We start from the raw sequence: 252,794 nt of genomic DNA, 5'->3' as shown, positions 1-252,794 counted from the left end.
TACTGTATTATAAAATTATTCGCTGTATTATAAAACTATTCAAATATTCTGGGAAGTGACCGAGATGAGATGAATATTGCAAAACATGCAGGGAACATACAAACTGTATTAGGAAAAAAACTAAATTTTTTACTCTAGAAATATATTTTATTCACATATTATAGTATTTTTATTCCAGAAATCAAGAGGATTTTACAATTATTATCATACATATTTTTTAAACTGAAAGGGGACTGAAATAAGAAGTAAAAATTATGAAACAGAATCAAAGAATAGAACTTATGTTAAGTTGCAATAATGATTCATTACTAATTAGTATTTCTTATCCACGAATATAACATTTGATTTTAGTAGAGTTTTGAAGATTAGCTTTAGAATATTGCCAAATTTTGTTATCTTCCACTTTTTTTCAACTGTAGTTCAGCACGGTTGATTCAATGTTCTCAAGCATTATAATCTCAAGCATGATAATAATCAACCCCACCCTGATAGCCCCTTAAGCCGTTTTAACTGTCAATATCTCGACACTTTAAATTTTGTAAAAAAGAAAAATCGAGAAGAGAGGGAGGAGAATGGGGAGGAGGAGAGAAAAAGAGATATTACTTCAACTCATGGTGAAGTTGGAATCAATTATATGAAAAGAAATTTAGTAGCTTTAGCAACTGATTTCAATTGTTTACTATGAACCAATCTCACATAATATAAAACACACAAGCAGCAAAATAAAGCACAGGAGGTAGCATTAACATTTGCAAAGGGAAAGCACAGTCGGGATAAAAAGGTAATTGTACATATCAATTCTTCTCGATTAAGCTGTCTATAGAGAGGTGTTCGAAGTTTGGTCTAAATCACTCATAAATTCATCTTTTTGATGGGTTTCACAATTCTCTCGTGGCTTGTTTGATGAGCTCTGATGAGAGGAGTTTCAGACTGGTGTTCAGTGCTAGTCCGGAGTGTTGGCTGTGCAAATCCGTTTTATCACTGCATTATAGAATGGGCACGCTTGCTTTGGAGTGCATGTTTTATATAGATGAGAGGAGTGACGTGTTGGTTTAATGACAAGAGGCAAAGCACTTGTCTTAGAGGCAGAGGTGATCCCATATTTGACAAGTCGTACTTCTTTTCTAGTCCCCTTTTCTAATGCTTCATCTGCAACTAGATTACTACACATTGGGCATTAAACCTATGACATCACTTCATGTTGTGAATGATGGAGCTGGGATACATGAATAGAGTTTCTTCCTATTAAGGGCCCGGCTGCTCTTCTTAAAAAGTATGAACTTGGATTATCACTAAATAGCACTAGTGAAATATATTATAAAGGACCTTTTCCATGTCCTTGCACTCTTTAGTGTCCATGCACTCTTTACTGTCCATGCACTCTTTAATTTCCATGCACTCCTAGAACTCCATGTCCAGCTTATCATTTTAAAAGTTCCCTTCGGTATCAATCTTTTCTGACACCTTCGCTTTAAAGTGTGTTTGGTAACCATCCTTGTTGATTTTATCTCCCTGTTGTTCATCTTCATCTGTGGATTTGCACATTGTACTTGCCATTTTGAGCTCACATTCTCTCAATTACCTCTTATTTCTTCTTTCAAGCTTGATAATTTCATTTTTTTCTTTGTATATGTCGATGGATGTGCCACGAGAGCCTCTTTTCTTCTTGTTTTGACCCATCATATGAATAGAAATTACTAGTGGAACTAAAAATACACGTATTTAATTGTCTTAAAAACTACATCCACGAGTCCGTAACCGGGTATCCAAACTTAAATGAGTATAGCATTAATAGAGAGTAGTTGTATGTCAAATCACCCTAAAAAAGGGAACGAAACTGATTCTCTTTCAATGGATTGGAACTTTGCTGAAAAAAATTCAAATGAATTTACTGAAAAAATGTGCATTGTTAGTTTAATATACATATGCTGATATTTATTCCTTAAAATCTTAATTATTTCTTATTTCTTAAAATTATAAAAGTGAAAAAATTAAAAAAAAATTCAGTAAAGTAAAAATTATACTCTAGATTTTGGGAAATATAGAGTTTATAACACTACTTAGGTTAATTTTTGCTCATTTTGATTTTGACATACTTTAATTTTTGTTTGTGTTCGGTTTCATTTATTTATTGATACTGATATATGGTAGTTTTATGCCTGGTAGATTATTTTATTCTATTCTTTTTTCATTTTTGGTTTAATGGAGTTCTTTACTTTTTTTTGGAAAAACTTATTTTGTGCAAAAGTTTTTGTGATTAATTTCTTTTCGTTTTATATTGACATAGTTTTTTTTGGGGAGAAAGATTGAGCCTCTTCTGAAGTTAAACAGCCATCCCTTCCATAAGAACCTTAAATACCCCCTGGGCATAAACTACGACCCTTGCCCCTAATCTCGGGGTCTGTTTCAACCATAAAAGCCTTATTATATGATATTTAGACTATTTTGAATAGAAGGGGTATCTCAAAATTTCTAGTAGACGCACTTTAGGACAATACGACGTATGGGTAGGGTGGAGAGTAGACCCCGAAGCCACGCCGAAAATCGACGGCGCGCCGCCTAAAAAAAACGGCGGCGTGCCGCCGAACTTGCATCAGCGTGCTGACGCCGCCGCTGATTCTATCGGCGGTGGCGTCACTAATACGCCGCCGTTTTTTTTCTCTTTTTTGGTTATCGATATCGACCTCCGGGCTTCAACCGTCATCCCGGCTAATCTGTTTCTTAAAAAAAAATACTGTCATCTTGGGCTCGCCATGTATATCGGTTCATAGGAAGGAGAAGAAGAAATTTTTCTTGAAACAAAAATTCTACCTTCCACTTTAAAATTCTGTTCATTTTTCTTTCTGATTTTTCGGATGAAAAGAGGTAGGTAAAATAGCATTAGGCAATTCAGGTTGTTTTAAAAGGCCGCGCAATCGATTTTTCTAAATAAAGAAAAATTTTGGCAAAATGTTTTAATAATTTATTTTGTGTTTTTTTTTTTTTTGTTTTCCATACCAGGGCACTTCGTATCGAAGGAGTTTTCGTAGAAACTTAAGAAGGTGCTCATTCGATTGGTAATTGGAATAACTAGTGCCCTTTTTAATAGTCGAAAGTGATTGGAAGGCAGCTAACACCCCTTCCACGCCCACCCTTTCCCCAAACAAATCCAATCAAAATTTTAAGATAGCCATTTTGTTCAGAGTAACTGATTTCCAGAGAGAAAATATGTTTTTTGAGGAAGTTACTCCCCCACAACCTTTAGGGCAAGGGTTTTGTAGTTATACCCTGGAGGTATACAAGAACGATGTTGGTACAATGTATTATTTATTATTTTTTCCTTTAGACCGTGGCACTTCATATCGAAGAAGTTATCACACATTCGCCACCGTCATTTCGGCGTGGCGCGGCTTCGGGGACTAAGCCAAGCTTTGTTTATAGCTAAGTCAAGGAAATAATTGACTATCCGCATGTACTATTTCTTGGACCGTATGTCTGTGCGGTAAAGCTCCAGAGGCATATTAGAAGAGCTACGCCACCCATTGACTTTTTGTACTCACGGACAACAGAAGGGCGATCTACCTCAACATGACTATGAGTACGTCCATCCCACCTTTGACACTGGTCAACTGGTGCTACGGCACAAAACAATGAGGCCACATGCACTCGTGCACTTCGAAATGGAGGCCACATGCACTTCAAAATGGAGACTTCCGCGTGCTTCTCAAGCCTATAATCATAGCTTCCAAGCCTTTTCTTTTTCAATGATTCATCACTTTCCAAAATTGCACCTTTCATACGATTACTCCTTATCGCCCACATGATTCAATTCCTTGATTGGTGCGTAAGGGATGAAAAGGTCAACATATGTGTAAAAATGTCGAAGTACAGCTTGAAATTCATTCCCAATGGCCCATTGTCAATCAGTCGAAGGAAAACGTCAGCACCCAGCCCCAAAGGACTAGCCGGAACTGAGCCTTTTCCTGTGTAGATTTCTAGGTTATAGACAATCCCACTCAAGGGGTTGTTGCTAAGGGGTTGTTGCGCATATTATTTTGGTCATCGTAATGGTTAAAAACAACACTATTGCACAGTGATAATTTCACAGCATGCAGATAATTTAGCAATAATCCATCGTCATTCATTTCATTACGTGATTCATAGAGTGGGCGATAGCAAGCAATACGGTCTTAACCGGTTGAGCAATAAATCATGACTTTAGTTTTACTAGAGCGGGCGTGAGTGGGACTGTCTATGACCTAGAAATCTACACAGGAAAAGGCTCAGTTGCGGCTAGTCCTTTGGGGCTGGGTGCTCACGTTGTCCTTCGACCGATCGACAATGGGCCATTGGGAATGAATTTCAAGCTGTACTTCGACATTTTTACACATATGTTGACCTTTTCATCCCTTACGCACCAATCAAGGAATTGAATCATGTGGGCGATAAGGAGTAATCGTATGAAAGGTGCAATTTTGGAAAGTGATGAATCATTGAAAAAGAAAAGGCTTGGAAGCTATGATTATAGGCTTGAGAAGCACGCGGAAGTCTCCATTTTGAAGTGCATGTGGCCTCCATTTTGAAGTGCACGAGTGCATGTGGCCTCATTGTTTTGTGCCGTAGCACCAGTTGACCAGTGTCAAAGGTGGGATGGACGTACTCATAGTCATGTTGAGGTAGATCGCCCTTCTGTTGTCCGTGAGTACAAAAAGTCAATGGGTGGCGTAGCTCTTCTAATATGCCTCTGGAGCTTTACCGCACAGACATACGGTCCAAGAAATAGTACATGCGGATAGTCAATTATTTCCTTGACTTAGCTATAAACAAAGCTTGGCTTAGTCCCCGAAGCCGCGCCACACCGAAATGACGGTGGCGAATGTGTGATTCAATATCGGCGGCGGCGCGCCGCCAGGTGTGCCAAAAATTTTTTGGCAGCGTGCAGCCGATTTTAGACAGGCGGCGCGTCACGGCGTGCTGATTTTTCTGATTAAAAATAATAATAAAAATTCCACTTCACCAAGCACGTTCAACCTCGATTTTAGTAAGGATTTTTAAATGGTTGGCTAAAAACACACAAAAACAATATGACAAAACAGGAATTTGTTGGGCCGTTCGGAAAGTGTTTATGTTCACCGTCGATCAGACCAAGTAGAATTCCCATTTTTAGCCACTAGACCCAGGGAAACCTATGTAGTGTTTATGTTTAACATCGTATTGTTCCTATAATATCCCGTGTTTAGTCATATCCTTCTTGTTAATGATTTGGGCTAATGTGTGTATAACTTTCAAAGTTTGAAGTTCAAACATCTCCTGTTCATCAAATACATACGAAAAGGAGGTGAAAAAAAAAACATATAGCAACATCGAAAAAACACTGTATACAAATCAGATACCATGGCTTAACAACACCAAAAATTTTAAATCAGCGGTTACATCACTTCAGTTACAATTGATGTAACAAAAGTGAGTTTGTTCACTCTGCCTGGAGCCATTGATGTTTTTGTAGTGACTATCAGTCCTGTCTTGCTAAAAAGCCGCTTAGCTGGGGCACATGTGGCCGGTACAGCCAGAACTTGACGAGCGTAAACTGCCACTTGCGGGATCTGATGCTAGTATTGGACCTTGGGGTACCACAGAATGCCGCAAATGGGATTCTTCTTTGTATCTACTGAAATAAGTTGTTTTATAATGGAGAACAAACCTGCACCTTCACCATAGGGCTTCTGCGCCCTACACTACAGGAGGAACTAAACTGCACCTTTACCCTCTTTTCTTATCAACACGGAATAACCCTCGGAAATTCTTTTCTGAAAGAAGTGGTCAAGTTATAACGTTTCAAGTCAAAGTTTAAGGCTGCTTCAACTTCAGTGTGCTCTGCTAACTGTGCAAAAAATAAAAATGTAATTCATTTCTATGGATATATTTCTATACTAGCTCTAGATAATCTACCAAGCGGGAAACTACCGCAAATCAGCATCGATAAATAAATAAAACCCAAAACGAACAAAAATAACAATTAATAACTGAGTCAAACTCAAAAAGAGCAGAAATTAACATAAGTTGGGCTCAAAACCCCTATGCCTTCCCAAGGTCAGAACATAATTTTCACATTACTGAAAAATATAAATGTTTTTACTTTTATAACTTTAATGAATCAAATAATATTAACATTTTGATTACTAAATATCAGTATATTTTTATTAAACTGACAATTCATATTCATTTGTTTTTTTTTCAGTAAAGTGCAAATAATGTTCTGGCCTTGGGAAGGCATAGGGGTTTTGAGCCCAACTTATGTTAATTTCTGCTCGTTTTGAGTTTGACTCGGTTATTTATTGTAATTTCTGTTCGTTTTGGGTTTCATTTATTTATCGATGCTGATTTGTGGTAGTTTCAAGCTTGGTAGATTGCTTGATTTTAATTTTGCTCATTTTTGGTTTAATTGAGTTCTTTACTTTTCTTTGAAAAAACTTATTTTTTGGAAACAGTTTTTTTTAATTAATTTCTGTTCGTTTTATACTGACATAGTCTTTTCAGATAAAAAGAAAATCATACTTTAAATCATTTCGTTTTTTTTACGAATTTATAGTTTGGCCTGCTATTTGTATCCTGGAAAACAATTTTCAGCAAAATTTAACAACATAAACCCTTATAAAAATCTGGACACAAATAGTAGTGTTTAATTTAGTTTCATACCTCCTCTAGTTGACCTGAAATGGAAAACTTGATAGCATTCGCAAAAAAATTTGTTTATTTTCTTTGATAGCTTGGATACACTTACGCTATTTTGATTTGGTCAAATTTTAAGAGTAGAAGAAGCCCTGAAAGTTTGAACATAATATCCTCAGTCGTTCTTGGGATACTACTAAGATGCCTTATTGGGAATTAGCATAAACACAGTGCATTTTGATTTAATCTTAAGGCAACGTTTACTTTTTAAAAATAAAGGCAAATGGGAGGGGGGGCGGGGGCGGGGGATTAGTTTCCCTCCAATCACTTTCGACTATTAAAAAGGACATCAGCCCTTTCTATTTTCAATCGAATGAGCCCTGTTCAAAGTTCCTACGACAACTCCTTCGATACGAAGTGCCCTGGTCTAAACAACAACAACAACAAAAAAATAATACATTATACCCACATTGATCTCCACTATAAAAACGTCAAGCCTTCCAATCGCTTTCTATTATTAAAAAGGGTATTAGGCTTTTCGATTTCCAAACTAATAATCTCGTTTTGAGTTTCTACGACAACGCTTTCTATAAACACCGTATATGCCCCCAGGGCATAAATTACAACCCTTACCCTAAGGGCTGTGAGGGTGGTTGTCATCCTCTAAGACCTAATTTCCAGAAGTTTCAACTACGTTAAACAAAATGATCATCTCAAAATTTTGATTGTATGTGTTTCGGGAAATGGTGGGCGTGGAAGGGGTGTTAGTTGCCTTCAAATAATTTTCGAATATTAAAAAGGGCACAAGCCACTCCAATCTCTAATTGAATGAGCCCTTTTCGAAGTTTCTACGACAACTTCTTCGATATGAAGTGCCCTGGTCTAAAGGAAAAAATGATAAATAATACATTGTGCCAACATCGTTCTTATATACCTCCAGGGCATAACTACAAAACCCTTGCCCTAAGGGTTGTGGGGGAGTAACCTCCTCAAAAAACATATTTTCTCTCTGAAAATCAGCTATTCTGAACAAAATGGCTATCTTAAAATTTTGACTGGATGTGTTTGGGGAAACGGTGGGCGTGGAAGGGGTGTTAGCTGCCTTCCAAACACTTTCGACTATTAAAAAGGGCACTAGTTATTCCAATTTCCAATCGAATGAGCCCTTTTTGAAGTTTCTACGACAACTCCTTCGATACGAATTGCCTTGGTATGGAAAAACAAAATACTTTGTGCCAACATTTTTCTTTACTTAGACAGCTCGATTGCGCTGCCTATGACAACATCCTGAATTGCCTAATGGTCTTTTACCTACCTCTTTTTATCCAAAAAATCAGAAAGAAAAATGAACAGAATTTTAAAGTGGAAGGTAGAATTTTTGTTTCAAGAAAAATTTCTTCTTCTCCTTGCTATGAACCGATATACATGGCGAGCCCAAGATGACAGTATTTATTTTTAAGAAACAGATTAGCCGGGATGACGGTTGAAGCCCGGAAGTCGATATCGATAACCAAAAAGGAGAGAGAAAAAAAACGGAGGCGTATTAGTGACGCCACCCCCGACAGAATCAGTGGCGGCGTCAGCGCGCTGATGCAAGCTCGGCAGCACACCACCGTTTTTTTTTCGGCGGTGCGCCGCCAAATTTTCGGCACGGCTTCGGGGTCTAGCTTGGCTTCAACATAGGCGAGAGTGCGACAACCTTGTTAGACAGAAAAATGTGCAAGGGGTGCAACTAGCCAAATTCTCTGCGTTAAATTTTAGGTTTGGTTGTGTCTGAATGGAGACCGAAACTGTCTTATGAACTTCCATATTAAGTGAAATGTATTTTTTTTATCCTAAGGTGACCATACGGTAACCATTTTTATTTCAGTTTGCGAATGAAATCAATAATTGAAGTTGAAATTAAGTTGAAACTAAGCTTACATTGGTTATTATTGCAAGGTTTCAGAATTTTTTAAGCACTCCTTCGATGTTCAGGTCTGAAAGGGTTAAAGAGCTAAAAAAAGAAATCGGTACTCAGTATACTGGTTTTGCAATATAAATAAGTTATTTAAAAGCGTTGAAGTTAAAGGTGCATTTGACAAAGATGAATTATAGATAGGATATTCTGAATTATATTTAAAGAGAAGCATGATCCTTGAAGGTCACATCTCTCCAAAATTTCATTTAGCTAAGTGACATCAAAGTTAAATTCTTTATACAATATTTTTATGACATTGAAATTCTAAGCTTGAAAAAGATGTAAATTCTTAAACTTAGTTATGAAAACAAAATGTTCGTAGCTTTCAAAATATAAATTAGAACGAAAAGAACAAACAAGTCAAAGATAAGAAATTAGACCGGTCGTTATTAATACAACTATTTATAAATGCAGCCCAAAGAAAATTCTCTGAGATTTTTGTATGAAACAGAATACAAAGACATGCATATGAAACAAAATTGTACTTGGCAAGGTCCTTCAACAGTTCCGATTGTTATTTATTTGTGTTTTCCTTTTAATTAAGTTCAAATTAGTTTTGTTCATTTTTAATCATATATTCTATTGTCTTCGGCGAATATTCAAGATCACTTTCATAGTTAAACTGCAAACCTTCCTTCTATATCATCCAAAATTTCCTCAAGAGTTCTTTTTCATTGTCATTGGATGTTTTTTTGTTATGTCATGCATATAAATGATAAATCTATTTAGCATAGCGAGTGTAGGATCAAAGTCCTTGCAGTACTTTCCCTTGCAATTTCGCCAAAGTCGCATGGTCACAGTAGAGCTAAGCATTTTAAGCTATATCCTGTTTCAAGTTCTGTACTTGACAAGATTTATAAGAAAACACTCTCTCGACGAATGGGTTGCTAATGGGTAAGCTTAAGACAGAAAGAGCTGCTTGAGCTATGTCGAACAAAGGTCAGCTTTACCCACGGTTTTCTGTCATTTTTATCGAAATTTGACCACTTTCCCTTATCTGGTTTTTCCTGCTAAGGATAATGCACGCTTTGATGACTTAAAATTTAGGTCGTCATGGAGACTGGAATGCGATGTTAGAATCCCTAAGGAGTTCTGAAAAATCCATTTGTCTTTATAGACAGATTTCTGATTCTGTCAGTAGAAGTTATCAGTAAAACTGGACTATAATATTTTGAGTTTTGTCATTGTTATTGTGAAGGCGAAATGCGCCCATTTTGTGCCGAATTTGTTTGACATGCACAAAATCGGCGAAAAACTAAATGCACAATCAACTCCAAAGAGCGCCCAAATGGCACAAATGCACAAAACCTGGCAACACAGTAGAACGTAGCGTTATAGGTTTTACTTGCTACTGTGTATTTTTTTAAATAAGTGATTTCAGTTTTGTAAAGAAAGCAAAAATTTTTAAAATAATGAACACGTTAAGATTTTTAAGAGGAGTTTCTAAGGCATTTCCTCTCACATCAAATACAAGTTGTTCTTTTGACGGATTTTCTAAAATATCTAGTAGTTTCACATCAAAAAGTTTTTATCCAAATCAAGTGACATCGTTTGTCAGTTATGTGAAAAAGACTAGTTTTCACTCTTCACCTATTAGGTCTTGGCATGGACCTCAGCAGGATCCAAAATTGTCACAAGGGAAGTTTTATTCGTGCAATAGCTGTATTTCTAGTTTTCTTAGGAATAATAATAGTGTCCATGTCTCTTCTGTACAGTTTTCTGTATCTAGAACATTTACAAATTCCAATGACAATAAAATTAAAACAGACCTTGAATCAAAGACTGAGAAGCCTAGAACTAGCTTTTTACAAGGATTTAGCAAATTAGAAGGAAGTAATATTGAATCTCTAGATGCCCCATTCAAAACAAATGATCCAAAACAGCAAGAGGATGAAGATCAAAAGAAAAAAGATGAAGATGCAAAAAAGTCATTGAGAACTTTAAAAATATCTTTTTCAGTTCTTGGCATTATGGTATTTGGTGTGTCTGGATTTCTTATAGCAAGATGGGGTGAGTAATTATAAGCTAAGCTTATAGACTTGATTAGTTTCATAATTATCATTTCCATTGTGATAGAAAAAAGGTAGGCTAGGCTAAATTTATTGCTGAAACATAATTTAAGGTAAAATAGTTTAGACCAGCTAATTTTTTCTACCTTGGAGTGAGATGAGGTTATAAAAATAAAACTCTCAGGGATAGGTCAACAGACTAAAGTAGGCCTATGCCCCAGGAAGGTATTTGAAGGGTAAAGTTCTACCAAATCATATTATTGACTTATGCATAAAGTGAATATACTACTTGATGCCTTTTTTTATGCTGATTACGAATATAGTAATCATTTCTATCGGAAATGAATTGCAGCCCCCCCCCTTACATATGCCAATTCAGGGTATATATTTCTACAACCTAACCCTGAATTGGCAAATATAGGGGGGGAGGCTGAAATTCATTTCCAATAGAAATGATTATTATATTTGCAATCAGCATAAAAAAGGCATCAAATAGTGTATTCACTTTATTCCTAACTCAAAAATATGATTTGGTTGAACTTTATCATTTGAAGTAGGCTAGGGTATCCTACCTAACTCCACTCCTTCTCCCTCTAGTACTTTTTGCTATCTTGGAAAGGGGTTAGGTTAAAAACATGAAACTTTCAGTATTGAATCCAGGGCCAAAAAAAAAAAAATCTAGGAAAGTATTGCCAAACTTCCTTGCTAACCCTCTTGTGATTTCTAAGTCTTAGAAATTTGCCTAGGCCTACTTGAAAGGTCAGTAATTTCTAAATGGCCATATAATTTAGCTAGGATGAAAGTGAAACATCATTTGATGCCTTGTTTTATGCTCTTTCATAATTCAATAATTGCTTCTTTTGTAAATTGTATCTTGAGCCCTTGTAGGGGCCCCAAAGGTATTTCATTTTTGTGACCACACAAAGAAGTTATTACCAAACCTACAAGTTGATTTTCAATTCAAAATGTTTTCTTACCATTTCAAGTTTCTCAAATGCCATTGACAAAAATAAAGCTGAATTTTGCTATTGAAAAAGTTAGCTGTTGACAACTCAGGGTATATTCCAATTCAGGTTATATATTTGCACAATAGGGGGTGAGGATTAAAGTTCCTGGTAAATTTGCAGTGGGCTATATAATTTAGATAGGATGAAAGTGAAAACTTCATTTGATGATTTTTTTTTATGCTCTTTCATAATTCATATAAAATACCTTGTCTGTATACATTTTGTACAGGGGGATGAATTTTCTGCTGGGGATTTTTCCTTGGGTAGGGAAGTTTCCTGGGAGTGAACCTTGTCTGATTTTCTAAATAAAATTCTTTTTATGTGTCTTGCTTTCTCTTTTCTGGCTCAATTTTATGCTTGGAGTTGTTAAAGATAATTGTCAAGGATACATTTTCACCAGGGTTGAATTGTCCTAGAGAATGTTTCCATGGGGAGGAGGATTTCTTTGTGGATGTTGGGCCAGATTTCCTGTCATTATTTAAAAATTGATCAGAAATTAAATAAAAAAAAACAATTTTTTTCAACTTTAAGCAAGGAGCAACATAAAAACTTAAAACAAACAGAAATTATTACATATATGAAAGGAATTGCCCTCTTCTCAAAACCTCATTCTTTATGCTAAAGTTTGAATTTTATCCCAATCAAACAGTTTGTGGTAACAAACTGTAAGTAAGGAGCAACCTGGCTCAATGATAACCGAAACTCTAGAAAATGGGTTTTTGATACCAATAGATATATCAAAAGAATCAGATTTCAATGTTGATTTCAAATATATAACTTTCATCAAGTTTAGTGCTACCTATCAAAAGTTATGTGCCTGAGAAAATTTGGCTCATTTTCAAAAAAAGGGGGAAAGATCCCCTTAAAAGTTATAGAATCTTAATGAAAATCATACCATCATATTCAGCGTATCAGAGAACCCTACTGTAGAGGTTTCAAGCTCCTATCTACAAAAATGTGGAATTTTGCATTTTTTGCCAGAAGAAAGATCACGGATGTGTGTTTATTTTTTTGTTTGTTTTTTTTCCCCAAGGGTGATCGTATCGACCTAGTGGTCCTAGAATATTGTGGGAGGGCTCATTGGAACAGAAATTAAAAATTCTAGTGCCCTTTTTAAGTGACCAAAAAAATGGAGGGCAACTAGGCCCCCTCCCACGCTTATTTTTTTCCCAAAGTCACCGAATCAAAATTTTGAAATAGCCATTTTGTTCAGCATGGTCGAAAATATGATAAATATGTCTTTTAGGATGAATTAATCCCCCAAAGTTCCCAGTGGGTGGGATAAATTTTTTTAACTTTACCCAATTTTAAATTTTATTATGGTTTATGCTTATTTTAAAAGAATTTTACTGTTGTTTTTTTTTTCTCTTTGGGGTTGGGATGGGGGGGTCGGGGGTTATGTTGGAGGATCTGTTCATGAAGGAAGTTTTCATGGGGGAAGGGAAATTGCCATGAAGGGGGCGCCAGACTTGCCAGCATTATTTATTGGTTATTGGGAAGTATACAACCATTTTCAGGAAGGATTTTTTCTGGAGGGGGGGGGTTACTCTGGAGAATATTTCCGTGGAGGATGTTTCTTTTGGGTAAGGGACATTTCTATGAAGGGGGCGCCGGATTTCCAAGCATTATTTAAAAAACAATCAGAAATTGAATAAAAAAAAACAAGTTTTTTCAACTGAAATGTAAGAAGGAATATTAGAACTTAAAACCAACAGAAATTATAACGTATGTGAGGGGGTTCTCCCCCAAGTCAATACCTCGCTCTTTACGCTACAGTTTTTTTTAGTGCTTTCAAAAAAGCTATCTATTCTAATTAAACGGCCTTTGTGATTCAGGGGTTTGTGAATCAATTTTTCTTTTAACTTTTAACATAAATAGCATGGTATTGACTAAGGGGAGAACCCCTTCATATACGTAATAAAAAAAAACAATAAAAAAACAAGCGATTTGGCTCAATAGTAATCAAAACTTTAAAAACGGAATTTTGATGTAAATAAATGTATCAAAAGAATGTGTTTATAATGCTGATCCTAAATATATAAATTTTATTAAGTTTAGTGTTACTCATCAAAGGCTACGAGCTTGAGAAAATTCACTTGATTTTTTAAAGAGGGGGGAAACATCCCCTACAAGTGAAAGAATTTTAATGAAAATCACACTGTCAGATTCAGCTTATCAGAAAACCCTATTACATAGGTTTCAAGCTCATATCTGCAAAAATCTGCAACTCTGTATTTTTTGCAAGAAGAAAAATATACAAATATAGAAGTTAGTTACGTAAGTTAATTTGTAAAGACATCCATTTAGCAAAAGAAAAGCAAAATTTTTATGCAAATAAAAGCTGCATTAACTGAAAAACGATCAGAAATTAAATAAAAAAAACAAGTTTTTTTAACTGAAAGTAAGGAGCAACATTAAAACTTAAAACAAACAAAAATTATTCTGTATATGAAAGAGGCTATCTCAACGCCTTGCTCTTTACGCTAAAGTTTGACTCTGTCTCACATCTTTATTTTTTTAAACAATAAAAAACTTTAGTGTAAAGAGCGAGGCGTTGAGGAGGGGACATCCCCTTTCATATACGGAATAATCTTTGTTCGTTTTAAGTTTTAATGTTGCTACTTACTTTCAGTTTAAAAAACTTGTTTTTTTTATTTAATTCTTTAAGAACTACTCCTGATACACAAGGGTTGTTTAATTTAGATTAAGAAGCTTTTTTAAACATCCTTGAAAACTTTTGTGTAAAGAGTTGTGAAGCAGGCAATCCCCATCATATAAATAATAATATCTGCTCATTTTGAGTGTTAATGCTGCTTCTTACTTTCAGTTGAAAAAATATTATTTTTTTATTTAATTAGTATGAAAATCAAATTAGGATATGCTAAATCAAATTAAGATTTTTGCCAATAGAGGTTTAATAAACTTGCATTGGCCAAGCTCTACTCAACTTTTTGTGACCTTTCAATTCTTTTTGCTTCTGGGATTTTTCCCCTTCTTAAGAAAACAAAAAATTCAGGTTAATTTTTTTAGATTTTACAAATTTTTGGTGTTTATTCCTCCTTAGACAGAAAACTGGGTTGTCATTAAAAACATTTCTTGTTCCCAATATTACAGTAAAATTGGAAGTACTTAACAGAGATCTATCAAATTCTGCTTGTAGCCATATTTCTCTGCACCACTGCCTTATCAGGTCTCTTTTCAGTTGTAAGCTATTGTGTGTTTTTTTTTTTTTTTTTTTTAATCCATGCTTTTTACTATTGTAAATATTGAGTAAATTTTAAATAAAAATAATAATTACTAGACCCTGGTGCCACACCAATAAGGGAAGACTGGCAGCAGGAGGGCCAAAAATAGCAGTAGTAGGGCACCACTGGCACACTGCCAATGATTTTTTTTGTGCTGCTGCTGGTGAGATGTTGGCAGTGTGCCACCAGCACAATCAATGTTGACCACAAACATTAATGTTTTCATCAGTCTTTCTCAAATCCCAGCTTGAATCTACAAAAGATTTAGGCCTATTCATGTGTTAAAAACTTCACAAGTCACTGGCTGGATGATGGTCTTGTTCATTATTCATCAAGAGAAGCAGAAATCTGGAAGAAACAAAATGGCTGTGACGTTTCAGAACCCTTGCATAATAGTTTAGTTTTCATCAAGTTTAGTGTTACTCATCAAAAGTTACAAGCCTGAGAATATTTGCCTCATATTTGAAAAAGGGCGGAAACACCCCTTAAAAAGTCATACAATCTTAATGAAAATCACACTATCAGATTCGGCATATCAGATAACCCTATTGTAGAGATATAAAGCTTCTATATGTAAAAATGTGGAATTATATTTTTTTTTTCCTGCCAGAAGAAAGATCACAGATGCATTTTTATTTTGTTGTCTTTTTCTTCCAGGGGTGATTGCATTGATCCAGTGGTCCTAAAATAATGTAAGAGGGTTTCTTCAAATGAAAATCAAAAGTTCTAATGCCCTTTTTAAGTGACCAAAAATATTGGAGGGAACTAGGCCCCCTCCCATACTCATTTTCTTCCCAAAGTCACTGGATCAAGATTTTGAGATAGCCATTTTGTTCAGCATTGTGGAAAAATCTAATAACTATGTTTTTAGATGTAAAATGACCTGCCACAGTCCCCGGGGGAAGGGCTGCACGTTATGAACTTTGCCCATTGTTTACAGATAGTATTTGTTATTGGGAAGTATGCAGCCATTTTTTTGAGGGGGGAGTGAGGTGTGCTTGGGGTGGATTTCTAAGGGGAGAATCTTCCTTTGGGAGGGAAATTTGTGATGAGTGAATTTTCTAGGGGAAATGTCAAGGCATTGAGGAGGGGACAGCCCCTTTTATATACAGAATAATTGCTGTTTGTTTTAAGTTTTAATGTTGCTTCTTACTTTTAGTTAAGAAAAACTTTCTTCTTCTTTTTTTTAATTTCACAAAGACAATACTTTTGTCAACATATGAAGAACCATGTATAGTGCAATTGCATCTGTCTGGTTTATCACAAGAGACAAAAATTAACGAAAAGATAGTAGTGAAGAATTATGGTATGCAAAGCAATATTTGGCAGTGATAGTTACTAGTGATAAATCACTAGGGGTGGCACCATGATTGGAGGATTTTTGGGGATTTGGGGAACCATTTTTTTTTGGGGTGACAGATAGATTTTTGAGGAAATCCCCAAATTTGGGGATAGTGCAAGCCCTGCTTGATTTCTAATCAAGAAAATCGAAACACTTAACTACACAAGAAAAGAAAAGCTCCAACTTTGCAGTTGATGCAATAAAGAATTGCCACAAAATTAGTTCAAAGTCAACCAAACGCCGCCACCTCTTCCGGCGGAGCGCGTGCAGGGCGCCTGCTGTGTTGTGACACTTCGGTGGCGGTCAACCAGGCCTCTCGTTGGTGGCATTTGGTTGATGTGCTGGCGTTGCGCGGGGTCTAATAATAACACTAAAGACAGCTTGTGTATTTCTATTCTTTACTGCTTTATTAGATTTTATAAGTTGTGAGTTGTTTGTTGTTTTTTTTTCTTTTTTCCCCTCTTTTAGGTTTCTTTTCTCTTTTGTTTTAGTGTCTTTTATTTTTTTGTAATACTCTGTAACTGGTTTCTATGTGTTTTTTATTTTGATTTGCATTGTATTCTTATGTGTTTTTGCTTTGTGTTACTCCATATATTATACCTTTGTATAGTGTGGGTAAAAAATAAATAATAATAGTCCTAGAATTCCAATTTGATTTCTAAGGAGGAATATGGATAAAAAATCAAACTACTAAGCACTCTACAACAATTCTAAAACGCAATTTGGGATTATTGTAACTTATGAAATAAAGGGATTTGGTCATTATTTATATATTTATATATATATTTTTATATTTATATATATATATATATATATTTATATGTTTATATATATATAGTCATTAAATAATAGAAAAAAAAACAAGTTTTTTTATATAAAGTGAGGAACAACATCAGAACTTATAACAAATAGAAATAATTCTGTATATGAGGGGAACTGCCCCCTCCTCAATATCCCTTTCTTCATGGTAGTAGTTCAGGTTCTAATTAAACAGCCCTTATGTTTCAGGAATTGTTCTTGAAGAATTGGGACTAAGGTTGAACTTTAGCATAAAGTTCAGGGTGTAGAAGAGGGGGTAGCCCCATCATCTGGAATAATTTTTGTTTTTTTAAGTTTTAGTGTTGCTCCATACTTTCAGCAGAAATACTAGTTTTTTTTGTTTAATATCTGATTGTTTTTAAAATAATCCCAGGAAATTCACCTCCCCTGTCTGTGGAAAATTTCTCCTATGTAAAATCCTTCCCCCTGGAAAATTATCCTTAGACAATTCCTTCCTTGCTGTGAATTGCCCCTAGAAAAATTTCTTGCAGACCGTTCTGACTGAAAAATACTTCTTAGCATGCTTTCATTGGAAAAAAGGCTTATTTTTATTTAGTTTCCAATCATTTTCAGGTCATGGGGGAGTCACCTCTATTTTGTACACTTTTCCCAGAAATCTCTCCCCCTTGATGGAAAATTTGTCTCCCATGGAAAATTTACTGGTGGTAATTTCCACATGGAAAATTTCTCCTGTGGAAATATCCCCTGGTAAAACTCCCTAAGAGAATTCCTGCTCTGCTTAAAATTTTCCCTGGAAAATACCCCAGGGCGTCTCCTCATGTAATATGGGTCATCAAAAATAAAGTACAGCATATAAAACGATTTTTTTTATATTAATTCTGGAAAAATCTGAAAAAAATCAGGGCAGTGTATTATGAAGGAGTGGGCTATTGTAGAGATTGATCTACAATTTATGGTGTTTGTGTTCTTTTGCTCCTCCTCCATGCCCACCTGTTGGGAGCAATTCACTCCTATGTGGCCCATATTAGCTAGCAGGTTCAGCTTACTCGTTTAAGGTCACCACACACATGTTTAACCTGTTTATTTTGAACCATCGTCTGGGGGAGTATGTCTCTGGTATGTTGGCAGCTTTCCAAGGCCAATAAGATGCAAAGAACTAAATTGATCCATTTTAGCTAACGGATTGTTTTGGCAGCCATTCAAGGCCAACAAGAGGCAAAGAAACTTCACTTGGTTCATTTTAGCTAGTGAGTTGAGCTAACTTGTTGAAACTTAAATTACATACGTGTTTAAGTGTGTTATCATACCTTAATTTTTACATTATTTACTATTCATCCATCTTCATTTTTTTTGCACATGCACTATGATTTATTGCACATCGGTCGTCAGTTGTTGTTTTAATATTGCTGTCGTAATAAGACCATTTGATTAATAAATCAAACATTTTTTTACCTTACAGTTGGAAGGACTTAATGGGAATTTTCTGTAAAGCTAACTCTTTGATAGTGGTATAATGTATTTTCAATTCTGAGCATTCTTTTTAGTTTTTACAAACAGGCTCCCCCCACCCCACACATTTTTTTATACCTTGCGATTAGAAGAATCTAATGAGAATTTTCAGCAAAGCTAACCTTTTGAGGCAAATATCATTAATTTTCTGTTCTGAACATTATTTTAGATTTTACAAACTTGGATTTCCTGCCCTTAGGTAAAAAAGGGTTATAGATGCTGTGAAAAATCAATAATTAATATCCAAGGATTGATTGGAGTTATAAAGATGAAACTTTCTGAGATTGTTAGGAGGGTGAATATTGAATTAAATCCGTGGACTTTTTTCGAACTTGGACCTTCAGGGGAAAGTAAAGAGTAGTATCAAAACTAAAAAATATACATTATTATTTCTCAATATGAATTACAAACTGAACTCTTCTAATTGAATAATAAAAAAGTTGAACATACAGGCAAGCACATTCTGAAAAACGAATTGCACATCCCCCCCTTATGTCAAAAAGGGTAATAGATGTCATGATAAGTCAATAATCAATATTCAGGACACTATTGGAATTTCTAGACGAAACTTTGTGAAGGGTAATTAATTTTGAATTAAATCCATGGATTATTTTGAACTTGAACTTTCAGATGAAAGTAAAGAGGAATATTTAAATCTAAAACGTATATAAAAAAGCTTTTAAGAGGTCTTCGAAACTACCCACTGAGGCAAATCTCGTTTATTTTTGATTCTGAAAATTTTGGTTTTCCATCAAGAAATTGCCCTTCTCCCCCCCCCCCCCCAAAAAATATAATTTTTGTTGTTAAATGTTTCTAATTTGTATATAAAGTTAAATTTTATATATTTTTTTCTTTTACTTTCAGCACTTGAAAAAATGATCTCCATCCCTACCATTATGCTGTTGATATCTCAACATTCACTGGAAAGTAAAGAGCAATATCAAAACCTAAAATATGCATTTTAATATCTAACATTTCTGACGGTACAATAAGATAGTTCAGTATTGATTCAGAATTCGTTGTTTTAACACCATATTTTGTTTTGGATATAACCTTGCTCAAGCTGTGAAATTTCCCTGTGGACTTTCATTTAGGATTTATAATTATAAGCGGATTATTGTTTTGCTGGCTATTTCAAATTCAATTGGGACAGTAGATTCCCATTGCCCTGCTTCAGAGTGTAAACACCTGTTTTTAGACTTATTATTTCACTGACAAGAACTTAATTAATTCTGTGACCTTAAGCAATTATAAAAGTTCACAATTAAGACCGGTTTTTCTTCGTCGGACTTGCGTGAAGGAAGGCGCTATGTGAAATGAAATAAATTTTGGTGCGATACGTGGTGATTGGCTCTGAGCGTTTATGAACTTTTTTTCTTATATAATATCACCAAGAAAAGCACCTTCCATAAGCAGAGATTTTATCTGGTAATAGTTTTACTCAAGCGAAGGCGGGGTAGTGGTTTGGGGTAGCCCCCTTCCATTTCCTTAGCATATAGTACCAAGTTGATATTTATATGTTATTATTAATTGATAAATGGCTGCCGTGGCTTCTGAAAAGTTGTACAAGACGGGATGCAAAGTTTGCAAAGAGAGCCTCAGTCTCGCAACCAGAGGAACATTTATTTGCAACACCCAATTATAAAAGATTTGTTAGGGTACTAACTGAAATAATATCATTTCTTTGCTACTACAATACTTCAATGCATAAATCCTCAATAGACTGTACTGTATTTCTATTTGTTTATCAAATTTGAGTGTCACTTAAAATCTGTTGTTCATGGGCCAAAAAACCATGCATATTCAGTGTCCTTATTGGAAGCTTTAAAATACAATACAATTTGTTGTGTTTGTATCAAATTTTAAGGTTGCTTTGGGTCCAACTAAACTTAGTCAAACAATGTGGATATTTCGCCTGTATCCAAACAAGGCGTCTTCAGCACGAAAGAAACACAAGAAGAACAGGATAAAAACAAAAACAAGATAAAACTAAAAACCAATAAAACCACCAGCACAGAAAAAACGAAAACAAAATTGTACAATTGGCGCAAACTGATTCACGTAGGGAAAAGATGCTATTCTAGAGTTACTTCAGTGAGGACACCAGAGTAACTGAGGAAAAATAAAAAAACTGTAAATTACTTTAATTATTCTGTTGCGAAATAATCCTTTTGTTAGCTATTACTGAAGCAAATCGTTTTGGTCTAGCAGGTAAAATAGTCCCCTGGTGATTATCTAAAATATTAACTCCCTTATTGACTGTTGATTCACTCTTTAGAAGGTTTTCATAAATTGGGTCAATATTTAAATTACCTGTGTCCCTATTTATTGAAAGGTTGGCAAACATATGTTTTTTAAATTCTATGACTTCTCTCGCCCATTGAGTGTAACCCTAGTCATTTGATATAGCTAGGGCTTCATGAAGTTTAACAAAATAATATAGTTGAAGCCGAATATGCTCTGCTATAGCTGGAACAAAAGTTTCTAGAGGCTCACTTAGTTGTAGGGTTTTTTCTATGGAGTCTCGGTGTTCAATAAACCTTTCAACAAATTGTTGGTGAGTCCTACCAATATAGAACTTCCCACAAGAACACAGAATTTTATACACCCCACTTACTAAATTTCCTCGAGTTAAATCCTTACCAGAACTAAAAAAAACTACCCATTGGCCTCAACGATTGGAAACATGTATCAATACCAAATTTACGTAAAACCCGAGAAAGTTTCTCACCCAAACCAGGTACATATGGTAATGAAATGAAACTTTTTGATACAACTAAATCTAAAGACTGAGAAACTCCAATAACCCTACTATCATGTTTAAGATCTTTCACAACAATTTCTAGCTTCTTCAAACTCAAATATTTTTTCATCAAGTTCCATTTTGCTTAAACGTAAACCATAGAGACGTAAACGTAAGAAGTTGAAATATTTTGAACTTCTTCCGTCAGAGCTCTAGCATTGCGTTTTGACTTACGGATACGTTAACTTAAGGTCTTACGGAGGGCAATGAGCCTTAGGGAAGGCTTACGGAGTTCAGTGTGAAGGGGAGAACGGAAAGCCAAAACTCTTGTGAAGGAACCTTAAAGCTACAAAATTTAGTATTCCCGTAGTAATCACCACATTTCAGGGCTTCTCAGAGGAAAACTCACTTGCCCATACAGGTTTCTTTGGCTTTCGTAGGTATCTGTTGTCTGGAACTTATGATTTAGGATGTTATTTTGCTATTTTATGACTTTCTGAGCTAATTTTCTCAGCCTTTCGTAGGTGGGTGTTTTCTGAAACTTGTCAATTGGGATATTTAAATTGCTATTCTGTGACTTGACTTGTTTGAAACTTATGATTTGGGAATTTTTAGTTTGCTAATGTAGGCATTTCTGAGCTAGGTTTCTTAGCATTTCGTAGGTGTTTGATGTCTTAAACTGTTTGTTTGCTATTCCAGACCTTTCTTAGCTAGGTTTTTTAGCCTTTTGTTGTTTGACTTGTCTAATACTTTTAATTTTGGATGTTTTTGCTAATTTGGACTTGTCTGAACTAGGTTTTATAGGCTTTTGTAGGTGTGCATTTTCCAAAACCTATGATTTGGGGTGTTTGGTTTGCTATTTCGGGCTTTCTTAGCTAGGTTTCTTAGGCTTGTAAGCGTGCGTTGTCTGAAACGTATGATTCGGAATGTTTAGTTTGCCATTTCATGGTTTGACTTGTCTGAAACTAATGATTTGGGATGTTCAGTTCGCTATTTCGGGCTTTCTTAGCTAGGTTTCTTAGGCTTTCGTTGGTGTGCGTTGTCTGAAACTTATGATTTGGAATGTTTAGTTTGCTATTTCATGGTTTGACTTGTCTGAAACTAATGATTTGGGATGTTCAGTTTGCTATTTCGGGCTTTCTTAGCTATGGTTCTTAGGCTTTCGTAAGTGTGCGTTATCTGAAACTTATGATTCGGAATGTTTAGTTTGCTATTTCATGGTTTGACTTGTCTGAAACTAATGATTTGGGATGTTCAGTTTGCTAATTCGGGCTTTCTTAGCTAGGTTTCTTAGGCTTTCGTAAGTGTGCGTTGTCTGAAACTTATGATTGGGAATGTTTAGTTTGCTATTTCATGGTTTGACTTGTCTGAAACTAATGATTTGGGACGTTCAGTTTGCTATTTCGGAGCTTTCTTTAGCTAGGTTTCTTAGACTTTTGTAAGTGTGCGTTGTCTGAAACTTATGATTCGGAATGTTTAGTTTGGTATTTCATGGTTTGACTTGTCTGAAGCTAATGATTTGGGATGTTCAGTTTGCTAATTCGGGCTTTCTTAGCTAGATTTCTTAGGCTTTCGTAAGTGTGCGTTGTCTGAAACTTATGATTCGGAAGGTTTAGTTTGCTATTTCATGGTTTGACTTGTCTGAAATTAATGATTTGGGATGTTCAGTTTGCTATTTCGGGGCTTTCTTAGGTAGGTTTCTTAGGCTTTCGTAGGTGTGCGTTATCTGAAACTTATGATTTAGGATGTTCAGTTTGATATTTCATGATTTTGACATCTGAAATCTATGATTTGGGATGTTTATTTTTCTAATTTGGGCTCTTCTGAGCTAGGTCTCTTAGGCTGTTTTAGGTGTGTTTTGTCTCAAGTTTATGTTTTGAGATGTTTAGTTGGCTAATTACGGCTTTTCGAAACTGGGTTTCTTAGCTTCCGTAGGTGTGTCTTGTCCAAAACTTATGATTTAGGTTGTTTAGTTTGTTAATTCGGGCTTTTTTAACTAGCCTTCTGAGGTTAACCATTTTGTAATTTTTGAAATTTCATCAATAAAGTAGAGGGTGCAGTTAATAAATGAAATTAATAATAATTTGTAAATTAATAAATAAAAAATAATACAATTTAAATAATTAATAATAATCAAATGATTAAATTATTTAAATAAGAAACTAAAAAATAAATTTTTAATTAATTGATAAATATAAAACAGTTGTATTATTAAATTAAAATTTCGTAAAATTTGGCCTGAGAACCTCGTGGGAAACAGGGTTCGCCCCGGCCACAAGAGAGACCAGGACCGCCACTGCACGCAATAGACTGTGAGAACCATTATTCTAGTGAAAACTACCTTTATTGTATAGATTTCAAGGGTTGATCTAGAGGAAAATTTTGGAAAGAGTGGCAATGTGACAAGGGCGCCAATAATTGACCAAATTGACAAGTTTAAATTTAAAAAAGAGGAAAAAACGGAATGAGGGAGCCAGAATGATCTTGGGAACCCGGGTCCCCCCTCCGGATCTGCTCCTGATAGGTTTAAAATTCTATGCAAGGAAGCCCCGCAATTAAGCCGGATTGCTCGTCGGTTTGTTGTTTTGTTCATCAGCTTGGAATTAACACTTCTATAACATATTACATCTGTTGTATTATACAACTAAAATAAGATTGAGATAGCCAGGTCTTTGCATGTCAGAATTGAAGCGTGTAACCTTGAAAGATACGCCAATTATATTCTGCCAAACAGCTGGGATCACCAGCTCCAAATAAAATAAGGATTGTTTTGATATAGAATGGTTATATCCTAAAGAGATAGCATCATTCTGCTCTTTTATTTTTGAGAAGGTCAACATCTCTTCAAACATAGGATGTAACAAGTATAATGCTGACAAAGAGTTTATTAGTTTTACTTGCGTTATGCAGCATTTGTTTTGCCTTGTGAATCCCAATGTTAAGTCCCTTCTGGTTACGAGTGTTTTTGGTGGTTGGGTGTAGGGTGGTTAGTTTTTAAATTTATGTTTAAATTGTCTAGTATCTATATTTCCTACGTTTCTGCTCATTTTTTATTGATATTCATTTTATTTTAACGTCAACAAATGTATATCTACGTACTTGAATGAATCTATTGCACAGTTTCGACAGCAGAAAATTGTGCCCTACTTATCTTGAACTGAATTTTTATCTAAGCTATTTAATAATCTAGGTTTGGTAAAGTTTGAATATAAAACTTACTTCAATACGTCTTCTGTAGGTTTGCCTCACAGAGACATAAATGGAAATGTAAAGCGAGATGATTTCTCTGATATACCCATACCTCTACAGTATTTTGCTAGGACATGGAATGTAACGAAAGAATTTGTACAGGTGAGTATTAAATTTGTTTTTTTTAAACTTTTCATTATCCTGTATAATACGGTATCTATAAAGTCAGTTATGGTCAGAACCCAGGAAAATTTTGTACCTTATTTGCATAATTTACTTCACATTCTCCCCTTGCATGACTGATTAATGCTACATTGACAAAGGCGATGCAGAGGCAGTCTAACTGCCTAAAGGGGATTAGCTCATGCATCTAAAGCGAACTACTGTTTTGCTTCAAGTACGTTACTAGATAAGTCTTACGATGAGATGTTTCGCTTTAAATTGGATGTGTTGGGCGATAATTTTTTCAAACGATATATCAATGTTTTAACTTTCTATATTTGTTATAATGATTACGATATCTCCGATCATTTTTTGGCTCAAAATAAATAACTTCGCTTTGCTGAAGTTCAATAAATAAAATTGTTATTAAAGAGTATTTGCACAATTTTTTTCCAAGTATTGAATAAAATAAAAACAAGCTTCGATAATATATATGCTTACCACATAAATCTAGATATAAAATTACCCGGCCTCAGCCTCCGGATAAAGAAAAATCAACTACTGGCTATGTGTAGCTGTTGAAAATTACCGGCATTTCGTCCCCTGAGAGTCGTTTGTGCCTTTTCGTGATTAAACAAAAAACAGGTTTTTTTCAGATGAAAGTAAGGATCAAAATTAAAAGTTTAACGAACAGAAATTATTCCGATATGGGGAGAACATCCGCTTCACAATACCTTGCTCTTCACGCTAACACTATTTAGAATATTCAAAAAGCTATAATTTAACGAACCTTGTATTTCACTTTTGGTTTGTAAAGCATTAGGATACAAAGTTATAGTTTAGCTTAAAGAGCTGGGTATTTAAGAGGGGACATCCGCCACTTCCCACCACTGAAAATTCCCCCAGAGAAAATTTGCCTCCCAAAAAATGTTTATTTACTCCCCAATAGCAAATGCTAAGCGTAAGCAATAGAGAATAGGCTTTTCTTTTTTGAATTAAATGAAAAATACAAGTTTTTTAACTGAAAGTAAGGAACTACACTAAAACTTAAAACGAACAGAAATTATTCCGTATATGAAAGGTGCTGTTCCCTCCTCAACGCCCCGCTCTTAACACTAAAGTTTGACTCTTGGTCACAACTCTACTTTTTAAAACAATTCATTAAAAAAACAACTTTTTCCATAAAATAAGTTTTTCAAAAAAAGTAAAGAACTCCATTAAACCAAAATGAACAAAATTAGAATTAAGTAATCTACCAAGCAGGGCGGATCCAGGATTATTTTTAGGGGGTGGTGCTAAATAGGTTGATCCGATAAACTTGCGTTAGGAGCAAGTGTAGTTAACGGAATCTTGCGTTAATTAAGTAAATTACACTACTTTAGACTGCGTTAGGGGGACGTGCGCCCCCTCGTCCACTGGATCCGCCACTGCTACCAAGTATACAACCACCACAAGTCAGTATCAATAAATAAATAAAACGCAAAATAAACAGAAATTAAAATAAATAACAGAGTGAAACTCAAACGAGCAAAAATTAATATGAGTAGGATTCTAAACCCCATGGTTTCTAAAAGCTATAATATAATGTGTATTTTATTGAAAAAAATTCTAATGAATTTATTGAAAAAAATGTGCATTGTCAGTTTGATATGCATATGCTGATATCTATTCCTTAAAATCTTAATTAATTTTTGATTTTTTAAGGTTATAAAAGTGAAAACGTTTAAAAGAATTTTTTCATTAGGTACAAATTATATTCTGGCTTTTAGAAAGCATAGGGTTTAAAACCCTACTCATATTAATTTCTGCTCGTTTTGAGTTTGACTCTGTTATTTATTTTAATTTATAATTGTTTTGGGTTTCATTTATTTATTGATACTGATTTGTGGTAGTCGTATGCTTGGCAGATTATTCGTTTTTTTTTTAGTAGGGCGAGACCTTATACGACACAACTAACATAAGGGCGCCCTTAACATACTAAACTAACAAGATGACAGCCAATCAGAGGACTAGAATCGTTGTACGAACAAGACCACATTCTCTTTCTAGACCAATGAGGGAGTCAGAAATACTAACGGGAGTGACGCAACGCGCTCAGGGAATAAAACCTTGAATACTGGGCTAACAAGATCAACGACCGGGACATGTGACATCATCAGATAAAGAAATTTCCCCTCGTGAACATTCTTATCAGGGACTTAGAAATACTGACGGGAAAAGATATCTGTTTGACACAGTTTCTCCATGGGTCATGTTTATAAATTTGGAATGTCTCACGAGAATTTAAAATGTATCTGTGTACAGTTGCCAGAACATAGGAAACGACAGAGTTTAATTGACATTTTAGGGGATATGAAAGTAGAGACGAAAAAGGAAAGGCATCTCAGGAAATACCAACTCTATTAAGAGACATATATTATTTTTTATTTTGGTGGTTCTCAACTGTGTTCTGTATAATACACAAGTACCATTTGAACAGTACTGTCACTATAAAATATGCTCTAACATAGTAGTACACTAAAAAGTTGATACTAATAGAGGTGTAGATGCCAAGAAAATAATTTTAATATAGAAATTCAGAACAATCCTTAGAAATCCTTAGAAATTGAGTACTGAGATGATTATAGGTTTGAAGCATCAAGAACCGCAACCATCAAGGACCCTAGCCACCAAGGACCTCAACCGCCAAAGGTTCCCTATTCCCAACCTCCAAGGACCTCCCTGCCTCCAACTCCCCCTCCCCATTTTTTTTGAAGTTTTTTTTGAAATTTTTTTTAACCTCCTATGTTTTCAAATTTTGTTTTACATGTCTTGAATGACATGAAAAATGGTAAAACATAAAAACTTCACATTTAATATTTTCGAAACTCAAAATGAGAATGTTATAGAAATGTTAGTCGTGACTTTTACTATTAGAAAAATAATGTTTGTAGTAGCACTTTTTTTCGATTGGATTTTTTTTGGACTTGGAAATTATTCAACTTTTTTTTACGTATCTTAAATTGACATGAAATATGCTTGCGGCTCTACCAATAGTACTCTATGCTTGCTCATATACACGACATGACTTTCTCACTGGTACTCAATGACAGGTAATTGACACCACCTAGTTTATTTCATGTATTAAATCAGTATTTTTTACGCAATGGAAGGATAAGCAAACAACTCTTATCTTTAAAATAGTGAAGATGAAGCATTTTAAGAAAGTGCGTTCACATTATAGCGTTATTGCAGCATTGAATGCTGAAATGGAGAAGTATTTGAACTATGAAACAAGTATAAGTGGTAGCACTATCGGTAACGTATGCATGCATTGTCATGACAGTGAGGAATTAAATTTCTTTGGAGTACCAAAAAAATTCAACTCTTATGATGGTGGGTATGCAAGATTGAGATCTCCAGAGATGATTGCACTCAAAGAGAATACCAACATAAAAATAATAGTTGATGAAGAGGGGTATCTTCTTCCTAGTGCTTGTGGTAACATGTTACCCAGTGTTACACCCCATCTTTAGTTTTCGGGTATTGGCATTTAACGGAAGATCAAAAGAAGACAGGCATACTCTTCTACTAATATCATAAACTATATCTTGTCTACGTGCAGGGACTGTTACCTTTGTAAAAATAATTTATCAATAGACAGCGAAATTGCTGGAAAAATAAAAAGAACATAGGCAGAAAATATCACTAAGGAATATAAAGATGAATCGTTGAAAAACAAAGTGTCAACAAACGTTATTACTACTATTAATCATATAGTCAATGAACCTAATAATAGCAATGGCAAAATGTATATTGAACATTTAGGTGACACCCCAGTAAAAATAGTGTATAACACAAAATGGAATAATGATTATTCTACTGATTACGAACTATGAGTCGATTACAACATCAATAGAGATTTTATGGAACAGATCCCAAATGGATTACTTTGAAATATTCCCATTATTTTTAGGGTATGGTAGAACGTCAAACGTTTAGAATATCTACTAAAAAGTTGGAGATGTAAGAAAAATAATTTACAAACATAAAGATACTACTACTACTAGCAGGCTCACAGAGGACATATTAGAAAATGAGATACGTTAAAATAATTTTTACCAAATTCTGGGAGCGAAGACCTGGATTTTTTAACTCGAAAATCTCCAGTTGTGCGCCACTCTAAGTGAACCTAAATCAACCTAACTTTTTGCATGTCTCTCTCAGTATGACTGAGTGTCTGAGCGGTTGTGCTGCCATCTATAAGCAGTCTAATCTAAATTCAACGTAATGATGCCGAAAGTCAGATTAATAAATGAATGTTATGATTTTATGAATGTTATCTGATAACGAATTTATTCACTCCGATACTTAGGTTTTGTCCATTTTATCCGATGTATCTGACAAAGTATGTTGATAAAAAAATGTATTCAGTCTGACGCTTAAATTTTGTCAATTTTATCCTAAATATCCGAGAAAAGGATGTTGATATAGAATTTAATCACTCTGATACTTAAATTTTGATAATGTTATCTGACATATCCAGAAAAGTTTGATGATAATGAATTTATTCACTTTGACACTTAGATTTTGTCAATGTTATCCTATGTATCCGACAAAGGATGTTGATATAGAATTTAGTCACTCTTAAACTTAGATTTTAATAATGTTAACCGAAGTATCCAGCATAGGTTGTTGATAAAGATCTTGTTCACTCTGATACTTAGATTTTGTCAATTTTATTCGACGTATCCGATAAATGATGTTGATATAGAATTTATTCATTCTAACGCATAGATTTTTTCAATGTTATCCGACGTATCCGACAGCTGATGTCGATAAAAAAATGTTATTAAAGAATTTATTCACTCTGATACTTAGATTTTGTCAGTGTTGTTTAACATATCTGTCAGAAGACATTGATAACGAATTTATTCACTCTGATACTTGGATTTTCTCAATTTTATCAAGCGTATCCGATAAATGATGATGATGATAATGGATTTATTCGCTCTGATACTTAGATTTTGTAAATGTTTATCCGATGTATCCAACAAAAGAAGTTGATAAAGAATTTATTCATCCTGATGCTTAGATTTTGACAATGTTATCCGACATATCTGACATAAGATGTTGGTAATGAATTAATTCAATTTTATCCGGATAACCGATGTATCCGGCATATGATGATGACAAAGAATTTATTCGCTCTGATACTTAGATTTTGTCAATTTTATCCGACATATCTGACAAAAGATGTTGATAAAGAATTCATTCACTCTGATACTTAGAATTTCTCAATTTTATCTGATTTATCTGACAAAGGATGATAAAGAATTTTTTCACTCTGATACTTAAATTTTCTCAATTTTATCAGGTATATCTGACAAAGGACGATTATAAAGAATTTATTCACTCTGATACTTAGATTTTTTGAATGTTATCCGATGTATCCAAAAAATAAGTTGATAAAGAATTTATTATTTCTAGTACATAGATTTTGTCAATTTCATCCCAGATATCTGACATAAGATGCTGGTAAAGAATTTATTCAATCTGATACTTAGATTTTGTCAATGTTATCCATCATATCCGACAAATAATATCGATAAAGAATGTTGATGAAGAGTTTGTTCACTTTGATACTTAAGTTTTGTCAGTGCTATCAAACGTATCTTTAAAAAGACAATGATAAAGAATTTATTGACTCTGATACTTAGATTTAATGAATTTTATCCGCTATCTCAGGCAAAAATGTTGATACAAAAAAATTACTCACTCTGAGAGTTAAATTTTAGCAATGCTATCCCATGTATCTGACCGTAGATGTGGATACAGAATTTCATTACTCTGATGCTTAGGATTTGATAATGTTTACCTACATATCCGGCAAAGGATGTTGACAGAGAATTAATTCACTCTGATACTTAGATTTTGTGAATGTTGCTGATGTAATAGACAAAAGAAGTTGATAAAGAATTCATTGACCCTGATACTTAGATTTTGACAATGTTATCCGATGTGTCCAGCAAAAGATGTTGATAAAGAATTTGTTCAATCTGATGCTTATATTCTGTCAATTTTATCCAATATATCCGACAAAGATGCTGATATAAAAAAATTATCCACACTGATACTTAGATTTTGTCATTGTTACCCCATGTATCTGACAATAGATGTTGATACAGAATTTAATCACTCTGACGTTTAGGTTTTGATAATGTTAACTGACATTTCCAGCAAAGCATATGTCAGTTTCATCTGACAAAAGATGTTGATAAAGAATTAATTCACGCTGATACTTAGAATTTCTCAATTGTTTCCTATGTAACCGACAAAGGATGGTGATAAAGAATTTAGTCACTCTGATAGTTAAACTTTGTGAATGCTATCCATCATATCCAACAAAGGATATCGATAACGAATTTCGATACAGAGTTTGTTCACTTTGATACTTAAATTTTGTCAGTGCTATCAAATGTATCTGTCAATTGACAATGATAAAGAATTTATTCACTCCGATACTTAGATCTAGTCAATTTTATCCAATGTATCTGACAACGATGCTGATAGAAAAAATTTATTCACTGTTATAGTTAGATTTTATAAAGTTAGAATTTCATTACTTTGACACCTAGGTTTTGGTAATGTTAAACTACACATCCGGCAAAGGATGTTGATAGATAATTTATTCATGATGATACTTAGATTTTTTGAATGTTACCTGATGTAATAGACAAAAAAAGTTGATAAAAAATTCATTCACCCTGATACTTAGATTTTGACAATGTTATCCGAAGTATCCGGCAAAAGATGTTGATAGAGAATTTATTCACTCTGATGGTTAGATTTTATCAATGCTATCCCATGTATCTCACAATAGATGTTGATACAGAATTTCATAGCTCTGACACTTAGGTTTTGATATTGTTAACCTACATATACAGCAAAGGATGTTGATAGAGAATTTATTCACTCTGATACTTACATTTTGTGAATGTTACCATATGTAATAGACAAAAGAAGTTGATAAAGAATTCATTCACTCTTATGCTTAGATTTTGACAATGTTATCCGATCTATCCGGCAAAAGATGTTCATACAAAATTTATTCAATCTGATACTTATACTTTTTCAATTTTATCCAATTTATCCGACAAAGATGCTGATAGAAACAATTTATTCACTCTGATACTTAAATTATGTCAATGTTACCCCAGGTATCTGACAATAGATGTTGATACAGAATTTAATCACTGTAACACTTAGGATTTAATAATGTTAACTGACATTTCCAGCAAAGGATGTTTCAATTTGATCCGACATATATGACGAAAGATGTTGATGAAGAATTTATTCACTCTGATTCTTAAAATTCATCAATTATATCCCATATATCTGACAAAGAATGATGATAAAGAATTTATTTATTCTAATACATAAATTTTGTCAATGTTATCCATCATATCCGACAAATGATATCGATAACGAATATTGATAAAGTTGTTCGCTTTGATACTTAAATTTTGTCAGTGCTATCAAATGTATCTGTCAAAAGACATTGATAAAGATTTTATTCACTCCGATACTTTGATTGAGTCAATTTTACCCAATGTATCTGACAACGATGTTGATAGAAAAAATGTATTCACTCTGATAGTTAGATTTTATCAATTTTATCCCATGTATCTGACAATAGATGTTCATACAGAATTTCATTACTCTGACACTTAGGTTTTGGTAATGATAACCTACATATCCGGCATAGGATGTTGATAGAGAATTTATTCACTCTGATGCTTAGATTTTGTGAATGTTACCTGATTTTATTGACAAATAAAGTTGATAAAGAATTTATTCACTCTGATACTTAGATTTTAACAATGTTATCCGATGTATTCGGCAAAAGATGTTGAAAAAGAATTTATTCAATCTGATACTTATATTTTCTCAATTTTATCCAATTTATTCTACAAAGATGCTGATAAAAAAAAATTTATTCACTCTGATACTTAGATTTTGTCAATGTTTCCCCATGTATCTGACAATAGAAGTTGATACAGAATTCAATCACTCTGACACTTAGGTTTTAATAATGTTAACTGACATTTCCAGAAAAGGATGTCGATAAAGGATCTATTCACTCTGATACTTAGATTTTATCAGTTTTATCGACCTATCCGTCAAAAGATGTTGATAAAGAATTTATTCATTCTAATACATAGATTTTGTCAATGTTATCCAACTTATTAGACAAATAATATTGATAAACAATGGTGATAAAGAATTTGTTCACTCTGATGCTTAAATTTTTTCAGTATTATCAAAAGTATCTGTCAAACGGCACTGATAAGGAATTTATTCACTCAAATGCTTATATTTTCTCAATTTTGTAAGACCTATCTGACAAAGTGCTATGATAAGGAATTTATTTACTCCGATAGTTAGATTTCGTGAATGTTATCTGGTGTACCCGACGAAAGAAGTTGATAAAGAATTTATTCACTCTGATATTTAGATTTCGTGAATGTTGTCTGATGTATAAGGCAAAATAAGTTGATAAAGAATTTATTCACTATGATACTTAGATTTTCTCCATGTTAACCTATCTATCCAACATATGATGTATACAAATTCCTTTTCTAATATCTCCGATGTTTTAATAGACATTCTAAACGTTTCATATGCTAGCGTACTCTAAAAATATTGAACACATAACAATGTAATGCACAATATATTTTTAATGAAATAATGTCATGTATGATGTTAGTACAAAAATATATTATTATACATTTTTAAAGCATTGAATAACTTTGGATATTTTGAATTTGTTCCATAAAATAATTCATCACGTTCTCTCTTGAAACTATAGTTACTCTCATCTCTTAGTCCGTAATCAGTAGAATAATCATTAATCCATTTTGAGTCATATATAGTTTTTACTGGTGTGTCACTGACAGGTTCAATGTGTGTTTCATCTTTGGTACTATTTGATTCTTTGACTTTTTGATCAATGATGGTAGTAACGTTTGCTAGAACTTTATTCTTCATTGTTTCATCTTTATATTCCTTAGTGGTATTTTATATCAATGCCCTTTTTATTTTCCCGGCAATTTCACTGTCTATTACAACATTATTCTTACACATGTAACAGTTCCGGCACGTAGACAAGATAGGGTTTATGATATTAGTAGAAGAGTAGGCCTTTCTTCTTCTGACCTTCCGTTGAATGCTAATACCTGAAAGCTGACGATAGGCTGTATCAGTAGGTAAAGTATTTCCAGCAACAGTAGCAAGGAGTTGTCCTCTATCATCGACGATTATTTTTATGTTGGCAGTCTCTTTGAGTGCAATAATCTCTGGAAATGATACTTTCGCATATCCAGAATGTGTATAATGGAAATTCTTAGGTACTCCAAAGAAATCTAAACTCTCACTGTCATGACAACACACGCATACGTTTCTAATAGTGCTACCACTTGTACTTGTTTCATAGTTCAAATACTTCTCCTTGTCAGCATTCAATGCCAAAATAACACTATAATGTGAACACATTTTTACTGGGGGGTCATCCAAATTTTCAATATGCATTTCATCTTTGCTATTATTTCGCTCATTGACTGTTTGATCAATGGTAGTAATGTTTGCTGGCACTTTGTTTTTCATCGTTTCATCTTTATATTCCTTAGTGATATTTATCTAGCAATGTCCTTTTTATTTTTCTTGCAATTTTGCTGTCTATTATCACATTATTTTGACACAGGTAACATTTCCGCCCCGTTGACAAGATATGGTTTATGGTATTAGTAGAAGAGTATGCCTGTCTTCTTTTGACCTTCCGTTGAATGCTAATGCCTGAAAGCTGTCGATAGGGTTTAACACTGGGTAACATGTTACCACAAGCACTAGGAAGAAGATGCCCCTTTTCATCAACCATTATTTTTATGTTGGTATTCTCTTTGAGTGAAATCATCTCCGGATATCTCAGTCTCGCATATCCACCATCATGAGAGTTGAATTTTTTGGTACTCCAAAGAAATTTAATTCCTCACTGTTATGACAATGCATGCATACATTACCGATAGTGCTCACTTATACTTGTTTCATACTTCAAATACTTCTCCTTGTCAGCATTCAATGGTACAATAACACTATCATGTGAACACACTTCCACTGCGTACAAAATACTGATTTAATACATGCAATTAACTAGATAGTGTCGATAACCCGCCATACAGTACCAGTGGGAAAGCCATATCGTGTCTATGAGCAAGCTTAGAGTATTATTGGTAGAGCCATAAGCATATTTCATGTCATTTTAAGATACGTAAAAAAAAGTGTAATAATTTCCAAGTCCAAATTCCTTATTAAGATTCTTTTCTTGGCATCTACATCTCTATTAGTATCAACTTTTTAGTATGCTACAATGTTAGAGAATATTTAATATTGACAACACTGTTCAAATGGTACTTGTTTATTATACAGAACACAGTCGAGAACCACCAAAATAAAAAATAATATGTGTCTCAATAGAGTTAGCATTACCTGAGATGTCTTACCTTTTTCATTTCTACTTTCAAATCCCCTAAAATGTCAATTAATCTCTGACGTTTCCTATGTTCTGGCATCTGTACACAGATACATTTTAAATTCTCATGAAACCTTCTAAATTTATAAACATGTCTCATGGAGAAATTGTGTCAAACAGATATCTTGTCCCGTCAGTATTTCTAACTCCCTGATAATAATGTTCACGAGGTGAAATTTTCTTAATTTCAGTTTCCAATCGAATGAGCTCTTTGTGAAGTTTTTTACGACAAAACTTTCTATAAAAAGATTGTATGTCCCCAGGGCATAACTTACAACCTTAGCCCCGAGGGCCGTGAGGTTGTTCTACTCAAAAACATAATTTTCAGACCCTTCAACTATGTTCAACAAAATGGCTATATCAAAATTTTGATCAGAAGTGTTTGGGGAAATAATGGGCATGGGAGGCATTCACCCTCCGATCGCTTTTGACTATTATTAAATGCCCTAACCCTCTCAATTCGCAATTGAATGAGCCATTTGTAAGTTTCTACAACAATGCTTTCTATAAAAACCTTATATGCCCTCAAGACATAAGTTACAACCTTTGCCGTCGGGGCTGTGAGCTGTTCGTCATCCTCAAAGTCAGAATTCCCGGACCTTTCAACTACGTTGAACAAAGTGGCTATCTCAAAATTCTTATTGGATGTGTTCAGGGAAATAGTGGGCGTGAGAAGGAAGTTAGTTGCCCTCCAATCACTTTTGACTATTGAAAAGGGCACTAGCCCTTTGAATTTCCAATCGAATAAGCCATTTTAAAAGTTTCTACGACAACACATTCTATAAAAACCTTACATGCCCCCAAGGCATAACTTACAACCCTTGCCCTCAGGGATTTAGGGAAGGGGGAGCTGTTATCCTCAAAGACCTAATTCCCAGAACTTTAAACTACGTTGAACAAGATGGCTATCTCAAAATTTTGATTGGATGTGTTCTGGGAAATGGCAAGCATGAGTGGGGAGTTAGTTGCCCTTCAATCACTTTCGACTATGAAAAAAAACACTAGCCCTCTCAATTTCCAATCGAATGAGTCCTTTTTGAAGTTTCTACAAAAACGTTTTCTATAAAAACCTTATATGCCCCCAGGGCATAAGTTATAACCCTTATCCGGAGGGCTGGGGGGGGGGGGTTGGCATCGTCAAAGACCTAATTTCTAGAACTTTCAACTACGTTGAAAAAATGGCAATCTCAAAATTTTGATTTGATGTGTTTGGGAAATGGTAGGCGTAAGAGGGGGGATAGTTGCCCTCCAGTCATTTTCTACTATTGAAAAGGGCACTAGCATTTTCAATTTCCAGTTGAATGAACCCTTTTTGAAGTTTTTACGACAACCCTTTCTGTAAAAACCTTATTTGCCCCCAGGGGATAACTTATAACCCTTACCCTGAGGGCTATAGGAGGGTTGTCATCCTCAAAGACCTAATTTCCAAAACTTTCAACTATGTTGAACATAATGGCTATGTCAGAATTTTGATTGGATGTGTTTGGGGAAATGGTGGGTGTAAGAGGGGGTTAGTTGCCCGCCAATCACTTTCGACTATTAAAAAGGGCACTAACCCTTTCAATTTCAAATACGACAAAACTTTCTATAAAAATCTTATATTCCCCCAGCGCATAAATTACAACCCTTGTTCTGAGGGGTGTGGGGTGTTTGTCATCCTCAAAGATATAATTTCCAAAACTTTAAACTATGTTGAACAAGATGCCTATTTCAAAATTTCTATTGGATGTCTTTGGGAAAATGGTGGGCGTGAGAGGGGGTTTAGTTCCTCTCCATTCACATTCGACTATTAAAAAGGGCACTAGCCCTTTAAATTTCAAATCAAATGAGACCTTTTTAAAGTTTCTGAAGGGTTATCATCTTCAAAAACCTAATTTCCAAAATATACTACGTTGAACGAAATCGATGCCTAAAAATTTTGATTGCCTGTGTTTGGGGAAATGGTGGACGTCAGAGGGGGGTTAGTTGCCCTCCAATCACTTTTGACTATTTAAAAGGGCACTAGCCCTTTCGATTTCTAATTGAATGAGCCCATTTTGAAGTTTCTACGACAACGCTTTCTATAAAAACTTTATATACCCACACCGCATAAATTAAAATCTTGCCCTGAGGGATGTAGGGCTTTGTCATCCCCAAAGACATAATTTCCGAAACTTTCAACTACGTTGAACAAAACGGCTATTTCAAAATTTTGATTGGATGTGTTTATGGAAATGCTGGGCGTAAGAGGGGGCTTAGTTGCTTTCCATTCACTTTCGACTATTAAAAAGGCCACTAGCCCTTTCAATTTCCAATTAAATAAGCCCATTTTGAAGTTTCTACGACAACGCTTTCTTTAAAAACCTTATATGCCCCTAGCGCATAAATTAAAATCTTGCGCTGAGGGATGTAGGGCTTTGTCATCCTCAAAGACATAATTTGCAAAACTTTCAATTACGTTGAACAAAACGGCTATTTCAAATTTTTATTGGATGTCTTCTGGGAAATGGTGGCCGCGAGAGGGCTTAGTTGCTCTCCATTCACTTTTGACTATTAAAAAGGGCAGCAGCCCTTTAAATTTTCAATCAAATGAGGCATTTTTGAAGTTTTTGAGAGGGTTATCCTCAAAAACCTAATTCCCAAAATATACAACTACGTTGAACAAAATGGATATCTAAAAATATTGATTGCATGTGTTGAGGGAAATGGTGGGCATGGGAGGGGGGTTAGTTGCCCTCCAATCACTTTCGACTATTAAAAAGGGCAGTAGCCCTTTAAATTTCCAATCCAATGAGACCTTTTTAAAGTTTCTGAGGGGTTATAATCTTCGAAAACCTAATTTCCAAAATATACAACTACGTTGAACAAAATCAATAACTAAAATTTTTTATTGCATGTGTTTGAGGAAATGGTTGACGTGAGAGGGAGGTTAGTTGCCCTCCAATCACTTTTGACTATTAAAAAGGGCACTAGCCCTTTCGATTTCCAATTGAACGAGCCCATTTTGAAGTTTCTTAGACAACGCTGTCTATAAAAACTTTATATACCCCCAGCACATAAATTACAACCCTTGCCCTGAGGGGTTTCGGGGCTTTGTCATCCCCAAAGACATAATTTCTGAAACTTTCAACTACGTTGAACAAAATGGCTATTTCAAAATCTTGATTGGACGTGTTTATGAAAATGGTGGGCTTGAGAGGGGGCTTTGTTGCTTTCCATTCACTTTTGACTATTAAAAAGGGCACTAGCCCTTTTAATTTCCAATTTAATGAGCCCATTTTGAACTTACTTCGACAATGCTTTCTTTAAAAACCTTATATGCCCCTAGCGCATAAATTACAATCTTACCCTGAGGGATGTAGGGGGTTTGTCATCCTCAAAGACATAATTTGCAAAACGTTCAACTACGATGAACAAAACGGCTATTTAAAATTTTCATTGGATGTGTTTTGAGGAATGGTGGCCGCGAGAGGGCTTAGTTGCTCTCCATTCACTTTTGACTATTAAAAAGGGCAGTAGCCCTTTAAATTTCCCATCAAATGAGGCATTTTAAAGTTTTGAAGGGGTTATCATCCTCAAAAACCTAATTCCCAAAACTTACAACTACGTTGAACAAAGTGGATATCTAAAAATTTTGATTGCATGTGTTGAGGGAAATGGTGGGTGTGAGAGGGGGGTTAGTTGCCCTCCAATCACTTTCTACTATTAAAAAGGGCACTAGCCTTTTCAATTTCTAATCGAATGAGCCCTTTTTGAAGTTTTTACTACCCGAGGCACACCCCGAGGCACAACTTATAACACTTAGCTTGAGGGCTATAGGGGGGTTGTCGTCCTTAAAGACCTAATTTCCAGAACTTTTAGCTATGTTGCACAAAATATGCTCCTCTAGCACCTTCATTTTGCTCATATTTTGATCTATGATGATTAAATCATCAGCATAGTCTAAGTCCAGGAGATTTGTTTCTTCCCCGTTTGATATTATGGTCTCCCACTTCCTTTCCTGTGCTTCTTAAGACAAATCCATTAAAATGATCCATATAACCATACAAGTATAAAACCTTTACTAAGGCTCTTCTATGAATAGGATCGAACTCTTGCTCATAATCTATAAAACTGAGGACTAAGCGTGTTTGATAACTCAGGCACTTCTCAATTATTAACCTATGAGTGAAAGTGTGGTCGACACATCCTCTACCTTTTCTAAAACCTCGCTATTCTTCTCTTAAAACTTTGTCTACAGGATTGTCATCCTCCAAGACATAATTTCCAAAACTTTCAACTACATTAAACAAAATGGTTATTTAAAAATTTTTATTCGATGTGTTTGGGGAAATGGTGGGCGTTAGAGAGGGCTTAGTTGCTCCCCATTCACTTTTGACTATTAAAAATGGCACTAGTTCTTTAAATTTCTAATCAAATGAGGCCTTTTAAAGTTTCTGAGGGGGTTATCGTCCTCAAAAACCTACTTTCCAAAACTTGCAACTACGTTGAACAAAATACATATCTCAAAATTTTGATTGTGATGTGTTTGGGAAAATGGTGGGTGTGAGAGCGGGATTAATTGCCTTCCAATCACTTTCTACTATTAAAAAGGGCACTAGTCCTTTTAATTTCCAATCGAATGAGCTCTTTTTGAAGTTTTTACAACAATTTTTTTTTATAAAAACCTTATATGCCCCGAGGTCATAACTTATAACCCTTACCTTGATGGCTGTTGGGGGTTGTCATCCTCAAAGACCTAATTTCTAGAACTTTCAACTAAGTTGAACAAAATGGCTATTTCAAAATCTTGATTAGATGTGTCTGGGAAAATGGTGGGCCTAAGAGGGGGTTCAGTTGCTCTCCATTCACTTTCGACTGCTAAAAATGGCACTAGCCCTTTCAATTTCCAATCAAATGAGGCCTTTTTGAAGTTTCTACGACAACACTTTCTATAAAAACCCTATATTCCCCCAGGGTAAAACTTACAACCCTTGCCCTGAGGACTCTGAGGGGGTTATCATCCTCAAAGACTTGATTTCCAAAACTTTCAACTACGTAGAACAAAATGAATATCTCAAAATTTTGATTGGATGTGTTTGGGGAAATGGTGGGCGTGAGAGGGGGTTAGTTGCCCTCAAGTCACTTTCAACTATTAAAAAAGGCACTAGCCATTTCAGTTTCAAATTGAATGAGCCCTTTTTGAAATTCTACGACAACGCTTTCGATAAAACCCTTATATGCCCCCAGGGCATAACTTACAACCCTTGCCCTTAGGGCTGTAGGGGGTTGTCATCCTCAAAGACCTAATATTCAGAACTTTCAACTAAGTTAAACAAAAGATTTATCTCCAAATTTTTATTAGATGGGTTTGGGGAAATGATGGGTGTTAGAGGGGGGTTAGTTGCCCTCCAATCACTTTCGACTATCAAAAGGGGCGGTAGCCCTGTCAATTTCCAATCAATTGAGCCCTTTTTGAAGTTTCTACGACAACGCTTTCTATAAAAAACCTTATTTGCCCCCCCCTCAGCTCCACCTCCCCCTCGTCAATCACCTCCAAACACATTCAATAAAAATTTTGAGATAGCCATTTTGTTCAGCATAGTTTAAAGGTCCAGAAATTATGACTTTCAGAATGCTACCACCCCGCCACCCCCCCCAACCCTCAAAGCAATATTAGAAAGAGAATATAACAACAACCGCATTAAGCAAATATAAGAACTATTTAGGCAGACGTCGAATTAAATCAAAACAATCTATGAACATGTGGATTTTCAAAAAGGTGACAAAGCAATATCTCAAGAGCAACTTGTATTAATAAGTTAGATCTTTAAGAGTAAATGGTGAAGGATTTTTAACTAGCTAGAAGGCACTATGTGTATACCTTTAGTACAACAACTATGGCTACTGTAACTAACGATGCTCAGAGTACAACGGTGAAGGTGCCCCCCCTCCTTGGTCCCACGTTTGGGTACCCATGCAAATATATAGTCTGAATTATATATGGTAACATTCTAGACAAGCTATTTGTTGCTATCTTGGGAAGGGATTGGGTTACAAAAATTAAGCTTTCTGGGATGGGTTTACAGACTAAAGTATGTCCTTGAAAGATATTTTGAAGTAGCCAACCCATATCTACACCTTTCCCCAATAGAGGGCACTGACCTTTGATGACCTTTAAAAACCTTTGTTTTATAAAAGTGAAACCGTGCCGAATAGGTTTTCTGCTTAAAAAAAAAGTACAAAAAAGAGTTTTCAGCTTTACAACGTTGCTCAATCCAAATTTGGGAAGTTTCAAAGATCTGGAAATACATTTGCTAAATTTAGGAAAAAACCCTTGATACGGCTTAAAATTCTACTCTAATATCAGGAATTGCATTTTCAAACTAAAACCAGAGAAAAAGGAACTCAAAATTAAGATATAATGTTGGTATTATCTTGATGCATTCTTGAAAGATTCATTCACCTGACTCAAATATTTTGCAAGAGAGCAAAAAGCCACTAAACTAGAAATTTACCAAAACAGAATTCAAGGTCTATTAGTCTTAAATCAGAGCTGCTGAATATGAAACATATAAAGAAAACAATTCTCACTTAAAAGTATGGAGAAAAATTGCAGTTAAGCTATTTTGAAGGCACTTCCAGTATAATTTACCCCTTCCCCTTATCTGCAAGTATATAGCCCTACTCATATATTTGCCATGCATCACTCTTGTGTAAACCCTTGTTTTCTTTCAATTAAATAAATATTGATGAAGTCAAGAACAGAAAAACAGATGGGAAATATACAATTTTGGCAATACATTTGCACATTAGAGGGGTGGGATAAAGTATAGTGGAAGCACCTTCAAAATTTTTAACTACTTTTTTGTTTCATATTGTAAAGGAACAATTGCTGTCTTAAAATGCTTCCTTCTGAATAGCCCCAAATATAGGCTAATACCAAATCAAGTAGTGTGTTCCCCCATCCCTGTACCAACTATTGAATTGTATACATCTTTTACCTAAGTTTCTTGACCTAGCAAAACCATTTGATCAATATCTGATTGTAGAAGACTTTCATATATAGTGTATATCAAACATTATTTAAACAGATCTATGAATATAAATAACCTTGAAAATGAACTTGATAATATGATTAATAAAAACAGGTTGTATGTTGTAAAGAAATAATTATGTAGTTTGAGTGTTTTTGTTGTCTTGTATAAACATATGTCCTAGGTCTATATATGGGACTATGAGAGTTGAAGGATAAATTTTTTGAGTGAAACAAGTATTACAAATAGAAAGAGTAAAAGGTATTTATTAGTGTTCCCCTTGTCCCTAGTTCTGATATAGAATCTTATATGTATTTACCAAATGTACCATTCAATTCTTTCCAGTGGTATTTCCAAGTATAGAAATTGCATCCCAACCATCTAATGGTTGTCAGGTAGTGGTTGCATTCTATGGTGCTCTCATAATTAATGATGGTCAATTTTGGCTAGAATGTCTTCCATGTTGGCTCAGCCCTGCCCATCACTAATTTCTGTTCTTCATTTGTAAAATGATTAGTTATTTTACTTCTAGTCAGGAGTTGGGTTATAAATGGGCTGAACACAATAAGCCTTAACCAAATTACCGATCTAGTCGATCTAGATAATATCCTACCCTCCTTCGAGTCTTAAATCTCTTAGTGCCTTATGGATCTAAGTGCATTTCTTTTTTGTTTTTGTTTTTTTATCTGTATGTATTGTTTCATCTTGGGATTATGAAGGCTTTTGTATTAACCCTGTTCTCACGTTTTTTTGTTTTTTCTATTGTTTTTTTTTTTTTTTTTTTTTTTTTTTTTTTTTAGGCCTGACTTTAATCATAAACTTATCTTTAAATATTGTGTTGCAACTGCACCAAATAACGTGTACCAAAAATTTTTATGTGATAATAAACCAAAGATATTGTATGTCTTTGGCTTGTGGTTGTTACTAGTGTATTCATTGGAATAAGTCGTATTAAATTCTAAAAGTTAATAAAATGAGTTCACAGCTGTTTAACCATTATGATTATGACGCATAAAACTGCTGCTAAAAACAGATGAGTTTTGGCGGATCACATAAATCGTTGTTCTTATTGAAAGTGGAGCAGGACGAACAAAGGGTAAGCAAGCAAGGTAAAAGTAGAATTAGATTAGGGGCTAAAATTTTTCTGACTTTAGCACGGAAAAACTTTTAGCACTATTTCATCACATGTAGCACTGTAGCACGTGCTTCAATTTGTAGCACTTTCGTAATACAATTTTTTAATTTTGTCATTGACGAAATGATGAGGATTTTGAAAAAGAAATTTTTGTTAAGGAATTAACAAAAAGTTTGGACCGCATTTGTTTTGAGAGATTTGTTCAAAGTTTTATTTAACCAGGACTACCTTTTTGCCGTGTTTGTTTCGATTGGTGCTAAGTTTGAAATAACCGGACAAAAAAACTGATCAAAAACTAATCCAACTACACTTATGGGGTCATTCGCGTGTCGCGAATTTTTTTTTTTTACTTTAGCACCGAAAATTGTTGTTAAACACACAAATTTGGGCAATTTTAGAAGTTTATGAACTGACTGTGAGGGTAGTCTTGGTTTTCAAAGGCTCGGGCGTATTTTGACTTGTTTTTCAAAGGCTTGGGATTGTTTTTTGTTTGACTTTCTGGCAACCCTGCACCCAAGGTGAATCTCCTCAGTTTGAAAATTTGTATTAAAGAGATAGGAGGCTGCTGAGAGAAATTAAAAGTAAGTAGAAATTCAAAATAAGGCAATCTAGCTCAACTGACATATATATATATATATATATATATATATATATATATATATATATATATATATATATATATATATATATATATATATATATATATATATATATATATATATATATATATATATATATATATATATATATATATATATATATATATATATATATATATATATACCAACTGGTAAACGTTGTTACCAATCTTTTTTCAGAATTGCATAAAATTATTCATTTTACTTGTAGATAGATAGTTTATCATCCTTTCATCCTAGGATAGAACTAATGTAAATAGTAATATTTGTGGGTGGGGGCAATTGAGGCTGGGGCACTCGCAAATGAGTCAAGGTCTAAAGCTATGATATAAATTTGATACATTAATAAACATATATTGTTGTAAGATATTAAATAATCGTCCCATTGTTTATATTTGAGCCTCTTAACTAAAATGGCTGCTGACCACTGTGTTAGGTGATGCTGTGAACTTGAGTGCCTATTCTATTCTGAATGAGATGACATATAGTTTCAGTCTGAATTTGATTGCTCAGATTCTGTAACAGGAAAGGTGTCTTATTTCAGGCAAATTGCAGACTCGTATAAAAATTTGGCTGTACCTGTATCAGTGATTAAATACAAAAAAGCAAGTTTTTTCTACTTAAAGTAAGGAGCAACATATAAAACTTAAAACGAACAGAAACTGTCATTGATAGTACAATAGCGCAGCCTAAGTAAAGAACAATGTTAGCACAAAGTATTATTATTTTTTTTTCTTTAGACCAGGGCTCTTCGTATCGAAGGAGTTGTCGTAGAAACTTCGAAAGGGCTCTTTTGATTGGAAATTGGAATGGCTAATACCCTTTTAATAGTGGAAAGTGGTTGGGGGGCAACTAATCCCCCTCCCATGCCCACCCTCTCATTTGCCCATTATGTTTAAAAAATAAATTTTGCCTTTAGATTAAATCAAAATGAACTGTGTCTTACTAATTCCCAATAAGGTATCTCAGCAATATCCCAAGAACGACGGAAGGTATTATGCTCAAACTTTCGGAGCTGCTTGTGCTCTTAAAATTTATACCAAATCAAAATAGTGTAAGTGTATCCAAGGAAATTAAACACATTTTTTTGCCAGTGGTATCAAGTTTTCTATTTCAGGTCAACTAGAAGAGGTATGAAACTAAATTAAACATTACTATTTGTGTCTAGATTTTTAAAAGGGTGTATGTTGTTAAAAATTGCTGACATTTTAGAAGATGATTTAGGCAAAACAGTTTGAGACATTTTAGAAGATAATTTGGGGTGAAACTCTGTGGTCGTTATAATACACAAGTTTCATTTGAACAATGTTGTGAGGTCCCCAACCCCAAAGGGCCCCATCCCCTGGGCCCCCAAAGCCCCCTCCCGGGGGCCCCCTGAGCCTCTCAGAGGGGCTCCCTCCCTCCGGCCCCCAAAGAGCTCCCCTCCCCCGGCCCCCAATCCATTTTTTAATACTTTTTTTTGCCCACTTGAGACACAGAAGGACCCCCTTCACCATCAACTGTTTGGCTCCCCCCGAATTTATTTTTTCAGAATTTCTTTCTTCTCTCTTAAAATTTCCCTCCTAAACCAATTTTACAACTTAAAGTACTCATCCTTTTCTCCCACAACTTTACTTTATGGCTTTTTGAATGCCCCAACACCAAACAATACATTTAAAAGGCTTTTTTTTATATATTTTTTCAGAACAAGTCCCTACGGTAATGTCCTTTCTAAACCAATTTTAAAACTTGAAGTACTCATCCTTTTCACCCACAGTTTTCATTTATGGATTATTAAATACCTCAACACCAAGTAATACTTTCAAAAGGCTATATTTTATCTTTTCAGAACAAGTTCTTTACGTAATGTCCCTCCTAAACCAATTTTACAACGTAAAATACTCATCCTTTTCACACACAACTTTACTTTACGGCTTTTTGCACACCCCAACATCAAGAAATACTTTTCAAAGGCTTTTTTTATATCTTTTCAGAAAAATTTCTATACGTATTGTCCTTCCTAAACTAATTTTACAACTTGAAATACTCATCCTTTTAACCCACAATTTTACTTTATAACTTTTTGAATAACCTAACGCCATGCAATACTTTTCAAAGGTCTTTAGTATATCTTCTCAAAACAAGTTCTTTACGTAATGTCCTTCCTAAACCTATTTTACAAGTTGAAGTACTCATATTTTTCACCCACACCTTTACTTTACGGCTTTTTGCATACCCCAACACCAAGGAATACTTTTCAAAAGGCTTTATTATATCTTTTCAAAACCAGTTGTTTACGTAATGTCCCTCCTAAACCAATTTTACTACTTGAAGTACTTATCGTTTTTCACCATAACCTAACTTTGCGGCTTTTTGCATACCCCAACACCAAGGAATACTTTTCAAAAGGCTTTATTATATCTTTCAGAACAAGTTGTTTACTTAATGTCCCTCCTAAACCAATTTTACAACTTGAAGTACTCATCTATTTCCCCAAAACTTTTCTTTATAGCTTTTTACAAACCCCAACGTCAAGCAATACTTCTCAAAAGGCTTTATTATATCTTTTCAGAGAAAGTTCTTTACGTAATGTCCCACCTAAACCAATTTAACAAGTTGAAGTGCTCATCCTTTTCACCACAACTTTACTTTACGGCTTTTTACATACCCCAACATCAAGCGATACTTTTCAAAAGGCTTTTTTATATCTTTTCGTAACAAGTTCTTTTCTTAATGTCCCTCCTAAACCAATTTTACAAGTTGAAGTACTTATCCTTTTCACCACAACTTTACTTTACGACTTTTTGCATACCCCAACATCAAGCAATTCTTTTCAAACGGCTTTATTATATCTTTTCAGGACAAGTTCTTTGCGTAATGTCCTTCCTAAGCCAATTTTACAACTTGAAGTACTCGTCTTTTTCACCACAACTTTACTTTACGGCTTTTTGGATACCCCAACACCAAGCAATACTTTTCCAAGGCTTTATTATATCTTTTCAGAACAAGTTCTTTGCGTAATGTCCCTCCTAATCCAATTTCACAAGTTGAAGTACTCATGTTTTTCACACACAACTTTACTTTGCGGCTTTTTGCATACCACAATACCATGCAATACTTTTCAAAGGCTTTATTATATCTTTTCAGAAAATGTTCTTTTCTTAATACCCCTCTTAAACCTATTTTAATAGTTGAAGTACTCATCCTTGTCACCCACAACTTTACTTTACGACTTTTTGCACTCCCCAACATTTTTCATAGAAGATAGAAAAAGTTATACATTGATTGTGAAGAGTTAGCTCAATTCGGAATTACCAAAGAACTTACAGATCAATTCTATTTTCTCAGGAAATAAAAAGGTTACACTTCAGTTCTTAATTTCTCAAATCACCTACAAATTTAAAGTTTTGTTCTAAATTTTTCCGTGGAAGATAGGAAAAGTTTTACTATGATTGTGTATATTTTCCGTGAAGATAAAAAGTTTCACTATGATTCTAAAATTTTATAATTTCACTTCAGATTTTTCTTAGAGAGATGAAAAAATTTAAAGTTCTGTTCTAAATTTTACCCTAGATACATCGATTCAGAATTTTTCCTGCAAGAAGAGAAAAAGTTCAGCTTTAATGACATATTTTCTCAAAGAAGTGAAGAAAACTTTTAAGTTCTGTTCCAAATTTTTCGTAGAAGATAGACAGAAGTTATACTTTGATCGTGAATATTCGTCATGACGATAAGGAGCTACACTTTAATTCTGAGTTTTCTCGAAGAAGTGCAAAATGTTCAATTTCTCTTCTGATTTTCTTAAAGAATTGAAAAATTTAGCACAATTCTGAAATTTAGCAAAGAAAATGGAAAAAGCTTCCACTTCAGTTCTTAATTTCTCAAAGACATAAAAAATTTCAAGTTCTGTTCTACATTTTTCCATAGAAGATAGGAAAAGTTATACTATGATTGGGAATATTTTCCATGAAGATAAAAAGTTTCATTTTAATTCGAAATTTTCTTAATTTTAATTCCGATTGTTCTCAAAGAGATGAAAAATTTAAGTTCTCTTCCAAATTTTTCTTAGAAGATAGAAAAAAGTTATACTTTAACTATGAATATTCACCATGACGATAAGGAGCTACTTTTATAATTCTAAGTTTTTTTGAAGAAGTGCAAAATATTCAAGCTCTCTTCTGAATTCTCTTAAAGAAGAGAAAAAGTTAACTCAATTCTGAATTTTACCAAAGAAAATAAAAAAAAAACTTCTACTTCAGTTCTAAATTTCTCAAAAGGCATAAAAAATTTAAAGTTCTGTTCTAAATTTTTCCATAGAAGATAGGAACAGTTATACTATGATTGTGTATATTTTCAATGAAAATAAAAAGTTTCATTTTAATTTTAGTTTTCTCAATGAACTGAAGAAAAGTTCAATTTCTCTTCTCAATGAAAAAGAAAAAAGTTACAGATCAGTTCTGGTTTTTCTCAAAGAGACGAAAAATTTACTGTTCTCTTCCAAATTTTAAAGTTCTGTTCTAAATTTTTCCATAGAAGATAGGAAAAGTTATTCTATGATTGTATATATTTTCAATGAAAATAAAAAGTTTCACTTTAATTCTAATTTTCTCAATGAAGTTAAGAAAGGTTCAAGTTCTTTTCAGAATTTTCCCATTGAAAGAGAAATAAGTTACAGATCAGTTCTGCTTTTTCTCAAAGAGATGAAAAATTTAAAGTTCTGTTCTAAATTTTACCGTAGATACTTCGATTCTGAATTTTTCCTCCAAGAAGAGAAAAGTTTCTGCTTTAATTCTATATTTTCTCAAAGAAGTGAAGAAAAGTTCAAATTCTCTTCTGAATGTTTACAAAGAAAAGAGAAAAGGTTCCAGTTTAATTCTGAGTTTTCACAACGAGGTGAAGAAAAGTTCAAGTTCTCTTCTGAATTTTCTCAAAGAAAAGAAAAAAGTTATAGTCTAATTCTATTTTCTCCAAAAAAAATAAAAAATCTCCGAGTGGAAAGATTTTGCACGGGGATTAATTTGACATGAGGAGGGGGGTTTTCAGGGGGAAATTTTATCGATTTTTTCCGAGGAGATGGAATGGACAGAATTCGAACTTTAGCGTAAAGAGCTAGGTGTCGAGGAGGGAGATGATAGATATTGATGACAATACTAAACTAACTTAACCACAAAATTCCACATTATTGCCCAGAAATACCAAAATCATAGGTTAGGTTATCCTACGTACCCGCGCGTACATAGGCTAACCTAACCTATGGTTTTGGTATTTTTGTGCAATAATGTGGAATTTTGTCATTAAGTCAGTTTAGTATTGTCATCAATATCTATTGTCTCCCTCTTTGACATTTAGCTCTTTACGCTAAAGTTCGAATTCTTTCCGTTCCGTCTCCTCAGAAAAAAATCGGTGAAATTTCCCCCCTGAAAATTTCACCCCTGGAAACCACCCTCCTCACGTAGTGTTAATCCCCCTGCAAAATCCTTCCACTCGGAGATTTTTTATTTTCTTTGGAGAAAATAGAATTGGACTATAACTTTTCCTATCTTCTATGGAAAAATTTAGAACAGAACTTTAAATTTTTCATGCCTTTTGCGAAATTAAGAACTGAAGTGGAAGCCTTTTTTCTTTTCCTTTGGTAAAATTCAGAATTTAGTTTCATCTCTTTGAGAAAAATTGGAATTAAAATTAAGAAAATTTAGTATTAAAATGAAACTTTTTATCTTCATGGAAAATATTCACAATCATAGTATAACTTTTCCTTTTTTTTCTATGGAAAAATTTAGAACATAAATTAAAATTTTTTATGTCTTTGAGAAATTAAGAACTGAAGTGGAAGCTTTTTTCAGTTTCTTTGGTAAATTTCAGAATTATGCTAAATTTTTCTCTTCTTTAAGAAAATTCAGAAGAGAACTTGAACATTTTGCACTTCTTCGAGAAAACTCAGAATTAAAGTGTAGCTCCTTATCGTCATGACGAATATTCACGATCAAAGTATAACTTTTTTCTATCTTCTACGAAAAATCTGGAACAGAACTTGAAGTTTTCTTCACTTCTTTGAGAAAATATGTAATTAAAGCTGAACCTTTTCTCTTCTTGTAGGAACAATTCTGAATCGATGTATCTAGGGTAAAATTTAGAACAGAACTTTAAATTTTTTCATCTCTTAGAGAAAAATCTGAAGTGAAATGATAAAACTTTAGAATTAGAGTCAAACTTTTTATCTTCATGGAAAATATACACACTCATAGTATAAGTTTTCCTATCTTCCACGGAAAAATTTAGAACAGAACTTTAAATTTTTGCCATTTGAGAAATTAAGAACTGAAGTGTAACCTTTTTATTTCTTGAAAAATAGAATTGATCTTAAGTTCTTTGGTAATTCCGAATTAAGCTAACTTTTCACAATCAATGTATAACTTTTTCTATCTTCCTTGAAAAATGTTGGGGTGTGCAAAAAGTCGTAAAGTAAATTTGTGGGTGAAAAAGATGAGTATTTCAACTTGTAAAATAGGTTCAGGAGGGATATTATGAAAAGAGCTTTTTCTGAAAAGATATAATAAAGCCTTTGAAAAGTTTTGCATGGTGTTGTAGTATGCAAAAAGCCGTAAAATAAAGTTGTGGGTGAAAAAAATGAGTACTTCAACTTGTAAAATTGGTTTAGGACGGACATTACGTAAAGAACTTGTTCCGAAAAGATATAATAAAGCCTTTGAAAAGTATTGTTTGGTGTTGGGGTATGCAAAAAGCCGTAAAGTAAAGTTGTGGTGAAAAAAATGAGTACTTTAAGTTTTAAAATTAGTTTAGCAAGGACTTTACGTAAAAAACTTGTTCTGAAAAGATATAATAAAGCCTTTTGAAAAGTATTGCTTGATGTTGGGGTATGCAAAAAGTCGTAAAGTAAAGTTTTGGTGAAAAGGATGAGTACTTCAACTTGTAAAATTGGTTTAGGAGGGACATTAAGAAAAGAACTTGTTCTGCAAAGATATAAAAAAGCATTTTGAAAAGCATTGCTTGATGTTGGGATATGTAAAAAGTTGTAAAGTAAAGTTGTGGTGTAAAGGATGAGTACTTCAACTTGTAAAATTGGTTTAGGAGGAACATTACGTAAAGAACTTGTTCTGAAAAGATATAATAAAGCTTTTTGAAAAGTATTGCTTAATGTTGGGGTGTGCAAAAAGCTGTAACCTAAAGTTTGTGTTAAAAAGATGAGTACTTCAACTTGTAAAATTGGTTTAGGAGGGAAATAACGCATAGAACTTGTTCTGAAAAGACATAATAAAGCCTTTTGAAAAGTATTGGTTGGTGTTGGGGTGTGCAAAAAGTCGTAAAACAAAGTTTTGGTGAAAAAAGTGAGTACTTCAACTTGTAAAATTGGTTTAGGAGGGTTATTACGTAAATAACTTGTTCTGAAAAGATATAATAAAGCCTTTTGAAAAGCATTGCTTGATGTTGGAGTATGCAAAAAGCTGTAAAGTAAAGTTTTGGTGGAAAAGATGAGTACTTCAAGTTGTAACATTGGTTTAGGAAGGGCATACGTAAAGAACTTGTTCTGAAAGATGTAATAAAGCCTTTTGAAAAGTATTGCTTGATGTTCTGGTATGCAAAAATTCGTAAAGTAAAGTTATGTTGAAAAAGGATGAGTACTTCAACTTGTAAAATAGGTTTAGGAGGGATAGTAAGAAAAAACTTGTTCTTAAAAAATATAATAAAGCCTTTTGAAAAGTATTCCTTGGTGTTGGGGTATGCAAAAAGCCGTAAAGTAAAGTTGTGGTGAAAAAGGACAAGTACTTTAAGTTGTAAAATTGGTTTAGGAGGGACATTACGTAAAGAACTGGTTCTGAAAAGATATAACAAAGCCTTTGAAATGTATTCCTTGGTTTTGGGGTATGCAAAAAGCCGTAAAGTAAAGTTGTGGGTGAAAAAGATGAGTACTTCAAGTTGTAAAATTTGTTTAGGAAGGACATTATGTAAAGAACTTGTTCTGAAAAGATATAATAAAGCCCTTTTAAAAACAATTGCTTGATGTTGGGGTATGCAAAAAGTCGTAAAGTAAAGTTTTGGTGAAAAGGAAGAGTACTAAAATTGGTTTAGGAGGGACATTAAGAAAAGAACTTGTTCTGAAAAGATATAAAAAAGCCTTTTGAAAAGTATTGCTTGATGTTGGGATATTTAAAAAGTCGTAAAGTAAGGTTGTGGTGTAAAGGATGAGTACTTCAACTTGTAAAATTGGTTTGGGAGGGACATTACGTAAAGAACTTGTTCTGAAAAGATATAATAAAGCTTTTTGAAAAGTATTGCTTGATATTGGGGTGTGCAAAAAGCTGTAAAGTAAAGTTTTTGTGAAAAAGATGAGTACTTTAACTTGTAAAATTGGTTTAGGAAGGACACAAGGTAAAGAACTTGTTCTGAAAAGATACAATAAAGCCTTTTGAAAAGTATTGGTTGGTGTTGGGGTGTGCAAAAAGTCGTAAAGTAAAGTTATGGTGAAAAAGATGAGTACTTCAACTTGTAAAATTGGTTTAGGAGGGATATTACGTAAATAACTTGTTCTGAAAAGATATGATAAAGCCTTTTGAAAAGCATTGCTTGATGTTGGGGTATGCAAAAAGCTGTAAAGTAAAGTTTGGGTGAAAAAGATGAGTACTGCAAGTTGTAACATTGGTTTAGGAAGGACATACGTAAAGAACTTGTTCTGAAAGATATAATAAAGCCTTTTGAAAAGTATTGCTTGATATTGTGGTATGCAAAAAGTCGTAAAGTAAAGTTATGTTGAAAAAGGATGAGTACTTCAACTTGTAAAATAGGTTTAGGAGGGATATTAAGAAAAGAACTTGTTCTGAAAAAATATAATAAAGTCTTTTGAAATGTATTCCTTGGTGTTGGGGTATGCAAAAAGCCGTAAAGTAAATTTGTGGTGAAAAAGGATAAGTACTTCAAGTTGTAAAATTGGTTTAGGAAGGACATTACGTAAAGAATTTGTTCTGAAAAGATATAATAAAGCCTTTGAAATGTATTAATTGGTGTTGGGGTATGTAAAAAGCCGTAAAGTAAAGTTGTGGGTGAAAAAGATGAGTATTTCAAGTTGTAAAATTGGTTTAGGAAGGACATTATGTAAAGAACCTGTTCTGAAAAGATATAATAAAGCCTTTAGAAAAGTATTGCTTTATGTTGGGGTGTGCAAAAAGTCGTAAAGTAAAGTTGTGGGTGAAAAGAATGAGTACTTCAACTTGTAAAATTGGTTTAGGAAGGACAATACGTAAAGAAATTTTTCTGAAAAGATATAATAAAGCCTTTGAAAAGTATTGCTTGGTGTTGGGGTATGCAAAAAGCCGTCAAGTAAAGTTGAGGGTGAAAAGGATGAGTACTTGAAGTTGTAAAATTGGTTTAGGAAGGACAGTACGTACATAACTTGTTCTGAAAAGATATAATAAAGCCTTTTGAAAGTATTGCTTTGGTGTTGGGGTATGCAAAAAGTCGCAAAGTAAAGTTGTGGGTGAAAAGATGAGTACTTCACGTTGTAAAATTGGTTTAGGAGGGACATTACGTAAAGAACTTGTTCTGAAAAGATATAATAAAGCCTTTTGAATGTAGTGCTAGCTGTTGAGGTATGCAATAAGCCGTAAAGTAAAGTTGTGGATGAAAAGGATGAGTACTTCAAGTTTTAAAATTGGTTTAGGAAGGACATTCCGGAAAGAACTTGTTCTGAAAAAATATAAAAAAGCCTTTTGAATGTATTGCTTGGTGTTGGGGCATTCAAAAAGCCATAAAGTAAAGTTTTGGGTGAAAAGGATGAGTACTTTAAGTGGTAAAATTGGTTTAGGAGGGACACTAAGCAAAGAACTTGTTCTGAAAAAATATTTTCGGGGGGAGCCAAAAAGTTGAGGGTGAGGGGGGTCCTTTTGTGTCTCAAGTGCGCAAAAAAAGTATTAAAAAAGATGGGTTGGGGGTCCGGGGGGAGGGGGCTCTGGGGGCCAGGGGGAGGGAGGCTCGGGGGTCCCAGGGGGCCCTTTTGTGCCCGGGGGGATGGGGTCCTTTGTTGTTGGGTAGGGGACCTCACAACTTTGTTCAAATGGAACTTGTGCATTATAACGACCACAGTTTCACCGCAAATCATCTTCTAAAATGTCTGAAACTGTTTCGCCTAAATCATCTTCTAAAATGTCTCAAACTGTTTCACCCAAATAATCACCTAAAAGTAATTTCTGCGCGTTCCTTTGTTTCGGCATCCCTGCGCTGTCACATTTGAAATTCCCAGGAAACCATTTCCCACGTTAAATATATTCAATCTGTCTTGAATTTCTGAAAAATATCTAAGGTGTTCCTACTTACTTTATGATGGCTTCGATAGAATGTTAATTTATCTCTCCAACCTAAAGATCAGAAAAGCCATATTTAATAATATAATATTAATTTATCTCTGTCACCAAAGATCGGAGAAATATTGTTTCTTAATTCCCCTTCGTTGATCAATAATTCCCTGCCGATTATTTAATCAATTTCTCAGAAATGTAGTTCCCCTCTAGTGGATCAATGCATTACCCGTTAGAATTCAATACTCTTCGATGGATTCTATGCCCATATAAGGAGTCCCCCCTGGAGTCGTTTTGGCCCTCCTACACTTTCTTCTGGCAAAAAATGCAAAATTCTACATTTTTGTAGATAGTAGCTTGAAACCTCTACAGCAGGGTTCTCGGATACGCTGAATATGATGGTGTAATTTTCATCAAGGTTCTATAACTTTTAGGAGGTCTTTCCTCTTTTTTCGAAAATCAGCCAAATTTTTTCAGGCACGTAACTTTTGATGGGTAGGACTAAACTCGATGAAAGTTATATATTTGAAATCAGCTTTGAAATCTGATTCTTTTGATGTATCTATTGGTATCAAAAACCCGTTTTCTAGAGTTTCCGTTACCATTGAGCCGAGTCGCTCCTTACTTACAGTTCGTTACAACAAACTGTTTGAGAAGCTGAATGTAATCGGTGAAATCAGGTTCCAATCTGGGTTTTTAGCCTTTGGTAAAATTGGTTCTGAGCTCCTTACCATAACTGAAATAATGCTGCCAGACGTATTTGGTAGGAGTGTTGCTTGCCATTATTTTGGCCTCAAAAAGATTAATAGCCGACTGACTAGGTCAATAAATCAAAATCTTCAAGTCGTGTAAGCAAACCCTATCAGCAACAAAATTCGACTTAAAGAAAAGGTATTATTTACCAACAAAAACACAAGGCTCATATTAGTAGTTTTTTTTCTCATGCACAAGGACCTTATAGTATATGGCGAAAAATCTGAAGTGTTCCTCCTAAATTCTTCCATTATATCAGCTCAACACAAACAGACAAAACAATAGACGTAGTAGCATGCAACATAAAAAAAAAGTTGTGTTTAAGTATCAAGGATGATGAAAAAGAACTTTAATTGTTTGAGTTGGCCAAGTTGGAACTTACATAACCATATATCTTTATAAAAATTAGGAAAACTTGGAGATCAAACATTTAATGAAAAATAAATCCGTTTTCAGTTATTCAATCCTTTTATAGCATAGAATGGGTGTTATATAAATAAAATGTAATTGAAAAATCATCTAAAATCACATGGTAAAAAAAAAGCTCAAGAAGGTGAAGCTTTCATATGAATGTGCAGCTGTCTTATGGAATTAATAAGCTGTTAATGTTTGAATGCACCCCCTCCCCCCACACACACTTGTTGTTAATGTTTTGTAAGTCGTTATTAATGAAGGGGGGTGCACTTTAGGGGATTTTTAAAAATCCAGGGGGATTGGGGAATCAATAAGTTCTTTAGTAATGGTAATACCTGCTCATTTTAAATTTGAATTATTATAGAACTTTATTTCTGCTCTTTTGTGTTTAATATGGCTTTTTTTATTTTTGTTCTGTAGACTTTTTCAGCCATGTCTTTTTTTAAATTAGTTCTGTTCGTGTTTAATCTGTATAGTTTATTGTTGGTTAATAATAGGACTGTTTTTATTATTTTTTTTTTTCAGTTTCTGTGGTAAAGAATAAAAATGTTGAATTGTAATTTAAATCTTGGAAAAAATTTGAAAAATCAGTAGTCCTGAATAATAAGTTTGTAATAATAATTTTACGAATAAAATTTTTGGTGTATAGTAGTACTATTATTCATACTAATCGAAAATCTTTAGTTTTCGAAAAAGTTGTTCTATAGGACTGCCGCTATCCTGACCCCAATACTGTAGACACCATTGAATATGTACGTACAAGCTATTTTAATACAAGAATGTTTAAGGTTAGAACGTCATGAATGAATAGGAACAGCTATGTTTCCTTAATTTCTCGTCTCAATTGAACTTCGCTTGATCTTGAAATTTTAATTGATTTGTCTACAAGGCTTACAACATAAAAACAGAATGATAGCAAAAAAACTAAATATTTTCGCTAAATGTCAATAAAACCACATTACCTCTGAGATTCATCGTTCTCGTTAAAGCCCCCCTGCTTAAGTCTACTTGTCCTGAAAGTTTCATGCAGATCAGATAGTAGAAATACATCGCTCGAATATTTTAGGGTTTCACTATTCTAATTGAACCGAATTTTGTTTAAAAATATAATTTTTCCTCTGTATGACCCAGTACACATTCCCAGAAAGTTGCTAGCAGATTGGCGATAAAACAAATTTGGGCCTGTTTTGGCGTAACAAATCAATAGAATTTTTTCAAATAGCTTTGTTTTCATTATTTTTAGGCAATATTTTTATTGTCTTTGAGGTCCTCTTGTCACTATCTACATGCCTCTAAGGCTAAACCAAACTGAGAGAAAAAAAAAATCGTTAGTACAGTTTCATATGTCACTCGTAGAAACGTTAGTTGTTTCTGAGATATTAAGATACGCTGTTTTGATAGCTTAAGTGAATACAATGTCTTTTGATTTGCGTCACTACTTTACTGTGAATAGGTTCAAAGTTCCCTTGGGCTAATAACTCAAAAGCTTTAGGCGTATCGTTACTTCAGGAGGCTACTTAACAGGAGGTTACTTTGGAAGGATAGTTTTTCCTTTTGGACTGAAGATGGTTTAGCCAACGTTTTCGCCGAAAAATATGCTTCATCTTTTTATTTTAACCACTAGCTGACAATCAACCTCATTTGCAGGGCCGTATCCAGGATTTTTGTTCAGGGGGGGGGGGTACTAATTTTTGACTTTTTTTTGGGGGGGGGGGTTACTAATTTTTGACTCAGTTTTCGACTAATTTTACTGATTTTTACCTAGATTTTACTAATTTTCGATTTATTTTCGAGTCGGTCAAAAATTTCGGGGGGGGGGGTTCAAACCGGGTACCCCCCCCCCGGGATACGGCCTTGCTCATTTGGTTTTCTCTTTTCTTAATAATTTTAATTAGTTTTAATATTTTTGGTCGTACACTCTGAAAGGTTCCAGCTTGACAACCCAAGCCTTTCCTGAGATCTTGCAGGTGTGTCATTTTAATAACCTGGCAACAAATTGTGTCTTTTGATTTACCTTGCTACTTAGCTCTGCATGGATTATAAATCACTTGCGTCGTTATAGTGTATAAAAATTATGGATCAAAGACGAAGATTGTTTAACCCCTACCTTTTGCTCCCAGCAAAAAAGTTGAAGCTCCTTGTCCCATCCTTCTCCTCATCCTTTTTCCAGCAGAACGTGAAAATTTCAACTTCGTCCCCCAATCTGTTCCGGAGATATAGCAGATATGCTATTTTGATTTTGACGAGTTTGACGACGTGGATGTAAAGAGTGTATTGTGATATAACACTGCTCCCTAACCTAAGTTAAAATTAGGGATCCACTTGCCCCTTTAAACCCCCAACGTTCGCTGACACTTTCTGATTAATGCCCCAAGCTGTCCCAAGATATTGCTTATGCTCTGTTTCGATAACCTGGTAACTCATCGAGTCTTTTGATTTGCTTTGCTTATAGTGCAAAAGTCTTTTGGTGTGTCAGAGACCAAAATTGTTTTAAATCCTCCAAAGAAAAGATTTAAAGTCCTCTTGCTTCACCCTAGCCTTTCCTCTTCTTCCTTCCCTCTTCTCCAAGAGTACCTGAAAGTTTTAATTTCATTCCTCAAGCCATTGTTAATATACTGCAGACAGAGCCGTTCCTAGAGTTGGTGACACCCGGGTGAAAATTAATAACAGCGCCCCTCTCCCGACTCAAATGTAAGCAAAAAAGCCGAATCAAACTGAAAATTCGATCAAAGTGGACATCTCCCAGCCGCGCCCCCTCCCTCCAGTAATGGTGCCCAGAGGAGTTGCTACGCTCTCCCCCCCCCCCCTCCTCCTCTTGAATGGATCTGACTGCAGATATGCTATTTTTATTACCTAGGTCCACAATGTGTCTTTTGATCTACCTTTCCCTTCTTTCTGAGTCAAGATTTGAAACCCACTTAAACCCTCACTGCTATTTACTGTAATTTCTGTTTGTTTTTAGTTCCATTTATTTATTGATAGTCATTTGTGGTAGTTTTACGCTTGGAAGATTATTTGACTTTATTTCTGCTCATTTTTGGCTTAATGGAGCTCTACTTTTCTTTGAAAACTTGTTTTATGGAAAAAGTTTTTTAAATTGATTTCTGTTCCTTTCTTATTGACATAATCTTTTTCATGGATAAAATAATATTTTGCATATTTTTGTTTTTTTCTAAAAGAACTCATAGTACGGGTTGCTATTTGTATGCTGGAGGGACGTTTTCAAAAATTTAACACCCTGGCAAAAACAGTATTTTTTAATTTAATTTTTGTAGCTTCTGAAGTTGAACTGAAAAATAAAATTTGATATCGTTCCCAAAAGAATCTATCTATGCTCTTTGACAAGCTGGATACACTTAGGCCTACACTCTTTTTATTTATTTAAATTGTAAGAGCAGAAATAGTAATAGTAGTACCCCCAAAAGTTTTAACTTATTACCCCCTGTCATTCTCGATATATTGCTGAGGTTTCTTATTGACAACAATAAACACAATTGCCTTTTGATTTATTTTAAAGCAACATGTAGTTTTAAAGAATAATGGGCCATTCGCAAAATTGCGGGGGTTTGACATGTCTAATACCTCTAAAGACATAGTTACTGGACCGTTCTACTATCCTAAGCAAATTGGCAGTCTCAAAATTTTGACTCGTTTCGTTTGGAAAATGAATGGGTTTGAGAGAAGGGCTGCTTGCCCTCCAGTCTCTATTTACGCTTTAAAAAGGCACCAGAACTTTTAATTTTGCATCGAATTAACTCCTTTAAAAGTCTCAATTATATTTCTAGCTATAATAGAGTGGAGCTACTTATGGTATTGCTGATATGCCCCTTTGAAAACCTGCATGCATACAGTTTTTTTCGTTCAATTGAAACTCCTAAACGTTCCGTATAAGTTTCATCGAAATACCCTTAGCGTCATTAGTTGAAGTAACTGTAGTGGTAATATTAAAAGTATAGGGAAGGCGCCAGGACATCGACACGTCAGGACCACTACCGTCAGGACATCGACAAAATCCGTCATAACATCGGCAAAAAATCCATCAGAACATCGACACGTCAGGACATCGACAGTCATAACATCGACTTGTCAGGACATCGACAGTGACAATCGCTACCCGTCAGAACATAGACACGTCAGTTTATCGACAGTCAAAATCACTACCCGTCAGAACGTCGACAGTCACAACATCGACACGTCAGTTCATCGACAGTCACAATCACTAGCCGTCAGAACGTCGACAGTCATAACATCGCAACGTCATAACATAATTTTTTTTTTCATAACGAAAGTTCGTCAGAACCACTAACCGTCAGAATGTCGACAGTCATAACATAAAAAAAAAAATCAGAACGAAAATCCGTCAGAATCACTAACCTTCACAACGTCGACAGTCATAACATCGACACGTCATAACATCTAAAGTTTTAAAACTTTAGTTTTTGAGGTTAAGGGGGGGGGGTACCTAGGTTAGGTTAGGTTAGTATTTAATATATGCCATGCTTTACCTCCACCCTCTTATGTGCAAATATATAGCCAAATTTGTTTTTAAACTATTATATACTTATTACTATTATATAAACTTATAAATTTTTTTCATAACGAAATCTGTCAGAAAGTCGTCAGTCATAACATTGACACGTCATAACATCTAAAAAAAAAAATTCTGACGGGTAGCGATTGCGACTGTCCATGAACTGACGTGTCGATGTTATGACTGTCGACGTTCTGACGGGTAGGGATTGTGACTGTCGATGTCCTGACGTGTGGATGCTCTGACGGATTTTCCTTGTCGACGAAGTTACGTTTACTACTTTTGGCGGTTGTTCGAAATGGTAGCATCCCAAAGTATACATATAGTGCCTTCTGGCTAGTTCAAAGTCCCCCACAACGTACCCTTAAAGGTCGAAATTAATAATATGGGTTGCTCTTCAGATATTGCTTTGCTACCTTTTTGAAGTCCAAATGCTCATGTTTGTTTTGATTTAGTTCAACATCCGCCTAAATATTCTTTAAAACCTTCACCTTAATTCCCTTAGCTTGCGCAGTAGTAATAGTTGTAGCAGCATTAGTAGCAGTATCCGTATTGTACCTTTCGTCCCTTCAACGTCCCCTTAAACACACGCTGGAAGTTTCAATTTAATAAATACTATCAACCGTTTCTGAAGCATTTCTGATGCGTCCGTTTGACAATCTGCGTGGGTATGGTGTGTATCGATTTAGTTCCATACAATTTCTATAAGTCCCAAATTTTTCCCCTTAATATTCCTAGTTTTAATAGCAGCAGTAGTAGTAGTATAGCAGTAAAATTAATTGTAGTAGCCCAAGCTTTAGTGGCAGTAGTAGTAATAATAGTAACAGTAGCAGTAGTATGAATAAATGCAATAGTGTTAGGATTCAAATTTTTTCTGCTGGTTAGTTCAACATCCCTCCCAACAAGACTCGTTAGTGTTAAATTTAGACACCAGAATGCCCTTAAGACATTGCTATTACGCCAGTTTGACAACCTGCATACAGAGGGCGTGTTCTGATTCAGTTCATATCCCCCATCGATATGTGCATGCACATATCGTCTTTTGATTTAGTTCAAATTTCCCCTTAATACTGTAAATGTAGTAGTATGGTAGTAGTAGTAGTGGTGGTAGTTGTATTGGTATTGGCAACATGCAAATATGGCCTTTTTGATCATCTCCCTTATTATTTCCTTAATTTTCCAAATTAATACACTCAGTCATTCCTGTGTTGCATCCTTTTGACAATCTGTGTATACATAACGTGTTTTGATTTAGTTCAACACTCCCTTCAACATTCTCTGAAAGTAACATTCGTGGAAAGTAAAGTTCAAACATGTATACCTTTCTCAATAACATATGCTAGGTGTAAACAATGAACGAATTGCCTAAATTACAAGCTATGTCCCGAGGACTCTGGGGAGGTTGACATCCCCAAAGACATAATTACTGGACCTTTCAACAAGGTTGAACAAAATAGCTCTTAAAAATTTCGATCGGATATTTTGTGGGGAATGATAGGCTTGGGGGATGTGGCTGGTTGCCCTCTATTCAACTTTGACTCTTAAAAATGGCACTGAAACTTTCAACTCCTAATCAAATGAGCTCCATCCGATCCAAAGTTTATACAACTAACCGTTCCATAAAAATCTTATATGGCCTGGTCATACCTTACAACCCTTGCCAATGGGCTCTGGGGGATTGTGTCCAACTTAAAAGCATTGTTATATTATTTTTAAACTATTGGTAGCAAAATGGCTATCTCACAATTTCAATTGAATGCGTTTTGGGAAAAGAGGATGTCAGGGAGGGAGGCTACTTGCTCTCTATCATTTTTGACTCTTAAAAGGGAACTAGAACTATACATTTCCAATCGAATGAACCTCTTCTAAAGTTCACACGACCACCCTTTCCATAAGAACCTTATACGTCCCTGAGACAAAAATTACAATCCTTACCCCCAGACTCCGGGGGATTCTATCTACCCCAAAGGCCTTATTATATGATCTTTGGACTATTTTTGAACAAATGGTTATCTCAAAACTTTTATCGGATGCATTTGTGGAAAATACGACGTGGGGGGGCGGACACCCCCAATCCCTTTCACTCATAAAAAGGGAACTAGAACATCTGATTTCCAATTTAATGAACACTTCCTTTCCAATTTAATACGACCCTTTCTATAAAACTTTATATGCCCCCAGGGCGTAACTTACAACCCTAGCCCTGGGGGGTGTGGGGGGTTGTCATCCTCAAAGACTTAATTTTCGGACCTTTTGTCTACGTTGAACTAAATGGCTATCTCAAAATTTTGATTGGATGTGTTTGGGGAAATGGTGGGCGTGGGAAGGGGGTTAGTTGCCCTTCAGTAACTTTCGACTATTAAAAGGGGTACTAGACCCTTCAATTTCCAATCAAATGAGCCTATTTAGAAGTTTTTACGACAACAAATGGCCATCTCAAAATTTCTATCAGCTGCATTTCGGGAAAATACGGGGTGTGGGGGGGTATACACCCGTCGATCACTCTGAATCTTAAAGAGGGCACTAGAACTTCTGATTAACAATCCAATGAGCCCCCTCCGAAGTTTATACGATCACCCTTTCCATATAAATCTTAAATGCCCCCCCCCCCAGGGAATAACTTATAACCCTTGCCCTGAGGGCTCTAGGGGAGAGGAGTTGTAATTCTCAAAGACACAATTTCCGGACCTTTCAACTACGTTGAATAAAATGGCTATCTCAAAGTTTTGATTGGATGTGTTTGGGGAAATGGTGGGCGTGGGAGGGGGTTAGTTGCCCTCCAATCACTTTCGACTATTAATAAGGTCACTAGCCCTTTCAATTTCCAATCGAAAGAGTACTTTTCGAAGTTTCTACAAAATCCTTCGATACGTAGTGCCCTGGTCTAAAACCAAAAAACTAAAAAAAAAAAATGCATTGTGCTTGTGCTCATATCGCTCTTTATTTAGGCAGCGCTATTGCCCTGCTTGTGATTACACCCTTAAGAAAATCTCTGTCTAGCAAAAGATCCTAAAGAATTTTTTGGCTAAAACCTATCTAAATATTGGTTAATTTCTATAATTTAGGGCCATTGCTCCTGGGGTTGTTCTTTTTAACCCCGAAGGCATACTTATTAGACCCTTGAACGTTGCTGATCAAAAAGACTACCGCAAAATATGGAGCTAATGTCATGGAACTTCCAGGGGAAGGGGGCTGGTAATATTTATGACCACAGGAAGAAGGCCGGTTGCCTTCAAACCCAAAATCAAATTTCAGCCCTTAAAAAGTGCATTGGAACTTTCAGTTTCTAACCGAATGAGTCTTTTCTAAACATTCCTTTGCGAAAGGATTGGAAAAAATTGTTTAGGACTGTTTTGGTAGTAGAATATATATTTATATATTTTTTTTCTTCTACATTAGCTTCCCAAAAGTTTTTAGGTGATAAGGAAAATACGCTTTTAGGACATTTTTAAGTAGCGATGTCCCATGACTTTTTTTTATATTAGGCTACTCTTGGACCAAAGACTTGTGGTCGCAAGTTTGAAACTGATCAGGGACATAAAATTCTTTGGCCTATTTCCCAGTGCTTTGCCCTCTTCGTCATAACCAAGTCTTTGATCCTTTTGATCCAGAGAATTATCTCTGAAAATTGCGAGCAAATTGCACACCCAGCCTCAAATAATCTGCGTTTCTCACCATAAAACTCATGTTTAGAAAATTAGTGATTTACCCCAGGACCTGTGCGACCATGTCATCCCTGGAATCATATCTATTGGACCCTTTTGAGTATTTTGAGGAAAATGTGTGTCTCAAAATTTTGATGGGATATATTTAGGGGCTACAAATAGGGTAGCAAAAAAGGGCATGGAAGGAGTACGGTTACACTCCAGACACTTTTGATGCGAAATGCACTAGAGGTTTCAATTTCCAGTCGAATTAGTTGTTTCCGAAGTTTCCACGGCCACCCCTTTCATACGAAGTGACTGCGAAAAAAAAAATAATACGTTGAATGTTTAGGGTTCTTCACCAAGGCAGCGTTACGGCACTGCCTCTAAAATCTCGGGTCGGATTTGTCGAAATGCATATTTCAATAAATGAGAATCGAGCTTGTTTTGGGTTTTTGTAATTCTTGGTGACGCTGTAAGGCCAGAGGTGCTGACAGTTTTTAACTTTTTATCAAAACCATTTTGAAGTACTCCCTCATCACTTTTCCATACTCATTAGTATGGTTTTTAAATTGTCAGTGATTCATCACAATTTTTTTTATTTAATATTTCTCCAAAAGGCCAAAATAACACTGTGAATTATAATCTATAATAAAATAAAGAAATACCAAAAAGAAACAACACAAAAATAACTATATACGCTATATAACAAAAGTAATTTTAATCAAATATTAGAAAAATAAAAATCCTACTGACAAATTAAATCTTTAGGCCTACATCAAACTTCATTGAGAGCATTCATTTGAGCTAGTACAGTAGTAAGGTCAAACTTATGCACTAATTTATTGTGTTGATATCAACGGGGTAAACAAAGAAAAAACGTACAGCATCTAAATATGTCATGTGTCGAGCCCCACAATGTTTTTCTGGGAACAAAGAAATCATTTGTTAGTATGTCTAATGTTTTTTTTTTCGTATTTCTTTTTCTGTTATTTCATTATCGTATTTCATTATCTTTATTTTATGCCCCCTTTTGTGCCATTTTTAGTGGAATTTACTGTTTAGAATTTGTTTATTTTTCAGTCAATTAAAGACCCATCAGACGAGCGACTGCTTCCTAATCCTCTGACAGAGCCTTATTATCAGCCGCCGTATACTGTTGTATTAGAGTTAACTGGAATTCTCGTTCATCCAGATTGGACTGTAAGCTTCTTTAGATTTTGTTTTATCATTTCTCGACTCTTTACTTACTGCAAGCTTGAATATAAGCCAAAGTATATTGAGCAGTTCTAAACATTTGTACCACGAGTCTCCCGTAATAATGAGAATGAGACCTAGCATGTTAAAATGACAATATTGTTCCATTGTAAGCAAAAAGGAAGAAAATGGAATTTCTTTTTACGATCTTATTATGTATGAAATTAATTTAAAAACCAAAATTTTTCTGAGGGAAGTAAAGAGCAAAGTTGAAACTTAAAACGAACAAAAACTATTACTTCACAGCCTGTCTAACAAATATTGATAAAACTGGTGCAAATAAACCTACTGGTGATATTTTCCTATGATCGTAGGTTACTTCTTCTTTGATAGGAACTCTATAACTGCGATGTTGGTAACCCATAATTTGCGTTGGCACGGACAATTTGTTTATCATTTTAGTATAGATCAAAGAAATAAAATTTGAGATTGTCTTCGGTTATCAGTTTCTTTTTTTAATGTCTGACATTGTGATGATAACTCCTGCTATTTTATTTTGTATTGTATTAGTACATACAGCCAATGTTTGGGATTGGTGAGCATCTGATTCTTTTTTTCAGCCAGGGGAGGAGGGGTTGGAAGCAGCCAAACAACTTTTTAGGCCTCAATTTAAAAACGTTCCTGGAGGAGTCCTTTGGACTGATTCTGAGAGGGGTAACTCTCTCCCAAAGCCGTCTACTCTTTTTGAGACCGCACTGGCTAAGTATGATGAAACACAAAGACGTAGCGAAGGTAGAAATGAGGAGAATGGCAGGCAGTGAAAAAAGAGAGTATAATGTAAACATTTCGGTTGAGACCTCCGCTTGCCCATCCCGAGTACAGAATTTAGGATAAAAAATACAGATAGAGGTCCACAAGACAACATAGAAGAAAAAACCTAAAAAAAAAAACGCTAAAACAAAATGGTATTTTCACATAATATTGTTTGAGTAATTGCCAAAGTTTGGTTAATTCAATTATTACGGTTGAAAGTTTCACAGAGAAAAGTGTGGAGGTACGGAAGACAGTATTTTAAATGTGTTAAGTATTATTCTTTGGTTTGTTCACATGTGTGTTTTTGTTGTGCATATGGCCACTGGCCGATAGTCCACCAACTTCAGTTTTCAGGGATTTTTCAAATAAAATGTAAACAAATGTTTTTCTTTTCAAGTCAAAAAGTTGCCAGCAGTAAAAAAGTATTATCAACAATGAGAGCAAACATACAGAATGAACCAGTCCGTACAGAATTCACAAAACAGAGCAAAACACTAAAATCGTATATAATCACTGCAGATAGACGGAATTGACATCAGAAAAAAACACGACAAAATCAAATAGAATCACAATCAGTGAGAGAAGAGAGTTCAATGCAAATATTTTGATCGAAACCTCCTCTCAACTGTCCCTAGTACAGGGTGAAGAATAAAAAAAATATATATACAATAGGACAGATGATAGGTTTTATTGGGCAATATAGAATAAAAGATTTTAAAATCAAAACGTAAACATTTTTCTATAGAAAAAGACCTCTTTTGTTTTAGTGCGTCTTTTAAGGTTTGTCCTTTTTTTTTATTATGATAATTTTAAAAAAAAACATTTTGATGCTCCAAAATTTATGGGTATTAGTTTATTTGTAAAAACATTCATGCATACAGTATAAATTAAACTGCTTGTCACTCATGTATACATAAATAGATTAGGCATCTAAAGCAAAAGAGAGTGTAAATTCATAATCATATTGCGTTTTGTTTTACAACCAGATCAAAGTATTGTATGCTGAAGAGTTTTATTTGAAACTGAACATGCCGTAGAGACCTATTAGGCTATTGTTGGTTGCAAGTGTGTGCAAATTGTTGTCACTGCGTAAGTGATACTGGGAGGACAGACTGAAACATTTTCTGAGTAATTGCGAAAGTTTGGCGAATTCACTTCTGGGAGGATGTACCACTACTCTCAGTGTTTTGGAGGCTTCTTCTAGGGACTTAATTATTGGGTTTGGAAATTTTGTAGAGAAAGGTAGGAACCGAAGCTCAAAGAAACTAATCTTGCTTTCTGGAAAATCTGCTGCTGAAGCTGATAAATAAAGCACCATAAAAACGTGCCAAACTTTTGAAAAAAGGTGGAATGTGAAACTGACTTTCAAACTTTTTTTTAGTACCAAACCGGATGGCGGTTCAAGAAGCGACCTGGTTTAGACTTTTTTTTGTCTCAAACAGGTCCACCAGTTTATGAAATCGTTATCTACACCCAGGAAAATGCATTCGTAAGTAACATTGGCTCAACGTTTGCTTATTCATTTTTAATAGATTAATATATTTATTTCCAGCCAAGATACTTAGCATATAAATAATAGCAGGAGCCGTTCTAAAAGAAGACATAATAAACGTACTGGGGTCGAGCGGCTTCTAAACAACTAACTAATTACGAAAACAAAACACTAACAAAAAAGACATTTGAAAAGGGAGCCAGTGAACAAACTCTCTCGTAAAAAAATGAAGTAAATAAAAATGGAAAAGCCATAGGCACAATCAAAGGAACTTTGAGACCTGAACCTTCCGATCCCAAAAATACTTTTTTATTTTGCGTTTAAAAAACTGTTGAGGTTCAGCCGCCCTAATACTTGCCCTAAGAGAATTCCGTACACTCGGTCCTAAATACTATATCTGAAAACAGCCTCGCATACTGTTGTGATGCTCTATGTGAAAATCCCCAGCGTTTCTTTTATTATAACCATGTACATTTAAATTACTTGTACAAAGTGAGCGAAATATTTCAGGAAATTCATCATTCCAATATTCATAAGCAAAAATAGCGGCTTGATAATCTCTCGGCTGGCCTACATTCATTATTTTCAGCTTCTTAAAACATGAAGACATGTCATTATTCTCTTTCACATATCCTTCGATTAGTCTTGCTGCCTTGTTTTGTAAAATCTGCAAACGTTTAAAATTTGACTAAAAATTATTAGCCCATAAAACAATCACGATAAATGTAAGGACTAATCACCGAATGATATAGCAGACGAAGAGTGTCAGACGGTAGAAAATGTATCAGCCTCAGTTCCAACTCCTCTGGCCACTTTTGAAGCAACCAAGTCACTGTGTTGTTCCCATGATATGTGACAATCAAAGATATCTTACACATTCAACTTGCTGCAGCGGTTTTTGTGCAAGGAAAACTTTTCCAGCAAAATTAGGTGGTGTTCCTATACTACTGTACCCTTTAAAATTCGTTTTATTTACATTACCGGGGAAAAAGCGAAAGCTTGTAAAAATATAAAGTTGGCTCAAAACACTGCTCACTTTTTTTAATAGAACCTCCATACATTGACTAGAGAAACTAATAGCAGTAGCATTGGCAAACGACGTGACGCATGATTCCGGCAAGTAAAACCTCATGCTATCAACATATAATAAATAAAGAGTGTATTTTGTGTAGGGCTTTCGTCTTTAGCTTACAAGACTGTAACTGCAGTGTTCTGGAGATGTATTTGGATTTGAACCGTTCTTGTCCCAAAGCATACGCTAATAAAATATTTAATACGCCTATTTTAGATTGTTAAATGAGTAGAATTTTTTGATCCTGGGTTAATCTGAACTCTCCTCCATTCCAAAATAGCTTGGCATACCCTCCCTTGGAAAAAAACGAGAAAGATATTGGCTAACAACCCTCTTTGCTTCTCAGCAGTCATAATAATAAAAATGTGGGTAATCTTCTCCCTAGTACTTTAATGAAATGTAGATTTGCTTTGCATTAACCTAGATTTGCTTTGCGATAGCTTCACAAACTTCCATCAAACATCGATGTTTAGTTTTTGTAGTTGTCTATTGAGTTATGCAATGCGTAACACAGTGAAGCATATGACCAACACAAGTAACCATAAATAAGACCTGGTATATCTCCCCCCCCCCTGACGGCCTCGGATCGCTTCTAAAGACTAAAATGTCATTTCTGCTTTAATAGAAACAAGATTTTAAAAGAGTATTAGAATACCAATGAAGTTTAAAAAAAAACAAAAAAAAAAACTGGATATAAAAACGTTTGTAACAATTATAAATTCATATTTTTTTTACGACCCTTGTTTTTGTTAAAGTTTTCATCCTTTTAGAACTATTCAAGTTTGAATTTTTGTTCAATGTGATGTTAGCTTGATTTTCGTTTCCTTTTCTTTGTATATGTATGTATATGTATAGTACCGGATGCCCGACGGCGAAGCCGCTGGGCCCTGGCACTCGGCAAGCGGCAGGCTTCTATAAATGGATTCTCATTGTTGCTTGTCTTCTAACCGCAGATAATTTGCTGTCTTTTCATACTGCAGTCATTTCAAAGATATTTATTATTAAAACAAGTTTGATATCTAACAACGAAATCCATTAAGCTGCAAACTTATGGTTTTCCTTCTCAAAGTTTTTGAATTGTTGTAACCCCTTGTTAAAAAATATACAAATATTTTTGCAATTACCAGCCATCGGGCACTGGCATTCGGCAGGCTTCTGTATATGGATTCTCATTGTCGCTTGTCTTCTAACCGCAGACAATTTGCTGCCTTTTCATACTGCGGTGTTTTTAAAAATATTTAGTTATTACAGCAAGTCCGAGTTCTAACAGCAATTCCACTAAGGTTCAAACTTTTGGTTTTCTTTCTTAAAGTTTTTGAATTGTTGTAATCTCTTGTTAAAATATATACAAATATTTTTGCAATTACCAGCCTTTGGAATCCAGCACTTGGTACGCGGCAGGCTTTTATATATGGATTCTTATTGCCGCTTGTCCTCTTATCGCAGACAATTTTGTCTTTTCATACTGATGTCTTTTGAAAGATATTTGACAATTACAGCATGCCCGATTGTTAACAACGATATCCACTAAGCTTCAAATCTTTGGTTTTCTTTTTTAAAGTTTTTAAATTGTTGTAATCCCTCGTTTAAATACATACAAACATTTTCAATTACCGTTTTTTGGTCTTTCAGCAATTTAATGTCTTTTTATACTGATTCTGTTCAAAGATGTTTGATTATTGGAGCTAGTCCGATTTCTAATAAAAATACTTACTAAGCTTCAAACTTTTGGTTTGTTTTTTAAGTTTTTTGAGTTTTTGTAATCCCTTGTTAAAATAGAGACTTGTCATTTGCAATAATTGCAGATTTTTCTTTTTTGGGCCTTCCTACTGACATTATATTACTGGTTGTGTTCAAAAAGGTTTTTGAACTCTTGTAATCCGTGACCAGAATATATACAAATATTTTTGCTACTGCGAGTTTTTTTGCTCTTTACTTGATTAGATGTCCATCCATACTGCAGTCTTTTCAAAGATTACTGATTATTAGATCTAGTCCAATATTTAACAGCAATATCTCCTAAGCTTGAAAATTTTGGTTTTCTTTTTTATGGTTTTTGAATTGCTGTAATCCCTTGTCAAAATAAAGAATCACCATTTGTAATAATTGCAAATTTTCGTCTTTTGGGCCTTCTTACTGTCATAAAATAACTGATTATGTTCAAACCTGTAAGCTTAATCACGTAGTAAGTTGATTTTATCAAACAAAAAACAAACTAATTTTATAATTTTCTAGTTTGAATTAAAAGATTAAAATTACTGCTCAGGCACCGTAAATATTTTTGCAGTTTACATAATAACTTTAGCGATTCTGAACTGAACTTAAAAAAAAATCTCAACTTGTTTCGCGTCTTAAAACATTGCTTATACTTATAAGAAAAGAAATTCGGTAATGATGTTTTTTCTAACAACGGTTTCTACTAAGATTCAAACTTTCAGTTTTATTTTTTAAAGTTTTTGAACTGTGGTAATCTCTTTTTAAAATATATATAAATATTTTTGCTATTACCAGTTTTCTGCTCTTTGCGCACTTTAATGTCTTTTCATATATTTGTTAATTGTTCAGGAGGAGGGACACAAACGTCTTTTTCTTTCAATGAATTATCATTTTTAACACTTGTAAATTTTCGCTTTTGGGGTCTTGTCCCATTTGATGGTTCAGGTTGTTGATTTTCACCCACCGTGAATTTGATTACAATGCTCTTTGCTTTATCTCTCCTTATTTTTGTCTAGTCTTACATTCCACAACCATAATGTCAATGAAAGATACCTAATCCCCATTTATAATGACCTTTACCGATCCTTTATTTGATGCCAGCTACCACTGTAAAGCTGACTACAGTTTGTTCTTTACTGTAACAAAAATAATGGAGGAGATGAAAAATTTAATTGGTCCAAGATTTTTTGGGATAATTTTTACACATAGTAATCAAAATTTAAACAGCAGAAACTTAATGATGTATTTGTAGTTTTAGTTACTATCTACTAAAATTCAAGGAGTTTGTATTATCGTAAAGTGCACACACTGGCGATTCCATACATTTAGAACTTCCTTATAAATAATATTGCATCTAACATATAATTATCCCAAAGTAGATGTTGTCACATAACCACCTACCGGGACCTCCCAAAAACTGAGTGTTCCGCTAAAAAAAAATTTAGCTTTTCAGTGGTAGGTAGGAATCCGAGAAGGTAGTACCAACGAAAATGTACCATGCAGGTTACACATACAAGACCTTAGTATGAACACAAACCCGTGTGTCTATGACCACCGTTACAGACTGAGAAACCACTTTAACAGTATCTCTAAACTGAGTATTAGGTTAGTATCCTTTTTTTGTTGAATTTTTCTTTTTTCGAAGCATTTCTTCCTTCTTAGGATTCAGTCAAAGCAGCATTACCCTCACTAATGTTTTTTTATCTTTTCAATTGGCTTTTTTGAGGCTGGAACAGAAACTACCTCGGCCTCTCACACGTTTTTATATAATTATCAAAAGCCTCTTTTACTGGAGTTTCTTTTTCTTTACGTGCATCACTATCGCCTTCGTTCTTTGTTTGTTCTATAGCACCTGAAATGCTTTCAGAGCTATTTTGAGCAGTTTGTTCTCTCTCTATGCTGGGATCAGAATCCTGTAATCTGTACCTACAATTGGTAATTCATATGTTGTGGATTCTTTAAATCTTTTTAATAGCCCACCAAGCTGATATTCCACATGAGACTGGAATTCCAATCATTAACATTTTTGCATGGAACATGGTTTTTCAAATGATTGACATCGTCGTTAAATTTTTCTTATGTTAAGGAATTGACGTCATTGTTCTGACACTTTAGAACGAATATGATGTCATGTTGTCTAAACTGCATTAATGGTTCTATAATTTGGAATAGCTTCCTAACTAAATATGGCGTCATACTAACGGCATTGATGTGATGCATGCAAAAGCAGAAATTAGATTGATGATGCCAAAATATACTTAAGAAAAATTTCGTCAAAAAAGACTGGAACACCATGAACATCAAGTCTTGTTTTTTTTTCAGTATTTATTCTTATTCTATTAGTTAGTAAATTGTAAAGGTCGGGGAGGTACTTGATATTAGAATTTGATATTTTGATATTGTATGACGCGATACTTTAGGCAAGGCAAATAATGCCTTTTTAAATAATCCCATGCTACATCAACAAATTGTAAGTATGAACATCCAGAAAAGTCAAGTATATAAATCAAGAAAAGTCAAGTAAGTCAAGTAAATGTAAATGAAAGAAAGCCAAGAACATTTAAATCAAGGAAAATCAAGCACATGAAAATTGTTCAGTGATAAGATTGAATTACTTCTTAGTATACAAATTGACAATTGATATCCACGCAGGCTACAAAAAAAAAATAACTGCTACTTAGATGTTCTGTTCAAAGATAATTGATTATTACAGCAAGTCTGATTTCTAACAAAGATTTCTGCTTAGCTTCAAAAATTTTGGTTTTCTTTTTTAAGGTTTTGGAATTGTTGTAATCCCTTTTCAAAATAAATTTTTGAATCTGGGAGACGATAGAAGAGAAGTTCCCAGTTTCCTCTTTGAAACTGATACAATCCTTGATTTTGTAAACTGTTCTGGTCCCACAATTCTTTCCAATCTGCAATATCAATTTGAACAAGCTCACACTCTGAAATGTTACTGAACGTTCGTTTGATTGCCTTTAGAGCCGTACTGTATGGGCACACTATCTTTTTATGGAGCCAAGTGACCTTTCAGGCAACCGCCAATACAAGCTATAGTGCATACAGTCGATTTTAGACTAAGTAGTGCCTCAGGATAATTTATTATAGTATGGACGAAATTGTATAAGTGTCAGAAATGGCAGATTTCTATGCATTCAGACGGCTACGTGACAACTGTGCCTCGTACCCTTGAGAATTCCCCTAGAAATTACTGAAAGAGTATTCACCTTTCTTAGCCAATCCAATTGTGTCAGTAATAAACCAGTATTTCTCAGAATAATTATTTCTGAAGACCTGGAAAGCTGCATATTTTAGTGTCATACCGAAAGTCAAGATACCCCATTCCAGTGATCAACTGAGCGTTGTATCTACCGTTCTCTGTTACTACAAAGTGCACCTTCAATAGATCTGTGCCAATATGGTTGCATCCGGGGTCGCAGCACGGCAGTATATCTAGTGCAATTGTACCACTTAATTATCAAATGATTGGACGTGATTGTTTGTTTAAGCTGCATTTACATAATATAGTACGCAAAGGTTACAACTTAATCCAGGTTTAACAAGCATGTGAAGGTTGGAATTCTCGGATTGCCAGTTTCTGCTGGAGTTTACAACCTACATCAGGTCTGTCCTTAAGTATTCCTATTTCCTGTTTGAGGCCCCAAACCCAAAACACTGCTTACGCGTCAACAGAACTAAAAGATGTTCGAAATGGCGCTAGTAAAATCATATTCGAAACCCGCTGCAGCATCTACGAAAGTGCCCCTGAGCTCAACTTACTCACTTGATTCGCTCGAACACGTGATTTAATAGTGAAATTTGGGAAAACGCTATTAGCAAACGAGAAGCACCGATCTATTCTTTTACCCTCTCTTTGTTCCACCAAATGAAAGTACAGCAGGTACTTACAATCTTGATGAAGAATTAAACCCAAGTATAGTGGCATATCAAATACCGTTAAGTATTGGGTTCCGTGAATCTACGTATAAACAAAAATATATTAATATCAGAATAAATTAATAAGCCATTCAAGTTCTTTAAAAGTTGTTGGTATTTGGGGGAATCAAGTGCTTAGCTGCTTTATTTAAGAAGTAAGCGTTTCACACAAAAAAATGAACTATATTCGAGCACTTCCTCGGCACTTTGATTCCTTACTTATGTAATGCTTCAGGTACAAGTGTTTCAATTATTTTGCAGCACAGCTTATGAGACATAAAAAAACAGTAAAATGGATTTTATTATTCTCCTTGTGCTAGAAACGAAAAAGCTTGTCTGAAGAGTTTCATGACTTTTGAGGAGGGCAAGATAGATTTTTGGGCTTTTTCCACTGGCAATTTTCATTGGATTTTAATGAGAAATCATTTGTTGAAATTGAATATCTCTCGGCAAGTGGCGCTGGCGAATAAAAATTTACTTGTTGAGTTTTAAGAGTGTTATAGCCATCTATGTTTTGGGCGTGACAGTATCTTCTAGATTGTGTGGCTTATAAATGGAGGAAAATTCCTCTTTGGCTTTTCGAGTTTTTTTTTACATTTTTATTTTTTTTTAGACTGCTTTCCCAATCACAGAAGCTTTGGATCCAAAGGGGTATATCATGTATAAATTGTTTAGAGATCAAACCAAATATGTCAATGGTGTTCATATGAAGGACTTGGGTTCTCTGAACAGAGATCTTTCGAAGGTACTGTTTCTGTAACATTGTTGACCCAAACGTAGGATGTAAAGTGTCCAAGTGTCCTTCTTCCCCCTCCCAAGATATAATTAAGGGACGTCTTACGTTTGAATCTTTTGATTCTGATCAAACAAACAAAAATTATACAGTGGGGACATCGAGCTATGGTTTGCCACTGACTTGAGAAAAAATTTTGGAAACTTGCCCAAAAAAAAACGACTTGAAAAGACTGAACTCACGAGCCTTTTGAAATAGCGTTTTCATTCTGCTTTTTAACCAAAAGCAACGAATGGATATTCAGCTTTTCAGAAAGCTTGCTGGTAATTTCCAGACCCTAGTTTTTGTGTCGATTTCAGTTGAAACTTCTAAAATTTTAGGCAAAAAAGTTTGCTTAAAGACTTACATTTAGAAAATCTTGCTAACAGTGAAGGAAGGAATCTGTACGAAAATGAGTAAAAATCATTTCAGAAAAATTACCAGTTAGGAGAGGAAAAACCTCATTGAAAACAAAACTTTATGACAGATACTCTCAATTTTAACGTAATTTAAGAAATGTTGTTAGTTTCTTCTTCTTTTCATCTTCTTTAGACGTTTCCTTTAGCTTCCTCCTTAGAAAGCAGTTAGGATTGTTATTGTCAGTTTTTATATTGTTGTCCTTGTCTAATGACCTCTTGTTTTTGCCTTGCCTCTTCACAAGACCTTTATTATTATTCAGCGAAATAACACTGCTCCTTTTGCAGTTCTTTGTTTCTCATGATCAGGGATCTCTAGCTCTGAAGGGGCAAGAGATTCAAACTAGAAATTTTTCCTAGGTGTGGGAATCGTGAAGTGGGGCAGAAACAGTCCCTGTGAAGTTTATAAAATTTTCCGGCAGTTTGACATAAGATGTACACAAGATGTTTTTTTCGGCAGAGTACGCAAGCGGACATGAACTTTCTTATAAACCAAATTGCTTCATTCACTTAGAATAATTTCGAAATTTTTCATAACGCATCAAGTTTTTTTTTATATTCTACTGGTAACTTTTTCTTCCAAACAAGGCAGAATGTTTCCAACGCGGATAGACAAATCTTTTTCATCTAAGAACTGGAACAGATATCGGTTTTTCAGAAATAAAATTCCTTCTGCGAATCTCTATTTTGAAGTTTTGAATTTGCGAATTCGCTACATTTTGTCTCAAGTATAATGTCCTAGCTTCGAAGCTTGACTTTTGGAAACCGAATAAATTTGAATACTGATCGAACTGTATATTATCTCCCGAAACTTAAGAAAAATGTTCATATCTCATAAATTTGGAAAGAATAATACCGGAAATCCTTATTTCGGAACAGAATTTGAGATTATTTTTTTTTTTCATTTTCGATTTTGATGTTTATTATAATTTAGACGTTTAATATCATGGGAAATGTGCAGTATTTATGACATGTATAATTTTCATTTGGAACTTAATTTTGAAGCAATAAGTAATTATTTTATAAATGAATATTTTTTCCATATAAATGTTTTCCAACTAAGTATTTCCAATTGTTATAAATAATTAAATGTTATAATTGAAACAATTTTAGTTAATGAGAAACCACCACTTTCGCTAAGTTTACGCAATATACTGCTTCACGGATATTGATTAACCGCAGTAAATAGTGCACAGTCTTAATACAGGTAAAAACAAAAACAATATAGTTACAGAGTTTGATGATTACTTCGTGCACACAGAACTTATTTCAGAAGCTCTCTAATTACACGTTGGCTTTACAAATAATAACTTAGTATAGTCAAACGCATCTGCCAACATGAGACGGAGCATAAACATTTATTACCCTTGAGATATAGCTGAAAGTTTTGCACCACAACTGTGGTCCACGGGTCAGAGTTGCTGTAATACTCTGCGGGTCTTGGTATTGGAGTCTAGTTGTAACTAACCATGATACGGTTTGTTCTTATTCTGGGAACTCGTCCAAGCTGCTTTTTCATGCCCTATATAGTTGGTGAGTGTGAAAAGTGCGTTCATGAAAGGTCAAACTTGGCATTTAGTAACTAGTTAAAATTATCCTTGAATAATTGCTCGAGAAAATCGCTCGTTTGTCCTCCTCTCCTGCTGACAGATTAGTATTGAATAAGTGGCAAGGAACTTTTTTTTTTAAATTCTATTTCTGTAATTTATTACTTATAGGAGTCTAAGTTGAGTCAGGTCCAAATATTTATAGTTTAATTGTCTATATTCAGAACGCAATATTTTTCCTTTTTCTTGTAGGTAATTGTTATTGATTGGAATGACAAAGCCTTAGCAAATCATCCAAGAAATCTTCTGCGGCTCAAGAAATGGAATGGTGAAGATACAGATAAATCATTGATTGACCTTGCTTTGTTGTTAAAAGGTCTGTCTTAAGCAGCTTCTCTAGAGCTTATTTCGTTCTGTAAATACGTTCTAAGCCCACACAGGCTGTACATTACGTTTGACATTGAGAAAACATAAGTAAAAAAAATAACCAATAAAAAACGAGGGTGATTTTCAGCCAGTAAATGAAACGAAGCGACAAGACAAAGGCAGATATTTCGACATGGACCTCTGTCAAGTCGTCCCTGGTGCTAAAAAATAATACAGAAAAACTAACCTTTTGTAGTGAACTTTAACAGAGCAGAAGAAACACTCAAAGAATAAACTCCCGATTTTTTAAAGCTAACTATAAAATTTTAGTTTTTTTTTTTTTTTTTTTTTTTTTTTTTTTTGTGCACCGAAGACGGCTTGAAGAAGGTCCTTTGCGAAATATCTGCCTTTGTCTTTTCGCTTCGTTTGATCCACTGGCTGAAAATCACTTTCGTTTTCTTCGTTCTTTTTATAATAATATTTCCATTTTTTTTTGTCAAACGTTCGTCATATATACTTCAGCGAAAAAAAATACCTCTCATTTTGGATTCTATATAAAAAGCCTTCCAACGGAATGTCGAATACCACAGCTTCTGAGCTTCTTTCTAATTAAATTGATCAATGCTGCTTTCTAAACACTGTCTTTTTATAGTTTCGTGCCAGGTTGTTGATCTTAGTAGAAAAATATATACGCAGAAGAATCTTTGCTTTTGTATCTGCATTTTAAATTCATATCGAGGATTTTATAAATATTCAGGTTTGCAGTTTTTAATTTCTTTCACCTTGTATTTCTTCTCCTTTTTTAGGTTTAGTTGTACAAGAGCTCTATAAAAAAAAATGCATGTGCCTATGGCTGAATTTGTTCCTAAATGCTTGCTATTCAGCAGGATTACCAATATTACAGGATTCCTGTCTTATTAAAAGGATTTTTAAAGCAAATGATAGGCTGGTAGTAACTGGTTAAATATAACAAGATTTGATCACTTTGACTGATATCCTTCAGCCTTTAATGTTTTTTCTTTAACCTAGAACCAATTGGGGCAACAATTAAGCTTACTAGGTTGTTCCTGCTCAAAAGTTAGTTTGTACGCATAAAAATAGGAAAAGGAATAGAGGCTGGATTCGGCCAATTTTCTTGTCAAATTTTGCCTTTAACCCACCTTTGGGTTAAACTATTAAGTACTGAGGACAGTGAAAATGGAATGTGATTTTTGAATTGGTTACCTGAAAACTTGCACAACCATATATGCAGTTTTTGGACTAGCGGGCGCTACATAAAAAAAAAACAAAAAAACTTGAAGTGAAAAACCAGCAAAAAATAAGCTAAAAGCAAAAGACATTAAACAGCATAAGAAGTTAGATGCTAATCTTTAAGGTACTTGTATGATATAGCGCCGACAACTCAAGTTGTTCATCCAGTGACGCATTTTAGAACCGATTTTTTCGTTAGTTTCTTTCAGCTTAGCGTGAAACAAGACAAAGAGAAGTCACAGATTAGATGGGAAATATATAATATGGGCTATATATTTGAACATTAGGGGGGGGGGGGGTTAAAGTATTTGGACAGGGCGAAATTAGAAAACAATTCTTATTGCATGATATGCACAATAATTATACCAAACACATTAGGCATGCAGACCCGCTATACTTTACCCCCCCCCCTAGTGTGGAAATGTATAGCCCAAATTTGTTTCTGAAGTATTATATTTTTATCATACTTAGGTATATTTCATTAGGATTGACTGCCAGAGAAACAGGTTCTACTTAAATGAAGAATATTAAGTCGGGGCTATATAATACAAGTACCATCCTTAAAATCGAATAAACAGCAAAAGCCGGCAAGAATCTAACCTCTATTCTTCTTTTTGTCTTTATGTGTGTACATTGGCCCTTGTAGCTACAACTAAAAATATGGTTTCATATTAACCTAAAGGAGATTACAAAGGAGTGACTCCCTCTACCAAGCTAAAGGTGATTAGGGAGCTGGTTTTGTAGCTAGATCTTTCCAGCCCCTTTTCACATTACGGGAAAGACTCTTTAATCAGTGGAAAATGAGTACTGCAAAATTAGTCAATTAGTTGTCCAATCCTTTGTCTAAAATTACTTGCTTTTTATAAATTTCTTCCATTTATCGAAAATTTAGTTAAGTCTTCGAATGATTACAGTAGCTTAAGCTTTATGAAAAATAAGTTTACCCACCACCCGCTACGTTTTAGCTGTGAAAAATTAAAAAAAAAAGATTTTTATAGTATAATAAAGAAACAAACTAAAAAATAATAAAACAAAATATAAATCATCAATAATATAATTCATCTATGAAAATTGAGAGGTACTCTTTCCTTTAATCGACAAAAGGCCATTTTCCAATAGAATTTCTTTTTTCCTTTTTCTGCAAGTAAAATAGTTCTTTAACTCAAACTAGGGAACAGTATTCAACCGTCATGACTCAGCCCTGAAATCCCTGACCTCAGACATATCCTTGGATGACGTGGTTGATACTATTGTCCCCTTATTAATTTGGTTCAGTTAAGTTTTTGAAGGAGTCATATTGAATTTTAAAAAGGGTATAATGAAATGGAGGATTAGTGGGAGATGATATCAGAATATGCTTCAGAGATGAAAGAAGGGCATCCCTTAGAATCCGAAAGCATATCACCTTTAGTGTTCTGGAAAAGTCAGCTTCACAGCAAAGATCCTAAGTGCCTAAATTACATTGACTTTCTGCGTTTATACTTCATGGTTCTGTACTACCCAACTTTAGTGCAACTGTAGACAGGGAATTCTCCAAGTTTGCCTGTATAAAAACCAAATCGATAGGTTCCTAGATACTTTGACTCCAGGACTTTGATACATACATTGTAACTTGTACAACAGTCTTCAAACTTTGTATATTCATATGTCATTCCACCAGTTAGCTAAAGAAGGAGGATAAAATAATTAAGAAGTGCCTGAATCATCAAAGCGTGGTGCTTCAAAGACGGAGGAGGATTTGTTAAGACGTTTCAGCCGATATAAGAGCTTTAGCGAAGGTCAGATTCTTGTATGGTATACCAGATATATATATATTGGAATAATTAATACTATGTATGAGAACAGTGTTGCTGCGGTTAAGGTAGGAAATGAAGTTGGTACCTGATTTTGTATTTAATCAGGAGTTAAGCAGGTTGCGTTCTTTCCCTATTTACATGGATCATTTTGATGGACTTCTGTCCTAAGGAACACGGCAATAACTATGGGAGAGCATGGGATCATATTGGGAAGTAAAATTCTCCTATGATTAGATTATTTGACTGTCCTACATAAAAATGTCAGCAAAATGAATATTTTTTGGAGATTTTTAAACTTCAGGGTGCAAAAATAGGCTTTAAAATCAATGTTCAAAAGACTAAGTCGCTTAGATTGGAAATAAATGGAGGCGAAGAGGGGATGATGGGTAACGAGAAGATCGATCAAGTGAATAGCTTTGCTTACCCGGCTAGTATTATTAGCAAAGCTGGTGGGTGAAGTGAAGACGTTAAAAATAGAATAGCCCAGGCCCAGGGTGTTTTTCTTCTATTGAAAAAAAGTTAAAAGAGTAGGGAGATAAGTCTGCAAACCTTGATCAGAACATTGAAAGCTGCAGTGATGACTGTGGTCACGCATGGTTCTGAAGCGTGGGTGCTTTAAAGACGGAGTAGGATTTGTTAAGATGTTTTCCCTAGGAATTTTCTACGGATTCTTTTGGGTTCCCGTCTGACTGACCGTATTTCAAATAATAAGATGCCATTCTTACAACAAATGTATTTTTAAATCTAAGGGACCAATTTGTCGATTTTTTCAATGAAAATACCCTAAAAAACATTTTCAATGAAAATACCCCCCAAAATGGTATTTAAAGTCTAGGGTGTACAAACCCCGCCTGCCCCATCCATATTGATGCCACTGACCTCAAGAAATATCTGTGCATATTAGTAAGTATTGTTTTTTTCTTAACTAGGACTTTTGCTATTTAACTATTGAAGATGCTTTGGTTATTACTTTGATTGTGGGTGACTTTCTTGTCCCAATATGATTTTAGAAAAAAAAAATTAGATACAGGTTTCATTGCTCAAAGTGAAATGGTGTATCTTGCAGTTTGCGATTAAAATTTTCAGTTGTCTATCCAAATCCATTGATGACATTTGGAGGAAGGTATTGAGACAAGAAGGCTTCAATCGTACCTATAATTAAATATAAATTCAACTTACCGGAAGAATATCATCTGCTTTTTAAGGAGTAAAAATGCAGAAAATAGATAAGTCATTTGTAAGTATTTGTTAGATTAGTTTGCCTTGATCAAATTTGAGAAGGGCCGATTGGCGCCTGTTAGATTGATTTTAAAAGTAAATATGTTTTAATTTGATTGTATTTGTTTACAGCAATCGCTTCTTCCGGTGTTTCTGATGTTAGAGAGGTCTTAGACTATTATAGACAGTTTGATGATCCATTAGAGGCTTTTAGAGAAAATCAAAGAAAAGTTATGGTAAGCTAATCTTCTTTCTTTTTCTCCATAAAATATCATAAGTAGATTATATTTTTTCTCACTAATCTTTCAAAGTAAAACATCAGCTGGCTCATTGGCCGTGGAGTAGTGAAGATTTTGGTATGGTCTTATTCTTACTTCGGAGCCGCTGTGTTCTTAATTATCTCCGTTCTCCTTTAATACCGATTCCTAAAGGTACTTACATGTACAAAATACTATGTAAAATATCAGTATATTAGTTGAAATTCTAATTAGATTATTGCAGATTAATTAAGCATCAAATGTTTTCCTGAGGAATTGGGTAAGGGTAGTTTTAGCTACTCCTTTGACTGGCCGTATAACAAACAGTAAACAGCATGATAAGGTATGATCCCACTTTCTAGAGCTACATTGAAAGAAAGGTTAAGATTACGGATGAAGGATAACAGATTACCAAGGAATTGCGTTTTTGGCCTTCTGTCGCGGCCAAACGAAAAGCAGGTCGTCCCAGAATGGGATAGGAAGAAGTAATAAGAAAGGATTAAAAGGAGATTACGAAGAAGGAAAAAAGAATAGGAAGGGGCAAAAGGGATCATTGAATAGATTGGAGATGGATAATGCACAGATGCGTTGAACTCAAGCGGCTTTGTATCACGGTGCGTTGTTTGTAGTAGTGGTAGCAGCATATATAGTTACGTCTTTTATTCAATCAAATTTTCAAACACCTTAGAAAGGAAGAAACGCTAAATTGACAATCTTGTTTCATATACAATGTAATGAGGGATGAGAAGCAAAATATAAATTTTGTTAATCTTCAAATTCCTAGTTCTGTAAAAACCTCTTATTCTATTATTCTCACTTCTACCTCCGAGCACTAATAGGATCTTGTAGATAGTAAATTTGTAGGTCTCTCTTGGGCATGGTGTCTTCTCACGTTGTTTTGATCAAAGCTTTTAAAAACCTAGAGGACCTGTTACGAGGTATATTTTCCAGTATGGACGAAAGTAGGTGGTATGTAATCATCGAGATACCCAATTATATATACGCTTGTATATATTAATTTGTTAGCTTTCTTTATATTTTTTTATTTTATAGTAGTAGCCTATATATAATTTCGGTTCTCCTGTGCTCTGCAGAGTAACTTCGTTATTTAGAAAGCGATGAAATAACTTGCGTTATATTATGTGGAAATTTTACTGTGATGCTCCGCTTCTCCTCCCACTCTCTCTTCTTGTTCAGTAAAGTCTTTGGTTTTTGCATCTAGTTGCTCTCCTCGTAAAACAATATCATAAGTCTTGAAAAACTATTAATTTTTTCATTAAAATCTTTTTTCCCATAGGATTATTATGCGCAGAAAGTCTTTTCGAACTGAAATAGATTCAATTAAGAGTCTATTATTAGATGTCCTTTTTTAGTAATTACTTTATGCTAAGGGAAACTTTCCACTTCATATTTATTTTCATATTTCAGTTTTGTCGTACTAGTTTGTGTGCTTTTTCATGTTAACCTGTTGATTGATGTGAACATGTATCTATTTTCTGGCCTTTTCGTCATGTGATGCGAGAGTTCGCCTCAATCTTACGCAACCAACATGCAATAAGACCTCATCGCACCTTTCTGGCCCTAGGATTAAAACATTTTTTGGATTACCGAAGTCAAGCTGCTTTCAAACAGTTCGTATTAACGAACTGGAAGAAAGGAGCGATTCCGTCCAATAGCGACCGAAACTCTAAAATAGGAATTTTGGTAACAATACATCAAGTTTAATGTACCTATCAAAAATTAAGTGCCTGGGAGTTTTTGCGGTTTAAAAAAAAAGGGGAAGCACCCTCAAAAAATTAAGATATCTTGATGAAAATTGCACCACCAGATTCAGCGTATAAGATGAACCTACTGTAGAGGTTTCAATATCCCATCTACCTTTTTTTGTCAGGGTGATAGTATCAAACCAGTGGTCCTAGAAGATTTAGAGAGGGCTTATTCAAACGGAAATTAAAATTTATAGTGCCCTTCTTAAGGGACCAAAAATATTTGAGGGCAACTAGCCCCCCCCCCTTCCACACCCCTTTTTCCAAAAGGTCATCTGATCAAAATTTTTATGTAGCCATTTTGTCCAGCATCGTTAAAAAGTTCAATAACTATGTCTCTGGGGATGACATGATCCCCTACAGCCTCTGGGGAAAGTGGTATCAGTTATGAAATTAACCAATTGCTTACATCTAGGATATTTATTGGGACGTATAGACTTTTTTCAGGAGGTGGGTTGGGGATTGTGCACGGTGTGAATTTTCCATGGGGGGGGGGGAAGTTTCTGGGAATGAACTTTCCAGGGGAAGAAATTTTAAATAAGGGGAATGTTAGAACTTTTGGTCCTGTTTTTTTTTCAGATAAATGCCCTTCCTGTTTTCTTTTCTTTTGGGTTCTAAAATTACTCTTTTTCCCCTTTGTAGCAATTTTTTTTTTCTCTTAATAATTGCTAGGCCATTTTTCTTTCGTCATCTGCATAGGCTGTATAAAACCACGAGGTTTCAAGTGTGTAGTTACGGATAACTCAACTATGCTAAAGTTAATTTAAGATACTAAGTTTGGTCCGAATTATCGGGGGAGGGGGGGTTGAAAGAATGGGCATAAAGTTGATTCATTCGAAGTAAGGTGGTAACCGGTAAGGATTTCGATTGGCTGGAAAAATGTGTCTGCCGCCCACTGTATAGATTCGGCTGAACCGTCGAGGGGAAAAATTATTATTTTATATTTCAGTTCTGATACACCTGTGATTTACGTGATTTACGATCTATATTTACGGAACAGTGGTGATAAGCGCGGGCATTCCAGTACAGTATTCAGCGCCAGCGAGGCTTTCCCTCCAGTAAGTGGTGTAGCACCATTTAACTCCAATGTCTGGTGACACCCGTAGCTTATCACTACAGAACAGTGGTGGCAGCGAAAAAAGAAGCTATTGACAGCACTTGTAGCAAAAGAACAAGCTTTTCCGAAGATACGAGTGAAAATTAGCCTATAGCATAGGCTATGGGCTGTATAAATCTGCACGGAAAAACAGATTTGAAAGATTGCGAATTTAAAATTTGATCAGCCAGGCTCCTACCTAGGAACGACGCAGTGAATGAGAAGGGTATAACCCCCTTTCATCAATGTTTGGGCTGAGCCTAAACGCCCAAATATAGAAATAAGAGGAAATTATAAAAATCGACCGTTTTTCGCCGGAATAGACAGACAACTGAGATTTTAAGAATAAAAAGGATTAACGTGAAATTAATCGAGTTTTGAGTTTATAGTGGGGGAATCTCTCCGTATTAGAAATACAGGGTTTAAGAACGGATAAGAGAAAGCGAAAGTCGGGCTATCATTTAAGTGAATTGACAAATTTGAATATAATCTTCAGTGACGAAGGTTATAAGATTACTGAAGACGGTAAATTGGGAAAATTTGTCAAGTTTGTGTGCACACTGGATAAAGAAGGTGGGAGGCACCTGTCCTATTGAGTAATCGGCTTAAGAGGAGATTACATTGAAAGTACTTGTATCCAGGGAGGATGCGTGATTATTTTACAAGTTATTTCCCCTCTTTGATTTTAGTCCAGCCATTCCACTAGTGGAATATTTGCGCGGTTTTTCAGTTTACTTTCTTGTTCTACCCCTGTTAATTTGTTTCTTGGATATAAATTTCACTCGCGTAAAATTGATTGCTGTGAATGAAGTCCAGATATTCTGGTTATTTGAAAAATTGTTGAATCTCACTACGCGGTGCTAATAATTCATAATAGTAATTGTGTACCATAATTTTTGCTTGCGGCAATTGTTGAACTTGCCACGATTGACAAATTAACTAACAGATAACATAATCAGGAGAAAGATCACCCTGTTAAATGAGGGGGGTATAGACTACACAAGAAATATATAATGCATGAAAAAACAAGACAAAATTACCTCTCAGAGGTTGGGCAAAATGAAGGTGATTTCTGAGTTAAAGATAATATAGATAGAGAACGAACAGATTCAGAAAATGAATTAAGATGAAATAATGACAAAAGGAATCAAAGTAGGCCGAGTAGCAGGAGTAGTAGAAGCTCAATTTCCAGCAGGGGATCGCGGAAAAATACTCATGTAGACATGACGCAACATATATTAAATTTCATGAAGGAAGAAAGGATAGCTAGAGAGCAGAAAGAAGAGACTGATAGAACAGCCAGAGAACGAAAGGAAGAGGCTGATAGAATAGCCAAAGAACGAAACGAAGAGGCTGATAGAATAGCCAGAGAACGAAAGGAAGAGGCTGATAGAATAGCCAGAGAACGAAAGGAGGAGGCTGATAGAATAGCCAGAAAACGAAAAGAGGAGAATGATAAAATAGCTAGAGAGAAGACAGAGAGATCACCAAGAGTTTAAAAGAATAATAATAGGCCTAATAGAAGCCCGCTGAGAAATTTCAGAAAGTGATATTTTATCAAAACTAACTTCTAGGCTATCTAATAGTAATAATAATTTGTCTGAGAATCAATCGCGAGAAAATGAAAATTACCAGACTAAATGCTAAAACGGAAAAATATGCAACTTCGTTAACAAGTCGGGGAGGTGGACCGGTTGAGGTGGACCGGTGGGTAGACAAAGTTGATTCATTTGAAGTAAGATGATAATCGGTAAGGATTTGGATTGCCTGGAAAATGTGTCTGCCGCCCACAGTATAGATTCGGCTGAACCGTCGAGGGGAAAAATTATTATTTTATATTTCAGTTCTGATACACCTGTGATTGTGAATACAGTAAGATAACTTTCTATATAATCTTTGACTTTTAAACCAAGGTGAAGTCCGGCAGCCTACGTAAGGGCTGAGATTATATTATTTGTAGTAGGAAAAGAGTTGCGTGACATACCGTCATTTATTATATCGACAGGGGGTCCGTTACCGTCTAAGGAGATAGCTAGAAATATTAGTGGTAACCAAGGTTGGGCATCCTTGGTCTAGAGTTTGGCCGTTTGACCGTTCGATCACGTTATCATACCCTGGATTAGGGTAAACTGTAATTGGGTATAAACATACTTTATGTTTATAGAACAGTAGTGGTAAGCGCGGGCATTCCATTACAGTATTTGGCGCCAGCGAGGCTTTCTCTTCAGTAAGTCGTGTAGCACTATTTTTGCGGCAATATCTGGTGAAACCCGTAACTTACCACTTCAGAACAGGGAATTTTCCAGATTTGCTATACGAATTTTTTTATTTGTCGTACTTTCTCTTTGGTGACCCAATTTTACATATGGAGATGTTGCGGGGAAATTTTTCAACACAGTTGGAAGTGTCTGGGGGAGGAAATTTGTTCGTTGGGGGAGAGATATTCCGCGAGAGAAATTATCCGATGGTCAATTTTCCACGGGAGAAACTTTCCATTGGAGGGAAAATTTTCCACGGAGGGGGGATTTCCGGCAAGATTTGAAAAATGATCAGAAATTAAATGAAAGTCTTTTTAAATTAAAGTAGGCGAAACACATTTTTCGTGGGGGTTGGGGGATAGGGGGAGGCGGATTTCCCGACTTTATTTGAAAAATGATAAGAAATTAAATAAATATATAGAATTAGGAAAGTAAAGAGCAATATGAGAGATTAGTGGGGGGGGGGGGGTTGTTTTTTCTTTGGTTTTTCATTAAAAATAGAGAAAAAATCTTTCGCTGACTAGGGGCACCATCGTAGATGATACATTAGGGGCTGTAATACAAGTTCGCAAAAGATTGTTCGACATGCTTCTCAAGAACCCAAGGAAAAGTTCTCTTAACTCTTACATATCTCGAATTTCCGTGAAATTTTCTCATTCAATACTAATATATACCCATTTATTTATCAACATTCTAAGCCTATGGGGGATATCTTGGAATGATTCGCGCTATTTTCTTGTCCTTCATCCGACTCACTACTATTTCTATCAGTTACTTCTAAAGGGTCTTGCGATCATAACTGACACCTTCCACTTATTGGCATCGATATGTGGATATGTAAGGGGTGGGGCGAAAGTGTATTTTTAAAAAAATCTAGGGAGACAATTTTTTTCAAGTTTTTAAATGAAAGCATAAAATAAAAAAGAATTTTTCAATGAAAATACAAAGTATAAACATTCAAAATTGGGGAGTGGGGATGCAATATCTATTTTTTTGTCTTTGCAGAAACTAACTGCTTGATATTTATCATTTACTTGAAACCTTTTTAGAGTTGCTTTTTTATCTTGTGTGAAGTCTTTAGTTTGGCAAAGTAGGAGTGCGGTATAGCCGTGCGTAGTCTTTTCGTTAAAGAAAGATGGCATAAGTGCGGAAGAAACGGAATATAAAGCTAGAGGAAAGCAACCTACTGGTCTACTGGGAGTTAGTCGCACATCAAGAACTCAAGCACCAGCTTGATCAATGTGTGGAGATTAAGTGTTTGATGGACTGATACACGAGGTAATTTACATAAAAGTAGGATAAAGAACAACTTCATTCAGTCTTGGATTAACTCTATTGTGGCACCATTTTCGACTTCGGAACCTAATGATGGTACTGGCTTAACTGATTGATTAAATAATGTAAATACTACAATACAGTTTTTTTTTTTAATTACTATTTAAAACTCATAAGAAAGGGGATAATTATACTTATAACGTTACCAAATCTGTGTTTTCAGAAAGTAAGATGTATTCTAATTTAACTTCCTCATACTTTTATTCCCAACTAATTAGCTTTTTTAGACCGTGTAGCAATTATTCAGTTTTAAAAAGCTATTTTCAGCTAGTTAACAGACTAGCCCCTAGAGTTCTACTTTGACTTATATTTACTTTTACTAATACTACATTTTTTCGCTAACTTCAGCTGGTTTATGGTTATGTGAGCTATTGGACAGTTTAAGTTTTGTTCAAATGTGTCGGAACTATACTGTGACTTTGCTTTAGAATCTTCTTCTGCCATGGTTGTGAATTTGCTGATTGAGGATGTATTTCTTTGCAGATCTTTTACATGTTGTTTTATTTTGACATATTTATTTCAGTAAATTTTTCTTTATATTACCTTTAATCCGATATTTTAACAATGATCAATGATTCTATTTTGACTGCGCATTATTGATAATTTGGGCTGTAGAATTATTAAATTCAATGTGCTCATTTTAGGATGGTGATATCTCTCTGATCGATAACATATTAACTTTTTCTAACAGCGTGTTATTTTGCATTGGTTCGAAAATTGGTCTTATTGATCACAAAATTACCCGTTCTCGGTTAATACATGGATAATGTTAGTTTTTGGTTGTTTTTTTCCTTTGTATACTAGACGATCATGTCAGGTTATGTCCTCTTTCAAGAACGTGTTTCTAATGGCGTCAATTAAGGGATCAGTTCTTTCCCCTTTTTCGATTTCCCTTTTATTGAACTTTTTGAATTTTTTAGCCCTGTTTTACTGGTAGATTATTCTTTCTTTTTCTATTATTATTTTTCTGTTAAAATTTAATGATTACTTTTGAATATTATTCAAGATTCATTTAATGAAAATATCTGTCGTAGTTACGGCTGACACCGCAACTAAATTACGCTACTCTTTACAACAATACATATACAATATATATATATATATATATATATATATATATATATATATATATATATATATATATATATACATTAAGTACGATTAATAACACTAGTAAAAAAAGGAACGAATGAATTGCTGAAACGATTTGTCCTGCAGCGTACTGATTCCAGCTTATTCACGTGGCGTGTGTTCTGTTGACTGTGGCGGCGGGGGGTAGTAGGGATCGATGTTTATTACTCGAATGAACGGAATGCCCAAATTTGCACATCAGCTGATACCTTCGTTCTTTAAGTGTTGGGATTTGTAGAGCTGCGACCGCTGAATCATAAGTAACATATTTGATTCCTAGAATGATTTTTAGGGCTCGTTTTTGCACTGTCTCAAGTTCATCATTAAGGAGGTCGATGTTATGCACTTGAGGCCCCCAAACTAGATACGCGTATTCAAGCAGAGGGCGTACGTAACACGTGTACGCGAGCATCAATTGCTTAATAGAAAACCCCAATCGACGCAGTGAGGTTAAGGATCGCAGCGCGTAGCCCAAACGAACAATCGTCACTGAATGTCACACCAAGGACAACTGCAGTCGACGTGGTAGGGTACCAGAGGTCAGGCCAAGCAACATCACTTTTTAGAGGATTGAAGTGCATTACTTTTGTCTTCTTCAAATTACCTGGAGCCTGTTTGTACTGCACTGATCATTGAATTCATCTTTTAGGTCACTATCGAACTGAGGGATTACTTGAGATTTCTAAATGAGGTATTTCAGCAAGGCTGACAAATCGTCCACAAATTTGAATCGTTCGTCAGTGTTGTAAAATAAAATGTAGTTAGTGATGACTAAAAATAAGAGAGTAGCAAGTTTGGTGCCTTGAGGGGCGCCACATGTTAGCTCCGCCCACTCCTTGGAAAATCGCAAAGACTCACTGGTATCGGTGTCTCAGGAAGTCTACTATTAATAGCAGAACAGTCTTTCTAGCGCCCATTCGTTTTAGATTCTGCAAAGCCGTGATGTGACGGATCAGGTCGAATTCCTTGCGATAATCGGCCAAAAGGAGATTAACTATGGTATCCCCTTTTGTCTAGCCATTCTACTATTAAGTGGTAAAGTCGCACTAAATAGTGAGTCGTGCTACTGCCTTTCAGGCACCCGTACTGGTAAGGGTCGAGGCAAGGGCTTATTTGCGACAAAAGTTCACGGTAAGTAAATGACTTGGTCACTTTGGCTAGATTTGGGGGTTATTGACGTGGGTCAGAGCTCGTCATAAGTTTTGCGGTATTTTGTCTTTGGAATAACACTGACGTAGGATTTCTTCCAGATCTGAGGGAAATTTTGCTATCTGAAGCATTTGTGATAGTAGACGTCACAGGTTTAGCTAGAAAAGGTGCATAATCAATGAGCAGCTTGACGGGCAGCTCACCTGGATATGAAGCACAGTCCCTTTTTAGTTTTTCAAGCTCTTTGCAGACCGCGTATTCCGGTATTTCTACGATTTGTTCGTCGGGAAAGCCAGACGAGAGATTTTCAATATCTTTGTCAGTGAATGAAGGGTTAGTCGAACAAATTGCAGCGAAAAATGAATTTATTTCAGTTGAGGACACTAGAGAACCATCGTCTTTCTATATCTTCAAGTCACTACTATTAAGTTTTCCAGACAGTCGTTTAACTTAGGAGTGCCACATACGAGGGTTAGTAGTCAGCAGTGGAGTCACTTTATCACGAACATAAGCTTTCTGAGCGGCTCTGTTTACTTTCACAATGTGATGCAATTTTTTTGCCGCTGTTACTTCACCGTTCGAGTGGAGTTGGTCATGATTAGCGCTTTGATTTCTTGGTTTTCCCAAGGCTTATCACTGTCACTGACTATAATAGTTTTGGACGGGAAGTGTTCGTGATATTTCTGCAGAAGAACAGAGTTCAGAGTTTCAACTTTGAGGTTGGTGTCTGGTATTATGCAGTTCTCACTGAAGTCAAAGGTTCCAATCTAGCGTCCAAAGGAACAGATAATTTCTTTAGTCAAAGGCCGGGTCGTTGCTTTTGTTTTCTTCACTTTTGGGAAGTTAGCTTTGGTCTCCCAGAAAATCACAAAGTGGTCTGAGTTCTGTAATGGGCCTAAAGAGTGCGGTGGTAGGTATTGGTTGGAAAGGTCCTTGAAAATTAGGTCCAGTATGCTCCCAATTTGGTGGGTCGGAACTGCCATTACTTGTTTCAGGTCTAGCATATTCGACATCCACTGCTTATTTGTTTGATTAAAGTCTCCGGCAATAATAAGTGCGGGAGCTGCATGCTGTCGACGGATGTTGTCTATAAATTTTTGTCTTTCTCTTTGTAATATTTTTCACTTATTTTTCACATATGAAAATTATATTTTTGTTGTAATTTTCTTTTGGGCGTTTCCATTAAATGTTTTAGAACTAATAGTAAAACAAAACAAAATTGAACTTTGTCTTTTAGGAAGCAGAAGAAGAAAGACAAAGACATCTGCAAGAAGCAAAGCCAAGTTGGACACCAAGCATTTTTGGAAGAAAATTCTGATTTAAAATCATCACATTGTTATCTTTCTGAGATGAATGTAATTCGAAGTTTCATAAGTAAATACAGTAATAATACAAAAAAAAACTTCCTAGTGCTACCAGTCATATTGCATGCCTTTAACCATAGCAATTTCAATAAATGAGCCTTTTTAGGCAAATCGATTAACGCCACTTTTTGAAGAATTTACTGTATCTGAAGTTGATTCTTTCATATAGAAATTTTCTTTTAAATTTAGGCTAATGCTCCAAAGTAACGAAACAACTTTGAACAAAGACAATTCTTTCAAAAATCAATTCAAAACTGAAACTTACGTATATTCATTTTCTATATTCTAACACAAAATATCTTTCTCGCTTCTTTTTCTTAGAAAAAAAATCCCAAGTTTGTCAAATTTATCCCTTTAATATTTGTTTGTTTTAGGAGTTTATTCGGATCGAATTCTGAACGGTTCAGATGATATGAACGTGTATGAAACACGAGTACGCAGACTTAACAAAGACTATATATGATTTTGAATTCCAAGCCCAAACAAGTAAACATCCCGGTCGTTGTGGGAAAACATTGTACGTGTCAATTGCTGAAACTCAGTTAGGGGATCCCGCAATGTGATTTTTGATTGCATCGATGATGCAACCCTAGAAAAAAAAAGAAAAAACTCAAAAGATTATTAAAAGTATTACAAAACAGTAATCGTATTTTTTTGAAGCTTAGAAATATTTAGACATACATAACGAACCGTCTAGTTGTTCATTGTTTCGTTTGTAGTGACGTCGTTTGTACATCTGCGATACTGTTTCTTAGATTTTTTTTTTCTCTATTTTCTGCATTTCAAAGTCATATTCATCTTCAATGAATGAGTGCTAGATTATTTTTTCTCTTTCTTCTAACGAAAATTTAAAAATGTTCAACGCATAAGGTGGGAACGCTATTCTAGGCTATTGTCTCTTTATCGTAATTTTTGTGAAAATTGAAACTTAATAGCCCTTCCCTAGCTCAGTTTTGGGTTATAGGAGCCTATGCATGCCCACAACAGTAAGATTCAATATTCTTTCCGAATTCGGACTGTTTGAATTTTTCGTCTAAGGTTATTTTCAAATAGGTTTTATCCCAAACGGTTAGGGAAGTTAAAATAATACAAGCTCCCGTGGGCTAATAAGCACCAAGCAAAAGAAAACGTCTACGAGGTTTAAAAAGGCAATATTTTATAAGATGAATATTATAGATTGTGAATTTTGTACCTATCACTCATACGACGGTCAAAACAAAACCATTAAATATACTACGAAAGTGTTTTTACTCAACATAGTAATTTCATTATTTTCTTAAAGCCTAAAGATGATTGTTCTTCAGTTGATTCTCTTTTAAAGCAAAGCTACATTACGAGATTTTACCAGATCTGCGATATGCTTGTACGGAAGTAGGTGCCTAGATCCTTCCCTCAGTTCAACGTCTATGTCCCTGAAAGAAATAAATGCTTAATCTGTGACTTTACTGTCTTTTTGTCATTCCTGTAACTACTAATATAATGCAACTATAAATGAATTACTTCTGTATGGACAAACCATGGGTGGGATTAGGGAGAGGACACACAAGCCCCCTCCCAAGAGCTTTCTTATGTTAAAAAATGGCCGTTTTCTTGAATTCTCTTTTCAATTTCATAAACAAATAAAGAGAAAAACTATTGAATTACTATCAATGTCACAATCTCGCAGTGAGTTTGTTCTTTTTTCCTAGAGAAAGTGTATATACTTGTGTATAAAACATCAGCATACATTTCTCGACGTATTTTTTTGCCGCCAAGTAGTATTACGTTCAGTCTGATTCGATGAAAACAAACTCCGATTCCTTTGCCTCTTCTAACTCTAAAATCTAGTTTTTTGACGTTGTCACTTCATCTATGTTTGTCTTATTAAAGTGACACCTATTCACCAGTAGAGAAATATTGGCATTTTGAGTTAGACGGCACACATTTCATTTTTTTCATTATATAAAGAAATACATTCAAAGAAGATGAAATTATTATAAAAAGTTGGGTTTACGGATTTGACACCTAGACTTTTAGGAGTCGGAGCCATGCTTTTAAAAATAAATAAAGTTGGAGCAATAGCCTTGAAAACTAAAAGAGTTGCAGCAGGAATCAAGGGTGTTAAAATTACAATCGTCGGAGCAGACATCTAGAATTTGCCGACTTTACAGATGAATCTCCTGGATATTTTCTAGGTTAATGCGTCGGTAAAAGAAAATTAAAAGCTAATCAGTTTTTTGTGATTGTACCGACAAACTCAAAGAGGTTTATCCAAAAGCTGTGCCACAAAAATTGTCCCAAGGAAAAAATAAGTTAAAAGAACCATGTTCAAACTCTAAAATCCTTTTTCAATAAAATAGCGTATTTGCGAACTGACTTTGCTTAGCTGAACCCTATTTGACCCAAGTTACTGAATTTTCAAAAAGAATCAATACATAAACTTACCTTAGTCCCACCCACAAAAGAATTGAGGCTTTCCCATGAAATGAGTTGAACCCCCTCCAAAATGAAACAATGGGTTCAATCAATGGCATTAGTGGCAAAGCATGGGTAGTATTTTCTTAGCTTTCATCTTTCAAGTTGACCCTTAACTTAGTTTGATAACTTAAAACAAAGAACAAGCACGACATTACTTACATACTAGAACCAGGATCTTCAACTAAAACATTAGGTGAATCTTTTAAAACACGTATAAAGACACTTTGACCCATTTGGAAGGAAACATTCACTTCAGAAGGCTTCAGTGTAGAAATATTAGGAGGAAATCTCCGTAATGCCAAAACATCAAAGTGTTCTTTTGTCGTAGATATATAGCTAAAAAAGATGAGTTCATTATATATATTTTATCTCTTTAAACGAGCAATAATTGTGTATGTATGTATTTATTTTTTCTCGAAAACGCCTCCATATTTTTTTTTTTTTTTTTTTTTTTTTTTTTTTTTTTTTTTTTAATTGGCATCCTAGGATTTTCTGGCCTAAAAAACAATTTTAAGACGTCAACAGTTTGAGAAAATTCGTTATGAACCTTGATTTTGGAAAAAAAAAACCGTGAGTGACGGCATATTTATGAGCACATTTCAAGAGAATAAATTACATCATCCCCCCCCCCTCAAAAAAGAGTGATCGTATCGTTTTTAGTATCTTTGACGCATGGAACATTACAAAAGGAACATAGCTAAGTACAAAATACCTGGTGTAATGTGTCTATTTACGAAAGGCGCTTTATGCAGTTTAGAAATGTCTAGAGGACGAGTGAATATCCACTACCATCAAATGTGACAAAACCAAACCGAGCAGCTAAGGTAAAGGTTATTTAAAAAGTCAAAATTGAAAGTGAAGAACAAAGAAATATCCGGTTGGAAGATAAGTGACAACGAGAATTAAAACGAGTCATAAACAAAAGTGAAAAACAAAGAGATGTGGGGTGACAAGACATGCGACAACGAGGAGCAGAACGAACTAAAAATGAAAGCGAAGAACAAAGAAATTTGCGGTTAAAAGATATGTCACAGTGAGAACAAAAAAAATATGTGGTTGCCTAGAGGTAGTGTTGTAAAATTACCGTAAAATAAAACTCGGTAAGTATAATTGACAAAATAGGGTAAAATATGGTACTCCCTAGAAAACATAGAGTAAAATTCGTGTTTTAGAACTGCCCTGTAGCTAAAAGATCAGTTGAGCATTTCTTCATTACTTTCAGATTTTAAAGAAATAATTTTGATGATTCTGATTTTCCTGGGCTAAAGAAAGGTAATGGCTCTTCATCTAGAGCTTCATCAATTCAACTAATAGTCTAGTTTATACCTCTCGTAATCTTGTGCCTAGGGTAGTACCTCAGCACTTAGACAGTGCCTGATTTCGGATATCCATTTTGTAAAAAAAAACAAACATTATTTTGGAGTAAAACAAAAGTTCTGGATACGGACCTGAGGATTATATATCAATTTATGCCACCCCTCGTCTCTTCCTTAGAATTAATTCTGTATTTATCCGAACACTGTTTCAGAACAACTGCTGAAACACAAGGGCCGTTAAACTAGAATAAGAATTTCATAAAGACACTGTAGTCAGTAACAACATATTCGGTAGCAATTGGTTGACAAGTAGGCTAAATCTTATAAAATGACACTGGAACTTTCGATTTTCAATTGACTGAGCCTCCTCCAAATTTATTCGACCACCCCTTCCACATGAAATGCCTCTGGGAAAAAAAATAAGTGAACAGATATTAATATTATGAACCCTTATGGGTCTTTACTATAGGCAGTGCTATACGATTGCCTCTGACTTAAACACGAGAGTAGAAATTTCAAGTTCCCTTCTAACAAAGATCCGGAATTATTCAGGGGGTAAATGGGGGGATTTCCACGCGAGAGGGGGGAATTCTCCAGGGGGGCATTTTCCTGAGGGAAGGGCAATAATCGGCTCCGGGGTAACGACAGCATGAACACAAGATTTCTCTGGGATGTGAAAATAAAAATGAGGGTATTGATTCTGCTTTGGCCCTCCACATCATTAAAATTCCTGATCATTTAGTTCTTTGTGATCAGGCAACTTTAATATCTGAAGCAAATGGCCTCCCAAATTATTTTAGGAAGGCAATTAAAATTAAAAAATCCATAAATAGAGACCTTGCTTTTAATAGAGATAGTGGAGATATTCCTACAAATCCATTTCAAAATATCTTAAAATTAAAGAATTCAAATAACATTTTTTCTTCAGTTTAAATTAAGATCATCTGTCCACACTTTTATTGAAATTTAGATCAGTAAACAAGCTAAGTCAATCTCTAGGCAGACAATTTTTACCCAATCTAACCTGTGAATAGTCTTCCATTTATTCTGGCTTGGTTTGTTTGATTCAGTATTTCTTTTACTGTGTTAAGAGTTACTTCAAAAGGTTAGAACAATTTCCTTATTTTTTGAACACTGAAGACGGCTGGGCGGAAGTCCCTGACGAAATATCTGCTTCTGTCATTTTTGCTTCTTTTTTGTCAACTGGCTGACATTACCCTCTTTTTCTCGGCTATTTAATTACATTATTTTTTCTTGTTTTTCATATGTCAATCCTGCTTAAAGCCCTTCTTGCCTTAACCAGCTCACACAGCTAATATAGTTTTATTTCAGCTACTATTTTACATTTAAAAATTATAATTTCCTGTAATATAATACACTTTATCATTCTGATAACAAGAGACTGAAGTCAGACAGACAGCCTTTTAAACTGGGTAATACAGTTATACACAAAACAAAATTGTATCCAAACCTGTTACTACCAGCCTCTTCGTGCTATTGTGGTGTGAAAATTGCAAGACCTCGTAAAATATGCACGATACCGGTAAAATACGTAAAATACCGGAAAATAGGTAAATTACACAAAATAGGTAAAATACCAATTTTACGGGGGTCCACAAAATTACGGTAAAATACCCAACTTTGCCATAACCAATTTTACTGGTTACAACACTACCTAGAGGGCAAATGAACAACCTCAACCGTTAAATGTGACAAGATCAATCCCAGCAGTTAAGGTAAAAAGTACTAAAAAAAATATCTAAAGTAATGATAAACGAAAATGAAGAACAAAGAAATATACAGTTAGAACACTTGCGTCAACGACAACTACAACGAGTCAAAAATAAAAGTAAGAACAAAGAAATACAAGGTTAGAAGAAAAGCGGCAGTAAGAATTTAAACGAGTCAAAATTAAAAGTGCAGAACAACGAAATATGCGGTTACAAGACATGCGACAACGAGGAGCAGAACGAATTAAAAATGAAAGTGAAGAAAAAAGAAACATGCTGTTAAAAAATATACCCCAGCGAGAATAAAGAAATATGTGGTTAGAAGATAGGCGGCAGCGAGAATTAGAAGCGAAAGCTATAACCAGAACGTGTCAAAAATGAAAGTGACAAGACATTGGGGCCCTTCAACGTTATATGTATTCCCTCTGGAGCCCTTCATTTTCCCAAAGAAAGAGTAGCAAACTAAGGCGATCCATTTGGAGGTTGCTACTTACAACAATAAACAATATATACGAGCCTGCCATATGTCGAGTGCTGGGGCCCAGCCTCGAAATCGGCTTAATAGTTTTTTCATAAAACTTGCATATTGACGTTTCTAGCTACAAAAACAATCTAAATAGGTCACTATTTTAAGGAAGAATTTGTATTTTTCCCAGGGTGATTGTGTCGAACCTATAGTGACGCCATGGCATCAAGGAGAGACTCCATTGTCTGCGGTTAGAAGAAAAGCGACAATGAGAACCGAATATGTACACGCCTGCCACTTAGCTGTTCCGGGGCTCGGCCCATGACAACAAGAAGAGGCTCACGTTGTCTCCGATTAGAAGACAAACAACAATGAGAATCAATATATACAAGCCCACCACGTAGCTGTGCCGGGATCCGGTCTCAAAACCAGCTACATAGTATTTCTTTTTTTTCTTAAAGCCGAGTCTTGCCGGGGTCCGATATTATACATTACATATATATATATATATATATATATATATATATATATATATATATATATATATATATATATATATATATATATATATATATATATATATATATATATATATATATATATATATTATATATATATATATATATATATATATATATATATATATATATATATATATATATATATATATATATATATATATATATATATATATATATATATATATTTTTTTCTATATATATATATATATATACATTTATATATATGTATATACATTATATATATGTATGTATGTATGTGTATGTATGTATGTATGTATGTATGTATGTATGTATGTATGTATGTATATATATATATATATATATATATATATATATATATATATATATATATATATACATACACATATATATACATATATATATATGACATATATACATATATACATATATATATATATATATATATATATATATATATATATATATATATATATATATATATATATATATATATATATATATATATATATATATATATATATATATATATATATATATATATATATATATATATATATATATATATATATATATATATATATATATATATATATATATATATATATATATATATATATATATATATATATATATATATATATATATATATATATATATATATATATATCTATATATATATATATATATATATATATATATATATATATATATATATATATATATATATATATATATATATATATATATATATATATATATATATATATATATATATATATATATATATATATATATATATATATATATATATATATATATATATATATATATATATATATATATATATATATGTATATCAAATACAACCAAATGAACTGTGTTGTTTTCAAAATATTTAAGCAAACAATTTTAAGGAAACGGTTTTTCACATAGCTCCTGTATTATACTATCAATTATAATTAATTGAGGATTGAAATGAAATAGCAAACTTCAGCGAGAAGAACGGGGTTAATCTGGGCAGCCACACCCCCCTGCCATAAATAGTACATCTATCTTTGCTTTTGACGTCGCTTTTTATGACCATATAAAAATTACTTTTTGCTTTATTTTTTGTCATATACGAAACTATACTTCATATGAGGTCGACTGCCGCTCTGTCAACCCATCGCCCTTTGTGCTAAATCTCACATTTTTGCAATATATTACTTCGATTTTCAGAAACTACCGTTCTCTGTTAAAAACAACCGTCTCCATAAAAAAAACCTAAACACACAAATAGGATTTGGGCTATGTAAAGCATCTTTGGCTTATTCCTGAACAAACTTCAATTCTACAAATTATAAATAGTTGTCATAAAGCAATGGTCCTTTTCACTCGCAACTGAATTACCAAACTGACAATTGGGCAGTATATTTTTGAAACACTAGTTTGTAAATACTAGTTCTGTAGATTACAATTAATTGTAATAAAATATTGAGCTTTTTCAGTCACAACTAAATTGTAAAGCTAAGGATCATATTGTAAATTTCTGATTTTAATTGGCAATTATAGAACCAGTTTGATGTTTGGATCCTCCGATCAAACATCTTCCCTCACAACAAAATTATCAGAGCAAATCATTAGCACATACAGAACAAAAATTAGGTTTTACATTAATAAAATCTGAATTTAAAATTTTACTATTGACTGGAAAAAGAAATTTACAAAAAGGCCATACAAGCTATAAAATAAGAGGGGAAAATAAACAGAGCAAGAGGGAGAGAGGAGGGGATAGGACGAGCGAGAGAGAGAGAGGGAAAGAGAAAGAGAGAGAGGGATACATCTTTCTCATTGGACAAACCTAAAGGCAAAGAAAACGACTCACGAATCTTGACTTACTTTGACTTAAGGCTCCTGCTGGTGGTCCAGCGTAGAGAGAGATGTGACTCTTTGCCTCCATTCCGAACGGTCCTGCGCAAGCGTGACTGCTTCTTTGAAATCAATACCAATCATGGAGAAGTACTGGGTAAGGCTGTCTCTCCATCTGAACCGGGGTCTTCCACGGGGGCGCTTCCAGCCATGTTGAGGGGATCAAAATTGAAAAGTATGCTGGTGGGTACTTCTTCTGGCATGCAAACTAAGTGGCCAAACCACCGTAGAGTTCTTATGGCGAGCTGACGAGAGTTGGGGGTCGGATCTGTTAGTGTAAGCAGTCGGATGTTTGAGACGAAGTCGTACCACTTGATCCCTTCCATTCGTCTTAGGAACGATCTTGATCCCTTCGCTTCGACTCACGAATCTTGCAGTTGTCTTATTGATGCGTATAGCTCAAAATTCCTTCTTCGCTATTGCGATCAAATGTAGACTGTTCTTTAGCTATCGTCTAACATATGTAAGAATGGAACCCCATTGAATCAGGTACACACCCGTGAACAATTTCTAGGCGGGTTGGAGGGGGACGAATTCATCAACACCAACATGGACTAACGATAAACTAGCAAGACTAACATACAGATTACAGAAAATTACAGAAAAAATCATAGAACTACGAGGTTTCTGGTGCAGCTAGGCACATAAACCCACTGAGTATGTGTCTGCTTACAAGCTTTATTAACTTTTCAATTTTTAATACTATGATTCTTCGCACATGAAAATAATTATAAAAAGCAAATTACGACTCACTCTTGTAGGAATTTGGCCTCTTCGGGTGTCACTAGAGGTGAATCAGTCGATCTTGTCTTCTCTATCAGTGAGTTTATGAAGAAAGAATGCCTTTGTATCTTCTGAATTCGACACCGTAAATAAGATGTGACCACATACTTCAGACGCTCAACCTAAACAAAACATAATATACACATACAAGGAAGTACCTAGAAGTTTGGACCGGGAGGGGGGACGCTAAAACCATACAAGTCATCCTGGAGGAAACCTTGAAATACAGATACAAGATATATGGTTTTTTTCCAAGATCTCTTCTGCTGTGAGAGATTCGACGAAGTACTTTAAATATGCCTGTTACTCTATAGAATGCTACCATGTGTTTAATTAAGCAGACAATACTTCGCTTATTATTACTATTTATCCCCATTGCACAAAACAAAAGGACAAAGCACCAAGAAAAAAACCCACTGACCTACAGATAACAAATACTAATAAAGACAAGGATGTAATTTTACAATTTTATAATTTAGTACTTTTTCAACAATAGAATAACTTGTTGAAAAACAAGACAAACACTTTCACAAAAAAAATCTATAGTAGTCAAAATACGGTTAGACCTTGAACAAATTTCAACAAAAATGGTTTCTATACCATTCGATAGAGAAAATGAACTTACTAGCATTATTAAAATGGACGTTGCTACCCAAGGCAAAATGGGTCAAATTTACCCTTAAAGTAAGGAGAAGGGGATAAAAAGATTAAAAATTTATTTTATGATGATCACGGGGAGCGCAATAGCGCTGCCTAAGTAAAGAACAATGTTGGCACAGTGTATTGTTTTCTTTTTTTTTTTATTGGTTTGTTTTAGACCAGGGCACTTTGTATAGAAGGTTTGGTCATAGAAAATTCAAAAAAAGCTCATTTGATTGGAAATTGAAAGGGCTAGTGCCCTGTTTAATAGTCAAAAGTTATTGGAGGGCAACCCGCCCCCTTCCCAACGCCCATCATTTCCCTTAACACATCCGAAAAATCACAGATATAGAACAAGTCAACTAATTTGGTGACAAATTGCTGTTAATAGCAGCACTCCATGGAGACAGGGGAGAGAAAAATAAGACCTTTAATTACATGGTATTTTGACCAGAAGGAAGCCTTAGACTTAAGCTTAGGAGAAATTTTCCAATTCGCCTTCTGTCAACTGATAAATATAAACGACTTACTTCCAGTTTGTACAGTGGTAGCCCAAAATCAGTCTTAGGTATTTTTGGAAGATTCTCAGTGGCATTGCTTACATGGGCAAGGACACAGTCAACAAGTTCACTTCTAGGCTCCAAAAGCTCTGGACATAATGTTTCATTCAACCATGCCTAAAAAAGATGCATTTAACTACACTGGAAATAATTACTCCATTATTTAGGATTGGGGGATTGGGAGCACCAGCAAAACTAGGATTGAACAATTTGGGATGCAGGGGGAAAAAGGTGATTAAAAATGATCAACCTAAAAATTAAGTTTTTAATAGGTTTAAACCTTACCTGGAAAAATCTCTCAGACAACTCTGCCTTTCCCTCCTTCCTAAATTTGACATTAGAGGGATGGATTGGAAAACCAAATCCTTCACTATGAAAAACAAATATATATATATATATATATATATATATATATATATATATATATATATATATATATATATATATATATATATATATATATATATATATATATATATATATATATATATATATATATATATATATATATATATATATATATATATATATATATATATATATATATATAAATATATATATATATATATATATATATATATATATATATATATACATATATATATATATATATATATATATATATATATATATATATATATATATATATATATATATATATATATATATATATATATATATATATATATATATATATATATATACTATCTTTATAAACAAGCAATTATTGTATATATATGTATGTATATATGTAGGCTATGTATTTTTTCTTGAAAACAGCTCCATACTTTTTTGGGGAAATTGGGCTCCTGGTATATTTTGGCAAAAAAAAAAAGATTTAGATAGGTCAGAAGTTTGAGAAAATTCATTAAGGGCCTTAATTTTGGAAAAAAAAATTGTTAGTGATGTCATTTTATATACCTCCGTATTGCTATGACATTGCCACACTTGTCATACTTATGTGAAAAAATTGAAGATTTTAAAGATTATATTAAATTACTTAAAGAGCAAAAACTGGTAATTGCAAAAATATTTGCATATATTTTGACAAGGGATTACAACAATTCAAAAACTTTAAACAAGAAAACAAAATTTGAATCTTAGTAGAAATTGGACCTGCTGTAATAATCAAATATCTTAGAATAGACTGCATTATGAAAAGACATTAAATTGCCTAAAGAGCAAAAAACTGGTAATTGCAAAAATATTTGTATAGCCTATATTTTCACAAGAGATTACAAAAACCTTAAAAATTCAAACCAAAAGTTTGAAGCTTAGTAGAAATCGTTGTTAGAAAAACATAATTACCGAATCTCTTTTCTTATAAGTATAAGCAATGTCTTTTTAAGACACAAAAAAAGTTGAAATTTTGTTAAGTTCAGTGCAGAATTGCTAAAATTATTATGTAAACTGCAAAAATATTTAGAGTGCCTGAGCAATAATTTTAATGTTATAATTCAAACTAGAAAAACACCTGAAACTTCTAAAATTAGTTTTTTTTTTTAGATAAAATTAACTTGCGTTTGCAGGTTGAGCTTGCAGGTTTGAATTTGCAGGTTTGATTAAGCTTGTAGGTTTGAACGCAACCAGCTATATAATGTAAGTAGAAAGGCCCAAAAAACGAAAAGTTGTAATTGTTATAAATGATGATTCTCTTTTTTGACAATGGATTACAACAATTCAAAAATCATAAAAAAGAAAACCAAAAGTTTGAAGCTTAGTACATATTGTTGTTAGAAATTGGACGAGCTTCAATAATCAAATATCTTTGAAAAGAATGCAGCATGAAAAGACGTTAAATTGCATAAAGAGCAAACAACTGGTAATTGGAAAAATATTTGTTTATATTTTAAACAAGGGATTACAACAATTCAAAAACTTTTAAAAAAGAACACCTTTTTGAACACAACCAGTTACAAAATGTCAGTACAAAGGCCAAAAAACGAAAATTTGCAATTATTACAATTGATGATTCTCTATTTTGAAAGAGATTACAACAATTCAAAAACCTTAAAAAAGTAAACCAAAAGTTTGAAGCTTAGTATACATCATTGTTAGAAATCAGACTAGCTTCAAGAATCAAAAATCTTTGGACAGACACAGTATGAAAAGACATTAAATTGCATAAAGAGCAAAAACTGGCAATCGCAAAATATTTGTATATATTTTAACAAGGGACTATAACAATTCAAAATCTTAATGAAGCTTAGTAGAAATTGTACTAGAAATTGGACTTCCTTTAATAATCAAATATCTTTGAAAAGATACAGTATGAACAGACATTAAATTGCATAAAGAGCAAAACAGCGGTATGTACAAAAATATTTGTATATATTTAAACCAGGAATTAGAACAGTTCTAAGAAGCTTAAAAAAGAAATTCAAAAGTTTAAAGCTTAGTAGATATTGTTGTTAGAAATCAGGCTTGATTTAATAATCAAATATCTTTCAAAAGACTGCAGTATGAAAATACAGCAAATTATCTGCAGTTAGCAACAATGCAACAATGAGAATCCATATAAAAAAAGCCTGCTGCAAGCTGAGTGCTGGGGCCTGGCGGCTGGTAATTGCAAAAACATGCATTTATATTTCAAAAAGAGATTATAACACTATAAAAACCTTAACAAAGAAAACCAAAGGTTTGAAGCTTTTGGCCCTGCAAAAACCAAAGTTTGAAGCCCTGCAATGCTCTATGGCAAGGAATGCAAAGAGAAAGAAAAGTAGAGAAATTAAAAAACAACAACACATAATACACTAAAAAAAAAAGAAAATGATGAGCAGCTTTTAAACAAGAGCAAAGAGACATTTGTAATAAACAACAAAAAAATATAGTACAAAAACTGGGCCAACTTGGCCCAGAGACATCCACCCCTCAAAAGTAATAAAAAAATGAAAAATTATTTAGGCAGATTAGAGCCATTGTTCCCAACAGAGGGCACAGGCCCTACCAGTGGGGCATGGCAAAATACTCTAGAGCTTTAATTTTGAAAAAAAAAAATCATGTGAATAACATCACATTCACATGCTTTTAACAAGTAAAAAACTACATGATAGAATTGCAAAGACATCATGCATTGCATAAAAAGTGTTGTAATTAGTAATTACTGTATATTCCAAATAAAATAAGTAAAACAAGTGTATTATCCAAATAAAGTAGAATAAAATATGCCTAGAGAATGACTAAAAAAAAGATACCAAGTTTTAAATACCAAAATTAAATACCAATAAAATTTAAATATCCCAAGGGGAGGTATAAAAATTTTAGAAATGCTTAGGTGGGGCAAGGCCCAAAATTGGTTGGGAACCACTGGATTAGAGACTGATCTGGACAATGGAGTGGATAAAACTTGACTGTTGCCAGGATTACAAAGATGATAAGTAGACAAGATATGGACTATTTCTAAGGGCTGCAGGATCATTTCTGTTTAGTTAAAAAAAAAGAAGAAAGATGCATATGAACAAATATAGAGAGACTGCAAATGAAGTAACAGCTTATTATCAGAATTATTTATTACAAGGAGAAGGTTCCTTGCTGTACCATAGGCCTATATCATAGACTCATATCAGAAAAAAAAGTAGTCATCCATATAGTACAGCAGTAAGAGAAACAAGACTGAATTAGACAATATTTTTTGAATCAGATGGGAAAATATGTTTGAGATTCCTATGGATTCCAACAATTCCTTGATATCTTTAAAACCAGCTGTAGAACCAAACCTATTGGGACACCAAGCTCAAGTTGAGATAGTGAGCAGAAAGAGGTCCATAAAGATAACCATCCAAGACAAATAGGAGTGAAACCAAGCACTTTCATTCCTTCTTATACAGCAACAAAATAATTTAGAGAAAGGGTTTGGTTGGTCAGTGAATTGAAAGCTTTTTGAACATCAAGAAATATAGCAAAGGGAATAAGACCAGAAGTAAGAGTCAATGTAGAAAATCTAAAACAATATGTTTGTGCTCTATTGAGTGATGCAACTTAGAATTAGTTTTGTTAGGATAATAGCTTACTGGAGAAACACTTGTTTTTCCACATTAGCAAAATCAGAGTTAAATACATTTTTAAACATTAAGTTCACCCTGAACAACCAAGCCAGTAATTACCAAACTTGGAGTAATACAAAAGGTAGAGACAAATATCTAAGGATGGCATTGGTCACATGCTAGATTTTTTTATTACAACATATACATTTCAAAATTCTTGAAAATAATAACTGTTCTATAAAAATTTAAGTTGTTTATACATAATTGGTACATGGAACAAAGGCTGGAGCAATGATCCCAAGTAAAATTTTGTACAGAACTATCACAAGCAACAGTCTAAACATTATATTAATTGTGACTATTCTATAGCCCTGGTTATTTTTTTTTCTTGGAAGAATTATATATATGAAGAAAGGATGTCAGAATGGACACTCGTTTGGAAGATATGATAGTTGTTATAACTGTTACATCATATAAAAAAATACACAGTGGAGTAAGCCTCAAAATTCACTTCTTTGCATCCTTATCAAATAGGCATAATTTCTGGACAAAGAAACATCTGCTCTTCATTCTCATAGAACTCTCTGCCTTTAAGTATACCATTTTGCAAAATCCTCCTTCTCTACTTTTCTCAATTAGATTTTAGCTGAAACCTTGTTTCTATCAACATTATCCTCAACATCTAGTGTATGATACCATGAAATTAGTTGAAGATATCCTGTTATTTTTTGAAGATTATATTTCATAGCAATACTTAGTCATTGTATTATTGGTAGGCATTATGACTTGTACCCCAAATGAGAATAAGGACCCTCAATCTTGTGACTCTAATTTTCCAATAACAGTTTACTCAGTTGTCTCAGAACTGTTTGAAAAGATCACTCTACAAGCAATTTTGGAAATATAAGATCATGCTGATGATGATTTTGGCTAAGTTGTCCAAAAAGAAAATATCCTTCATCAAGTCTGCCAGTTGCCCAAATTTTGCCTTTTTGAAAGCTTAAATCAAGGCTTGAAATAAACTAGCAAAATTAGCCAATAACCCTCTAAATCCTGTAATCAAACTTGCAAAACAAATCAAATCTTTGATTCAAGCTAGTTTAAAGCCATCAACTTCAAAAATGTTCTTGAAACCAGTTTGTAAAAAAAATATAACAAAGCAAATCTTTAATTCAAGCCTGGAACTTTATAATAAGTATGCAAAACAAGGTAAAGCTTTGGTTTACCTAGATATTTGCCAGTAGTAATATCAAGCAAAATTCTTGATTCAGGCTTGGTTCAATTACATTACATTGTCTACTAGTAATTTTCTATTACAAAAACACAGTGTTTAAAAAGATGTCTGATTTTATGCTTAATTGGTGTGCCTAGCTATACTTAAGTGCAAGTGGAGAACAAAAATTGTTCAAGCCAGCAACCTGAAAACCAAACTTCGAAACAGATTGATGAATGAAACATATGGGACTTAGTTTAAACTTACCTCTCATTTGGATCAGAAATAAACTTTACCCCCATCCCTGTAATGTGCAAATAGCCTAGGCCTAGGCTACCCTAAATTGGTACATATAGGGGTGGGGGCAGAATTCATTTGCAACAAAAATGATTGTTATATTTGGAAAGAGCATAGAAAAGGCATCAAGTGGTATGTTTACTTTATTTAAAAGTCAATAGTATGAACTGCAAAAAATTTACTGGATAATTTATTTTTTCGATAGGGCTAGCAAAAACCCTACTCCAAGTTTTACCCTATAATTCTGCCACAAATAAATACGGGTTTTACTTCATTTAACTGATGGAGGATTTCGGCAGAGCTCAAAAGATTTTCATCTTCTTCAGTGTCTACCAAAGATTCATCCAAATTCATATTTAAATTTTCTGCTGAAAATATTTAATCCCTGAAAGATTAGAAACTGAAGTTTTAGGGATTTTTAATTCAAAACTGCTTCAGTCTTACAACTACAGCATTCCCAAACTGTTTCCATCAAAAATTGAGTAGGAGATAAAAAATTCACTTAGAATGGCAACTACGGTAAATGATATTCTATATGTTTTTAGGGGGGATGGGTAAAATTCTAGTTTAGCTACTTCTTGCTATCTTGGAAAGGGATTAGGTTTGGAAAATGAACCTTTCAGTAATAAACCCATGGCCTGAAACACATACTGGGAAGGTATTGTCAAGCTTCCATATTCACCCTCTTCTGATTTCTAAGTCTTAGAAATTTGTCTACTTGACAGGTTGACAATTTTGACCTATTGAAACTTTGACAAAACAACATTTTACCTTATTTTTCAGTTGTCAGTTTCATTTCCTCTAGTTTAGTTCTGAAAATGCAATTCCTGTTGGCTGAGTAGAATTTTAGGCGGTAAAATTCTACTTTAGCTACTTTTGACTATCTTAGAAAGGGGTTAGGTTAGGAAAATTAATCTTTCAGGGATGGGTCTACTGGCTAAAGTATGTCCCGGGAAAGTATTTTGAAGGACCTACCTCCACTCCTTTTCCCTCTAGTTGACCTTTGATGACTTTTAAAAATCTGTGAGTTATAGAAGTGAAACCTTGCAAAATAGATCTTCTGCTTAAATGAAGCATAACAAATTGTTTTCAGCTTCAAAATTTTGCTCAATCCTAAATTATAAGGTTTTAAAGGTATATAAACACATTTCCAAAACTTTGGGAAAAGAACTATGATGTGGCTTAAATATCTGCTCTTATGACAGGAATTGCATTTTCAAAGCTGAGGTCAGACAAAAAGAAACTGGTAACTAAAAATTAATGTATACTGTTGGTTTGATATAATTTCAATGGGTAGACCTGTAACGTAGGTAAATTTCAGGACCCTCTAGAGGGAGAAGGAGTGGAAGTAGGTACTTCAAAATACCATCCTGGGACATACTTTGGCCTATAGACCCATCCCTGAAACTTTCATTTTCCTAGCCTAACCCCATTCCAAGATAGTCAAAAGTAGCTAAAGTAGAATTTTACCTTTTAGGCTTTATCAATAGATTATTTTTTTACAAGGTTTCACTTTTATAACACAATATTTTCTAAGCTCATCAAAGGTCAGGGCCTTCTAGAGGGATAAAAAGTGGCAGTAGGTACATCAAATAGGCCTACCTTCCTGGGACCTACTTTAGTCTGTAGGCCAATCCCTGAAAGTTTCATTTTCCTAACCTAACCCCTTTCCAAGATAGCCAAAATAGAATTTAGGGTAAGACACCCAGTAGTCAGCCACCTGCGTATTCTCAGACAGAATCTTTTATACTATTTTAATAACCAATTTACAATGAGCTGTTTGTATGTCCGAGTTTAGGCAGAATTGTCACTTGTTAGTAAATTCAAAAATAGGTGGTGCTGTACAAGTGAAACTATTTGAATTAGTAACCTACTTGTTCAGAAATTCTTCAGAAATTTTTTGATACAAAAATTAAGTTTCTAGGTGGTATAATACAGTAATTAGAGTAGTTTAAATGTCAAAAAGTTTTCAAAGTGATTAAAGTGTCTGACTACTGGGTGTCTTACCCTACCCTTGTCTCATATTAGGCTAAGTCTATCCAAGGTTGACTTTATCTGTCATTAGGATAACTTGTTCTAATTTTAAAATCCCATGTCAAAGATTACCTTAATTTACCTTAATTTGTACTTTGGAGCATATTAAGGTCCATACTGGATCTGTTGTGCTCTGGGTCAAATGATGGCAAAAATTCATCACTGTGTTAGGGCCCAGTGACACGCCATAGGAGAGGTCTGCTGGACAGATGCAATTTAAGCCAGCTTTTAGACAGCTTTTTCCAAAATTAGGCTCAAGCTTTAAGCATGTGGCCAAGATTAGGCTCCACTGTTGTCTATCAATATATTTAAATTATGAGTGTTGTGCATTGGCCTAGTTAAAATATTCAAGCTAATCATGTACTAGTTAAAAAGATTTTGACAGATCCAATGGTTAAATTTCATATGTAAGAGACATCTTGTATTCATGCTGTCTTTCTCCTGGGAGCTGGTGTTTAACCAGTAAATATCTACCAAATCATATTATTCACTTATGCATAAAGTGATTATACCACTGGATGCCTTTTTTTTATGCTGATTACAAACATAATAATCATTTCTATTGGAAATGAATTTCATCCCCCCCTATATATGCCAATTCAGGGTATGTATTTCTACATTTGGGGGGGGGGTGTTGGTAAAGTTTAAACTTACCTCCCATTTACATCAGAAACAAAATTTGCCCCCCCCCCAAATGTAGAAATATATACCCTGAATTGGTATATATAGGGGGGGCTGAAATTCATTTCCAATAGAAATGATTATTATATTCCTAATCAGCATAAAAAAAGGCATCAAGTGGTATATTCAGTTTATGCATAAGTCAATAATATGATTTGGTAGATATTTACCGTTTAACCCTCCCCCCCTCCCTGTGGGAAATTCCCCTCTATTTTACTCTTGGATAATTCCAAGATTTTCATTAGAAGAGAAATTGAAATGTCTGGTGTCCTGTTTAAGTCAGGGACAATCATATCTCATTACCTATAGTAAAGGTTTTTTCCCAGAGGCACTATGTGGAAAAGGTGGTTGAATAAGCTTTGGAGAGGGCTACCAGTGCCCTTTCCTAAGATTTATCCTGCTTTTCAATTAATTGCTACCAAATGAGTTGTTACTGACTACAGTGCATAAAAGAAATTTTTATTCTAGTTTAACAGCCCTTGCGTTTTGGCAGTTGTTTTGGAAGAATGTTGAGATAAATACAGAATTAGCTCTAAGGGAGAAACAATGGGAGGTTGGAAGTAGAAATTGATATACAATCCTCAGGGCTGTTTTCAAGACTTGTTTAAGAGGGGGGCTTCAGAACAGGCACAGTCAGCTGAATCAGATTCTTAGTCGGAAGGAGATGAGCTAGATTTGCAAGCTAATCCTGTTGAAGACAGTCTTAATGACTGTGAAAGTAGATTCTTTTTTTTACAAAATGGATGTCAAAAATCAGGCACTGTCCAATTGCTGTGGTATTGCTCTAGCTTTAGAATCAGCATTTTATCCTGAACCCAAATAAGACATTTGTTTGTCTTGCAAATGTATTTTACCAGCACCTTTCCATCCTGCCCTCCAATAGTCAAGTATATAACAGAAATTTTATTGCAGTGTGATAAAGGGAACAAATAAATATTATTATGTCATGAATTTTTCATATTCACTAGATTTTCTATATGTCATTCTTTTCTTCAAATTGATCTAACAGTTTGTCAAAAAATGTAAATTTGTTGCATAGGATATACACAACCCAGGGTACATATTTGACCTGGGGGGGGTAGATAAATTTGCAACAAAAATATATGTTATATTTGTTTTCAAGATGAAGTTATGATTCTAAAGATGTCTTTATCTTAGCTATGTCAATTGTCAGGTAATTTAGAAATTACACAACAATTTTGAAAGATGTTAGCTATTATTCTTAGCCCATTTCTTACATCAAAAAGAAGAATTAGGTGTAATTCTAGTTCATTAAAGGGCACTAAATTGGATTTTTGGGTAAAGTGATAATTATATTTGGAAAGAGCTTTTAAAATTCATTGAGTAGTGTGCTTATCTTTTCCCTACATCAGCTGTAGAATTTTGTATGTATTTACCTCTGGGCAAAACTGGATTTTATCAAGCCAAGAATGCAGAAAACCCATGTTAACAATCAAATAGATGTATCACAAGATTCAAAACTACTGCAAATCATATCATTAGGGATATACATAGAACAATTAGTAAGAGAGCATCCACCTGTCCTCTCTCCCAAAATTGTGGATCCTCCACTGACCAGTAGGGAGGGGGAGTGCGTTGTCAGAAAAGCTACCAAAATATTTGGAAGGAGCATAAAATAAAAAATCAAATGGTGGTACTTTTATTTAATTAACATGTTTCTTTGAGAAATAGTGAACCACTAAAGTGATTACCTTTCCATGTCCTTATGGCACTAATCTTTGATTAGCTTGGACAAACTCTGAGGAAGGCCTTGTCAAGTTCCTATCTCTACCCTTTCCTTAATTCTAGGACTTAGAACATTGCATTGGAGACAGGTGATCTATCTAAACTTTGACAAAAAAAGCTTAATTTTGGTTTTCACTCCTTTTTTTGTTGGCTCTTGTTGTTCAAAATGCTGTTCCTACCATTGCAGCAGGAATGTCAAGGTTTCAATTTTATAACATAAAGATTGTCAAAGAGCAATGCTGTTTGTAGAGGGAAGGGTGGAGATGAATACTTTTAAATACCTTTCCAGGGGATTACTAAGGCTCTTAATCCATCTGAAACTTTCTAAGATAGAAAAAGTCCCTTGTCTAGAATTTTACCCCCTTTTGAAATAGAAAAGGAATAGAGATAGGAGCTGAAAACACCTTCTAAAGGTAGTTTGGATTCTGAATTTGTTTGTGAAAGTTCTGTTCCCAAAGTATAACTTTTTTCCAGTGTAGCAAGAAGCCTTTCATGCAGAATTTTACTCTAGGTCTTGGCTAGACTATATACAGAAGCTGTCTTTTTGTTCAATTACTTTGTTAGGTAGAAGATGAACACCAATCAATGTGGTTTTTAATCTGGATTCTAGACATTTTACTTGCTACCCTCAAAAACAGAGCCATTCCTAGAGTTGATGGTACCTGCAGCACAATTAATTTCAGTACCCTCCTCCCAACTCAAATATAAGCAAAGAAAGTTTAATCATAATAAGCAATTCTCCAGCCACAACTTCCAGGGCAATTGTCCCAGGTGCCCCCCTCCCTAGGAATGGCTCTGCTCATAAATAGACCCCAGCCCCCTGAAAAGGGGCCAAATAAAGCCATAGGCTTTATGCAAAACTTCTGACTCTCAAAGATTGTCAAATTTAATATTTATAAAGTAAAGATTTTGATATGAACACTGATTCAGAGGTTAAACTCAATTAAAATTCTGACATACCTGTTTATAGATGGAAGAGGGATCTGAACAACAACCATCCAATTCTAAGATTGACCTGAAGAACTCCTTGTCCATAAAATAAAACTAAGTACCTTTAAAGGATTTTGCTTTACATCAAGAGAAAAAATTGTAAATGACAAAATGTAGTTGCTTTTATTTCTTTTAAAAGCCTCTGTTTTTCTTTTTGAAATTTTCCTACTTTGTAATAAAATACTTTTTTAGTCCTACTCTTATTATGTGCCTTAAAAGCATCTACTATCCCACATGGCTTGCCAAATGTTCCTTGAAATTGTTGCACTGGCAAGCCAAAAACATGAAAGCCCCCTTTTCCACTGGATATATTTCTGTGTGAGGGTAACTGTTGAATCACAAAATGATCTGTGTTTTCAATATGTAAAGTTTTGTGAAAAAAAGTATCAGAATATTGTTACTAAGTTGTTTACTTCTTTCAGGTGATGACAACATCTGTCAAGGATGTCAATCAACATGAGTTTGTTAAGGCATTGGCTGCATTTTTAAAAAAGTAAGGAACACTGTTAATTCATTCTTCCTTCTACTATTTTTGTATATGGCCTTATAGTGTTGTTGGTGTTACTGGGTCTAACAATCTTGTATGAAAAAGTAGATATGTTCATGATATCTTATTTTTTTTTTAAATATACTTGTAGAGCACTTCACAAATAAGAAATATTCATGTAAGAAGAATATGCAATCTTTTTAGCTAATGGTATGTGGAATCCGAACTGTTTCTTTAGTTCTTGGTGAATAGCATCTACTATATATCTATTTTTAATGAAGATACCTTTGTTTTAAAAATAAGCAGCAGTATTACTTTAAGATGCCAGAAGTACCCCAAGGAATTGTGTTGCACCTAGTGCACAGATGAATTTTATGGCACCTAATGCAAGACCTCTAGTAACATGTTAGGAATGTGCTTAGATACATCAATACTTTGAACTTCACTTCTGTACTATATTCCCCCTGCTCCTTTTTACTACCATATCATTATACAATTTACCTTTTTTATTTTCTTCAAAATTTTGTTGAAAATATATTAGAAATCAGAAATAATTCATTTAAAGAAACAAACTAAATATCACTGTCACTTACAAACCTAGTCCTAAGGCATTTTGTTATAGGCACTGGTAAAAAACGGCACAAATGAATTGTTAAATTGATTAGTTCTTCATGGCACTGGCACTAATTTGTTCTTCTTTCTGGTATTAACTACTGAGTTGGCAGCAGGTGGCAGAAAATGTTGGTGCTTGGGACTAACAAGGAGAAATTGCCCAAAACACATTATCAACAGAAACCTGTGATCTCTAAGAGTTTCAATTTTTAAAGACTCAAAAGCAGACTTGTAATCTACAAAATTTTCTCCAAGGATGATTTTAACTGTTCTTTTTTGGACTCCTTCCACATCATCACTTAGATATTCAATATTATGAATCTGAGGCCCCCAAGCAGGACATGCTTATTCTAATATGGAACATATGTATGTTTGACATGCCGTTTTCAGCTGATTTACTGGGAAACCCAAGCAGCACATTGAAATCAAAGAATGTAGTGCACAGTTGCCTGACTGGACTAGCCCTTGAATATGAGTATTAAACAAGCAATTGGCGCTGAAATTAACTTGCAGGGCTGTAGCTGACAATACAAGTGGAAACCAGGGGGCTGTGCAAACAAGATCTTGTTTCAGTGGATTGAATCTTATAATTTTGGTTTGATCTACAAAATATTTGTACTACACTCCCCTGAATTCTGTTTAAAGATCAAGGCTGAATTGGGGTATAGCTTGGGTTGTATCTACTGTAAACTTAAGAAGCACAGATAAATCGTCTACATATTTGAATCAGTCATCCATGTTGTCCATAACATAATTAATCACCACAAGGAAAAATAGGGCAGTCAATTCTTCTTCTTCTAATTCACAGCAGGCAGGCTATTCAGTTGGTACTATTTAGCCCTCTTCTTTTTGCTTCACTCTGTGGGCTACAGAGCTACTGTCTTGGTTGTCTCTTATTTATTAGATATTCTCAGATATCTTTCAGTAGGTCTTTTGACTACTTGCATTTTAACAATTTGGTCTCTTGAGGAGCTTCTTCTTCTTCTTCTATTTCACAGCAGGCAGGCTTTTCAGTTGATAATACGAGCTATTTAGCCCTTTTCCTTTTACTTCACTCTGTGGGCTACAGAGCTACTGGCTTGGTTGTCTCTTATTTATTAGATATTCTCAGATATCTTTCAGTATATCTTTTGACTCAAGGAGTTCAAATATAATATGATAGATATCAATTTCTGTGCTCTGTGTGCAGGTATAGTTGGCTAGGCTCTTGGCTGATAGTGAGATTTTGTGGTGTTTGAAGCACTTGAACAGTTTACAATGCAAGGTATGCTGTGCAGATGTCAGCATATTACATTCAAATAAGCAGTGGTCAATTGTTTCATTATTCATAATAAAATACCTGCAAAGAGGGGACAGGGGAACTGAACCACTTGAATTAGGAAACTGATACGAGAATGCAAGAAAATTTAGTCCATTTGTTCCATAACGAATTCTATGATAAATTTTTGAAAAATACTTATTGGGAAAGGGGGAAAGAGTAGGATTTTTCTTATTAAGCATAATATCTGATAGTCTCCGTTGGTAAATATCTCTAATGGGGATTCTTCACATGTAATTTCTTCCCAGTCAGAGTCAAGATCACAGTGAAAGAGGGCGTAGACTTGTTGGTACTGGGAACTGAGGAAATCAATAACAAGCAGTAAGATATGTTTACGTGTGCCCATTCTTTTAAGATTTGTTGCAGCCACGAGGTGCTTAATCAAATCAAATGCTTTCCTGTAATCAACAAAAGCGTCTCCAGGTTCAAGCCATTGAACAATCAGGCGATAAAGCCTAACTAAATACACTGTGGTACTACACCCTTTTAAACAACCATATTGGTCCAAATCAAGTGAATCTGCAACTTGTGACATAAGTTCACGGTAAATAAAGGCCTCGCCTTTGGAATGACACTTACATAAGCTTGTTTCCAAGGCTGGGGGAATGACTGATCATTGAAGCACTGATTAATGACCAAAGTTAGAGGTTTTGCAAGAAAAATCGCGTATTTACTTAAAAGTTTTACTGGCAATTTGCCAGGATAGGAAGCACGTTTATTTTGCAGTTTCTGTATCTCCCTGTAAACTTTTTTACTCAGAAACATGCTTGATTTCATCACATTTGCAGTCTTCTATCAGAGTATTTGCCTCAACTTCACTCAATGATGGAGTACGTGGTACAGATTTTGGTAAAGAAAGAATTTACTTCTTGTGCTGATATCAAAGTCCCATCTGTTTTCAGCATCTGTAGGTCACTACTAACAGATTTTCCGGTCATCTTTTAGACTGCCGAATGCCACTTACGCGAATCACTATCAAGCAGGGGGGGGGGGCAATTTTCATACTTCTTTTTAGCATGCCTACTGACACTGACAATGCGGTTTTGTAACCTTTTTGCAGCTGAAATACACCCAAAACTGTAGTCGGCATCTAAGTTTGATCAATTGCTTCAGGTCTTTTGTGATCCAACACTTGTCAGATTCAAAAACTGGCACTACTTTAGTCGGGAAAAATTGATGGAACTTTTCGAGTAGCAGGGAGTTGAGTGTTTCAGCCTTAAGGTTCAAGTCAGTGATTGAGCATATTTCTTCAAATGGGTAATCCATTGACCAAAGGCACATATAGAGTCCTGGTTCAGTGGACAAACTGTAACTTTGCTTCTTTTCAGTTTTGGCATGTTGGTCTTTGCTTGTAATGGGATTACAAAATAATCAGCATTTTGCAATGGGCTCATTGAGAGGGGGGGCTGTAAAGTTCATTGACATTAGTAAATATTAGGTCTAAGGTACTGCCACTTTGATCTGTGGGAATGTTCACTACTTGTTCCAGATCAAGCGCATTGGATAGCCACTGTTTATTGGTCTGGTTGAAGTCGCCTCCAACAATAAAGGCAGGAGCCGCATATATACGTGGAAACTTATCAAGGCAGGATTAGAAGTGAACCACAGGCACCTCTTTATTTTTGGCCCTTTCGGGATAATATACAGATGCCACTATCAGGCACGAAACTTCTTTGGCAGTTGGGAAGGCTTACATTCAGCCCAAACTACTTCATGGCAAGAGTCACTGGGGGTATGTAGCAGTTTGGATGGGAGGTCATTACGAAAATACAGTCCAACACCACCGCCTCTCCGGCTTAGGCCTCTATCATGACACGTGTTAAAAAAAAACAAGTGTATCCTTTGATATATCCGGTTATCTTTTGAGATATCCCAACAGTCATTCATAATTGCAATTGATACTCTGGATTCTCATAAGAAGGCTTCTAGTTCGTCCATCTTGTTAGTCAAGGAGCGGGCATTAGTCATGAAAACAGAGGGAAATAGTGGTTTGGCAGACATGGGTTCAGGAATTAAAACAGGAGAAGTTTTGCTGGAATCAGCAGAAACAATCATCAGCATACCACAGCGTAAGAGTCGGTGGAATTTCATAGTGCGTCTGACAGTTTAATTTTACAAGTGACTGTAGTCCAACTTTCTGTTTAGTCTTTAATCTGGTCGACAGATCTGAAACATGCATTGGGATAATATGCCACTTATTTCTTTTGTCTCTGCGTTTACCTCTGCGTGCGCATTTGTAGTTTGTTTCTAGGAACGTCAAAAAATTAGTATTTGGTGGTCTTTTTAGGAGTTAAAATTGTCATAGAATGATGAATGTAGATGACACCACTACGTTTCGAAGATAAAGAAATTCGTAAATCGTCGACTTTACGATTGTGACTTGCATGAATAGTGCACTAAATTAAGTAAAAAGGGTCAAAGCTTTGATTACTTACATTGCCAGGGCAAGAAGCTAGGAACACTAGCACTAATAAGGGTTGTTGTTACTGACAAGCAAGATTAGAACTGTCAATATAGTCCAGCTTTTAGTTCTAGCAATGCAGTTGTCTGTCTAGAAGACAAATCAAGAAAGTTCCCTATAACTTTGTTGCTGTCAGCCTTCCATATTTAAGAGCTACATGACAAACAACACAAAAAGTTTTTATCTATTGCTGATTCATAGGGCAAAATTTTTCAGGGAATACAACAAGTTAACTTCTGAAAAAGGTTTCTATAATCTGTAACATCATGGACAGAAGCAAAACTTGCTTCTGTTTCTGCATCACAAAAAAAAATCCTTTCTTTATCACTTGGCTAAGGTGGTGTCAGATATGGAGGGGATTTTGATAGCAACATCACACAAACTGGTCAATAAAAGTGACATATTTGAAAATATCTAGCCATTTGGTAATATCCATTGCCTCCCCAAAATATTTTGGCTAGCCAAACCTCTGCTTGGCTCATTTACTTCCTGTCGCACAGGGAAAATTGACAGCTCTTGCATTATTTCATTGTTCTATTGTTACAGTTCAAGTTTGTGAGGCATATATCTGATGTTGGTTTCTTCTAAAATGTATTCTTTGACAACAATTCCTTCCAAAAAGTTTCAACTTAGGCTCTTACAGCTGGTCACCACTCAAAAAGTGGTCAAGGTCATGTTTATCGGGATCCTTAAGCATTCTGTAATGGCATGGAGTTGGGTAAAAACTTCTTATATTTTATTTTATTGATGTAATGGTTCTAACCATTGTAGTGGTTTTCAAACTATTTTCTTCCATTCCCTTTGATCTGTTTCTTTTACTGCTACTACTACTAAAAACCTGCAACAGCAGCAAGCAACCTGAGGCCATCACAGCTACACACGCTCCTCCTCCATCCCAATCAATTCAAAGCCTTCCTCTTTACACCCTCCCAGGAAGTTCCCATATCCATTTAATCTTTCCTTATGACATCCTCCCACCCCAATTAGGGAGGGCCTGCTTTTCATTTAGCCTTAGACAGTTTTACTTTTACTGGAATGTTAAACTTTTTTTTTTTTTTTTTTTTTTTTTTTTTTTTTTTTTTTTTTTTTTTTTTAGTTGTGTTCTAGAAGAAAAAGACTTCTCTTCTCTGTTTATGTGAAAAAATTCCAGAGATTTCCAGTGATCTCTTTCATTTCTTCCTCCATTAACTTATCTTCATTTAACAGGTTTCCTTGTAGAGGTTAAGCGTGGGATTTGTCTCAAGCTTTATGGATTTAAACTTCCTTGATACATGCTTGCTTTTCATTTTGAAAGTTAGCCATAGCTATATTGCTAGTCTCTCCTTCTGAAACTAATATTGACTGTGGTCTGACTTCAGCAGTCTACAAGTCCAACATTGAGGCTTTCAGATGGACTGATAGAGTATTTGGGTCAATACTTTGGTCTTGAATTTGGCTTCAATATGGGTCTGTAATTAAAAAGAAATTGCTCAGGTTTTGATCATTCTTGGCAAATCCAAGACAGATATTTTCTGTTTTCACAAGCCCCCAGTTCCCCTGAAATATCAATGGCTGTTATTTGAGTTCCATTAGACTATAGTATGTGACTCAGTGTAAAAGCCAGAGCTGTTCTGGTGGACTGAGTGACATTCCTTTGCCAGCCATTTAATGGTTGGGCAGCCACATTATAGCTGTATTTATTGATGAACATCATCTTTGGCACTGTGTGTCTAGTCACTTGTTCTAATTTCTTTAATTTCCTCAATTTCTGCAAAAAAAAAGAAAACTACTGATTATCAATAAAAATAAGAATATTGAAAAACAAAACTAGACTAAACCCCAACGAGCTTAGATTGCTAAGCTTTTCAATGCATGAGAAATCTAGATGTAGTCATTTCCAATGTCTAACCATGAAAAATCAATGAAAACATAAAAATAATTTCAAGATATTTACTTGGCAGTTTTTTTTCAATAGTTTTCGAGAAATGTAGAAATGTGGAGAAAATATTGGAACTGTTTATAGAAACATTTCTACAAGATGTATGAATTTATTTCTTGAACATTGCTTAATTGAAATTAAATTTAGCTGTCAACTGGTCAGTAGCTAAACATTGCTTTGCACCAATTACGGCTGCTTAGAAAAAAAGCAAAATTAATAGTGGTCAGAAAGGATTATGCCTTGAAATTGGTGTCTTAGCTATGTATACAGAAGAATTGAAATTTAGTGAAACAGTTAGCTTGCATGGATAAGAGTAGAAGGCTGTAAAAAATCGCAGTTAGCCAGTTACATATCTAAAACTACTTTAATGAAAGAATCACTAATTAATAAGTATTGTCAGTTTTGTTTTTGCTCAATTGATAGTCTCTTTTATCTGCATTTTTCATTATGCCAGGAATTTTGAGAGACTACCCTTTCTAGGGCTTCAACAGGATAGTACTACTCAAAAGAATAAAATTATGGCTTTCAGATGCTGAACATTTCATTAAGATTGAGTGACTTCATATCTAGCTCTTGAAACTGGAAGATATATTGTTTTTTCTACTTTTTTATAAGGTTTTGGGAAGAGTAGATGTCAGTTTTTTTTTTAAATCTTTGATCAAAGTTCTAAAGATTTCAGGGAGTCTGCGTAGTTAGTTCTGGTTAGTTTACTAGCATGCTCTGTTAAAGCTTATTGTGGGCAAAGTAAGATTGTTAGTTAGAGAAATGTGACCTCTTAACAATCTTGTTAAGATTGATACTGTGTGACGTTTTAACCGTCACAGCAAGTGGTATTTCAGAAAACCTGTCCTTTGTCCTTGGATTCCTTTAAATTTCTTAATTTAAATATTTAAAAATTAAAACATTTCTTGGGCTGATGTGTCACAGGCTTAGTAAGACTAAATCCCACAGCTAAAGAAGCTTAAACATGACTTTCCTTGCGGTGCTGGAAGGACCTTAAAAACAATCCTGGATACAGTAGGAGGAATCCTAAAGGATTGAGAAACGGTGGCCTAAAACAACACTTAATGTATAAGAACATAGGGAAAAATAGAAAAAAAATTCCTGGGAGAAGGCGTGAAAGATGAAAATAAAGTGAAAGAAAAAAGCGCTAAGAAAAAATACATAGTATATACATAAAAGAACAAAAAGAATATTTTTTTTTTTTTTTTTTTTTTTTTTGGTGTGTTGAAACTCTGCTAATTGAGCTCTTTTGGATCTATATTCCTTTACTACAACTTTTTTTTATGCATCCCTTGCTATGTTATTCCTCCTTCTACTATTAGGTCCTGATTTCCTAATTTTATGAGTCCTTTGAATTATATTTTACCAATTATATAAGATTTTTGAAAAACCAGAACAGCGATCAATAAGTTGTACAAATTTTTCGCTTAGGTCTGGAAAGCTAAAAGCCCCTGAATGGTCTGACTTGGTGAAGACTGCTGTCTACAAAGAGTATGCTCCCTTTAATAAAGACTGGTTCTATATCAGGTGTGCATCTATTGCAAGACATGCATACATCAAATCCCCTGTTGGAGTTGGGCAAATTCGTAGGATATATGGAGGTATATACTAATTTTACTTCGTTTCTTTACTTCTCTTCTTACTGATGCATGATTTACAGGTAGGCTTGTAACAAAAATGTCACAGAACAATTAACGTAAAATAAAAGTTTCTAAAACTGTAGTTTTAGGGGGGTGTAAAGCATACACTACAAATGCCATAAATATTGATTTCAGGTGCGTCAATGTGGGGATAGGGCTCCTTCAATTTCTTGAGGCTGACCATAGAGGGTATTGCTCCATAGCTGGAACAATTTCAACTAAAACTTTGATCCTGTCTGACAAAAACTACTCATGAGATTATCAAGGTATACGAGAATCAATCTGCCTCTGCTTTTTTTTTGCTTTCTTTTGTGAATTGTTCATAAGGATGTTCTCCTTCGCCTATAGCATTGATAGTGTAAAAAAAAGGAGTATTTCACTTCATATATGTATATATATATATATATATATATATATATATATATATATATATATATATATATATATATATATATATATATATATACGGTATATATATATATTGCCTTGAAATGTTGTATTAAACCAAGTGAGGAAAATTATGACTTAATCAAAAAGAATTAGTCCTAGATATTAATATATTGACCACGTATCAAACAGTAAGCATATAAAAAAATTCAATTCGATCTCACTTTCTACTGCTAAAATGAATTTTAGAAATGTTGTGATGTTTAAACCACGGTTTGTAGCTGAAGCATGATAGATGACCATTAATTTGCGATATCTGGTCATCTATTTTAGGTCAAACCAAGAAGAGGTCATCCCCAAATAGTGTGGGAAGAGGTCTTAAGGAAGAGCTTAAGGAAAATGAGAGTAAAGAGTGAAGGTTTTAACTGACTGAGGCGAAAGAGGGGCTTGTGCAGCTGTATTTGCCCTATGGGGTTTGATGTTATTGTTGTACCAGCTAATCTGAACCTTTATTTTTCGCTTTCTTTGTAAAATGTCTACTTATTAGGTAAAATTTTGTATACAAATCTTATATAAAACTGACTGAGGAAAACTAATTCGCAAGAATCACAATTCGTATGATTATGCAGATATACGAGCGTTGATCTGTCCCTACTTTTTTTCTTCTTTTTTTTCTTTTTTTTTTTTGAGGACTGTTCTTTGGAAGAATTAAACTCATATTACAATTTAGGTAGTATATGCGTGTTAATTGGTTGCACAGTTCTTTTTTAGTCTCTACAAATTTGATGTATAAGTATAAATAATCAAATTTATATACAATTGATACAATCCATGAAGTTAATGTATACAGTAACTTCATAGATTGTTCACATTAATACAATCAAATCTTAAACAAAAATGACTGAGGAAAACTAATGAGCAGAATTAGGTGATATTTTGTATACAAATCTTAGATAAAACTGAGGAAAACTAATTCGTAAGAATCAGAATTCGTATACGAGTATTGATCTATCCATACATGCTTTATTCAGTTTCTTGTTGAAGTGTGCATTTTTGGTGTTTTATTCCTTACTTTGGTTTTTGCAAATGTAAGAAAAGATGATTTGAACCTCGCCTCAAACTGAATGAGAAAAATTTATTTGGAAGAATTAGAACCCCATATTACAAGGCAGATAGTATGTGTGCCGACCTGACGGGCTTTTTTTTACTGTTTCTATAAATTATAATTTTTAACTTTCTTCTCTGTTGTCTCAGTTCTTGCTAATGTAAGAAATATATACAAATCTTACATAAAACTGACTGAGAAAAACTAAACGGGAAAGAATTAGAACCCGTATGACTATGTAGATATACGAGTGTCGATTTGATGTTTTTGTCCCTTACTTCTGTTCTTGCCAATTTAAAAAAAATGATTATGCAAATTTTGCATCAAATTGGCCGAGGAAAAATTTATAGAAAAAATTAGAACTCGCATTATAACTTATATTGTATGTGTGTCGATCTGTTGTATTCGTTTTGATGAAATTTAGTTTATTATTTTTTTTTCTGTTCCCTCTGTTCTTGCCAATATAAGAGAAATGAATACAAATTTTACGCAGAACGAACCAAGGAAAACTAAATAGGAAGAATTAGGACTCCTATAACTATAGATATACAAGTGTCAATCTATCTATACATATTTTTTTCAGCTTTTTGCTATTGTCTATTTATAATGTTTGTATTCCTTACTTTGGCTTGGTTCCTTTGCAATTGAACCCTCATGTTACTGAGCCCTTATGCATTTTACCCCAGATGCACCCCATGCAACTGAACCCTCATGCAATTCAATCCCATTCAACTGAACCCTCGTGCAACTCAACTTCCTTGCAACTGAACCCTCTTTTAACTGTCTAATAAATAAAGCTAAGCAAAAACAAAGAAATTTATAGATCTACCGTGAATGCTTACCGGTCCCAGCCACTTTATTTTATAACGGTATAGAATAGACCCTAGTGGTCAATTTAGTCTAAAAAGAACAATGTGTTTTGTGATAATACCATTAGCATAAAATGGAAATTTTCGGGAAAAATTATACATTCAGTAATAAGCACGGTTATTTTTATTATTCTGGAAGTATCTAGAGATTAAAATTATTCTTTGTACAGTTCCTTAAAACAATCAAAACTTTTATTTAAATTAATTTGTAAATATGAAAGATAAAGATTATTGTCAAAAGCGAAACAACTTTAGTTTTGTTTTCCTTTATAAAATTAAGTCAAAATCGCCAAGATTATTGATGACTGTAAAACCCTGTTACAGAAAGTGACCAGAAAATTGTATGATTCGTTTTATCCACGACTGAAAAAAAACTTTCCAGGTTCTTTTCAGAATCTGTAATACTGGGTGGCATTTTCGGGTTGATCTTGTGTGGAATTAATTAAAAAAAACTTTTCACAAAATAAGTTTTTTAAAGAAAAGTAAAGAACCCCATTAAACAGAAAATGAGCAAAAATAAAATAATCTACCAAGCGTGAAACTACCACAAATCAGCATCGATAAATAAATGAAACCCAAAACGAACAGAAATTACAATAAATATTTTCAGCAATTTTTAACAACATACACCCTTTTAAAAATTTGGACTGAAATAGTAGTGTTTAATTTAGTTTCATACCTCCTCTAGTTGATCTGAAATAGAAAACTTGATACCATTCGCAAAAAAATCTGTTTACTTTCTTTGATAGCTTGGATATACTTACGCTATTTTGATTTGGTTAAATTTAAGAGCAGAAGTAGCCCCGAAAGTTTGAACATAATACCCTCAGTCGTTATTGGGATACTGTTGAGATGCCTTATTGGGATACTGTTGAGATGCCTTATTGGGAATTAGCATTAACACAGTGTATTTTGATTTAATCTTAAGGCAACAATTATGTTTCTAATATAAAAGACAAATAGGAGGGTGGGAGTGGGAGGGGGACTAGTTTCCCTCCGATCACTTTCGAATATTAGCCCTTTTTTAGCCCTTTCTATTTTCAATCGAATGAGCCTTTTCGAAGTTCCTAAGACAACTCCTTCAATACGAAGTGCCCTGTTCTAAACAAAAAAAAAATAATAATAATAATACATTGTACCCACATCGAGGTTAACTATAAAAATGTCAAGCCTTTCAATAACTTTCGACTATTAAAAAGGGCACTAGGCCTTTCAATTTCCAATCGAATGAGCCCTTTTTGAGTTTCTACAACAACCCCTTTCTATAAACACCTTATATGCCCCAAAGGTATAAATTACAACCCTTGCCTTGAGGGCTGTGAGGGGGTTGTCGTCCTCAAAGACTAAATTTCCCAAACTTTAATCTATGTTGAACAAAATAGGTATCTCAGAATTTCGATTGGATATGTTTGGGGGAATGGTGGGCGTGAGAGGGGGGTTAGTTGCTCTCCATTTGCTTCTGCCTATTAAAAAGGGCACTAGCCCTTTCAGTTTCCAATCGAATGAGCCCTTTTTAAATTTTATAAGACAGTGCTTTCTATAGAATCCTTTTTTGCCCCCAGGGCATAACTTATAACCCCTGTCCTAAGGGCTGTCAGGGGGTTTTCACCCTCAAAAACATAATTTCCAGACCTTTCAACTACGTGGAACAAAATAGCTATCTCAAATTTTTATTTGCTGTGTTTGGGGAAATGGTGGGCGTGAGAGGGGGCTACTTGCCATCCAATCCCTTTCGACTATTAAAAAGGGCACTAGCCGTTTCAATTTCCAATCGAATGATTCCTTTTTGAAGATTTTATGACAACGCTTTCTATAACAAGAAAAACCCTTATATACCCGAAGGGCGTAACTTACAACCCTTGCCTTGAGGGCTGTGGAGGGAGTGTGATCCTCAAATACATAATTTCCAGAAATTTTTAACTACGCCGAACAAAATGGCTATCTCAAAATTTTGATTGGATATGTTTAGGGAAATGGTGGGTGTTAGAGGGGTGTTAGTTATCCTCCAACCACTTTCGACCATTAAAAGGGGTACAAGCCCTTCTAATTTCCAATCGAATGAACCCTTTTTGAAGTTTTCACAACATCACTATCTATATAAAACCTTAAATGCCCCCAGGGCATAACTTACAACCCTTACCCCGAGGGCTCTGAGGGGGGGTTATCATCCTCAAAGACCTAATTTCTAAAATTTTTAAATATGTTAAACAAAATGGCTATCTAAAAGTTTTGATTCAATTTGTTTGGGGAAAAGGTGGGCGTGAGAGGGGGGTTAGTTGCCCTTAAATCACTCGACTGTTAAAAAGGGCAATTGGCCTTTGAATTTCCAATCGAATGAGCCCTTTTCAAGTTTCTACGACAAAGCTTTCAATAAAAACCTTATATGCCCCCAGGGCATAACTTACAACCCTTACCCTGAGGGTTGTGGGGGGGGGGAGAAATTTCATCCTCAAAGATATAATTTCCGGACCTTTCTACTACTTTGAATAAAATGGCTATCTCAAAATTTTGATTGGATGTGTTTGGATAAATAGTGGGAGTGAAAGGGGTGTTAATTCCCTTCCAATCACTTTCAACTATTAAAAAGGCCACTAGCCATTTCAATTTCCAATCAAAGGAGCCCTTTTTGAAGTTTCTACGACAACGCTTTCTATAAAAAAAAAAACTTATATGCCCCCAGGGCATAACTTACAACTCTTGCTCTGTGGGCTGTGGGGGAGTTGTCATCCTCAAAGACATAATTTCCAGAATTTTCAACTACGTTGAACAAAATGGCTATCTCAAAATTTAGATTGGATATATTGGGCGTGAGAGAAGGGCTAGTCGCCCTCCAATCACTTTCGAGTATTAAAAAGGGCACTAGCCCTTTGAATTTCCAATCGAACGAGCCTTTTTTGAAGTTTCTACGACAACACTTTCTATAAAAAAAACCTTATATGCCCCCAGAGCATAACTTACAAACCTTGCCTTGAAGGATTTGAGGGCGTGTCCTCCTCAAAACTATAATTTCTTTTTTGAAATCAACTACACTGAACAAAATGGCTATTTCAAAATTTTGTTTGGATTGTTGCCTCTGTTCTTGCTTATGTAAGAAAAATATATATAAATATTACATAAAACTGACTAAGGAAAACTAAATGGGAAGAATTAGGGCTAGTATGACTATTTCAGTTTTTTTCAGTTTTTTGTTGAAATGCGTATTTATGATGTTTGTATTTCTTACTCCGCTTCTTGCTAACGTAAGAAAATATAATTCAAATGTCGCCTCAAACTGACTGGGGGAAACTTATTGGGGATAACTAGAACTCGTATTGTAAGGCAGATTGTATATGTGTGTCGAACTGACGGGCTTTTTTTTACTGTTTCTGTAAAGTTTAATTTTGGAATTTCTACTCTGTTGCCTCTGTTCTTGCTAATGTAAGAAAAAATATATACAATTCTTACATAAAACTGACTGAGGAAAACTAAATGGGAAGAATTAGAACTCTTATGACTATGTAGTTATATGAGTGTCGATCTTTCCCTACATTTTTTTATTAGTAATTTCTATTTATTTTTGCTCTGAATTTCTTTGAATTTCTACTCTGTTGCCTCTGTTCTTGCTAATATAAGAAAAAATATATACAATTCTTACATAAAACTGACTGAGGAAAACTAAATGGGAAGAATTAGAACTCATAAGACTATATAGTTATACGAGTGTCGATCTTTCCCTACAATTTTCTTTCCAGTTTCTTAATTGAATACCCAAAGTCAACAACAATCTCCTCCAAGCTTAAAAGAACCACCAGGAGATTGGGGTAACATGAAGATTTCAAGCTGTTGCTAGAAGCAGATCCCCCAGTCCAAGAGGAGAGATAGATTTTCAAGGGAATGATCTAAATCTTCCGAAGTCTCAATATTTTGTAAAAAGATGTTTTTAAAATGGTTTGAAGAAAGGAAGGGTCCTGTCGCAAGAGCTACAGGCGTACCCGTCGAATATTTACTCTTGAATTGCGGGGAAAAGGTAGCAGGACCCTACGCTTCCCTTGTTCTACCTTTATGAAAAAGTCAAAGTAGTTTCCTTTCCCTCCTTGGAAGAATAAAATCTATGCCATGGAGGAGCAACAACCAACTTCGAAGACACCAGGACCCAGAATGATGCGAGTCCAAGTGCTTTTTGTCAAAGAAGCTCTGTGATGTTTTTATACCTTACTTTGGTCCTTGCTAATGTAAGAAACGATAATCCAAATCTCGCATAAAAGTGACTGAGGAAAATTTATTGGGGAGAGTTAGAACTTGTATTACACAGCAGCAGATAGCCTGTGTAATGTGTCGATCTGACGAACTTTCTTTTTTGCTGTTTCTGTAGTTTAATTTTTGAATTTTTTCTCTGTGACCTCAGTTCTTGCTGATGTAAGAAAATATATACGAATCTTACATAAAACTGACTGAGGAAAATTAAATGGGGAGAATTAGAACTCGTATAACTGTGTAGATATTCGAGTGTCGATCTTACCCTACATATTTGTTTTGAGTTTCTTGCCAATCGAAAAAAAAATAAAATGAAAATTTTGCATAAAACTGACCGAGAAAAATTGATAAGAAAGAATTAGAACTCGTATTACAACTTAGATAGTATATATTTGTCGATCTGTTCCACATTTTTTTGTATAGTTTTGATGAAATTTAATTTATTAATTTCTTCCCTGTTACCTTGCTCTTGCTAATGTAAGAGAAATGAATATAAATCACGCAAAACTGAATGGGAAGAATTAGAATTCGTATGACTATGTGGATATACGTCTATCTATGTATTCCCACATGTTGTTTTCAGTTTTTCGGTGAAGTGCGTATTTATGACATTTGTTATAGACTCATAGACTCATTTATTTATAAACAACTATCGTAGCCGTGGCCGAAGCCCCGACTAAATGGCGCTGTTTAGTACATTACATAAAACTGGTCACTGGCGGTTTAAATAACTGACAAAAAAAGGCACGAAAGAATTGATGTGACGGGTTGTTCGACACTTTGGCGGCACTAGTTGATTTTTATGGCGGGTGTTGGCGGTGATAGGTGCAGGTGGGGGAAGCAACGAACGGTGTTTCTGGGACGAAAGAAGGGACTGCCCAAAATTGCACATTAACTGTAAGCGCCTATCACGCAACGTTGGCAGTCGTAAGGTACTAAGGGCAGCCTCATAAGAGTTGAATTTCGGGCCTAGTATCACTTTCACTGCCCGTTTTTGAATGGCTTCCAGATCTTCACTTAGGTATTCAATATTATGAGCCTGAGGGCCCCACACAGGACACGCATATTCAAGGATTGGGCGCACATACGTGACGTAAACCGTCTTCAGCTGACTTTGTGAGAAACCCAGTCGGCGCAAGGTAATTAGCGACTGTAATGCGTAACTACCTTTTTTCACCAGACCGGCGATGTGCGCGCTAAATGAACAGTCGTCACTGAAAGTAACCCCGAGAATCACTGAGGTTGAGGTAGTAGGGTACCAAGGAACCGGGCATGAGAGGTCACGCTTAAGCGGATTAAACCTCATGACTTTTGTTTTATTCATATTAAGCTGGAGGTCATTAATGCTACACGCCTCGAGAAAGGAGTTCCTGATCTCACTGCTGAACTGGGGATACACGTCTGACTTTTCAGCAAGATATTTCAGAAGTAGGGAGATATCGTCCACGTATTTGAATCTGTCTTCAAACTCGAGGATAATGTAGTTAATTACCGCTCAAAACAAAAGAGCTGCCAGCTTAGTGCCTTGTGGTGCGCCACACGTTAGTTCAGCCCACTCAGAGTTTAAGTCACTAGGGAAGAGAGCATAGACACACTGACAGCGGTTACGCAGGAAGTCAACAACTAAGAGCAAAATATGCTTCCTAGCGCCCATCTTTTTGAGGTTATTTGCTGCTGTATAGTGGCGGATCAAGTCAAACGCTTTACGATAATCTACTAAAAGCAGGTCAACGAGGCTACTGCCTTTGTCCAATCACTCGGTAATCAGGTGGTAGAGACCTACTAGATAATGCGTTGTACTACTCCCTTTCAAGCAGCCGTACGGATCAAGGACTGGCTGAACTTGGGCTAGGAGCTCTCTATAAATAAAAGATTCAGTCACTTTAGCCATATTAGGCGTAATAGAAATCGGACGAAGCTGATTGCAGGACTTCGGTTCTTTGACTTTAGGTAAGACGCGGACGTAGGCTTTTTTCCAAGCACTCGGGAATTTGTGCTCCTTGAACGACTGATTGATCACTGATGAGAGTGGTTTTGCTAAAAACATAGAATATTCTCTTAAAAGTTTAACTGGCAATTCTCCTGGGTAAGAAGCACAGTTGCTTTTTAACTTTTGAAGTTCTTTATACACCGCGAACTCTGATACTTCAACGATTGTATCTTCAGAGACGTCAGCAATGAGGGCTTCGATTTCGGCTTCAGTGAAGGACGGGTGAGTAGTACAGATTGAAGTGAAAAAGGCGTTCACTTCGGCTGATTTTATCAGCGTTTTGTCGTCTTTCTGTATCTTAATTTCACTGGTGGTACGTTTACCGGTAAGACGCTTGACTTCAGAGTGCCACCTACGGGGCTCACCTTGAAGGAGAGGCGAGACTTTGTCATGAACGTACCTCTTTCTGCGCTGCTCGTAACAGTTTAACAATGCGGTTACGAAGTTTGTTTGCTTGAACAATATCCCCACTGCGATGTAACTGGCAGCGAGTTAAGATAAGCTTCTTTAGATCGGGTGTTACCCAAGGTTTGTCAGTATCACTAACAGTTATTTTTTTCTCAGGGAAATGTTCGTGATATTTACATGACAGCAAAGAGTTGAAAGTATCAACTTTCTGGTCGATATCTGTCATAGAGCAAATCTCATCAAAGTCAAACGTCCCAATCCACTGTCCAAAGGAACGAATTGCCTCTTTAGTCATAGGTCGAGTGGTAATTTTTACTTTACGTGGTGTTGGAAGGCCAACTTTGGCCTTCCAAAGAAGTGTGTTATGGTCAGAGTTATGCAACGGACCGAGAGAGAAGGGTACTTCGTAATAATCGGGAATGTTCGTGAAAATAAGATCTAATATACTACCACTGACGTGAGTAGGGATTGAGACAACTTGCTTAAGGTCAAGCATGCTGGAGACCCATGCCTTATTAGTCTGATTGAAATCACCAGCGATTACAAAAGCAGGCGCTGCGTGTCTGCGGCGTAGGTCATCAGTGCAGTTTTGGATATACTGGATCAGTTCTTTTCTGTTCTTTGCACTTTCGGGGTAGTAAACTGCAGCTACAACCAAGCACGAATATCGCTTTGATAGGCGCTTTGGTTTGCATTCGACCCAAATTACTTCATGGCATGATTCACAGGGCTGACTTAGTAATTTACAAGGTAAGTCTTCCCGAAAGTACAGTCCGACCCCACCGCCTCGTCGGTTAATCCCTCGGTCGCGTCTCGTATTAAAAAACACTTGTACCCCTTGATATGCCCGGTTTCATCGTTAATATCCCAACATTCTGTGATAACAGCAATGGGGGAACTCGTCTGTTTAAGAACTACTTCAAGTTCGTCGGTTTTATTGTTTAGTGATCGGGCATTACATACTAGGATATTGGGAAGTCTGCACTTCGACAAGAAAAACTCAGGTGTTAGGGGGGGTGGGGTACTTGACAGTGACGATACTGGGTCAGCGTACCACGGACGAAGCGAAGGAGGGATTTCACTAGGAGGGATGCAGTCAACTACTGTCAGAATACGTTCCCTTGCTGTACTGAGAGACCTCGCTCTGTTGTTAGAAACGAGAACAGGGATAGCACAATTTTTATTTCTTTGGCCTCCTCTTTTCCCTCTGTGGCTACGCTTGGATCGCTGTTGACTTGGATTGACATCTGGCGGCTTTCTCAACAGTCGAAAGAGCCTTAAGTTAATGAAAATAAATGGCGCCACTGTCAGACGAGATGAATTCAGTTCGTATAAATCAGCTTTTCCGTACTTTAATGCCATCGTTATTGCACTAATGGAAACTATGACAGTCAAATTTTCGATTATTCATACCACCACAGCAGAAAAGAAACCATGAGAAAATTCACAAATAAAGCTATACTTATACGACGCTCAGGCTGCTCTTTGAGCGCTCTGGAACGCCATCTCCAATTAAACTCCAAATTACAAAATAGATGGCGCCACAGTCAGCGAGATGAATTCAGTTCGTATAAGTCAGCTTTTCAGTTCTTTAATGCCATCATTAGTGCACTAATGGAAACTAGGAAAGTCAAATTTTCGATTACTTACACCATCACAGCAGAAAAACCACGAGAAAATTCACAAATCAAGCTATAATTGGACGACGCTCAGGCTGCTACTTGAGCGCTCTAAACGCCATCTACATGCTTTCATGCTTTTTTACTTTTTGTCTTGCTAACGTAAGGAAAAAATCGTAAAATTTTTGCGTAAAAATGAATGAGAAAGTTTAATCGGGAAGATTGAGAACTCGTGTGACTATAGAATTGTGAGTGAACGAATATGCGTATTTATAAGGTTTATCTTCTTGGTAATGAGTGTCTTCTGATTTTTTTTTTTTTTTTTTTTTTTTTACGACAAAATTTATCTGAAAAATTTTTGCTATCAAAAATTCTTAAAGCGGTGATTTTGTCCGCACCTCTTTAGCTTATAAGCTTGGCAGAGAAGGGGTGTTTTGTGTAAAGCTATTGAATGCTGCTAAATAAATAAAAAAAATTCTGGGTGTTGACTAAAATGACATCAACAAAAACTTTTGTATTCGTTGTTCCACATTCACTACAAATGTTCTTCTTTTTTTATATTGACTTTCCTATGAAAACTTGTAGCTTTTTTTGTGTACCTTTCAGGTTTTTGACCAACAGAAAGGCACATAGATTAATCCCTCGGAAATTTTTTTACTTTATAACATACGAGGTGTCCATAAGATGATTTTTCTACGTCCTCTGTATACATTTGTTTCCTTTTCTGTTTTTAAAAATATAGCTCCTTAGCTAGCTAAATGTTCGGTTTGTGGTGTGTTTTTTGCCTTTGTGTACTCGCTCTGTTTGATAGGTTATACATTTAATTTAACCCTTGGGTGGTGTCGTTTCATTTTCCAAATATTCAACTTCCAGATCTTATGCGCAAACAAACTCGTTATTTGGGCTTTTTGTGGCCACCCTCAGCTTGAAACCTTGGCAATGGCTAGTAGCTCTGGCTATAGATCCTTCGTCGAGTCCTTTTTCGGAGGAGGGGGGTCATTACCAAGTTTTTGGTTATATAAAACCTGAAAAATATTATTTTATGTATTAAACTAGAAAGTCTATCAAAGTAGCCGGCTCTTGGTATTGTAAAGGGCTTTGTCTAGTGAACGTCTAGTAAAATGTTCATTGTGCTTTCTGTCCTGTTCCTCAGTTCGCCAAGTTCAATAAGTTGGAAATTTAACGTTTATAGGTTGAAACTACACGGTTGTTGAACATGCACACACTTCATTTAGTGTAGAGATAGATATTAACAGACCCACCGACTTTTTTTTTAGGCCACAAGAATAATGGTGTCAGTCCATCTCATTTTTGCAAGTCTTCTGGAAATGTTGCTCGTAAAGTCCTTCAGGCATTAGAGAGTGTAAAGATTCTAGAAAAGGACCCCAACTCTGGTGGAAGACGCCTTACCTCTCAAGGGCAAAGAGATCTGGACAGAATTGCAAGCCAAATGAAAATTGTAGCCGCATAATTTTGTTGCTTTCCTTGCAATTAAAAAAAAAAGAAAATTAAAACCCTTTTGTGTTTCTGTAGCGGGACTACCTATGATGCACTGCATTGACTTTATTAGGCTAGTCAACATAGTTAATCTTTGTTAGTGCCCCTGCGAAAATAAGATGTAACCCTAACAGGTTACATATATATATATATATATATATATATATATATATATATATATATATATATATATATATATATATATATATATATATATATATATATATATATATATATATATATATATATATATATATATATATATATATATATATATATATATATATATATATATATATATATATATATATATATATATATATATATATATATATATTTGCGCTGGTGTAAAATAGGTAATGAGAATTCTTCTATAGGCAAGTTTTTTTGTGTGTAACATAATTTTTAATTTGCAAAATGGGAAAATTTGGGCTTATTAAGTGCAATTATTTTTGAATGCAAACTTCACGCTGAATTTTTTACTTAATCTGAAGTATGCCTCTTGTACTTGTTATAGACCTATTTCACCTTCTTTTTTTATTCTTTTTTTTAGTGCAGAATTTAGAAAACAAGAATTCCATCGCTAAGCTCATTAAAAAAAGTATTGGATATTTGAAACCGTAATTAAAGTCACATCATCAGATTCAGCGTGTCCGATATCCCCTATTGTAGAAGTTTCAAGCTCCCATCTGCAAAAATGTGGAATTATGTATTTTTGGCCGGAAGAAAGATCACGGATCCGTGTTTGTTTGTTTTGTGTTGTTGTTTTTTTTTGTATGTTTTCCCCAGGGGGGGATCAAATCAATCCAATAGCCCTAGAATATAGGAAAAGCATTCATTTGAAAAGAAATTAAAAGTTCTTGTGCTCTTTTTAAGTGACCAAAAAGATTGGAGTGCAGCTAGCCCCCTCCCATCTCCCTTTTGTTCTCAAATTTGTCTGTCTAAAATTTTGAGGTAGCTATTTTGTTCAGCATAGTTTAAATTCCCAGTAACTATGCCTTTGGGGATAACAAGACCTCCCACAACCCCTGGGGAAAGGTATGTAATTCATGAAATTTGCCCATTGTTTATGTATAGTATTTATTATAGTGAAGTATACAATTTTTTTGGGGGAGGGGAAGGGGATTTTCCATGGGGAGGGAAGTTTCTGTGGGGTGGACTTTCCAAGGTAAATTTTACGCTGGGGGAAATGGCCCGAATTCCTCTGCGAAATTATTTTTATTTGTCTTACTTTACCTTTGCCGACGCAATTTTACCTATGGAGATGTTAATGGGAATTGTCCGGAGGGAAATTTTTCCAGTTCGGAATTGTCTAGAGTATCTTTCCGTAGCGGGGGATTTTCCACAGGGAATTTTCTGCGGGTGCAACTTTCTACTAAGGAGGGGGGTATTTTGGGGAAGTTTTCCACGAGTGGGGGGGCGTTCGACATGATTTTAAAACAATCAGATATTAAAGTCATTTTCAAATGAAAGTGTGCTAAGGAAAAAAATTAAGCCCGAATCGTCCGCAAGATTTTTTCTGGGGAGAATTTTCAGCTAAAATAAGATTGTCTGGAGGGGGAAGTATTCCTGGTTGGGAGTATATTTTATAACTTCCATGGAGATTTTCCTGATTTCCCGGTATTATTTAAAAACGGATCAGAAACTTATATTAAAAACAAGTTTTTTTCAACTGAAAGTAAGGAGTAGTGTCAAATCTTGTAACGAAAAAATATTAAGCATATGAGGTGGCTTGCCACATCCTCAATATTTCGCTCTTTACGCTAAAGTTATATTCTTTTTTTTTTTTTGCTTTTAAACGCATATTATTTCAATTAAACAGTTCTTGTGTTTCAGGAGTTGTTCTTAAACATTTGGGACCAAAAGTCAAGCTTCAGCGTAAAGAGCGGGGTATTGAGAAGGGGGCAACCCCTCTCGTATACGTAAGAACTTCTGTTCCTGTTATGTTTTGACATTGCTTGAATGAAAATTACACAAAATTCAGCCTGTCAGAGAACCCAATTTTAGAGGTTTCAAGTTTTTATCTATCAAAATATGTATTTTTTTAAAGGATGGTCATGGATGCGTGTTATTTGGTTTGCTTGTTTTGTTTTTCAGGGGCTAATCATATCGAACCAATAGTCCTAGAATTTTGGGAGAAAAGTCATTAGAATAGAGATTGAAAGTTGTAGTGCCCTGTTTAAGTATTAAGAAAGATTGTGCCACAGCAAAGTGGCGTGTTCTGCTATTTTGCGACACCAAACTACAATTTTAGCCCAAAGAGTGCCAGTTGCAATCGAAGCAAAATTCAAAGATTACCAATCAATTTAAAATTCTCCACAAGATTGAGCTTTCGAGTTTCAGAGACAAAAACGACTAGCGCATACATTCTTAAAAGATGGACATCGTCCATTCAAAATAAACAGCTAATACAGACATTTGTTTTAAAGCTTTATTTAAATAAGTGGGTTTATTTGAGGCTTCATAAAAGTTGTTTACAGTGGTTTTTAATTGCGCATATGCTGTAATGGAGGAGGGCTAGAGAATCTTTGGGTAGGTGGGGGAAGTGTGCTTGAAGCGGTAAAAAGTGTTTTATGCCCAACTTTCGTAACTCTGTGACCCTTCAGATAAATTTAGAAACAGATTACTGTGGGGTTCTTTTTTTTTGGGGGGGGGGAGTAGAACTTACCTGTAATCCCCCTTGGTTCTCGGGAAACCTTTTAGACTACACCTGTAATGTGTTCTATTGGGTGATAGCAACCCTGTTGTTACAGAGAATCTTTATTTGTGATTCGTTTATTTGTGACAATCGTTCAAATGATTTGAATCTAAGTTTTTCTGATGGGATCATGTTTCCTGGGTCTGATCATCGGTCAGCTACTATTTGTTGTAGTGTTAAACAAGTCCAGAAAAAAAAAAAATTTTTGGCTGACGAAAAAAGTAAATCTGAAGTTTCAGAGGAAGTGAGTGTACTAGACTGGAGTCAATTGTCTGAAGAGAAAGAATGTCCTATTAAAGCCCTGGATTGCCTAATGAAAGTCATTAACCCTATTTATGAAAGGTCTAGTAAAAGTTTTTAAATCAAATAAGTTTTGTTCCCCGTAAATCATGGATAAAAGAGGAGATAATTGACAAAATAGAATTAAGAAATCGGCTTTATGAAACATACTTGGATTCCAAAAGTGATGAGTCTTTTATTTGATTTACAAAGCAAAGAAATCTGGTGAATAAACTGGATAAAATCAATGTCTGATTATTATGGAAATAAGTTGGAGGAAAGTAAAGGTAATATGAAAGAAACATGACTATTTTAAATGAGATCATGGGTGGTAAGAGAAAAGTGACCAAGGCAGACATTAATTTGGAGGCATGTAACCGTGGTGATTCAACTGACATTGTAAACAAGTTTGCTAAATTTTTTTGGAATATTGGCTCCGAGGTGCAATCGAGTGTTAGCAATAAATATAATGAAAATCGCTGCAATGCTATTAATGACGTCCTTGCTGAAAAATTAAATACGGAATTTCAGCCGTGCATTAACTGAAGAAGTGTGTAAAGTTGTGCAGTCACTTAAGTCTAATTCTGTCGGTGTTGATGGTTTGTCCCTTAGAGCTCTTAAAGTAATTTAAGCATATATTTGTCCCTGTCTAGTTTTAATCATTAATCTTTCCCTAGAAAAGGAAAGTTTTCCAGTGCAGCTTAAAGTGGCGAAGGGCATTCCCCTTCACAACGGTGGTCGCAAGGCTAATTTATAAAACTGGAGACCCATATCAATTCTACCTATCTTTTAAAAGATACTGGATAAAGTTGTTCATAAACAGCTCTATAATTTCCTTCAGATGAATAGGCTTTTGAGTCAGACACAGGTAGGGTTTCGCAAAGGTCATTCCACGACGCACGCCTTACAGCACCTGGTTCATAGTGTTAACTCTGTATTAAACTCAGGTAACGTACCTATGTCTATTTTCATTGAAATTAGAAAAGCGTTTGACACAGTTGACTACCAAGTGTTGCTTCATCGAATGAGAATTCTTGAAATAAATGGAGTTTGTCTAAGATGGTTTGAGATCTATCTTTAAAGTAGTTTTAAATAATGTAGTCTCATCGTCTTTCCCTGTGGAGTGTGGTGTGTCTCGGGGTTCTGTGATGGGCCCCTTATTTAGTTTACGTTGACATGATGCGCTTTTATGTGCAGGATGTATGCATTACTTCTTTTGCGGATGACACTCTGCTAACAGTATTTGCAAAATCAGTGGATGATTTAATAGTGAAATTTATATACAATTAATAGCGAAAGCTAATAATTGTAAGATAGCTTAATAGGACAGTCGAAAGATTCAGTGTTCTGGGATAATCATAAAACCAGAATAAGGTCCTAAATTATGCGAACAGCTCATGAAAAATGTATGCTTCATTGATGAATTATAATAGAAAGCTACATATTTATTAAAATAAAGTATCGTTTTATTTATAAATAAAAGGCACTGTCGACTACAGAATCATATAAATAGAAAACTGGACATGTTACACTTTGTTGGGATCAAGTCATACAAATATTTTTAATCTGTGTAATAAAAATAAGGTCGATTCCCCCTTCATCTCTCCTCATCTCTAGATTCGTAAATATCAGTATGCTATGCCTTTTTTGACTCGTGATCATTCAGGGACCCTTTGGTCAGTGGTGCCTAAGGCCTGACTAGTTTTGATTAACAGTGCGTATGCTTTGTCTCTGATCTTCTTTGGTCAACGGTGTCCTCGATCTGGTCTCCTTTGGTGTCCATTGCGTAAGTTTCATCTCCTTCAGTCAATACTGTGTTACCTCTTATCCAGTTCAAAACAGCACGTATACTTCAACTTTGACCCTTTGGTCAAGATCCCAGTAGGACTGTCTTAAATGAAACCGAATTAAGCATGTATCTGGAGATGAATATATGTATATGCACGTCTACTGGTAAGTGAACCTGTAGGTTTGGAACATCTGTTTTTCTAGCAAGAACTCAGAGAAAGTTCCAAAGATCCGATTATTTTCCGAAAATTATTTCATTGAATAAGACATTTTCAGTTTTTCAAACCAAATGTTGGCTGAGATCCGCTGAAGCCATCTTTTAAAAGAATCTGTGTTTTGACAGTAAGGTTGTTAGAATATAGTGTTCAGAACTATGATGTGTCGGGGCTGTGTTTCGTGTCTGTAAGCGACAATTCTGTGAGCAAAAGAGCACAAATCGTCTCAGATGAGACTGGATAAATCGTCACGAAATACAGATTGAACAACTGTCAAGAATCTAAAATTCTTCCTTTTTTTGCACTTCTGAGAATTTAAAGTAGGCCCATAATATCGGTACCCCTTGCAGAGTAGTTTGGATAAGTTTTTATCCCGCTTCTCGTCGTCATAAATTTGTATACCATTTTGTGTGCATGAAGGTCAGTGCTAAAGTAAAATTTGGTCAAATTGCGGCGGCTGTCTGTACACAATCACATATTTAACTATGGTCAAAGTTACTGTTCATGAAAGCTTGATGCAATTTGAATCTTCTTGTTGCAAAAAATCAGTTTCGTCGTTAATAGTATCTAGCATAGCCTAAAAAAGCGATTTTGGTAAAATAAGTACAAGCAAATTATTTCGTCTCAAACAATTTGATTGTTCATTACAAGAGGGATGCATCATTACATGAGGTATTCATGATCTTGGACCTTTTAAAAATGCGCCAAATAATTGGCCCAAAAACATGTACATTACCTAGGTTCTCCTTCCAATAAACTACAAAAAATTTGTATTTTCACCCAATGTAATACACATAATTTGCTTCGTTCCTGATGCTGCTAAAACTGTTACCCCTTACGACATCCGCAAAATCGTTGATCATTGGTGCAGTATTAGCGACAACATAATAATAAAGGATTTGCACGAAAGAAACCTCAGTAATGATGTCATTAAATATGTGTATTTATTTTTTGTTTAGCAAGTTTGAACGTATGCAATGGTATAATGGTAACTGTATTTGAGATTTGACTGCATGGCGGATGAGCCGCATCTTAAATAAATGGAACGGTATTGTCTTTTAACAGACTGAAAAAAGTTTGAATTCTGTTCCCTAGCTATTTCACATACTTGGCAAGATTTGATCCTATAAATAAACTTCATGGATTGTTTATGAAAAACTCTTCATTAAAAATCTTCCTTCAATATTTTGTAATGAAACTTTTAAGGAAAAAAGGCTTTCTTGAACAATTAAAAACTAACCAAATCGATCCCCTTTATTGAAAACGTTTGCTCATCAGCATGGCTGGAAATCTGTGGTGTGAGATTAAATTTCAAAATAGAACAAATGCTGAAAAACTTGCTTACAGCTTATAAGAGTAGTTTACAATACGCAATATATAATGAGCTAATGTCGATTGCACAGTACCATATAAATTGTCCAAAATAATTGTTCAAATGAAGAATTTTCAGGTGACTCTTTTTCATTTTTTCGGCTCTTCAAATTTTGCCCCTCAAATTCTACCAATGTTTCATTTCAATGGTGATTTTATCCTAGTAGCTGTTAGTGGACTAAAAAACTGCTCATTGGTCAAAATTTAGCCTTCTGAGTTTCAAGAGATGGCTCTTATTAAGGAAGGTAAATTTGCACAAAATATGGAAAAACCAGGATATTTCTGAGGAGAAGGCTCGGACCTTGAGCTTTGATCACCCTCTCCTGCCCCATTCTACTGACATCCAAGGATCGTAAATAGGCAATTTACCATCAATAAAAAAAAGTTTCTGTTATTTGAAATATTTTGGAAAAGCTTTTATTTTTAAAACATAGTCTAGTAAAGCCTTGCTCTTGGTGCTCCAGTTCCCTGATTTGGTTGCCACTGTGTCTGTTGCATCTGGATAGCGTTAGAATTTCCTGTGGTTGTCATACTAGACATGTAATTAAGTTGATTTGGAGCTGTAAAACTCGCTTGATGTGGTACTTGTTGCCCTGGCAGTGCATTTTGAGTTTGTTGATATGGGCTTAATGATATGTTCCCAATATTTACGTTCTCAGTGTTCTGCAAGGGCCCTTGAGGAAGCAACAGGTTTAATGATAATCCTGGAGTTTGTAGTGACTGTGCATTTACCTAGAAAAAACAAAACAATCAGTATGGTATTTTGTATTATAATTTGGAGATATGTATAAAAAGTTTTAGGCACTCCTTAGAAAATTTCGGAATCCAAGAATGTAGCCCCAACAATATTTAAACACTTTCGTCATTGTGAACTTATATATATACCCTCTTTTCAAAAACTATGCAGTTTTTAAAAAAGCGTTTTCAACTCACATCAATTCAAATTATTATTTTAAGCCAATTGAAGGGACTATTATAAATTATACGGAATAAACACCCGTTTCGCAGGCTAAGCACCCTTTAATGTCAACTACTACTTATAGGGTTGTGTTACTGATGGCTTCGTCCGTCAACGATAACTCCACAAGGGAATCTACTCATTCCCTTTTGATGAGATTTTTCTCCTGACACCGCGGTTTGCAGCAGCGACAATACAAGAAAATTTGTTTACAGCCCGTTCTAATCACCTAAACGAGGATAATTTTGGAAAAATTAATTGAAAGTCGGCTTTGCTGGATACTGCGTATCCATTTGGGACCCTCATCCTGAAGAGCTTTATTCAATCATCCAACCTTCGTTGTTTCCTTAAGGCTTAGGCTCTCTTATCACTTTTTTTACTGTCGGAAAACGGAGTAATGGAAATAAGTTTATAGCTTGTATAAAAGTAATCGATAAAGCTGCAATGACCGACTGACTAATACAGAAAATGAAATTGAAAAGAAATCAGCCGTGAAAATTTGATTCCAGCTAGGTAGCTGCAAAACGTTTCCTTGAACACTACTAATTTTTGTCACACCAATAAGCCGACAGTCCTCTTGGTGGAAATGCGTGAATGAGCATCAAAGGAATTTGATGATCTTTTTCTATCCTAATTAATCAAATATTGAGACACAGCAAGACTTAATATAATTTGGCAGTTTACTTGCAGATTAGGGTTGAATGATCTGTCAGAAAATCATTATTTTCAATGAATATTTGAATATTCAAACAGGTTTTGATTAAAAAGAGGTAGGTTTTACATCTAAGAAAAATTATGTTTAGGCCCTTAGCAACAAAAGGCCAAAATAAGAAAAAAGTTAAATGTGACTGCTCGAGCAACTGTTAAACAGTATGAAGCCTAACATTTTAACATTTTTACTAATCATATTCATACAATGGGAATCAAAATGTTCACGACTGATTCCTTTTCAATTTCATACTTCTTTTTCTGTATTGGTCAGTCGGTCATCACAGCTTTGTTGGTTGCTTTTTAAATGTTGCAAACTTATTTCCGTTTTCCGACAATAAAAAAGTGATAAGAGAGTATAACTTAAGAAATCAACAAAGATATATTGATTGAATAGAGCTTCATGATGAGGGTTCCAAATGAATGCGCAGTATCCAGCAAAGCTGACTTTCAATTAATTTTTCCAAAATTGTCCTCGTTTAGGTGATGAGAAGTTAGAACGGGCTGTAAACAAAATTTCTTATATTGTCGTTGCTGCAAACCGTGAGGTCAGGAGAAAGGGCTCATCAAAAGAGAATAAGTAGATTGGCTTGTGGAGTTATAGGTAACAGACAAAGCCATCAGTAGCACTACACTAAAAGTGGTAGTTGATTTGCAATCAAAAATCCTCCATATTCTACAGAGACTTGACGGTGCAGAATCCTGTTGCAAAGAAAGCATCCCAACATTATCTTGCATTGTCTTCGTGCTAAGCAAGCCAGACATCTGCTATTTTCCTGTGACAGTCCTTTCACTCCAGGAAATTTATTGAAGCAAAGATTCTACAAATATAAAGCCTCGATATGGAGCAAATTAAAAGGCAACCTCAACACTTGCATTCTCTAGTTTTTGACCCCAAAAAAATTATATTAAAAAGTATTGTCTTTACCTGCAACTTTACATTTACTGAAGTCAAGAAAAGAAAAAGCAATTGGACCTTGAAACAAAATTTAGATGTTGATATTTTCAGTCTCCATGGATTTAAAGTTTTATTCTATTTTGTCCATTTCTTATAAATTTTTAAGATAATGAACAGTATGGTACTTAACCCGAATGGAAATATTTTCCTCCAATTAATGCAAGTGAATTTATTGGTTGCCAAAAACAAATCACAAAAGCTTGGCCGTGGCAATTATTTAAACCAAAAACACATAATACCTGCAACGCATATTGAACCGGCCAGGAGTATAGGGTGGTGGAATTAACCTTTTCTTATATTTGCTTCTAAAACTGAATGTGTCTAAAAAAAAGTATAATCTTTTTTGGTCCATTCGCCACCTCTCCCATGATACCTTCCATGCGTCACGGAGTAACTGTTATTATTGCTCAGATACTGATATATGGTGACGTTGGTAGCAAATACAGGCTGTTTACACTTACCACTGAAGTTGGATAAGAATCTCTTCAATTTAATGTCTAAGTTCGACAAATCTAGTTGCACGCCTCCCGCACAACTTAACTGAAGCATTGATGCATGTTGGATAACTATTAAGCAAAATTTTAAGCAGAGAGGCACCATTCGGACCGACACAAAATTATTTACGCTATTAGCAAAATTGGCCAGGATGAGCCGAGGCATAGTTTCCCTTGAAATAATGGCTTAAAACCGAACATGAATATTAAGAATAAATGCCAATATTTTCGGTCGTATGCTCCCCATACTCTACATTACATCAAAGTTCGATACGGGACGGATATATTACCTGAAGTTAGACCCACTATGATTTTAAGCAGAGAGGCACCATTCGGACCAAAACAAAATTATTTACGCTATTTGTAAAATTGGCCAGGATCAGCCGAGGCATAATTTCCCTTAGAATAATGACTTAAAAATTGGACTTGAATATTAAGAATAAGTGCCTGTATTTTCTGTTGTATGCTCCCCATACTCCTCATGACATCCAGTTCGATACGGGACGTATATATTGCCTGAAGTTAGACCCACTATGATTTGGTGTATTTTTCACTTTTTTGTCTCTTCTGCTAACGCTCTATTGAGCACTGGTGCACCAGATGAATTAAATTTAGCTTAAAAACATAACACTTCTTCAGTCTTTGAACCTTATAAAAATTGCAACCAGTAGTACACCAGAACAAACTGAAGCCTCAATCCAATGAACATAAACATTTTGCTCTTCTAGAAAATGCCCTTAGTTCATTACACGGATGTAACTTGATAGATGGTCATACCTGTTTCCAACAGAACATGAGCTCTCGTGCTGGACGTTATCAAAAGTTGGGCGTATTATATGGTCTTTTATGTCATTAAATAATAACAAAAAACAAGCTTTTTCAAAACAAAGTTAAGACTTAATACGAGCAGAGTCTTTATAAATTTTCAGAAAAAAAATCAACATTTTAGTCTTTAACATTTTTGAGGGCAACAAGAATAGCTAGCTGGTTCTTGCTAGTGCTTTATTTACTAATTGCCATTCAAATCATAATAACTGAAGATTTTACTGATCAAAGTAAATAAGAATAAAATAAACACAGTCAGTCTCGAATCTGTGTTATAAAATGATTTTGTTTTGCTCTAAAATAAAAAAAAAATTAAAAAGGATTTTTTTAATATTGTTCAACAGTTTTCAAACGATAATTTTTTCCCATTTATGTAGACCATTAGTAAAACAACCATTAGTAAATGGTTGTTGAAAGATAGGGCAAAACTAGAAATACGTACAATATGCCTTCTAAAAACAATCGTATACCGCGCCCAGCAACACGTCCTCGCTTTTTGTGCATTAATTAAAAAAAAATTCCACAAAATAAGTTTTTCAAGGATAAGTAAAGAACTCCGTTAAACAAAAATGAGCAAAAATAAAATCAAATAGTCTACCAAGCGTGAAACTACCACAAATCAGCATCGATAAATAAATGAAACCCAATACGAACAGAAATTACAATAAATAACCGAGTCAAACACAAAACTACTACTACTACTACTACTAACAACTCATCGCAGCACCAAGCCGCCTGAGGCCAACACAGCTACGCACTCTCCTCCTCCACCCCAATATATTCAAAGCCTCCCTTTTTACACCCGCCCACGAAGTTCCCATTTCCTTTAAATCTTTCTTTATGACGTCCTCCCTCCCTAGACGGGGACGATCTGCTTTCCGTTTAACCCTAGATGGTTGGCCGAAAAGAACAATCTTCGGCAATCTGTCATCCTTCATCCTCACAACATGCCCTAACCACCTCAACCTTTCTTTCATTATAGACCTAGAAAGCGGTATTGAACCACATTTTTCGTATAGCCTATTGTTTGAAATACGGTCAGTCAGCCGGGTACCCAGAACAATCCTTAAGCAATTTCTCTGGAAAACATCGAGCAAATCTTCATCCGCTTTTCGGAGCGTCCATGCTTCAGAGCCATATTTGACCACTGTCATCACTGTAGCTTCTAAGATTCTAATCTTGGTTTGTAGACTTATCTTCCTATTCTTCCAGACTTTTTTTAACTGTGAAAAAACACCCTGAGCCTTGGCTATTCTATTTTTAACATCTTCACTGCTCCCACCATCTTTACTAATAATACTACCAAGGTAAGTGAAACTGCCCACCTGATCAATCTTTACTATTAAAAAGGGCACTAGTCCTTTGAAATCAAATACGCTGAACGAAATGGTTATTGCAAAATTTTGATTGGATCTGTTTGGGGGAATTATGGGCGTGGGGGGGGGAGCTAGTTGCCCTCCAATGACTTTTGGCTATTAAAAAGGGCACTATCCCTTTGAATTTCCAATCGAATGAGCCTTTTTTGAAGTTTCTACGACAACACCTTCTATAAAAACCTTATACGCCCTCAGGGCATAACTTAAAACCCTTGCCCCGAGGGTGTTTGGGGGAGTGTCCTCCTGAGAAACATATTTTCTATCCGAAAATCAACTACGCAGAACAAAAACACTATCTTAAAATTTTGATTGGATGTCTTTGGAGAAAAGGTGGGGGAGAGGCGGGCTAGTTGCCCTCAAATCACTTTCGACTATTTAAAAGAGCAATAGACCTTTGAATTTCCAATAGAATGAGCCCTTTTTCAAGTTTCTACGACACAGATTTCAATAAAAGCTTATATGCCCCCATGGCATAACTATTAACCCTTGCTCTGAAGACTTTGGGGGGGGGGATGTCCTGCTCAAAGGTATAATTTCCATTTCTAGTCGAATGAACCCTTTTTGAAGTACGACAACGCGTTCTATAAAAACTTTATATGTCCCCAGGGCATAACTTACAACCCTTGTCCTGAGGGCTGTAAAGGGGTTGTCATCCTCAAGGACCTAATTTCCAGAACTTAAAACTACGTTCAACAGAATGGCTATATCAAAATTTTGATTGGATGTGTTTGTGGAAAAGGTAGGCGTGTGGAGGGGCAACCTTATATGCCCCCAGGGCATAACTTAAAACCTTTGCCCTGGGGACTCTGGGGGGTTTGTCATCCCTTAAATACATAATTTCCAGAACTTTCAACTACGTTGAAGAAAATGGCTATCTCTAAACTTTGATTAAATGTGTTTGGGGACCTGGTGGGCGTGAGAGGGGGGTTAATTACTCTCCACTCACTTTCGACTATTAAAAAGGGCAATTTCAATGTTCATTCAAATGAACCCCTTTTGAAGTTTCTACAACAACTTTCTATATAAACCTTATATGCCCCCAGGGCATAACTTACAACCCTTGCACTGAGGACTCTGATGGGGTTATCATTTTAAAATACCTAATTTCCAGAAATTTTTACAACGTTGAACAAAATTACTAACTCAAAATATGTAGTGGATGGTTCGGAAGCACGCGCGGACGTGAGAAAATGTTCGTCTACCCTTCAATAAAGCTTGAAACCTAAAATGGCCCTAACGCTTTCAGTTTTCAATTGAGTAAGCCTTTCTTTATGTTTTTACAGCGTTACTCTCTATAAAAACCTTAAATGCTCCAAGGGCATATCTTAAAACCCTTGCCCTGAGGGTTGTGGGGGGGGGGGGGGTTCGTCCTTAAAGACCTAATATCCGAAACTTTCAACTGCGTTGAATAAAATAGCTATCTAAAAATTTGATTGGAAGCGTTTGGGAAAAAGGTGGGCGTGAGAGGAGGATTAGTTAACCTCAAATCACTTTCGACTATTAAAAAGGGCACACGCCCTTTGAAATCAACTACGCTGAACGAAATGGTTATTGCAAAATTTTGATTGGATCTGTTTGGGGGAATGATGGGCATGGGGTGGGGGGGGGCTAGTTACCCTCCAATGACTTTTGGCTATTAAAAAGGGCACTATCCCTTTGAATTTCCAATCGAATGAGCCTTTTTTGAAGTTTCTACGACAAACCTTCTATAAAAACCTTATATGCCCTCAGGGCATAACTTAAAACCCTTGCCCCGAGGGTGTTTGGGGGAGTGTCCTCCTAAGAAACATATTTTCTATCCGAAAATCAACTACGCAGAACAAAATCGCTATCTTAAAATTTTGATTGGATATCTTTCGAGAAAAGGTGGGTGAGAGGCGGGCTAGTTGCCCTCAAATCACTTTCGACTATTTAAAAGAGCAATAGACCTTTGAATTTCCAATAGAATGAGCCCTTTTTCAAGTTTCTACGACACAGATTTCAATAAAAGCTTATATGCCCCCATGGCATAACTATTAACCCTTGCTCTGAAGACTTTGGGGGGGGGTGTCCTGCTCAAAGGTATAATTTCCATTTCTTGTCGAATGAACCCTTTTTGAAGTTTCTACGACAACGCATTCTATAAAAACCTTATATGCCCCCAGGACATAACTTACAGCCCTTGTCCTGAGGGCTGTAAAGGGGTTGTCATCCTCAAAGACCTAATTTCCAAAACTTAAAACTATGTTCAACAGAATGGCTATCTCAAAATTGGGATTGGATGTGTTTGTGGAAAAGGTAGGCGTGAGAGGGGGGTTAGTTACCGTCCAATCACTTTCAACTATTAAAAAGGGCACTAGTCCTTTGAATTTCCAATTGAATGAGCCTTTTTGAAGTTTCTATACAACGCCTTCTATAAAAACTTTATATGCCCCCAGGGCATAACTTAAAACCCTTGCCCCGATGGCTGTGGGGGATTGTCCTCCTCAAAAAGATATTTTATATCTGACAATCAACTACGCTGAACAAAAAAGCTATATCAAAATTCTGATTGGATGTTTTTGGGAGAATGATGGGTGTGGGGGGGGGCTCGTTGCCGTCCAATCACTTTCGACTATTAAAAAGGGCACTAGTCCTTTGAATTTCCCATTGAATGAGCCTTTTTTGAAGTTTCTACGACAACGCCTTCTATAAAAACCTTAAATGTCCCCAGGGCATAACTTAAAACCTTTGCCCCGAGGGTTGTAGGGAAGTGTCCTCCTTAAAAATATATTTTCTATCTGGAAATCAACTACGCTGAACAAAATGGCTATCTCAAAATTTTGATTGGATCTGTTTGGGGGAATGATGGGCGTGGGGGGGGGGCTAGTTGCCCTCCAATTAAGTTCGGCTATTAAAAAGGGCACTGTCCTTTTGAATTTCCAATCGAATGAGCCTTTTTTGAAGTTTCTACGACAGCACCTTCTATAAAAACCTTATATGCCCTCAGGGCATAACTTAAAACCCTTGCCCCGAGGGTTGTGGGGGAGTGTCCTCGTGAGAAACATATTTTATATCCGAAAATCAACTACGCAGAACAAAATGGCTATCTTAAAAATTTTTTTGATGTGTTTGGGGGAATGATGGGCGTGTGGGGGGGGGGGCTAGCTGCCCTCCAATCATTTTCGATTATTAAAAAAGGCACTAGCCCTTTCAATTTACAATCGAATGAGCCTTTTTTGAAGTTTCTACGACAACGCCTTCTGTAAAAACCTTATATACCCCCAGGTCATAACTTAAGACACTTGCCCCGAGGGTTGTGGGGGAGTGTCCTCCTCAAAAAGATATTTTATATTTGGAAATCAACTACGCTGAACAAAATGGCTATCTCAAAATTTTGATTGGATGTGTTTGGGGGAATGATGGGCGGGGGGGGTGGGCTAGTTGCCCTCCAATCGCTTTCGACTATTAAAATGGGCACTAGCTATTCCAATATCAAATCGAATGAGCCGTTTTGGAAGTTTCTACGACAACTCCTTCGATACGAAGTGCCCAGGTATGGAGAAGAAGAAAGAATATATTGTGCCTTTTTGGAAAAATTCATTTTTACCATAATACATTTCGCATTTTGATGTAATGCATGGATAGCCTAAGTATTAATTATGTATATTTTATGCATGTTATTTTAATCCTACGATTGCAGAGTGGATTGGTGCTCTGCTTGGCAATACAGAGCCCAGGGATTGATCTCCGTTGTCTGGACACCAGGCTAGCTACATTTTCCTGTAAAAAGACCCAGGACCTGAAACACTAATTTGACACCCGATGCACCAGCAATGTATCTGGAGGTTTTTATCTTCTCCTAGTTTTGTACATATTGTACCATTACTAGCAACCGGCACCTAAAAATCTTAGTTTTAAACTTAAGTCAAGACAATTTGACTCATATTATAGTAAAACTCAACAGGCAACCGGATTAAAAGGATTCGATACTTTATACATCATTTTGTGAGCATCAACGTCGGCTGACTGTCTCAAAGGCGAAGGGTTCATTAGCAAATACTCCCTGGGAATTACTTATCATTGAAACCAATTGAGAATATGTGATTTGATTATGAAATTTGATTTAAAAACAATGGAATTCTGTCGGCAAAGTTTTCAATCAAAGCGAGTTGCACCACGGAAAATGCGAAAAGCCGTCAGATTGATAAAATGAGATTTCTTTTGAGGTGATTTTGGGGATTTTCCTAGTAGGCATAGTAAAAAGTTTTTAGGGACAACCCTTTCCTGAATTTTAAAAAGAAGGCTGCCCCGTTTGATCGGAAAAACAAAATTTACACCTTCTAATGATAAAAGTTTCTTTAAAACTAAATATATCAGTCACCAGCAAAAAACAAGACAAGTTACAAGGTTTTTTTAAGATTTCAGGGAAAGTAGACGTCGGCTTTTAGTTTTCTACCGTTTATTCGGATCGCTTATCCAAGCTCTACAAGTTAAGGTAAGACATCCCAACCAGTTCTAAATAGTTCCGGCCACACAAACTAAGAGTTTATTGTACGAGATAGGCTGATTCTTTATGGCATCGAATCCCCTTAACTGGATTGGTATGTGAGTTAGTATCAGATTAAATTTAAAATTTCATTAAATTTGCAATACAAAAGTTTTGTTTTTAAAGATAGTAGTCTAGTCCATAAACTTACTGTTCGATCTCTTACTCTTAACTTATTGACGATTTTTACGGTAAATCCAACTTCAAATAAACAGGTAATTAGGGATAGAGATGCTGCCACTGTTGCGCAAATGTAGAATACTGTTAGTGGACGAAAATCTAAAAATGGGAAAACAAAGACAGAAATTTTAAGCAATAAGACAGGATTTTAAACACTGAAACTTTGATTTGTCAAGATTGACAATAATATTACAAAAGATTTTTTCACAATCAAAGCTAATTTGAATGAAATGACAAGTGATGTTGGTTGAATATTCGAGTTTCAGTCCACCATCTTTACTGGAAAAGATAGAAGGTTTCTAAAAATGGTGAGAAGCATGAAAGACTGATACCCTAAAAAATGACAATTTTAAACGAGACGAGATGAAAAAATTTCCTCCTCGTTTGCAATGGTGATCCACTTTGAAAAGTGTTCATATACTACATTATGATTTTAAAAAGAAGCAATATGCTCAATCATGAACACTTTTTCAAGTTACTGTTTGCCATCAGGGGTGTCAATTCACGAAAATTCAAGGAGACAAGGGGAAGATTGTTGAAAAGATAAAAGAGACATTATTCAAAATCTAAGAGAGAAAGGGGGGGGGGGTCATTTTTTTTTATTCAATAAAAATAAGAAAGTGACATTGAAAATAATCCTCCCCCAATTACTTTTCATGATTTAATTGCTATTTCAGCAGCAGTTTAATCAACATTGTTAATTGTCATTATTTACTTTTTAGGTTGGCTACCTGGTATTATACGCAATGAAAACTATTAGCTGACGCGATACATAGGTTTCGAAGAAGTCATTGCAGCATTGTAACTGACATTGGCCAATTTTGGCCAATTTCGGGCTATGTACACAATTTTTGATTCCAAGTAATTTAGTCAATAGTCGTTTTTTAAGTAGCCATTTTCTTCAGAAATATCAAAGACTTGATAAATATTCATGAACAAACCAAAAGACGTCCGCCGTCCTTTGGGCAAGGGCTGTAATTAATAGAATTAGCTAATTTTTCATAGTTAGGCTTCCAAGTGGAAAAGAAAGGACATGTTTGATCTCACAAATTCAGTGGCTAAAAACTTTTAGGGGTATTCTCTGTGTACAAATGACCAGACTCTTTTAGGGGCCTAAAACTTTTGAACTAGATCAGTTAAATTTACAGCCGTAAATTTCTGGATCAAGAGGAACCTAATATATGACAAAATGTTTTGGGTACTCTTCCATTAGCTGGACTCTTTTTATATCTCAACCTCGAGCGCGTTGGAAAACCCATTTTTCAACAGGATGATACAAGACACATCTGTAGTGTATAGCATAATTTAATTGCGTATACGATATTTAAAGTTTTTTTTTTGGGGGTTGTGGGGGGGGGGGAAGAGGTACCTAGCTTAGGATACGTATTTAATATATGCTTTGCCCCCCCCCCCCCCAATGTGCAAATATATAGCCCAATTTGTTTCATATCTATTATATAGTCATCCTATTTTATGTTATTTCATTAACACTAACCAAACTAGCACTACATAAAAGAGTCCAGCTAATGGAAGAGCACCCTGTTTTGCTACCACCTCTTCAAATTTTGTAAACGCCTTTTTTAAACATCTGACCCCTATGGGTGGGGTTTTGCTCTTTGCTAGCTTTTAGCTATTAATAAAATCGTGATTCATTAATAAGTGCCCTTTATTACAAAGGTGCATCTAGAGAAAAATATTGGGGGGGGGGGAGTAATGTGCCAAGAGGGCCAAAAGTTAACCAAATTGACAGTTTTATTAAAAAAAAACAGTAAAAACAGAGAAAAAACAAATGAGGATGCCAGAATAAATCTTGTGAGGCGGGGGAGGGGGGGTTGTGGTCTCCCCAGCGATAGCTCTATTATTGTTAGTGTTAGTATTGGTTCGAGTCAATTCCTACTTACTGTTCGTTATAACAAACTGTTGGATATCTGTTTGTTTGAAGGTTGAATTATCTTACGACTTTGTTTATGCTTAACTTAGATTTTAATATTTTGCTTTGTAATTTCTTTGAATTTCTTTTTTCTAAGAAATGAAGCCACCGGTAGTCTTCCTCTATGGGTGTATTATCATGCTAACTAAATTGTGTAATTTATTTTCATGGACGCCAAAGTTAGTAATCAGCATCTCCTATTTATAGATCCCCTTAAGTTTCTTGGATACCAAAATTAACAAGCTACTGTCCCAACTTCAGATAAAATTAGACCTGACCGAACAACCAACTTCAGTTTAACCAAAGTATAATCATCTACGGAACAAGTACTGACAAAACCTATCCTCTCCACACAAAAAAGTGACCCTTTGTATACCTATGCGAACCTGGCAACTAAATTGTGTACTTACGCAATTTATCCCGGTCACTCGTCGCCTGAATCCCGCTCTAGCATAATTATTGGCTCGTAGAAAAGTACTTTGGCTCAAAGCGATTAAGTAGTATAACATTTTGCGTCTAGAGGCGCTGAGGTACGCGGGGTCACTTTTGGAGAGTTTTGTCAGTACTCGTTTCGTAGGTGATTATACTTTGAGTTTAACCGATATGTTTCAAAATCTTTAGTGTTAGTATTTCATCAAAAAGTTCATGCAGCCGTATATTCTAACCAAGGCAGATGTTTTGTGTAAGTCAATTCAATCCAGTGTTTATTGTTTCAAATCTACGTGACCATATGGTTTAAAGGTTATACTAAAATAGGTCAAATCGAAAAGTAAGCCGTTTTCAACTTAATCGTTGAAAAACTCATCAATTAAAAGAAAGTAAATAACTTTTTACCCAGCTGTTCTTTAGTCTTGCCAAGTGTGTTGTAACGGATAGTAGTAGCCGTTTTTGTATGAAAATCCCTGCTTTGCTGTTGTGCTTTGCTGTCGTTATGTAGTTGAGGAAGAGAGCAAATTTGATGAAAGATAGAAAGAGAGTATACTAATCGAAAATAAGCTTGAACAAATCAATGATTTGAAACAACATAGTCTTAAGTTTCTGTTGCGCCGACATGATATGATTTTTATCGAAATGTACGACTGTCAGTAGGGTTACTTTTAAAAACACTGAGTGCTAGCCAACTTGAAGACAATGTGTATTCGTGATAAAAAAAACTTGGAAGAAGTCAAAAGCTAAATATGAAATATAACAAACATAACCTACTGTATGGACCGCACATTTGCGAATCACAAATCATACACTCATCAAGAAGAACTCCAAGTACACCAGTGGAAATAGGCGCTGCACACAAGATTGCACAAAAAATTATGGAGGCTAAGTTGTTCTTTGCTCTGTAAGTCAAAAAAATATATTGGTTAGAAAGTGATTGTTGTGATCTATTGCAAATACAAAAAGATCAAGATAAGTAGCAACCCTATTCCAATTACAAGCAGGGCTCTATTCCTTCGAATCCCTGTACCGACACTTTTTTTAAGCTACTGTATATTACGCTATTTTCCTTTAAGATTTTTTTCTTCGAGGTGTTGTTTTTTCTACGAAATGCTTTTTTTCTTCGAGATGTTTTTATTTTCTTCGAGATATTTTTTTCTTCGGGATGTTTTCCCTCCGGACCTTTTCCAAGGCAATAGTCTAATGTTTATTTTATGCAAATTTAAATGGAGATGACGAAGGTTTTTGCAAATTTAAATGTCTAAAAACCTGATGGCCAGATATTTATTTTTCGTGTTACTGACAAGAAAGGATTTTCTACCTACATGGTCTAGACAAGAGTTTGTTTTGATTCTCAAATTTGTAAGGCTTCCTGTGGGCCAGATATTATATGTTTAGTGTTTCTAGAAACAAAGATTTTTCCTGTTAGGTGGCTTGCGCAAGACATATTATGGTTCAAGAACCCTTTTGTAACCTGACAACAAAGGTTTTCCTCTTACAAGCCTTACATAAGATTTATGTTTTCTCTTATTGGATAGAGGACCGGGTACCTCCTCTGTTTCTTCCGGGTATAAAATCTGTATATAAGCGTTGAGGGTCATCACTGTCAAGCATTCCAAATGAATCATGACGCTAGAAATTTTAAAAAAAATATTATTCGAGCATACCTACATGAAAGATTTTAAGTACAATAAAGGATGGAGGCCCCCCCCCCCAAAAAAAAAAAATCTGATTACACTTGAATTGAAGCTGATAAGATTTTGAATATGAAAATAACAGCTAAAACCCTTCCGCTCTGCAATCGCATGGCTCTCTTGGGAGTAAAATAATCTTATTTTATCATAACAGAATACATTTTACTGTAAAATCCTTCCAATCAGGGTTGCCACTCAGCCGGTTTTTTTGGTGCTACTTTGGGTAGCAAAATAGTGTCAATTTTGTATAAAAGTGTCATTTTACAAAAATTTGACGCTCGCAACGCTTCGTGTCGCTAGCGCTTACATCACCAAGCTTTTCAAATTGAAAATATTGGCCAATCCACTTGGGATCACCCCCCCGTGGTTTCCCTCATCTTTAAATTCTCCAACATGAAATGTCGGATCTAATGCCATCTATCAACTATAAAAAAAAATTTTTATTTTAATTAGTCGGTGCTGATTTTCGGCTTTACACAGCACTTCCACTCTTGTCAACTTTCCAGCCCCCCTCCTAAAAACACGCTAAAACGCAAATGGTGCTTACTGCATAAAATGGGAACTCGTCCCACAGAGTACTTTCTTCTCTTTTTTTTCTGAGCAGTCTTTGTTCATAGCGTGAAAAAGGAACGGAAAAAGAAAAGAGGAAAAACCTTCAGTTTTTTTCTTTTGAGAAAACAGAAAAAAAGGGACAGCAATACTCGTCTAGATTGAGAGTTTTTCATCCAGTTTTTCCATAAAATAGACTATCTGGATTATTACAGTGCATTCAGGTGCTTGAAACTTTTCTTTTCTCCGGATATGCTGAAGAGAATGTCACGAACATAGATCGTAGCTATTGATGACCCTATGATAAACACAACTAATAGTGGTTCAGATATTAAATTTTTCAAATAATGTATTTGGCAAAAACTAGGGGAAAAATAATAAGACAGCTATATCATCTAATCTGTTTATCACAACCTGAATAGAATAAGTTTCACGAGAACTTTCGCCACTCCCAGTAAATTTTTCTTTAAGATGTCTCCAGGGACTAAGGCGTAGGAACACTCAACTAGCATTTTAAGTGTCAATATGAAAGCACCTTTATAATAAAACACGAGTATTTAGAGTATCAGCGTGAAAGCACATTTACAATCAAAAATTGGTGGGAATGGAATAATTAAAATGAGAAAGTGTGTCCAAATTCCATTTATGTAATGATGTAACATAAATTTAAGTAAGAAAAAAATTGAAAATAGATTGTGATTTTGCTAATGATTGCATAGGATTTATGATAATGAAAGTTTTGGTATCAATTTTGTTTTCAGTATGATGGTTATATATGACTATTCATTTGTCCATTGCCAAGAGTTCAAAGAAAAAATATGAAAAATATGAAGGGAAAGCTTAGAGCGCATCTCTGGCCCAGTCACTGGTCATTTTGCGTCACTGGCCCAGTCACTGAAGAGGTCACTAGATATTCTTGTGGGACACCAGTGAGCTTAGTGGATGTTTTTGCGTTGCTGAGTCGTTGTGTGATGTCACCAGTGAGCTTTTCAGTGACTGGGCTTCAAGAGCTCTAGTCACGGAAATCGATGAAAAGACGCGTAAAGTTAAGCACTCACTGGCCCAGTGACTGGTTAACATAGTAACAGTTATTAACATAGTGGCGCAAACATACACTCTTAGCTTTTCTTGCTCTTTTCTTCTTTGAATTGTAGTCAACCCTCAACTAATAAAACATAAAAATTGAATTTGGACCCACTCAAGAATTGCAAACTGCTTGACTGACTTATCGTCTATGAGCCTACAAAGAAAATGAAATAATGCATTCTTTTTCAGCCTAATAAAACCGTACCACTTCAAAAAGAAAATAGCTTCTTTATATCGTTATTAATTAAAAAAACTTTTTCCACAAAATAAGCTTTTCAAAGAAAAGTAAAGAACTCCATTAAACAAAAAATGAGCAAAAATAAAATCAAACAATCTACCAAGCGTGAAAATACTACAAATCAGCATCGATAAATAAACGAAACCCAAAACGAACAGAAATTACAATAAATAACCGAGTCAAACTCAAAACGAGCAAAAATTAACATAAGTTGGGCGCAAAACCTATGGCTTCCCAAGGCCAGAACAAAATTTGCTTTTTACTGAAAAAATACAAATGAATGTGCATTGTCAGTTTATTATACATATACTGATATTTAGTAATCAAAATGTTAATATTATTTGATTTATTAAAAATAATATAAAATTTAGATTAAATTTTAATTTAAAGAAAATTTAAATTTTTTTCAGTAAAGTGCAAATTTTGTTCTGGCTTTGGGAAGGCATAGGGGTTCAAACACAATTCAAACACAAAACAAGCCCGAGCCTTTGAAAAACAAGCCAAAATGCGCCCGAGCCTTTGAAACCCAAGACTGCCATCATGGTCAGTTCATAAAGTTCTAAAATTGCCCAAATTTGTGTGTTTCGCAATATTTTTTGATGCTAAAGTCAAAAAAAAAAAAAAATTGCGCTTGTCACGGCTTGCGCCGCGACACGCGCATGGCCCGATAAGTGTAGTTGGATTAGTTCTAGATCAGTTTTTTGTCCGGTTATTTGAAACTTAGCACCAATCTTTCGAACACAAACACGGCAAAAAGGTGATTCTGGTTAAATCGAGCTTCGCACAAATCTCTCAAAACAAATACGGAAAAATGCGGTCCAAACTTTTTGTTAATTCCTTAACCTTTTTCAAAATCCTCGTCATTTCGTCCATGACAAAATTAAAAAATTGTGTTACGAAGTGCTACAAATTGAAGCACGTGCTACAGTGCTACACATGATGAAATAGTACTTGTTCTTTCGTGCTAAAGTCAGAAAAAGTTTTGCCCCTAATCTAATTCTACTTTTACCTTGCTTGCTTACCCTTCTTCATTCTACTCCACTTTCACGGAAAAACAACGATTTATGTGATCCGCCAAAATTCATCTGTTTTTAGCTGCAGTTTTATGCGTCATAATGGTTAAACAGCTGTGAACTCTTTTTAATATAACTAATTTAATGTGACTTATTCCAATGAATACGCCAGTAACAACCGCAAGCCGAAGACATACAATATCTTTGGTTTATTATCGCATAAAAATTTTTGGTACACGTTATTTGGTACAGTTGCAACACAATATTTAAAGATAACTTTATGATTAAAGTAAGGCCTCAAAAAAAACATGAGAACTGGGCTAACACAAAAACCTTCGTAATCCCAAGATGAAATAATACATACAAAATAAAAAACAAAAACAAAAAAAAGGCACTTAGATCCATAAGGCACTAAGAGATTTAAGACTCAAAGGAGGCTTAGATATTATCTAGATCGACTAGATTAGTTGTTTGGTCAGTTTCTTTGACTTCACAAGCCTTATAAATATGACTATTGAAAAGCTGCATACGCTTTGTAGGTTCAAACGTCAAGTAACTTGACATCACAGGCCTTATGAATATCACTATTGAAAAACAGTTGCAACACAATATTTAAAAAAAAAATTTAAAAAAGAACGAGACTAATAAAAAAGCCTTCGTAATCCCAAAATGAAATAATACATACAGATAAAAAACAAAAAGAAAAGCTATTCGATCCATAAGGCACTAAGAGACTTGAGGCTCAAAGGAGGCTAGGATATTATCTAGATCGACTAGATCAGTTGTTTGGTCAGTTTCTTCGACTTCACAAGCCTTATAAATATCACTGTTGAAAATGAGCGTACGCTTTGAAGGCTCAAACGTCGAGCAACAAGAGCCCCATGCTGAAAACCACAGCCTGAATATAAGTATTGCGTTCAACATGGGCAAGAGAAAACGGTTTCGGAGCTTGCTCTTAATGACATTCATCATAGAAAAGGACCGTTCCACTATCGCATTGCTAATTGGCAAACTCAACAGGGTAAATGTTCACTTGGCTAACTCACCAAAAGGAAATGCCCCTACAGCATCAAGATAATCTAGGACAGCTATCCAGAACTGAGAGGAGTATTTGGGATTGTTCCTCCACACACAACAATTCTCAATGGCAAGTCTCCAAATCGGGGTCGAAACTGAGACAAGCAAATCACAGGGGGTAAAAATTTCAGCTTTAGCAGGAGGCACTCGTTTAAGCACCGATTTAGCCGCAGTTTTCAGGACCACAAAACACCGTATTTTGATTTCGCTCTTCTGTGTGTCTGAAAGTTTAGATTTGGCCAGTTCAATCAGGAACTCCCGTCCGTAATCAACTTGATCTGGCGGCAAATAATTGATTTCGAAGTCTATATTAACTACCAAGGACAATGCAAATGAGCGGAGTATCCTACTCAGGAGACTTAATATCAAACCCTACAGATCTCCAAAAAGACGAAATTGGTCAGCGTGTTTGCGCTTGAAAGAATAAGTCGACCCTTTTAAATTTGGACAGCAATGGCTTCAAGAACACAATGAAAATTCTGTTTTGCTCATCTTGATACATTGTGTATAGCACTCTGGCAGTATAGCAACCTTCTTTTTCTTTGGCTAGACTGAAGTGTGTGGTGAGCTTCAAGTCCTGCTCATGTATGCGAGCCAAGGCATTGTACCAAGAGAGCCAATGAGTATTTGAGGGAGAAATAATACGTAAGGGTGAATTTCCGTCGTTTATCAGCTTAAATACATGTTGATATGTCTCCCTTCTAAGGGGGCTCACATTAAACCATTTATATGCTTCGGACATAAACTCAAGGTTCGAAGGGAGTTTACAGACCACCTCTGAAGCACCATTCTAGACAAGCTACTTTTTGATATCTTGGAAGAGTTAGGTTAGGAAAACAAAACTCAGTAATGAATCCAGGGCCAAAAACATATTCTGGGAAGATATTGCCATTTTACTATGTTAACCCCCTTCTGATTTCTAAGTCTTGGAATTTTGACAAGACAACATTATGTCTTAATTTTTAGTTTATTTTTTCTCTGATTTTAGTTTGAAAATGCAATTCCTGTTATTAGGGTAGAATTTTAAGCCACATCAAAGGTTTTTTTTCCTAAATTTGGGAAATTTATTTCCAGATCTTTGAATCTTCCCAAATTCGGATTGAGCAAAGTTATAAAGCTGAGAACACTTTTTTTGTACTTTTTTTTAAGCAGAAGATCTATTCTGCATTTTTTCACTTTTATAAAACAAAGGTTGTTAAAGGTCATAAAAGGTCAGGGCCCTCTATTGGGGAAATGAGTAGAGATGTGTTGGCCAATTCAAAATATCTTTTAATGACATACTTTAGTCTGTAAGCCCATCCCAGAAAGCTTTATTTTGTAGTGTGCTTGTCTAGAATTTTACCATATATAATTCAGACTATATATTTGCATGGGCGCCCCTAAGGGGGAACAGGGGGGGGAGCGCCTTCACCTTAGTACTCTTAGCATCATTAGTTACAGTAAATGTAGTTGTAGTACTAAAAGTATACACATAGTGCCTTCTGGATAGTTCAAAATCCCCCACAATGTACTCTTAAAGATTTATCTTATTAAAATAAGTTGTTCTTGAGATATTGCTCTGTCACCTGTTTGAAAGTCCACATGCTCATAGTTTGTTTTGATTTAATACAAGGTCTGTATAAATATTTCTTATATTTGATTACTGAGGTTGTTGTTATATTCTCTTTGGACTATTGCTCTGAGGGTTGTGGGGGAAGGGGGGTGGCATTCTCAAAGTCATTATTTCTGGCCCTTCAAACTATGCTGAACAAAATGGCTATCTCCAAATTTTTGATGGGATGTGTTAGGGGAAGTGATTGACGCGGGGAAGGGGGGCCGGTTGCCCTCCATGAGCTCTTTTTGAAGTTCCTATGACATTACTTTCTATAAGAAGTACCCGGGTCTAAAAAACAAAACAATATATTGTGCCCACATTGCTCCTTACTTAGGCAGCACCATTGTGCTGCATATGATATTTTGTATTGAGATTTTAATTATACAGCACTTGAAGTGCCAATTAGACCAGGTAAGCTCCCCCTATTCTTCAGCCTATGGGTGCCTATGTATATTTGCTTATTATGGGGGGGGGTAAACTATAATAAACTTGCAGTTAAAAAGTGTAAATTACAACAGTCTAGAGAAGGACATGTAGAGAAGGAAACATGTTAAGAAAACAATTCATAATATGCAGAATAATTGTAGATAACACATATTGCATGTATCTCAGCTATACTTTATCCCTAATTCCTTCCCCGTCCCCAAATTATATATTTCCAATGCATTCTGCCACCCATCAGTAACTTTTTTTTTCTGGTTTTTGTTTTGTCACAGTTGATTAAATTTACTGGTACAATGGATGAATTTCAGCCATGTATTTACAAATTAACGGGGAGGGCTTTGGGGTAAAGTATAGCAGGGCTACAAGCAAGATATCAGCAAAAATTATTTCTGTATATTAATTATCAAGTATGAATTTTTTTCTTAACCAGTTTCCTTCTTTGGGTATATACCATTACAAGTAGGGAAATCTGCATATTACAAAGTATAAATTGTTTTCTTAACATGATTTTTTCGCAACAGCCCCAATTCTAGACTAAGCTTAGGCCACAAAAAGATTGGGCCAGATCTGTCAAATATATAAAAAAAGGATAGATCTACATAAAATTCAAGTCTTGTCTTAATCTGAGCAGCAATACAATTCCTTGTAAGACTCCTAATGCAGAGCCATCTCAGCCATGCAGAGATAAATTTCTAATGGGGAAGCGTTTCAGAATAGAAAGCGTTCCACGCGCTAAAGGAAGGCTCTTGTCCTTTTGGTGAATAGCCACGGCTGAGCCACCATGATTTTGGAATTTTTGTCTGGTTCCAAACTTTCAGTCAAAATAATCCCAAAATAAGCCCATTTAAAAAAAAAGCCCAAGTTCCCGCCCCACGGTCCCCACGCCCACTCAAAAATTCAGCCCGCCCCTGACAGCTAAAACAAGCCCACGGGGCGGAAAACAAGCCCATCTGGCAACACAGCCTAGAGGAACAAATGAACTACCCGGTCCTCTGCCCGGTAGAAGAACAAACAAATCTTGCGTAAGGCTTAGGCTTGTCTTCTCTAGACCATATAAGGGGGAAAACCTTTATTGTCGTAAGACTAAAAATAAATATCTGGCGCGTAGGTTTTTAGACATTTAAATATGCAAAAACCCTCGTCATCTACGTTTAAATTTGCATGAGTAAACATTAGACTAATGTCTTGGAGAAGGTCCTGAGCTAAAGTATTTCGTAGAAAAAACGATCTTGAATAAAAAAAAAATCTCGAAGAAAAAAACATCTCGAAGAAAAAAAAATCTTGAAGGAAAATAGCCTAATATCTAGTAGCTTATAAAAAAATGCCGGTACAGGGAATCGAAGGGATAGGGCCCTGCTTGTTATTGAAATAGGGTCACTACGAAGATATATACCAAAAAACAATAACTGATATCAATTTTCTCAGTAAAAACACTAATGAATTCCACAATTTTGCTAAAAAATTAAATTTCTTCTAAGATTTGGGCTATATTCAGTTTTTGAACTGAAATGGTTATAAAGAAGAAATTTTTTTTAATATTTGAAATCAGAATTTGAAAAATAGGGTTGACTTGGTATTTCACCAAGGTAATTGACTTAGAAAAGATAAGAAACGCAAGACTTACTAGCGTTGCATCAATGATTACTTACCAGTCATCTATTTAGTTCAAATATTTAGTTCAACTAAATCAAAACAAACTATGGGTATGTGGACTTTCAAAAAGGTGACAAAGCAATATCTCAAGAACAACTTATATTAATAAGTTAGATCTTTAAGAGTACATTGTGGGGGATTTTGAACTATCCAGAAGGCACTATACCAGCATTTGAGATCGCATGGGATTGAGTGAATAATTAATTATCTATGTTTTCAAAAGTTGTTGAAGAAAAACAGTCTTATATCCTTGGTAAGGGATAATAAGTGAAGATATTTCAAGCAGTTTCTCATAGTACATAAAACACTGAGTTTTGTGAAGACAGGTCAAAGTGTAATAATATTACGTTTTTGTAATAAAAGTTCTTGCCTTCGGAAGTTCTCTTGAGTCAGTTTACATATTACGGAAATGAGTAGTTTCATATTGGTGTGTGTTAAGAAAACAGACATTAAAGATACGAGTGCATTTCGTGATTTTTTTTAGTAGATTTAAAATTTACGAGGACTTGTGTTTTACAGCAAAGGTTAACAAAATGCAGTTATCAGTAATATATAAAAGGTTTCAATGTCATTTTGAATTATATTGTAGATAATGAATGGACACCTAATGAAAAAAAGGGAAATAAACTATATTCTCTGTTACAACTCAATACTGAACAATAATGTTGGTTTGTCTTGAAAACTGTTTTTTCTTCTTCAATTCTTTCCGGGATCGGTTTTTTAGTTGGTTTAATGACGCCTAAAGATTACTCCTCTCTCTCTCTCTCTCTATGGAAAGAGCCAATACGCCGTTGCCTTAAGTGGGTTTTGAGCATTGTTCATAAGAGTTTTTTCTCATACTTGGTAGCTAGTACACAATGTCTTCCAAGTGAAGAGATATTCCGTCCAGTCATGTCTTCTAAGTTTCTATTGATTAAAAAGGTAGTCCTGTGAGGATTGCATGATTCCCAGTACTGTTTGCTCTTGAATGAATCAAATTGGTCTTTCAGTTGCCACTTCCAAAACCAAATATATTGCATTTGGACCGGAGACCACCTCAATTGATGCAGTCCATCTTGGTTAAGCTAAAATCTCATATTTGAGCTTACTGACATGCTTAGACCGTCCATTTGGACATCAATTAGATCCACAAGAAAGCTTATAATTCATTCCTTGATGGAAAAACTAAGAAAACACTATGGGTTTCTCGCTAAGGTAAGGGGAAGATTTGCTAAGAGAACCCTTTGTCGGCTTTGTAATGCCTCTTTACCATATTGTTTGTTTTGTACACGAATATGGAAACTTTTATCCGCCTCTGACAAAAAGCAAATCCGATAGTTACTGTTACAAAAAGCAAAACTGTACCAGAAGGTACGGTGTTTTAGAATTTTGTCAAAAGTGAAAGAGCTGTGAGCTGTTACATACGTTTCTTGACCCTTGCAATAGAGTTGTTCAATTCGCAAATAGAAAACCTCGCAATTTTTTGGGGAAAGACCTCACAATTACATTTCATGCTGTAATAGCACTTTTTAGAGACCCTCAATAGCACCATTAATTTCGTTGGAGTGGCAACCACAACCCTGATTACAGATAGCGATGACTCAGTTGAATCTAAAATGTGTAATATTGCTTCAAATAGGTAGATTTAAACATACAATTTTAATAATATGAGAGTAAACAGTTTCATTAATTATGCAAATAAATCCAAAAGAATGAAACTACACTCTACTATAAGAAATGTTATTTTTCACTTTAAAATAAATATAAAGTAAATGCCAGTGATCGTTGTTCTCTAGTTTTTCTTGATGGTGAGCATTTATATATATATAGAAGAAGAAAAAGATACCTGACCAAAAATTCTATTCTAGATAATAAAACAATTCTGTGTGTAGATATATTTTCATTAATAAATAAATTTACTAGATTATCTTTGCTACTAATTCAATTAAATTTTATTATTTAGGCTCTGGAATGAATGCTGCATAAATAGAAGAATATATTTTCCTCTACAAAATCATTCAAACAAGATATGTCCGTCTGAATTTTGGGAGATTCTTTGTGTGAATTAGTTAAAAAAAAAATTCTACAGCAGAAGTTTTTCAAAGAAAAGTAAGGAGCTACATTGAACCAAAGATGAGCAAAATACAGTCATATAATTTTCCAAGCCTGAAGCTACCATAAACCACAATCAATAAATAAACAAAACTCAAAACGAAAACAAATTACAATAAATAAGCAAATCAAACTCAAAAGAAGCATAACCCAAGAACAATAGTGATGGCACCCATCATGCCCTCTAAGGACTAGAACCTAATTTGAACTTAGCTGATAATAATCCTTATTTCGAGCTAATTGTTTTTATCTCTCGTATCATAGACAAAGAAAAAAAAATCACCATCATAACTAAGATTACTGATTAAACGAATGAATTTAGATTGACAGTTTAATATATATTACACTGTCTCATTCAGTGGCGTCATTTAGAGGGAAGGGGCTAGCTGGATTTTTAGCCCCCCCTGATTTTAGAAGGGGCCCAAAATCAGGTGTCACAATTTATATTGATTTGATTTGAAGTGTGGTAAAAAAAAGTGCGTATAAATGTGTTCTCAATTAAAGCAAATCCGTTTCTAATAGAGCTTTTCTTCCCAACAACCTACTGTCAGCTTGAATCAAAAACGTATTTATTTATTTATTATTCATGTTTCATATATCTCGACTAAGTTCTATTGCCTTGATGTTACAGCTATGGTGACCGACTTTTATTACAGTAAAGTAACCAACCCAGGATTAGCAATAAAATTCTAGATGTAGGTTACGTGATTCTGGAGCAGCAATCCCTATATATATATACGTGATATTTCTATATTTTCTTGGGTCTGTTTTTGAATGTTTACTGTCATATGTGAGTCACGTCTTCTCTGTAAATAAAACAGCATTTTGTACAACGACGGACTTTTTGCATTCCTTGCAGCCATAGATGTATTAATGTTAATAGTCATTAGTCAGAAAAATGTTTATTTCATTAATTTTATAAGGTAATTTTACATCAGATATAAAATTTTACACACTCCAGAAAACAAAGCACTAAATGATTTCAGCGAAATAATTGGGATTGAGCAAATATTCCCTTAAACATTAGGTCTCTCGCCATGTCATTGAGTCTAGTTCGGTTGCCTTACTATTTACTCCAATTGGGAGTTAACAGTTTGAATTCAGAGTCCGATATTAATTCATGTTATGCTCAAATTCTTTCCGCTATGTAGTCAGGGCGCTATGCTTGGCTGTTTCGCTTATTTCAAGAAGGAGGTACGACGGAATGGGGTTATTATGAAACATATACCAAAAGATAGCCTTAAAAACACTGATACCGAAAATAAAAACGGCACTTTAAAACAAGGGGAGAAGTCTATTAAATTTTGATCTGAACTTCAGATTTCCTGAAAAGTGCTATCTATGAACTAAAGCCGCAAATGCCGGTTTCAGACGTCATTTTCCGGTGTCTTTTAGAAGGAAAAAAAAGCAAGATTGGTGTTGTTTTGACTGCTGTTGTTTTAGTATCAAGACCGAATCAAGACAACAGAGCTGGAGAAAGAAGTTCCTGGCGATAGTTTTTGGTTAATTCAGTGGAGGTTGCATAGCATGTGATGTTATTTGTGAGTAAGGCTTTTTTTTTATGTCATCACTTGGTCTCATTGGGTAATTTCTCTATTAACCAAAAAGTCTTGAGTGAAAGGGTAACCCTCTGAAGCTGGTATTAGAGTTCTCTATGTTTAAGGCCCATATCATTTTTGGCAGTTGCTTGCCAGGCATCAGAACTGACACAAAGTTGATTATGAATCTCAGTGGAAAGGATTTTTCTATGCACTGCTAGGACTGCATCCAGTCAGACCATAATGAGATAGATATAAAATAAACAGACTATGTGATTCTTAATTGAATCCTCTATCTGAATTTAATAATCATTTCACATGATTTAGAAAATTCTGGAATTTACAGCTCCCAGAATTTGAAAAGTCTGATTTTGTTTTAATTTTCAGCTTTCTCGGAATTTGGGTTCTAAGCTGCCCCACCCATAACCCTGTAGCCTGGCCCCAAATCCCTTCGTCTCCCCGAAATACTTATAGAATCTAGAAGATGTACGGAGTCCCACCAGTGATATATCTTCTAAATTTGGTATATGTGTAGTTTAGTTCCCCTTGATAAAAGCAACTTATTTTTTATTCAATATTATTCAGTCAATTGAGCAATAATCATTCAGTCAACAATTAGATACTGTCTAGTAGAAACAGGATAAAACAAATAACTTTTTAATGTACATTTTGGTTCTATTAGTAGGGCCTCTGCATCCTATACTACAGGGGGAACTAATAATCTGGAATTTGATCCTAAATTTATTAAAGAAATTTCCTGAGAGAATGATTGTTATATTTAGATACAATATTGAACTCTGAATTAATGGTATGTTTATTTCTTAGCTATCTCATCAAGGTCCTATATTCCAAATTAACCAAATTGCCAGCAGACACATTATTGACAAATGCAATTGTTGGTAATTCGGTGGTAGTGACCAATGTTGCAAATATTTTTTAGCTAAGCTGTGGTAATTGCTAGTGTTTATGATATAGTAGGTGGAATATAGCTACACAGGTAGTAATTATTTAGAGTTATACAAAGGACTGTATTGTTTAGTCTAGATGTTGCTAGATGGCTTCCTTGATCCCTTTTTTTCACGGAGCTTAGAGTTTCCAGTCTTACTAGTTTCCCATTATCTTGGCCAACATCTATCTGCCAACTAAATTTCTATATGTGATGATATTCCACAAATTCAGTATGTAATCCTGCAAGGTCTTTCCTGATACCCGATGATATTCCAATCCCACAGTGACAGCTCTGGGAAGCTTGAACAGACAGTCTTTAGGGACAATTAACTCCTACTACCAACTAATGGGTGGTGATAGGATCAGTAGCATCCCGAGGGTGAGGAGGGGTGTGTTACCCCTACCGTTTCGACAATGTAGTAAATTTTTCGTCAAATTGTTATTTATTTTTTATTTATTTTCGTCTATTTCCAAATTTGGTGATTTAGCATGTTGATTTGGTTCCTACTAAGCTAAATTTGGTAGATATGGTTGTTCCATCAACTTTGGTTGTGATTTAACATGTTTCTCTGTATTATCATTTTGTAATATCAGGCTAATTTAAGCTTTTGTAATCACAAAAAAAAAGTATAAAAAAAGTTCCAAGGGAAAAAAGATACTTCGTAGTGCTAAATTAAAAGATTCTGCTGCTTCGTGGCATACTGACATTTACTTTTAGTTACTTAAAAGACGGAAATGAAAGCTCTGAAATCCTAGATTTGAAAGTTCTATTCTATTGTAAAATTGACTGTCCTTAATGGTCATCAGAGAATTCTTGGTACTTCACGGCATAGCATTACTTTTTAAGTTTATTTTCTTTCCTTATTTTCTGAGAAGCAAATACAAAAAAAAATCGATGAATTAGTTGTAAACTCCACAATTTGGAAAACTTTGAAGAGTCTGCATCCAACTGACGACTCCTTTGCCTTACATGTGAAAAGGTGCATTTACCAGTGTCCATTATGCTGCAGGCCCTTATGCCTCACCCATTTTACCTTTCTCCGCTTGAATTTGGATGAGAGATGAAGGACAGATGCATAGTGCCCATTAAATAAACCCTTTTTTTTACTTACTTACTTTACTTTCGGCGGGAATCAGACGATGAACTGTCCTGCCCGGCGCCAAAGGATCTTGGGATGACTTCCGACGACCACTTGGACCTGTCGGCTGCAGCTTCTCCGGTGATCTTCAGCCAGTCTTTGTCCCATCTCCAACCGTGTCTCCTGAATCCTCCCCACGGTTCCAGGTCCTCCTTGAATTTTTTCCACAGGTTCTTCTTTTGTCCTCCTGGCTTAGGTTTCCAGGAGGGGGCTGGTTCGTAGACAAGGACGTCTCGACATATCGTGCCTTCAGGACAGTGCAATGTGTGGCCGAGGAGCTTCAGGCAACGTCTTTTAATGATAAGCGATAGCTCTCCTGATTGGCCACAGCGACTCCTTACTTCACTATTGGAAATCCTGTCCCATCTCTTAATGCGGAGGATGTAACGAAGGCAGCAGTGGTCGAACACGTCCAAAGTTCTCGCATCTTCAGTCTTGACCGGCCATGTCTCGCAAGCATACAGTAGTACTGCTCGAACAGTTGCACCATAGATTCTGACTTTTGTTTTGGTTGAGATCTCCCGTCTGGTCCATAATGCTTTTTTCAGACTAGTAAAGACTCCCCAGGCTTTTGCTATGCGGGCAGAGATATCCCTTTCAGCTCCGTTATCTGGTGTTATGATAGAGCCAAGATACTTGAATTCCTCAACACTTTCTATTGGCTCACCGTCGAGAGTAACTTGGCAAGGAGCAGGTTAGTTGAGAGCCAATACTTTAGTCTTTGCGCCGCTGATGGCCAGTCCGATGCGCTTTGAGACCTCATAGGTATCGTCGATCATGCCTTGTAAGCTGTCGGCGGTAGTTTTCAGCTCAGCAACGTTGTCTGCGAAGTCCAGATCTGTCATGGGCTGGAGGAAACCAGCTATTTGTCCTAAGACTATTCCGCTGTGGTTTCTCATTGCATTATACATGACCCAGTCTATCGCGTAGTTGAATAATATAGGTGAAAGGGGGCATCCCTGCTTTACCCCAAACTCCACTGGATACTTAGGGGTGTCATTGCCGGAAATACGGACGCAATTCTCAGTGTCCTTATACACACTTCGGAGTATCTCAATGAGCTCCTGTGGCGCACCGTCTTCAGCCATAATTCTCGATAGCTCCTCTCTGATGAGAGAGTGAAAGGCAGCTGCAAAGTCAATAAAGGCGATGAGAAGGGGTAGATGAAACCTGCTGTACTGCTGAAGGATGAGGCAAATCGTCAATATCTGTTCTGGACAGCCTCTTCCTGGTTTGAAGCCTGCTTGTTCAGGACGGGTTAACTTGTCACGTGCGTCTTTGAATCCATTCAAAAGAATGACGCAGAAGATCTTCTTGGCATGGTCGATCAGGGAGATACCTCTATAGTTTCCGCAAATGGCCTTATCTCTTTTTTTGTATAGTGGAACGAGGACTGATACTTTCCAGTCTTTTGGGAAGGTCTTCGTCGTCCACACCTGGACAAAAAGGTCGGTTAGGCGGCATAGTAGAGTTGGTGAGGACTTGAACATTTCAGAAGGGATCCCATCCTCTCCAGGAGTTTTATTGTTTTTCATGCACTTCAGCGCTTTTTGTACGTCCGCAATACTTGGCGGATCGAGGTTTATTGCGTAGGGCTCTCTAGCAGCACCCGAGAAGGCAGGTAGATCGCAAGGGGGTTTGACAGGGTTCTGTAGCTCAGAAAAATTCTCTCGCCAGCGTTCCATGCGTCCTTCTTCTGTTCGGATGAGTTCTCTGGACTTATCTTTCAGTGTGTTGACCGTTACAGGAATTTTTCCTGTCATTTCTTTCACGGGTTTTAGCATTTTACTTCTGTTGTGGCTCCTGCATGGTTGTTACAACTCATTTGCGAGATCTGACCAGCACAGCTCTCTGTCCTCTTTCAGTGACTGTTTAACTGCTTTGCGGTCTACTTTTAAGGGTTATTTTGCACCTCCCACTAGGAGTCGCTTCTTCTTAACTAGTTCTATGGAGTGGTCAGAGATCCAGACTCGCTGTTTTCGTTTTGTGTGGCCAAGCACCTCCTCAGCTACGTCCTATGTCGCAATTTTTATCTGCGCCCATTCTTCATCAACGAGTGAAAGACGATTCAAGGCTTCGAACCAGTTGCTTAGCTTTAACTCGAAGTCGGCTTTGATTTCCAGGCATCTTAGTTTCGAAACATCGAAGCGCTTCCCTGCCTTCTGTCGCTTCTGCCTACTAAGGCGGTGACGGACTTTGCAAGTGAGGAGATAGTGGTCGGATCCATTTAAAGATCCTGTGTCTGCTCCTCTGTATACCCGGGCATCTGTGCAGGAGCTCACCATCTTCTGCTGACTAAGATGTGGCCAATCTGAGCCGTTGTTGCGTCATTGTTCGGACGCCATGTTACGAGGTGGAGTCTCTGTGCTCAAAGAGTGTTTGTGAAGCAGAGGTTGTTGTATCTGGCTAGCTGTAAGAGCCTTCCTCCATTGTTGAATCTGTTACCAACGCTATGGTGGCCAATAACTGCTGCTCTGTCGGGGTCTACTCTGCCAAGCTGGGCGTTCCAGTCACCAGCTACAAAGAGCATGTCACGCCTTGGTGTCTTGTCGATGATTCTTTGTAGGTCATATTAAAAGGCATCTTGGACCGCGTCACTGCTATCCCTTATCGGAGCGTACACAGTGATTATGGTTATGTGGCTAATGTGACCTTTCAATCTAATCATGGCGATCCTTGGTGACACTGGCTTCCAAGAGGTGAAGCATGATGCAGTAAGATCGTCTATAAGAAACTCAACTCCTTTATGGCCGGAACCATCCTTGAGACCCGAGTTGTAGAACCAGAATGAGTCAAATTCGGAAACGGTCAACTTTTTGGACAGAACATCATCCAGTCTCGTTTCTGACAGACAACAAACGTTGATTTTATGCTTCTGCAGTTCCCTTGCAAGGAGCAGTTGCGTGGATTCCAGCTTGAAGCTGGGAACATTCCACGTGCTAATATTCAGATGTTTTCTTGATCGGGCGGCTTGCATACTTTTCGGGCCAGGCACCACCCTGACCTGGTCCGCGTCGGCTACCGCGAACGCCGTAATAGTAGTATCTCTCTGCATTTGATCTTCAATATCCATTGGTGTTTCATGGGAATTGACTTGACCAAAGGCTCCCCAGACCCTTGGCGCCCCGTTGCGTTAGCCATTCTATTTGTCGGGCTAGGCTACTAACAGAATGTTACACCACTCCACCGCTGTGAGGTGCAACTTAGGGCTCTCCTCCCGGCTCGCTAGGGACGGGGGCATCAACCCTTCCTGCTTGGTCATCAACTATTCAGAAAACTTCTCCATATTGCAAGTGTAAATCTTGTGGACAAAAATGTCCATGTGCAGATAAAGGTTTAAATATTTTGGGCTCTTGTTGTGAGAAGTGCTACAAGGCCGAGGCCGATTCACACGAGAAATAATTGTGCATGACTTGAAATGGAGGAATACTAGGAAAAAAACGTAATGAATTTGGGAATGTGAGTATTAAATAAATAGTGTTAATTCTGACTTTATTTAGTTTCCTTACCTACATCATTGGTTCCATTTTTTCTAACTAATCGTGTTAGTTTTTTATAAAGACCTTCTGTGGCCTATCTCGTATTTTGAGTGGAAAACTGCAACTCAAACTTTGCGGAAGATGTATTTTCTTGCATGAAACATCAAAATATAATAAAATGTCAAGTTTCGACTGTTCCACCCCTCGCAAGCAAGTGCCGTTTGTGTTTTTTGAATCAGTATGGTCGATTTAGGGAGGTCGGCTAATTCTCGTACCTGCCCCATTCCGTCGTGACATATTTCACATTTTCAACACCTGGCGCCCGGACTAATGAAAGATTCAGATCTTTTATCTGTACTTCCAGAGAGTGTGAAAATCAGAACCCGTCACCATATTCGGCGCATTAATCCGGAGTTAGAATCGGTTAAAAGCAGGCTGAGTTTCGGCTCAGTAATTGGTCGGATTGTGTTTATTCTTGAAATGTGAAAAGTTTATTCATAAATATTTGAAAATTAACAGGGCTAAAGGTAAGAAAAAGAGAAAAATTTTTAGATTCTTGGATGGGGAAGCGATTTGTTGCTGAGAAACGAAATAAGAATTATGAAGTTTTGAAAGATTGTGTTATTCTGGAAATTTGATTGTTTATACTATATAGGCCTACATATAATGTTTGTTGTTGGAAAATACACAAACATTTTCTTTGATTGATGTATTTTGAGAGGGTGGGTATTTTTCACGGGGAGAATCTAATATGTGATTTTATACGTTGACAATGGGCAAGTTGCGGAGTTTATGCCCATATCCTGGGGGCTATTGGGGTTTTCGTATCCCCAGAGGTATAGTTATTGGATTTCTCAGCTGTGCTGAATTTAGTGGATATCCCAAAATTTTGATCAGATGCCTTTGGACAAAAAAAAGCTGCTGGAGGGGGGCTATTTGCCCTCCAATATTTTGTTCTCTTGAAAAAGTCAAACTCAAAACGAGTAAAAATAACATGAGTAGGGCTACTAACCCCCAGCCTTCTCAAAACCAGAACATAATTTGCGCTTTATTGAAAACAAAATACGTTTTAATTGTTTTTTCTTTTCTTACTTTCATAAAAAAAAAATATCAAAACCTTAAGGAATAAATATCAGTATATTTCAATTAAACTGACAATAAACTGTCATTAGCGTCTTTTTTTGTCAAGTGCAAATTATGTTCCGGTCTTGAGAAGGCACGGGGACTATCAGCTTTACTCATGTTAATTTCTGCTCGTTTTTAGTTTGACTCGGTTATTTATTGCAATTTCTGTTCATTTTTAGTTTAATTTTTTTATTGATAATGATTTGTGGTAGTTTTACGCCTGGAAAATTATTTGACTTTACTTTTGCTCATTCTTGTCTTAATGTAGCTGTTTACTTTTCTTTGAAAAATTTGTTTTGTGGCAAAGGTTTTTTTAAATTAATTTCTGTTCATTTTTTATTGACATAGTCTTTTTCATGGGAAAATAATACTTTACATCTTTTCGGTTTTTTCTATAAGAATCCATAGTATGGGCTGCTATTTGTATGTTGGAGAAACTTTTTCAACAATTTTTTAATCCTGACACAAACAGTATTTTTTAATTTTGATTTTATAGCTTCTGAAGTTGACCTGAAAATTAAACATAACATCATTCCCAAAACATTCTATCTATGCATTTTGACAACCTCGATACACTTACACTCTTTTTATTTATTTAAATTGTAAGAGCAGAAGTAGTAATGGTAATAGTAGTATCCCCAAAATTTTCAACTTCATACCCCCCGTCGTTCTCGATATATTGCTGAGGTGATTTATTTTATTTATTTTTTTATTTATTTTAAAGTAACATTTAGATTTAAAGCATAATGGGCCAATTGAATATTTTTGGAGGGTTGACATGCCTAATATCTCTAAAGAAATAGTTGCTGGATCGTTCTACTATGCTGAGCAAAACGGCAATCTCATAATTTTTACTGGATGCGTTTGGAAAATGAATGGATTTGAGAGAAGGGCTGCTTGCCCTCCAATCTCTTTTTACTCTTGAATAGGGCACCAGTTTTCAATTTTGAATCAAATTAGCTCCTTTAGAAGTTTCATTAATATTTCTGGCTATTATAGAGTGGTGTTGCCATTGACATTGCTTATACGCCCCTTTGAAAACCTGCATGCACACAGTTTTTTTGTTTAATTAAAACTCCCCTTAAGCATTCCCTAAAAGATTCACCTTAATACACTTAGCGTCATTAGTTACAGTAACTGTTGTGGTAGTATTAAAAGTATAAATATAGTACCTTCTGGCTAGTTCAAAGTCTCCCACAACTTACCTTTAAATTTCTAAATTAATAATATAGATTTCTCTTCAGATATTGCTTTGCTACCTTTTTGAAAGCCCATATGCTCATAGTTTGTTTTGATTTTCAAATAAATCCGATTTTATTAATAAAATTTGATTTTTTAAGGAAAGCTGGGTTTTTGTTTTCAGAAACAAGAACATCCACGTTTAAAATACATCTGATTTATTGATATTTGATTTTTTAATGAAGTTTGGTTTTAGTTTTCAGAAATAAGCACATCCAGGTTTAAAATACATCTGATTCTATTAATAATATTTGATTTTTTTTAAATAAAGTTGGGTTTTAGTTTTCAGAAATTTGAACATCCACCTTTAAAATAAATCGGATTTTATTAATAATATTAAATTTTTTAATAAAGTTGGGTCTTAGTTTTCGGAAATAAGAACATCCACGTTTAAAATAAATCTAATTTTATTAATAATTTTTTATTTTTTTTAATAAAGTTGGGTTTTAGTTTTCAGAAATAAGAACATCCACGTTTAAATTACATTTGATTCTATGAATAATATAGGATTTTTAATAAAGTTGGGTTTTAGTTTTCAGAAATAAGAATATCCACGTTTAAAATGCATCTGATTTTATTAATAATATTTGATTTTTTAATAAAGGTTGGTTTTAGTTTTTAGAAATTAGAACAGCCACGTTTAAAACACATCTAATTTTATTAATAATATTTAATATTTTAATAAAGTTGGGTTTTAGTTTTCGAAAATAAGAACATCAACGTTTAAAATAAATCTGATTTTATTAATAATGTTTGATTTTTTAATAAAGTTGGGTTTTAGTTTTCAGAAACAAGAACATCCACGTTTAAAATACATATGATTTATTGATAATGTCTGATATTTTAATAAAATTGGGTTTTAGTTTTCAGAAATAAGAATATCCACGTTTAAAATACAGCTGATTCTGGTAATGATATATTTTTTTTAATACAGTTGGGTTTTAGTTTTCAGAAATAAGAACATCCACGTTTAAAATACTGTTGATTCTATGAATAATATAGGATTTCTTATAAAATTGGGTTTTAGTTTTCAGAAATGAGAACATCCACTTTTAAAATGCATCTGATTTTATTAATAATATTGGATTTTTTAAAAATAAAGTTGGGTTTTAGTTTTCATAAATAAGAACAGCCACGTTTAAAATACAAACTAATTTTATTAATAATATTTAATTTTTTATATAAAGTTGGGTTTTTAGTTTTCAGAAATAGGAATATACAAGTTTGAAACACATTTGACTTGATTAATATCATTTGATTATCCGATAGATTTGGGTTTCAGTTTTGAGAAATAAGAGCAACCATGCCTAATATACATATGATTTATTGATAATGTCTGATATTTTAATAAAATTGGGTTTTAGTTTTCAGAAATAAGAACATCCACGTTTAAAATACATCTGATTCTATTAATGATATTTTTTTTTTTTTAAATAAAGTTGGATTTTAGTTTTCAGAAATAAGAACATCCACCTTTAAAATAAATCTGATTTTATTAATAACATTTAATTTTTTTAATAAATTTAGGTTTTAGTTTTCGGAAATAAGGCTATCCATGTTCAGGGTTACCACCGCAACCAAATAAAGATCACCAGTTTTTCACCAAGAAAATCACCAGAAATCACCAGATTTTCGTCAAAAAAATCACCAGTATTTCACATAAATCACCAAAAAAAATTACCAGAAATCGGTGGTCTATAATGATAGGCTTTACACCAAAAAGACGCGTTGGGCACCCTGAGCTAAGACATTATGTTTTTCAAAGGCCGTCAACTGCTCAAGAAGGAAGAGAATTTATACCAAGAGTCGAAATTCCAGCAAAAACTGAAATTGTAACCTAAAATCCTGTTTCTGGACATGAAGAGCATTTTTATTTATTTAACTACTCTTATACTTTTCTTTGTCTTTACTTTGCAAAATCTTTTCTTTTTGTTTTTTCTAGGTTCCCATTGTTAAGTGTTTGTCCAATAGCTGCTTAAAAAGTTTAGATAGGTCAAGAGCAATAGGCCCACAAATTTTTTTTATCTAGAATTTTTACCTTCTGCTTCCTTTTACCTGAAGAATTAAAAAAAAAACAAGAAGGATTCTCACTTCATAGTGGTGGCTTGCTTTAACTAAAAATCAAAGATTTATCCTAATTCAAAGAACTTAATATTTTTTCATTCAAAATTACTCATCAACTACTTAGTACAAGGAAAACAGTTTCATTTTAAGATGAAAATTCTTACAAGAAGGCAGTCTAGGGTCGTAAAAAAATTTATTAAAATGTAGTTATTAAATGTGTATTATTAAATGTAAATGTGAAAAAATTATTAAAACATATTATTAAAATGTGTCACAGGGTTTGAATGTTAATAACCACTACTAAAGACTTATTAAAATCCAAAAATTCTCATAAAAGCAACCCCCCTCTCCCGCCTTGCCCTAAGAAACATTGTTTATCCTTGGTTTATACAGATAATACTCGAATAACAATTGCTCTGAAACCGTGCGAAACTATATAAAAAAAAATTGATTACTTACCGTTTTTTAGAAAGGTCGGGTCTTTTGAAAACGGTTATACCTTCAATGCCAAGCACAATTAACGCATAGCCACATAAAATCCCAGCAATTCCAAACCCAAAAGCTAGTCCCATGTTGCAGGAGAAGGCCATTATTAATATCTAGAAAACGATTTTGCTATTCAAAAGTGTAAAATTGAAGAAAGATTTCAGTGTCGCAACGTATTTTTATTGTGAGCAAGTAAGAGCAATAGTTCGATTCTGTTGATAGAAGAGCTTTTGCGAAGGTCTTGTCCTTGTATGGTATACCAGACAAATACACTAAAGTGATTAGAGTCATATACGAGATTAGCACTGCTGCGGTTAAAGTAAGAAATGGGTTTAGCTGCTGGTTTCGTATTAAATCAGGAGTTTAGCAGGGTTGTGATCTAACCCCCTTTATATGGATTATTTTGATAGACTTTGTCTTAAGGAGCACTGGAAAGACAATGGGAGAACACGGAATCAAAGGGAGAGGAAAGAATTTCTTGGACTTAGATTAACTATAAGCAACGGTATACGATTGCCTCTGACTGAAATAGGAGAGCAGAAATTTCAATTTCCCTTCTAATGAAGATCCGAAATTATCCAGGGGAAAATGGAGGATTTAAGTTGGGGAGGGATAAATTCTTCACGAGGGTATCTTCCGGAGAGGAAGGTGATCGTTGGCTCCAGGGGAACAACGGCATGAACATAATGTTTCTCAGGGATATGAAAATTAAAATAAAATGAGGATACTGATTCAGCTTTGGCTCTCTAGAACGTTTCAAATCCAGATCAATTAGTTCTTTGGGATGAGGCAACTTTAATATCTGAAGCAAATGACTTCCCACATTCTTTTAGGAAGGCAATTGAAACTAATAATCCATTAATGCTTTAAATAGACCTTACTTTAAATAGAGATACTGGAGCTACTGCTATAAACCCAATTTACAATAACTTAAAATAAAAGGATTCAAATAGCATTTTTTCATCATTTTAAATTAATATCATCTTACCATACTTTTAATGAGAATTAGGTCGGTAGACAAGCTAATTCAATCTTTAAGCAGAGAATTCTTGCCTAATCTAATTGGTGAATAGGCTTTTGTTTATTATAACTTGGTTTGTTTGACTGTTTTTCTTCTGCTCTGTTAAGAATTACTTCAAGAGGTTAGTTTTCCTTTTCTATTTTTTTAGCACTGAAGACGGCAGGGTGGAAGTCCCTGACGAAATATCTACTTCTGTCATTTTTGCTTCTTTTCTGTCCATTGGCTGAGTTTACCCTCGTTTTTTTGTGCTATTTAATTTTAGTATTTTTTGTTTGTTTGTCATATGTCGATCCTGCCTGTAGCCCTTTCTGTCTTTAACAGCTAACAAAACTAATATAATTTTATTTCAGCTGCTATTTCACCATTTCGAACTTATAGAAGTCAAAAGACGGTCATTTTAAACTACGTAATACAGCTATACACACACAAAAAAAAAAAAAAAAAAAAAAAAAAAAAAAAAAAAAAAAAAATCAAACCTGTTACTGCCAGCCTCTGCTTTTTTTGTGCTGTAAAAATTGCAAGCCCCTGTAAAATATGATAAATACCGGTAAAATATGTAAAATACCGTTAAAATACGTAAAATAGGTAAATTACGTAAAATAACAATTTTACGGGGGTCCGTAAAATTACAGTAAAATACCCAATTTTACCAGTTACAACACTGGTCAAACATGGTTCTGAAGCATGGGCGCTCCGAAAAGCGGATGAAGATTTGCTAGAGGTTTTCCTGAGAAACTACCAATAGATCGCTCTGAGTACCCTCCTGACTGACCGTATTTCAGAGAGTAGGGTGTACAGAAAATGTGGTTCAATCCCCCTGCTTAGGGCTATAATGAGAGAAAGGTAGAGATGGCTAGGGCACGTTCTGCGGTTGAAAGATGCCAGATTGCTAAAAATTGTCCGTTTTGGCCAACCATATGGGGCTAAACGGAAAGCAAGTGGTCTGCGGTTGGGGTGGGAGGATGTCATAAAGGAATATTTAAGGGAAATGGGAACTTCCTGGGAGGGTGTAAAGAGGGAGAGTTTGAATAGATTGGGAAGGAGGAGGAGCGTGTGTAGCTATGTAGGCCTCAGGCGGCTTGTTGCGGCAGTGAGTTATTAGTAGCAGTAGTAATCTTAAAAAGGAAAGACTTCCACAGTTTCTTCTTAGATTGTACAGAAAAGTTCCTTTTTGGTATAATCTAGCGCTACGTTTAAACCGTCTGGTCGCAAAAATCGCGACGCTCTGAAAATAAAGTAACGGCAGCTCTTACACGAAAGCTTCACCAAAACAGGCGGCGTCTCACCATCAGGTCTCAAACAAAAAATGTCCTTTTTATCACGAAGACCTATCCCGCGGTTCGGAATTTTGCGTTTAGATACGAAATAATATCACGACAAAACGAAGGGCCTCTGTTTCTTGGCCTAAAACCATGCATCACAATATTACTTTTCTAAATGTCTTTTTCTAGCTGCTCCTTTTTTGTGTGATGTTATTTCCATTTCAGTAGGAACTTTGCCATGTTCAATTCTATTATTGTCAGACGGTTTCCAAGCGACTGAATGGCGTTTTGCATAGCATTAGAAAGTCTTCTATTCTATCTCTTGGTCCTTGCATGCTACTTGGAACGTGTTTCATTACATTTAATGACGCTTGCGTCTGTCCCATTTTGTCTAAAATTTTCACTAGCATAATCATCTCCGCTAACCTGACCTGTAAATGACCAGGTAAAACGAACCTGTAAATTTTTTTGTATGTTATCCCATTGAATACCAGATGGCAATATTTGGTTGCTTTGCAGAGGAGCCCATTTTAATTTCTTTTTTCTTTTGCATACCCCTTTCCCGTTTCTTGTTCAGTTGGGACACAGTAGAATGCCTTCAATTTCGTCCTTTTCAGCATTTCTTTTCCTAAAAATTTTTGTTCATTTATGCCAGATTTTCCTTTTTATTTATTTTCTGCAAAGCCTTTTTATCTTAAAATTCATTTGTATTTCGCCTTTTCTTAATTTATTTTCCGGTTAAAAAAAATTCCCTCTGCAAAATCAAAACATCCGGAATATAGGAGTTCACAGACTTTATTGATAATTTAAGACATTTTAGTAGTAGTTTTCTTTGCTTTTCATTTATATATTTTGTGGTTGCTTATTTATATTTAGTCGAAAAAATAAGTTTCCCATAATTTCTACAGCATCTAAATCGATGAATTTTTTTAAAATGCAAAAGAATCAAGGATAAAAAAAGCAAAAAAAAATCTTACCCATATTATTATTTGAAGCAGACCAAGTAAAAGTAGAGTTATGTTTGATCCAATTTTCCTCCGATGAAACCTATCCATTCTTGAAACAGTACACTCAGAATATTTCAAAGGCAATAAGAGCATATATCCATCATTTCTTTATCTATTAAAAAAAAGAATAAAAAAAAAGAAGGAATTCCCTTATGGTGCAAATTGCGATAAGGTATTACCTTATCAATATCGGCTTCCTAATCCCATCAAATAAAAACAAGTTTTTTCAATTTAAAGTAAAAACATACAAATAACAGTTCAAGTAGGGATAAATCCTTTTATTAGACAGTAAAAAACAATGATAGAAATTCTTGATATTTCGATCACATACATAGCGACCGTCATCAGCATATCAGCAGAGTTAATCTGCTGATGACAGTCGCTGTGTATGTGATCGAAATATCCAGAATTTTTATCATTGTTTTTCACTGTCTAATAAAAGGATTTATCCCTATTTGAACTATTATTTGTGCGTCATAGAAAGACAGTGTGGTCTTAGAGAATTTCTAAGTAAAGAACAACACAATAACTTAAAACGAAGAGACTAAAACCCGTACGAGACGGAGTTTACCCCCTCCCCTCTTTGCGTTAAATTTTAAGGGCTTTTTCAACCTACTTTTTATTCCCATTTGTATTTAAACTTCTTATTCAGACTATAGCATAAAGAGCATTGCAACCCCCATCATATATGGAATAATTTGTATTCGTTTCAAGTTTCAATGATGTTCTTCACTTTCATTGAAATAAAAAGAAAATTTCTGCCCGTCTTTAATAGCCTACCCAGTCACCCTAAATGCAACAAGGTCTAACCCCCACTCAAACTCGACCCTTTAAATCAGTATTTGCTTTTCGTTCAGCAATGCTTCGAGAGAAATAGCTTATTTAGTGTATTTGCTTTTCGAAACACAGCATAAATCTTCCAAATTCAACATTTTCTCAGCAATAGGATGGAATTAGAGCTCAACTTCCTAATAAAGGGAGGTTCGGGGTATCCATTAAATCTGACTGGTAATTTCTTTCATAAGAAATTTCCAAAAACGCATAACCATGGCTGGAGCGACAAATGCAACCTAGTAAAGAGCGAACCAGGGCCCATAGTAACCCAAAGTAAAAAAAAACAGTATTGTGGAAAAAGTTGTCATTTGAAACTAACTTAAGACTCATAATCATTATTTCGATTGACCTTAACGATAAAACCTTAAAACGAAACAAAATATAGGAATTTTGGAAGAGAGCCTTAAACCCCTCGGAAATGTTGTCAGATCTAATTAAATCGTTGCCTTTTTATAAAAATTGTCCATTACGTCTAAAAGCTGTTTGATAGATGATCTTTTTTTGGCAAATCCGTGTTAAGAATTACTCCTAAATTATATAATTTTGAATCTGGATTATTAATATTTTCAACAAACTCTGAAAAATAGAGACCAGTTAGCTATCGATCTATAATTTGTAGACTCCGACTTTTCACCATTTATGTTGAACTATATGAAGATTTTCCGTCAATTTTACAGCTTTCAAAATCAGCCTTATAGTAGTACGCAGACAAATTTGGGGTTCTAAAATGGATGTTTTCTCACGGGTCCAAAATGCTACCAGATACCGACATAAGTTATTCTTGTGTAATTGATCGTTTCAGTTTAACAGTCTCACACGTAAATAAATTAGAGCATGCCGTTTGCTCCTTTCTTGGCGGGTGCTATGTTGGTACATTCCAAATTGCTATGTTAACTCCAATTTAATTGCCGTTCTCTAGTTTTACAGTATCAGCGCTAGTAAAAATTTTATGCTTTAGAGTGAGATTCGGCTATAAAACTATAACCACCTTAGAAGATGCCTATGGCTTGCAATCCTTTTTATTGGTTTCTGATTTGAATTTGATGATAGGAAGCGTTTGTTTTCATCTCTGTTACAGAAAACGACTTGTAAACAAAACTCGCAAAGCACGTTTGAAACCAGCAAACAGGAATTAGATGCTAGTGCTAAGTACATACATCACTGATTTCTGATGTGCATTTCAGTTGAATAAAATTTCGTTTCCAGAATCATATTGTCCTAACCTTCAAATAAATCGGAAACAAATGATCCAGGTTTTATGCTTTGGACCATAAATATTACACGTTCTCGAAATTAATTACATTGATGGAATGTCAGAAAATAGAAAATAAGCAGATTTTAAGCAAAAATAGTGATTTTTAGGAGAATCTCTTAGGAAAATGGCAACGTTTTTTGAAGAAAAAACTTCTTCCTGGGACATACAATTTTAAAGGCTTGAAGGAATTGACAACTACAGGGTTCAATCAATAGCAAAGAATGATAACCAAAGTTTGTTACTACCATAAACCCTTTTGTCACCAAAACCTACCAAAGTTTTATGAAACACTTATGTTGCCTGGCCGACACAAATTTACTTTTAATTCGTATTTTATTCACTTTAGAATCAAAAGATACCTTCAGATATAACTAACTCATATTTCTGGAGGCTCTATCCAAAGAGCAATTTCTTAAAAATCGACAAAGAGTGGGTTTAACAACAACAAAGCACCAGTGAAAATTGGTGTCGTATTTTCAATTGCTTAAAATTAGTACGAAAATAGCCATGTGCGCTGTCTGTCGGGCGTTTTTGCATATAATAGTATATATAAAAAAGTGTCTAATTCCAGAATAATAATAATAAATAAATATACAAAATAAAATAATTTGATTGTCAAAGCACACTTCATCTAAGACAAGTACTACTTAGAGCTCTTTATTTTTCATGACGACATAGCATACATGAGATGATTCCAATTAAACTGTTATTTTACCGCACACTCTTTGTGACATTACAATCTGAGATCAATTCCACTTTAGAAAAAACTTCATCCAAGGAAACAAAAGATGACAAAAAGAAATTTGTATTCATTAAACAAAGCAGAAACCACAGAAACAAAAATGAAGCAGAAGAAATTATATTTTAAATTGGTTTGTAATCAAGTTTCGACTCAAGTTTCTTATTATCCGATACTTTTCTAGCAGCTTTCATCAAATCCTCTTCAATAATGTAGTCACGATCAGCACGGATTGCAAATAGACCTGCTTCTGTGCATATATTTCGCAGATCTGCACCGTTAAACCCATCTGTGAGCTTCACTATAGCTTCATAATCTAAAAGTGAGAGCATATGTATAGCCTTTTAATTCATCAGAAACTATATGCTTTTGTCAAGGAATAATATATAGAACATGAATCTTTTATTCACCAAAGTCGCTGACAATTAGCACAAGAGTGTCAAAAGCAAATGAATAAAACATTAGTATCACATCCTTATTGGTCAAAGCGGTGTTAAATAGTAAACTGAAGACATTGAGAGAGATTGTTACACACAGGGGCGGATCCAGAATTTTTTTAAGGGGAGGGGGGACAAAATAGGTTGATCCGAAGAAAATTTAGGGGGGGGGGCAAAATAGATTGATTCGATAAACTTGCGTTAGGAGCATGTTTGATTAACGCCAATTTGAGTTAATTAAGTAAATTACTCTACTTTAGACTACGCTAGGGGGGCACCCCCTCGACCCCTGGATCCGCCACTGGTTATACAGCCATAAAAAAGAAAATAAATTGAATAAACGGACAAGGCAATGCAAGATACTGAAGATTAAGTATAAATATTAAAAAAGCTAATTATGCTTTTTAAATATAAGCTGTCTATAAGGTTTTTGGCACTTGTTCGACAAGATGATATCACTTACAAGTTCTGTCATACGTCGCTCACTAAAGTAATATACTTTTTAAAATAAATAAATGTCTTGAGGCCCTATAAGCCATCTACAAAGTTTTTGCCACTTATTCATCAAGACTTCATCCCTTACTAAATTCAATCATACATCACTAAACACAATCGTCACTCGCTAAAGTAGCTACACTTTTAAATAAATAAAGATCTTGAGGCCCTGTAAGCCGTCGGCAAAGTTTTCCACTTGACAATGATTTCCCTACTTACTAAATTCCGTCATTTATCGTAAAACCTAAATAGTTTCAGAGGAGGTCTATCGCTCAAACAATAGATTCCAAAAGGGTGGAGCATTATTTTCTCGTGGCAGCAATTTATTAGTGCCCACAATCTTATATGACACCCATTGGCTAATAATTATTATAAAATATTGACTCTACCGTAGCAGATAGGTTGATTTCGAAGGGATACTATTTTCTTAATACGTATTTTTTATGAAATTGTCATAGGTTGGTTCTTTTTTTTAATTTTTGCATAGCCTTACTGGAATAAGTCTTTCCAATTATTACAAATGACGGTTTGATTTTGGCAATGTTTTGACATGATACCAGTTTTTGCAGCATTTCTGAAGCTCAGAACGCACAGAATACGACAATTTTCGTCTAAGAAATTTTTCATTTTAAATAGTATTTTATATGTATTAAAATGACCTAAAAACCTAATTGTTATTATTCTTGAACTTGCGATTACAAAACGTCACATGTTAGCAGGTCAACGTTAAATTAGAAAAAAAATTATATACAGCTTTAACAATTACTCTTGGTTATTAACTACTAATGAGAAAGCTTGAATCAGCTTTAGTGGGACGAAATGACATAACCTCTCCGTAGGCTCTGGACTGAAATGACGAGAGTCCAGCTTTTACCGTCACATTCTTCTTACCTACCAAAACAACTGGGAAACCAAATGCGATACTAGACTAACTGGAACGAATGCCGGTAGACACATAACTCAGGAAAACTTCACTTCCTCAACCAAAAGATATCGTAGTTCCCTTTTACAGTACATTGTTCCTCATTTTAACCTGTGATTGCCTTGCTCGACTTTTCTATGGGGCTACGTCTAACTGTATTGACATGAAGTATTACTTTCCGAAGTTTATGTTATTGTTATTGATTTTCTGTGGCTCTTTACTTTATCAAAAAATGCTTAAAACAAAATATATTTAAAATGCTTTCATTTTTTTACTTTAATAAACACAAATTATTTTGACTTTAAGGAATAAATATTAGTATATTCATAAAAAACCTGACAATCCATGGTCATTTTTAGCTTTTTCAGTAAAGTGCAAGTTATGTTCTGGTCTTGAGAGGGCAAGGGGGTTGTCAGCCCAACTCATGTTAATTTTAGCTCGTTTTGACTTTCACTCGGTTATTTATTGTAATTTCAAGTCGCTTTTAGCTTTATTTATTTATTTAATGACGATGTAGTTTTACGCTTGGAACGTTATTTGATTTTATTTCTGGTCATTTTTGGCTTAGTGGAGCTCTTTACTTTTCTTTCAAAAACTTGTTTTGATGAAAATTTTTTATATGAATTAACATTAAAAAGCTTATGCTTTCCTGAAGCCACTTAAGTTAATACACATATTCTATACACATCTAACTTTTTGCTTCTAAGTAACACCTGAAAAGTGCCAGGCTAAATTCATACAGTGAACAGCTTTGAGAAAAACTGCTTTTGCTCTTGGTTTATCCATTGAAAAAATATGGCGTTGATTAAAAAAAGGAATTGTGTACTATAGCCGTTACATTCAAACTTCATACTCATTCTTTACGATTAAGACAAATAAAGATAAAAAATATTCTATTTATAAAGATCGTGTCATTAATCAATCACTAAATTGAAAATTGCCCAATTAAGCAAACGCTATCTCAATAAGTAAATAAGGCTTAATGCTAAAGCAACGTAACTAAATAATACCGCTAAATGGGATTTGTTGTTTCATCTTTATTCCCATATAGATAATAAAAAAAAACTCAACTCTTTTTCAAAATGGACTAAAAAATGGAAATAATTCTTTTCTCAGAATTTATAAATACAAATGAAAACGATGGGCGCAAAAGGGATTGTGCTTTATGTAACAGATATCAAATTGAGCAAGTTACAAATGCACAAATGTCAGTCTGTTTTGCTCCCCTTGTTTTCACTTATATTTATAGATTCTGAAAAAAAAATCTACTTTTTCGTCCATTTCGAAAATGACTTGAAGCTTGTTTTATGTTTATGATTTCCAACTTTTTTTTCTTCCGGTTTTATTATGGCAAAATTGTATTTATTCTTATGACACCATTTATGAACTTCTTATTTTGAAAGAGAATCTATATTTAAAAAAAATGTGTTTTCTACGATTCGAACCTAAATTACCAAGTCAGAAGCAAGTGTTCTTACCGGTATGCAATCAAGTTTCCTATTATGGTGTTGGTTTTCTACTATTTGCTGTTCCCAAGCACCCGTTTATGTTGTTTTATTAATTATACTTAATCAAAACCCGAACTGTTTCAAAAAATAATGTGCTACAGTACTGTCATCGGAATTGCATATACCGATAAAGTTTGGAAGCAATTGAACATTCAGAAGTGGTCGAAAAACGGCTCACAAATTCAACAAAATTAAGTAACAAACAAATAAACAAGTCAGTGAGTTGAGGAAAATGAGTTTTCTTTAGCCCTAAAAGAAATAAACAAAAGTGATTAAAGACTCCTAGCAGTGCTAATATATCACATTCAAACATCGACCTCTATAAACTTATGGACAAGAGTACTAAGTATTTTGTTTTTTGCGAATTGTTTGTAATTTTCAAAGTTTTAAGTTTCATATATATTTAGTGTTATTAACTCTCTTTTTTCTTTGTCGTCCCATTCTGGACAAAATTTCTAAAATCTTTTAGGTGAGAAAAATCGGAATTCAAGAAATAAATCCCATAAAGTGAAAAATCTATCTTGTTCTTCATGTGGATTTTTCTTCTCCCCCCCCTCTTTTTACTCATCTGTAGCCTACTCTGCTGTTGGTGGATTATATTTGAATGGAATTGCTTTTCCTTGTGTTGTTAAAATCTGTAGCCCCATTCAGGGTATGTTATGACTGATTATTTAAATTTACTGATTGCCACCATTCTTTACCTGCTCTTTACCTGCTAGCGTATTTCAACGTTTTTCCATATTTTCTGGTATCCATCCAGGTAAACAATCAATAAGTATAGTCCGACTAACTGGAAAAGACGACTTCAATAGCTCTGATTCGACCAGAACCAAGAGTTACTACAATTATACAGCCATCTTTCATGGGCAACAGCATATATTTTCTAGGCCCTGTAGGTAAGCTACTACATTTAGCCTATTTCCTATTGCTATAAAAATTCCAATATTTTTATGGCTTCCTTAGATTTTGTACCAAATAAAGAAAATAACGACGAAGACCACATTGCCTTTCCATCATAAAAACAAACAACAGGTAAAACAATAGGGAATTTTTTTTAAAACAGTGAAACTTGTTCAAACCTCAAATCAATATTTCGGCCCTGCACCCAAGAGCTGTCCTCAGCAAAACACATTCAACAAAAAAAGAAGCTTACAGTAAAATGCAAGGTTTAAAACTTAAAAATCTATTTAAAAAAATTAAAACTTGAAGTTAATTAACCTAAAACTAAAAACATAATTTTAAATTTAAAGGTCGCATTTTAATGTAAGTTTCGTTTTTTATTTATAATTGTTACCCTTGGATACAGGGCCAAAATATTCATTTTGAAATTTGAGCAAGTTTCACTGTCTTCAAGAAAATTACCTATTGTTTTACATGTTGTTTGTTTTTATTTTGCATCAAACAGAGGGTAATTTTTTTCAAATCTAGGAATTAATTAATAAAGAAACTGAAGGAATCAAAATTCGAATAGGTCAATATTTAGAGAAGAAACATGGTATTAAAACCATTGTTTCTCATAATATGCACCAAAATTGTAACAAACAGATTTTCTATGCGCTTCAGCTTTCATTCACGTTTTTTCTGCTTCTTTTTTTTTTCGTATAAATATATTAATTTTCTTTGTCTGTGTTGTTGTAGATCTAGCTTACATTTTGATTCCGAAGTCCTGATGACCCATCTTTCTTTCTAAAATTATGTGCCATTGAATTTTAAACATTCAGGTTAACAAACACCATCTATATAATTATGTCGTCACACTAACTTGCATATATATTTTCAGTGGGAATGGACTTTATTTCAATATAATCTTCACTAATGGTTCGTTTACACATTGCGGAAATCCATGCGGAAATCTGTCCGTTTCTGTTCGAACTATGGCTAAAATAACGCTGCGTTTTAAGGTAAAGATTTCAAATTATTGCAACAGCATGACCTTTGTTCTTACCGTCTTCTGAAAGCTGTTGAGCAATAGAGAGCCAAATGACACCTTTTTTCTTAGTTTCCTATAGCCTGGGTGCGCAGGATCATAGAAGCTGGGGTATCCTTGAACCAAAGTTATAAGATCGTGCAGTTTTTGATAATACATACTCACGATTTTATTCATTTAAAATTCTTGCCAAGATTCCGTCCTGATTTGACCAAAACGTTGCGGAAAGCTAGAGATTTTTTCTAGCACGAAAGCGGACGGAATTTCCGCACGGATTGCTAAATCCGCATAAATTTCCGCAATGTTTAAACGAACCATAATTGTCAAAACGCCACCACAGACGCTGTTTGTTATCCCGAACATCTAAAACTCAGGCACACAATATCAGAGACAAAGGAAATTAATCCATTTACAAAAAAAAGAAGGAAAAAGTGGGAGCGCATGGAAAAATCTGTCGGACTACAATTCTTGTGCATATTAAGAAGTAAGATTTTTATTAACATGTTTCCTTCTGAGGATAGTAACCACTAAATATTCCTCTTCTAATACCTTAGAAGAAATTAAGACTTTAAACTCAAAAATTGGGGAAACAAAAAGCCTATGTTGAGGACAAAATAGATTTAGGCATTTTCCCTAGTTAGCAAGATTGACCCAAACTATAGGGATTTGCAGTTATTTCCAGCTGTCTTTCTAGCTTGGAGAAAATGTTGTAACCACCGATTTATAAGCTGTTCGTAGAGTATCGTGAAAAATATAATATACTTATAACTCCAAGGATCACGCACAGTTCCATTGCTGCTTACAGAAGAGAAATTGTCTAGAGCAAATAGCTTATTTAATTCTTTTTTTATATAAATTCAGGCTTTTCTTTACTTACTTTATTGTCCTTGATATTCTATTTAGTCCAATCTGATCCATGACTATAATTCACATGTCCCTAAGCAATGTAGGAATATTACGATGTAGATAAGGAACATTGAGCATGCGCACAAAGCCGCTGCAAAGTTCACAGACAACATAAAATCTATAAAAGGTTTCACACCAGGCCCCAAAGACTCGCACTTCCAGAAAGGATGCCAATGTTTTTCAGATATTTGATAACTAATAGTCTTTGAATTATTCAATTGGAGTCTAGTTATTGCAGTATGTGATCTAAAAACCATAGTGCACGTAACTTGATCCAGATTGTTAGTGAAACAGCCTCAGCGTCTAGCTTTAAAGCCTACATAAAAACAAGAGTATGCACCCATGTTGCTTTTTCAAAATAAGAAGAAGAAGAAGACATCTTCTTCACAAGAGACACACTACAGCCTGTGTGCTTTGCTGTATGCAGACATATTTTATCACACTGTAGACACAAAACGGGACATGATCGATATTTTTCAGCCAACAGTATATTTTTACATTTAAAAACATATTTTATATTATAAAAACATTTAATTTTTTTTTCCTGGTTGGTTGTTTAAAAAAAGCTAACACTGCATATGACTTGTCAGCATACAGTCAAAAATATCTTAAATTGAAAAAAAAATTCTATCAAATATCATCACAAACATTCAATTAGGTCAGAATCATCTTTACAATATTTTTAGGTTATTAAAAGAAAATACAGTAACTTGTCAATAATCCTTACCAATATCACCATGTTTAGTGATGGGAGCACTATGAATCTTCAAAATTTCCAGGCGAGCCTGCTCATTTGGAAGAGGAATTTCAATCTTTCTGTCTAAACGACCTGGACGAAGCAAAGCAGGATCCAACGTATCTGGTCTGTTTGTAGCCATGATCATTTTTACCTAGATTAATACAAACTCGCATTAAGATAAATATCTTTAAGAAATTACCAAGTGTTTTAATTTTTTTGAAAAAAAAATATTTCTACAGCTGACCACTAGAAAGACAGTATCCTATTCGTTCGACCTCAAAGGATGTCTTTATTTTGACAGATGCCTTCAAAAATGAAAGGGTTCTTATCCCTCTAGAAATTCTGCTTTCTAACTAAACTAGAACAAACATCTATCCAGAAATTAAGACAAAAAAAGTTTTAATGAGCAGCAGTAACACCTCCCCCTCTTTAAGAAGAATCTTCTGACGCACCCTTATACTTTGTATAGCAAACTTTCTTATGTATGCCAAGATTCGAAGGAATATGAATTCTCTATTTATTTGCCCTTCGACTTCCATTTGCCAATGAGCACTTGTTTTATGCTGTATCTGTTTTAGGACACTGTAGCCCTTCTTAACCATTGATCTAGTTTATAGGATAATCTTATATCTTTCTATTTATAAATGAGATGAAGGAAGGGGGATGAAGAAAAACTAAAAGAAAGACAATAGAAATAAAGAGTTGAGATATGTATTTTACAGTTAAAATAGGTTTGTCTTGCGTTAAGCCGAAATATAAGGCAATAAATGGTCATACTAAAACTCAAAAGTATTAAAATTAAAATCTTAGGGCAGTTTTATAGCAACAATCTCACTTTGCCTCTAAAACACCACCTTGAAGTTGTTCATTTCCTTTTGGTACCACAGATTTTGAAGGCAATTTCGCCAAAATAAGGCTTTTACAAGTAGCAACAATTGAAATTAGCCAAAGATAGGAACATATATTTACCAAACCATGATTTAACTAATTGTCTTGTATGTTGATTCTTTGGCATCCGATTTATTGTTCACAACAAGAAGAAACAAATAAAAAATGTAAACCAACCTGTCCCAAAGCATCGAAACCATCCATTTGATTTAGCAACTCCATAAGGGTACGTTGGATTTCACGATCTGCGGATGTACCTTCACTAAATCTCCTACCCCCAATTGCGTCAATTTCGTCCATGAAAATAATACAGGGTTGATGGTCTCGGGCATAGTTAAACATTTCTCGAATGAGACGAGCAGATTCACCAATATACTTGTCAACGATCGCACTAGAAACCACCTGAATAAGGACAGGTTTAGGATAAGTGAAAAAAGAAAACAAACTCCTATTTTTAACAACTCATTTTAACACTTTTTCAACTCCATAAAATAAACATTCGAAAAAGTTGAGACGGAAAATGTGGTACTGATGTTCATTTTAATACACACACTGCAAGGGGAAAATGTCAACAACTTTTAGACTTGGCTTATTTGCTCGAGTAGGAGGAATGTTCTTGAGCGAATTTTCGAATAAACTGGATCAGGTCAAACACACTTTTTTTTAATGCCATGCTGATGATTAAACTTGTACTAAAATTTAACTTCTGTTTATGAGCATTACAAGAAAAAGGACATATTTGTTTATTTTGAAAGAAATGCGTCATTTCCCATATAGATTTTTTCTTTTCATAAACACTACATAGTCATTTCTTTACAAAAGCTGCCCTTGTTGACAGAATCGTCCCCCCTCCCCATCCAGATTTTTAATTGTTATATCAGTTTTTATCGACACATGATCACAGCATCGTTCAGTTATTAATTGAGAAGCTTCGTTTTTTATCCAGTTCAAGTTACTTAGCTCCTAACGTAAAATTTTCCTAAAATTTCAATTACCAGCCGGCAATTTTTTGGACCCAAACAAGCTTTAACTTTGGCGTCAAAACCAGGGTCTGAGAAGGCAAAATATCTCCTACATTTAGGGTAAATGTCACTTTACTGTAATATGAATAAAACTTTTTTTTATCTGATTACTGTACCTTTTCAAAGTGTTTATAATTAGTTTATTATAACTGTACAATAATTTACTTAAAATCCTAAGACAGAACAAAACACACAATCATACTCTTGGAAACTGGTAGACTTCTTAAATTTTTCGATAGCCTGTACTAAATAGCTATCTCACATTTTTTTTTACTTATAGGTATTTTGGCTCACCTGGAGACAACGAGGTTGCACTGTGACACAAAATGGAAGAAACGACAGTTTATTGAGGCATAATCGAGTGGGTACTAGAAATGAAAATTTGTCAGAACGAGCCTCTCTCTATTCAAAGCGATTTTTATGTTATAAATTTCCAGTTGTTCAAAGAGAACTGCAATGATTGATCATGTAAATTTACTGATTGCCACCATTCTTTTGTTTATATGTAATGACTCGTTTACCTGATGGCGTATTTCAACATTTTTTCTATATTTTCTGGTATCCATCCAGGTAACCAACCAGTAAGTATAGTTCAACTAAACTAAGAAGACTGCTTCAATAGCTGCAATTGGACCTGAATCGAGAGAACTATTTTACTGACTGGCTGGTCATTTTTATCGACTGATTTTTGTCAATAATTAGCATAATATCCGTTCCGAATACAATGTAAATCATGCACGAGTGAAAACCGCCATTACCGACCGAGATTCAGATTTCGGTACATATCATGTCACTATTTTCAGGGGGGAGGGGTTGTAAGGAAAGATTTAAGGGAAATTGGAACTTTTTAGGAGGGTGTGGAGGGAGGCTTTAAATAGATTGAGAGGGAGAAGGAGCGTACATAGCTGTGTTATACTAAAAAAAAACAAAAAACCCTATTCCAAAAAAAGCAGTTCTTCAAAGAAAAACAATGCGATATTTTAAAACCTGAGATGAGCAGATAATAAGGAGATACAGCAATTCCAACATAAAATGAACAAATATTACTATTTAAAGCAGAAGTATTTATTTGCCACAATATCCATAACTACTACTATGACTGTTTGTAATAACTCACTGCAGTACCAAGCCATTTGAGGCCTAACAAAGCTACGCACACTGCTCCCACATCCAAATCTATCTAAAGGCAACAATATGCATTTTCTAGGCACTGCAGATAAGCTACTACATTTGGCCTATTTATTGCTAATAAAATACCAATATTTTTATGACTTCCTTAGATTTTGCACCAAAAAGGGGGTTATTTCTTTCAAATCTAGGAATTAATAAATAAAGAAACTACAAAAATCGAATTTCTAAAATTTAAATATTTAGTTGATTATTCAAAACGATTTGTTTGTCATAAATTTTCAGTTGTCCAAAAGGGAACTAGTTCTTCAGAAAAATGTTAATCTTCAACGAATGACACCTACCATACCCCTTCCTTATCTGCAGGTACCCAAATAAATATAATCTTTCATTTTAAACTTAAATCTTTCTGCAATAACAAAAAAGCTGTCGACCCCTCAGCATCCATTCTTAACGTTAATTTTAAATGTATTCCTTTTCAAAGTGTATATGTTGGTCCCTCTCACACCTTAGATCTAAAAAGAATTAGGACTACTGAAAGAAATATTTTCGGAGTAAATAAAGGCTCGTAAATTACAACGAGTCCTTTCAAACATCCCTCAAAAAAATATTTGAAGAAGAAGATATAACGGAATAGTTCATGCCATTGTAATACTTAAGTTAATACTTTTGCTAGTTTAATCACCCAAAAATAGAAAAAAGGAAAACAAATTACTTAGTTTATGACAAGCATTTGGTTAGTCCTAGCACTTCGGCTCTCGTCGACAGAGTATTTCATAATCTAGGGATTATTCTGGTTCTCCAATTATCACCTACAAAATTTAGCTGATCTCTTTTGATTGTTTTGGAGCTTTATCCATTAGAAATAAAATTCAAAATAATTGTAGCCAAACATACATATATATATATATTTTTTGAAAATACTATAGTTGGGAAATAATTGACTCCAAATCAATTAAAATCGGGCAAACTTATATGCTGAATTGACAAATTCAATCCCACCTCAATTACGTATCTCTGCTTGATAGTGACAGGAAGGAGTTTAAGGAGAGCAATACCTATAATCATAAAGTATGTCTGCAAAGCCCTTTATCTGACGCATAGTTTCTTTGCGTCTTTACGGTCTTTTAAGAAATACAATAAAGAAAGAAGAAAAAAAATGAAACAAAAGAAGAAATACAATAAAAAAAATTTTTAAATTTACCTTTAAAAAATTGGCATCCAGCTGGCTAGCAACAGCACGAGCAAGTAACGTCTTTCCGGTTCCAGGAGGACCATAGAGTAAGCATCCTTTGGGTGGGGTTATGCCAACCCTTTGAAATAATTCCGGATTTAGCAATGGTAGCTCAATTACCTAAAAAAAATGAGCAATGCATCAAAATAGCAAAAATAGACAAATTATGTGAAACATTTTAAGAAATACAGGGATCAATCATAAAAGGTCTTGCGATTGCATCGGGGAGGGGGCGAGGCACTAGTATTTCCATTAAACATTGTATTCTAGAGGACATATAATATTATGTGTAAGTCGGATATTGTCCGTAGGTATAACACAACTCGTATAGACCAATATTGTGAACACGAATAAATAAAATTTTATATTTTCAAGTCTTTCTTCAGTTGTACAAACCTGAAATTGCACGCCTTCCCCGATTACAATATTCTTGATCATACATTAGAAGGCCAGATTTGGTGGACTTTCGGCAGAAATAACTGAAAAATAACTCTCTCCGCCAGCACAAGAAAACGAATACCTTGTTTATTATTTTCATCAGATCGAAACAGAAAGCACATATTTAGAGAACTATCTTATGCTGATTTGAGATTTGGCTTTTACTTATAAAATACCACAGGTAAGTAAGGAACGTCAAGTACGATTAATAAATAAAATAACATTAAAGCATCTGAATGAAAGCCTTTGTCTGTTGGATTGGCATGATGTTATATCCACGGAGGATGCAGATACGGCAACTGATACTTTTCTAAGAAAATTTAAATGCTGCCTTGATTCTAGTTGCCTATTTGTTACGAATAAAATTTGCAGAACAAAATTTCCTATAAGGCCGTTGATAACTTCTGGAATTTTGATATCAGTAAAAAAAAAAATCATTTATTTATGAAGCAGTTAAAAATGCAACTGATTATAATATTAACAATTTACATTAAAAAAAATAAATTAACCACAGTGATACGATTGTCGAAACAAAGGTATTATAAAGTTTTTTGAATAAGCTCAAAATTCTCCTCGTAAAACGTGTTCTTTCTTTTATAAAAAAAAGAAAGAAGTTCTAAGTTTCCTGAAGTTATTAGTTTAGAGGATGGATCGATTACTAATAAATCAGACGAAGTGGCTGATATTTTGAATACTTATTTTGCTAATATAGGAGAGAAAATTGCTTCCTCAGTGATGAACCAGTTTGATTCACGCAGTAATAAACATTTTTCTTTGTAACTTCCATCACCTTAAAGTAATTAAATTTTTCTTGGGCCTAGTTCTCAGTTTGGCATAATGAAAATAGGTTATGATCTAAATCCAGGTAATTCAGTGGGAACAGACGGGTCTAGTTATATAATTGTCAAAGAAATATTGTCTGCAGCAATTTTACCATTATAATTAATCTTTCGTTTAAAACTGGAGTTTTCCCATCTGCTTTTAAAGAAGCGCGGATAATTCCACTTCACAAAGGTGACTCTCCAAAAATCCCATCCAACTACCGCCCTATTTCTATTTTCTCAGCTTTTTCAAAAAGATTTGGGAAGGCAATTTATAAAAGGGTTTATGATTTTCTTAAATCGTCTAATTTCTTCAGAAATTCCCAATTTGGTTTTAGGTCTGGACACAATACTGAACACGCTACCCACGCATTACCCGAATTACTTCTTCATAATATCTATTATCAATACCTCCGGTGGAAACGATAAAGTACCTTGGACTTGTGACTGACAATACACACATTCAAAAACTACGCTTAAAGATTTCAAGGTGTGTTGGTCTAATGAGAAGGCTGAAACATTATTTGCCCTACTGTGCTTTACGAAGTATTTATTTTGCTCTGATTCAGCCTAGTATTAATTATTGTTCTCTAGTATACTTATCTACATTTAATAGCCATAATAAACCAACACAGATTTTACAAAATAAAGCCCTAAGAATCCTGAAACTTTTTATTCCATCACCTATTGTACTTCCAAATAAGTCTTCTACAGTATTTTTATATACTTATCTAGATATACTTCCAGTTTCTCAGCAATTTTTCTTTTGGGACAAGTCTTCATATTAGATTATGACATTAAGAATTTACCGCCATATTACCTCAATCAAAGTTTGTTTTCCCAATCACAAGATTTACATAATTATAACATCCGACAAAAAAAGAGTATCTACATTGACAAATATAGTACTGAGAGATCTAAATTTGCTCCGTTTGTGTCGATAGCTTGGTGCTGGGATGCTCACAAGGATCTTATTGACAAATTTACTTCTATCCTATTAGTAAAAAGGAATTTTAAATTTCATTTAGTTCAAAATTATCTATCTTCTTGTATTATATTTGATAATACCGAATCTTTTTTTTTAAATCCTGGGCAGCTGCTACTTTCATATTACTGTCGTGCTATTTTATCTTTGCCGTCGTGTTTATCTTTGAACTGTAGTGTTATTTGTTAGGCCTAGTCTTTTGTCTAGGCCTGGTCTTACAAGCTTGTCTTACCATAGGCCTATGTCAAATATATACATGTATATGTGAATAATAAAATGAGTGAGCATAAGCATCACTAACTAGTTAGACCTTTGACTACTTAGAAACATTTCCAATTTTGTAGCCACCTGAGGACCCTTTTTTGGTCATTTAATGTTTATGCTAAAGATATAATTTTTCCCACTGGTCCTTTTTTTTTGAACGCCTATGTGTAAAGAATTATAGAGGAAATTTTTTAAGTAGCTTTAAGGAACCAAATCATAAACCAAAATATAAGAACACTTAAATGGGGATTGAGTAAACAACTCAGCTAGTCTCATTTATTTTGATGTCTCTCACTTAGTAAGAGACCTAGTTGCAATTGGAATGGAAGCTGTGGTCAGTCTGTAAAGAAATCTTCAATCCAACTCCAATTTCAGCTCAGTTTAATACGTCAATCAGTGGAGTAAATTTTGAGATTTTAGTAATTTTCGAGTCCTGCTTCACAGGCTAAAATTACTGACCAAAAGTCCCTCTGACTGCCCAATTTACAAACCTTTTGTTTCGCAAAAGGTTAGTAAACTTGGTTTATCTCAGGTGAAAGGAAAGAGAGAGAAAGAGAGGGGAGACAGAGAGAGAAAAAAGTAAATAGCATACTTCTCGTAGTTCTCGAACTTGTTCCGAGAGACCACCAATATTTGAGTAAGTGACATCACCAGGGTCTTCATGTGACATGTTGTAAACTAGTGGGTCAACTTCACGAGGTAAATACCTCATTATAGTTAGTGTGGTCATATCCAGGGCAACACGAGTACCAGGTTTTAATGAGGATTTATCCAGCTGTCTACGGCACCCAACAACATAACGGGGTCCATTGGTAGCCTTGACAATAACTATAACAACAATTTATGAGTATTTAGTGGCATCCTTTGTCTAATTTTTTCAACATAAACCTAAGTTAAGATTTGGAATTACAAGCAAGACTGTATCAAAGGCAACCGCAAAACTTACCCTTCGCTGTTTTACTCATCCAACCATTAACTTGAACTTCTCCAACACTAGACAATTTCCAGAGCTTTCTCATCTCTTAAATACAAGAACTAGTAAACTCAGTAAATATTCGCATTTACTTTCTTTCTTTTTTTAAGTCAAGAGTCACAGTAAGAAGTAACATAGTATTCATAGTCTAGCCCTTTTAAATATTAAACTGATTAAATTTAAGCAATATGACAAAGACTGTATCAAAGGAGCTATAAACGCACGTTAACAACTTGATTCCCCCTGAAACAACTTAATTTTTTGAAGAGCTTTACTTTCTTACATTGAAGGTAGGATATTTCTTGATAAATGCTTGGCTTGAGCTCCCAAGCCTCTTCAATTATTTCATATAATAACTAACAAACATATCAATTAGTAGCAGATATTTTCTTTAACAAAGAGGTGAGGCAAGAAGAAAAGTTTCTACCTCAAATTAATTTTGTTGCTTGACCAATCTATAGATTAAAATTGAGATGACCTTTTTTTGGGATGACAAGCTGGATCTTAGAATTTAGATGATCTTCATTTGTAGACAAACTAATATAAACATCTGGAAACTACCAAGGATGAATGCATGGAACTAAACTGAACCAAAGTCATAGGGAAAGACAACACACACATGCAGAGTTTTAAGAAATTATATGGGAAATTATGGGGGCAAACTGTAAAATTTTGTGATTTCATGAGCTCAAGGCCTTCCTGATTCAGACCTTATTAAAACACAACAGCTTGTTTCTATCTTATCAGACAAGACAGCCGTACATCATTACGGGCATTACACAAATTTTATAGCACGAAAGAAGGAGTTACTCTGTGATTCCAAATCTTTTTAGATTTGTAAAGGATTTTAGAAAACCAGCCGCTTTTGCTGTGATCTCGCTGATGTGATCTCCAAACAAGAGATCGTCACTTAATGTGATCTCAAGTATTTTTAATGATTTTTTTGTTTGGAGAGGTGCAGATTCATTTATGCTCTTCTTCTTCAGGAGGTTGACATGCATTACACAGCTTTTCTCGAAGCTTATCTGGAGCTTCACTTGATCAGCTTGATGTTGAAGCTCTGCAACAAGGGGTATGAGCTGATTCGGTGTTTGTGACAGGAAGTGCAGCAGGCTTAGCGAAAAATCATCTGCAAATTTATACCTCTGTTTGTGTTGCCTTATTAGTCGGTTCATTACTACTACATTGCTACGTTCATTACTCGTATAACAAATAAGATGGGACCTAACTTGCTTCCTTGGGCAGCTCCACACGTGATGTCTTGGAAGTTGGACGTTTCCTCGTTTTCGAGTTGTACGCAATGTTGACGACCAGAAAGGAAACTTGCAATGGTACATAAGAGAAACTGCGAGACTTCCAGGCCACGGGCTTCGTTGATTACAGTCTCATGATCAAGCAGATAGAAAGCTTTCACGAAATCAGAAATGATTATTTCGGCAAGGGCCTCAGGATTTTCTAGGTGTTCTAGTAGATCATGAAGTAATCTGACCAGATAGTGAGTTGTGTTGTGTCCTCGACGAAAACCGAACTGCATCGGATCGATTTTGTGTTCTACTTCTGCTAGTAACCACTGTAAAGTAAAATCTTCGAAGACTTTTGAAATGATGGACGGCTTTCAAATTGACCTGAGATGGAATGGTGAGGTTGGTAATGTTTTCTTTGGAATTGGTGTGATAAATGCCTTTTTGAACTTATTTGGGAAAGTGCCTTCCAGTAGGCACTGGTTATACAGAATAGTCAATGGTGTAGCCAGTAAGGAGGAGCATGCATGTATCAGCCTTATAGGAATTTCCCCAGGGTACAAGGTTTTCGTAATGTCTAGGTTTTCGAGTTTTTCTTGGACCTGAGAAACTGTGATAACAGGGATGTTTCAATTGGACCACTCTGTGGCCTAGTCTCGAGTTGAGGCTGTTGGCGGCAAATATTTGAAGTGTGCATTAATTAGTTCTGCGGTTATACTCTCTCCTTGCTGGTCCCTCAGGATGGATTTAGACTTCTGCTGTCCCATTAGTTTCCGTACAGTTGTGTGGAATTTCCTTGGATCACAGTAAGCGTTCGATTCTGTTGATAGAAGAGCTTTAGCAAAGGTTTTATCCTTGTATGGTATACCAGACAAATACATTAAAGTGATTAAAGCTATGTACGAGAATAACACTGCTGCGGTTAAGGTAGGAAATGAGGTTAGCAGCTGGTTTTGCATTAAATCAGGAGTTAAGCAGGGTTGTGTTCTATCCCCCATTAGATGGATTTTTTTATGGACTTTATATTAAGGAGCACAGGAAAGGTAATGGGAGGCCATGGAATCGAATGGGGAGGAAAAAGTCTCCTGGACTTAGATTACGCGGATGATTTAAGCATCCTAGAGGAAAGTGTGAGCAAAATGAATGAGCTTTTAGAGGTTCTTTGAGTTCAGGGTGCTAGAATAGATTGGAAAATTAACGATAAGAAGACTAAGTCACTAAGGCTAGGAATAAGTGAAGATGAAAGGTGACATTGGGTAATGAAAAGATTAATCAAGGGCTCAGCTTCACTTACCTTGGTAGTATTATCAGTAAAGATGGTGGGAGCAGTGAAGATGTTAAAAGTAGAATAGCCAAGGCTCAGGGTGTTTTTTCACAATTAAAAAAAGTTTGAAAGAATAGAAAGATAAGTCTGCAAACAAAGAATAAAATATTGGAAGGTAGAGTGATGACAGTAGTCAAATATGGCTCTGAAGCATGGGCGCTTCGAAAAGCGGATGAAGATTTGCTAGGTGTTTTCCAGAGAAATTGCTTAAGGATTGTTCAGGGTACCTGGCTGACTGACCGCATTTCAAACAAAAGGCTGTACGAAAAATGTGGTTCAATACCGCTCTCTAGGGCTATAATGAGAGAAAGGTTGAGAAGGCTAGGGCACGTTGTGTGGATGAAGGATGACAGATTGCCGAAGATTGTTCTTTTCGGCCAACCGTCTAGGGCTAAACAGAAAGCATGTTGTCCTTGTCTAGGGTGAGAGGACGTCATAAAGAAAGATTTAAAGGAAATGGGAGCTTCGTGGGAGTTTTGTACAAAGGGAGGATTTGAATAGATTAGGATGTAGGAGGAGCGTGCGTAGCTGTGTTGGCCTCAGGCGGGTTGGTGCTGCGGTGAGTTGTTAGTAGTAGTAGTAAAATGTCAGTTCCTCACCCCCTTTTTTTCAGTTATAGACTCTAGCTTACTGCCTTAAATAAGATATAATACATTATTTCTTTTCAGAAAACTATCACAAGCTTTAATAGAGCCAAAATTGCTTCATATGTCAAAAAAAAAAAAAAAAAAAAAAAAAAAAAAAAAAAAAAAAAAAGCAGCAAGGACAGCAAGACAAATGTTAAAAATTAATTGAACATAAAGATCGTCAATGAAAGATTAACATAAATTAGTAAAATTTAACATTCAGCAATTTTGTGTCCAAAAACTAAAAATGAACATTGTACAAGTAATGGCAAAAAACGAAAGATGGGAAAAGTTATAGACAAACAACTATCACAAGCTAAAAATAAAAATAGCCAAAATCGCATTCTAAATCAAACAATGTAACTAATCATCATCTTGGCAACCATTCATAGCAGAGATACAGCATTTATAACTAAGTTTATTTACAAGTAATATACAATTGCAATAATAATATATTTGAAAATCCATCAAAACAAGTGGAAAGTAAAAGAAGGAAACAAAAAAGAAAAGCAGCAGCAATAAAAGTTCAATAAATTTTTAAAAGAAATGAAAAATAAAACAAAAAGCAGAAAAAAATGGTTAGAAAACTTGCCCACTCTTGTGTTGGATATAGGGGTTTAGTTTTTCCCCAGCTAAGAAGTTTTTTAACTATTAAATTCAGGTCAGCTAGGTAGTAGGAACAAATTAGAAGGGCATTTTCACATCAATAGTGGGAATTTCAGAAAGTACTTGACAAATCTATAAAACAAAGTGCACATTTCAGTTTTTTCACTCTTTGCCAGGGATATCACAACTGAATACTAAATACAATACGTTAACAGCCTTGTATACTAAAATGTTTCCAAATGGTATTTACTATCCAACCTGTTTGCAGTCTAAATTGCTTCTTAAAAGCAAGGCCTGCAAAGCTAGATTTATATGCAATGGTATGTTTTGATTGGAGATTTGCACAAAATAAAAGGCCATGCCACAAAAAGTTAGAACCAAAGAAAAATGTGTTCTTACATTTGTCTTCAGTAAGCTGCTTGAGAACTTCTCCAACAATCTGACCAACTGACTGCAAGGCTTTTAAATCATTTTCCGATTTGTCAAATTGCTTTGTCAACTCTCTTAGCTGTTCTCGCACTAGAAGAAAAACAATAGATTGAACAATCTAACAGTTCAAAAAAAAACTAAAAATCATAACATTTGGCATACCATAGATGGCCTACACGTTCTTACAAGTCTTACAGGGTTTCACAGGATTTATCTCACAGGCTAGGTAAGGCCACACACTGGAGCTTTCATATAGTAAGAGGAACTCGGGCAAGCCAGCCACTGTAACTTACAGCCTTCAATTTGAGATTCTTTTTTTCCTGTCCTTTTAATTATATATATACTCTTTCATTATACAAAAAGATTTTTGATGTTATATCAAAAGCTCCTACCAAATCCTGTTTTTCTACCCACTGCCTAAGGTGATGTTTTACATTTATGAAGTTTTTGATGATGAGGGATGGCAAACATATCCCTGTTTCCAGGGTTTTCCATCAGGGAAATGAGTCAGTATTTACATCTCACTTAAAAAAATACAAAAAAGACATGGTAACAATACAGTTCTAGAAAGATAAAAAATAGCTCATTGTTAGCCAAGATTTAACACTCAAAATGCCAAAATGCAGCAACACATTACTGTTGAATTTTGCTGAAAAATGGCAGACTTTACATATCTTTTTTTTACAGAACTTAACCAGTTTCTAGGAAGTTGCAAGGGTGCAGACTCTCTCAGGAGAGTAAATACCAGAGTAGATAAAATATGTAACAGCAGGGGAGCTCTTGTTTTGACTTTAGGTTGCTTTCCCAGACTCTTGTGAAAGTATAAAACAAAAAAAAGTGCATTGACATGTTGTTGCTTAGAACTTGGAACATTTAAAATAAAATTTGAGACTTGATGACCTTGGCAAGGTAGCAACAGCAAAGAAAAAATTGTAGAACAAAAAATATAGTAAAGTTAGAAATCCATTAACAAAAAGGTAACATGTAGCCTTAGAAATACTGTTATTTAATCTTTTCACCAGCAATCTTGCCAATGTACTGCAAACCATCAAAATGCAATGATTTCTTAGCATTTCTTGGTAAAATGCTCAAATTTAATTTTATTTTTCAGGATGTATTGGTACATCAATTATAGTACTGAAGATACCTCCTTTAGGACAAATAAAAATTAGATGGTAATGTTGTTTATATGAAAGTTGTAAACTTTATAAAAAATCTAGTACATGCACTTTACAGTAGTACTTCCTTTTTGAAATTGAATATACTGTAAGTCAAACTGAGTTTATTTGAAGTCAAAATTTTAATTTGTTTTTATTGACACTTTTTATCATGCACTACTTGACAAATATTTTCATTAACAAAAAGATGATCATTCATAGGTAGTGAAGCCTCTCAAGAAGTTGGACATTATAATGACAAGCTTTGAGCTGCTTTTTGAATTTTAAACTTTTCACATTTAGTTAAGAGACATGTAGTTGAATACTCAAAGATTTCTTTTTAATTTTACTTAAATTTTAATATACTCTATCTGAAACTTAATTAGGTATTTATGTAGCTTAACTGCTTTAAAAAAAAATATGATAAAACAGCTTATTGGTAATAATTATTGCTTGATTTTAGTTTCAAAATTTAACAGGTTGTCTTTATAAAATGAATATAGTTTTAAACAGCATCTAATATAATAAACGAAATAATGAAATGCTAGCTGACAATATGTAAAGGCATAAAAATTGAATCAGGACCATCAAGTATTTAATCTAAGCTAAACAACTAAGATGTTTACACACTTCTATTTCACCTTTTCTTATACTCTGTTTTCTATTCCAGGTTCTATTAGTTTCACAATTTTGTTAGATGTATTTCTCAATCTAATTCTACCATAAAGCAAATCAAAAACGAGTTTTTCTTTCTTTCTTGTATAACTACAAATCTAGTCTTGAGCACAAATCTAGCATCATCCTCATTTGATTTTCTTTTGTTTTCCAGTTTAGATCAAGGTTAGTTTATTATTATAATAGTTTTCAGATTAGCTGTGCATTGTTCACTTTGTGTTTTTTGATGGTCTTTTTTTTAGTTTAAACTTATTCTTGTTTGTTCTTCATACAACAAGCCATAAGAATTGCACTTTTCATAATAATAATTAAATCTATAATCTCTATTAATGAGATCTATATATTTATTGGTTGCAACTAATGAAAATTGGTTCAATCTGGTACTTCATTCATAAAAAATATTATCTGTGGTTTTTATGTTATGGACTAATGTAAACAGCAAAGGCAATGGGAGAGAAGTGCCACACTTACTCTTATCACCTTTCTTATACAGGGGTTGAATTAGGGTTTTCATAAAGTTGCTAGGTACTTCCCCCGTTTTGAAAATCATATTCATAATCTTGAGTAACCTATTTCTAATCTCATAACTACCATATTTTAGATACTCATTTACCACACTATCTTTCTTTCATTTAACTCTTTCCTTATCACTTATTGTGACCCCATTTCTATCTTCAACTGAGACAAGTCCAGATTGACTACTCTCTCTCAAAATATTAAAATGCCAGTACAATATTTTACTATCAGCCAATGCCATCTAGCTGCATCTTTTAGATTTCAGCAATTTTATCCATTGCCTCCACTCTGCATCTGCTGAATGCATCTTTTAATTCTTTCTCTAATTTCTTTATATTCCTCTTATTTTTATATAATCTATCACTCAAATAATTCTTGTACAAGCCCCATATCCTCTCTCTGAAACATAAAGCAGTTTGATCAATATTTCTAGCTCCTGGTTCTAATTTTCTTCCCTAAGAAACCATTAGTGATTTCACAAACTTTTTTCTTAGAATTATTCCATCTATCTTCAATATTGCCAAATTTTAGACTCTCCAATTAAGTATTCAAATGTTTCTGGAAAGTTTCTCTCAAATTCCAAAGTTGGAGTCTACCAACATAATGTAGATCTTAACTTATGAGCAATATTATGACTAAATATCATAGTAGTTATATACCAATGTTATTGGTTATATATAGTAGTTATATACCAATATACCAATGTATTAGTTATATTGGTCTATTTGTTCCTGTAGCTCTGATTAAAATTCTGTGAGTCACTACAATCTCCATCAAACACTTCTACAGGGACAAATACTACTATGACTAATTCCCAGCACAATTTTAGCATAAAATGAGCAACTAGCATTCCACTACTAATACCTTCTAAAAAAGACTTAGTAGCTTCCTTATTCATCATGAGTCCAATTCCCTGCCTATGCACTCCATCCTTCATGCTTGAGTAAATCAACTTTATATCACCTAATTTCACAGTTCCTGCCCCTGGGATATGAGTTTCTGAAACTTCTAATAAGTCTAGATCCAAGTGTCTAAATTTGTCAGTCAAAATGTCATTATAATAGTTGTTTTTAAACAGTGTAACATTTCAAGTTGTAATTTTCATATCTTTAAATCATTGATAATATTATGGCCTCAGGAAAAGCAATTGTTCCAGAATAAGTGCAGGATGTGGACTAACACATCTTTTCAAGTCTACACAAAGAACTTAAGCTGTCTTAAAACCAGACAGCAAGATGTATCTTCAATCTCCAGTGTGAATGGAGATTTTGTGCAATCCTGGGACACAGCATGGTTTTCCACACCTGACAATGCTCTTCTGTCAACAAGAGTCAAAATACTCCCTAGAAAATCTCAAGCCTATTATATCCAACTTCTTCATGTCTATAAATATTGTGCTACTACAGGGAAGCAGCCCATAATAGATAATTTAACTTGGAATGGCTTTTCAGCCCAAAAAAGGCAACCAAACCAGACCAAACCAAGAAGAGTTATGTATTAAATATTATCCAGTACAAATACTGTGTAGTTTACAAGGCTATAATATACTTCTGCTCAGAAGTTGAGAGTGCCCTGCCTCAGGGAACAATCTTGGGACCAACATTGTTCAGTATTTCTGTTAGTGATGCTCCAGAAGCTTTAAGAAATAAGATGAGCTGTTTATCCTGGTGATTCAAAGTTTATTGGATCTGCAGAGTCATCAGTTACAAGAGCTTCCATACAGGAAGACCTGTATTTGCTTTCACTTTGGACCCACAAGTAGATGCTTGAATTTATATTCAAAAGTGCAAGTCAGTTCACTTTGGGATAAAGAACATAAGGTGACAGTGCTACAGGGGCATTTTGGGAGAGGACGGTTGTCCCCCCCCCAATAATTTGTAGTAATAAAATTATCATATAGCTCATGGCCCTTGAGCATCCAGATATGGAACCCTCTTGTAACCACTACTTCTCTAATAGTGATTGCTTATTGCAACAATCTTTCTGATATTGCTCTCACTATCCCCTTCACTGATGCCTTTAAGAATGTTGTTTACAAGAGTTGGTCTATTAAACCATGGAAGACAGAGTGGTATGCAATTGAATCAATGACTAACAAGTGGGAGTATGCACCTAATGAGTTGAGTCACCATCATCAATGATTACAATCATTGATCAGAATTCACAGGACTTGTCCTTATTGCTGGCAAGTGCAATTTAAGATAATCATTGGTGACCAGCAATTCTATAGGATTATCCATTATTTTGCTAGGAAATACAATTTAAAGTAATAATTTCCTTCAAGGACACCACTACTCAAGGTCACCCTGTAGTGCTGTTGACACTCATGGGTTTTGTTAGGAAAACTCATGAAACATCCTCATTGATGCTATACAAGGAGGATTTATCCTGTCAGGGATAGGGATGGAGAAAGGAGCTTACAACAGACTAGAGACCCTAGCCATCTCACAGCAGCATAACAGCTCTAACCTTTTATAACCAGCCTATCCATCTCAGGGCATAAATATTTAGATCACTTAAGAATGGCACCAGAACTTTTGATTCTGGTTCAAATTAGCCCTCTCCCAATCCTCTTGAACCATTGGTTTGATATGATCACCCCTGAAAATAAACAAAAACAAAATAAACATACATCTTTCTTCTGGAAAAAAAAAATACAAAATTCTATATTTTTGTAGATAGGAGCTTGAAACCTCTACAGTAGGGTTCTTTGATATGCTTAATCTGAGGGTGCTAGAACAATATGGATCTTAAGGTGTGTGAAAGTGAAATAAAAGTAAAAATGTCATTTAATACCTTTTTTATGTTTTTTCAAAATCCAATAATTGTTTCTGGGGCTTATTGCATCTTGAGCCTTAAAAGGGGCCCTGAAGGAATTTTATAAAGCTGAAAGTGAAAACATCATTTGATAAATTTTTTAATGCTCTTTCATAATTCAATAATTTCTTTTGTTACATATTGCATCTTGAGCCCTTAAAGGGGCCCAAAGGTATTTTTTATGAATTATAAAAAAGCATAAAAAAGCATCAAATGATGTTTTCACTCTCATCCTAGCTAAATTATATGACCCACTGCAAATTTACCATGAACTTTACCCTCCCCCTCACCCCCCCCCCAATGTGAAAATATATACCCTGAATTGGAATATTGTTTAAACTTACCTTTCATTTACATAAAAAAATTCCCCCCCCCCCAATGTGCAAATATATACCCTGAATTGGTATATATGGGGGTAGGGGGAAAATTCATTTCCAACAAAAATGATCATTATATTTGGAAAGAGCATAAAAAAGGCATCAAGTGGTATGTTTACTTTATTTGTAAGTCAATTATATGAATAATGAAAAAATTACTGGAATATACCCTGAATTGTTGATGGCAAAGTTTCAAATTGCAAGACTCAGTGCTATTTTAGTCAACAGCATTTGAAAAACTTGAAACAATAGGAAAACAGTTTATATTTGAGTTGCCTAATAAATGAGATTTGAATTGGGTAAAAATTTAGAATTGTGACTTCTGATAAGGAGACATGTTAAGAAAACAATGCTTACTTTAAAATATGTATAATGATCCTAGTTAACATATTATCCAAGGGGAGAAACTTTATCATCAAGTCTTTCCTCTTTTGTCCTTCTTTATCCAACTTAAAAGAACAAAATTACAGTTTTTTCTATGCAAAAACACAATGCATAAATCTTTTGAAATTGCTGCTGTAAATTGTTCTTATAGATAGCATTCATCCCAGCCAAGTTCAACAGACTTGGTCAATGCCTTCAGCCTTGACTGATTCTGTTGATTTTGAATTGAAGTTAGGTCAGGTTGAATTAATATTTTGTATTTTTGCCACTGCTTTATCTACCATTAAAAAAATGGGTAAAATTCTACTTTAGCTACTTTTGACTATCTTAGAAAGGGGTTATATTAAGAAAATGAAACTTTCAGGGATGAGTCTACAGGCTAAAGTATGTCCCGGGAAGGTATTTTTAAGTACCTACCTCCACTCCTTCTCCCTTTAGAGGGTCTTGACCTTTGATGACCTTTAAAAATCTGTGAGTTATAGAAGTGAAACCTTGCAAAATAGATTTTCTGTTTAAATGAAGCATAACAAAATTGTTTTCAGCTTCACAACTTTGCTCAATCCCAATTTATAAGGTTTTAAAGATATGCAAATACTTTTCCTAAATTTTGGAATTAAAACATTGATATGGCTTAAAATGCTGCTTAAATAACTAAAATTGCATTTTCAGAGCTAAAGCCAGAGAGAAAGACACTGATAACTGAAAATTTAGGTAAAATGTTGTTTTGTCAAAATTTCAATGGGTATAGACCTATCATTTAGGCAAATTTCAGGACCCTCTAGGGGGAGAAGGAGTGGAGGTAGGTGCTTCAAAATACCTTCCCAGGACATTCTTTGGCCTGTAGACCCATACCTGATAGTTTCATTTTCCTAACCTAAACCCAGTCCAAGATAGCCAAAAGTAGCTAAAGTAGAATTTTACCAAAAAATGGAATTAGCGATGACCAGGATGAACAATATCTATAAGAACAATTTATAGCAGCAATTTCAAAAGATTTACACATTGCATTTCTCACATGGAAAACATTGTATTTTTTTTTCTTTTAAGTTGGAAAAAGAAGGAAAAAGAGGAAAGACTTGATGAAGGTTCTCCCTTTTGATAATATGTTTACTAGGATCATTATACATATTTTAAAGTAAGAATTGTTTTCTTAACATGTCTCCTTATCAGAAGTCACAATTCTAAATTTATACCAATTGGTTTGTTATAAATAAGTATTTTTTGAATATATTAGTCTTGAACAACCTATTTATAAACTAGTTATATGTTTTAACACTTTCAATAACTTAACTAGTGTTGGTAACTTCTTTGTGTGGTAACAAAAATGAAATCCTACCTTTGGGGCCCCTTTAAGGGCTCAAGATACAATTAACCCCAGAAGCAATTATTGAATTATGAAAGAGAATAAAAATAGTTATCAAATGATGTCATCACTTTCATTGTAGCTAAGTTATTGCACCACCTAGATATTTACCAGAGTCCTTACCCTATTATAGGCTAGGACAATATCTAGGACCATCAGCAGAGTGGGTGGCCAATCATCATTGAAAGGATATTGCATAATTATATCTAAGAGGCTAGCATCAATAAACAGGCACAGGCTACCTAGCATATGGAACATTAGCCTAGAAATGTTTTTCTATAAGCCTAAACAGTCAAAACATATAACACTGTGACTTACTATCTTTTAATCTTGCTTCAACTTCTCTATGTTCCATGAGCTTCTTTCTATATTCTTGCAGAGTTTTATCTCTCATTGGGTCCATTTTCTAGGTATTCTAGATTGCCTTTCTTTAGATTTGTTACAATGACAAGCTGATTTATATATTCTATTCAACTAAAGTATTAAACAGTGCGTCTCAAATAGAGGACACTATTCACAAGCTGGTTCAACGAGTATGGGAAAATATACTCCCGCCATTAACCCGTGCAGCCATTTAAACATTTGCCTCCCAATTACTTGGACTGTCTGTCTTGGGTTTTTCTTTCTACAAATAGCCATGTCTTGATTTTCAATTAAGTTTCCCAATATTCATATTTCCAATACTCTTTGAGCTGATTAGCAAAGTAGTTCAGAGGTCGGCTTTATCGAGATTCTTGGAAACGCTTTCCTGCTCGGTCGCACGTCTCTAAAGCGAAAACGAGAAAGTGGAAAGCAAAAACGACTTTTGGAGCAAGGAAACTAGCGGAATACGTCTATTGCAACGTAAGATTTGAATAGATTTAACATGCATGTAAGCAATTCAAGTAATAAGTGGCATGGGTAATTCAAAAGCCAACTTACCCTAGCAGTAAGGCTGGCGCTTCATATTTTGGATTTTCTGGAATCCTGGCTTCCAGATTTTGAGTTCAGTACTGCTATCTAGCTTACCTGTACTTTGAATTTGAGTTCCCCCTCTTCATTCGTACCATAATAGTCTTCTTTCATAAATATAGCCATTTTATTCATTTTTTATTGTAGCCATATACTTCCTCGTTCTTCGGAATGTTTAAAAACTACGCAAGAAATGTGGTTTTAGCGTCAATTTCTATGATTCGTCTGGATTTACTTTCCAAAAAAGGATATCCAGCCGCAAAAAGGAAAGTGATTCCAGATCGGCTTTCCAAGTCGTGTAATAGAAAAGGAATTCCAAACGCTAAGGAAAAGTGCTTTTTGCTTATAGTTTTTTTTTGTTTTTTTTTTTAACAGCACATCCTTGCCCGCCAAGACACAAAAACTTGCTTATAGTTTTTAGTCACAAATTCAAATTATTACGCACAGGGTAAAAACAAACTACACATTTTACTGTTGTCCTTATTTTGTAAGTCAATAACTTTATGAAATGAGTTGAAACTTTGAAAACCTTAGAAAAATATACTTAAAGACTTAGTTGCTTAGCCAAGTTTATTAAGAAAAGCTGATTATGACAATGTAATTGTGGCTACAATCCTCGGCGTAAATTATCGATTACATAAAAAACTTGCGTTAACCTTCGAGAACAATCATAATTTGTTGTCCTCTAAAACTTGAATATAAAATTAGGCTGTCAGCTTCAATTATAAGTCAATAATATGACATTTATTTTTTCTAAAATAACTAGGTTTCTTCCGATATCATTCAGCTTAACAAAAATCCAATGCAGACTGGATTTTCCAACATGTTTCATAGCTGAATTTAACAACAATTTATGATTCTTCTCCGTCAACTCGAAAATTTATAGAACAGTCTGTTTTGAAATAACTTGCTTTTTTAGTCGATGTACGCGATAATTTTTACTAGTCGATCATGCAAGCAAGCTTTCCGAAAATTTTTGTTTCTGGCACTGTCCTGCTGTTAAGACACGGCTTGTCACGAATAATTCCCCCAGTGTTATTCTTGTAATCTAACTCGAATAATTAACCTGTGTAAAATGTAAATGAACCAATGAAACTCACAGGAATAGTTTTGTTGCAGTTTCATTGCCTGATTCATTTCCAGCTTTTCCGTAAGGCGCCGAACGGAAAAGCGGCAATAATGTTACAGTTCTAGTCCGTAAGGCCAGTTCTTTGGACATCAGCCTGTCAAATCGCTGACAGGTTATTTTCATAAAGATACTTTCAGCCTACCACAAGACCAGAAACTACAACCTTTTCATTCAGTCTTGTTATGTAAATAGTTTGACGTTAAGAAAAAAAAGTCAGTCCGAGCGCTGCTGTTTTTGTGAATCTTTTAGAAAGCAATTGATCGCGATTTTAGAATATTCTACAGTAAAACATTATTTCTCTCCCCAGCAAGGACTTGACCAAATCACCAATGGGCATAGAAACAATAAACATATATATTATCAACATTCAAAATACAAACATCAGTAGCTTCAGGAAAATATCAAAAGGCTTGCATACAAGACATGCAGTCCGGCCAGAAGCAAGGAGGCAAAGCCATAGGGATAAAGCCCTCAATTGGTTTGATCCGAATACTTATATGATTGGTGTCGATGTTTCTTCATTTGTCTATTTAAAATTGCTTCAACAAACTAAACAGATTGCTTAAAAGCTTACCAACTGGCAATTTATGAGCTTTATTTAGTGCTATTTTTTTTGTATCTTTACATAAAATTGAGTCAAAACAAAAAACAGTGAACAAGAGTAAGCTTTCGTATTAGCAAAATAAATGAAAATAGCAAAATCACATGGAACAGTGAAGGGATGGCAGGTTACCCTCCGATTGGCTTCTCTCCTTGAAAACTAAAACTTTTATTCTTTCATTAAATGAGCCTGCTTCTTTTTTTATAACCATCCCGGGACGCCATTGAGAATTAAAAAATTCTCGATATCCACTTGCGAAAAATCCCAAGAATGCAAAGAAAAACCCAAAATATTCAATGACAATAATATTTCATACCCCTTTTTGATGGTAAGATTTAACACGAACACTTTCCCAAGATCCCAAGCTCAGTACTAAAATTCTAAGCTCTTACGAAAAATCTCAAGGAGATGCAGCCCTGTAGCCACCAGTTCCATATAATGGGGCTGTGAAACAAAAAAAAATAACGTTACATGGGAGACATAACGCGCTTTACACAGTCTAGGTACACACTATGATTAAAATTTAAAGAAGGCTAAGGGTGAAAAATAACCCTTTAGTCAGTATTAGAGGAATCACACTTAGACTGAATATTTCCTACCTTTGCATTCCAGTCAGATATTAATAAAAATATTCTCTTGACAAGAAGCGCAAATTTGGCATTTATTCATGGGCGTAGGCAGCATATTGTCTAGGGGGGGCAGTCGATAGTGTGATGGAGGGCCTTTTATCAACTGTTTTTCCAACCATCTGCTTTTTCAGTCATATCTACTGTAAATTTGAAGGTCTAGGGGGGGGGCAGCTGTCCCCCTCCCTACGCTCATGCATTTATTGCTTGTGAAAGTCGCTTATAAAATAATAAATATATATCTTGCCTTATTACTTTGTAGTCAAGCTTTAATTTAAGAAATTTACAGCCAAAGGAGATCACATTTGAAGTATGGGTATACGTTATCCTCTCTTACAAGAATTTCTCAGGCAGAAGTGAACTGAGCCTACTTGCAACGGTCATCAGGCCAAAGATACCGAGTAAAACAGAATGTCACAAGCCAATTGCCAGTTCTATAATTAAAAGGCGACTTCGGTAGATGCCACACCATTCAAGCCCTAGGGACTTAGCTCTAATCATGAAAACCACTAATGCACGAAAATACAAATGCCGCAAATTTGGAGTTTCCCAACCTACTTAGTACTTAGTTTTTCCTTGGTTTTACACTTAGTAGTACTTCGAAATAATAGTTTATTTTAGGGTTTTGACCAACCTCTGACCTTCGACCTACATATACTAAAGGGGTTCCTTAGGAGTGGACCACCGCCCACCTGGGTCGAAAATCAGCTATATACCCTATCCTACAAGATGACACCCAGAAAGCTGTTGCATAAACTATAACTGAAAGGCTAATTTTACTAGTCCACGGCACTTCACAATCCCCATAGAAGACCAAAAAGTGAAAAGTTTAGCAACCATTGGAAAATTTTTAACAGTTTTCTCTTGCAATTCTTTTTTTTTCAAATTAAGAAATCTTTTTTTGTTTACTGTCATGTCCTTTTAATGCTAACTCAAGTAGTATTAAACCCTCAGGACATGATTTCTCATTCGAATAAGCCAATAAATTCTCTTGATGACAAATAAATTTTTCAGGTAATGATATTCCTCTCCATCTCCCACCAAAACTAAAAGAGAGAGGGTGAGAATAAAAGAAATAAAAAGAAATAAAAAGTAAAAAGAAATAACAAAAAAAAAAAAAAAAAAAAAACACCAACCCTTCTACAAAAATTGAAAAAATCTGCAACTTTTGCAAAACAATTACACGATGGCACGAAATACTTCTACAATGGAATACAACCTACATATCATGTTTAATACTTAAGAAAATACAAGGAAAATATAATTTAAGTTCATTCAAATTTCCTTCGCACCTGGAGTTTTACATAGAAAAAATATGAACAGGGAGTTGTCAAGATTCCTTATTGTCACTACTTTCCACAGTGGTTTTGTTTTTCAATAGATACTGACCAAGAAACTCAAAGGGATCTGCTGGCCTAGAAAGAAAATAAAACAGAAATTATTCAAAAGAGCTATTGACGATACATTAGGAAAATGTCATTTTCACAGTGTTTAAATCAGCTGAGCGGAAAATTAATTCCATTACGAATGTAAAAGGATAACGTTACGTTTGGCCGTTTTTCTGTCGGAATGCAGCTCACACATTTTAGATCCAGCAAAGGCGTAGAGTTCTTCATAGCGGATCGGCCCGTTACATCAACAAGCATAAAACGAAGTTAAAACGACCAGATATTACTACAAAGAATAAATGAAACCCAAAACGAACTGATATTACGATAAATAATCATATCAAACATAAAGATAACAAATACAGAAGAAGCCAAAACTCTGTTTTGTAGTAATTTTTGTTCTTTTTCAGTTTAACTGGAGTATTCAACTCAAATTTTTACTCGTCTTGGGTTGTATTTGTTCATCTATATCAGCATTTTTTATCCTTACATTTGATATGATTATATATTTTAATTTCTATTTGTTTTGGGTTTCATTTATTCTTTGATATTAATTTCTGGTCGCTTTAAGCTTGAGTTAATAATAACGTATTAGTTGTGGCATGTCAAGGTACGAAGAGGAAGTAGTTAGTGTGAAATTATTCCTTTCCAAGATTAAATAAAAAAAAACAACAAGTTTTTATAACTGAAAGTAAGGAGCAACATTAAAACTTAAACGAACAGAAATTATTCCGTATATGGAAGGGGCTGTCCCCTCCTCAGCGCCTCGCTCTTTACGCTAAAGTTTTTATTGTTTAAAAAAATAAAGTTGTGAGATAAATTCAAACTCTAGCGTAAAGAGCGAGGCGCTGAGGAGGGGACAGCCCCTTCCATATACGGAATAATTTCTGTTCGTTTTAAGTTTTAATGTTGCTCCTTACTCTCAGTTAAAATAATTGTTTTTTTATTTAATTTTTGAATTAATGCTGGTTTTGATTTTGGCTCACCGTACATGAATAATTAAAAAATATTGCATATTAATTTAACTTTTATTTGGTTAAAAGGCTTTCTCGAAAGTTATTAAATTTTATTTACGAACATGTTATTTTTGCTTTTATTAGTAATAAATATACGTAACTTACAAATTAACTTATGTAACGAACTTCTATATTCTGTCAGAGCGCCAAAAGAATTTTATAAGATTATATGATTTTTGAAAAGGAGAAGTACCTACTGAATACAGAAAACTTCATTTAACCCCTATATTAGAAAGGTGATAAGATTGAGTGTGGTAGTTCTAGAGGCATTACCTTGGTTTCTGTAGGAAGCAAATTACTTTGCAAGATGATAATTAGAAGACTGATACTGAGAGCTACAGTGAATTAAATTCCAAGAAAAGAAGAGCGTGGTTTTAGGAAGGGGGAAGGATGTGAAGACCAAATTTCGACTCTTAGATTTATAATTGAGAAGTGTCTTAATCATCAGACCTCTGTAGTACTCAGTTTTATCGATTATGAACAGGTATTTAATTCAGCCGATAGAAGAGCTTTTGTGGAGGGCCCATCCTAGTATGGTATACCAGACAAGTAAATTGAAGGGATTAGTGCTATATGCAAGAGAAATATTGCTGGGGTTAAAGTAGGAAGTGAGGTTAAGAACTGGTTTGGAGTTGAATTAGGAATTAAGCACGGTTGGTTCCTATCCTGGTTAATAGGATTTGTTTTGATCGAATTTTTCCTAAGGAACACGGTAAAGACTATTGGAAAGCATGGAATAAAATGGGAAGGTAAAACTCTTCTTGTCTTAAATTATGCAGACGACTTGAGTGTCCTAGACAATTTTTTTTATAGTAAATTCGGTCATCCATCAGGAGCCAAACATAAAGCAGGTCATCTCCAAATGGGATGGGAAGAGGTCTTAAGAAAGGTTTAACAGAAACTGAAACTTAATGGAAGAGCATAAAGAGTGGGTCTTTTGAACAGATGAAGAATGGAGAAGGAGCACAGGAGCTTGTGCAGCTGTATTGGCCTTGGGCGGATTGGTGCTGCATTGAGTTTTTAGTAAAAGGAATAGTGTTTATGAAGAGACTAGATGTACACTGGGACGTCTAGTAGGCCAGGTTCCCAAGAAATCTAGAAGTTTTTACAATTCTTTTATGTTTTACATATATATATATATACATACATAAATATATTAAAATCAAGTAGCTGTGGACATGAAGTCATACGCTAATTGTACAAAAAAACAAAAACAGATAGTCCGAGTGAGTGAGAGTAAATTCATGTATATATATATATATATATATATATATATATATATATATATATATATATATATATATATATATATATATATATATAATATATATATATATATATATATATATATATATATATATATATATATATATAAGATAAGGTTTATTCTAAAAAACAACACAACACAAAAAAAACAAATGACCTTCCATAAGCTAACGCTTGTTCGGAAGTATTTACCCTCTTAAAATTAACACTTAATAACATACTAAAGAGAAAGAAGAGAAAAAAAGGAGAAAAAAAAGAAAGAAAGAAAAAGAAAAAAAAGAAAAAAAAATGAAAATCTTACACTCACTCGGCTCCTGGTCACAATAACCAAAAATCAATACTTCACATACTCCAAAACTTCCCGCCGCCACCCCATAAATAATAATAATAAAAAAAAAAAAAAAAAAAAAAAAAAAAAAAAAAAAAAATATATATATAGGAAAAACGGGAAAAACGCAAATTATTCCAGACAACTGGCCCCACATGACGTATTGAAAATAGCGATCTAGTACTAGTAACTTGAGGTGTCCGTATATCTCTAGCATGACGAGTAGGATAATTGTGTACATTCTCACCAGAAATAAATAAATTAAAAAATTTGAAAAACACTTGGGAACCAAATTAGAAAAATATTTAAACATACCGGTTTGCTGTTGCAAGTATGTCCTCCCACTGAGGTTGGATTGATGTGTGCAGGTTACGGAGATCTGTCTGGTACGTTCGACGCAGGGTGTTTCTGGGTCTGCCCCTGCGGCGTGGACCCGATGGCTGCCAATGGAGCTCTGCATTTGGTAGTCGGAGATTGTCCATACGTAGTACATGGCCAAGGTATCTTCATCGGCGGACTCTTATAATATGTGTCACAAGAGGCTGGCCAGTCTTGTCACGGATAGATTGGTTTGTTATTCTCTGCTGCCAACGGATGTTGAGAATTCGTCCGAGACATATGTTTTCGAAAGCAAGTATTCTTAGCTCTTGTTCCTGGTTCAGGTGCCAGGTTTCGGCAGCGTAAAGCAGCACTGGCATAGCATTGCTATTGAACAGTCATAACTTTAGCCGTATAGAGAAGCTTTGGGACCACCACACTTTCCGTAATCTATTGAAGGCCCCATTGGCTTGGCTGATTCTTGTGAGCACTTCTTTTGTGGTCAATCAGGTACTTTCTATTATGCTTCCCAAGTATTTGAAATGGAAAACTTGCTCTATGTTTTGGTCTCTGCAAGGGATGCCCAGGGGTGAATCTGTGGTAGCCATGCATTTTGTTTTCTCATTATTTATTTTTAGGCCGACATGGCCGCCTATATATATATATATATATATATATATATATATATATATATATATATATATATATATATATATATATATATATATATATATATATATATATATATATATATATATAATATATATCTATATATGAATTTATGCTGTGTGCACATTTGCCTCCATCAACTAATACAAAAAAAAACCCTGCATACTTACTTAGCTGAAGCCTCTCCTTTCCGACGTTAAAGAGCCTATTATTGTTTATGGATAAACTAATGTGTTCTTTTAGATTACTGACCTACTGAGTGAAGCATGACATTTAATGGACATTTAGCCTTTAAACAAGAAAGTGTGAAAAATAAACTGAAGAAAGAAGTCTCTTTTTTGTAACCCCATGCTTAAAATAGCAATTCTTCTTTTTATAGTTCTTTGTTCGAGAGGACCCTTACTGGAATATCAATTTTAATTTATCATGACAGAGGATGCGCGGAGTTCATCACTGAATTGCATCAGAAACTTGAGAGAATTACGCTGGTTATAATTTGGATTGCATATAAATTTTGTTAAAATCCGTAAGACCCTTCCCCTTTCGTGCAAATAAATAATTTATCCAAGTGCCATGTTTTAGGCCTAGGGGTATCTGATAGAACAACGCCTTATAATCTGTAGGCAGTTCTTCAAACATTGTAAATTTCTTTCTTTGGCTTCCCTTATGGATTGAGAATACTTACATCACTGAGAAATACCGTGTTTCTAATACTGTTGTGAAAATAGACGAACTATCGATTAGATTTCAAAAGCACAGAGAATGTATGGTCGATTTAAATTTTGGCATCACACTTCACTATAATAAATTTAGTTCTGTGAGCAAAGCAACCAAATTGACAACAGTCTTCTGGTCCTATATATAACTATTGATTCCTAATTTCAAAGCTCAAAATTAACTTACCTTTCTTTGACTAGCAACAATAAACCTTGCTGGAGAACAGGGGTAACTGTCTGATCCAAATACTGCCTGATTGGCAAAGGCTGTTCAATTTTAGGTTTTTTATTCTGTGACTCTCCATTATCTTCAAGCGCTTTCTAAAAGAATATAAAACGGTTATGATTTTGTCCTTCAGTCTGGCTATAACATGTAAAGTTTTCTGAGCTAATAGTGAGTACATGACATTGGGCTAATTTTAATGAAACTAAATTAAATGAAAAAGACGGGATGATGGAGAGTTGGCTTTTCTTGTACCTCGACGGTTTTATCTAGGCTAAACCAAAAGAAAGATTAAAATAATTAAAGGCTAAAGTCCATTCATCAACGTCTTTAAACAAACAGCTATATGGTGCAGTGTAACATGTTTCTTTGTTTTCTGTTTCTCATAGACGCTTCAGGAGGGAGGGGGGCAAAGCCAATCCACAAATATTCCTTGGAGGCTAGAAGATACTTGAAAGGGTTCTTTGGCGCCTATAAACCTTCACTCTGAATACACCCAGACCAGATCAAACCCATGATGATAATCTTCAGGCCATCTGTTTATTAAACCATGCTTCCACAACATCTGAAATATTAGATATTTCTTTTGGAGCACCGACCTCACTATTTGTGTGACTTAAGGTATCAGATACCTTTCTTAAATACCAAATCACTCACGGTAGAAACAAAATTACCCTTTGTAGACAAATTACTCTTGGAAATTTGTTATTGAGAATCTGCTGAACCATAAAGTATACATTTTAGGCTACAAATATACTATTTTTCCGAGTTTTAAGCCAATCTTCAAAAGACAGTCACCTTCTGTGTGCAGAAATGTGTAAAAAAAACCAACAACATAACATTGGATAACAAACTTTAAATTTACTTCGTTTAACTAAGACTGGCAGCACGCAAAAGTAATGCTTCAATTCTTTAAATACAAGAAAGGCTTAGGTATAAGGGGTCCTACACTAATAAGCACCCTGGATCCCTCTACTCTGACACTATTAAAACCCTGTGAAGACCCTAAAAGGACAACAATTCCCAACTTGGTTAGTTCAAGCTGATTTTTTCCTCAAAGCCACAACCTTTAGAATACAATGATAAAATAAGTTGTGATCTACATACTATATAGGCTACCAATTGGTTCTTGTTTCAAAACGAGTATTCTATGTTGAATGTTATGCAGTCTATCCAAGCCCCAACCCACCCAACAGTTTTGAAAGCAAGTATTCTGTGGTGTATGTTACCCCCTATGAGCGGTTATACTACCCAGTGCTCAGAAACTGGCTTGTTTCCTCAAAATACATTCTGAAATTTTTTTTAAAATCTTGACAAAAACATCTCTAAGGTCTAGAATTCAACAATGAAAAATAAGTCAACATTTTTATAAAAACTAATGGATACTTTTATATAAATTAGCAATTCTTCATAACTTTAGGCTCTTGCTTGGGGGTTGCACTGACTTTGGGAATATATTTTTTGCTTCTTTTGGGTTTTAGACTAAAATGGCTACAAAATACAATACCTTGTTTAGATGTGGTGAGCCCCAGGGGTGAGCACATTTTATATGAGGGGGCATAACTGCCACTAATTACTTTTGGCTCTTAAAAAGGTACTAGATCTCATTATTTCCATTCTAACAATTCCTTTCCAAAACTTACAAGACCACTAGTCATATTTTATGCTTTTGTAGCAAGGGGTTTAAAATTCTGCGAATGATTCTTGGTGATCCAAAATTTGATGACTGACAATAAGATGACACGAAAAAAAAAAAAAATAATAATAATAGAATGTCCTAACAGGTTTGTTTAAAATTTTGAAAAAATTGCATAATCTGTTTTAGTTTCAGGGTAAAAAACAAAAATTTTGGCTTGCCAAATGTTTTTTTTTTCTTAGACCACACTGCCTTTCTATTTACAAAATTATAAAAAATGAAAATATGGAAAAACAGGTGTATTTTAAAACAAGACAGTGGACGAAAAACAAAAAAGCAAACTATAATTAATGAAAAATTCGAATGTTTTGGCTTCACGTCCAAAACTTTTATCAGCAAAAAAAAACAAAAAAAAAAACAAAAAAAACAAAACAAACAAACAAACTAAACTAAAAATGCAAAGAAAAAAACGATATACTAAACTCCCATCTTAATAATGTCCAATATGATAATATTCGCCATGCAATAACAACAATATGAACAAAAGTATGAAAAACTAGGTTGCCTCTCTGGTATAGCATAATGCAATAAAGCAGCAGCAATAATACAGTTGGTATTTGGTTTGACAATCAAACCATACACCAACTGCATCATTGCTCTTGCTGTATTGCATAGTGATATACCAGAGATACAACCCACTTTGTCATACTTTTGTTTGTTTCATTGCTAATGCATGGTGAATATTATCATATTGGATCTTACTAAGACATTTCATTGTCAAACCAAACAAAAACTGTTTTATATTAACTGTTATTAAGATGGGAGCTTTGTTTATCGTTTTTGTTGTCTTTCTTTTCTTATATGTCTTGTTTAATTTAGTTTAGTTTGTTAATTCTATTTTTCTGTTTATAAAGGCTTCCGGAGCTGAAACCAAAACATTTGGAATTTTTTTATTAATTATAGTTTGCTTTTGTTGTTTTTGTCCACTGTCTTTTCTTTTAAATATTACACCCATTTTTCTATATTTTAATTTCAAACTTTTATCTTGTAAACCAGAAAGGGTTAGTTTTCAAGTCCAGGCTCCTGAGCTTATGGAGCCAAAACTGAAATCCCTAACTTTTAGTTACAATTGTACATGACTACAATAATGACAATTATTTATAACCCACTTTCCAAAACTTACAAGACCAGTAGTCAAAATACAACCCTTGTGTTTTTGCAGCAAGGGATTTAAAATTCTGCAAATGATTCTTGGTGATCCAAAATTTGATGACTGACAATAAGATGAAACGATTAAAAAAAAAAAAAAAAAAAAAAAAGTCCTAACAGGTTTGTTTAAGCTTCTGAAAAATTTGGATAATCTGTTTTGGTTTCAGGGTCACAAAAAATGTTGGCTTGCCGAATGTTTAATTTTTTTTTCTTAGACCACACTGCCTTTCTATTTACAAAATCATACAAAGTGAAAATACGGAAAAACAGGTGTATTTAAAACAAGACAGTGGACAAAAAACAAAAAAGCAAACTATAAATAATAAAAAATTCGAATGTTTTGGCTTAACGTCCGAAAGCTTTTATCCACGAAAAAAAAACAACAACAAACAAACAAACTAAACTAAACACGCAAAGCAAAAAACAATATACAAAACTCCCATCTTAATAATGTCCAATATGATAATATTCACCATGCAATAGCAACAATATGAAAAAAGTATGAAAAATTAGGTTGTCTCTCTGGTATTACACAATGCAATAAAGCAGCAGCAATAATACAGTTGATATTGCTATATTGCAACACCATAGTTCTTTGCTATGTTCTTATATAGTTCTTTGCAACACCACAGTGTTGCTATGTTGCTATATTGACAACTAATACAGTTGTCATACTTTTGTTTGTTTCATTGCTATGGCATGGTGAATATTATCATATTGGATGTTACAAAGATATTGCATGGTCAAACCAAACACCAAATGTTTTATATTCCCTGTTAATAAGATGGGAGCTTTGTTTATCGTTTTTGTTTTCTTCCTTTTCTTTATATGTTTTGTTTATTTTAGTGTAGTTTGTTAATTCTTTTTTCTGTTGATAAAGGCTTCTGGAGCTGAAGCCAAAACACTCGGAATTTTTTATTAATTATACTTTGCTTTTGTTGTTTTGTCTACTGTCTTGTTTTAAAATATTACACCCATTTTTATATATTTGAATTTTTATAATTTTGTAAATGTTTTATTGCTCTCAGATGACTTTAATTTTTAATCTCAAATTTTATCATGTAAACTAGAAAGAGAAAACAGAAAAGGTTAGTTTTCATGTCTAGGCTCCTGAGCTTATTAAGCCAAAACTGAATCCCTTACTTTTAGTTATAATTGTACATGACTACAATAATGATAATTATTTATAACCCACTTTAAAAAATAGAAGTGGAGAAAAACTGAAATAGAGTGAACATATAAAACAACAAAAAACTGACAGTAAGCAAACTGGAAAAGCAAAACAAATCTAACTACAAACACTAATCAATTCCACAGCTTCAGTCCTAGCAATCTCAACCTTTCTATCATAATAGAATAGAAAGTGGCATTGAACTTCATTTTTGTACAGCTTTCTGTTTGAGACATGGTCAGTCAGTTGGGAGGCCAAAACAATCCACATGCAATTTCTTAGGAAAACATCCAGCAAATCCTCCTCCTTTTTCTGGAGCGCCTATGCTTCAGAATCATACTTGCCCACTGTTTCTTCCAATAGTTTGATCTTGGTTTGCAGACTTACCTTCCTATTTTTCTAAAGCTTTTTCTACTATGGAAAACACCATGGGCCTTTGCTATTCTACTTTTAACATCTTCACTGCATCCCTAAAATTGCTAGGTACATCCCCTTTTTTAAAAATGAATTAAAAAAAAAAAAAATTGTACCATATCTGCACCCATGTTATTTCTATACACAGCACTAGCCACTTTAATGGACTTATCTGGTATACAATACAAGGATAGGACCATCATTAAAGCTCTTCAATCAGTTGAATCAAATACTTGTTCATAATCTATAAAGCAGAGGACTAATGCTGTTTGATGACTCAGGCACATCTTAATTATTAATCTAAGAGTAAAAATTTGGTCAATGCATCCACTACCCTTCCTAACACCACACTTTTTTTTCTCTTAAAACTTTATCCACAACACTTGTAAGTCTAAAAATTATTTTCATACTAAGTAATTTGCTTCCTACCGAAACTAGACTTATGCCTCTATTATTAACACACTCATTCTAATCACCTTTATAATAGAGGGGTTTAATTAGAATTTTCCTAAAATTGCTAGGTACTTTCCTTTTTTTAAAGTCACATTTATAATCTTTGGTAACTTATCTCTAACGTTCTAATGCCCATATTTAAGAAACTCTTTGCAACACTATAAGCACACGAGGCCTTATTATTTTTTAATCCTTTTAGACTGTCACTAATTCTTCCTTCATATCTAAATTGTCATAAACTTTTTTATTCTTTTCTTGTAACTCTATGATGGTTTATCACATTCTCAAAATGTTCTGCCCATCTCTCTTTAACCCTTTCTTTACCAATAATTCATGCCCTGTTAGTATCTTTAACTGGGACAAGTCCAGATTGACCATTTCCTCTCAATTGATCAGCATGTCAGTACAATATTTTACTAGTATGCTATCTGACTGCATCTTCTAGATCTTCAGATATTTTATCCATGGCCTCCACTTCATACCTCCTTAATTCATATTTTAATGCTTTCTAATTGTCTTTGAATTCCTCTCATTTTCATATGATCTATTGCTCCAATAATTCTTGTACTGGCCCCTCCTACTCTTTATTAAACAAAAAACATTTTTCCTAATGTTCCTAGCTGTTTTTCTAACTTTCTTCCCAAAGACACCATAAGCGATTTCGCAAACTATTCTCTTAAAATTATTCCTTCCATCTTCTACATTGTCAAATTTTAAACTCTCCAAATTAGCATTCAACTGTTCCTAGAAAGTTTCTCCTAAATTCTCATCCTGCTGTCACCATCATGTGAATACCATGCTAACTTATGGGTCATTTTATGACTGAATACTGTATTACTTACAACTAGATTGTTGTGCCTACAAAATTACGGAAGTCTAACAATAACTGTTTTCTTTTTCTACACCAAATTTACCTAGGCTAGGATACCCTCTATCCCAATTCCTACCAACCCTTGACATTAAAATCTCCCAATTAAAAATACCATGTTTCTACCCTGGATACTGTCTATTTTTTCCTGTAGCAGTAAGTAAAATTCATCTGAGTCACTACTATCTCTATCAGTTGATTCTACAGGGGGTTATACATTACAATGACTGATACCTTGCATTTTTTTGTGATAAAATGAGCAACTAGCATTGTATTATTAATACCTTCCTAACTTGAACAAGACTTAGCAGCTTTCTTATTCATCATGAGCCCCATTTCCTGCCTATGCACCTTATCCTTCTGACCTGAGAAAACAAATTTGATAGGCTATCACCAAATCTCATGTTTTCTACTCCCTTGGATATGAACTTTCTGAAACTCCTAACAAGCCTAGTTTAAAGTGCTTGAATTTGTCAGTTATACATCAATACAACAGTTGTCCTTTAACATTGTAAAATTCTAAGTTGCAATTTTCACATACTTTAAATCATTGAAATTATAATGGCCTCAGGAAAAGCAATGGTCCAAGAACAAGTGCAGGATGGGGACTAACACATTTTCTCATGTCTACATAAAGCTCCTAAGCCAGCATAGAAGCAGAGAGTAAGAGATCCCTGGGAGCTCTAGTTAAATGGAGGCTTTGTGCCATCATGGGGATCTTGGTCACAACATGGTTTTCCACACCTGGTGATGCCCTTCTATCAACAAGAGTCTAAATCCTGCACAGCCAATTGCAAACCTATTACCTCCAACTCATTATATATTTGTGCCTACAAATACTATGCTACTACAGGGTGTCAACCATAATAGATAGATTAGCTAGGAAGAGGTTTTTCAGTCTAAAAAAAGCCCACCAAAACAGACCAAACCTAGAAGAATTATCTGTTCATCAGAATCTAGAATAAATGCTGTGCTGTTTACTAGGCTATAATTTCCTAAAAGGTACTCCTAAAGGCCACCCTGCAACGCTGTTAGCAGTCACACTTTTGGTTAGGAAAACTTGTGAAAGGTCTACCCTGATGTCAATACAAGGCCTTGCAAGCAGGACTCCCATGTTGGGGATAGAGATGGAGAAAGGAACTTTTGATGGAGCAGAGACCCCAAACTGTCTCACAGCACCAGAATAGCTCCAACCTTTTATACCTAGCCTATCCTTGGCAGAATATTTGTCACTGTATATAGCTGGCATCTGTAACCACTGCCTGTAAATTTTATACTTAAGTGTGTGAGTTGATTCAGTAGATACTGTGTTTTCTAAAAAATAATTCTATGGATTTGCAACTCCATCTGAAGAAATACCTTCTTTCTCTGATAGTATAATCATACTTTGAAAGTTTCTTTGAATGTCCTCTAGTTGTGTGATGCAAGAAGTCGGCAAATATATTGGGAATAGTATTTACTGATGGTTCATTATTTTGCTACTATAGGTTCCTTCAGAAGACCCACGACACTGGAATATTATTCATGAATATTTTAGGGTTTCCTTCACATGGTACCCAGGTTTTAACTATAACCAAACCTTCAAGCTAGACCTATATTGTGATGCATAATTCCTTGGGTTTGTGAACAATGAAATTAATATAGCCTAGGCTATTCATTTTTACATATTAATATTGTATTGACAAGAAATTTAAAAACCATTCTAAATACCCTGCTCTAGTCTACCTTACTGTTATTAACTGCAAAAAAATAGGCTACTTAATATATTCAATTTTAATTTTAGAGGGAACTAAGAGTACTGGGCCTCTTTAATTAGGCTAAATGTATTTGACAGGGCAGCAAACATCATTTAAAGAGCATTAAATAGTGGGTAAAATTCTAGACAAGCTAATTTTTGCTATCTTGGAAAAGGATTAGGTTAGGAAAATGAAACTGTCAGGAATGAATCCAGGGCCAAAAATATACTCTTGGATTGTTGACAGGCTACAATGTTAACCCTCTTCTGATTTCTAAGTCTTAGAAATTTGCCTACTTGACAGGGCTATACCTAGCCTATTAGAATACTGACAAAACAACATTATACCTTGATTTTCAGTTTCTTTTTCTCAGGTTTTCGTGTTGAAAATTCTAATCCTGTTATTGGAGTATTTCAAGCCAAATCAATAGGATTTTTCCAAATTTCGGAAATTTATTTGCAGATCTTAGAAACCTCATAAATTGGGATTGAGCAAAGTTGTGAAGCTGAAAACACTTTTAATGTACTACATTTAAGCAGAAGATCTGTTTTTCAAGGTTATCCTTTTTTATAACCCAACATTTTTTAAAGGTCAGTGCCCTCTAGAGAGAGAAGGAGCATCCAAAATACCTTCCTGGAATGTAATTTGGTAAATATTTTGCTATTCATATTACTGACTTACAAATAAAATAAACATACCACTCAATGCTTTTTTTATGCTCTTTAAGAATATAGCCATTTATTGAGAAGTTTACTACCAATAAATATTTAAAGCTTTGAAATTAGTCTTCTTTTTCCTTCTTCTCTTCAGTTATAAGCTTCAGATAAATCTATTTAACCTTTTTCTTATTGTCTAATTATGTCAGGGACTTCCTGGGAAATCAAATGTAGAAATTAGTCTATTATTGTTTAATAATAGAATTTATATATCATTGATGAAACCACCTATATTCAGGCAGTTGAAGATAGCTTTGAACAATTTAGCATCATTGATTGAAGAGAGTTTGCTTTGTGTTGGTTGGTCAATATTGGGGGTTAGGTTAAGGTACTTGAAGATTACAGATAACATTAGCCTTTCTTTTTATTTTTGAGAGTTGTCACAAGGCAACCAAAAAGAACGTGGTTGATGGCCTCATCATGTGTTTGGCAGAGGTGACAAAGAGGGCTCTTTATTGCCAAAGTGGTTGTATTTTGGAAACAATAAATTTGGCAATTAAGACCAGTAGCATTGGATTGTATTCCGTGGTATATCTTTGAGTCTTTCTGGGAGGTATCTTAAATGTAGAAAGGTTTGGTTTGCTAGATGAATTTTAAGGTGCCAATGTTGTATATCTCTTACTGGGATAGGCCTTCTAGATATTATTTCAAACTGAAGGGGGATTTAGCTATTTCATCTGCCTTATGGTTTCCTTTAATGCCCATATAGCTTGGGATGTATTGGAATTTTATGGATATGTTGAATCAACATGGCCTCAGATCTTTAAGATCTGTTGCTTGTATTCTATTACACACATACGAGCATGCTATTTCATTGTTGGATAATGATTTACCTGTTGACATGGTGCTCCTTGAACTTTCAAAAGCATTTGAAAGGGTTCGTCATGAACTCCTCATCACCAAACTAAAGCTGATGATGTTATTGTCCAGTGGATACAGAGTTTCCTTTCAGAAAGAACACAAGCTGTAAGAGTTCAGGACTCTCAAGGTGTCCCTCATTTCTCCTTGTCTACAACTGTTTTAAGTGGCATTCCCCAGGGGACCATTCTTGGGCCAAGTCTCCTCAACTTCTACATAAATTATGCACCCAATCTTCTCTCAAACCTCCTCACTCTTGATGTTGATGATTCAAAACTTGTTGGTAAAGCAGCCACAATTTCTGACCTGCAATCTATCCAAAAGGACCTCGATATTCTTGGGACTTGGGCTGATACATGGCTCCTCTCTTTCAATGCTGACAGATGTCATGTAATCCACTTTTGCAGTCATAATATACATCAGCAATACCATCTCCAAGGTAGCCCCCTTTTTGTAGTCTCTAAAGAAAGAGATCTTGGAGTCATTGTTGATTGTCAACTAAAGTTCAGCACCCATGCAAAATCTGTATTGTTATCTGCCCTCCAATCTCTCAGAATGATCAAAGAACTATCTCTAGCAGACACCCAAGTGTGTTTATGAAGCTCTACAAGGCACTAGTTTGCCCACACCTAGAGGTTGGAATGTCCCTGGTGTCACCCTATTTCAAGAAGGACAAAGAAATTCTAGTGAGTTCAACAAAGAGCTACCAAAATGGTAAAAGGCCTCAAACAAATGCCATACAAAAACATTTATGTCACTTAAAGCTTCCTATTCTTGCATACCAGACGAAATGTGGTGACACAATAATGACTCACAAAATTACCGTATTTCCAAAAATGTTCTCCCTATTCCCCTTACCCCCCTCCCAGAACGTTCTGTGACTAGAGGTTATTGCAAAAAAAAGCTTCAAGAAATGCTCCTTAGTCCAAGAAAGAAGCCATTTTTTCAGACAACAAGTAACAAACTTGTGGAATCAACTCTCTGAAGATACAGTGGCTGCTGATTCAACAGGTGCATTCAAGAAAAATCTAGACAAAGAATGGCTACTGCAAGAGTTCCTGCACAACAGGGAAGCTGCTAATTCCTCAACCCAAATTTAGTAAACAACCTACAGAAGTCATAACAGAGCATTACAAGGATGAAAATCCTTAAATTTGCTCCAAGCAGCAATTTAAGGTAATACCTTGTTTAAGCAGTTGGTTCAATAGTACAAGAATGGTAGAGGTATCATTGTCTGGGTATTCCAAATACTCTGGTGATAGCAAGGCAAGGGCTGATTTGAAGTTAGAATAAATTATAAGAGAGGTGTTTCTTGGAGGGTTTAGCATGTTTATAATGGTTTCCAATGCAATGTTGATGGCAGCTATTTCAGCTGTCATGATACTCACATTATTGTGGAGCCTTTCTGTGGCTGCTATACATAAAGTTGAGAAGTGGACTCAACAAGCAGTCCTGAATTCTGTTTTCAAGCCATCCACAAAATCAGGAGGTGGTGGTTATATCTCTGAGACTCTTGTTCATGGAATAATGATTTTACATAAGCAAGAAACAGTAAATTTTTTATTATTCATATTATTGACTTACAAGTAAAGTAAACATACCACTCAATGCCTTTTTTTTATACCCTTTCCAAATATAATAATCATTTTTCTCAGAAATGAATTTTACCCCCACCCCTATATATACCACCAATTCAGGGTATATATTTGCACATTAGGGGGGATCGGGGTAAATTTTATTTCTTATTTAAATGAAAGGTAGGTTTAAACCCCCCCTTAATGTGCAAATATATACCCTGAATTGGTATAATTAGGGGCAGTGGCGTTGTTTGGGGGGGGGGGAGCAAGGGGGAGGGCAGTTGCACCCCAATAATTTGGAGAAAAACTATCATTCATTAAGTAACTTTTAAACTGTGCTCATTTTAGGCTTCAAATTCGCTCTTTATTTTGACCCAATATTTTTTTTAATTAATCCCAGCTTGTTTTGAATGTAAAAAACGCGAAAAATAATGGTCCATTGCGCTTCCTCATTAATATTTATGCAAAAATACCGCCTTTGAAGTCTTATCATCAAGGAAATAGGTCATCTACTTCTTATACATGTTCAGCATAACATCAATCAGGGAGAATTTCGCTCTTGTTGGCGCGTCTAGACGTCTAGTGCTGAAAATACATTATGGTGAGTAACAAGTTTGATTGTTTTCAATATCTGAATTACACTATCGTATGTTAATTTTGCGTTTTAAGCTAGATTTGGCAATCATTTGGTACTTGATCTAGGCTATCCCATAGGGAAGTGCCGAAGGAATTCCAGCCTACAGAGGTCAAAGAACCTAAAATCCAGAGTATTGAATGGTGCTACGATTTTGTTGCTATTGAAACCAGTTCCAGTGGTGCCAATCACGGGGGGGGGGGGGGTTATCTGCCTCCTGGATTTCCCCCCATTCCTTGATTTCAAAAATAAATTTTTATGTGGTATTTTCATGGAAAAAAGAAGAAAAAAAATTGCCCCCCTCCTTAATGTTTTTTTGAGTATAGAATTGAGGCGATTGAGAAGGATATATGTTAAAAAACAATTCTTAGACCTGCTTCATAGAATGTAGAATATGTGTAGAATAATTAGAGTTGACTGATTTTTACTGCAGCTGCACTATAGTTTACCCACCCCCCGCCCCCCCTAGTCTAAAAATATATAACCCAAATTATACGTTTCCCATGTATTTTTCCATGCGTCACTATTGTTTCAACCCGTGAAATTAAATAAAAAATATATTAAATATTTAAGATATTAAAGATGAATATTAAATAAAAAAGAAGGTTTTTTTTTAGCAAGAGTACACGTTGTGGGTGTCATATGGCACTTTATGATTGCCTTATTAAGTTGAATTTATAAGAAGATTTGTTCATAAATGAGCTCTCTATGATGTCCATGTGTCTGGCCTGGCTTTTCTATTCCAAAAATGTCACCCAAATTGCACTTTTAGAGTACCCCCCCCCCCCTAATGTAGTCTTAAGTGGCGTAATTTACCTAATTCAGGTAAGTTTGCGTTAATTAAATTTCCTCTTAACGCAAGTTTATTGGATCAACCTTTTTTGCACCCCACCCCTAAAAAAATCCTGGATCTGCCCTTGAGTGCCACATGGTAGTTTATGACAGCTTTATCGAGTCTAATTTATAAAAAAAGATATTAGAATTAGCCATGTTTCAGTGCCCAATAGCAAGAAGAAATAAAGAGGACATATTGCTGCTGTCCATGCAAAAAATTATTATTTGTTTTTGTTCAAAGAGGTGGGTTATAATTTTCCTGTATAAGGTTTTGACAATATCAATTTAAAGGGTGCACTTTTAGATTTGCTAAGAAGCTATTTTCAAATCACATGCAACTGAATGATGCAATACCGCTTGGTTAAACTGTAAGATTTAATATCCAGTAATGTGCGCAGGAGTTGAAGGAAGTGGAAGGGAGATATGCACTTTAATATTAAAATAAAGTTGGCAAAAAAGACCAATCTTATACAAAATTCACTATCACTTACCCCAAAGCTTGTTTACAGCACTCTACTGTCGTCTCCAGCAACTCATAGCTGACAATTTTAGAAAAAGCTGAATGTAAGCATTTAATTTTAGCTGATATGTGTGTGTTGTTTATTTATGTATTGTATAAGGATTTTGAAATTAACCAAGTAACGTCATTGCTAAATATTAACTTTTCTTTACCACCTCTTAAAGAGAAATGTACTATTGAAAACCTAGGGAAGAAAGAGGCCATCTTTACTTTTTTAACAGTTTCGTACCCCCTCCCCCCTCTACTCTGCATCAGGTGGATTAGTGCATGCACTTGGGGTCCCGGAATTGGGACAGCTGGGCTGCTATGTATTCAATAAAATTAAGAGTTCAGAAAAGTGCGTTCGTAGGCTCAGCAATGTAAGATAACGAAACTCTCGGTTCCTTCATCAGCTCTGTTAAAAACTAGCTCTGTCCAGCTCTCAACTTTGAAGTGTTTTATAATATAATAGAAAACATAATTTATATCAATTTATTTGGTTTTTACAGGCTAATAAAAACAAGAAAGGGCAGAGCTCCTTGCTTTCATTTTTGGTTCAGAACCAACTGTAAAAAAGCAAAGGACTTTGGAACACCAAGAAGAATGTATTGAAAAGAACTATGATTCACCATCTACTTCTTCTTATAGCAACATAAATACAGAAAGTGAATCCAATCTAAACTGTGAAAGCAGCTCTACTTTGACCAAATTAATAAACAAACAAGATCCAGTTAATGGTCCAGCCTCAGCTTTGGCTCATGTTTGTGATGGCCCCTTTCAACAAAGAGACTTGATTTTCCCTTCAACTAATGGGAGAAAATTCAGAATAGATTAGTACAGCACATTCCCTTGGTTAGAGTATAGCCCAAGAAATGATAAAGCATATTGTTTTACCTGCTGTGCATTTTACTGTTATAGTAAAAAATATAAAGCAGATGATGCTTTTACAGTGAATGGGTTCTCTAATTGGAAAAAAGCCGTCCATGTATTTGAAAGCCATCAGAAGTGTAACTCACACATCGATAATGCTTTTAAACTTGTCTCTCTTAGAGAATCGAACAAAACTGGTTCTGTTGCTGAAAAAGTAAACATTAAATACTCCAAAGACGTGCAACAAAATTGATTGTGTCTAAAATCCATATGCAAATCATTGATATTTTGTGGTAGACAAGGTATTGCATTACAAGCTCATGACAAAACTATGGTTTCAAAAAACAGAGGGAATTTTCGGAGCTCATGGAACTTTGCTCTAAGGACAGTGATGTGATTCAACAGTTGTTTGTTGAACATAAAAAGAATTTTCCATATATTTCACCAACTATCCAGAATGAATTATTATCTATTATTGGAGATCACATATTACAACGAATAGTTAAACAAGTAAAAGAAGCAAAAATATTTGCTGTTATTGTGGACAAAACTCAAGATATAGCAAAACATGAGCAAGTTGCAGTGGTCTTGAGATATGTTAATGAAAACTTAGAAGTTCACAAATCGTTTGTTGGTTTCTATCGTGCTGAAACCAATGGAAAAACATTAGCCACATTAATAAAAAATACATTTCTTTCACTAGACCTGGACATTAAAAATTTACATGGTCAGTGTTACAACAGAGCTTCAAACATGAGAGGGCCTTATAAAGGTGTGGCAGCCAGAATACTTCAGGAGAGCCCAACCACAATGCATATTCATTGCTGCACACACATACTGAATCAATGCATTGTCAGCTGCTGTAATTCAGTGACTTCAATTAGAAATATGTTCTTTGTCCTTCAAAGTATCTATAATTTCATTGAAAAGTCAACCAAACGCCATGCAGTTTTTGAGAGAATTCAGAAGAGTTCCAAGTCCTTTCATGGGGGAACCACAACTTTAAAGTCACTAAGCAACACCAGATGTACTTGTTGCATTGAAGCAGTGCATGCACTGCTGGACAACTTTGAAGAAACTCTTGCAGCTTTAGAAAACACTTTAGAGACCAACCATGATGCTGCAGGACAAGCCTATGCTTCAAAAAAAAGTATGGAAGATTTTAGCTTTGTTTTTGACCTACTCCTTCTAAGAAGAGTTTTAATGCAATGCGACATATTGTCGAAAACGTTACAGTCCAGAAGTGTGACTTATGAAGTGGTAAAAAGTGTCAAAATAAGTACTGTTGAAGTATTACAATCCTTTTGATCAGAAGAGTTTTTTCTCAAGTTGTTCAATCATAGCTCAGAATTAGTTAATTATTGTGGTTTTAGAGGTCCTGAATTGCCCTGGAAATGTAAAATTCCAGTGAAATTAGGTGGGGGTACAATACTTCTATATGAGACAATGCAAGAGTTTTTCAAAAATACAGTGTTGTATCCAGTTATTGATGTTTTAACTACAGAAATTGAAAGTAGGCTAGAAGTCAACAGTTTGGATATTTTGAACAACTTAAGCGTAATGCTAGGTGCAAACAAAATGAACAAAGATGCTGTAAGCTTTGTGTGTGAGTACTATAAGTTTGATTTTGAACACTGTATGTCTGAGCTACAGTGTTTTTACGGAGTTGAGAATATGAAAAACAAGAACATTCTAGAAAGAGCATTTGTTTTTGCTGAAAAACGCTTGAAATGTGTGTTTCCTCTGATATTTGATTTATTTAAACTGTACTTCACTGTTCCTATGAATTCTGTGTTGTGTGAAAGATCTTTTTCTTGCCTTCGATGGTTGAAGACATACTGTCACAACACCACAGGACAGGAAAGATTATCTTCACTTGCACAGTTGGCAATTGAAAGAGAAGTACAGATTGACCATGATAAAGTAAGAAAGGAATTTAATATAGAAAAACATAGACGACTACAATTTTCGTAACAAGTTTGTGTAATACAGAGCCAACACATTGATTTTTTTATTCCAGGATTAGTGTGTATTGTAGGTTTATTTTATATGTAAATTTGTCTAATTTTGAAGTGTCATATGATTCATGTTACAATATAACATTAGATTTGGAATTATATGTAATAAAACTTGGAATTATCCTGTATTTTTGCCTTATGTGGCCTGCTTATTTCAATGCTATTTATTAATATAAAGCAGTGAATCTACAATCAAATCAATTTAATAAAAATTCACAAATAATACCTCAATGAATCATGCATAGTAAAAGTTTAGCACAACAAATTTAATCTTACAGAGTCAAAATCTGTTAAAAATTTCGTGTAACTGAATAGCACAATACACGGGGCTGTTAGAATGGTGCTTGGTTCAACTATAAGATTGAGCATCCTGTGCTGGGAAGCAAGATTGGGGAAGTCAAAGGGGATAGGCTTTGCAACATTAGTGATGAAGCCTGCTGAAAAAAGCCCAATCTATATGAAATTCACCTTATTCCATGCAAAAGCTTTTTTAAACTATACTACTGTTGCCTGTAGCAACTCATTGATCATAATTTTAGTAAAAGCTTGATCACCATAGTACTGAATTTCTACTTTAGCTACTTTTGACTATCTTGGAAAGGGGTTAGGTTAAGAAAATGAAACTTTCAGGGATGGTTCTACAGGCTAAAGTATGTCCCAGTAAGATATTTTGAAGTACCCACCTCCACTCCTTCTCCCTCTAGAGGGTCATGACCTTTGATGACCTTTAAAAATATGTGAGTTATAGAAGTGAAACCTTGCAAGATAGATCTTCTGCTTAAATGAAGTACAACAAAATTTTTTTTCAGCTTCACAATTTTGCTCAATCCCAATTTATAAGGTTTTAAAGATATGCAAATACATTTCCTAAATTTTTGAAATAAACTATTTATATGGCTTAAAATTCTGCTCAAATAACTGAAATTGCATTTTCAGAGCTAAAGCCAGAGAAAAAGAAACTGATAACTGAAAATTAAATGTTGTTTTGTCAAAATTTCAATGGGTATAGACCTGTCATGTAGCAAAATTTCAGGACCCTCTAGAGGGAGAAGGAGTGGAGGTAGGTACTTCAAAATACCTTCCCGGGACATACTTTAGCCTGTAGACCAATCCCTGAAAGTTTCATTTTTCTAACCAAACTCCTTTCCAAGATAGCCAAAAGTAGCTAAAGTAGAATTTTACCAAAGTAACTAAAGTAGAATTTTACCTTTCATTTTCCTAAGCTAACCCCTTTTCAAAATAGCCAAAAGTAGCTAAAGTAGAATTTTACCCATACTTTGGTATATATTTTGCTGTTCATATTACTGACTTAGGCTACAAATAAAGTGAACATATCACTCAATGCCTTTTTTATGCTCTTTAAGAATATAGCCATTTATTAAGAAATTTATTACCAATAAATACTTCAAGCTTTGAAATTAGTCTAAGTTACCTTGTTATTTGAATCTTCCATTTCTTACTAGATCTTGTTACAGAAGTTTAAAATATTCATAACACCTATATGTTAGTGTTGCCAACCATTAAAAAACTGCTTGTTTCAAGAAAGAAAAATCGTTAAATCAGCAAAAAGTCACGAAAATTTTAATATGGCTGTCAAAGAGTGATAGCTGCTTTTCAACAGACAATATGCTGTTGTCTTTTGAAATTGCCGGTATTATATCATTTTTTGGCTATTATAAATATGGTTTATTCTTTTATTATGTTTGGTTGTTTAACACAGAGACCACCAATGTGGAGAAGGGTGCAATTGCCCCTCCCAAATTTTGAAAAGGTGTTTATTTTGGTGTTATATTTTTTCCTAGTAAGCCACCCTCGATTATGAAAAAAATGTATTTTTATAAAAAAAAAGTTACCCGCCCCTTGCATTTTTTTCAGTTGGCACCCTTTGTTTATCCCAGCGCTCTGTGAATCTTCACTAGCATCGTTTTAACCAATAGATTCACTTTTTCTTTATAGAATTTTTCGTTTGTTAATTTTAAGCCCTTTAAAATTAGAAACCATTATTTTCTTACTCTATTTAGCTAGTATGAGTACTGGGTTGCCAGCAAGAATTTTAAAACGATGCCTCCTCCCTAGATCTCGAAAATATAATAGGTCAAAAAGACAAAGTTGTTGGACCTTTAAAATATCCCGAATCTAACGGATTATTGGAATTTTTTTTCAGATGCCTTTTTTGGGGAAAAAGAGCGTTGGAAGGGGGAAGAGGTGGTATTTGCCATCCAATATTTTCTGCTACTACTAATATTGCTGCGAATACTATTATTACTACTGCTACTGTTGAAGTTAATGAGTTTAATGTAAAATTTTCGGGAGTGTTAAGTGGGGTTTTGAACTAATTCGGAACACACTATGTCGATAAAGGTTATCAAAAAATTGTTATAGCTGTATCTCAGGAACAGCGCAGAATATGAAGTTAAAACTTTCACTTTATGTTAAGAGGAATATTGAACCAACCAAAGGGTACAATATGCATACTAGTACTTTTACTGGTACTACTAATTGTACTTGTAAGGCTAATGGTAATAAAGAGAAATATTATCGAAATATTGAGGGGGATTTTGAAATAAATTTATGCCTGCTATGTGAATGCACCCTGTCAAAAAGGTGTGTCAGCAATGTCTCAAGAACTGCTAGAAACATTAGTTGGAAACTTTGGGGTAAGTCGAGGGGGATGTTAAACTAATTAAAAGGCACTAAGTGCGTACTATTACTAACTACTAATACTGCTATTATTACAACTATTGCTATGGCTAATGGTAATAAGGTGAAACTGGAAGACACTGTGACCCCAAATTACTTGATGGAGTCAGACCCGTTCCTATGGCTGTTGGTGCCCCGAGGAAAAATTAATCACTACGCCCCCTCCCGAATCAAAAATAAGCAATTAAAGTCGAACCAAAGTGAAAAATTTGATCAAAGCGGGCAATCCCCCAGCCGCAGCCCAGCACAAAATTTTCTTGACTCCATCAACAGACAACATGTTGCTATAGAGATTAAATTCTTATGGTCCCGTACCTTAAATTTCTTACAGTGCATACAGTTTTTACAAGAACATGTTGTCTTTTTGAGGTGGCAAGAATTATTTGTCAAGACGCGCTTTTATTGTATCTTATTGCAGCTTTTTTGTATATAAGATATTTTTAATAATTGGTAAGTAATTGAATATTGGGATTTTCTACAGCAAAGATGATCCAGCTGAGGAGTTAAGGTTCCTTGGTTTCAGTAGTAGAATGAACAAATGTTTCCCAGAAACGATAATGTATGGTTAAAGAAAGGTTTTCCTTATTATTTCTTTTTTACGAAAAAAACACAAAATTTCCATATTTTAGAAATCTATAGGGGGGAATTTTAAATACTAGACATATATTTTTTTAAAATTATTGCTAGTGTCCAGTAATTATATTAGCGCATCTAGAGTAAAAAAAAAAAAAAAATGTTTTTTGAATTCTTAGGGAAAATATAGGGTTTTAAATGGACAAGGAAAACATTCTAAAAATAATGTAAATATTTAAGTTAGACCACCACTAGCCAACATTCATATTTACAGGGGATAAGCCAAGGATATTAGTTGTGGAAAATGCTGGGGTCGGGCGTGGATGGACTTTTTTCAATTCTTTTTGAAAAGATGCAAAAAAAATATTTTTCAAAATCAAGGACGCACGGTTTCCCTTAAAAAAACAAACAAAAAAATACTACTAAAGGTACATACTTAAGGTATTGCAATTAGGTGGCTAATTGTACCTCCTTACCATTAGTTTTCTGTTTTGAATGCGGTAGCGAAACAAATTTCTCATATTGATAAAAGCCAAAACAGCGAATTAAACTTTTGATTTCTAAGCGCAAAAGCATGTTGTCTGTTGAAGCAGCTAAATTATAATTTCAATGAGTTTTTGACTGATTTCGTGATTTTCTCTTGTTAATATAGTAAATATTTTCGAGAATCTATTAAGATTGTTTTCTTCTGTGGTAACCCTGCTTTAGATAAAGGCCAGGACAGATGTAAGGGGGCAAAGGGGGCAGCCTGCCCTGGGTGCAGGTTCGTAGGAGCACTGGTTTGTAAGGCACTTCTTGATTTTATCAAATAAAATTTGAACGATAATTTTGCGGCAATGGAACTCACTAACATTTAAGAGTGAAGAGTAGGTGAGGCTTCGCGTGGAGAGTCATAGGTATGGAAAACGGTGGGAAGACAAGGGGAAGGTCACCCCCCCCCCCCCCCCCTTAAAAACGTGTATAGGTGACCTTAATCATAGGAAACAGTTTTGTGCATTCATGTCAGAATCTTCCAAGGTGCTTCGACATGAGGAGGTTGCCCAATCTGAGAACCTTCAAAAGTTAGTTACAATTTTCTGACGACACCAGAGGAAACCCCGGTGGGAGCTTTGATTGCCAAAAGCAATGCTTGCGTGAGATTTTGTAAGACATTTGTATTTCAGACTTTCACATTTATTAAAAAACACCGTTTATTTATTTTTCGTTTTTCAACTTCAACATAAATAAATTGCTTACAATACTGACAAAACTATAGTATTCTATACATAATATTAAATTCAGACTTAAACATTTCTGTAAATTGTGGGGTTTAAGAGTAGCAGCGTTTTTGAAAAGCGTTTTGAAGCGTTTTGTTATGTACGAGAATAAGACTGCTGTGGTTAAGGTAGGAAATGAGGTTAGCAGCTGGTTTTGTATTAAATCAGGAGTTAAGCAGGGTTGTGTTCTATCCCCCTTTATATGGATTATTTTTATGGACTTTGTCTTAAGGAGCACAGAAAATCAGGAGTTAAGCAGGGTTGTGTTCTATCCCCCTTTATATGGATTATTTTTATGGACTTTGTCTTAAGGAGCACAGAAAAGGCAATGGGAGATCATGGAATCAAATGGGGAGGAAAAAGTCTCCTGGACTTATATTATGCTGATGATTTAAGCATCCTAGATGAAAGTGTGAGCAAAATGAATGAAGTTTTAGAGGTTTTGCAAGGTCAAGGTGCTAGAATAGGGTTGAAAATTAATGTTAAGAAGACTAAGTCACTAAGACTAGGAATAAGTGAAGATGAAAAGATGAAGTTGGGTAATGAAAAGATGGATCAGGTGGACAGCTTCACTTACCTTGGTAGTATTATTAGTAAAGATGGTGGGAGCAGTGAAGATGTCAAAAGTAGAATAGCCAAAGGCTTAGGGAGTTTTTTCACAGTTAAAAAAAGTTTGAAAGAATAGGAAGATAAGTCTGCAAACCAAGATTAAAATATTAGAAGCTACAGTGATGACAGTGGTCAAATATGGCTCTGTAGCATGGGCGCTCCGATAAGTGGATTAAGATTTGCTAGATGTTTTCCAGAGAAATTGCTTAAGGATTGTTCTGGGTACCCGGCTGACTGACCGTATTTCAAACAATAGGCTATACGAAAAATGTGGTTCAATACCACTCTCTAGGGCTATAATGAAAGAAAGGTTGAGGTGGCTATGGTACGTTGTGCGGATGAAGGAGGACAGACTGCCAAAGATCGTTCTTTTCGGCCAACCGTCTAGGGCTAAATAGAAAGCAGGTTGTCCTCGTCTGGGGTGGGAGGACGTCATAAAGAAAGGTTGAACGTCATAAGGAAATGGGAACTTGATGGGCGGACGTAAAAACGGAAGTTTTTAATAGATTGGGATGGAGGAGGAGCGTGCGTAGCTGTGTCGGCGTCAGGCGGCTTGGTCCTGCGGTGAGTTGTTAGCAGCAGTAGTAGTATTTATTTATAATTGCAAATACTTTTATAGATAGGTCCACATTTATATACTTCCTAAAGGGGTGAACAACATTTCAAATTTATTAGTTCTAGCGCTATTTAGTGGGACCAAAAAAAAACAAACAAAAACTGGTTACTGTCATGTCTTTGGCTCGATATTGTAGAAATATTGAATTTAATTGTTTAAGAACATTATGAAAATTATTTACTGGACAAATAGTTTTTTCTCATATACTTAGGAGAGGAAAAAAAGAGGTTGAAAATTAATTATAAAACTTAGCTCTTTTAGCTTATTATATTCAGCACAATGCCTAGGTAAAGAGCGATGCGGGCACAATGTGTTATTTATTTAAATATTTTCAGACCAGGGCACTTCATATAGAAGGATCTGTCTGAGAAACTTCGAAATGGGCACATTCGATTGGAAATTAAAAGTTCTAGTGTCCTTTTTCGTAGTCGAAACTGTTTGGATGCATTCAGCCCCCCCCCACGTCTATCAAATTTTGATATAGCCATTTTGTTCAGCGTAGTTGAAATGTCCAGCAATTATGTCTTCGTGAAGGACAACTCTCCCCAGGAGCCCTCAGGGCAATGGTTGTAAGTTATGCACAGGATGCATATAAGTTTGTTATGGGAAAAGTGGTGGTATAAACCTTAAAGGGGGTTCATTGGATTGGAAATCAGAAGTTCTAGTGCCATATAAAAGAATCAAAGTGATTTGAGGGCAACTAGCCCCCCCTCACCAGCTATTTTCCCTAAAGGCATCCGATAGAAATTTTGAAATAGCCATTTGTTAAATTTTTTTCCAAAGATCACTTAACAAGGCCATCGGGTTCAAACAACCCCCCTTAGGCAAGTGTTGTAAGCTATGCCTCGGGAGCAAATAAGGTTTTTATGAGGGGGTGGTCGTGTAAATTTTGGAGAAGGATCATTTGATTGGAAATGTAAAGTTCTAGTTCCTTTTTAAGAGTCAAAAATGACGAATGCCGCTAGACCCCTCCCCCAACACTTTCCTTTCCCCAAACGCATCTGATCGAAATTGTAAGATATCCATTTTTTTTCACAATAGCCCAAAGAGCACGTACCAATATCTCCAGGGTGGATACACACCCCCAGAGCCCAGGAGCAATGGTTACATGGCATAGCTTAGGGCATATAAGGTTATTATGAAATGGGAGGTCATATAAACTTCGGATGGGGCCGATTTGATTGGATCTGAATCTTAAGTGATCTACTTTGTTCAGCACTTTTTAAAGGTCCGTTAATTATGTCTTTGGGGATGTCAACTTCAACACAGTCCTCAGGGCAAAGGTTCTAAGTAAGGCAATTGTTTACATATAATATATGTTATTCAGAAAGGTATGCATGTTTGAACTTTACTTTCCAAAAAGGCGAAGGGTATTCAGGTGAGCCTTTCAGAGAATGTTTAGGGGAATGTTAAACTAAATCAAAACACTTTACGTTATACGGATTGCCAAAACGGTGTAACTCAGGAATGACTGAGTATGTTAATTTGGAACTTTAAGGAAATGATAAGGAAGATGATTGAAAAGGCAATATTTGCATGCTACCGCTACTACTAAAATTACCACTGCTACTACTGTTACCATTACTACTACTACTACTACCACACTACTCCATTTACAATATTCAAGAGAAATTTGAACTAAATCAAAAGATACCTCGCGCATGCACACTGTCAAACGAGCATATCTTAAGAATTGATTTGGGAATTAAGCTGGAACTTTTATAGAATGCTAGAAGGGGAATAACATGCAAGCAAAAGGCAATATGTACATGCAATTACTTATACTACAATCAACGTTTCATTTACTACTACTACTACTACTACTGCTACTACTACTACACTACCACTACCACTCCTACTACTACTTCAACTACTACTTCTATTGTAACTACTTGTAAGCACTAACTAGTGGAGGAATTTCCCTTTCTGTGGTTACAGTTCTTAGATCCTGGTATCAGGGGCTTGGGATAAAAATTGCTGCTTCTGAATCTTTTTATAATCCAATTCCTGTTGGTCGTGGAGTCAAAGAAGCTGGAGTTCTATCCCCTTCTATTTTTAAAATATATTTGGCGGAGTGTCTTAGTTCACTATCTACAACCTTTATCTCTCGGGGAGCGGGATGTGTCAATTATTGTACACGCTGATGATATTATTTAATTGAGTCGTTCTAAAGCTGGTTTAACTGATATTTTTAATGCTCTTTGCAGTAAGCTTAATGATAAAGGACTTTCCTTCAGTGTTGAAAAATGTCAGTATTTTCCCATCAATGACGGCAACCGAGCTGAACTAATTTGCAACAGGAGTACTTCATTTCCGGTTTCAGACGCTGTTCTTTATTTTGGGTTACCTTATTGTGCTTTAGCTAGAAATTCGAAGTCACTCTTTAGTCTAATTTATAAGCAATGACTGCTGACACTGTGCGCGTAGTCTCGTGGAACTTGAATGGAGGTGTAATCGAGAATATACTACTACTGGAGGGACTGTTGTGCTGTAGCAATATGATCTGTGTGCAGGAACATATCCTTTCCGAACAAGCTGTTAACCTGCTAGAGATAAATGATGGAGTAAAATCATTTGTGGTTCCAGCCAGCTCCATAAGAAGAGGGATGCCCTCTGGTGGTGTTGCCATACTCATCGGTAGCACCCTAAGCCCCTCCTCTTTATAAAACCGAGGAATTCTTTGCTGCTGTTAAGGTACCCAAAATGTTAGTAGGAGGGGTCAGGAGGTGCGAAGGGGACAAGGAAGGAGACAAGATGACAGCCAATCAGAGGGCTACAATATGAAGGGGACAAGATAATGTGTCTCTTTCTAGGCCAATCATGAGAGTCAGAAATACTAACTGTACAAGATCACGTGTCCCTTTCTAGGCCAATCATGGGAGCCGGAAATACTAACTGTACAAGATCATTGACATCTATTTCTAGGTCAATGGATTTACGTAATTTCTCTTACATCACAAATTCGCCTTGAGACTTTGTTTATAATGATCACGGTTTGAGGTTAATGTAACAGTTTGATTCAAAACATCACGGAATGAAGCTCGAATGCAAATGATTTTGAAGTCTTAGCTATGCAAATTTATAATGTAAGTTCTGTTTATAAATAATTAATTGAGATATTTATATGCTATATTACGAATCATATTAATGACTAATGTGGTACCTTCCCCCCTCCCAAAAAAAATTTATTCTGAACAAATGATACCCACAAAATGGGTTTAGAGAACTGACTATCTCGTAATGGTTATTGAGTGCTAAAAAAAAAAAATCTATTTCAACTTACTTCAGTTTTAGGTTAATATCTAATAGTATATTAATGGCTTCTTTCAACATTGATAAACTCGTAATTATAAGAAAAACAATTGTATTACACATAAGCACAGAATTTTTAAAAACTCCGCCGAATCTGAATAACAAGGTGTCTTTGCTTGAACTTTGCACGATACCAAAATACCTGTAAACCCCATAATCTAAGAATAGATACGGTTTTTCTCTAAATGAAAAACTAAAATTTAATTTCTTTTTAAAGAAAATTTTGAGCAATGTTCCCTTCCCCAAAAGAGGGTGAGGATTGAGATTGCTAACCACTCAAGACCTTCAGTGATTGTCAGTGCCACCCCTTCTACGCCGTCTATACAAGGCGAGAATGCCCTCGCCCACAATGCAAGGCCATCTGTCCCATCTATGCAAGAAATTGAAGTCGCCTAGGCTTCAAGACCTGCCCTCTATGCCAGTGAAGTTGATGGCCCGCAAGCTGCTCCTGCAGATCTTAATGTAAGTTTAAATTTTTGATTTTTTCGAAAAATATGTCAGTAACCGTTAACGATTAATTCTTTCAAAGGAATTAGATCGCTTCCTTTTGACACTAATACTTCAGACTGATTTAATCACCTCGGTAAACATGTTGTAATTATTAAATCCTGTCGGATATACGCATCCAGCCTGCTAAATCTTATGATTTAGCAGATAAGTTTAGAAAAGGTTTCATAGAAAAAAAGTGCTTTTTCCAGTCAAATTAACAACATATTTTATAGAGTAAATCTTATGAATTGCAAGAGGTGTGGGGGCAGGTGTTGCTTAAGATAAAGATTTTCATATGGTAATTGCTTTCCATTTTGAGTACATGAAGATGAAACTATGGTGTGATGTCATTATTTTAGTATGGACAGCGCAAGCGCTGTTTATTTTTCTTTCCAAAAGATCACTTGCTAAGAAAACTGAGATAGTATAATGAATATTGCAAATTTATGACTATTATACTGCTAAATAGTGCTGCTATTAAGTATGTTGCAGGGTGTGATTTTCATTATTTTAGTATGGACAGCGCAAGTGCTGCAATATTTATTATTTTTCTTTCCACTAGATTATTTGCTAAGAAAACTAAGATACTATAGCGAATATTGCAAATCTATTGAATATTTCTCAAAAAAAGTTAGTGCTGCGTCAAAACGCTGCTAAGTAGTGCTTCGGTTAAGTATGTTGCATGGTTTTCCAAGAAAAAGCAGATTTGTGGATATTATGATGAAACTATGGTGCGCAAGCGCTGCTGTATTTATTATTTTTCTTTCCACAAGCTCATTTGCTAAGATATCTGAGATAGTATAGTGAATATTGCAAATTTATGACTATTATAATGGTAAATAGTGCTGCTATTAAGTATGTTGCATGGTTAAGATTAAACTATGGTTTGATGTCATTATTTTAGTATGAACAGCACATTAGTAAAAGCGCTGCTAAGAAAACTAAAATATTATAATGAATATAGCAAATTTATGAGTATTAAAATTGAATTTTTTAACTGAAAAAGTAGTTTTACAATTTTTATTGGTATAGAAATAAGTACCTGATATCAGTTTTTGAAATATAAGCGATTACAAAGCTTACAAACTAGTCAAATGATACTTTACGCACACAGATAGCTGCATTGCTACTGCTACTGCTACGACTACTACTACTACTACTAAGTGTGTATTTTTTAAGCACATGTTTTAAACGATTAGAAAATATAGTCGCTATTAATCCAATTTTCGACTTTCTTTAAAAAAAATAGGGTGTTTTATACACGTTGAAATTAAGTGGATGTTTCTTTATAGATTAAAACGGATGTAATATCATACGCACTACCTTCTCCCCCATCTGAAGAAACAAGTCAAGGACTATGTGATCGCATTGACGAAACGGTTTCAGTTGAAGCGCCAATGGAGTTTCGTGATATTCAGGTATGCGAGTGTTATGAAGATAATGAGAATTTAGATGGCACACATGCTAACATTATTATCGATGACACAAAATGGGCAGATAATTTATTAGGAGAATATTTTAGTGATGTTAACAATTCATTTGATTTAGCACCTAGCGCAGTTGAACAAGGCAATGCTGTTACTTTAGAGGGTGATTTACCTTGGTTAAGCCAAAATACTATGCAAATTTTTGGATAATTTTTCCAGAGAGTTAAATGAGAACCCTCTCCCCAGAGATTTAATTGACATAACCCCATTTCGGCGGAATATAATTGAAGAAGAAAATAAATTCGATTGGATGGATTTACATAGTCCAAACACACTAGAGGATATGTTAAGCGAACTGGGGCATTTTAGTACACACACCAGCCCAATTGTTGAACAAAGTGGGGGAGGGGGTTTAGGTAGTGATGATATACAAGGGGGAGAGGTTTTAGGTAGTGATGATATACAAGGGGGAGATGGTTTAGGTAGTGATGATATACACGGGGGAGGGGGTTAAGGTAGTGATGCTATGCAAGGGGGAGGGGGTAATGATACACAATACTCACTGCTACCGGAATTTCAGCAAACAAATTCGATTCTGAATACAATAGACATTTTCACTGCAAAATTTGGCGACCCCTTTAATACACTATGGTGGTGATCCCACATATATTATTCACGAACATGCAGAAGACATTCATGCACTTTTAGAAAACCGAATTCATGTGGGGGGGACTCCATTAAGGCCTAATGTGTTTTACAATTATTTTATTTAAATGAGAGTCGTGGGGAGGTCTATGACCATAATGTGTACACCGAAAAGTTGGCGGTGTATTTTATTATGGAAAAATATGAGAGTGTATTTGTGCAATGGGTAGACAATACTGTTACTCATCTCGACAATTATGATGTGAATGGTAGTTGTTTGGTAGTTTTATTTGTTGAAAATTGAAGTGTTAATATATATAAATTTAAAAAAGATTTTATTTTAAGAGGGGGGCATGAGGAGAGGGCTATAGTTTTAAAAACTAATCCCGAATTAGAAGGATGTCTGGGCGTTCAACGAATCTATTTCGAAACAGGCCAGAAATGTTTCATGTACGCATTTCTCATATCGGCTGTCTAACCTCTACGACATGAAGCTTCAAAAAAAAAATTTGGACTACTAGGCCGTGCATGGGAAGGAGGGGTTTCCCACAGTAGGTTTCTCTTGTTTAACAAAAAATTTCCTGTAACACTCAGGGTGATAGATATTTTTGAACTGGCAAATACACATTTAAATATCGGTGGTACTGTGCTACAGTACGAAACAGAATTTCAAGAGAGTGTGCGTTCTCATAAAAAGGGTGTAATATTTCCAGTAAGAGCGTCATCTATTGAATCGGTGAAACACTGGGTTTGGTTGTTGTACACACCGCCTAGTGAACCTAATTCAATTGGCCAGTTCAATTAAAGACATCAGTAGAGCTCTGGGGGAGGGAAAGAATAAGGGGACACGATACTACTGCCCAATATGTTTGTCCCGAATTTGGACCGAATTAAAGTTACAAAATCACACGAAACACTGTAAAATACACGGATATCAATCGGTTGAAATAGTTTCTGGTGACCGTGCAATTTTACGTTTTAAAAATTTTCAGAATACGCTAATGCAAAGCGATAAAACAAGTTTAGCCTGTGAAGCCAAGCTCATGTATGTGAATGACCCACAATTTCCAAATCGTATCACAGAACATCAAGCCATCGCAGTGTCCTATGCCCACGCAAAAAGAGACAGCTCTAACGCCATGTGATTGTTAGAAATCGTAGAGATGTTGGACGAGAATGATTGCATGATCAAAGCATTGACTAAATTAATTGTCATTGCAAAAGGGGCTATCTCCCATTTGAGAAATACACACTATCCGATGATACTATCACACAGAGGATCATCTGGCCATTAAAAATAAGAATATATGCTGGGTATGTAAGGGGGAATTCGAAGAGGGGACTAAGGGGAAAGGGACTAGGGGAAATAAGACTAAGGGGGTGGAGGGAAGAGGAAAGTGCGCGAGCAGGATCACTTGTGGCAGGAAATATCGTCAAAGGTATAATTTTCGTGGCGTAGCACACCAGTAGTGCAATGTGAATGTAAGCCAACAGTTTTTTTTACCGGTTTTCATTCACAATTCAAATTATGATTTGAAATTTTTTTTACAGGCTTCGGAAAATATGCACAGGGAGGGAGGGGGTGCAGATAGTCCATGAGTGAATAACTCATTTACCTAAGTTATTATACCCAAATCTTCTGAGAAGCTATTGCTTTTAGAATTCAAATGGCAGGCAGGGGATAATGGGTATACTTGGTGGAATAAAATCCATTTTTTAGATTCTTTTACTTTTTTCCCCAAGGCTCTGAGTCAACTAATTCAGGTGAAGTAAAGTGGCAATTTTGATAGTTTCCCTCTGCTTAAACAGCGCTTTACAGACAGTGAAATGTATGACTTACTGACTTGTAAAGGCATATATGCATATGACTATTACTGCTCTGGAAGGGAGAAACTCCCTTCCATTGAAGCATTCTATTAGTTCCCTTACCGATAGTGAATGCACTGTCGAGGACTATCAATTTGCTAAGAGGGTATGAGTTAGGTTAGGTTGTAAAAATAGTTGGGATTATCGTAGAATGTACTTGGCCAGCATTGTACTGACTCTATTAGACATTGTCCGCAAAAACACAGACCAAATTCATTCAGAATTTGGACTAGAAATTGGCTATTATTTTTCAACATTGCACCTCGTCATGGACTTAATTCTAAAAATCAGTAGGGAGAAAATAGGTTTGATAACCGATCTGGATCAACACCTATTTCTAGAAAGATCTATAAGGGCGGGATATGTTTTCATGGGGATCGCGTCCTAACAACGGATCCAACTGGGCAGAACTCTGCTGATGGTGTAAAGTTCAATACCGTTTTTCTTGACAAGAAACTCACTGTACCCCTCGGCAAAGTCTCACTATAGTTTACCGTGTGGCAATTACAAATGGCTTGAAAATCCTTGTGCCATCCCCGACATCCTCACTGTCGAGGAAAATGGTCCCCAAGGATGGTTTTTTGAAATTGACGGTCACATAACATTAGAACTCCACAACACTGTAAAATATTTTGTTTTTCCGTGTGTGAATAGACATGTGACCAAGGAGTCATTGATCCCATACAATCGATCTTTGGTCGAGGATATGGGCATGCATTGGACGCCCTCCAAGCAGAAACTAATTGCAGATTTTGACCCTAAACAGAATATTGTTGTTCACCACGTCCTATTGCGGTGGATAGTGAGCAATAGGTTTCAGGGTAAAAAAATACACAGGGTCCTGCAATTTGATCAGAAACCCTACTTGAAAACGTTTATAGACACCTTTGTCAGTAAACGCTCACAGGCAAAAAGGAAATTTCAAAAAGAAATGTATAAAATTATTTTAAATTCAGCTTTTTGAAAAATGTGTGAAAGCGTACGAAACAGATCATGTTGTGACGTCGTAACATGTCCCAAAGAATGTGCACGAATTAACGCCGATCCCAACTTTACAACATTCACGAGTGCAGACCCGAATATGGTTCTGCTACACAGAAAAAAAGAGAAATGTTGTTCTGAATAAGAATATCGCAGGGGGGGGGGGGGAGTTCAGTACTTAAAATGTCCAAGAAACTCATGTTGTCGTTCTTTTAAAATGTGTGCAAGGTACAATGGCCAAGGGAGGAGGAGGTTCAAGTTTACTATACGGACACATATTCTCTTCTGTTAATAGTTAAAACCGCGGATTTATTGGACGATTTGGAAAATGGTTTACACATTGGCCCGCGGATGGATTACATGAATTGGAATGAGAGCATCTACCCCGAGTTGTTGAAACTTCAGGCCCCCAATTAACTATTGATGTTAAAGTCAGAGACGGGGAGTGATTTAATATCCAATGGGGTGTACCCCGGTCCCAAATTTTACTGTGTGGAAACACACGGCAAGGATGTAAAACAGGCGTGCAAAGGGGTGCCTACACACTTTGTAAGAAATTATTTTTACTTGAGTGTCTACAGAAACTGTGTTGACAGTTGTCTAGTACAAAGAGCAAAAGTACAGGCAATTCGCTCTCTACATTACAGGAACTATACTGTTAGAGTGGAAAAAAATGCCATGTCTTGCATATCCGACAAGGTCTATTTGCTCGAGAATGTTGTTAGAGCACTCCCTCACGGTCACTATCGAATTTCAGATCGAGTTGAATGTGTGAACTATCGAAACTAGCTCGGTCTGGATAAATTAGCTTAAATTCAAAAAAAAATAATACTTGGTGGATGGGGGACAACAATTTCTCAATATAATCTTCATTCCATTGCCATCATTGTCATCCTTTTAATGCAGCAGCTGCTATTGCATACAAAGTTTGTTTTCCTCCACCCTTTTCGGCCCGCGGCTGCCGGCCTTTGGCCCGGGGGTGGGGGGTCCCTCCTGTGGCCGTCCTTTGGCCCCGGAGGGGGGCCCTTGGGGGGGATTCTCATCTGTTAAATGCTGTAAATAGTGTTTTCTCATATTAGTCTACAAATGTGTTCAACTGTGCTGCTGTTATTGCTGTATTTTAAGTTTTTTTGTCAATAAATGAAAAATATTGTTGTTGTTGTTGTTTTTCTGTTATTGTTGCTATTGTTTTACAAAAAGTGTTGTTAATAAAAGAGAAAATATGTTTTTCTTGTTGTTGCTATTGAATAACGTATTAGGTAGATCTAAGAGAAAATTATTAATATTATATATTCATTTGACAAGTATGGTTTACAGTTACTTGTAGTCCAACTGTTGTCAACAGCAGCAGCAGTATGAATCAATTTAAAACACCTTTCAGATCGTTTCTCTATGGTCCATCAATGTCAGGGAAGCGACACTTTTAGCTAAAATAATTAAAAATTGTAATAAAATGTTTTTGGAAAAACCAAAGAAAATTTACTATTACTATAGTATTTGGCAGGAGTCCTATGATCGAATTAAAACTATTGCCACTGCTACTTCCATGCCAATATAATTCATACGGAGACTTGATGTTTTCCATAGTATTGAGTCAAACTCATGTCTTATTATTGATTATTTATATGATCAAATTAAAACTATTGCCACTGCCACGTCCATGCCAATACAATTCATACAGGGACTTGACGTTTTCAATAGTATTGAGTCAAACTCATGTCTTATTATTGATTATTTAGCTGAATCGATTGAACAGTTCTCACAGGAAATAATACAAATGTTTACTGTTCGCTCTCATCATGAACACATTTCCACAACCCTAGTTTTACACAATCTGTTTCATCAGAGCAAGTGCATGACAACGCTTGCTTTGAATTGCACCATCTATATTATCTACTGAGTTGTTCGTGATTCAAGTTCTCTAATAACTCTCATTGAGGAGCCCCCAAATTTCTGCTGTCAGCGTACACTCAGGCGACAAATAAGCCCTACGAGTACATTTTGCTAGATCTCAATCAGAATACACCCAAGGATCTACGTGTAGTCACATATATTTTCGACAAATATAGTATTGTATATCTTCCAGTGAACAGTTGAAAAGGCTAATGGTTTCCATTAAGACATTCAAGAAACCAAACACGAATGGGCACTTAATTTCCGTACTAAGCAGTTCAAAGCCCCAATCAACCAGGCTAAACTCAAACATGGCAGTGAAAAAGAATTTATCAATCTAACATCTGAATTTTGTTTTTAATTTAACTGAGGGCAATGTGCACTTGCCAGAAAGTGTTAGACAACAGACAAAGCAACATCGTTCCACTGTACGTGCCTTGGCTTGCAAAAACAAAGGGAAACAATTTTAAAAAAGACGTCTCCTTCAAGCGGGCGGTAGCTTTTTTACACTTTTACTACCAGTAATCACAGGACTGGTAAACAGTTTTCTCTAGATGGCTAAACCCTATAAATTGACATTGCGAAGACAATCTAAGAAAATTCATTAATGATGAAAATATTGCCGATGATAAAAAGCTAGTTTTACTTCCAGATTTACTGCGTCGTGTGGACAAACATAGACCTTATCGTGAGAGACCCGCCACCGTCACAGATCCCCACCCCCCAAACAAAAAACATCTCCTAAGGAATTCTGCAGCAGCAAGAAGACAATCAAAGGAGAAGGAATTGAATTCAATATTGACATCAATTGTAAACCTATTGGTAGTGACCTATTGAGAACATAGTAAAAGAGTATTAACATATCTCATGTTGGAATTTGGTGGTGATGAATATCAAGTTCAAATCAATAGCACTGGGGAACGAATTATAATTCAGGGAAAAAGTTATTATCTACTTGATTTAATTTGTGATATGGTTACAAATCTTAAAGGACTTTTATTATTTGACAATAATCTATACACCTTTCTAAATACATCAAACTTTCCCAAAGTATTATTGGCAATAAGCAAATTCTAAAGAAATTAAGAGAATATAGTAGAGGTGCTAGTCCTCTAACAACATCACCACCATTTAAAAAAGAAGAAGAAGCTTTTCAATCAATCTTGGAAAATACTAGCACTCCTAGAAGCAGAAGAAGCAATGATTTGATAACACCAATGATGACGGCTAGACAAAAGCGAAGACGTATTGATATCAACTCACCATCACAAGTACCACCCTCCAGTGTACATAAGAGGAATGGAAATCACACTACGTGTTTACGTTCAAAATGGATGAAGTTTTAAAACATGTCTATGAAAATATTGGTGAAATGGGAAGTCTAAGTTCCCCCACAACGCTTTCTAAAGTTGCCTCTGACATAGGTGGCAGCACATTAAAAAGGGGAAAAGAGTATCTAGAAAATGAACCGAGTTACACTCTGCATCGGAATCGCAGGCTTCGTGGCAAACAATATCGACAAACTAAAGCCTTTTTCCCTCTACATATAAAGCAAACAGATCTTTTAACTCTAGATGAGATTTAACGGCGTCACAATACACCCTACAAATATATATTCTAGTGGCAATCAGCGTCTTTAGTTGCTATTCATATGCCATTCCATTGCGACCAAAGAGAGGTGTTGAACTTGCTCAGGCTTTAGAAAGTTTTCTTGAAAAAGATTGCTATAGAAAATTCAAAGTGACCGCGGTAGTAAATTTGTTAATCCTCATGTGCAAAAGGTTCTATTGAAATATAATACAAAGCTATATCATAGTCACAGTCCGATAAAGACTGCATTGGCTGAACGATTGATAAGTACGATTCGTCTTTTAATTTCGAGATATTGCACGCTGAAAAATACTGCTGAAATTTATCATACTGAAATTTATCAAATTGAAAAGATATTAAAGAGCCGTACTTGCAGGGGTAAGAGACAGTTGCTTGTTCATTGGCTAGGATACAACTCTGATTTGTATTCTTGGGTTGCATTTGAAGACATTAACAATGCCCAATGATTTCTATGTGACATTCGTGTCCAATGTCTCTGACCCTCTCTACAATGATTTGAAAAAAACAAGTGATTTTTGGATGAAACTCTCTCCCACTATCAAATTTGACGGCGCGTATGAAATGGCTCCTGTCGACTGTATTCTCAAAAATACCTATGATATCCTGAGAAAAGATCTCAAATATGAAATATAAATTAGACCCTATGATTGGCCGCCACCACCCAATAGCGAACAGCATAAAATTCAAATGATCAATTGGATGGATTATTCATATGTATAATTACCATACGAAGAACTAACTTGTATGAATGATTTATGTCGTTCTATCAATAAAAGAATTTCTGCTCGTAAAAAAGAAGCCTTTCATTTAAACCATTCAAAGAAAGAGGGCAAGATCTACATTAGTTCAACCATTGCCGATGAAAAGGTTATCCTCAATAATAATCTAAAAGATTTTCTTGGCTTTAAGCTCAATATAATCAATGGTAAAAGTGCTGGAAACACTAATTTTATTTTTGCTGACTACCCGCCTGCCTTCTCCACAGACACTTGTATATTTCTCTATGCTTCATTTGTTGAAACATCCAGAGTTGGCAATAGCAATGTCCTACTCCTACGAGTTCTTGAACGAAAAACCAATCAAGAACATATTCATCATTACAATAGCTAGCATCTTCAGTATATCCCCGTAAACACTTTCTATTCTGAACTCTGGCAGTTAACACAAGGCACTGGCTTAGATAACCCCCTAGCAATTTCAAAAAGTTTGGCTGTAATTACATGTCCTTTTCGATCCATTGTTGTCGGCGTTTAAAAAACAAGATGTCTAATAGAAAAGTGGTATTCATTTGTCCTGATATTAACTGCTATGTCAATGCTCTTAACCCAAGACAGCTCAGCAATGGAATGAACTATTGCAAAGGACTTTTTTCGCTGTCTGGCTATCGTCTGGGGAGTTGCTTTACTAGGGTGTATCACTTTTCACTAACTGTGGCAAGAAAGTGTATTGTACAGGCTGCGAAGTGTTTTAAATCCTTTAAAGAAAGTCATCGGGGCTCCGGCAAGGATTTAAATAAAGTGTCTCAGAAAATATTAGGTCCAGTGCCCAAACCCTTGGCAAGAAATTGAAATTTCATCTGAATGGAAAAGACGTATAAAGTTTGAGAAACAGTACACCACTCATCTTTTTTTACTAAGTTCGGAAACGAAAGACAGCAGTCCTGTCAAAGAAAGGAAGGAGAAAAACGACATACAGAGTAAACAGAAGAAGAAGCCCCAGGAAGAGAATTGTTAGATCGAAACCGGAATTCTTTTCATAGACTGAGCAATGGCATATCTACCGCATAAGGATCCCAACCTTCAATAACTTTATCTTTAAATCTATTCAATGAAGGAAATTTTGATGTGAGTGTAAAACATGGATGCTATGAAAAATTCCATCAAAAACAATCACTCTCTCATAATAACAACTTTCTATTTTATTCCAATGAAGACTACTTTATGGATTTGTCTTCAGCATTTATAGATTTACAAAGGAAAGTCCGGATATCCGACAATAGAGTGCCAGTTCGTGCTGATGGAATATCCTACGAAAATTTTTTATCACATAATTTATTTCGTCAAATCAGTGTCTACATAAAAGGCACTTTGGTGAGCACAAGCAACAATCTCTCGAATTATACAAAATATATGTAGTTCATGTTGATGACACCCAAGTCATACAAGGAATTGAGAGGCACCTCCAATGGTTATGAATATATTACTGATAGTAATAGTACAGATGCACTTAAAAATGCTACAC

The 252,794-nt window shown here is 34.9% G+C and overlaps 6 protein-coding genes across 6 annotated transcripts; 2 read left to right on the top strand and 4 right to left on the bottom strand.

Moving 5' to 3' along the window:
• Positions 1-9,969: 9,969 nt before the first annotated feature.
• Positions 9,970-91,624, top strand: LOC148950263 (mitochondrial import inner membrane translocase subunit TIM50-A-like). Its single transcript, XM_089091535.1, has 8 exons — positions 9,970-10,618; positions 24,482-24,594; positions 64,641-64,760; positions 66,949-67,056; positions 74,397-74,528; positions 76,771-76,894; positions 81,282-81,385; positions 91,379-91,624. Exons 1-8 carry the CDS (start codon positions 10,021-10,023, stop codon positions 91,457-91,459), a joined length of 1,380 nt encoding a protein of 459 aa, XP_088947661.1. The 5' UTR covers positions 9,970-10,020; the 3' UTR covers positions 91,460-91,624.
• Positions 91,625-92,736: 1,112 nt separating this feature from the next.
• On the bottom strand, positions 92,737-107,714 carry Sld5 (DNA replication complex GINS protein Sld5). The gene is made up of 5 exons (XM_089091534.1): positions 107,631-107,714; positions 101,838-101,984; positions 100,639-100,790; positions 94,122-94,298; positions 92,737-92,917 (listed from the first exon to the last, which is right to left on the bottom strand). Exons 1-5 carry the CDS (start codon positions 107,712-107,714, stop codon positions 92,821-92,823), a joined length of 657 nt encoding a protein of 218 aa, XP_088947660.1. The 3' UTR covers positions 92,737-92,820.
• Positions 107,715-107,799: 85 nt separating this feature from the next.
• LOC148950261 (small ribosomal subunit protein eS19-like) lies at positions 107,800-133,375 on the top strand. The gene is made up of 4 exons (XM_089092270.1): positions 107,800-107,879; positions 113,234-113,304; positions 121,042-121,211; positions 133,139-133,375. The coding sequence occupies exons 1-4, from the start codon at positions 107,868-107,870 to the stop codon at positions 133,330-133,332; spliced, it is 447 nt and encodes a 148-aa protein (XP_088948396.1). The 5' UTR covers positions 107,800-107,867; the 3' UTR covers positions 133,333-133,375.
• Positions 133,376-139,926: 6,551 nt separating this feature from the next.
• On the bottom strand, positions 139,927-178,917 carry LOC148950260 (uncharacterized). The gene is made up of 5 exons (XM_089092269.1): positions 178,792-178,917; positions 175,505-175,644; positions 152,849-152,976; positions 149,687-149,814; positions 139,927-140,441 (listed from the first exon to the last, which is right to left on the bottom strand). Exons 1-5 carry the CDS (start codon positions 178,912-178,914, stop codon positions 140,145-140,147), a joined length of 816 nt encoding a protein of 271 aa, XP_088948395.1. The 5' UTR covers positions 178,915-178,917; the 3' UTR covers positions 139,927-140,144.
• Positions 178,918-181,699: 2,782 nt separating this feature from the next.
• Positions 181,700-208,329, bottom strand: Rpt4 (Regulatory particle triple-A ATPase 4). The gene is made up of 7 exons (XM_089092268.1): positions 208,170-208,329; positions 200,533-200,652; positions 195,956-196,191; positions 192,826-192,975; positions 189,649-189,873; positions 188,572-188,734; positions 181,700-181,965 (listed from the first exon to the last, which is right to left on the bottom strand). Exons 1-7 carry the CDS (start codon positions 208,252-208,254, stop codon positions 181,775-181,777), a joined length of 1,170 nt encoding a protein of 389 aa, XP_088948394.1. The 5' UTR covers positions 208,255-208,329; the 3' UTR covers positions 181,700-181,774.
• Positions 208,330-212,371: 4,042 nt separating this feature from the next.
• Positions 212,372-234,143, bottom strand: LOC148950258 (protein dpy-30 homolog). Its single transcript, XM_089092266.1, has 3 exons — positions 234,008-234,143; positions 217,047-217,180; positions 212,372-212,573 (listed from the first exon to the last, which is right to left on the bottom strand). The coding sequence occupies exons 1-3, from the start codon at positions 234,026-234,028 to the stop codon at positions 212,489-212,491; spliced, it is 240 nt and encodes a 79-aa protein (XP_088948392.1). The 5' UTR covers positions 234,029-234,143; the 3' UTR covers positions 212,372-212,488.
• Positions 234,144-252,794: the final 18,651 nt, after the last annotated feature.

The sequence above is a fragment of the Artemia sp. Qi Xiang Cuo genome, chromosome 7 (genome assembly GCF_049724085.1).
Source record: "Artemia sp. Qi Xiang Cuo chromosome 7, ASM4972408v1, whole genome shotgun sequence".
NCBI classification, from domain to species: Eukaryota; Metazoa; Arthropoda; class Branchiopoda; order Anostraca; family Artemiidae; genus Artemia; species Artemia sp. Qi Xiang Cuo.
Note: the sequence above shows the minus strand (reverse complement) of the source record. Positions and strands in the feature narration are given on the sequence as shown.

What these genes read in the sequence shown, in the direction of transcription:
- LOC148950263 (XM_089091535.1), top strand. Translation starts at nt 10,021, where the DNA reads ATGAACACGTTAAGATTTTTAAGAGGAGTTTCTAAGGCATTTCCTCTC. An exon ending in TAACGAAAGAATTTGTACAG is followed by an intron (nt 24,595 to 64,640) that starts GTGAGTATTAAA and finishes TTTATTTTTCAG; the next exon opens with TCAATTAAAGACCCATCAGA. An exon ending in ACACCCAGGAAAATGCATTC is followed by an intron (nt 67,057 to 74,396) that starts GTAAGTAACATT and finishes ATTTTTTTTTAG; the next exon opens with ACTGCTTTCCCAATCACAGA.
- Sld5 (XM_089091534.1), bottom strand. Translation starts at nt 107,714, where the DNA reads ATGAATTTGGATGAATCTTTGGTAGACACTGAAGAAGATGAAAATCTT. An exon ending in GAGGCCAAATTCCTACAAGA is followed by an intron (nt 94,299 to 100,638) that starts GTGAGTCGTAAT and finishes CATCTTTTTTAG; the next exon opens with CTATATATCTACGACAAAAG. An exon ending in GAAGATCCTGGTTCTAGTAT is followed by an intron (nt 92,918 to 94,121) that starts GTAAGTAATGTC and finishes TATTTCTTTCAG; the next exon opens with GGACATAGACGTTGAACTGA.
- LOC148950261 (XM_089092270.1), top strand. An exon ending in TTGGCTGCATTTTTAAAAAA is followed by an intron (nt 113,305 to 121,041) that starts GTAAGGAACACT and finishes TTTTTCGCTTAG; the next exon opens with GTCTGGAAAGCTAAAAGCCC. An exon ending in AATTCGTAGGATATATGGAG is followed by an intron (nt 121,212 to 133,138) that starts GTATATACTAAT and finishes CTTTTTTTTTAG; the next exon opens with GCCACAAGAATAATGGTGTC.
- LOC148950260 (XM_089092269.1), bottom strand. Translation starts at nt 178,914, where the DNA reads ATGCTCTTATTGCCTTTGAAATATTCTGAGTGTACTGTTTCAAGAATG. An exon ending in TGCTTCAAATAATAATATGG is followed by an intron (nt 175,645 to 178,791) that starts GTAAGATTTTTT and finishes ATCGTTTTCTAG; the next exon opens with ATATTAATAATGGCCTTCTC. An exon ending in TAAGAGTAAGAGATCGAACA is followed by an intron (nt 140,442 to 149,686) that starts GTAAGTTTATGG and finishes TGTTTTTTCTAG; the next exon opens with GTAAATGCACAGTCACTACA.
- Rpt4 (XM_089092268.1), bottom strand. Translation starts at nt 208,254, where the DNA reads ATGGACCCAATGAGAGATAAAACTCTGCAAGAATATAGAAAGAAGCTC. An exon ending in TGAAGCAAGATTAAAAGATA is followed by an intron (nt 200,653 to 208,169) that starts GTAAGTCACAGT and finishes TTTTTCTTCTAG; the next exon opens with TGCGAGAACAGCTAAGAGAG. An exon ending in GCAGCTTACTGAAGACAAAT is followed by an intron (nt 196,192 to 200,532) that starts GTAAGAACACAT and finishes TTGTTGTTATAG; the next exon opens with TTATTGTCAAGGCTACCAAT.
- LOC148950258 (XM_089092266.1), bottom strand. Translation starts at nt 234,028, where the DNA reads ATGGAAGATTCAAATAACAAG. An exon ending in TGGAAGATTCAAATAACAAG is followed by an intron (nt 217,181 to 234,007) that starts GTAACTTAGACT and finishes ATATTCTTTTAG; the next exon opens with AAAGCGCTTGAAGATAATGG. An exon ending in TTGTTGCTAGTCAAAGAAAG is followed by an intron (nt 212,574 to 217,046) that starts GTAAGTTAATTT and finishes TTTTCTTTCTAG; the next exon opens with GCCAGCAGATCCCTTTGAGT.